The sequence below is a fragment of the Acanthochromis polyacanthus genome, chromosome 11 (genome assembly GCF_021347895.1).
Source record: "Acanthochromis polyacanthus isolate Apoly-LR-REF ecotype Palm Island chromosome 11, KAUST_Apoly_ChrSc, whole genome shotgun sequence".
NCBI lineage: Eukaryota > Metazoa > Chordata > Actinopteri > Pomacentridae > Acanthochromis > Acanthochromis polyacanthus.
Genome location: NC_067123.1, coordinates 33122949 through 33411297, shown reverse-complemented (window position 1 = coordinate 33411297; position 288349 = coordinate 33122949). Strand labels below are relative to the sequence as shown.

Sequence of the window (288349 nt, the reverse complement as noted above, 5' to 3'; positions counted from 1 at the left end):
TCCTTGTACGAATTTTTTTTTTTTTTTAAATTCAGCAATAAAATTCCCCAAATTTCTGAAAACTTGTAAAACCTTCAGGAAGAAAATTCCAATAATTCCTTAAAAGTTTCCCTTAAAAGTTTTATTTTTTTTAAAAAATCCCCCAAATGTGGCAAGAAAATTCTTGTAAATATTTTCAAAAATGAGTAAAAATCTTCCCAAAAAAACCTTAAAAATATGTTAAGTGATTACATATATATCAGAAAAACTTCTAATATTTTCTTTAAGAACAGTCACAAAAAAATCAAACAAAATCCAGCGATTTTTAACATTTCTTTTTTCCACCAAAAAATGTTCAAACATTTCCCAAAAATGCTGAAAATGTGGACATCAGAAGTTTCACTGTGAAAATATATATATTTTCTCCACATTTTCAAACATTAAAACCAGTGAATTTTGGCTCGCAGGACAACACGAGGGTAAAAACACACAGCCTTCTCAGGTCGCTGTTTGAGCTCATTTATGCCATTTAAACTCCTCTTTCCCCGGTTTACATGATAAACACAGTCCAGACAATGTACAGTCAGATTAGAGCATCTGATTGTACTGTTTTCTGTGACAACTGATCTAATGTTATCTGAATGCACTAAATTCCACCAATTTGGCTCTCAGACCGAAAACAGGCTGAAGCGAATTCAAAGAATGCATTAAAAGTACAATCTACTGATGTGTGTGTGTGTGTGTGTGTGTGTGTGTGTGTGTGTGTGTGTGTGTGTGTGTGTGTGTGTGTGTGTGTGTGTGTGTGTGTGTCGCATTCCCTGGTGATACGCGCTGTTCGAAAAGTTTATTATGGCGTGTTTATTTCCTCGTGGGCATGAGCGCGGCTGTGTGTATGAGCGTATGTGTACACACACAGAAGTAGTCATCAAACATTGGCATTGTAGGCAACCACACACTGCCCCATTCTTTTTTTTTCTGTGTGTGTGTGTGTCCATGTGTGTGCACAAGCCTCCTTCCCATTCACAGGCCCTTTTGTGTGGGTGTCTGTCAGCGGTGTTGTCTGCAGGCAGGCCCCCATTGTGTTGAACCACTGCTCCTTATTGACACAGGGCCCCTGGCGCTTCATGTTCCCATGGCCCCCCAGCCACGGCGGACGGAAGGCTGAAACCGGAGCCCCGGACCTGGGGAGAGTTTGTTTGCACTCCCCTTTCCCTCCCCTGGTGCTCCTGGAACTTGCGAATGGCAGCGCACTGCAAGTGTGTGTGGACTTTGTAGTAAAAGGGGATGTTTAGAGTGTGTGTGCTGTGGGTTGGGCATTAAAATAACGTGCACAACACTGGTAATCATACGGCCACAGCTGCAGGGGAACCCCGTTACCACCCATTGTGTTGGTATGAGATGTGAGTGCGTGTGATTTTGACCTTCACGGTGTGTTTGCTGCTTTGCTGTCCACTTTAATGGCCTGATGCTTCACATAGAGGCATTCAAAGGTCAAAGGGAGAGCAAACATTAATGGAGAAGATTATTCCCTGATCACCATTATCTCCTCAGTGACCTGCCGTGGCCCCGCTCTGGTGTTGAGGCAAATCTGGTTCCCATGTGCAAAGTGTTTCCAGCAGGACGGCTTAATACTGTGCTGCACTTGACCTGCATTTACACTCGCCTTTGATATGATGCAGCAACAGTTGGTACTTTGTAACTTCTGTCATAGACAAGGAAAAAGAAAATCTTCTGTTTATCTGGATGTGGCTTTATGCAAGTCTCACAATGTCTAAATATGAGGCTTGAGAAACATATATATGCACAAGAGATGATTAAAGATGTGACTTGCATGTGTGCTGCATTATGGGAGATGTAGGATTCAGTCATTTTGAAGCTAAAAACGTGTATGAGGGACTAAAACTCACAACAGCTCCACCTCTGCTGCACCAGTCTTGCATAAATATATATAATGAAAGATATAACCTGTATTTGTGTTGCATTATGGGAAATGTAGGATGCTTGTGCCGCACTTAAACGTCTTCAAATATCCAATCCCTGACTGTAAATATACAATATTTATCCTGCTTAATATAATTTTTTCAACTGTTGCTGGGTTTTCATTTTATCTGTAAACCTAAAGTGAAATTATTAAGCTGTGTATTGAAGAATTTGCATTAAAAGCATGATAAAAGTTAAAAAGATACAGCATTTAATTAGTTCTGCACAGCTGATGGATTCTTCCATAGAGTCTTTAGAGGGTGTACACAAATTTACACTTCCGATAAGCAAAAATGTGTCTTTATTTTTGAAAAATAGCAAAAAAAAAAGTGCAGATAATTAATCTATCTAGAGATTTGATGGTATGTCATGTTCTGAAAGTAAAAACACTTCATGTCTTTGTAGCAAAAGTAAAAGTACAGGCAGCTTTTGCTTTTCCATATTTCATTAAAATGCTGTCAAATCAAACAGTCAGGCCTGTTGGAAAGATATTCTTCATATCTTTGTGGGAATGTAGGAAAAAAATCACCTGGAGAGGACTTTTACAACTAGTGGCCGAAACTCGAAATTAAACGTGTGTATGTCCGAGTGAAAATGCTTCATCCATACACAATGGAGCTTGTGGCAGCAGTGTGTGTGTGTGTCTGTTTGTGGCAGGAGGAGGCACAAACACACACACACACACACACTGCTGGACTGGCGGGCTTTGCTGTGTGAACCTGGCAGGAGCGCACAAATAAACACACACAAACACACACACACAGGGAAAGGCATTACCATGTGAAAACCAAAGGCCAATTAAGATGTGGAGAGTTTACTGGCTTGTGGTGTTGTGGCCTCTCTCCTGTCCGTCTCTTTTCAGCCGGGCTTTATTTAGGGCCACCATCTCCAAGTCAAGGCCAACACACACACAATAACACACACACACACACACACACACACACACACACACACACACACACACACACACACACACACACACACACACACACACACACACACACACACGGTGCATGGCAGATATAAACAGCCGCCTCAGGCTTCCCTCTCTCTTGTGTCTACGGATGACAGAAAATGTGTGTTTGTGTTTTTAATCCGTTCTGGTTGCAGATGAGTATCTCTGTTTGTGCCTGATAATCCAGCCCCCCCCCCCCCCCCCCCCCCCCCACACACACACACACACACACACACACACACACTGTCATGTCATGTTCATACTGGATTTTTTTCTTTTTTCTTTTTTTCTTTTGTATTAATGGACGACATCGTTGTTCTTTGATGTCATTCTCGTGATCTCGGGGGTCAGCCTGCATCTGTTCGTGACAGTGTGTTTGTTTATGAGCATCTGTCGGTGCGTGTGTGGGAGAGCATGTGTGTGAGAATGTGTACACATAGCATATCATCTCAGCGTGTGTCCCAGCTCGTCTGTGGTGTCAAGAAGTGACAACACGTGTGTGTGTGTGTGTGTGTGCGTGTGTGCGTGCGTGTGTGTGTGTCTGAGCGAAGGTGCTGGTTCCCACAGCTCAGATCTAATTCAGCTGTAACTCAATCTCCGTGTGAGTGCCGCTCCTCCAGTGCTCTCCTCTCCCTCTGGAGTGTGTGTGAGTGTGCATATACATATGTCTGTGTGTGTGTGTGTGTGTGTGTGTGTGTGTGTGTGTGTGTGTGTGTGTGTGTGTGTGTGTGTGTGTGTGTGGCAGTGAGACATTTCCCTTCCAGACCCCATAGGATCAGTTTACTGTGTCAACGCCGTGAGCTTGACGGCTGCAGCAGTCACATTCACACACATATACAGCTCAGACACTCTATACCTTTCATTCAGACATCTGGAAGCTTATGGGACGCTCATGTGTGTTTGTTTGCATATGTATATGTGTATATGTGGTTTTTCCGGAGGGAGATGACACACAACCCAAGGCCTTCCAACAATCTGACAGTAAAAATGTGATAAAAAGGTACTAAACTGACATCGCAAGTGTCTAATAAAAGTCTTGTTAGTAAAGAGCCTTCATGACTCATTTTATAGGCTCAGTTGTGCATAAATGTGTTTCGTTTGGTGCATTAACCTTCTGAACTCCTGAGCAGTTTCTTTTTTTTTTTTATTGCTCCTGTTACCGTGGGCTCGTTTTTCATGCAATTCTATGGAAACAGCACAACTAGAGACAGCAGTAAAGAGAACTCAAAAAGGTGTTTTCAACAGTATTATATAGTTGCAATGGCACAAGTCATGAATAAAGACAAAAAAAAGTTGAATAATTTTTATTTATTTTACCAAATTTTAAAAGAAAAGGCAGGGCTGAGGGTTCACAGGGTTAATATTTGATACTGAACATCTTTAAAATTAGGATTTTTTGGTAAATATATTACAAAACTTTAACTCTTTTGATGTAAATTGATCTAAAAGTCTGCTGTCTTAACCCTACAAGACCCAAATACAGAAAAAAAATTAGCTAAAAAATCAAACTAAAAAATAAAATTAAAAAATAAAATTAAAAGATAAACGCATTTATAGAATTAATTTTTTAGTAAAATTACATAGAAAATATAGAAAAGATAATATATATTGTGTAGAAAAAATGAGAAAAAATAAAAGTAAATAAATAAAATGTATATAAAAAATGTATACACTCAAATATAGAAAAAAGAGCAGAAATTATATATATATATATATATATATATATATATATATATATATATATATATATATATATATATATATATATACATATAAAATACTAATTAAAAAAATAAAACTGATCTTGTATTTTTGCAACGGTGGGTTTTACATGGTTAAAGGATAACTGTCAGTAGTGAAAAGAAACTAAATGCAACCTCTTACTTTACTTGAATATTTCCATCATGTACATTCTGCTTCCTTCCTATATATTGTATTTTCTACTCCACTACATTTATCTGACAGCTATGGTTAGTTTTAAGATAAATTAATAATAAACCAAGCTTCTACAATACGGTTAAACCAGTGATTTCTGACCATTTTGGCTTCTCACATCTTTTTCAAAACAGTGTATGTAGTTGAGATCAAATGTCAGTGAGATGTTAATAGCTCCACCAGATAGTGCTTTGTTTTCTCCTTGAAACTTCTCAAATGGTTTGCTTTCACTATATGTATTACAAGTCAGAAGATTAGAGACCAAAACATCTACTTTTACAAGCTCTCAGCCTTAGCTGATCTAGTTTCCCTGCATAAAAACTGAATATGAAGTAGCTCAAAGTAGCTCCACTTGCAGCAGATCCAACAGTAACATGCTGCTAACACACTGCTTTAAACATATTAATCTGATTTTATACCTTAACTACAGTTTCCTTCAACTTTAACTTGAGTATGATTGTCATGCAGAACGTTTTACGCTGTCATATTGGTGCTTTTACTCAAGTATCAGATCTGAATACTTCTTCCGCCACTTCCAGTAACACTAAACCAAACCTGAAAATGAAATCATAAGTCACGGCTGGCTGAGACGTGTAGTCACTGTATCACACGCCTGCAAATGATGAAGTGAAAGGTGAACAAAGAGCGCCTCAGGTTTGAAGTGTTTATACGTTCACACTCTCAAAGCACGTCTCTGTTCGCTGATTTCATCGGCAGAAGTGAAGTTTAACATCCCCACCCGGTATGTCGATCTCAACATAAGAGATGAAGCATGTAAAATGTTAGTCACTCTCAACATGGAGCTGGCTCGCTGATCATAACAAATCTGATTTCATTTATTTAACATGTTTTATTGTTTAATCTCAATTATCTTTGAGCGGCAATGCATTGTTCTTCTTAGGAGGTCCACAACACACATCCAGCTTTATTTGCTAGCTTTATATGACTGCTAGACGGAGAAAAAAATGAAATGAACTCCGCACACTGGCTACAGCTTTTAAGCTTCTCAACTTTTTCGATTCGACTCATAAAAATACATAAAAATCACACATCAGTCAACAAAAATATATCTTCTTACTGCATCGCCTTCTGATTTATATTATGTGAATTATGTATCATCATAGGATAAAACAGCAAATATGACACCGAAAGGTTTTTGTTATGAAAATATTGATAGATATTAAAATAAAACAGGACTGTGATCATTTCTATGTAGAATTAAACACAGTTCTTTCACTGGATTGATTAAAAAAAGTCATTTAAAATAGCACATTTCACACCTAAAAGTTCCCAAAATTTAAGGTTTAAATAACTGTGCCAACAGCTCTTATGCTTTATTACCAGTTGACAGAAAGCCAACTTGCATTGCCCATGGGTTAAACCAACGCAAAAAAGGAGCAATAAATCAAATGTTGCCTTGCTTTTTTCCAGTTGTGGCCATGATGTAAGTGCAAAACCGGAGTTTGAAGAGTCCCAGTGTGACAAATAATGAACTAAGTGTCAGAAACACCATTTACATGACAGCATTTTTCTCATATTTTGACATGATATCATGCTTTGTCACTTAGACTATGTACTTCTAAACCCCGCTGCAGTCTTACAGTCTGTAGAGACAGTTCTGGTTTCTGTAGTTGATTCCTGTGCGTAACAATAATTTGAGTATTGTTTTCAATAAAAAGCTTGAAAAAATGTGAAATTATGTATTAAAAGAATGAAAATAAGTCGGCCTGAAGGGGCCTCAGGCAGGTTAGTAGCTCGTAATGAATACGAGCTTCTGCCTGCAGCTACAACAGCAGCTGAGAGAGTGAATTGTGTAAAGTTTCCTTTGGCCTGCTGTGGCTTCTGAGGAGAGAAAGTGAGGAGGTGAGTGGAGGAGGAGGGAGGCAGTGAGGGATGGAGGAGGCTGCTTTAGACAGAAAACAAATCCAAACAGACGTGAGCGAGTGTGGGAGTGCTGTGAGAGAGTGTGCGTCTGTGTTTGTGCACATCAGGAGGACAACAAGAGAAAACATCATGAGGGATCAGGCAGGCCGGGAGTGTGTGTGTGTGTGTGTGTGTGTGTGTGTGTGTGTGTGTGTGTGTGTGTGTGTGTGTGTGTGTGTGTGTGTGTGTGTGTGTGTGTGTGTGTGTGTGTGTGTGTGTGCGCCCATGTTTTTGCTATATTGTGGGGACCAAATGTCCCCACAACTGTAGGAAAACCGAAAACTATGTCACTTGTGGGGACCTCATTTCAGTCCCCACAAGTTTAAACAGTGTTGTCTTGGTTGTCTTGGGGGCATACCATTGACTCCCATTCATATCTAACCCTAACCCTAACCTTAACCAAACCCTAAACCTAACCAAAACAATGGCTAACCCTAAAGAAACGTTTTTGCACTTTTACTTTTTTCAGTAACAACAACATGACCAAGAAAACACTGTTTAAACTTGTGGAGACCGAAATGAGGTCCCCACAAGTGACATAGTTTTCGGTTTTCCTGCAGTTGTGGGGTCATTTGGTCCCCACAATATAGCAAAAACATGGGCGCACACACACACACACACACACACACACACACACACACACACACACACACACACACACACACACACACACACACACACACACTTTCATTGGTTACATAAGCCTCTCAGTTCCACACACAACAAAATGCCAACTGACATATTTACACACACGCAGATCAGTGAACTGTGACCATCAACCATTCAGACTGGATCCTGTTGGCGTTAATCCACTTCATTCTCATTCCTGAATGAAGCTTGTTAGCGACAAATATTTCATTATTTTATCTAAACAAAAAGTTTGATAGTTTTAGAAAAGATACGTAAATCCATGCTTATAATTTCCTAATAATTTCTGTGGGAGTTTTATGGAAATTATTACATCATCTGATAATTACATATCTCTAATTTGTGTTATTTGTTTTGGTGCCCAAAATCAGTTTCTATGTCTTACTCTGTTTTGTCAGTCAGTCACTTGTAAAGCACTTTAAACTGCTATATAAAGGTAGCTTCATACAGTAATGCAAATTATAGGAAAATAAAAGCTTAAGTCAAGCCAAAAATAATGTGCATTTATTGTGCTTTGCATATGTTAATCTGTGTACTTGCTTGTAGACAAATTTAACATTCTTGTCCTGCACCTGTGCAGCTATAACAAACTCCAATTTATGGCAACAATTAAGTAGAATTTCACTGGGGCTGTTCTAATTCAGCAGTGTCTCAGTTTTCCCTTTATCAAAGCTAAATTCTAAAGTTACTGCTGAGAAACTTGCTAAAAACATTTAGTAGATTGTTTGGAAACAAAGGGCTACCAAAGTACCTTAATGCAAGCATACATAGCTGACATTCTCGCTAAACAAAGTTGAATTCATAAGCATCAGAATGTGTCCATACTTACTTCAGCACAGCCTTATTTCACTTAATGGTAGCTAATGTTCGGAAACTCTTGCTAATTGCTGATTGCTGAACTGATATTATTCAGTAAACTCATTGACTTTACAGCCATTTTCCCTCATGTGCTCCTGCTTCACGCCATTTTCACGTCACAAATTACAACTGTTCTGTGATTCACCACATTTTTCTCATTGTGAGCTCATTTGTCACTGCAATATAAAATCCCACACATTAATGGAAGCAGTATTGACTTGTACATAAGTAGAAAAGCTCAGAAATGTTGTGTGTAACATAATAAAATGTCAGAATCCATATGAAAAATATGAAAACCTGGTATCAGCATGTTTTTCAAAGTGATGATAGGTGTCACCAACACTAGCTAGCCCCAAATATTGTAGATATTCAACTATTTACAGTCTATAAAATGCATTTTCCTCATCAACTCTTGCAAGATATGCCTGCCCACAACTTGTTCCACTCTATGCTGTTTTTGGGCCATGCTGAAATGATTTTGTTGATAAAGTGCGTTTTATTTTCCTCTCAAACTTTCTAATTTGTTTCTGGATTTGTTTCCTATTTTGTCTCCTGCAGTTCAGCTGAAAACTAGATGGGTTTGTGTCATGTGATGAGTTATGGACTTTGGTAGTTCACAGCCTGGCTCTCAGATCAGGCTCAGTCTGCTGCACCTGTGTGATTGAGCTCAGCTGTGTGCTGTTGACAATCAGCTGGGCGGGGATATAAGGAGGGATCTCCCAACTGCTCAGATGACTGTAGGTAGGTGACCTGGAAGGTTCGACACCATCAGTCAGCCTTCTTGTGGAAACCTATTTGTCTTTGTGTCAGTGCACAGAACCCAGCACTTCCTTGCTTTTTGTTTTGGGGAATGTTTTTCTTTTAAGGGGTTTTTGTTTTTGTTTGCCACCTTGGCAGATTTAGTGGGAGATACTGGTATTCAACCACACACTATCCTCTTTTAGACCACAGAACCCCGTTTTCTGTTTGTTTGTGCAGTTTTTGTTAGTTTCACCCAATAACAACCTTGGTTCATTTAGTTTCATATGAGACAAGAGGGGGGTGAAATGTAACGGATGTCTGATTGCAGCTGAGTGAATCATGGGTGTTGGTTATGCTGAGGATTTTAAATTTTGTTGTAGAATCTCATTAATGCAGCAGCTTTATTTTGTGATTCTTTTCAAAAACAAGACGCATACAATAAAAAGATTTGATGAATTATCACAATTATAACCTTTGACTTGGTTAATTTTCGTGGCAGAACCGGATGTCAACCATGATTCAATCAAGGAGTGTTGGAAAGTTAAAAATCCAAAGATTCTTTGTCTTTACAGCTTTTGGCTTTGATAAATGTTTCCATTTTGTTGATTATTTTAAAGATAACACATCTTTCAAACCCACTTTGGGGATTTGGGGCTCAAAGCAACACTCTTTAGAAATTTAATGAGCAATTCTAGCTGTTTAAAAACCTTTTTAAAGAGCACATTTGTTTGTGAGAATGTGAGGCAGGATGACTCCCTCCTCTCTATGTACAACTCTGACACAACACCCTACTTCCTGAGATACACACACAGTCTTGTGTTACTTGTATTTGGATCTGGTAACGACGGCGGCAGAACTGTAGCAGCCAACAATGACAAGAGCCAAGATGTCTGCTTGATTGGTTTTTAAAGGACCCACCAAAGAGACTGTTGTCCGGCTTTATTGGCTCCCAATTGTGTGTGTAGTTGTGTGCATGTGTGAGTCACCCTGGCTCGGTATCCCCTGGGTCACCAAGCCCTACATTCAGACCAATGTTATCCTGCATGGCACTGCTTCCTGCTCCAGTTGTTCACTATAGTACGACCGCCACTTTTTCAGTTACTGAAGAACAATCAGAGAAATGAAAGGCCAACAACATGCACGCCTGGAGCTGACACACACACACACTAGAAGCATAAATAAACAATATTATGAAGCTGTGTTCCTGCCCTTGGACCGAAAACTTTCTGACACATAGAAACATATGGGTCAATATATAATTGAGGGACTATTGAAATCCACAGGATATATCTTGCATATATTTTCATTTAAATTAAATAAATGCTTTTTTTATGATCATGTCTTTACAAATTAAATAATTATTTATTATGGAAACAATCACTTATTAATAAAAAAATGACTGAATATCACTAAAATGACAACTAAGCCGTTCAAATTTAATAACAACCAGCTTCTGATTAGCTAAACAATAATAAAATGAGCTTATTCAAAAATACCTTTGATTGTGTTCTTGTTATTAAGTTGAGATAATCATTACATATTTCCTTTTTGGCAATATCAAATTTTATATGGAATATAACAGATTGTATCTATGTCCGAGAAATCACATTTAACTAAGTTACCCATTACATATTACAACTTATTGTGCAGGAGTACTTTTACAATGTTTGAGCACCAGCATTGGAGGTGAGCTGGTGTGCTTGAGCTGCAGTGACTGGAGGGAGGTGGATGGAGAGAGAGGCTGGGACTTCAATGGCAATGATGTAGAGTTACATATCAACCAACATAAGGCTAGAAAGAATCATTTACTTAGAAAAAATAGTCTCTAAATACGTACGCGGATATAGCAGCCGAGGCAGAACAGCGTGGCTGGCATGCACAAGTGCTTCCAGTTGAGGTCGGATGTAGAGGGTTTGTTGCTACGTCTACAACCAAGCTTCTGAAGGGAATGGGAGTGCGAGAACAGGCCTTCCGACGAGCTGTCAAGTCCGTATCAGAGGCAGCCGAACGAAGCAGCAGATGGATATGGATCAAGAGAAAGGACCCCAATTGGGCTGCGAGGTGACCATCCAGGGGTAACTGCAGAGGGGGGCACATCTGGGACGCTGGGTGTCGCCGTTAAGCCCTTTGGAGGTGTAGTGGGCTTAAATTAACGAAACGCCAGTGAAGAGGGGTGCCCACCTGAAGACCCCAGTGAAGTGTTTGCCCCTGGATGGTCACTTTGCACTCCTCCTCCCCCTCCCCCCACTCAATACCAAGTGCTGATTAATCTAAGGGATTGTACCATCTAGTCCTATGAGCTCAATTGTAGCTTGATACACAGAAATTAGTTTCTATTCATTTAATGAATGACTACAGAAGCTACAACAGAAGCTGTGGCATAATCAGATTGACACACAAAAAATGAAAAGGATGAGGAAATGGGGAGGAAAAAAACACAGTGAACTGACTGAAATGGAAAGGAAATAATCCTAAAAGATCCATAATGTGAAAAGAATTCCTCCTGACTGAGTCATTGTTGAGAAAATGGTTACATGTTCTCATCAAAGGCTCGATGTGTTCTTTATCTGTTAAAAATCACAGGTCGGTCAACATACAGATACAAGTGTTAGCGTCTCCATGTGACAAGTACTGATACACAGAGAGACAGAAAAAGTGTGTGGTCGACGTTTGACAGACAAAAAAATGTCTTCATAAGCAGAGTCTCAGTTTTCACACCAGTTCTCCCATTTTTTGTGGGAATGCGTGGTTTTAAAACCCACTCTTGCTTCCATCTGTAACTTCATGTGTTTCAATCAGTCAGTGTTGGGTGACATCAAACACCATGTGTAATAAAGTTTGTTTTTTTCTTTTTTTTCTGAGGGCGTCAAAGGAGAGAGAAAACATTCAACTGAACACTGAGTCACTGGTTTATAAGTCAGCTTATTTCTCTTCTGAAGCCTCGCCAGCTACTTTCCCATGTGTTTGCTTCATGCCAGCTGTTGTCCTCACACAAGCATGTCTTTATATCTTTGTGTGGACACTCGTTGACTTCTTACATTTCCTAACTTAAGTTTAATTCACCTCTAAAATACAATTTGTAACAAATAGCTATTTAAAGTTCAAGTTGTGGAGATGAGTCAAAATGACCTCACAGTCCAGATATGTTCCCACTATGACATTTTGAATCGTCAGGCCACGCAAATGTAGATGGACATGTACGCACAAGTAACTGACAAATGCACCTACACTTTTGCATACTAAAAGCTGCCACATGGACACACACTTACATATGCTCAAACAGAGGGACATGCACTCACATATGCACATATACAAACAAAACTAGTATATACAGATGCACGTTTTCACCCGCTCAAGTTTGTGGGAAAATCCTCACTGGTCAGTAATTGATTCCGTCCTGCCAGCTTCGTTTGTTTGCAGCACAAAAACACACACATAGACAGTCATAGGGTGAGATAAAAGCTCCCCAGACTAACTTCACTATCTATTCTTGCTTATTTTTTGGACAAAATTTAAACATTGCCTGTTCGAATCTCTTCTTGCATCTGCTTGTTCTTTTCACCACACACTCAAATTTATTGAAAGATACTTCTATGCCTTCTCTGTCTAAGCTGCCTATGCACTTACTCGGCACACAAGAAAAGTCAGGTCATTTTAGAGCCAAGTAATCCAATGAATAACAGCATCAATTATTAAAGCAAATGCCCAGAGACAGAATGCAAAATGGAATCATAAATCTTGACATTATTGAGAGACACAGTTAGCAGAAGGAGGAGACAAGCTGTTCATGACCACAAACATTACGGAACATTTAAAAAGCTGTAGCAATTGTAAAAGTAACGACACTCTTCTAAATTTACCAAATTGAGCAGTGGTGGTTCAACAATTGAGAATCCAGATTTCTGATTTGTTTGGGTTTTTTTAAAGACCCACCACTTACACTCTGCACAGCATCTCACCAAACTGGTACGTGAAAACTAAAAATTATTTCATATTGCTCTAATGTGTTTGTGACAAAAAAAGGGCTGCTGCTTCTCCTAAAATAGAATACATTTAATAGTCAGTTTAAGCCAAGTGTCAGACAGGGTTTGAACCACCCTTTCCTGCTCGTTTACTTCTTCCTCCTTCTCCCTCTGTGCTGCAGGTGATCTGTGAGGATACACACCTGCAGCTGATCACAATCATCTCTGCAATAAAGACTGTCTCCCCACACTGTTCAGTGTAGGATTGTACCACCAGTCCTCTGCAGACAACGGTACGAGGCTGTACCACGGAGCAGCCTGCCTTCCGCTCCAGTGAACCTCCAGAGAGAGAACAGGGACCCTCTTTAAACTCTTTTTTTCCCCACAGGAAATGTTTATTGCAAACAGCTCTTGTTTGACAGGAAGGTAAATGTTCGCTATCAGATTATTTGTAAATAGAAAACTCTCAAAGCAACTTGAAATGAGTTTAAAATTGCAAGTTTTGACTCATTTTAAGACATTAATGAAGTTCTTATTTTATCTGAGTGATTTTTTTTTTTTTGGGGGGGCCAAACTCTGCTCAAAACTTAAACCCAGAATCATAGTGTTGCATTATAAAACTGACTTGTTTTAAAGTTTCAAGGAGCTGTTGAGACAGGAAAGAAAGGAAATGAGGGAAGAGAGATATTGGGAATGACAATATCTAACTCGACCACAAGAAAATAAAGGTATCATCTTATGAGTTTGGAGGATTTTTCTGTCAAACCCCCTCATACCACTGCTGTCTGTTACTTTGTAGCAATAAAGGCTATTTTCATAAAATACTCTTTGCATTATAAATCCTTTCTAAGCAAATCTCTCTTTATTTCACTCTTTCATGTTCCTTTTCTCCTGTTAGTTCCCATCTCAATCAGAGTGACAGCGTGTGTTGGTTTTCCAGCACTCCACCACCTGCTACACAAATGGACACTCTCTCTCTCTCTCTCTCACACACACACACACACACACACACACACACACACACACACACACACACACACACACACACACACACACACTTTGACCTTTCCACCCACACCAACAACAAGCCCACACAGCCACCAGCACACACCATGTGCACCGAAGAACACACTCATTGAGGCATACATCATGTACTGGAAGTGCACACCCACATGCTTCTCTCACATAGACATAGTGACATATACAAAAGCAAGTACACACACACACACACACACACACACACACACACACACACACACACACACACACACACACACACACACAAAACTGCCACTTTTTTCTTATCGCCACCGTTCCAACCCCTCCCTTTGATTATCACACAGCCCGAGGCTCTGCAGTATCCAGTCTGGCTCACATTCAGCACTTCCTATCCCCGATGAACAACCATTTACCAATTCAGCTCACCGTTATCAATTACCATCATCAGCATTATTACCACGTTCTCCTTCACTTCAAAGCCGCCATCAAAGCCGTCTCATCAGGGAGAACTTTCACATGGGATAGAGATTTTTATTTTGAAGTCTTCATGTGCAAAAACAGCAAACAACAGAGATAACTGTTTTAACTTTGGCATTAATTTTCATTCCAAAATGAGTTATCTGCCATTTGAAACGTGCGACGCCCTGCTCTGAAAGGCGATTAGTCACTTGAGAAGAAAGAGACTGAGAGAAGTAGCTTGAAAGTTTGTTTTACTTTTCATGTGCAGTTTCGTTGAATGCGTAAACCCTGTGGATATAGTAACTTCATGAAATAATTACTTATCATCTTTGTCAATATTTTAGGTGTTTTGATGGGGGTGGAATTACTATAAGTTTACCTATCATATCAAAAGATGTCATTAAATATCTGTTCAGATTATTTTCTTCTTTATTTGTTGATCACAGTCTAGATTATATACAACTATAACTATTAACATTACATACTACATTATCATGGTTTCCTGTGATTTTCATTATATAGGTGAGGACATATGTGTAGATGCAGTGGCATAGTATGGTATATCTTATCCACATATCAGTTTAACGAACTGATCCTCATGCACTTTTTAGATGTTTTTGCTCCTATGGGCTAATTTTCCACTGCAATATAAAGTAACGCACCTCTATGGAAACAGCAAAGCTATGATCAGAAGTAGAGATTACTGAAATGTGTGTTTTGTGTGGGGAAATAAAGAGTTAGGATGCCATAAACAATAGAAAAATATGATCAATTATTTTATCAATATTGAAAATAGGAATAACTATTTTTTTAAAAAGTGTGAGTGCAATGAGGTGCAACTCCTGCTTTAAAGTGTCTTATGTAAGTAAAATGCTCAGTGTTATGGAGCAACAATTTCAAACTGGCCACAGGTGTTATCTATACGGATGACTCTATACACTCTACAAATTTTACTATTTATGTTTTATGTTTCATTCCTCCCCTATCTGTTCTGTGGAAATCTGCATTTCACACAAAAAGTCACATGATTCTTGAGATCAGCTGAGTCATTAATGGATTCACAGTTCCACTGAGGATTAAATCATTGTAGAATAAAGTGATTTTGATAAAACATCCCAGGTTCAAATTTAGATTCAGTTAAGTTTGCTCATTCTGACACAGGATTCGTGATGATACATCACAGATGAGTGGATCACTGATTTGAAAATCCGATGATTCTTTCGGTTTTCAGTTTCTGGTTCTGATAAGTGGTGCTATGTTGGTGATGTAAAAAAAAACAGATAAGACACCTTTCAAACCCGGTTTTAGGATTCAGAGGGTTAAACATTCAAACATACGTGTTGAAAGTTGTAGAGTGCTGCTTGTGTGTGTTACTGGGTCTGTCAGGGGGATGTCTGTGTGATGGTTAGGGAGGGTGAGTAATTATGTCAATTATACTGCTGCCAGGCGCACACACACACACACACACACACACACACACACCCCACACACACACACACACACACACACACACACACACACACACATGTTTGTACTTCTATCTTAGTGAGGACATCCATAAGCGTAATGCATTTCCTAGAGCCTTAACCTAACCTTAACCATCACAACTGATTGACTAAACTTAATCCTTACCCTAACCCTAACCAAACCTCAATTCATACCTGTTCTCTAAAAACAAGTCTTCACCCTCAAACATGGCTGTTTCAAAGTGAGGACCGGCCAAAATGTCCTCACTGTGTAAAAATGTCCTCACTTTGATAGTTAAATGCAGAAAATGGTCCTCACAATGTAGCAAGTACAAGAACACACACACACACACACACACACACACACACCCCACACACACACACACACACACACACACACACACACACACACCCCACACACACACACACACACACACACACACACTGGCCTGCTTGTGCTCTCCATTTGTTAGCTGTGAAATATTAATCACAGTCAGCTGCCAACCTGACAAGGAAAGGATGCTGAGCACGAAGCCCCGCAACCACCCACACGCACAGTCACTCTCATACGTAAACCCGCATCCGACAGACATGTACACATTCACAAGCATATCAGTGACGGGTTCTTCACCACACACACACACACACCCACACACTGCCCCCTCTCTTACAGTCTCTGTCCTCGGCCTCTCGGTTGGGCATCTGTGGTTCTGAGGGCCCCAGCTGTCTGAGGGATTATAACAATCGAAGGATGATCCTTGAGGTCAGCGTGTTCGTTGACCCGTTCTAACTCACCTAATGAGACCAAGACATATTTATTTCTTCACTGTACACAAACACCGCTACGCCGCCTTAAATCTGAAACCAGCTTCAAAGCAGAACCTCACAGACGGCGGCCACGTTTTCTCATTCTGTGATGAACCACAGAAGTTATGCTGACACAAATGTTGTTTTTTTTCTACACCACAACTGTGGTTTTGTTATTAACCACAAATTGTACATTATTCACATCACCGCCGGCCATTTTACAAAGCCATACTTTTCAAATAATTAATGCTTTTTTTTTTCTCTCATCAAAAGCCACTGGTTCAGGTTAATGCATGAGATGGTTTAGGAGGAATCATCCATCACAATGGACGTTTAATCTGCTTTATTCATGGTTTTATTCTTTTTGTTTATCAAAGTTGCTTGTATATTGAAGAAGTGGCTAAGATCAAGTGTAGTTTTACAGTAATAAAACCTGAAACCTGGAGCTTGTTCCCCGTTCATGTGAAGCAGATCACAGGCTATGGAAAGTGTAAACTAAGAGTGTGGCGGTCCTAGTAGTGGTGAATTGGTGTGTAATGTGCATAATTTACTATCTAAATAGAAATAAATGCCACTATTTTTTACTGCTACTATTAGTTTCGGTTTATCTGAAACATATCCTTTGCTCCTTCTTCTTCCTATTTGTTTTACTGTCATAATTCTGATCTTTTCCCAACCTTAACCTCATTAATTTTTGAATATATTGTTGGAAAAGAGAGTTTTTAAGACACTACAGTTAAAAAATTTGGTTTTACGTAGTGTCATCTGGCATCAACAACTTTCACACGGAAATTGGCGATAAGGTTAAGGAAGTTCTTGCGTCTTAGACTTGTGTAAGCTCCTGTAAATAAACTCAATCACAACTTTTGTAGACATAATGGGAACTTCAACGGTTTTAAATATAAAAATTTGCCTCTTTCAGCTGCATTACACTAAGTTTAATGTAAAATCCTGCTGGCATGAACTGATTCTGCAGCTGTCTGGATGGTAGTAAAACTGTATTTGTGCTTTAGAAAACGGCTCGTATCGCAGTTTATCGTTAACGGGTTAAAACACGAGCACGCAGAAAAACCATTTTGTGACTCTTAGAAGTGGTTTGGTGCTGGTGTAGCTGGACGTCTCTGCTCCACCTCGAGAAAACACTCCAAGTATGCACAGCCACAGGGAGAGCTGGCTGCTCAGGGCTGTGGCATCGATCGTACCTCCAAATGCCCCCTGCCACAGCGTGTGACATGGGAACGACCGGGGTTGTTTTAAATCACAGGCCTAACCGCTGGCCTGCTCGGTCGGGTGGGGGCTCCTGGATACTTAGCATTCCTGCAGCGACTGAGGACTGTGAGAACCAAAAGACACGGGCAGAAATATTCTTAGGTCTTAAATGACTGGAAAGAAAACATCCAGTGTGTGTGTGTGTGTGATGCATGTAGACGTACGGAGCTAAAATTGGAGAACTTAACACTATCTTGTGCACGGTTGACTGAGGTTGCTGGAGTCCTTAAACATCCCCAAAGCCAATGAGGACCATTACAGAGCTGCTAGCATTCAACTCTGACGGCTTCCAGGACCAGAACTTCCTCACTGGGCAAATAATACCAAGAGCATGAGACTGTATGTGAAGGAAAAAGTAACGTGGGAAGCTAAGAATAGATGACTTGGCCTCAGAAGTAACCTGGTTGGAGCCAGCGTGTGAACTATACATTAACTTTGTTAAGAAAATCAAATACAAAGCACTTGAGATGGCTTTTATTTATCATTGCTCCTATTAAGAATATAGATAAAGAGAATAAGCAGATAAAAGGCTGATGCCTGCTTTCACCATCACAGAGGTTTGGAAAAAGAAAGGAGAGAGACGCTGTTAAGCCTATTTCAGTAGTAGTAGTACATTTTATTGCTGATGTAAAATGAGTTCAATACCAAATATTTTGTTTCCTGTTTTACAAAGGAAAACAGAAAATGGCTTTTAATTCAATTTCATGTATTTATCATACATCATCACAATGATGAAGATACAGAAATACATAAATCCATAGCATATTCAAAGTTCTACAACTCACGTTTTTAGGGGCAGTTCGTGTCGTATTAACCCTCTGGATCCAAAGCAATTTCTGGGTGTTTTTTGCTCCTGGCACATTTTTACTCGCTGTTTTTGCAATGTAAAGTCCTAAATCTCTATGGAAAAAGCACAAGAAGTGCTGGAAATAGAGGGAACTATTCTTAAATTTATGTTGTTAGTATTGTTTTTCTTATTTACATTGTATATATCGTATGTTTATAAATGTGTTTTCTTGAGTTTTCTGTCACTTTGCTGCTGTGACGTTGCAAATTTCTCCTTGTGGGATTAATAAAGGATATTCTATTGTATTCTATTCTATCTTAAAAAATGCACCTACAATAAAGTTGTACTGCCAGAAATCATAAATTACAAAAAAATGAGAAAAGTTTTGAATCAAGATGTACAACATTTTCAATGTGTGCACGTGTTATCAATTCTTGAAAAAAACATGCCTCTACACACTATAAAAAATGGGAAAATTTATTGCAGATACGGATATTTGTTTATTTTTTTAAAGAAATGTCGATATATATGACATGATTTTGACAATATATCACTGTTTTTAGCTTAGATTTGGTTTATTTTCCTGACTTATCCATATGCCACACGATTTGTTAAAAATTCAGACAATTGTTTCTATTTTTACAGTTTGTGGCTCTTATGAACGGTGCCATTTTGTAATTAAAAAACAAACAAACATGCCTTTCAAATCATTTGAAAAGTTTAGTTTCAGAGTGTTAAGAGTCGGTAGATATCCAGGCCTGTTAATGAACACAGTTTGAGTCTCGACAATGCTTACTTTATTTTTGGAAACTCAGAAAAGCAGAAACTAAGCACCAAAGTCTTGCTGTTAATCTGGGGTCTTGTTCAGAAAAGCAGCAGTTACAGTTGCTAAGCAGTGATTGGAGAAATGCTCTTTAGGAAAGGGGATTAACAAACGCTCAATTAAACTAATGAGTGGAGTCTTTTTGTCATAAGAATGAAATCAGGACTGTGATCTTATGAAATGAATGTGTGCATCAAACGCTCCCATGCGTTTGTCTACATTGTGTCCATTTATGTGCATTTATCACATTCCTAGCTGAGCGTTGTGGGTGTCTGTCATTAATGTCTAATCATCATTTAACTATTACTTGGTGGGGGGGAACAGGCCTACTGGGGTCCTGACAGCTGACTGTTCCCACTTTCCCATGCTGTCAGGGGTCAGAGGTGACGGTGCAGCTACTGCCACAGTTGTTACGAGGCCTCGCACACAAGGCCTGTCCTGTGTGGCTGTACGCACTGCTGGTTGCATGGGGCTTAAAGGGGGGAAGCAGCCAGGGGGCCTTGTGTATGTCGGACTGAGTGTGTTTGTGAGTGAATGTCACACAATAATGACTTGCTTAAAGTGGGTTTTGCAATCGTTTGATAGTGTACATGTGCGTGCAAGGCAACTGGTAGCCTCAGGAACCACAAACGCAGCCTTGTAAGGGTCCATGAGGCCTCCTGTTTGTTTAGATTGAACAACTTCGCCTGTGTGTGTGCGTGTGTGTGCACGTACCCTCCTGAAGTTCACTGCAGCTCTTTGAACTGTTGGCACTCGGAATTAAAGGCTTCCTCCCTTTCTTCCACATGAAAATACGTCGACCTTCATTTGTTTTTCTTACCAGCCTTGTTTAAGTGGTCACATCTCCACTCCTGCGGCGAAAAAATAATTTCAGACCCCGGAGTTCAACAACACCCGTCAAACTCAGTAAATGAACTCTTTTCACGCTTCCCTCGGTTCCGTTGGGGAAGACTTTGAAACACTGAGGTCGTATAATCGGTGCAGGTGCAGGTGAGGTTTCATTATTGGCACCGTGTTCCCTGCCAGGTGGACAGCGACACGTAGCTGCTGTATATGTCGAGTTTTAAGCTTGTCTGTGTACTTTAAGCTCCTTTGGCACCCAGAGAAGCAGTTAACGTGGAGCTTTTGATGTTACACCCAAAGGGCAAATCATGGAGCCTCCACAGCCCTCACTTTGACTCTATTGTAGCTGCATGTGGGATCTTGAAAGAGGCCGAGATTGTTTTCTTTGGAACTGTCAATTTATTTTTTAAAAAAGGAGTCAAGGCTGTTATAAAACGTATATATCGCTGCAGGCTGATCATTATATAAAATATGCTTTATTACTCGAGGATAGAACTCCCTTTCATAGATTATCAAATAAAAAAAACGGTGGGTGTGAATGGTTAAATAGATGCTTTATCATGGTATCAAAAGCTGACTTTGAAAGACAGGTGGCTTTTGGCAGCTAAGCCGCACCGCACGTCAAATCAGACGCCTGCAAAACGGTTCGATTGTCAGCGTGTTGGAAGGCGGCTTCAGAGAGGCATTCAGGCCGAGGTCTCAATGCTTCAGTGTTAAACCGTGTTGTAATCCCACAGTGTTTAACTCTGATCCGGCTGGATTTAGTCCGCTAAAGCCGAGCAGCGGCGCAGGTGCCAGCTGATAAGACCTGGGATTCACACAGATAATGGGAATGTAAGGGGGTCGGTGGGGTGAGGGAGAAGAGGGGGGAGTAAGTTGAGACAAAAAATAAAGTTAATTACGATACAGCACTTTTTCTCTCTCACTCTGTTTTCCAGTTATAAGGACACAATAAATCTGGTATCATTTGTTTGGTTTCTTTCAGGCAGCAGGCTTATTTTCTTTTAGTTTCCTATAATATAATGCCAAACACACACAGTTTGCATTTAGACAATTTGTAACACATCCTAAAGCAATGTAGTGTAGCTGAGAGCAAATGTAAGGTATTTTTGATTAGTTCTATCTTTGTGAATTCATAACTGGAGCTTAAAGAGTTAAGAGTTGACATGGAGTTACCAACAAAAAAGATCTGTCAGACTAGAATTACATGTTATTGAGTTTTGTTTTTTTAATCAGATGTAGCAAATGTAAGTTTAGTTATTGTTTGACTGGCTGTGTACATGTATGCTTTTAAGGATTATCATTATTCCTAACTGTCAGTAAGTTTGAAACACATTCAAACTGATTCTTTAGAGCATTTATGAATGTAAATCTGTGTTTTAAAATTATGAGTCCAGGTATCTTAATCAAACTGCAGCCAACTGAAGTAGTTATTTCTTCTAGTACATTCCTCTTTATTGTAAAACCTCCATCCACCAGCGTTCTGACAGAAACTCCCCGGAGGCAGAAACCCAAAGCAGGGTCACGGTGAAGTTTAAGAACATCCATGTGTGCAAAGTTCAAAGTTATGCATCACAAAGACAAATCAAAACAGCGACAATTTGTGATGTAATCACAAATCCCAGGAGAGATTTGGGGAACAATATGATCTTGGTTTTTAGTATTATTAGAAGATGTGATCATTTTCATTTGTTGAAAGTCTTTTTAATGCAAGATAACAGTGAGTTCCAATGGGAGATGGATGTCTTTGTCTTTTTTATGAGTGATTACAACTTAAAACAAAAAGGTTCTAAGAATAAAATCTGAAACATACCAGGTCTTGACGCTAGATAAGTTTCGTCATATTACTTATGCTATTTATTAGGACAAAACCCAATTACATGGTGTATAACTGAGAGCATCGATGTAAATCACAGGAGAAGACAGAAGAGGAAGAACAAGAAAAAGACATAATGGCTGATAAACATGAAGTGCAATCTGAGAAAACTGAAAGGACAAAGACAGAGCAGAGGACAGAAACTCCAGGGCATCTCTCCCATCCCTTTGAGAAAGTGTATTGTAGACAGTAATCCCGTGTTATGACAGTGACACAGTCCATCCCTCCCTCCTTCCCACAGGTTGGAGGGATGAGTCAGACAGAGAGGAAAACAAAGCAGCAGGCAGGAACCTGCAAGGATTACACTCTCATCATGTGGAAACTAGACACTGCAACCGGAGCCACTGCTGCCTGCACACCGACAACACACGCACCAAATTACTGTGTGTGTGTGTGTGTGTGGCACAGAAAGTACAACTGCCAGTCATGTACTCATAAATTTAGGAAACAAAGGGCAGCCAAAATTGTATCAGGGAAAGTACCTGCAGACTCTCACCATTTTACTTTTCATGTGCACTGAACACGTGAACTAATTCTCCACCAAGTCTGTCTGTGAGCCAAAACCAAAGTTTATACTAAATCAATCCTTGGTTTACGACATCTTTGACCTGCATCGTTTCACCGTTATGTCGGAACTGATTAGTGGTCCTCAGTTCAACATACAGCGTTTTGTTAAGTTGGAACTGGTTCAGTGGAACTAGTTGGCGAGTGGAGTGGATGAATACTGTATCTACAGTAGTCACGCAGCACTGTAAGACGGGTTTATTTTCATTTGCCGCCACATTGGATTATGCTACACTCACTAACTTCATTATGGCGCCCTAGCATAAGTCAAACTTACAGTTTACATTTTTGCTGATATTTTCATATCGGGTTGTGTTTGAGTGTGAGCTAGTGATCGTTTGTCATTACTGTAGTTGTACAAATATGTAAACTGATACCATGATGATGCTTTGTTTACATTTCACCGGAGTTCCGACTTGAGGCAACAATGGTACGTCACACCGTAGGAATGGAACACGGACATAAGTCGAGGACTCCCCATACAACGATCCTGACAGGCCTCAAAATCTAAAACTACCTGCCTGATATTGTCTGTGTCCTAATTCAGAGGCTGCATCCAAGCCTACCGCATAGATTCACTTTCTGCAGACCAACCCATTGGTGTCTAAACAGAGGACCTCTGGGGCCGTCCATGGGTGGAGCTGGTGTCTCCATGGATCAGGCATGTTCACTTTATGAATGCTCGGATTGAGTTCTAGTGAATTTGGAGGCTAAATCAACACCTTTGTTGTGTTCCTTGGGCTGTTCCTGATATTGAGCAGTACCTGTTGCTGTAGGAGGGAGTGCTTGGTCTGGAACAATCTTCAGGTGTGTGTTAGGGCTGGACATGGCACATCCAAACGCAGCGATTAGCCATGACTGAGCATGGTGTGCTTCTGGTCAGTTCATCACGTTGCAAGAAGACAGTCTCCCATAAAATTTCTGAGATGAGTGGATGTGGTTTCATTGAGATCTATGAGTGTCTTGGCAGTAAGTAACTTCCAAATCCAACCTTATATTAATACTTACCTGAAATGTATCACAGTTTTAGAACATGTAGCTCATAGAACATGACAAACCCCACACGCCAGGGTTAGGTGTAACATGGTGCTACAATGAATCCACTGAATGTGTGCTAAAACATCGAAAGACAGCAAATTTTCATAACTTGTGGGTTTTTTTTCCAATACTATGAGTCCTCCATGTATCAGATTGAGCTCCATTAGACATCTGGCTCCCATGTAGCGTCATGTAGCTCATGAATGTGTTTTTTATGTGAGATTCTCTTGGACTTACCAGCCTAAATAAACAAATAAAAATGTATCAATCTTTGGCAGACAGCCTCTTGTCTATATTCGTACATATTTTGGTGTTTGAATCTAGAATATATTGTGAATATTCTCCATCTGTATACATTCATCAATCCATTCATTTGAATACTGATTGATTATAAACCAGTAGATGAGTGATAAGTAGACCTCTATAGGGCTGTATCCATCCATGACAGGAAGACAGATGTTTATACGTACCTGTGTATCCATCATCTATTATGGATGGAAAGTGACGGATAGATATATAATATGCATATCTATCCATCATCTATGTATTGATTTCTTCATCCATGAAAGGTTAGATAAGGGATGGACAGATCATCGATAGATCCACAAACAGTGATCATTTAGAGTATATAAGTGGAGCTGTATTCAAAATAATTGCTTTCAAACAGAGTTTTCCAGCAAATTTTACTTCAAACCATCTGTCTGTTACAGTTAATCCTGCCTCTGGGGTAAGCTGAAACATTTCACTTCTGCCACTGTTTGCCAGAATTATACAACAACAGTACGTCCAAGAAACAAACTCTGAGAGTTTATCTGTAGCAGAGACGCGTATGTTGCTTTACAAAAACATGATTGATCTAACCAGTAACACCCACATGGATGCAGCACCCAAAGTTTCCCAGCATTGTAATTGCCCTGCAATGAAATGATGAATGTTATTTACTTCACCTGTCAGTGGTTTTAGTGTTGCTTCTGATTGGTATACAAAAATATGTCTAACTGGCATGAATACTCAATACAACCACAAGTGTATTAATCCGCTGCTAAAAATAGTCCCTAACAAGAATATTATTCCAGTTTCAGCAGCACTTATCACCAAAGGCGTCTTAACAGTGAGAGGTTTTGTGCTTTTTAAGGAAGTCATGAGAGGCATGTGATCAGATCTTTGAATTTAGTGGTTGTAGATCACTTTAGCAGACATGTCAGCATCAGAAATTTAGGATGAAACCCTGACAGTGTGACTCTACAAATATGACTTTAAATTACGGCCATGTTTCTGTTAGTGGTGTTTTTGAATTAAGTTCTATGTTACTACTATGAACAAAGGTTGTTTTTCTGGCAGATTTTAGTGGCTTTCGCAGCGCTGTAGGTAAGAACCATAACCACATCATCCACTGTGTTAAATTTGTGATTTCATTTTTGGTGTAATTTTCTACTTTAACCCATGTGTTGTTCCACGGGTCAAACTGACCTGTTGTAAAGTTTGAAAATGTGGGGGAAAAAATGATGTCCACATTTTCAACATTTTGGGGAATTAACATTTTTTAGTGGGGGAAAAAACAAATATAAAAATGTTTCTTTGAGAACAATCACCATGAAATCAACCAAAATCCAGCGAAATTCACTGGATTTTGGTTGATTTATTTTATGAACGTTCTTAAAGAAAGTATTAGACATTCTAGTGATATATATGTAATCACTTATTATATTTTTACTCATTTTTTTGAAGATTTTTACTCATTTTAAAAAAAAAATATTTACAAGAATTTCCTTGCCACATTTGGGGGATTGTTTTTAAAATCACGCTTTTAAGGGATTATTGGAATTTTCTTCCTGAAGATTTTGCAAATTTTCAGAAAATTTGCTGAATTTTTGTGCTGAATTTTTAGATTTTTCTTTTTTTCCAGACAAGCAAACAATATTTTTTGGTGCCGGTAAATGAAGACAACAGGAGGGTTAACCAATGATACATCACTTTTTTCTCAGATATCACATCCCTCAAGGGAGCAGCAGAGATAATTGATATGTTTTCTCCACGTAAATCTCCGGTTCATGATTTTCGTCTCCAGCATCGCAGCAGAGAACAATACTGAAAACGCCAACGTCCAATTATCCCCAACCTCCCAGCGAGAGAATAAACGTCCGCACAGAACTCTCTCAGGTTTCTGTCTTTTTAAACGCTAAAATTTTCTCGGCTCCCAGAAATAACTGAATAAACTATGAGACAGCAGCTCTGCAGGGTTTACAGACCCACATGGCTTTTAAGGAGCGGGGCTTTCCAAGGTGGTTTGCATGGTGGACGGACACACACACACACACACACACACACACACACACACACACACAAACATGCATACACGTTCTCCATGGTGCATTAGGGTCACGCTTGTCTTATGTAAAACACAGCTACCCACAGAGAACCTCATGGCCCGGAGCCAGCCTGCTCTGATGTTCACATGTGCTGCAGCAGAGCGTTTTATGCGTGTGTTCTTAGGAGTTTTTGTAGTTAGCAGCTCGGGAGTGTGTGCTGCCTTGTGAGAGTTCGTGTGTGTGTGTGTTTTGTTTTGGTCGGCCAGTGAAAGAGCTGCGGCAACAGTAATTAGACGGTGATGGTTTATCGAAGTTTCCACATCACCTCTGTCCCAAACTGTCTTTGTGTCTTCCTGGAGTCCTTCGCAGTTTGGACTGTCTTTGTGGTTTGTGTGTGTGTGTGTGTGTGTGTGTTGTTGGGAGACTACACACACTCCTCTGTCCCCCTGCTGTCTCCTCCTCTCAGCCAGTGAGTCTGGGACCCGAAGGAAAAGGCCAATTATAAAAAACCCCTCTCTCCATCTTTGTTCTGCGGGCATAAACCACTTCTTTGCTTTTTTGTTTTCATTCTTTCCCCTTCTTTGGCTTTCTGACATTCCTCGTCCATTCCCACCGTCCCCGAAACCCCCACTCCACCCCGTTACTCATGCTCACGCACTCTTTCGGCTCTCAACAACTTTTTTTTTGCTTTACTTTTGCGAGCGACAGTTCCCAAAGTCTTAAAATAGCCTCCGTGCTTCCTGGTCCTTCATCAGCACCATATCTTATCATATTAGACAGAAAAGCTGGGTGGGGCTGCTTGTCAGACTGGCTGTTGTTATGGTAACGGCACAATCCCAGGGTTGCTTTGATGCTTACGTGATGTTGATTCATTTTAAAATTCCTTACTGCTCCCATATTTTTTCCTCCTGTGACACTCGTAGAACAGTCATTTCCCAGTCTTTAGATGCCTGTTTTTTCGCAGTAATGCAAAGTAACATCCAGTAAAACTGAATCAAACTTTGTTGATATGCAAATTGGCAAAACAGTCAAACTATGTTAGTGTGTTGACTTCTGAGGAAACAGAAAAGCATTTTTACAAAAATCAAGGCAAATGGGAATCAATATGTACAATTTTTTTTCCTCCAAATGCCTATCAGTGTTACTAATACTAGGAAAACGATGACTTCATAGAAATTTTTCTCCATACATTTTGTTTCCATATTTGTCTGAGAACTGCTCTGTATAAACACGATCTGCAGTTCAACTCCGTTCTGTCAATAAGTCATGTGACATGTTTGGTTGTATCGGAGTCACGTATGGTTTTATAGTTGCGCTATGAATTTTACTTTTTTTTAAATGTAATAGCTACACTACCAGTCAAAAGTTTGGACACACCTTCTCATGCAATGCTTTCTATTTATTTGTATTATTTTCTATATTGTAGAGTAACACTGAAGATTAACACCTTTTTGTTTACAACATATTTCTGTATGTGTTCTTTAATAGTTTTGATGTCTTCAATTAATCTACAATGTACACAATAATTAAATTAAAAGCACTGAATGAGAAGTTGTGTCCAAACCTTTGACTGGTAGTGTAAATACGTATCTACTTTACTACTTACAATTGTTTCTGTAATTGTCTCCTATGTGTTCTGTGTAAACACAGCCTGCAGTCCACATGAAAACTTTCTAAATTTTTCTCCCAACTGTCAGTTGCAATTTGAGTCAGTATTGGCTTCTTGACTGCACTTAGGAGTGCAGATTTTTTTGTATTTTACAGAATCTGATGAGGCCCAACATTTCATTTTTGGTAAATTAAGTGAGACGTGTAAAATCATGTGAATTTTATGAAATATCATGTTTTTAAGTTTAGATTTGAGTACTTTCTTCTAATAGAACCATCAAAAAGTTGACTCTCTGTATTTCTAGTTTCTGACTTGATAAATTGTGTCATTTTGACGACTTTTAAAAGATAATATGCCTGTAATACTTCTGTAATCCAAGAGTTATTCTTCTCTTCTCAGCGAGATTGAGAAAAAAAAATACAGAAAGCTGTAATACAGGAGTTACAAATGTGTTTCAATGGATTGTATGTACATCTCTTGCTACATAACTGAACTCTCGGCTAAATTATCAAGCTTTGTACTTTGAGCTCTTTTATCTCCCTTCGGCAAAGTGTTTTTTTGAATTAAATGATGCACTGAGAACACGATATCAGAATGGGGAAGTAACTGACCCAGTACAAAGAAACAGAAAAAAACATCAAAGAGCTGTTGTGACTAGTGCAAGAATCAAAGTTCAGCATGAAAATGTCTCGGTCTGGCTAATTCTCTGATTTGCAGCAGCAGCTCCAAAGCTTATGAGCAGTTGGTCTCTTTCAGTCACACGTTCCATTGATATTTTCAAGAAAGCCCTCAGGACATGCCTGGTTTAATAGCTTTTGACGGACCTTAACAGTCCTAATATCTCACATTATTATTTTATTTTAGTAAATTCTATCCTCTTGGCCTGTTCTAGCAATATATTCTATAAATTTAATCCCATCTTGACGTGTTGCACATCATTTTGTTACTGAATATCTGATAACATGTACAGCACTTGGGTCAACTCTAGTTGCTTCAAATGTGCTATATGCATGTATTTGATTAGATTTGATAAAATGTAACTATGCACCAAAGTTGCATATTTCAAAGTTTTTTCCCCATTTAAACAATCTCTTCTTGCCTTACAACAGCTTAGATCTAACTCTACAACTTTAGAATGTGCCGATCTATGAAGTTGTAATATTGGAGTAATTCTGTAGAATCACATATTTTGGAGTTCGAACAACAATGATACAGAGAAAGGCCCATCCTGCAAGCTGAACACCATCGGTTCTTTTGGTTTGTTACATGTGAAACTCAGGGCGTCTGCAGTTTCATGGTGGAAATGCTGAGCCATGCTGCTGACCTTCTTCTGACACACAACAAACACCATATAGAAGTTAAAAAAAAAACTTGATTTTCTCTGCAGGAGGTCTTCGGCGGTTAACTCTCGACAGTTTGCCAACAAGAACTCCCCAAAGTCTCAAGAAACACTTATTGCACAAACAAGCAGAGCCGAGCAGCAGTGTGACTCTGCTGTGTTTGGATGATGAGACCCTGCAGAGAAACTAGCGGTCGGCTCTGATGTTGTCCCTCCATCTGCTCTCTCACCTTCTCAGACAGACTTTCACACACACCCACCCACCCTGCAGTCATATGTGAGGACACACTTTCTCTTTCTCTCTCCCACACTCAGACTCACCCCTTGTCTCTCTCACACACACGGAAAGCTAGAATTGCTGCTCAGTGTCCAGCTCTGGGCGGTGTTCCCATCCCCATGGCCTTTCCCAGCACAGACAATGCTTTGTGTCCCACAAAGGAAGCTCTCATCCAGGCTCTGGGGTTCTGTTTGGCCCTCGGCGGCCCCCCGGACCCCAGAAAGGCCCCCTGAGCCGCCCCACCACAACCTGCTGAGGTGCCAAGAGGAACATCTGTATGACTCGGGTGAAGAGACCTCGAAGAAGTTCTCACACTGAGAGGAAGAGTGTTGCTTATATTTCTCTAAGTGTGTGTGTGTGTGTGTGTGTGTGTGTGTGTGTGTGTGTGTGTGTGTGTGTGTGTGTGTGTGTGTGTGTGTGTGTGTGTGTGTGTGTGTGTGTGTGTGTGTGTGAGGTTTTGTCTTGGCCGGTTTCATGTGAGCACCAGTTCCTGGGTTCTGGGAGTCTCCCAGTGCAGATAATAAATGGTGTGAGAGCAAAGACAGAGTGTGTTGCCAGACCTTTCCAGTCAATGAACCACGTGTCCCACCGGCTGGGCTGCCAACCATAGACTCTGAAATGGGGTCACGCTAACAAGAACCAACAGAGGAGGAGAGAAGTGGACAGAGGAGAAGAGTGATCAGATGGACTCAGTCATGATGAATCAGTCATGAACTGATTAAAGGCTGGATGGATGGGGATTGTAAACATGTAGAGATAATGTTTTGATTTGAAATGTCTGTGACTTACTTGGAAGCACCGAAGGAAATACAAGCAGATGAAATTAATTAGAGTATCGTGTTAGAATTAAGAGTAATGAAACAGGTAATATTTCAGCAGCTGGGTCGCTAAAAAATAATGGAAAAAATAAAATAATTTTCCGTGACTAAAACATTTTCTGGCCTTAACTTTACATGAGATTGCTGTATATTTTTGGCTTTTTAATGTTTAAAGAATATTTACTTTATTTATTTACTTAATATATGTACACACACACACACACACACACACACACACACACACACACACACACACACACACACTCTATTGAATTAGAAATGAAAGTAAGACAGAAACTGATAACAGCATTTTGACAGATCACCAGTGCTTATAGATATCACAAACTGATGAAAACAGTTTTATCACCATTTCTGTTGTGAAAACGTCTCTATAGACATCTCATTTTATAACCAGTACTTCTTTTTCTGGTACAGTCACTAACTGTATCTATTGTTTGAAACTTTTTTGGAGGATTAAAACTTGAACTTAACAATAAAAAGAACATGTCTGCAAAATTATGATAAATATGCAAATGTGTTTTATTTGCCTCAAATTTTTTTGTTCACAGTTACAAAGATTCTTATGTTATTTAATACTGACACATAAATTCACAGTTTATTTTTGAAATTTGACTAATATTTTTCATATATTTCAAAGATGTAGGAAAAATAAAACAAAACTGTAAATGGTGTACACTAAGACTTTTTAAATTATTTATTTATTTTTTTACAGCTTTTTCGTACAAAAAGCAAGCACGTATACTGGGAATTTGCAGGTCTTGTGTCTTGCGGTGATGGTACATGTCCACAAGGGCGTTTTTACAGGTGAGGCATTGCACCCCTTCGTGACACTGAACACTTCATGATGATCGGTGCTCTTTAACGAGAGTCAAACACAGGCTTCACCCTCTTACAGCTGCTCAAGCATCGACTGCACTTCATTGGACAGCAGCTTCACTTGGAGGCTATCTACTCCTGCATTTCAAACTCTTTCATTGTGAAAACAGTTTATCAAAATGTGTTTCTGAAAACTTTAGAAAAAGCAATGCAGTTGCTGCTGCAGTTAAAAGTTTTCATAAATTTGAAGAGGCAATGGATCATTCTTGATGCTCTTTATTTCCATAAAGTAGCTTAGACCTCAACTTTACGCAAATGAGGAATGGGGACGTCAACATCCTGTCTCTCAAAATGCATCACAACGCTACCAGAATGCATTGCACAGCTGCTTACGTAGGGAATGAATGGGAAGCGTTGATGTGACATATCCTGTGGACACATACCATGACACCTTGTGCTATCTTTAGCTAAGTATGCTTTTAGTCAGCATTGAATACAATTAATAATCTCTCAGAGAATCACTGACTCAGTGTGTCAGTAACACACCTGCTTTAAAGATGCATTCAGATCAGTGTGATGGTGCTTTGCTCTGAGTTGGATTCATCCGGGACAGACAGTCAGTCCAGTGCAGCTGGTCCCAGCAGGATCCACACCCTCAAACACAAACACATACGCTATCCAACACAGGAAGTGACATCATGCGCCGCGGGCCAAAATACAGGAAGCATGACGACTGCGTCTGAAGGACATGAGGGACACATCAGCTCTGTATAATCCACCAGCTGCTGCTGCTGCAGATCCCACACCCATGAACGCACACATACGTGCTCACACACTTCGAGGAGTCGCTGTAAATCAGTGTGAGAACTCAGCTGAGGCCAACACAGGCCACTTTGTTAAAATAACATGTTTTATAAATCAAACATAATTTCTTTCAATAGCTCAAATGGTCATTCAGGGCCAAACAGCTGTGAGAACAAGATTGTTAGTTTTATGTCATCTGCAATGTGGGAAAGTGTGTGTGTGTGTTTGCTGCCTTATTGTGTGAACAGGGACACATGTATACATTAAATGATATTAAATGATCAGTTTTCCAGTAGATGGATCAGTTTAGGCATGAGTTCAAAGTCCTGACTGGGTCTTTTCAATATGAAGTAACAGTTTCCTTGTCATGATAACCCTTTGATGCACAACATGGGTCAAAAGTGACCCATATTCAATGCAATATTCAAAGCACGCAGACGTACTGGAGCTCTGACGTGTCCTTTGTCCTTGACTCGAGGTATGTTGTATGAGTAGTGTACGAGAGGAAGGCCTCTGCTCTGACAGAAGCACGCTCGGCCTGAACCTGGTCCGAGCTGTCTGATACGAATGAGTCGCCCTTGTCGTCATCAGTGCCCTCCAGGAGTCTCCTGGTCTCTTTAAAACTCATGGTGATGTTAATGAGATTTGGATTTTGATCATTCTTGTTTCTTTCTTCTTTCTGTGACGTCCCTCCACTTGGACACCAGGTGTGCTTGTTCAGGAGCTGAGGGTCGTCAGCTGATTGAGCCACACCTGGGATCAAGTGGCTCCAACTGCATAAAACCTCCCTCATTTCCAGCGTCCGTCTCTCTCTGACAGGAGCTGCTGCTGTGTGGAGCTTCAGCAGCATGATTCTGGGTTTTGTTTGGGTCTTTAATGCCCACTTGATTGTTTTGCGAGGCAATCAACCATTTTTAGTCACCAAACCATTGTTGCCTCCTGGTTTTGTTGCTGCTTTTGCAGCCAAGTTGTAGCTATCGTTTTTGTTTGACTGTCACATCGACCAAAATAAAATGAAATGCGTGAAGCCTTTTTTTGCTTCTATACTTGATATATTGCCTTGTTGACATTGAAAGCAACTGACTGGGGGCAACTAGGATGTCGGGGTAGATAGTAGGGTTACAGAGTGCAGGACTGCTAAAGACTGCTGAAGAAAATACACCGATAGATTTAGCAAAATTTCCCTTTTTAGTGAAACTGTTACATTACACTGTTACACCTTTCATTTTGTTTAATCTTTAGAAATAAATGGAAATGTTCCAAATTCATGTGATCAGATTTTTTTAACTGGATGTACAAAGTACTTTAACAAAAAATATTATTTTTCCACTTTCACTTTGTAATTTAGATATTCTACATGATGTATTTAGGGCTGCACAGTGGCATAGTGGTTAGCACTTTCGCCTTGCAGCAAGAAGATCCCCGATTCAAATCCTGGGGTGGGCCTGGGATCTTTCTGCATGGAGTTTGCATGTTCTAACTGTGCATGTGTGGGTTTTCTCCGGGCACTCTGGCTTCCTCCCACAGTCCAAAAATATGCTGAGGTTAATTGATTACTCTAAATTGCCCGTAGGTGTGAATGTGAGTGTGATTGTCTATGTATGTAGCCCTGCGACAGACTGGTGACCTGTCCAGGGTGTCCACTGCCTTCACCCGAGTCACCTGGGATAGGTTCCAGCACCCCCCACGACCCTAGTGAGGATAAATCGGTGTATAGAGAATAAAATGATGTATTTAAGTTTCATTATGCCAATAATGGTCTCTAGGACTTTATCTATATACTATATATTTGAGGTATTCATTTTTTAAAAATTTACACAAATAAATATCCTTCATTTAACATTAAAAGACCAAAAATATGTTTGTTTGTATGACCAGAACAGTTTGGGTCGAGACTGTGATTGCATTCAGGGTTTCTTGTTGTTATGTTTATAGCTCCTTGTGGCCCACGTTCACCCCACGTTCCCACTGGATCAGGTTGCCACTGAAACACACACACACACACACACACACACACACACACACACACACACACACACACACACACACACACACACACACACACACACACACACACACACACACACACACACACACACACACACTCTTCTAGCTTTTGTCCCCAGTTCCACAAAAATTTCTTCCCCTCTTAATCACACACATGCTGTCTTTATGTTCTGGCCTGAGTGTCTTTCTCTTTATCGTTCTCGGTTCCCCTTTAATTTTGCTCTGTGTGCGTCTTGCTTCCTCATTTTCCTTCTGTGGCAGTGTCTTTGTCTCTCCTCTCTGTCTCGCTCCCACACTCTCGACACACACAACAAACACACCACCAGCCTCTTAACTTCTGCCCAGCTCATAATGTCGTGCCTCTTAAGAAGTATGCATCAATAACCACAATAGCACTCACGCACGCCACACACACGCAAACATACACACAGCGGAGTGGAGCCCGCTGTCGCCTAAACAACATGCTCCCAAATATTCATGAGAATTGCTAAAAAGCTACAAAGCAAATATGTGCGGTGAACACCAAGCTTTAAATCTGAGGTCTGGAGTCATTGCAGGGATGTCACAACTTTGATTTTCCTCATCCTGTCAAGTCACTTTAATGTCCTCCCTCTGTCTTTTTTCCTTTGTTTCTTACAGTAGTCTTTCATTAAAACCCTCCGAAAACACGCAATACCTCTTTACTGATCGCTATCGAGGCTGCAGTGTATCGGTGCACATTTCCAGAGACTAACGCCTGCAGTGACAGAGCCAACAAAGCCTTTTCCTGTGCCTGTGAAACTCCAACCTCTGTCTATTTCCATCTGCAGGGATAACAAACACAGCGTAAAGCGGCTGATAAAAACACAAACACGGGGAGTATTCCCGAGTCCGCTGCATGTTTTCACATGGAATGTCCAAAATACCATGAAACCCTCAACAAATAACTAAAATAGCACAGTTTCTTCAATCAAAACACAGCCAGAAGTGAAACCTACGCCGTTAGAGAGGATGAGATCATTTACGTAACAAATCTGTTTGTGTTGTTTGGGAGAACACACACATGAATGACATCCATTTAACACATCATGTGGCCGTTTGACACGTCTTCAAAGCAGACTCATGAAACGGACACATCTTTTTGAAACCTTTCACCAATAAGCACTCGAGAGGTTTGGTTTCATCCAACTGGCTGCTCATTGCTTCCTGTTGAGACTGTGGTCCTGTTTCCTGTTAACTATGAACAATTTCCTAGTGACAGAGTGGAGGGTCCGCTCTCTTTGAGCTGACAGCTACTGTGAGGATATTGAAGCTTTATGATATTTTATTAGGAAGTGTTATCCTCCAGACACACAGCTCTAGAAGAGAATAAACACAGTCTATAAACCAAACAGATGAGTTTCAACGGAGAGGCCTCGAACACAAACTCTCAGACATAAATGACAAATCTGTAGTTTGTTTCTATCTTTGGAAATAACCCATTTGAGCATTTTTAGAGCTGTCTTTCCTGTGTTTGAGGTCAAAGTCATGGCTTGGGCTGCAAAAAGATTATTGTTATTTTTAAAGAAAGAGATGAGGCACCAGCGGGCCAATCTTCAGATCATCCTTCTTCCTGAGACATTTAGTGACAGTAAAAAAAACAAAACACTACTTCTGCTTTAACTTTCTTTCAATGCACAGGGCTAAAAAAAGCAACATTTCTGAAGCACAGTGGTCTCAATACACATGAAATGGAAGATGTTTGGAGCCACCAGGAGAATTACTGGTCAGCAGTAAGTGGAGGAAGGTGACCAGGAAGTCCAAGAGTCATTTTAATGCTGTGGTCACAACATGAATGTTCATGAAGTTGATGTGCTAATGAATAAGTGAATGAATATGTAGTCATGTGTCGAGCGGATGAATACTGTAAGTACAGTCGTCACATGGCGCTATAAGACAGTTTTGTTTACAGTTGCCATCTCACTGGATTATGCTGCATTCACTAACTTCATTATGGCTCCCAAGCATAAGTCAGACTTACACTTTACATTTTCACCTGTATTTTTCTACCGAGTTGTGTTTCAGTGTGAGCTAATGACTGTTTGTCGTTACTGGAGTTGTACAAATATGTAAACTGATCGATAGTGTGTTGCCAGTAATGGCTTTGTTTATATTTTCACCGTAGTTCTGAATTACGGCAAAAATCGACTTATGTCACATTGTAGGAAAGGAACTCGGACGTAAGTCAAGGACCCCATGTACAGTCATTTCCTTTAGAGTGGTAGCTTCATTTTCCAAAATATAGACACTTTAGAAGCCATTTTGTGTAACTGGTGTGTCTACATCCATAGATTTTCTGGAAGCGCAGCATTGCGGCATCCGCTTCATGTACAGTTTAGATACCTTATGTGTGCATTGTAGATACAGGTTAATGACTACAGGAGTTTTAAAATCAGATCAGAAGATTTTAAGATAAGTTTGATTCATGCACATGAGGAGAAACTTGCACAAGATGCAAAAATAAACTGCTTACAACACACTAAAGGATCTTATTAAAACTATCCTGCCAAAGGGAGCAGTCTGGCAGCAGTGCACCAACTAATGCAGTCTCATGGGGAAACAGATGTAAACAACAGGGAGAATGCGGTGCAGCAGCTTACATTAACAATGCTTTGCAGTGAGAAACAAAACTCAAAGCAGAAGGCTGAAAGAGTCTGGATGAGAAAATGGTTGAAGAGAAGTGGAAGTTTAGTGTTACTAAGGAGCAGCGCCCACTTCTCCAGGTGGTAGCGTGATAATCGTAAACATCCCAATTTTAACTCATACGTATTAAACATGATTGATATTTTTAGGAGGTTTAGGACGAGATCTGTACAATTCTCGAATAACCAAGTTATCTGGGATGAACGTCAGTTTGGACCAGGATTTCTGTGATTACCTGAAGGGGTGAAATGGTAATAAATGGGCTAAAAACTCCTCTAGTTTGAGCCTGATATAATAGAGTTGCAGAAACCCTCTGCAGAGATGGAAGAACCTTCCTTAGCATCTCTCTGCTATTAGATCTTTGTGGTAGAGTGGCTGGATTGTTACTTCTTCCAGGCAAAAGCCACATGGAAAGGAAAATAGGACAAATAGGAAAAATATTTTCTGATCTAAAGAGTCAAATATGTAACTCTCTTGGCAAAACTTCCAGTACTGTGCTCATTGATCATCACCTGGATAGTACCATTCCTGAGGCATGGTGGTGGCAGTATCATGCTACGGCCATGCGCCTCAGCAACAGGGACAGGAAAACTGGTCAGAATTGCGGAAAGGTTTAATTCAGACAACACAAACAGAAGAAAACCTGCAGGGTTCAGTGATCTGAGGCTGGAATGACTGTTCACCTTCCACAATGACCCAAGCAGTCGAGACAATGACTGTCCTTGAGCGGCCCAGCCAGAGCCCAGACTTAAACCCAAGGGAGTATCTGTGGAAAGAGCTAAAGATGGCAGTTCCCATTCAGTCTGACAGAGCTTGAGAAGATTTGCCTGGATGACTGGAATAACCTGCCCAAATCCAGATGTGCAAGGCTTCTACTCTTGGCCAAGACGCCTCAAAGCTGTAAATACTGGGAACGGGTCTTCCCCAAAGGATTGAAATCACGGCCTGAATACTTTTGATTTTTAATAGATTTTGAAATTTTCAATCTGTGACACAATAAAAATGTGCCTAAAACGAAGCGGACTGAATACTCTGTGAGTCCACTGGACGTGCACAATGTGGTTGTAATTGTGCAAGTGTGTGATTGTGTGTGTAATCCTTTCCAGCCGTTTCCCCTCCTTTCCTTTTTCTTAGTCGCAGGCCTGGGAAGCAGTCGTGGGGGGGATCTCTCACAGCCGCTCGGTGTGTGTGCATTTGTGTGTGTTCGACAGACAGCTGTGTGGACGGCCGGGAGCAGCCGTTACAGCAGGGACACACACACACACACACACACACACACACACACACACACACACACACACACACACACACACACACACACACACACACACACACACACAGACGTCTCATCTCGACATCCCACCCTCTGCTCCCTTAATACTCACATCACTACTTCTTCTCAGTAAAGGGAGATGTCAGCTGGACCAGGGAAGATATCAGTGTGTGTGTGTGTGTGTGTGTGTGTGTGTGTGTGTGTGTGTGTGTGTCTGTGTGTGTGTGTGTGTGTGTGTGTGTGTGTGTGTGTGTAACCGGGTCAGTGGTCAGGTTGGATAAAGAGGCCGAAACAGTAGTTCAGTGCACAGACAGGGTCCTACAGGCAGGATAGGTTTACTATATAATTGTGTGTGTGTGTGTGTGTGTGTGTGTGTGTGTGTGTGTGTGTGTGTGTGTGTGTGTGTGTGTGTGTGTGTGTGTGTGTGTGTGTGTGATGGGGGTTTGACCACCAGACGGCAAAGCGGTGACCTCTTTGTAAGTGTGAGTGTGTGTGTGTGTTGGCTGAGACGGGGGTTGCATTACATGGTTGACTAAGTGTTCATGTACCATATATCATCTTGTGCATGTCACCATGTGTCTGTGCGTTTTTGTTACATCTGTGTGGGCAGGAATTGATCTATGAAACATCATGAACGAAGACGTAACAGCGCAGACACGAGGTCAAGTTTGAAGAAAATCTATAAATGGTAAAAGGAGCAAAACTATAAGGAAAAAAGCATGTTTTAGTAACTTGGATCATATTTAAGTTGCTTTTCAACCATCATTATTACTGATCCTGGTTTACATGTCTATATTAGGAACAATATATGTAGAAAACTTACAGGATTTGAACAGAATGCTTAATGTTACTTACCTGCCTTTCCTGTCGTTTTGTTATTTTATGTTGTTGTTGAATTTCCCTCGAGGTTAATAAAGCATCTATCTAGCTATCTAGCTATCTAGCTTTCTTTCTTTCTTTCTTTCTTTCTTTCTTTCTTTCTTATCTAATCTATGAAGGCACTGCTGGTTAACATGTAGTCTAACTGGCTGTGTTTCAGTCTTTATCTCAAACTTGTTCTATTGTCTGACAACAGAGACACAGAAATGTCGAATTTGGCTATATTTAAATACAATATATGTGAGCACAGAGAGCAGGAGAGAAGCAAACAGATAAATAAATACTCACTGAGCTTAGCCTGCATTAAAACACAACACAACACAGTAACCCACCATTTCCTGTTTATTGGTTTCAGGTAGCTCTTAAATTTTCCACCATCGCTGATTGTCCATCAGCGCTCTCACTTGTGTGCTAATGGTTTCACAATGTGCTAACAGTAAGGATTTTCCTGTTGTTGTAGTGACAGTGTCATAAAAAATGAAAGTAATCCACTAGATCTTCAGATGCTGGGAGTGCATGAAGACTCATGCGTTCACTTTTGCACCAAACAGCAGAACATTTGGTGTCAACTATAAAGTGATGTTTTGAAAAACCTGCAGACATGCAGCCGAATGCCACCAAAGAAAGGCAGAGGTAAACCTCTCATTATCTTGACAACTTTTACTTTGCACTTTCATACCTTATTAGTAACCACAAAACACAATTTAAAAACAGATTTTTATCATAGGAGATAAAAAGGGCTGTTTTCTATCAGATTTATGTGATTTTTCAGTTTTAAAAAGTGCTACATAGGTTACCACAGACCTTTGTACTAATCAAGGTTATTCACTGGACATGACTTGCTTAAATTTAAATAAAAACTGAAAACATAGGGTTGTTCCAAAACATATATACAGATGGCTACTGCTTTGCTTTCTTGGTTTCCTAGAAATCAGATAAGATTTGGTTTTACAGCCTTTTAAAACTAAATTTCCCTCAGTATTGCTGCTTCTTTCTGTAATTTTGAAAATATCATGTTCCAATAATGATTATTTACTGTATGTTATTTCGAAGCGCAGACAGGAAGCTTGGTGTGGGAGTCTTGGGGTGTGGGGGACAGAGGGAAGAGCGCGACCCCAGTGTTAGTGTTGGTGCTGCCACAGGGACCCAATAAAAACAGAGCTGTCAGTGGTGCTCCTGACTGCTAGGCTCTGTGTCAACCCACAGACCAAATAAACAGCAATCAGCGCTGCGCTAACCGCTCTGTGACAAACACACACACACACACACACAGCAAACCCCGAAGCTTAGCGAGCGAAGCCATGCTCAAATCACAGCAACCACACACAATGCACAGAAGTACATGTGCACACACACACACAAATGCACACACATGCAGGCACAGATGCATACACACGTCACTCACAAGTCCAAAAGCAAACAAGCCGGGGAAGTCTGTCTAATTAATGTTTTGAATTTGGCCTGTGAGTGATGTAATGACGACACGCTAGTCAGACACTCTCAGCGCGATGAGTGAGCGACTTCCCACAAACCTGGATCTGACTGAAGCAGCAGCACCTTACATTTCACAGCATTATAGCAGTCACGTTGTGTTGTATCATCACATCACACGGCGTTAAGTAGAAAAAGCGGAGTTAAGTTGGATGTATTCAAGCATAAAATCACAGAAAATCAAAGCGTCATCATTTGAAGCAACCAAACCTGAATGTAGAGCATTTAACAAAAACTTGATCCATTCAAGTTTATATACTCGCTGTATGTGTAAGACCTAAGAGATATTTACAAGGGCTGGGACTTTAACACATTAATTTTGATTAATTAATTACAGAAAGAAATACCACATTTAATCGCACATTTCTTAGTTCCCTATTTTCTGGCTCACCGGTAACACTCATGCACGCTCCAGCGGTAATGACCCTAAAGTTTGTGTTCCAGTCATGAAGAAGATGCACAGGACACAGTGAGCACACAATAAAGTTTGTACTGAATAGTGAAGGAAGACGAGACCACATTGAGCTTATTGGGAGGAAAGTTTTCTTTTAAAAATCTTCCTGATGTCAGCTTTGTATTTATCAATTCACTGTCAGTTTTTGGTGATTTTGTTGATATTCCATGCATTTCAGAAGTCTGAAGGGAGAGAAAAAGTCTATCCAAAAAGATTAAAATTACAGCTTTTTTTCTACAGTGTGTGTGCAAATCTTCTCAGTTGCCTTGTTTGATGTGAAACCCTCCAGCCTCCGTCACCATCCTTCACATCACAATACAACTGATACCAATTCTTTACGACACTCATGGCACTGCTTCAAAGGTATGTTAAATTTCAGCTGGATTCCTGTCAAGTACTTTCTCTTTCTTTTTAAGCAAACCGCAAGGCATTTCTTAACGGGGTGCGCCACAGTTTCATGCAGGCCCCATGTACAGTGAAGGGATCAGACATCACAAGTCCCAACTAATAGATGCGATTGTTTCAAAATGTCTGTACAAAGCCTCTGAGAGAGAGCAGACAGACAAAAGAGCTCCCAAGATCCCTCTGTGATTGAATAAGCACACGGAGGGATTGGTTTTGTAGCTGCCATAACAAGCCTGCAGATATGACTGAAGTGGTCGCATCTAAATAGGCAGAGCAGACAGACAGTGGAGGGTTGGCCTGAGAGCGAGCTCTAAGAAGAATAGCAGATGCTGGAGATGAAAGAGCAGCCAGGCTTCACTGGAGGGCTCTGTCTCACACACACACAACCAATAATGACCTCTCTGCATGCGTCTTTTTACATTCTTTTCAACTTGATTAGACGGTTTATTAACACTGCTGTAGCATGAGGAAGACAACATATATTAGCAGACGTGTATATCAATGCGACGTGAAGTATTTCGATCCTTTACATCAGCCAATGCACAAATAACACTTCAAAACAAATCTAAAACAATCTCAACCAATGTAAAAGTTTGGGGAGTTTCCAGAGGTGTCAAGCAGCGGCTGTACGCTCCCTTCATTTGCATGAGGTAGACTTCAGCTTCATGTAAATGAGGTGTGGGCAAAGGCTGTCTCTCAAAATGCAAAACAACCACAATGCATTTCATGGCTGTTTTTGTAGACTGAAGTGATGAACCACAACGCCCAATGTTGACTCAAAATCTGACACAATCACTGTCAGTGGGAACTGATGTCTTAATTTCTTGTGTTTTTGGCATACAATGATGATCAAAGCTTTTTGAGTCTGATATCTTTTTCCTCTGGCAGAAGCATGTTTCAGTGACAATGACTTGACTGAAATACAGGAGGTTCTTGGTTTACGATGTCGTCGACTTACGTTGTTTCGCTGTTATGTCGGAACTGATTATGGACTGGTTTTCAGTTTAACGTACGCGTTTTATTGTTACGTCCGAACTGGTTCGGTGGAACTAATTGGCGAGCAGAGTGGACGAATACATCATCACGTGGTGAGGGGAGCGGATGAATACTATATATACAGTCGTCACACGGCGCTATAAGACGGGTTTGTTTACATTTGTCACCACATTGAATTATGCTACATTCGCCAATGTCATCATGGCTCCCAAGCGTAAGTCTCTTCTGATGCTTCAAAAAAAAAGAAAGCCATCTCCATGGAAGTGAAACTGGATGTAATGAAACACTCGGAAGGCTACTGTTCGAGCTAGTGACTGCTTTCATTGCTGTGTACAAATCCTGTAAACTGACTGATATCGTGATACACGTAATGGCTTTGTTTACATTTTCACTGGAGTTCTGAAAGCGAAAATCGACTTACGTCACCGTATGAACGGAACTCCAACGTAAGTCGAGAACCCCCTGTAATGTAATTGTGCCAAATAAAGGCTTTTTGTACTTCTGCTTCTGCTAGCGACTCCGTCCTCTTTACACAAGTTTCTGTGGTGTTAATTTATTAAATTTTCTGCTAGAGTCCATTACAGCTAGGTCCAGTCGCTCCCCTACAGCCATACAGAGGCTTAACCTTTTGGCCACCAAATATGACATTAGGTTTGTCTTTACTTACTTTGACATGTACCTAAACATTGTTACAGACTAAACAAAACTACCCAGTTATGACTTGAGGACCACGACAAAGGGGCTCTACTCCCCAGACCACAGGATCTAAACGACCCCCAGAGGTCCCAAGATTAGATCCATCCGATCAGTTTTTGGCAGCATACACAATGTTAGCCCTGCAGTTTTAATGTTGCTGATTGGTAAAGTAAATGGTGTTGAGCTATTTTATTGACAACACTTATCTTTTCATGTGCAAATGTTAAATCAAAACAACACTATTTTTTGGGACATTGTTGCTGCATCCTGGGCTTAGCACTGCCCAAGACAACTGTGATCAGTTTGAGGAAATACAAAAAAACCAGAGCATTTTCATCTCAAAGCACAATGATAATGGCAGCAATCAGACCATTCTCCAGTGCTGTGGAGATCAATCTGGCTATGATCAACTAGTAAAACTGTCACAGGAAGCACAATAGAAGGCAAATCATTCATCAAATGTGTATCTACAAAACCAGACAGTGGTGTCTGAAGACTGTCTGCACATTTTGTTTTTGTGTGTATGGAGTAATGCATGTGAGCCATTAGATACAGAGCTTGAGTTCCTTTACAAAGCAGCCAACCCTTCTTATTGTGACCTGCTGTCGTGTGCACAATGTGTATCACAATGTGTCTGTAATTATTTATGACTAACTTTATTAAAGCAACATGCGTTCGTTGCATGCAACTGCTTTAGTGTTTGCTTTGGATCGCTGTTACCAGGGTAACTATGGGTGTCACAACGTCAACCAGACTTCAAATCTTCAAAGTATTCAAATATGGAGCTGTGCACTTTGAAATAGGCACATTTTACTAAATGTATTGTTAGTATATAATCCTGATAATATTTTTTTGATCTGTAAGGAAACATCAGGCTGGTAAATTCTTCTTTTGCAGTGCTGGCTGCTGAATTTTGCTATTTCAAATCACAGAGAAGCTAATTTAGAGTTTTAGAGAGTTCTCTTTCTATCTGCACTAGAAAAAATGCCCCTCCCAAACCAAGAAAAAATAGCTTATTTCAAGGAAGTTTTACCTTGAAGTAAGTAGGGCTGGCCCGAATAGGGGTTTCTGGCCTCCGAATATTCGGGCCCTATTAAATACGAATATCCGAATATTCGTTCCGCCCCGTAACGTCCGGCGAGGGGGGGGCTTGTGGATATCCGAATATTCGGATCCGTTCGTCTGGTCTCCTGGGTCCAAATTTTGCCTTTGTTTTGTCTTCAGTTAAACTGAAGAATTCCCAAACAGCGGAGGTCTTCAGCATCTTGTCTTGTGTTTATGCAATGAAGTGAAGCGTGACGTCAGAGTTGGCAGCAACCTGGTGGTGTTTACAAACACGAATGGAGGAGCCGAGATGAGCCGAACACGACGAGATGAGCCAATGTGGGCCGAAGGCTAAGGGAAGAGACGAGCTCCGAATATTTTCATCTGGGGGGAGGAAGGGGTGATCACATCGACATATGTGTATATGTCATAGACATATGTATATGTTTATGTGATCACAGGACGGGGTGAGCCGAAATGAGCCGATGTGGGCCGAAGACGGAGGGAAGACAGTAACACCACATATTCGTTCCGCCCGGTAACATCCGACGGATATTCGGATACCAAAATTAATATCCGGATACCGCCGTAGCAAATGGATATTGGGATATTGGGATATTCGGGATATTCGGGTCCAGCCCTAGAAATAAGTGAAAAAATTTACCAATAGAACAGGTGAAAAATGGCTTGTTAAGATTTCTTGAAACAAGATATGATATGTAGAATATTGCAATCCTAAAATTAGCTGGGGAAACTTATTTTAAGCTATAAATATAGCTTAAAATAAGTTTCCCCAGCTAATTTTAGGATTGCAGGATTGTCAAGCTTAGGTGTCTTAAAATAAGCCAGATATACTCAAAAAAATAGTAGTTTTTCACTCAAAAATAGATTTTTGCTTTCATGTAATCTCCTAATTTGAGATGTATTAAAATTATTTTGAGTTTTCTTTTAAAATAAACTCAAAACAAGACAATTTCAAGATTGTTTGACTTAAGATATTTAAGATGCGTTGTCTTAAAACAAGTCCCTCCATGTTGCTGAAATGACATTTGTTCAGTGAATTTATCTAAAATCAAGTGGGATGAGACATTTTGACTAAAAATAAGACAAATAGACTTGGTAAGATTTTGAATATTTGCAGTGTGAAGAGAAAGCTGAAGTCGTTTCAGCTGAATCTTTTCCCTCCGCTATCAGTCTCGCTGCTGACAGGCAGGCAGACAGGGAACCCTGGTCACGGCACAACAGGCCAACCGCTGAGATCTACCATTTCCGCTGATGTGTCTCCTGTCGCAGTCGCTCCTCTCCCACACACACATACACACACGCAAAACTACCGCACATAAACATAAATACACACCACTGGCCCCCTCTGGACAGATCAATTTCGCAGGATCACACGGCGAGCTCTGGTTCCCAGGCGCTCCTCACACGCTCCGCAGACGCAGACGATTCCTTCACACAACCTGACTCCTGACCCTCCATCATTACCCGGGTCAGAGGACCAGCCGCCCCTCAGAGCGGCAGCAGAGGAGGGGGCTGCAGTCGCTCCCAGGGCTGCAAAGACGCTGAAGGGAGGCTCGTTTTTTTTTTTTGTTCTCCGTCTTTCTCTTGCGGAGGCCAAATGTCAAACGTTAAAACATGTTTCGACTGTTCGGGCTTGTTATCGAATTAGCGAGTTAAGGTGAGTGATTAGACGTCTGTGTGCGTTGGGAGTGTGTGCGTGCACATTTGACAAATGCGTGAAACCGATGTTGTTTTTCGCCTCACATTTCCACATACCTTCATGTCAGGCCCGGAGATCACGCTGCAGCCATATCAAAGGATTGGCTCTGGGGCGATGCGAGTCAGCCCTCAGACACAAACCGTGGACTTCTGACGCTACTCGTGACTCGTGTCGCATGCCAGCAAGTTGTCTGTTCTCTAATCTCTGCTGCACTCTCATCTTATATGCTCCTATTTCATATAAAATGTCAAAACAGGGCAGGATTCGCTGTTCGCCAGGGGCACAAGGCCAGTTTGAGAGTGTGACCAGGTCAAACTCAAAGCGCATAATTGCCTCAAGCTGAGATGAAAGTTAAATAACTGCCTTTGTTCTCTATGACTTTCTCTCTCCTCTCACAGCGGCCACCCACCAGGAGTTTCAACGACTCCAGACATGAGTCACACCCGAATCCCCCCCAAAAAACCAGCCGCTCCGCTTCCCCTTCTACCTCCAGCTTAAAGTCAGACGGCGCTGATTATTATGACCAGCAGGTACTTTTTGATTTGACTTGACAGGATGCAACAAATGGGAGTCGAATACCAAAGTTCTGTGTCCCATCCACCTGTTGAATTCAGATATCAAATGTACCAGACTGAGGATTAGAGGGTCATTTAGGAGATCAGAGAGCTGTAGATGAAGGGGTGTGTTCAGGTTGTCTGAGTTTCCTCTAGGCAAAAAAAAAAAAAGAAAAAAGAAAAAAATGCAGGCATGATCTTTGAAACATATGTCCATCAACTCTGCTGTCTGGCAGGTGCCTCAGAACCTCCACGTTCAGGCTTGAGAACAACTTTTTTCCTCCCAATACTGTTACACTGACCTCACTATGCATATTGTACATGTATTTGCAATATTTCCTACTTTTTAAAGCAATTACAACTGCCTTTGTTACGATGAAAATGTGCATTGTAGTTCAGTCATATGCTATGATATTAGTGTAAATATTCAGTAGAATTTGGTTCAAATGTGTATTCATCCACGACTGAAAATAGTCCTCAGGAAATCATGTGATAATCTTCTCTGAGTAATATTTCCCAAAACTGCTGTGGCTGCCTATTTAAGAAATTACAGACTATTTCATGAATTAATATAAATGCAACTTTCATTCCTAAAAAAATCTGCTGCTCTAAAACTAAACTGCATTTTCAGTTACGGTTGAAATAAACAAATTTTGCAGCTTTAAGGTGAAGACAGAGCGGTAGAAAATAGCTTAAACTTTCAAAATAGAGTCACAAAGTCCATGTTAGAGAGTGAGATTTCACTCGCAATTTGGTTAAGGAAAATATCATGGTTTGAGTTAAAAACACGCTTTTAAAAGATGTTTGAAGCTTCTCCTCAGTGTTCTGGGTAACCGTGGTGATGAGTCAGTGCAGTGCTATATTAATTAGAAAAGTATGTGTTCCTCTTAAAAATGCAGTTTAGTTGTATAGGGACATCATTTTTGGGAGACAGGGCTCACAAGTGCAATAATATTACATTTTTCGGATATATATCTTCATTAAGACACTGAGACTGAATGGTTTCAGATCTGAGACTCCATTTATTTCACTACTTTTTGTGTCATATCTAGTTGTTTTTTTTACTTTTAGTGGCTGTACAGTATTATCTAGAAGTCTGAGCAGGTCATTACAGATCTGTTCTGTTGTATCTTTTATGCAAGTGGCAATGGTAATGATAAGGACAATTTAAGTCAATTACACAAGCTTTTGTAACCTACCAGACAGGGTTAATAATGTTCCTTTATCATGTAACTCAGATGATATCATGCTTCCCTAAATACATATTTGCTGTTGTAAGTTAGTAGCGTGTAAAGAGAACTTTGTGGATACAAGGTGGCACAGTAAGCTGGTTTAAAAACAGAGCTGACAGCTGAACTTTGAGTCAAGATTGATTGAGATTGTATTTGAATATTGAACTTGTGATAAAGGTCCCAACTTCAGACTTTGTACTGCTTTAAAAACAAAAAAGGACCTTAATTTGACAAAACTAGAAAAAAAAAACTGCTTGAATGTGAGGCAAAATGTAATCAAAAATCTGATTTCTGTCAAAAATCTTCACACAAATAATAAAAAAATCTCTCCATGACTCCCTCTGAGTTTGGGTGACGGAGACAGAAAAGGAATAAAACAGAATAGAATAGCTTAATTATCATCAAACATGGGGGCATGATGAAAATATAGGTAGCAGCCACTTGACGGTACATTAAAACAAGCTGAATTAATGACAAAAAATGATGAAATCGAATGTACATATGAAATAAAACTATGTTAACCCTCCTGTTGTCTTCATTTACCGACACCAAAAAATATTGTTTCCTTGTCTGAAAAAAATCCCAAAATTTTGCCAAAAATTTCCTCAAATTTCTGAAAGTTTGCAAAACCTTCAGGAAGAAAATTCCAATAATTCCTTAAAAATTTCCCTTAAAAGTTTTATTTTGAAAAATATTCCAAGTTTGGCAAGAAAATTCTTGTAAATATTTTCAAAAAAATGAGTAAAAATGTTTTCTAGAGTGATTACATATATATCAGTAAAGCTTCTAATGTTTTCTTTAAGAACATTCACAAAAAAATCAACCAAAATCCAACGAATTTCGCTGGATTTTGGTTGATTTTTTTGTGAATGTTCTTAAAGAAACATTTTTTTAGCATTTCTTTTTGTCCACCAAAAAATGTTCAAATGTTGAAAATGTGGACATCAGAAGTTTCACTGTGAAAATATATATATATATATATTTTTTTTCCCACATTTTCAAACCTTAAAACTGGTCAGTTTGACCTGCAGGACGACATGGGGGTTAAGAATTCCAGCATATCCAAAAGAGGCAAGATGTATGCAGCACTGTGAGGAGGTAATGAGAGCAAATAAAAACCAATAAAATGTAATAAATATGGGCGGGAGATTGCACGTTACCGGCATTATTAAAAGCGCCACTGTGCGTTATTGTTTTGAGTTCAGAAGTCTCATGGACCACGGGTAAAACCTGTTTCTCAGCCGGTTTGTCCTGCATTTTAAGGATCCGAGTCTCAAAAGGGGAGGCCCTGGAACATTTCCCATGGGGAGGTAAGACAGAGATGAGTGTCAGTGGGTCAGCTTCGACACATCCTTCACTTCCTCAATGCGTACGTGCACGGTGACTGATGTGTTGAGCATGTCACCAGAGTGGGAAAGGGGAGTAAGGCTACGAGTCAAGAGGGGTGAAGGAGAGAAGCCTGTCAGCGAAACTCACAGGACAACTAACAATGATTGACAGGGGCAAACAATGAGACCCCACCCTCCTAAAACACAATACTAGAGTGTCACACTCACACACACACAGCGCTCACCCCTGCCTCACAAACAGCCCACCCTCTCAAAGACACTCATTAACAATGTCTCCCTCTCGCTCTCACCCCCTCTGTGGCCGAGGGACAATGGTCGGGTGTCATACATGTCTGGGGCAGAATTAGCCGCTGCTTCCTCTCCCTGTCAGGGGAAACAAAGTTAGCCTTCCTCGGCTCTATTTATAAACAATAACAAGGTTCACCCTCGGCAGGGTTTCACCACAGAGCGGCTCAACGTATTGTTTGGAGCGGATGAACATCTGTCTGTGGCGAACCTGCAGACGCCGAAGCTCTTAGACGATGACTCAGGGAGGGTCACACCTTCCGCAGCTACTGGGTCCGCTTGGTTTCACTAAAGGATTTCAAGTTCTGCTTCACTTTACAAAGATGGTCAGCTTTCATTGAATGATGTGTGAACATTCATCTGGTGTTCATCTGTGTTTAAGTGAACTCAGGGTGTAGGAGGGATTTGTGCAAACAGGATTTTGTGGCATCACAGATGGAAGTCGATCCCGGTTCAGTCTGAAACTCACACAAGTTTAATGAGCTTTATTTGCATGATAACATTAATTTTGCTTTAACTCTCCTGTTGTCCTCATTTATGGGCACCAAAAAATATCGAAAAAAAAATCTAAAAATTCAGTAAAAAAATTCTCCTAATTTCTGAAAATTTACACAACCTTCAGGGAGAGTTTTATTTTAAAAATTCTTGTAAATATTTTCAAAAAATGAGTAAAAATCTTCCAAAAAAATCCTCAAAATATCTGAATTGATCACATATATCAGTAAAACTTCTAAGATTTTCTTTAAGAACATTCACAAAGATTTTTTTTGAGTGAATGTTCTTAAGAAACATTTTCAGCATTTCTTTTTTTCCACCCAAAATGTTCAAAGATTTCCCACAAATGTTGAAAATGTGGACATCAGAAGTTTCACTGTGAAAATCAATTTTTTCCCACATTTTCAAACTTTAAAACGGGTCAGTTTTGACCCACAGGACGACGCAAGAGTTAAAGAATTTATGAGTCAAAAATGTCTCTAAACTCTGCCTTGTGCTTTTTAATCAAGTCTTTCCATGACTTCTCTGCACTTCTCCTGTCACTTTGAGTCCACTATAACTCCACTGATGATATTTTAACATGTACCTTGATGTCGTTGCCGTATCCGTAAAACTAAAATGAGCGAATCAAAAGGTGAAACAACATGTCAGATAATGAACTTTATCAGGCAACGTGTCAAGAGATTGTGTTAGCGTGACAAACATTCACTTGTAAGCTCATAGGCTACCATTTATTTATATCAGATCTTATCTATTCACAGAAACTAAATGCTGGTGTATTTTCAGGTTAAAGTTGACCGCTGCTTTCAGTAACGTCACATGTTTGTTTGTTATATAATTAGAGCTCCGGTCTTTACGAAGAACGGGGTTCCAAGAAGCTCCTTTGTCAACATATAAAATAGAAAGTTAGAGTTACTGAGGTAATGGAAAAAGAGCTTTGTGTACGCTGCTATAACTAAAAGTTGTCACTTGTGCTTCTATTTGAGAGAGACGCTGAACTTTCTTTATATTGCGATAGATTCAAACGACCAGCAAAGTGGTTTTTTGTGTTTTATGGACTGCGTTTCTCCACGACATAAGTGACACAGTTTGAATTTTGTACCCTACTGTAACAACAGAATCAAAGTATTTCTATCCAATTATTTTCTATTCTCAAACTAAAACTCTAGCAACAAAAATATTAAGGCTTTAATTTCTGAAGCATTTGGGTTGAGGTAATTTATATCTCCTCAAGCAATACAAGTCAAGACAGACACGTAATAAACCAATAATCCCAGCAGAAGAATTACTCCTCTGTTTCCTGTCAAAAGATTTCGCAAGAAAATGTTTTGGGTTCATAATAAGAAGATCTAAAGTGCAGAGGCAGATTAGATCAGGAACCTAAATAAAACAGCAGCTTTATCCTTTAATATCAGTCATCAGCTGAGTCACCGAGGATCTGATTCATTTGGCCAACGAGAAGGAAGCAGAGAGCAGGATTAAAATATACTTTACCTGCTGATTCATCTCAATATTCTTCAGTTTAACCTCATTCTGCCATTTTGAAGCAGCACAATATACTTGTGCTCCACTGAACAGAATCAACCCGATTAACAGATGAGTCAAATTATAATTGAGGGACTTTTGAAGTCCATGGGATATATCTTGCATATATTTTTATTAAAAGTAAAAAAAAAATTATGTTCATTATGATCATGTCTTTACAAATTCCATAATTATTTATTATGAAAACAATCACTTAATAATAAAAAATGCCTGAAAATGTCAACTAAAAAAATCGTCCAGATTTGATAACAACCACTTTCTAATGAGCTAAACAATAAAAAAAAAAGAGCTTTCTCAAAAATTGTTTTGATTGTGTTCTTTTTTATTAAGTTGAGATAATCATCATCTGTGTCCAAAAATCAATTTTAACTAAGTTCCCCATTACAAAAACACCTCTCAGGAAGTGTGTTGATTCCAGATCACATGACCTGCTCCACGTGATGTCATTTCCTCTCGAAGAAAAAACTGGCAAGACACCAAGGTTTTCTGAGTTATTTAATATGAGGTAGTGTGTGAGTCAAGTGTGGATTTATGGCATGTCAACAGGTTTACTACAATATCTTTATAAATGACTTTCAGTTTCACTCAAATGTATTTATATTTAGAAGAATCTTTCTGTAAAAATGCCATGTGGTGTTTGGTCATAGGCGGCCATGTTGATTTTAGGACTTGAAAACAGTAAAAATGTCAACCCTGACAAAAAAGTCCCCCAATTATATACTGACCCAGATGATATTTTGGACTTTTATGTGACTTTTATGAAGAAAACAGCTCTTGGTCGATGACATGACAAACACAGCTCACCTGTGATTTATTAGAAAAGTGACCCCACAATCTGAACATCAGGAAAGCTTTAGCATGTTAGCAGCTTTGCATGACTTTGTTTTGTTAAGGAGTAACTGAGAGTTCCTGGACGTGATATCAACATCATTCATCAAAGTCAATCTGTCAGCGCTGCAGCTCTGCTTGATTTACACTCCCCAAAGTCACGTAGAGCTCCACAATCTCTCTGCAGGAAATCACATCCAAACAAACCGCTACGACTAAACACCTGATGACATGCTGACCGTTCTGTAAATATGTACGGCTGAAGTAATCGCTCCTAATGCAGAAAATATGGACCGCGTACGACACCAATGTCAATCTGTCGGTGAAATACGCCTTTAAAAGAGCTTCAAAGCCTGGATGTGCACACACTCACACTCCAGACATTTCCTTCTGGTTAGGAGCGTCTAGACTCGATTTATGTCTGCACTGATGGCATGTAATTGCTGCAAAAATGCACTTGTGGCTCAGTTATATTTCTTTTTTTTGATTGTACAGTGCAAGAGGGCAGAGGATGTGGAAATTCAGGAGGACATAACATTAAAATTTTGAATTAATGCCTCCCATTTGAACATGGCTATCAATATGCTGGATTTGGCAGCTTGAGAGACAAAAAATAACCTTAAGGAGCTCAATACTGGAAAGCCGAGCGATTCAAGAAAACAAGACAGGAGGAAAATATGTGAAAACAGGAAATTAGACATGAAAGGAATGAATCCGAGACGGGAGGAGTGACATGAGGTGAACCGTCGCTGAGTTTTGGCTCCTCGAGTTTTGAGATTCGATTTGGTGGCCTGATTTGAAGCGAGAGAAAAGGAGGGGCAGGAGAGGGAGGATAAGGGGGAGGCGGCGGGGTGGGGTGGGGGGGGCGATGATGTGGCGTTGCAGGCCCTCACCTTCAAAGGGCGGCCCCTGAAAGGCCGTACTAATCACAACATGTGATGAGACCGGTAGAACAAAGACAGCCGGGGCAGAAAATAACAGCGTGGGAACTCTGGGTGAACTTGAAATACAACAAGAGGGCTCACCCCCACCCACCCACTCCTCCTCCCCCTTTAGTCTCTCTCTCTCTCTCTCTCTCTCTCTCTCTCTCTGTCTCACACACACACACGCACACACACACACACACACACACACAGAGTCAGAAACTAACGTGGAAGCACACCTGTGTTTATTGTGACAAAAGCCTCAGGTTGCATGTACCGGGACATGTGTGAACGAAACTCCCCACACACTCCCAACACACAAACAACGTTGGAGTGCATCTGTGTGTCTGTCCTGCTAGAAGCGTAGCCTTGTGCGACAACAATAAGATGAAAACAGCCCTAAGTGCTTCCTCTCATTCATATAAACCAAACAAGGCAGCCTCCTCTCGCTGTGATGACCACTACGCCTCTGGGCTCCCACTGATAAGGATCGACCTATAGCTGCATGTGTGTGCAGAAGTCAGCGACGCCTCAGTGTTTAGTGTTTTTCTGTTGATCTTTATCAGCCCGAGATTCACTCAGAGGCCGAATGATGCACTTTGTAATAGATCACAGTACAGTTTTCATGTGTGTTGGATCCAGGTTTTATGTTTCCTCTTCACAGAGTGCATATTTCCTCGCCTCATTCATAACATTGTTTCATTTGTTGTTGCCTTGTGCACACATTTCTCAGAAGGTATTATCTTTTAAAAATGGCCTTCGCTGACATATTGAAACATAGTTTTTCTTTTCAGGAGCTTTGTGTACGCTGGGATGAAATGTCAGAGTGCTGCCAGTAACAGCTGGTTTCACTGCGGGTTGGAGACAATGCAGAGGGTGCTGACAAGTCTTTGAAACTAAGAGATTTGTGGTTGTTATTGTCAATTTATCTGGTTGTTATTAGATTTCTAAATCACTTTAATTAAATGACATATTCATTAAAGTTCAGCTTGGATCAAGATCTTGAAGGTTCGTCTGTGCGTCAGACATGGGAATTAAAGTTGTAATATGCAAGAAGAAATATGGAAAGTTCTGTTTGTCTGCAGGAAAAAAGATCAAAAACATACAAGTCAAAATGAACCCCATCTTTGTTGGATCAATTTAAAGCAGCACTTTAATGACCCCTTCAAGTACATTTTTATTTTTACCTTAATACATTTATGTGGTGCTTTTTATGTTATTTTAAGACAACTTCCAACTTGAAGCTGAATTAACATTCTTTAAAGCAAAGATTCAAATATCCCAAGTTTTTTATGTAACAAACCTAAAAAGCCAAACCCGACAACTTGCAAGATAATGCTTTCTGTATTAAACTTCGTGTCGTCCTGCGGGTCAAATTGATCCGTTTAAAAGCTTGAAAATGTGGAGAAAAAAACTGTCTTGACAGTGAAACTTCTGATGTCCACATTTTCAACATTTTTTGGAAATCTTTGAACATTTTTTGGTGGAGAAAAAAGAAAAGTTAAAAAAAAAAGTTTCTAGACTAAGATTTTTACTCATTTTTTGAAAATATTTACAAGAAATTTCTAGTCGAATTAGGGGGATTTTAACATTTTTTAAGGGAAACTTTTAAGGAATTTTTTGGAATTTTCTTCCTTTTAATTAAAAAAATTCAGACAAGGACACAATATTTTTTGGTACCTGTAAATGAAGACAACAGGAGGGTTAATATTCCTCAATGTCTGGACTGAACATGCAGAATGTGGCTGAATTACTCCAATATATCTTTCTGATGCATGTTAACAGAGTCATAGGTGAGCTGGTGTGCTTGAGATGCAGCGAGGTGGATGCAGAGAGAGGCAGGGACTCAGTAAGGGATTATTTTCATGTAAAAATCTCTAAATATGTAACCTTGGCACATTAAGTTCAGATTTCAAGAGGTAAATCAATGGCCAGGGAGGTACTGTAATGCTTCAGGTGAGCATCAAAGTGGACCTAATTTGAACTACTTGTTGGTGGATAAATGTTTTATACATTTACAAAAATTATTCTTTACCAAATCTCACAAGTTGACCTTACTGGGCATGAAATAGTGTTGTAAAAAGTAGCTATAGTATTCATCTCAAATGAAGAAGAAGTAAAAAGTAAACCCAGGAGATTGAGCAAAAAACAGCTCGACTTCTCTTTGAAACATCTTTGAAAAACCTAAAAAAAAAAAAAAACCAAACAAACAAAAAACAAGTCCAGTAGCCTTTTTCTGAAGCTTTTAGGACTACTGTGACCTGGATGACGGAGAATCTAAATAATGAAGTAAAGTGTATGCAGAAAAGACCAAAATTTACCAAACCAGGTGACTGTGTTTTTTTGCAGTTGCAGTCTACCCAATAATTGCTGCAATAAAATCACAATCTTCTCAGTGTTGATGATCAATGGTTAAAGTTGCGTAACAGCCCATCTTATCTGATGTTTCTATTCTCTCAACTGACAGCTCTTATTTAGATCCAGTCCCTGCAGGAGACGTTGGGACTGAAGAGCTCCACATGCAGTAACATGAGTCCTGCGTGTATACAAACACACAGCAGCAGCTCTGTCATATTATTTGGGGAGTGTGACCATTATAGGAGCCACCAGTCGTGCGGTGGTGATGATGTGGAGACTCCAGGGAGAAGAGGGACTGGGACTACATTGTGGACTCTCTCTCTATTCTTTTTTTTAAGTCCTTGAAGTGCCCACAGAGTCTTTACCGTGCATGAGGTCTCTCTGTGGGGTAAGATTAGACGTGGTGGCTTCCTCTGGTTGCGGCGGTGCTGCCTGTCTCTCCTCCTTCGGGCTGAGTTAGTATTGGATTACAGGTTCACACGCTCGCTCGCAGACCGCCCGTCGCCCCGACCAATTGCTCCATTCATTCCAGCGCCGGAGACGGCCGCCGGCCTCTGATTGGTTATCAGCGCCGGTTAGGGAACTTTCCCACGGCCAGCGCGTGCTGACAGCCGGCCAGCCACTCCTCATCACCACCGGGGGACACACAGGGGGGAGGAGGAGGGTGAGGAGGGTGAGGAGGAGGTGTGGGGGGAGACAGTCACGGACCGAAAGTCCATTGGACCGCTGTCAAAAGTCTCTCCAAAGATCCTCTATGTAAGGGAAGATCCATCACTACGCATTTCTGGTGGCACAAAAACCTCAACATCCATCCATCCATCCTCTATATACCGCTTTATCCTCACTAGGGTCGCGGGGGGTGCTGGAGCCTATCTCAGCTGACTCAGGCGAAGGCAGGGGACACCCTGGACAGGTCGCCAGTCTGTCACAGGGCTACATATACAAACAATCACACTCTCATTCACACCTACGGGCAATTTAGAGTAACCAGTTAAACTCAGCATATTTTTGGACTGTAGGAGGAAGCCGGAGTACCCGGAGAAAACCCACGCATGCACAGGGAGAACATGCAAACTCCATGCAGAAAGACCCCGGGAAGGGCGGGACGCAAACCAGGGATCTTTTCACTGCAAGGCGAAAGTGCTAACCACTACTCCACTGTGCAGCCCAGCTACTGAATATCAGGAAAGTAATTTGAGAATCAGTGTTCCATTCCCATCTTTGTTATATTATTACAAAACAAGACGAGATAAACAAAGTTTTTAAAAGGTATGGAGGAATCAACCCTCAAAAATTTTACATTTTGTCCTGATCAATGTTTAAATCCCCACAAACCATGCATAAAACCACTCAAAAATGGGTAGATATGTTCTAGTCCAATAAAACTTAAGCATTTCTTTTCTAAATCAATTGACATTTTACATACCGGTATATCATATGTATCTTTGTGTGTATTTGTAATGTCCTTTAATTGTGACCTACTGTGGTATGTTTCATTGTTATGTTTTTTTTTTTCCTGTGTCGGGACTGCTAATGTAAGTTAGCATTGTTACTATAATCCGGCATATTTATGTCTATTGCTGTCAAAATATATGTTCATTAATGTGCACTGTCCCTATCAAATAAATAAATATATATTGGAATTACTGTTAATATGATATTATTTCCACCCTAATATTCTGTGTTGTCCTATTGTTTACTCCTTTATTGAATTTCTATGCTGCTGTAGCAACTTAATTTCCCTCTATAGGATTAGTAAAGTGGGCTCCACAGTGGTTTGATGGTTGGTACTGTCGCCTTGTAGTTAGAAGGTCCCCAGTTAGTCTGACTTACTATCCAAGAGGCACCAGAGTTCAAAATTGTGTTGACAAAAGTTTGACTCAACAACAATTTTATTGCGTTTTTTTTTTGGTACTAAAAGTCAAACAAAGAAAATAACTGAAGTGTGAATATGTAATTTCATGAAAACATAATTTGTGGAAGATCGTCTGATGCAATCAAAAACTAAGAACAAGTATTCGGTGCCATTAGATCGTTTAATGCCAGCATAAACTATCCCAGAACTTCAACATAGTTTCTGGACACACAAACAACTGATAATGGTGGGCCAAAAATAATAAAATGAGGGTGTCAAATCTCTGTTATTCATGTAGCAACATCTAAGACAGGATAAGATAACATAATAAAACATAACATAAGATAACATAAGATTAGTTCAACTTTATTCATCCCAGAGGAAATAGTTTAACTATCTAAACAACTAAACAGTCATTTGGCTATGGTGTTATGAAAGATATACATGGAAACTTAACACATCTGAGGATTTCCTGGAATGCCTATGACCAAACGTTTTTATTTCTATTTCTGTGTTTGATGTTGTCACAGAAAGATTCCTGAGGTCAGATCTGACATTCAAGAGCATTTTCAAACCACTGTCACGGCACCGAAACCGCCTCAGAGTGGGACGTCTTTCCATTTCCTCCCCTCTCTGATCTGTCAAAGCGCACCAGGATGCGCTTGGGCCAACTGCGCTGTCAGTCGAACCCGACCCCGCTCTGTGATTGGTCGGTTCGCCTGTGGGCCCCGCCCTCGCTGGCCAGCAGCAGCGTTGAAATGACACCGTGGGAAAGCCGAGCGCTTCAAACGGAGACGCTCCGGGCGAACCTGGACAGAAGCACGTCTGGCAGACTCGAAGTGACACACTGAAGGAACTACCGTGGACGAGACAACATGAAAAGGAATCACGACTTTAGCTCCTCGGACAGCGAGCTGGATGAGACTATCGAGGTGGAGAAGGAGAGCGCGGATGAGAATGGGTAAGTTAAAGGTTTTGAGCTGTATTCCTCACAGCAAAGTCCGTAAAAGTAGCTTCACCTCTTGACTGAACCTCTGCACCTCTTTCCAGGAACATGAGCTCTCCTCTGGGCTCCTTGTCTCCCACCACATCCACTCAGGTGCAGGCGAGGAAAAGACGCAGAGGGGTGAGTAAACCTGTGTTTATGGCCCAATATACCACCAAATAATTTCACATTCAACAAAACGCAATCTAACATCTCATCAAATCGGTTTTATTTCCTCAGATTATTGAGAAACGGCGCCGAGACAGAATCAACAACAGCCTCAGTGAGCTCCGCAGACTGGTTCCCAGCGCCTACGAGAAACAGGTGGGCATTAAAATACCCTAATGTGAAACCATATTTGAACTGTTTTGTATTATTTACATCTAACTGATTCGATTTGTTCTGAAGGGTTCAGCCAAACTGGAGAAAGCAGAAATTTTGCAGATGACTGTCGACCATCTGAAGATGCTTCATGCTGCTGGAGGCAAAGGTTAGTTCCATGAATCTTACAAATAAAAACCCACATCTGAACAATTAAATCTGTCTGTTAAATGCTTGATTCATGACAGAGCTCCTGTAACTGTTGTGTCATGTGTAGTTAAATGTGTTGCTCTTATTTGTATTGTTCTAGTTTATGTCTTTACTCCTCATCTTTTAACTTATGTTTAGTACTTTTCTGATTACTGCATACAGAGAATGAGAATTCACTGTCGTCAGATTCCTTGTTTGCATGTACAAACTCGGTAAAGTTGATGCTTGAATTTCCCTCAGGATTAATAAAGTATCTATCTATCTATCTATCTATCTATCTATCTATCTATCTATCTATCTATCTATCTATCTATCTATCTATCTACCTGAATCCTTCTAACCTGCTGTCTCTCCTCCATCCTCAGGCTACTTTGACGCCCACGCCCTGGCGATGGACTACCGTGGTTTGGGTTTCAGGGAGTGCCTGGCCGAGACCGCCCGCTACCTGAGCATAATCGAGGGCCTGGACAGCACCGACCCCCTGCGCATCCGCCTGGTCTCCCACCTCAACAACTACGCCAGCCAGCGGGAGGCCCACTCCGGCCTCGGCCACCTGGCCTGGGGCTCCGCTTTCGGATCCCCTCCGGCCCACCTGACTCACCCCCTCCTCCTGCAGCACCAGCAGGCCGCCCCGCTGGCCCCTCTCCCCCGCAGCACCACCAGCAGCCCGCAAACTCCCCTGTCGTCCACCTCATCCCCCTCCTCCTCTTCCTCCTCCGCTTCCTCCTCCTCGTCTTCCTCGTCCTCCCTGGTGGCAGAGACTAGGCGCAGTGGCAGCGTCACCCCCCACTCGGATCAGGGTCCCATCCGGGTTCCCTCCTCCACCACCGCCGCTCCCACCACCGTCCTGCACCCGGCCCTGGTCCCCTCGTCGGCGTCCAAGCTCTCCCCCCCTCTCCTCTCCTCTCTCTCGGCCTTCCCCTTCGCCTTCAGCACCTTCCCCCTGATCTCCCCCGCCACCGCCATCAGCCCCCCAGCCCAGACCTCCAGTGTGGGGAAACCCTACAGACCCTGGGGGATGGAGATAGGAGCCTTCTGACTGAAATGACTCTCTGCATATAGAGCTGGACTCAAGGACAAGACTTTATTTTCCCTGCTAAGAAAGCGCTATTTTTTCTATGATGATGATGATGATGATGACATCCCACAGAGGATATACCTAGTTATAAGTTTTTTATTGTGTTGGTGTTGTTGTTTTTATTTGTATAGAAGAAGACAAAAATAAATCAGTAAGAAGACGAGGGAGACCACGACTGAAAAAGCAACCAGAGTGATTTATTGTGTTGATTGATCTCAGCCCTTTAGAAGTTTCGCCCACTGTAGTCGGCCGATTGGGGATGGCTTTTCCAGATGGTCAAGCAGTCGCTGCCTGTCAAGTTCCAGGGCGAAAGTGTCCCCCCGCTTCCTTTCCCTTTGTTATCCTGAGGTGCAACGCTAAGTGTTGGTGCCCTGGTTACAGAGGGGGGCCATGGGGTTGAGAGTCACCCCCTTTTTACAGCATTTTATGGGGTGGAATAACTGAAACCAGGTGTTTGTTTGACTAAATACTGGGAACAGAAGTTAGCTACCAGCTCGGTCAAAATAACCTTAACCATGATTTACCCACAAGCTCTAAATGTTCCTATGGTGCTCTATTGTTTAAGTAAATTCTTTCCTTAACAATCCAGGCTTCACGTGTTTTTACCAGCTTTTGCCACACGTTTTCCCCTCCTAATGTGAATGATGTTAGGCTGATTCTTTTTATCACCTCGTTTCTGAGTTATTTCCTTGTATTTGTTCCACGCAGCAGCATTATCAGTCAAAACAGTAGCAGCAAAACACGGCAATGCAATTCAAATCTGTGCATTCATCTCTACATCATCATTCCAGGCTGTTGCTTTTGGGCCGCCGAGCAAACCTCACTGTCAGTTTGTATATTTTACAGTTGTACAAAGCACAAACAAGCACTGACAAATCAGATTTCTCCACTTTTTTTCTTTCAAAGTTGTTGCTGTTGTGGTAATAATGACAACTTCCCTGCAATAAAAACGAGCTCTGATGAATTGCCTGCGGTTTTATCGGCGTGTTTGTTCAAGTGTGCGCGGCGTGAATGTGTTTTTGTGTTCAGTGTGTGTGTTTGCTTGTTGATGCCTGCAGTTGTTTGTGTGTGTGTTTGTGTGTGGCGACGCCTGGTATCAGATGAGGCTGCTTGTTTCTCTCAGCAGCCCTCTGTGTGTGCACAGGAAACCATTAACAAGGAGGGGATATCCTGGACAATAGCAGCCTGCCCGGCCCCATGCGCTCCGTGGGAACTGGAGGAGGGAAGAAGGAGGGAGGGAAGGTTGGAAGAGGATGAAGAAGGAGAGGAAGGAGAGATAGAGCATAAAGCAGAGGATGGGAGGAAAAAGGGAATAGAAAGAAATGGGGCGAGGGCATCAAAGGAGAGAGAGCAGGAGAGGAACTGTGAGAAAGGAAGTGTGCGGCAGAGAGTTTTGTCTCTTTGCCATCGTTTCAGGCTGCACCAGCTGCACCTTCTGTTCTCAGCTCCGACACACCGGACCGAATGTTTGCCAACACAACCCAGACTCTCTCATTTCTTTCTCCAAAATCTGTCCTCCTCTTTTGATCTCTTCCTGCTCTGCTGTGGGTGATGCAGAGCCTCATAGTGATGTAAGCTTCACTGCAGCTGAAACCACAAGGTCAGTTAGAGGGAGCCAAAGAGTGTATAGACACTCAATGGAGGGAGAATGGCTTGTCTTTTGTCTCCCCCATCTGGTCAAAAGTGGTTCTTCATCTGTGGAGGATATGAAGCAGAGAAACGCATGATGACCGAAGGGCCAGCGTTGATGTTACAATATTAGTGCAAATGCATTTAAGCAAAATCTTCTGTAATGTTAAGAAATAGTTGAAATTATAGCTATTAATGTGTTATATTATATTGTATATAGTCCTACACTACCAGTCAAAAGTTTGGACACTCCTTCTCGTTTAATGTTTTCTTTATTTTCATGATTATTTACGTGGTAGATTCTCACTGAAAGAACTATGAATGAACACATATTTAATTATGTAGTAAACAAAAAAGTCTGAAATAAGTCAAAACGTGTTTTATATTTTAGATTCTTCAAAATAGCCACCCTTTGCCTTTGTAACCCAGGTAGATAACCTCAGGTTATTAATAATGTATTTTTAGCCAGTATTTTGAGTTAGTGCCTTAATTTGCCTTTTCTCTCAGGAGAATTAGTACCCGAAATTGTCCGCAAGGTGGTAGTAGAAGGCCATTATTGTTTCTAAGATTGAATTTGATAGGTTTGTTTAGTGCGCGATAAAGTGCGAGGGGTGACCATCTTACCGAAATACGCCATCTTTTCTTTCTGTGACCTGCACCCAGTCCTCCTGTCTGGATGCTTCCCTGGAGCTAGAGCTGGCTTTACTTAGAAAACACACCATAAAAGTGGTATTTTGATGCTAAAGTTGACAGCAGAAGTTACGGAAGTAGACAAGAATCACCAGACATCTTTGAACCACGTAGAAATCGAAATCGTGAGTAATAGGTGTTCTTTGAGGTTTACCGTAGCATACTAACGCTAGCAAAGTGAAGCTAAAAACAGAAAACACGAGCCCCGTAGTCTGTCTTAAAAAACAGTACGGATAACTTTAATATGAATTACATGGTTTTCCATCAATATTTGTTAACTGTTTAATGTGTTTACTGAGTTGTATGTGGTTACTACTTAAGTAATTCACTGTGTAAAACAAAGGACTGCCACTCCGCTGACTACTTAGATGCTGCAGATGTCCAAATGCTGGAGTACGTTTTATGAAGCCAGACTGTGAGTTACTGAGTCCCAGTAATGTGTTAAAATGTAAAAATGTGTTGCATTGTCGACTGTAGGCTGAGGGAAGTTTTTTTTTTTTAAATTCAAAAGGTTATATTGTTCATCTATGTTTATGGAGAAGTTGTATTGTTATGTGTACATCCTGTTATGAGCCAAGAAAGGACTGGCAGAATGGCAACTTTATTAAAGTAAATGTATTGGCCACTTATTATGGACATGTATGAGTAATTGCCCGTGTAGGCAGTTTTGTTTTTTTGAGGATTCTATTCAGTGGGAATTTGATCTTCATCCATCTGCCGCTGTGTGTTGGTAAATGGTTGTATTTATATAGCGCTTTTATCCAAAGCGCTTTACATGATATGTCACATTTACCCATTCGCACACTGATGGCGGAAGCTGCCATGCAAGGCGCTAACCACGACCCATCAGGGGTTAGGTGCTTGCTCAGGGACACCTCAACATGAGCACGACAGGCCGAGGATCGAACCGGCAACCTTCCAGTTATAAGACGGCCACTCTACCCACTGACCCATAATCACATAATCAACACCCTTGTGTTGATGTCCATCCATGTCTATATCTCCATCTCCACCACGCTGGGATCGTCCATCACCTTGGACCGTCTCGTCGGACATTCATTATAAGGGGGCGGTAGGATTTTTCTGAGTGCACTTGACATTTTTTTGTTTTTATTTTGATGCCCAGGGGTTTGGGTTTGATTTGCCTGGCCGGCCAATCCTGGATGAAAAAATACATTCTCATCTTTGGAACTGTTGGTGAACTGGATTGTGATTATTGTGAACTGTCAATGGATACGATGTTTTGGTTGCTTCAACATTCTTGAGCTAAACTATATGTAGGTTCAATATTTTTTTTTCCTAAAAATTGACAGTCTGTTGTCATTGTGTGTTTTTGGGGTGAGTGCATTCTTATCAAAATTCCTTCCCAAACCTGAATTGCACCTTAAGGTGTTGGAACTAAAAGGGAGGGTTACACTTTGATGACAGCATTGGACACTCTTGGCCTTCTCTAGATGAGCTTCATGAGGTAGTCACTTGAAACGGGTTTCCAACAGTCTTGAGGGAGTTCCCAGAGATGCTGAGCACTTGTTGGCCCTTCTGCCTTCACTCTGTGGTCCATCTGGGTTGGGTTTTAGGTCAGGTAACTGTGGAGGCCGGGTCATCTTCATCACTCCATCACTCTCCTTCTTGATCAAATAGTCCTTACACAGTCTGGAGGTGTATTTGGGGTCATTGTCCTGTTGAAAAAAATGATTGACTATTTGACCATAAAGGCCTGATTGGTCAGTCTCTATAGAGATGTGTCTGCTACTAGAACTCTGTGTGGCATTTATCTGGGCTCTAATGTGAGATGCTGTTAACTTGCGGTTTCTGAGGCTGGTTATTCAGATGAACTTCTCCTCAGCAGCAGAGGTGACTCTTGGTCTTTCTTTCCTGGGACGGTCCTCATGTGAGCCAGTTTCATCGTCGCGTTTGATGTTTTTTGCGACTGCACTTGGAGATACATTCAAAGTTTTTGCAAATTTCCAGACTGCCTGACCTTCATTTCTTAAAGATGGACTGTCGTTTCTCTTTACTTAGCTGACTGGTTCTTGCCAAAATATGGATTCTAACAGTTGTCAAATAGGGCTGTTAGCTGTGTACCAGCCTGACTGGACTCTTTGGAGACCAATCCATGTGTGAAAATGACATCTTGTGCACCCTGATCCACTCATTCTCACTGTGAGCCCAGTGAATCCTAGCATCGTCATTTCAGAATATGCCTACGCCATCAGGGAAGAAAAACTCCATTAATTGAAGACCTGGTCATTCAGTATGTTCAGGTAGTCAGCTGACCTCTTTCTTTGGGAACATAATGTTGCTGAACCTGACCAACCCCAGATCATAACCCTGACCCCCACAGGCTGGTAGACACTAGCCATGATGAGAGCATCACTTCATCCACCTCTCTTTTTACCCTGATGTCTCCATCACTTTGGAACAGGGTAAATCTGGACTCATCAGATATGATATCAATGTGATTATTAGTTGCACCTGGGGCTGGACGATATGGCCAAAAAAGAAAATCTCGATTTTTTTTTTAGTCATCTTGGACGATTCCGATTTTAATCGATTTTTGTTGTTTCTTTGCGGTCTGTTTGCTATGGCTAGTGCTAGCCATGCTGCACCCCCGTAGCTGCGAGCACTCTTCCCATTCATTAGGATGCCTCTGCCAGAGGTGCTGAAAGAGGTTAGTTATGCTGCTACTCTTCGTTTTCACAGTACTTTTGCAAACCTTGCACGACTGTAGTTTGCTCTGTGTCAGTCTTGTCAAAGCCGAACCACTTCCATGTAATCGATGTAACATGAGGCCCTTTTCTCGCGACCAACTCTTCGTCTGCTGTTCTGTCCGCCATGATGGGGGTGTGAGTGTTTTGGCGGAAGAAGATGAGAGGCGGAAGCAAACGCCAGTGCACAAGTCGTGAAAGGCAGAAGAAGAATCTGTATTGTTATACATTTAAGCTCGCCTCGATTTTACGATTTGGTAAATTTTCAAATCGTCAGGTTTTAAAAAGGCAAATTAATCGAATTAATTCAATTTATCGCCCAGCCCTAGTTGCACCCCTAAAAAAGAAACTTGTGAGTTGTCACATTTAGCATATTGTTTAAGATACATCAAGTATCTGAAAGAAGTCACTCCAAAAGCCAGTTTCATTCACTGAACCCCAAATCTTTATTAACCACTGCTTGCTCACAAAGATATATGTGGAGAGGGGGAAACACACAAATGGAGAGAGGAAAGAGAAGAGCGAGAGAGAGGCAGGTAGGATCGTCACTGTCTGTGTGGAACGTCTGACAGCTGTTACACACTGTAACGGTGTTGCTTTATATTTAACCGGATCAATATCACATGGCACAAATGTCTGGGTTATCTACCCGCCCTTTCGGAAATACACACACACTCACACACACACACTCACACACATCTATAGGCCAACTGTGCGTGCGTGACCAACAGGGTTCAACCTCAGGCTTCAACACCCCGGGTTACAAACTATTCGGATACTTTAATACACTCATGTACACCTTTACAGATGGAAATACTGTGGTGATGGGTCATTGTTGCAGTGATACCTGTTATGGCTTTAAAATCGTTCTTGTGCCGACCTCGCAGTGGCATTTACAGTGTCTTGGAGTGAAGTGCGATGACGATGCCGAGCACTACTCTAGCCTTCGTGGAACGGAGAAAGCCGGGATTTATTTGCTTTTTCTCCGATGTAAGATTCACAGTAGCAAGTGAAGTTTTTTTTTTTTTTCTGTTGTTTTTCTTTTGCACTCCAGCAGTCTGAGGACGCACTTTAACCCCAGTTGTGTTGCACACTACAGTGACTGAAATGGAACTGGGAGCCGAGGAATACAGGAGGCCCGCCATTTGTCGGAGATGTTACGTGGGCTTTTATCCGGTGCCAGATGGACAGACTTTACTCCTCCTGAGCTCTGTGCTAGAGATCGCCTGTGTGGAGAGCGTGTGAGTGAGTGCTTATACAGTATGTGGAGAGATGAAGAGTTTGCAGACGGAGGGGAGGAGGATGAGGATGGGCTCATTAAATGCTATAGTGTTCTCCTGTGGTACAGTCACTACCTACCTCACAGGAGTGGATGTGCGGCGACAGGCTTGCAGTCCCCACAGAAAAGCAAACCGCTCCCTTTTTTCCCTCGTGCCAACTTCCCTGCACATGTCCCTCGCTAATTGGAACACTGGCATAAACTAGATGGAAAATCACCCCGACCCGATCCAATTTTTTTTTTTTTTTTTTTGCTTTCAAGGATCTTCTGGGTCAGAGTGCCCATTTGAAGGGGAAGGAAGGAACGGAGCCAGGAGCCTTGTGAGGACGAAACCGGTCGCAGCAAAACATCAGCTAGCTGGCAAACTCACAACAAACACCTAAGCCTGTTACCACACAAGAGAAACCTAAAAAATAAAACATTCTCAGGCTGAAATGAACCAAACAAAAATCAAACATGAAAATGAAGAGAATATTACATCCATATATATGCAGGGAGAGGAAACTCATATATAAAAATGGCACACTGCAATCAATACTTCTGCTGCTTGTATCGTATTGTATATAACAAAAAAAAGAAGTATTTACAAAAACCACTGTCACTTGTCAATTTCATGTTTTCTTTTCTTCTCATTTGAAACAGAGCAAAAACATTCTCTTTTTTTTTTTCTGGGAAGAATGGGCAGGAGACATAAATTTTTCATTTTTTATCCCAATCATTTTGGAGATTATCATTTCCACCCCCAACCCCGTTTCGAACCTCCCGCTGTCTTCAGGGCGGCGTCTCAGGCTGTGGTTGTTTCGTAGTAGTAGTAGTAGTAGTATGGGAGGTGGGGGGAGTATGGCAGAGGTTGGGGGGGAGGTGGAGAGGGGGGGAATGTGGAATAAAGTGGGAAAGGAGGAGGAGGAGGAGGAGAGGGTGTTCCTCAGGGTTGGGGGTGGTGGTAGAGGGTGAGGAGGTGGGACGTAGTAGAACCTGCTGGGGCTTCTCACGCTGTCACTTCTTCTCTCAACTCCTTGTTCCTGCGCACCTCCTGGGCATGCTTCTCCTGGAAACAGCACACAGCGGAGGTGTCACGCTGGCCTCTGCTGCCGGCCATTTTCTTCACATTGGTTTCTTGCTCCCTTCAACATTTTTCTGCTTTGACCTTTGCCGTGGCAGCTTACTTCATTTCCACTTTCATCCACTCTCCATTATAATTCTTTCAATTTTTACACCCTTCTTCATCTTCTTTGCTATTTTTGGAGGTTTTTATAGAAAACTGCTCCATCAAGCAGGTGTACCAGCCTTTATCATCATTTCCTTCCTCTTGTCTCCTTCTAGATCTCTTTCTTTTCTGTTTCTATTTTAGGTAAAGTCCCTCATTAGTCATTGATGTAACTCCTGAACACTCGTCTCTGTGCATCAAATTTACTTAGAGCAGAGGTGTCAAACATGCGGCCCGCGGGCCAAAACCGGCCCTCCAGAGGGTCCAATCCGGCACGCAGCACGACTTAATAAAGTGTAAAAATTAAAAAATTAAAAAAAAATTAAAAATTAAAAAAGTCTAAAAAAGACATTAACATTGAATTCTAAAGTTGTAAGACTGTAAATTTACAATAATTTCTAGACCATGACAAGTTGTTTTGATTGTAAAGTAAAATACGAGATTTTGTTTCTCATTTTTGTAATATTTTGTCTCTTTTTTGTTGATTTTTTGTCTGACTTTTGTCATTTGTCTCATGTTTTTGTCGTTTTGTTCCTCATTTTTGTCGTTTATTAGATACACTTCTGTTCAAAAGTTTGGGGTCACCCAGGCAATTTCATGTTTTCCATGAAAACTCCCACTTTTGTCCATGTTCTAACATAACGGCACAAGGGTTTTCTAATCATCAATTAGCCTCTAAACACCATCAGCTAACACAGTGTAGCATTAGAACACAGGAGTGATGGTTGCTGGAAATGTTCCTCTGTACCCCTATGGAGATATTCCATTAAAAATATCCAGCTAGAATATTCATTTACCACATTAACAATGTCTACACTGGATTTCTGATTAGTTTGTTATCTTCGTTGAAAAAAGAAATTGCTTTTCTTTCAAAAATAAGGACATTTCTTAGTGACCCCAGTAGTGTATATTGTTTGGATAAAACAGTTCTGGCTATTATGTTATAGCTTAGGACACAATGATGTTTAGTTTACATCTCATTGGATGGTGCCAATCCAGAAAATCATTTAAATCCACTTGTTCATTAGTTCGGAAACAGCAAGTACAAGCGTAGTGATGGATTTACAGATAGCTGTTATTGAGGACACAGTGGTCATGTCCTCAGTGTGTGTTCTGGGAATCTGTGTGTTTTAATATCACTACTTTTATGAGCTGAAAGCAGTATTTTCTACACTCAACATCGATGTTTCACTGACTTTAAATTAGCCTCGCAGCTACATAATCAAAGTGAATACATAGCATGTGAAATGTCCACATGATTAGAATAATTTTCAGCTTTTTTTTTCCCCGTGTCAGTGCTGCTCACCTTCTCCTGCAGGCGGTCCATCAGGGCAGCCAGGTAGGCCAGCCGGTTCTCCTCAATCTGCTCCATCTTCATCTGGAGCTTCTCCTCGGCCATGCGGCTGAAGTTGCTGTTCTCCTCCATGGCCTTCAGCAGCACGTCGCGCTCGTGCTCTCGTTTCTCAGCCAGAGTCTGCAGTATCTGGGCCTCCTGGGACTGGATGAGGAAGAGTGACGAGCAGCGGAGAGGATGAGTCAGGGGGAAAAGGGTCGATACGGAGGCTGTGATTTACTGAAAACCACTCGTAGATTTGTCTTGAATTTAAAGCATGAGTCAGAATCTCCTGCACACATTAAATATCTGGAGCTAGGAACACGTCTCTCCCTGCCAACTTCATTTTCTCCCGGCGTGTGCTATAATTTATGCATTGCCTTGTATGTTTAAGTGAAGGTATTGGGTATCTGGTGTTAAAAAAATCTGTCAAACTGTGTTATTGATTGATGAATGACTGGTTCATTGATTTGTTGGTGGGTCGCTGGATTTGTCAGATGCTGCAGCGACCGTATTTACATTTAAATCAATAGGATGCAGGAATTAGCTGATGTCAGATTACATTCTTCCTGGAAGTTTTGCAGCTGCGGTAGTCGATGTGACGCACAACGGATGTAAAACTAGATGCTAAGGGAATTTATTAGCATACCAGGAAGACTCTATAAACCTGTTTTGGTTGAATCTCTCCTCTGATCTTAAGGATGCTTTTAATTTAGCCTCAGAAATGATTTAATTTTGGTATCAGTAAAAGTTTCATCACACTTGTGGCTCTTGTGATACATGACAGCTGGCTGCAGTGAAAATGAAGGGAATCATCCTTACTCTCCTTCGGTCTTCAGCTGCCTCCAGTTTCTTCTGGATGTCCTCCAGGGAAATGTCCCTCTTTGGGGGGCTGGTGATGCAGTGGGCCACATCAGACACGGGGGAGGACGGCTTCAGGATGACCTCAAAGGCCTGGCCTGAGGCACGCTTGTTAATGGGCTTAATGTCCATGTCTGCAACAAGCAAGAAAAACGTAAGTAATTATTCCCATCACTTAATTAAATGCATGTTTGCAAGAAAAAAACCCCATCTAATATGCTAATTAAGGAAAACATTTAAAGTTGCAAACATTATTTTGAAGGACCGAGTTAACAGTAATGCTGGTAACTGCATCAACCTAATATTTTGTGTTTATTAAATTCTAGTTTCTGTATTAGATGATTTCAAACTAAATTCAAGTTGATGCAATTTGATGGAAATGGTTTGATAACTTCATGTTTCTTCACCTTGAGTTCTTGTTAACTCGCAATTAAAAACACCTTCAGTTGTGTAAGAAACATGCAAGCTGATGAAGCTGTCATACTTCCAAAAGGTCGATGAAAAACGTTGCGATAAGATTTTTTGCTGAGCCCAAACATTATTTTTCGAGTGCACATCATTTTAGATCCTTCATGTATGTTTGATGAAGAAGAAAAGCCGTTTCTTTTTGTCACCTACCTTCAAAGTCGCCCATGATGTTTTTGCGGGTCTCAGGATACAGACAAGAGCAGATGAGTGAGAGAACTGAGATCTCCTTCATCTTCTCTTGTAAGCTGAGGAGGAAAATGGAAATATCACACCACTGTAGGTTACTTTATTATCATGCACTCTCTCAGCTGCACTGCTAACACACATGCACAAAGACAAGATATTAACCCAGTAACACACTAAAAGCTGAAACATCATTAACCTACTTCTACCTCCATAGGAGGCCTTTGATGTAAATATGAAGATTTTTGGAGGAATAATTATTCATCAAGTCCTCCAAATGGAAAATCTCATCAAAGGGTGTCTGCCGCTGCTGAACTGCTCTGGGTTTTGTCGACATTTTCTGGCCTTTGTTTTCACTCAGCAGCAAGGGGAGAATGATGGATGGATCCTTACTTGGCCTAATTTCCTCAACAGCCAAGATGCTACCATCCCCACAGGGTCCTCCTCACATCATTAGCTATGCATTTTATTTGGGCTATTATTTATTAACGTTCCCAGACCAACGCCCTTTTTGGCTCCCAGCTATTCTGTAGCTAAAGCCACAAAACATCAAAGATCAGTTTCATGATTTTCAGGTAATTTAAAAAACCAAATAGAGGGATTTAGGTTATATCTTCAGATAATCTTTGAATTTCTTATCTTCTCAATCTGTTTGTATGGATACAGCCTTGGGTTTAGCTTATCAGCAAAGCACAGCAATATGATTGTCCATTTTGTGGTCTGTTTATGGTCCAAAATGTTAATAGCGCCGATGACACCGAGGCAAAGCTGGCTTCAAATCACGCTGGCTCTAACTGGCAACCTGCGCCCAGCTCTATAGGGCAGGACAACGTGCTCCAAAGGGCAGACGGGGAAAAAAAATGAAAAGAACAACCAACCTTGTCTAACCTTGTTTTTTATTTTTTTTATTCTTGTGTTCTTGGCACATAGTACTTTGTAATGTGAAACTGAAGTTCAGCAGCAGTCCCTGCTGGGAGAGAAGCAAAAATATCTGCAACACACTGCAGGTTGTGAAAATTCTGCGTTTGCACATAGCTGCTGTGTTCTGTCAAGGTACACTGCCTCATGCTGCAGATTTGCATGCCAACTGTCATGGTATGGCATAATCCATCACCCAGAGCATGAGGCCTGCGGGGCTGAAATGTGGCACACTGATTCATGATTTGCAGTCGGCTACAGTAGCAAAGCCAGAAATGAGATTTACAGTGAAAGAGCTCCTCCATGGTGGGGTTTGGTGTACAGTATGATTAATCCAAATCCTCCTCCTTACTCCTATTCCTCGCTCGCTCGCTCTCTGTCTTTTCTCTGTGTCTCGCTTTCTGCCCTGCAGACTGGCAGACGCCACAGTAATGTGATAAACTCTCAGATGTAGCTCTCACTACTCTCCGATGGCCTTGTTAACCCCTTCCCTGAGGAGGAAGTGGGAGAGAAAGAGCATGGCAGGGGGTGATAAAAAAAAAATTGAGAAGTACTAGAAGAAATGAGAGATGGGTGAATAGGAATGGAGATGAAAGTGGAGTTTGTTTGAGAAGAAGAAGAAAAGAGTGCAATTTCTGTCAGATGAAAGGAAAGGAGTGGAAGGAGAGAGAAGGAGAAACTGTTTGCCTGGTGGGGTGGGGCTTCACAATAATGCCTTTCTGATATAAACAGAATCACAGAAAGGAGGATTAGAAACCAGCAAAAGGGGGTAGCTCCCAGTGGAATTTCTGCCACCATCAACTGCCCTCAGGATGGCCTAATGAAAGCAGCCACCTCAGGTGGATAGTGCTTTAATTTGTAATTAGAGGACCAAACCATTTCTCCTGACGAGAGGGGGGACTGGACACATTTGGATTCATGTCACTGGCTCATTAAGGGATGTGTATATGTCAAGACCCCCAGCAGCCATTTTCTCATACATACAATCCCCTCTGACAGCTGAAGAGTCAGACAGTTAACAATTCAGTGGAGCAGGTAATTTGGGTTAAGTGCTTATGGATGCGATCAGCAGAGACTCTTATTTAATGCTTGCCAGGTTGTGGGTGGATTCTCCTCTGTGCTCAGTAATGCTTTGAAACTGAACATGCAAATCTACATTTCTAGTTTAGGGGTTACTATCATAATCAGTGAAACTGTTGATTTTCTTGAATAATCAGTTAAAAATTTTGTCTTGAGCCAAGCAAATGTCATCAGATGTCTTGTTTAGTCCAACAAAAACCCAAAGATATTACATTTACAGCAATATTAACAATTTAGGATGATAAATTTAGCAGCTCTGTTCTAGTTGGCTTAGTTTTATTTAAGGTGCATAAGATGGATTTTTTACTATGACTATATTAGAGTAAATTTCATTTCTTTGCCATCTTGGTTGATAACCATTTACTGTGGATTGAAATTGCTCTTTAGCTCAGAGCAGCATATTTTTTCCATATTTTATCCATAATCAGAAATATATGAGATTCTCTATTGAGCAAAAATATTAAAGTGTCACTGTACATCTCCTGAGAGAAAAGATCTTTTCCCAGTGTAACCACTGCAATAATACGCTCATTCCCAGTGGATCAGACACACGAAAATGACAAACGACCCAGAGTGACATCCCACAGTAGGCGGTGTCCAAACACAGGCATCTGTTCAAAGGTTCTTCCTAAGTTTCAGACATGTTGTGTTTTTATGGCAGCCACGTATGAGACAAAATAATGTCAGACGGCCACTTTAAAGCTCCCACTTCACTCCAGCCGGCTGGTTTCAACCAGTCAGGTCTGCAGCCTCCCTCTACAGGATCCTTCTGTCCGGACCACAGACAGCCATCAACCTGCACTTCCTTTTCCAATCCATCAGCCAGAGAGCACAGATCATCAATATCTGCTGCACCTCCTCCCCCACAAGCCTCCTGCATCCCCGAGCCTCCTTTTCATCTGTTGCTGATGAATTCCTCTCAGTCCTGTCCTCCCTTTCCTACCATCTCTCCACACAGTCACCCACACTCTGCATCTCCCCGGAGCTTCATTTCTGTGTTTGCACGAACCACCACCACACCTCCTATTTGGTAATTTCTTCAGCCACACTTCTCCTCCTCCTCTGCTGCTACGAGGATTTAATAGACGGCCGCCTTGAGCAGAAACGCACACAGCGTGGCAAAGAAACAAATGAAAGATACTGTTAGCCAGGCTTTGAGCAACAAACTGCCTATTAAAGTCATCCCACTAAATGTGACCAGTGCAAGAAAAGCCCTACGGCCCTCCCGGGTGCTGTAGAATCACAGCTCGGCCTGTGTGTTCAGCACATAGAGCCTCTTTACAGTCAGCCCACACGGCAACGATATAATCATGAAATTATGAAGGTATCGGAACACCAACGTTGGCCATTAAAGGAACCATTACGGCACCCGGAAGATCAAGAGCAGGTGGGCTGGTGGCAAGAAAACCGCACCCTGTGTCCGTTCAATGCAGATTTACCATTTAGAATGAACTATTTCATCTTTTTGGCTGTAAAATGTGACAAAAGCTCAGAGGGATGGCTTCACAATGAGTGCCGAATTCAAATATTTTGAGGTTATTATTACATAAGATGGAGAAAAGTGGCAGATTTTGCAACAAAAGGAAGCTTTGAGTATGTCAAATGACTTTAATGAGCAAATGTCTGTTGATCAAATCACCAAATGAGCTTTAGATAGGTGCATTAGTTTTGCAAAATGACACAGCGTTCATGGGTGTTGTGCTAAATATCTATAAGAGATTACAGTGTAATGTGCATAATCTAAAACCTGTAGCTTGATAGTATCAGATTTGCCAGGGATGTGTAACCTATTCTACCCTGATGCACATTTTATACACAGATCACGACTATAATGCATACGATGACCCAGTGGATTGATGTCACCTCTTCCTCTCAGCCCATCCTAAAGAGCAACAGCCATGTGAGGCAGGAATGGGAGTGTTCTCATGGATCGATGGCATGAATGAGGATGAATTATGAGTCCAGGAGACTTCATGCAGAACAACAATAGTCATGGAGATGAGAAGGTGAGGAAAAACAGCAGAATCTGAAGATGATTAGTGGCCTGAAATTGATGTTAATATTGCCCATTCTGTGCACAAAGGAATGGATTTTAGGGCCCTGACTGAATGACCACACCTAATTGAATATGGCAAGTGTGCTTGATAAGGATCAGGAAAGTGCTTCGAAGCCGTAATGCACACAGGAGTGGTTCTGAGTTTGTTTGTGGAATCTATAGGATGTCTATTGTTCGTAGTCGAACAAAGGGTGATAAACCCACAAAGCCACAAACATACAGCAGCGCTCATCCAGCCTTGCAGTCCTTAAATATAGCAGTAAATACTCAGTGACCCCTGAAACCACCACAATCCTTTCTCCTCTATCCCAGTAGGTATGGAAAAAGTAGAATTAAATGCCACCGTCTGATTCAGAAATAACCCATAAAGCTGCTGCTGTAAATAAAACGCAGCCTAAATGGACTCGGCGACCCTGTGAGTGCTGACTGGCATGATGGCGTTTTTTTTTTTCTTTCCCAGAGTGTCTGCAGCTCCGTGCCCATCCCATTCTGCCTGTCCACAGCTCAAATCATGGAAGGGGGGAGAAAAAAAAAGAAAAAGAGAGGAGGCGTAGGAGGAGGAAGAAGAGGAGGAGGAGAGGGGAATACATGTAACAGACAGGGTTTAGTCCCTGAGCGCAGACATGAGGACCCTCACCACTGTCCCTCTGCATGCCCATCCACCCATCAAGTGCTTTGTGAACCAGAAAACAAACAGACTATCCCCTAGACTGAGCTACAAACACAGAAAATACACTTTTTTCTTCTCCTAGTGTTTAAATAGTCTTGAAAAGGCTCATAAATGGAGTGAAATGTTGCAACAACTGAAATAAATATGGAAATCCACAGTGGCACAAATACAAGGCCTTCCACCTGCCACAACATGGAATCTCATTTCATTCCTCCATGTATTCCTGAGCCACATTTACGCATCAATCACGGGGCCCAGTCATAATACACTTATCATACATAATAGTCCACACTTACACAGTCAATAACCTTCCAAACGGTGGGATTGAGGAGTCTGACATTCCGGAGACGACATTGATTTCATCAGCAGTCGTAAATTCTTCCGCGCAATTCTGGATAAGGATGCTGCTCCTCTTTTTTTCCTCCCCCTCTTCTCTCCATCATTCATGTCTTTAGCAGCACAAATAAATGCTCGAGCAGGCTTTACACCGCAGCTACACGCCTTGGCCCAGTTTTTTCATAATTAGATTTGTCACAGGGAAAATATTGACACCCTGGAGAGCAGAGCGGCTGCTTTGAAGGCACCGGAGATGTTGGGTGGGGTCGCTGGCGCTGCATTATGCTGCACGGCTCTGAGTCAGGCGACGAGGAGCAGGTGCGGCAGGCATCGACCAAAAAGATGCTGGTGTGAGGGGAAACATCTCTAAAGAAAATCGCATCTATTTTTTTAAGTCATTTCCCCGCAATTTTGCATTCAACCCAATAAAAAAAATATGCGTCACCGATTTGGCAAACTGTACCCCAAACTAACCCATATTCCGCATCTCCATTCACAAAACCCACACAAAAATGCCTCACAGGGAGAACAATGAAGCTTAGATAATTAATGTTCCCTAACTTCATTATCTAGAAGTGACTTGCAGAGGAGTTTGGCCGCTCCCTCCTCTGAAGCCCTCAGCATCCTTTTGTGCCATGGGTGTCGCCACTGCCTCTCATCATCCTCCAGCCTGCGAAGCCGCTTCAATCCCAGAAATCCATCACCACCAACATAATAGTAATAATAATAGGACATATAAGGGGCAATACTCACCGATTGCGGTCTTTGCCATTTCTGCTCGGTGGTTGCCGGAGGCGGGTTGACCGGAGAAGTGAGCCGAGGTTTGCTGGATGCTGTGTCTCGGGGTGAAGGGACTGCTGTTAAGGCACTGAGTCAGCAGAGACGGGGGCTGCCGGTGCGCTTGGTGGTCGGTTATGAGCTGCGTCAAGCCGGAGAGAAACGAGCAGAACTGCGACTGGAGGTGCGCAGACTCATCCTCCACAATAAAAGCTGCCCGGAAACCACGAGGTGACGCAGTGGTTATAGATTATGAGCTCATACACGCTCAGTAAGGTAGAGATGCAATGATTAGTCAGCTGAGAGTCGATTAATGCATCTGCTTCTTGAAAATGTTATTTGTTTTAATGATTTTATCTATCTATCTAAACGGTTAGAACAAGTAAACTAATCTCATGTCAAATTAAGGCTAGAAAACGTGTTTTAATTAAGGAAATTTATTTTATTTTTCTGAGATGATTATCTTTCGTTATTTTGTTGTGTGTTTTACTGTACTTTTTGGCAACCCACCTGCCAAAATGTCAACATTTCTTTATTTTTCCCTATAATCTCATGTTCACATTATAATATCATGTATTGTGTTCACTTTAGTGCTTTTGTGGGAAATCATGGTGGGCTTTTCAAATTAACCCAAAGAACCCACGGTGACACCAGTGTAACAAGCACTTTGAGTGCCCCAGTCTATGTGGTCCACTTGGTCTGTGGTATATCCCACATAATTTTCCTTTAAGGAAAAATGGGTCTGGGTTGTTATGGGTTAGAACATTACCATTCATACACCTTACCTACTAACCCATCCATCCATCCATCCATCCATCCATCTTCTGCCTTCCTGTAAAATATTAAATGAGATTTTGTTGGAATGAACCCGTCCTGCCTCTCAAACTTAAATACAAAAGTTATGTGAATTTCATGTTTATTAACCTAAAATATTTGTGTTTTGTTCTCAGATAAACTTAGTACTTAGTTGTCTGGTTTGAGGTCTTTTCACCTACAGTGAGTTGGATTCCAACCATGCAACATTTGAATTTGAGTTAAAACTCTTATTTAGGTAGCTTGAATAACAACAGAAACCTGCTGTATGTCAATTAAGATCTGTTTAATCCTGCTTGTTTCTTCACATAATGATGTAAACGGTGCAAACCATGAGAAAGACTAGTTAAGTCCCTACCAATGGATACTAATATTAAAACAAAGAAACTGAAAGCAGCCTCACAAGTTGTCTTATGTATAAAATGATAACAACACTTGTTGCTGATCAATCAAATTAATAACAGCCGACTTAAACTGAGAAAATAGAGAATGAAAGCATGTCTGTCTAGAATGCTTGTCTTAACTAGTTACTTAACTAGCTTTGACTTGTTCTTAATGTAAGGAATCAGTTCTTGATTTGACGTAATCAGTAAGTGTCGAAACGATTATATGCACAAGACACGATAAGAAGCTGCTTCCAGTTTCCTCGTTTTGAAATAAGTGTGTGGGATTTCAGTATAAAAAGTGAGAACTGCAACTTCAAAATTTCTTCTTTTTTTGTGTATATATCAGACGTTCTTTAACCTTTCGATGATATGACACAAGTGAAGGTGACAAAATAGTCCCATCAACATTATACTTAATGATATTAAGGCATTTCACGTTGTACAAACTTAAGTCTTAGCTGAGACAACATAAAATGGCAAGTAAAACCAACAAACTTCTACTGACGTTAGGGGTTGTAACGACACAAATTGTTTGACCTGTGTTACAGATGGAGGTAGTCTGTAACGTCCAGCACTCCTAACGAGACTCTCACTCAGCTCACCTGTCCTGATTGCACCCAGCTGGTGCTCATCAGCCTGGGTAGTCTATAAAAGGAGGTTTTCTCCCTCAGTTTGGTGTGTGACACCAAAGAGTCAACACCTTCAGTTGGTGTCTCTTGGTTTGTGTGATGAATGTGTTGTGTGTTTTGAGAGAGAGGGTAAATTCTAGAGTTTTGTCAGGGTTTATCTTCATATTCATTTACAAGGATAGTTTATCTTGGCTGAAATATTGAGTTCTTTCAAAAAACTGAACTGTTTGTATGAATGTGTGTCCATTTTCTACCAAGGACTGAATTCAACTCTCCTGGTTTGCACGGTTTTCATTATTATGTGAAGAAATAATCAGATTTAACACATTTTAAATCAGACAAAAAGGTTCTTATTGTGAAAGGGTTCTTCAAGACAGAAACAGGAGAGGTAAACGTGGTGGAAAGTTTGTGTTTACACTAATTTGACAAAAAAGATTAGTTAAAAATCGTGTTTAATGCTTTACATTAACATAAATATGTGGGTTTTACTGCATGAGCTTGAAGAAAACCAACTTTAACCTCGGCTATGAATGAACACATTAACCTGGAGCACTTTTAAAAAAAATTAAAGTTAGAATTATTTTTTTGTGGCATTATATAGACCGAACATTAATATATCTTTATTGATATTGTATATACTGCATACAACGAAATTGAAAAGTGCAGTCCTCATCTGTGCAAAAAAGCAGTAGAAAGGAGCTTATAAATAATAATGGCAACACACGCACGCACATTCTGAAGCATTATTCAAGAATGAGAATGACTTTTTAGAGCTATTGCTGGAGAGAGATCATTTGTGAATTGGTTTTTCGAAGGTACTAAAAATATACATTTTTTAAAAGCACCTTTTAAAACATTAATCCTATGATATGAAATTAATCGTAGGCTGATTTCTTTTATTGATCATCTTATTTTATGCTTAGCAATCTCTATTTTCTTATTTTAAAATTTGTCCCTTTTTTATCATAAAACGTTTTTTGTTTTATTCTCTTGGTATTTTAAATGTAGGTTTATTTAGTTTTCATCTCACAAACCATACCAGATGTCTACAAACGTCTGAGTAGCCTTTTTGTTTCTTTGTATCTCTGCACCATCAAACTGCCAAACAAATTGTGTCATTCCCTACAGAACATAAAGAGGCACTGTATTTTAAAGGGTTTTATTTTGAAATTAATGACAGGACCTGTCATCATACACTACAGTGACATTGACGCTGGTGCCAGTAATGAGCCTGTGGAGCATTCTGCAACACTCCCCTCCTCTGTGCAACCAAAGCCCATGTCCTCCTGTGTTTTAGGGCTCTGACAGCTGACAATGAGGGTGTTTCCTCCTTTGTTTCAATGGTGACGAGCAGACAAACACACTCCCTGTCTGTGATGCTGAAATAAGGAGAATAGCATTTAGATTTAGGTAGTTCCTACCAAGGATGCTGCATTTTAAGCTCCTCAGTCTTCATATAATCGACTTAATCGAAGTCCTAAAGCCTCAAACATCGTCCTTGTTGGGAGTGAACCTGCTAAATCACTATTTATCACTTGTGTAGTTGCAGAAAATAGGCCACTGATGATCACATTACAGACTACCAAAGAAAAAGATGGACTTGTTGAAAGATAATCACTAGATGGCAGCAACTTTCAAGTCATAGCAATAAGCTCAGGAATGCATGGCTCAGGAAGCTATTCTACAACACCATTCAGTATATATCATCCTCCACAGACAAAAGCGTCATTCAAACACGCTCAGCAACACTGATTTCATTCACTGTGCACTTTTCAGTCTGTTTGTATCCCACCACATCCATTCACATCTGAATCTAGTGTCCAACCCTTAGTGCTCCAGAAGTACCAACTCAAGCAACACAGCCCTTATCGACACGCATGTGTTTGCACTGATAACAAAGCCGTTACGTTTCTACTGTTTATTTAAAGTGCATGAGCTTATTTATGGCCACTGATTAACCAAGAACAGAGTTTCTATGTAGTTGAGGTGTGTAGCTCATAATGCAGTACTGAGGAACAGCTACATCCTAGTTCAAGAAGAAAAAGAAGCTTTATTCTGATGGTACCTATTTTAAACAAGAGTCTCACGAATAGAGAAATACAGGGTGACCCAAAAGTTGGGAAATTATTTCTGTTTGAGTTGGGGGTGCATGAATTCACTCTTATTTTACCCATTTTTTGCTATAGCATAATAAAATAACTTAAAAGCATAGTATTTGCCGAGTGCAATAACTCAAAGGAAAATTAATAGAACCATAAGGTCCAGGTATGCTGGAGCATAACTTCAAAATGCAGGTCATCAGTGTCAGATTTCAAAACTCTTGATGGTAAAGTATGTGACAGTTTTATTTTTTTTAAACATCCAAAAGTACTATGAGGCAACATTTACTGGCCAGTTTGAGGAACCTTCATAAGCATGAATGAGGATACATTCAAGTAGATACCAGTGTAACCAGTGTAACCAGTGTAACCAGTTGGTGCAAACGTTCACAACTTTGTATAAGAAACAAGCATGAACATGTCGAAATATGTTTGTTTTACACTAATCTGTTACTCTTCTGAATATATCTGTGGTACTGATTTATTGAAATGACATTATATTATTTGGATTATAGACTTTTCATTTGTTTCCAAACTTTTGCCAATCAGTGTGCAGTGTAGTGAAGATGAGCAAATGCATTCAAAAGCAATGTGATTTAGAATGAATTTAAAAGACAAAATGCAGTGAAAAACTACTTATAAGAAAGAATGTAAAATATTATGTTTTAATGTGAGATCCAAACAAATGTACGCTCTTAATCATATTAGGTTCATTCAACTTAGAAATATACGTTCCTCCACTGCCTTAGAAATGTGCTCTTTCCATGATTAACTAGATCAAAATCATCTTGTGATTTGTGAAAGTGTAGAACTTGAGGGTTAAAATAACTGCACCTGAGAAAACAACTTCATTGAAGTGAGAATAGTTATTTGGATCAACTATTCTCATAGATAACGGTTACAGTAAGATCTGTTTTCCTTTAATTTAATGAATTCATAATTTAATTTAGTACAGGCCCGTTTTAGCTGTTGGAGCCATTTTTGACCACATTCAGAACAAAGATGGTCTCTCATTCTGCTCCCAAACACCACTAAATGAAAATCTGCGGGTCTGAATCACTCAGCCATAACTTCATTTAATAAAGATACTCTGCAAGTTTCCATTATATCTGTGCACTAAAACTATAGAAATCTGAGTCTCTGGGGAGTTCCTAACAGTGCTTATAAGCCATTTTTGTTTCTTATAAACCTAATTTAAGTTGAGTAACTTCTCAGCTGTTCATTCATTCAACTCATTATTCATAGAACAATAAGACATTTAAAGTGCACTTAACTAGAAATTTGCAAAATCCATATTCATTACATACAAAAAACCTGTGATCTGACTAAATTCATTTCTAGTGTTTTACAGTGTAGAGAGTTTGCTGATGGTACAATTAAATCCTGATGTTTTTCATTGATTACATTTGTCAGATTACTTATACATGCATTTTAGTCTGTTTTATCTGTTGTCAGTGGATCGAAACAGTTGCTACTGGACAATATAATCATTTTACAATTCCATAATATATCACTGCATGTATTCATCAATAAGAATACCTAATACTGCAGCTGGAGAATGCAGGTCTAATCTGAAGTAGTCACTTACTGCCGGGTAGCTTAATAACACATTATTTAGGTGATAACATTTTGGAGTAATCTACATCTGCAAAGTGAATAATGAATACAGGGTGGTACTAAATGGATTTAGTGAAATTGTACTTGACAAGGGTGCTTGATTGGATGTACTTTGTACCACAGCTGATGAAGACCATGTGATGCAGTTAAAAGCTCACGAAATATCTCATTTAACTGTCATTTTTCTTTTTCTTTGTGTTATTGTGTACTATTCTGAATCTATAACTCCTTCCGCCTCTGTTGCTTCCTTATTGTGTTTATTTAAAATAGCAGGTCCTTAGTTTGTTTTTTAGCCTATTTTTATTTGTTTATTTCCTTTTGTTCTGAAAAGCATTGTGTGTATCAAGTGGGCTACAGAAAAAAAAAGTCTGATTAATTGATTGGTTAATTGCTACAAGTTAATTAAATAATTAATTTAGGACCTATTAAATAACAATAAAAAGTAACATTAGCAGGAACGGTCTCAAACTAAATCCTTAACTTCGATACCTGAATCACGTGACACATCAAAGGGACTACTGTCGGCGCACCTGTGTGACCACATCACTGCCCTCACAGATCAATGCGCTGATGTACCGGCCATGCTAACAGCGTTGCTCGGTGTGTTTATTTCACTGTCTAGAGAGAATGGAAACACTTTTTATCCCCCGCCTCCACGACGTTTGGCCTCCGTGCGTCCGTCCGACATGAAGGGAACAGCTTTTCCCGGAAACTATTACAGCTAGGATTACGAAATTTAGTGTGTAGCTTCACACCATGGACACCTTGATCAAGTTCGAAAATGAGACCTGTGCGACAATATTTAACAGAGTTATGGCCCTTGATCACTATTTTGGATATAGACTCATAGACCTCACATGTGGCGGGGGATATTGATGACCATGTCGTCTTGTTTTTTTTTCAGTGTTATCGATGTTTGAAAGAAGTATTTGTTGTTTTCACGGGGGGGTTTTGTCTTCAGCCTGCGTCCTTTCGGCTTTCATCCGGTGGGAGGTGTCCAGCATCGTTTGGCCGTTGGAGAGGAGGAGCTAGCTGCAGATGTTGCCTCATTGCTAACTGATGTGGACGACCTAAAGTTTGTGACAAAAATCTGAAACACGGCGCTTTAGTTGTCGCAGGGGAAGAAAGAAGACACGGCAGAGGTAACTGGGGTCTCACGTTTTTATCATTTCATACGGACGCCTTGTCACGTTTTGTAAAATCCCGTCGGGGCGTTTTATTTAGAGGAATGTAGAGGAATCGTCTCTACAAGTGTTGCTACTCGTCTGCCACATGCTAAGCATGAACATCAACAGCATCGTGTATGTTCATCACCGCTGCGTTAGTCGGCTAGCTCTGTTAGCTGCATGTCACACGGAGAGCTTCTGTACAGCGGATTTATAATGAATACTGGTCAGACTGGTACCAGTGTTAGCTATTTGATTAGAGTGAGTAGAGATTATAGGATAGAGTTTAATTGATCCCCCCTTCCCTTTCTAGTGTTTTTCACGCCACTGCTAATGAGGCTATCTGGGGCTAATTATTAACAGTAGGCGGTGATTTAGCGAGTAAACGGAGTAACAGTGCGTCTTTTGGTGGCCATGGATCATTTCGGCACTCGTAGATTGATTGAATGTTAACACATGGTGCTAATATTGCGACACAAAGTGTCCACATTTCGTTTTCATATCTTCTATGAGCGATGTTAACTGCCGAAAAGTGGATGTACCACGCTACAAGCTAAAACTACCCTTTATTGTACTGGTCCTGGAGGCAAAGTGAACAGTTTGTTCTTCTTCTGTGGCTTCATCAGTAGCTACACATTGCCTAATTGATAGACTATGAGCATTGAGAGTCACAAATGTTTTTTTAGGCTCACTAAATGGAGAATTTTGTCTTGAGCGGTTGACATTTGCTAACTGTGCTCCATCAATCTCTTAATATTTCTGAAGGTGGACTCTTCAGTTCTCTTAACTGTGTTATTATATAATTTCACACAGTGTACCAAAGTGTGGAAGTTTTAAGATGCGTAAAATTAATGCACACAGTCCACCATCCCAAACTGCAGTCATCAGGAGATAATGTATTTATGGCATGACTGTGTAAATACTGTCCATGATCTGAGATAAACACTTGCCCCTCTACTAAATAGAGCATCCACTTTATTTCTAAGAAATTATGAATGAACTATTTTTTTTCAGCACATAATTTGGCTTCAGTGTGAATTTTAAAGTTACTTCAAGTGCACAGCACATATTTGATTTAGCTTTGACTTGGAGTGATTTTGGTCCTCAGTGTTCATTAGAAAAATATTGATTTGGAAGAAGAGTTTAGTGAGATTCCATGTTTTAAACCATATGGACAAATGCCACCATGTTAGTCAAGAAAACCATGCAAATTTCTGACCTGAGGTGTCCTGAAGGTGCTACTTTTGCTGCATATTTGAAAACTACCGTGACTTAAAAACTTGTAAGATAATTTATTGTTTATGAACATAAAGAAAATCTCATCTTTTCAAGTTTACTCCAAGAAATTTTTACATATATTTCTTGCCTCAGCTATATGTGCTGTCTTGAAGGGCAGGCATGATTAAATGTGAACCTGGATGTTGAACGGATACCTGTGGTAGGTAGCAGGTACTTTTGCAAGTACTCACTTGTATTGTTAACAGTAGAGTTTAATTTCTTGATAGTTTGATTAGCTTATCCATCTGTTTTTCTCCTAAACATGCGGTAAATTAAAAGCAAATGCAGTTATTGTGGAGAGTATAATCATTTCCTCCGCAGATGTCGTGAGCTTGTGAACAAGTGTGCGTTAGCTGCAGACATATTGGCGTAAGGATGCAGAACAGATGCCAGCATAATTTAATTGATCTAATAATGGGACACATGGCGTCTGTCTTTCACAGAGCAGTTGCTGCTGTCATTTTGTAGTGATGTCAGTGTGGTCTATTTAGTCTAAAAGTCATAAGTCTATAGTTCTCAGCATTAGTCAATAATCCCATCAGGTGTCAAAACTCCACATCAAACCGAGAAAAACAATCAAATCTTTGTGAATCTTTAAATCTCTTTATTTGATGAGTGCCTAAAGTGAGTAAATTAGGTCAATGTCAATGGATAAATTGAGGTATTCATTGGAAACCATTCATTCCATAATGAACTTAAATTGGTTCAATTGTACAATTCTTGTTGTGCGTGGTTACATGAATGACAGAAAGTTAAACAACTGTGACATTTAAGGTCAAACTAGTCTGAAAGTTGTTAACTGAGGGATTTATCAATAGCTTTCCAAACAGTTCTCCCTTTGAATTCTAATCTAGTTTATTAAAACTCTCTTCGTCTGATGGACACTCAAGAAAACTGGGATGGTGGTGGACTTGGCTACTATAACTAGATGAGCCCTCAGTAGAGGGCAGAACCACGCCCTCTACTGGCGAAAACCCTGTCCTCCCTATACAAATGATGCAATATGTATCAATTTTGATCATCGTACGTATCTCCCTTCCTACTTGATCTGCTGACCTGTAACTCCACAACTGAGCAGGGGACCTTAGACTGATCTTCAGTGCCAAGTTTGATTATCCTGACTTCAGCGCTTGCAGACATATCGAAACGGACATAGCCACATGCATACACACGTGGACAAAATTGTTGGTACCCCTCAGTTAAAGAAGGAAAAACCCACAATTCTCACTGAAATCACTTGAAACTCACAAAAGTAACAATAAATAAAAATTTATTGAAAATTAAATAATCAAAAACAGCCATTACTTTTGAATTGTTGATTAACATAATTATTTAAAAAAACAAACTAATGAAACAGGCCTGGACAAAAATGATGGCACCTCTATAAAAGATTGAAAACTATTTGACCAGAGTGACATGATTAACTCAGGTGTGTCATTTAATTGACATCACAGGTGTTTCCAAACTCATAATCAGTCAGTCTGCCTATTTAAAGGGAGACAAGTAGTCATCCTGCTGTTTGGTGAAAAGGTGTGTACCACACTGAACATGGACAACAGAAAGCGAAGGAGAGAATTGTCCCAGGACATCCGAAAAAAAATGATAGACAAACATCTTAAAGGTAAAGGCTATAAGACCATCTCTAAACAGCTTGAAGTTCCTGTGACAACAGTGGCTCATATTATTCAGAAGTTCAAGACCCACGGGACAGTAGCCAACCTCCCTGGACGTGGCCGCAAGAGGAAAATTGATGACAAATTGAAGAGACGGATCGTTGGAATTGTATCCAAAGAGCCCAGAGCAACCTCCAAAGAAATTAAAGGTGAACTCCAAGGCCAAGGTACATCAGTGTCAGATCGCACCATTCGTCGTTGTTTGAGCCAAAGTGGACTTCATGGGAGACGACCAAGGAGGACACCACTGCTGAAAAAAACTCATAAAAAAGCGAGACTGGAATTTGCAAAAATGCATGTTGACAAGCCACAAAGCTTCTGGGAGAATGTCCTTTGGACAGATGAGACCAAACTGGAGCTTTTTGGTAAGGCACATCAACTCTATGTTCATAGACTCAAAAACCAAGCATACGAAGAAAAGAACACTGTCCCTACGGTGAAACATGGAGGAGGCTCAGTAATGTTTTGGGGCTGCTTTGCTGCATCTGGTACAGGGTGTCTTGAAAGTGTGCAAGGTACGATGAAATCTGAAGACTATCAAGGCATTCTGGAGAGAAATGTGCTGCCCAGTGTCAGAAAGCTTGGTCTCAGTTGCAGGTCATGGGTCTTCCAACAGGACAACGATCCAAAACACACAGCCAAAAACACCCAAGAATGGCTGAGAGAAAAGCGTTGGACTATTCTAAAGTGGCCTTCTATGAGCCCAGATCTGAATCCCATTGAACATATGTGGAAGGAGCTGAAACATGCCATTTGGAGAAGACACCCATCAAACCTGAGACAACTGGAGCTGTTTGCTCATGAGGAGTGGGCCAAAATACCTGTTGACAGCTGCAGAACGCTCATTGACAAATACAGAAATCGTTTAATTGCAGTGATTGCCTCAAAAGGTTGTGCAACAAAATATGAAATTATGGGTACCATCATTTTTGTCCAGCCCTATTTCATTAGTTTGTTTTTTTAAATAATTATGTTAATCAACAATTCAAAAGTGATGGCTGATTTTGATTATTTAATTTTCAATAAATTTTTATTTATTGTTACTTTTGTGAGTTTCAAGTGATTTCAGTGAGAATTGTGGGTTTTTCCTTCTTTAACTGAGGGGTACCAACAATTTTGTCCACGTGTGTACATACTTACCCAGCCAGATACCACACCGAATGCTGTAACCCCGCTGACGTTTGTCAGGCGTAGTTAATGACCTTACTCATTTGCAAAAGAGAGAGTATTACTGTGGAGGACAAAATTCCCCAAATGTTAGCAGTTTTTCGAATTATTGGCATTGTTTTTAATTTACCTGTAAAAGAAAGATCTGAGTTTGTGTTTTATGTTGCAGGTTTGTCCCGTACTTACTGCTTTTTAGATACAAAGCACCTTATATATCTAGTATGCCATTAATTTAATCCATCTGTGCTGTCCTGTGTTCATTTGGAGCTGTCTTGTGTTACTCAAAGTGTTCAGTAGGTGACATAGAGGTGTATACCTGTGGCTGAAAAAGAATCACATTCTCAAAATGAGAGTCTTGAAGCTGGTGTCTCTTTTTTTTCAGGCAGTGCAGATTCTCACCCAACCGGTTATGGGAGAGGAGCTCCCTGAACAAAAGGGATGGCAGTATTTATACGCTTGTATCACATTGTTCAGATGTGTATGAGTTCTCTGTTTGGTTAGTTTGTCTTTGTCCTGACATGGAAAGATGGCTATAAATTTTTCTTATCAGGCAAACAGTTCTCCCTTTGAATTCTAATCTAGTTGATTGAAACTGTCTTCATCTGATGGACACTCAAGAAAACTGGGATGGTGGTGGACTTGGCTACTACAATGACCTTACTTATTTGCAAAAGAGAGTATTACTGTGGAGGACAAAATTCCCCAAATGTTAGCAGTTTTTCGAATTATTGGCATTGTTTTTAATGCCTGTAAACAAGTTTTACCTGTAAAAGAAAGTTCAGTCAGAAAACACATTAGTCAGGCGGGTATCTGTCACATAACCGTCCCCTTCTGCTGTCTTATAAATGAGGCAGCTGTTCTTGATAACAAATCAGCCGATTTATTCAGTTCAGTGCTCCAAAAATATCAAACCAATTCTGAACGTTTCAAATGGTTTCTGCAGTATTGATATAGAGATAATGGCTTTCTCACTCTCTTCTGATATTGAGTTGACACACGCTGTGGTTTCTACAGAACTCCCTCCTCTCATTCACTGCTGCCTCGTTTCATCACACGTCTCTTTCGTTCCGGTTGAACAGCATTTTTGAGGTGCCCCAGATATTGCAGGTGCAGAGAGTGCACAGCCCGTTTAAATAGACTAAGAAGTGCGGGAGTGCTGTTTGGAAATAATTTGGACTTTTGAATTTGTGCTAGTGCTCTTCCTCGGGAAGAAATGTAGGCGTTTGGTGACAATAATGGGTTTCTGTAGAGCCTGTCTGCATGTAGCCTATAGAATAGTAACTGACTGAATATTCTCTTTTTTCTTGTGTTGAAAATGCATACGATTGCAATGCATCTCATCTAACATCGAACTAAATTTGCAGACATATATTTCATATGTATGCTAAGATGTGCCATGATATTTTTTTTTCTGTGTTTTTAATGTTGTCTCAAAGTTAGAATCTCCAGTATCACAGCAGCACTAATCCACTTACAGATTGTGTAATTATACAAGGTCATGAAAGAATCATATTCTGTGTTTTCATTTCAGATTCAAAGGGGACTTTGAAAAGCTTGTCCTTTGCCAGCAGAATTTTTCCATTCCTGCACCTGAAGATAACCATATTGTACAATGAACATGTTTGGTTACACATTTTGGCACCAACTATCTAGTTTCCTTCTACTTAATATCACGATCTTCAAAATGGAAAAACACACATGCTGGGTCTTTTTTTTTAGACCTAGCTCATCCAGTGGGCTATTTTTTTTTTCCATTGATCACACTCTTTGACTAAAACTGTGCATGTGCTTCCGAGAAACACATGTTTGGTTAGTAAAGTTTATATTGGCCCCATTTTAATGGCAGTGCTTGTAAGTGATGCTTCACATTAACTGAAACGTCAGGGTAGCAATCGTGGCATGTGCGGTTTGTGTGATCTTCTTTTGTCTTGCCGTTTAACAAGACTTAACCCTGATTGTTGACCAGACTTATCTTTTTCTCGGCAGTGTGTTTATTGGGACCATTCTGAAATAAACTGACTGTGCTGGATATTTTGTTCTAGATTTATTAGGTGATGACTGAGCACAATAATCATAAAATGCTGATACTAGTAAGATTGTTCACATGCATTGCAGAACTTGGACACACTATAAAGAATCATTGCACAGAAGACGCGGTTAGCCTGCTTACAGCCCGGCTGTCAACTGACTGTGATTTACATGTCTTTACCTGCAGGCATACCTGTGTTTAAGAAGCAGAAAATGATTTGAGTTTGCTCCAATAACCTTCAGCCGTGAATTAGAAGCACTGGATTTAACAGTGTTAATGCTGAAACTGATCAGATAAGTCATAGAGAAATTTCTCATGATTTTTGAACAGTTAAATATCAAGTTCTTACCATTATTAGTATTTGTAATTCATGTTTTTGAGATTTAATCTATCTTGTCGTAAAACAGGGCTCATCTTTACCTGCAGTGAAATCAGGCTGATTTGATCTGTTTGTGTTTTATGTTGTAGGTTTGTCTCGTACTTACTGCTTTTTAGATACAAAGCACCTTATATATCTAGTATGTCCTTAATTTAATCCATCTGTGCTGTCCTGTGTTCATTTGGAGCTGTCTTGTGTTACTCAAAGTGTTCAGTCGGTGACATAGAGGTGTATACCTGTGGCTGAAAAAGAATCGCATTCTCAAAATGAGTCTTGAAGCTGGTGTCTCTTTCTTTCAGGCAGTGCAGATTCTCACCCAACCGGTTATGAGAGAGGAGCTCCGACTATTTTCGTCTGGGGAGAGAAAGGGGTGATCACATCGACATTTGTGTATATGTTATAGACATACACACGTGGACAAAATTGTTGGTACCCCTCAGTTAAAGAAGGAAAAACCCACAATTCTCACTGAAATCACTTGAAACTCACAAAAGTAACAATAAATAAAAATTTATTGAAAATTAAATAATCAAAATCAGCCATCACTTTTGAATTGTTGATTAACATAATTATTTAAAAAAACAAACTGATGAAATAGGGATGGACAAAAATGATGGTACCCATAACTTAATATTTTGTTGCACAACCTTTTGAGGCAATCACTGCAATTAAACGATTTCTGTATTTGTCAATGAGCGTTCTGCAGCTGTCAACAGGTATTTTGGCCCACTCCTCATGAGCAAACAGCTCCAGTTGTCTCAGGTTTGATGGGTGTCTTCTCCAAATGGCATGTTTCAGCTCCTTCCACATATGTTCAATGGGATTCAGATCTGGGCTCATAGAAGGCCACTTTAGAATAGTCCAACGCTTTTCTCTCAGCCATTCTTGGGTGTTTTTGGCCGTGTGTTTTGGATCGTTGTCCTGTTGGAAGACCCATGACCTGCGACTGAGACCAAGCTTTCTGACACTAGGCAGCACATTTCTCTCCAGAATGCCTTGATAGTCTTCAGATTTCATCGTACCTTGCACACTTTCAAGACACCCTGTGCCAGATGCAGCAAAGCAGCCCCAAAACATTACTGAGCCTCCTCCATGTTTCACCGTAGGGACAGTGTTCTTTTCTTCGTATGCTTGGTTTTTGAGTCTATGAACATAGAGTTGATGTGCCTTACCAAAAAGCTCCAGTTTGGTCTCATCTGTCCAAAGGACATTCTCCCGGAAGCTTTGTGGCTTGTCAACATGCATTTTTGCAAATTCCAGTCTCGCTTTTTTATGAGTTTTTTTCAGCAGTGGTGTCCTCCTTGGTCGTCTCCCATGAAGTCCACTTTGGCTCAAACAACGACGAATGGTGCGATCTGACACTGATGTACCTTGGCCTTGGAGTTCACCTTTAATTTCTTTGGAGGTTGCTCTGGGCTCTTTGGATACAATTCGAACGATCCGGCTCTTCAATTTGTCATCAATTTTCCTCTTGCGGCCACGTCCAGGGAGGTTGGCTACTGTCCCGTGGGTCTTGAACTTCTGAATAATATGAGCCACTGTTGTCCCAGGAACTTCAAGCTGTTTAGAGATGGTCTTATAGCCTTTACCTTTAAGATGTTTGTCTATAATTTTTTTTCGGATGTCCTGGGACAATTCTCTCCTTCGCTTTCTGTTGTCCATGTTCAGTGTGGTACACACCTTTTCCCCAAACAGCAGGGTGACTACTTGTCTCCCTTTAAATAGGCAGACTGACTGATTATGAGTTTGGAAACACCTGTGATGTCAATTAAATGACACACCTGAGTTAATCATGTCACTCTGGTCAAATAGTTTTCAATCTTTTATAGAGGTACCATCATTTTTGTCCAGGCCTGTTTCATTAGTTTGTTTTTTTTAAATAATTATGTTAATCAACAATTCAAAAGTGATGGCTGTTTTTGATTATTTAATTTTCAATAAATTTTTATTTATTGTTACTTTTGTGAGTTTCAAGTGATTTCAGTGAGAATTGTGGGTTTTTCCTTCTTTAACTGAGGGGTACCAACAATTTTGTCCACGTGTGTATGTGTATATGTTTGTGTGATCACAGAACGAGATGAGCCGATGTGGGCAGAAGGCGGAGGGAAGACAGTAACGCTGCATATTCTTTCCGCCTGGTCACGTCCGACGGCAGAGGGGGGGAATATTCGGATACCAAATTAAAATCCGGATAGTGCCGTAGCGAACGGATATTCGGGATGTTCGGTTCCAGCCCTAATTTATACACTTGTATCACATTGTTCAGATGTGTATGAGTTCTCTGTTTGGTTAGTTTGTCTTTGTCCTGACATGGAAAGATGGCTATAAATTTTTCTTATCAGGCAAAGAGATGTGTTTCATCAACGCTACCTGCACAGTCTCACAGACTTTTAGACATCAGGACCAATGACATCCTGAATCACTTGCAAAATTCTATCAGGAAAACTACAGAAATGTGTTAAGCACACCTGTGAAATGGCATGCCCTTGTTTTTCTTACAGATTATCGCAATTGGAGAAGTACGCCTTGGATTGAATGGCTGTTTGAGACTGGCTCTGCCTTCAAGTGACGCCCAAACCCCCTTTCTACTTTTTTTTGGCCCTCTACTCCTTTCACTTTTTCCAGTAATTCTTTTTTCTCTTCACGCACCTTTTCTCGGTCTGCAATCTTTTTCATTCCCCCATCAATTTCCTGTCACCTCATCTGTATTGAAGCTGAAGTCCATAAATGCCTCAGAATGGTTGTTGATGTAGACACAGCATCTCAGGGCAGTGGTGTTCGGCTGAAGCAGGAGATTTCCCTTCTTCATGGAGTTTGTCTCATTGTGGGAAATATGATCGGCTCTGGCATCTTCGTCTCACCAAAGGTAGGAGATTCTCCTTTTATGGAGTACATAGATTTATTTTCAGATCAGCTAAATCAAAATTGTGTTTTCTTGTTTTGGCTTTTACTCTACAATGTAGTGCTGTTCAAACGAAGTAGAAATAAGCGTTTCCATGTTGTTAAGGGTGTGTTTTGTAGTTGAAGATTAGAGTTCACAACACGGTTGAGCAGTCTTCTATGTTTTCTGGTTATCATCATGTAAGATCAGATTTCCTGGTGCTGTTTGGTGTGTGCTAGAGTTCAAATGAAAGTCTTCTCACTGCCTTAAACACACTTTTGGTCATGTTTTTCACACATACAATGCTCTACGTACTTTACATGTTATGGTTGAATATTTCATTTTTTACATTATTAATACTTAATTTCACATCAAAGTTACAGTTTGAAGCAATGCGAGGACCAAATTGCAAAGGCAGGATATACATTATGTAGTGCGTCTGACCCAGTGTTAAGTTCTTTAAAAATGTCATTTTATTTAACTTGATTGCAGAATGTGCAGTGCTTAGATGCTGCTCCTGACCCTTGAAAACCCTACCTGTGTCAGATGGTTCACAGAAAGGTCCTACATGTTCTTTATTGGAATTATAATTTTTTATTATTGTTGCTTCATTCATTTATCTTAACACAGTCACAGCCTTGTGATAATTGTTCTATATTTTATGTAATTAAAAAAAATTAATGTTGAAACAGTAGCTATCTTCCAGTTGTCTTCGTTGCATTAGAATATAGAACAGATCGTATTTTGGTGGTGTCTGATGTGGTCATGATCAATGACGTGTTTTAAATTTACTGCAAGACAAATATTATATTGAAGGTTTAAAAAAATTATACCAAAAATTGCAATATTTGTTCGTAAAATCTAAATTGGATATATTGGCCCAGTCCTTCAACCCTTCAATATAGAATGTGTACTGATTCTTTGCTTAATTTTTTTATCCTGCAGGGAGTGCTTATGTACACTGGCTCATTTGGCCTTTCTCTGGTAGTGTGGGCCATCGGAGGGATATTTTCTGTGTTTGGAGCGTTATGCTACGCTGAGCTAGGTACGACCATCCGAAAATCTGGAGCCTCCTACGCCTACATCCTTGAAGCCTTTGGGGGCTTTCTGGCTTTTATTCGGTATGTATTTTGTTTTTACTCTCAGTGGGCAATTTCTGTTCATAAATTATCCTATAAATGGCCCACAATAAAGCTCTTATACTTGCACAGGTGATTTTTTTTTCTTTTGACTTTACCAAACATGAAGGATAGTCTCTGGATTGAATGTATGGCATTATATCAAGATTCTTGCTTTAAGTCCTTAGTTTCCTATGACATTATCCAGTACACTGGATCAAGTCCTGTCAGGTACATCTGAAGTATGTGTTGCACTGGCAAAGTTTAACAGTATTTATTTTAATTGAACTAAAAATGTACCTATTATTGAGGAAATGCCTTCCAATAATTTAGATCTCTCAATTGCTTTGTAGGCTGTGGACGTCCCTGTTGATAGTAGAACCAGCCTGTCAGGCAGTGATAGCCCTGACCTTCTCCAACTACCTGGTCCAGCCTTTCTACCCCACCTGTGTAGCACCCTACCATGCCGTCCGCCTCATCGCAGCTGTTATCATATGTAAGGCTCTCTCTTTGCTAAACACACTTGCTTGCTTTACTTAACCTGTTGTGTATATGTTTACGTGAGTGGTTAATAGATGTGGGTGAGCTGGTTGAGGTTGTATGTCTGTACTGGACAGCTGGGTATATGTTGTTTTTATGTATAATTTCCATGGAGTGTCATTGTGAAGCTCTTATGGCCAGAATGTTGAGACCCGGTTAAAGGAACAGGACACCACATAGGTACAATCCAACTACACTGCCTGTCGAAAAAAAAAAACTCGCCACAAGGATTTAACTAAGCAAATGGGTAAGAGCCTTCCAATGATGAATATGTTTCAGCGGCAACTTATTTAACCCTAGCTGATGCAGTGAGGAGCTTCTCATTTCTTAAACAACCATGTTGGAGGACATACGCTGTGTCATGGAAAGGATATTAATCTGTCTCAGAACTGTTAAATTATTGGCCTGCATCAAGCAAAGAAAACAACTAAGGAGATTTATGAAACTACTAAAATCAGATGAAGAACCATCTAAGACATTATTAAAACCTGAAGGATGGTGGTGAACCATCAACTTCAAGAAAGAAATGTGGTCAGAACAAACTCTTGGATGATCGTGATCAGAATCCCTTTTCATTTGATGAAATCATATCATAAGAAATCAGCAGTAGAACTCACGGCTATGTTTAATATCCAAAATAAGAGCATATCCACATGTGCAATGTGAAGAGAACTCCAGGGACTGAGACTAAACAGCTGTAGCTCTAAGAAAACCACTGATCAGCGAGGCTAATCAGATAAAAGGCTTCAATTTGCTATGGAGCATAAAGATTGGACTCTGGAGCAATGGAAGAAGGTCATGTGATCTGATGAGTCCAGATTTACCCTGTTTGAAAGTGATGAGGGCATCAGGGTAAGAAGAGAGGCAGATGAAGTGATGCACTCATCATGGCTAGTGTCTACCAGCCTGTGGGGGTTAGGGTTATGATCTGGGGTTGGTCAGGTTCAGCGATGTTATGTTCCCAAAGAATGAGGTCAGCTGACTACCTGAAGATACTGAATGACCAGAGCTTTACATCAATGGAGTTTTTTCCTCTGATGGCACGAGCATATTCTGAGATCACAATGCCAGGATTCATGGGCTCACAGTGAGAATGAGTGGTTCAGGGAGCATGAGACATCATTTTCGCACATTGATTAGCCTCTACAGAATCTAGACCTCAGCCCTAGTGAAAATCTTTGGGATGTTCTAGGGAAGACTTTGCTGATGGAGTCGGATTCGACTCTCCCATCATCAATATAAGATCTTGGCAGAAAATGAATCCAACTCTGGACAGAACTAAATGCTGTGACATTGCAGAAGCTTATCGAAATGATGCCACAACGAATGTGTGTCAAACTCAAAGCTAAGGCAGTCCAACAAAGCATTAGTGTGCGACTTTTTTTTTTTTTTTTTGGACGAGCTGTGTATTTTCGCAACACAAAAGGGCTGTGTTTTCATTACTTGTTCTGTATATATGTATTGTTGAATTAAACTGGCCTGCAACATGGTACATGAAAAAAGGCTTGTTTTAATGGCAGGTTCATTTCAACCACTTGAGTACCGAGATGTAAATATAGGAATTTATCTAGTCATTGTTGTAAGATGCCATGAAAGCCACAGGTTTATATACAGTCATTCACTGTTCATTTCTGTTACGGTTGTGGTTATGAATGGGTATCAAAGATCTGTTATTGAAAGCCCTGTGGCTAAATTGTGAAACACTGAAGGAGCAGTACATTCTGATGTTAATGATGTGAATAGAACGGTTGTCTTACACATTTTATCGAACCAGCTTTCTTTCTAATTTGCACCAAGATAAAGACAGTTAATCTATGACGCATTTTTGCTCCTCTGGATCTAAAACACATTTCTCTGTTTGTCACTTGCTGGAGCACCTTAAAGCACACCGACTGCCCTCACAGCAGAAAGAAGTAAACGCTCAAAAGTGTGGTTTAGCTAACAAACATCAGCGTAGATAGTACTCGCTGCCACACATCTAACAAGCTGTTTGCATATAGGGCTGTAAACACCAGCAGTCTGTTGAAACATCTAGCTGAAGGTCATAACATACAAATGGAGAAATGGACTCTTGAGCAAAGCTCACAACAGACCAACTTGAAGTTCACTTCTTGCTAACCCAGGTGTGTTGTGTACACAAGCAGCCCACATGTGAAGTTAACTAAAATATAGGAACATGGGTTAATGATTTAAAAGAAGCAATTAACCAGCTGATTGTTAAGCTGTGGCTGCATTCATAAATTCAGTTTGAAATGGTCATAGCACCATCCGAACAGTCAGTTTCACAGAAATTAGAGCAGGTGGGGTTGAACTATTTGGGGATGCAGTCAAAACCTGTCTTGCTTTATTTTCACCATTTCTCACAAATACACCAGAGAGCCACTTCTCTGTTCAGACTTACTTCACCCCAAGCAAGAGGGTATTTTCAAGTGGAGGAAATGCTATAAACCAAAAGAGGTCCTGACTTCTGCCAAATAAAGCAAACCTGTTGATCTCTCTGTAGAAGAACTAATTGGCTGTTGGTAGCCTTCCTGCATGTCCCACCTATTACTCATCCTGTCTAGTAAATAATTTATTTTGCTTGTTTTACTTTCCCATCATCACAACATTAATGCCTATAAAGTGATTTTTACAAGAAACTGCAGTTTGTTTCTGGATTTAAACACTCGACTGTAGTAGTAGTTGTTATATGCAGCAATAAACGAGTTCCTAGCACAATGAAATTCTTAGTTTGCTGTTTCTATAGCTAGTGCTGTGGTTATCCTATTTATAAAACACTCATTCATTGCTCTCGTCACTCACATCTACTCGTACACATTGAGGTAACAAATATGAATATGTAAGAAGTGTGTGGTGCAAAAAGGAAATGTGCAGAAGAGACAGCGTAAAAACGAGTGCAATGTTTATGTTGCAAAGGTCAGCATGTGCAAAAATATACAGTTGTGCAAGATTGCACTGTCTGTGATGTGAGGAGGGGGTTTAGAAGCATTCATTACCTTTATTGCCCAGGGGTAGAAACTGTCCTTGAATCTTGAGGTTCTGCATTTCAGACTCTCGAGGTGTCTGCCAGACAGCAGGAGAGTGAAGAAGAGCTGATGTGAGGGGAAGCTGCAGTGGAGTGATAGTGACAGTTGAAATTTCCTGAACCTGCTCAGAAAGTTCAGACGCTGTTGTGCTTTTCTGATCAATGTGGTGATGTGGTTTTGTGGTGGGTTTAGATAAAGATTTCACTAAACGTCAAAAAAGGCGTTGAACCTTTTCACCACAGAACAACGGATACATAGAGAGTTGTACCTCGTCTCCTTCCTTGGGCCCGCTATCAGGTCAAGCTGTTGTTTTGACACCACAGCACCATGTTTTCTACCTCCCTGCTGTACTTATTGCTGTTTTTGATAAAGCCTGCTACTGTTGTGAGAAGGATATTATTCTCTCATCATGAGTGCAGAGTGTGTACAGCGAAGGACTAAGTATACAACCTTCTTGAGGTACCAGTGTTCAGGGCTAGTGTCATGGAAATATTTCTAATCCTGTGCTTGGTGGATAAGAAAGTCTGATTGAGTTGAGTTTTGGTTTAGTCCGAAGTTGAACAGCTTCCTCATTGATATAATGGAGATGACTATATAGTGCTAAAACGGTCTCTGTAGATACTGTGAACAGCTCTCCTGGAACATTAAACCCTGCCTGCTGCATTAAAGATAATGACTCAAAGTACTGAGTCTTAGGGACTTCTCAGACTGTTTAACTGGGTTTTATAACTGCACTGTATGCCTGTTGATTTTTCTCTTAATTCCACCTTAAAGCTACTCTGCTTGGAAACACTCAAGCTTTGTAATCCTACTAAATCCAAGACATTTAAGTAGAGTATAAACGGTGTGCATACAGCCTTTTGACGTTGGAAAACCTGTTGGGTTGGTTTAGACAACTAATTATGTAGTACATAGTATTCACAGAGGAAGATCGTTATTGAGCACAGCGTCAAATCCTCTACTAGCTGAAAGATTTTAATCTTTATACTGGTTCTTTGGATCAGTAGGTTTTGCTTTGACTGTTTCACAGACAGTTTCAAAGTTATTTTTTGAAGTTGATTGCTGTTTATTCATGTTGTAGAAAGTAAGAAATGTTTAGGTTTCTAGTATGTTCTAAATGCCTGTCACTTCTCATCTACTCTTCTGTGCTCTTGTTCATCATTCTGCCTCTTATTGTACAGAGTTTGTCTAACACCTGCTGTTCTCTCCTTTCTTTCCATCAGGTCTGCTGACTTGTGTGAACTGTATGAAAGTGAAATGGGGGGCTATTCTTCAGGTTATCTCCACCGTAGCCAAGGTCCTCGCTCTTATTGTCATCATCATTGCTGGACTGGTTAAGCTGGCACAAGGTATGATGTCCAAAATCACAATGTGTCTTCTGGCATATAGAGAAAACTAAAAAAAGTGAGGGCTTTAGTACTAGTATACATCTGGAATGCAAATGATTGTAAATGAACACAAGTTATTGACGTTCTTATTTTGGCTGTGTTTAGCACTTTATTTTTGTATATTTGTGTTTCTCTGCCCTTTTTCAGTACAACATCCAGCAGGTCGTTTTAAAAACTGAAAATGCTCTCATACAGTACATCTGAAAATGATGTTTATCCGATTCACTTGTGTTTTGAAAACTGCTGGCAGTTTCGCTAGTTTGTGGTTGTGAACAATTTAAATCATGCCATCTATTCTCTATTTTGTCCCCTATTTGCTGATGTATCATTACTGTATTGGTGTAGGTTTTGACCAGAACTTTGAGAACTCATTCAAAGGCTCCAAGCTGAATCCTGGTGATATGGCCTTGGCTCTCTACTCGGCACTTTACTCCTATTCTGGCTGGGATACGCTCAACTTCATTACAGAGGAGATCAAGAACCCAGAGAGGTATTTGAGACAGATGTTACTAAAACTACATAGGAATGATTTTAATTCCTGCTATTGCTTTACATTACCACATGTATTACTTTTACCTACTGTAAATCCAACATAAAAACAAACCACTTCCCTCATATTCTTTTGTAGGAATCTGCCCTTGTCCATTGCTATCTCCATGCCCATTGTCACAGTGATCTACATCTTGACAAATATCGCTTACTACATTGTTATGGATGCAGACCAAGTGCTGAACAGCGAAGCTGTTGCTGTGGTGAGTACCTGAACAGTGTTTCCCCTCCTATATAAGGCCAACGCCTCATTAAAATTCTGCCGACATTGCCGCCTCACTGGTCCGCGGCCAAAAAAAACAAAAGTGCAGTGCAAAACCCGCCGGACCGACGAGACCATCCGCAGGGGAGTGCGCGGCTGCGGCGGAGACAGCCCGATAGTATATATAATCCCCCCCCCCCCCCCCCCGTCAACAACTTTCAGCTGAAAGTGACCCCACCACCTCACAGCCATTTCAACCCAGGGGAAACACTGCCTGAAGTTAGTCAACTTAGTGCAGTCTCCTGGGGCAGGAACCCAGCGGCCTGTCTGATTTTGTGCACAACAATATCTCTGCATAAACCTTATCGGTTATCTAAATTTACAGCATCTGCTGAGCCTCAATGGGGGAGCCGGTCTGAATCTTTCCGTCCTGTATTTCACTGTCGTATCTTTGAGACTGGCTGGCAGCCATTGCCACCAGCATCTGGTTTCGGTACTCACTTTTATGGCTGTAGGAGTAGAGATGACAGGAACCTCATTTAGCTAACGAGGTTTCACGCAGGAACAGGGAAAGTTGATGATGTGATTAGTGCACTGGAGGACAAGCAATTGTACTTTGGGTTGTTGTCAGTGGTATTTGATAATCTTTTTTCTATTAGAGAATTCATTCTAATGGTTTACTAATGTTCTGTCTGTAAGCCAGAGGCTGTGTGCTTGCTTTAAATTTAAGTAAGAGACACAAAAACTGGTTTTTAACTGGATCTGTGAGGTTTTGGAAAGCAATGATGTCAAGCCTTTTGTCTTCGGGCCATGTACGTTGCTTAGATTTTACCACTCAGAAAAATGATATTTGAACTTAGGCTTTGTTTGGTACCGAGTGTCCTTATTCAAAGAATGAATCATGTTTTTAATGCATGATTCTAATTTAAATATAGGTGTATATTGGTGTTAAGCTCTTTCTCAGGTAAATACAATAAGAGTTCCTAAATGGCATATCTGCTGTTACATCGCCTGATGCAAATTACCCGCTTAGAACTGCTTTAATCTATAATAATTGTATTTAAAATTTCATATTTTTGTTATTTAATTGATTTATCATTTTTTGTGATTGATATACTCCATTGATGCATGACTGTCAGAAATGACATGCAGAATTTACATATGGCATGCAGAAATTGTGCCAAAGGCAGGAAGTGAATGTCAGTGGGTGCTTTCTGTACTACACTGACCTTTTTTTTTTTTTTTTTTAGGCAGAAACGTAAAGTAATAAGGTAAATGAGAGAAGCATGTGCGGGTGTTTAGATAATGAGAATACCCAGTTAGCCGCATTAGTTGTAGCATCTTATTATTGGCATTTTCTGCACCTAAAAGTTTGTCTGATCTTACCAGTAAATGAATGTGAGCTAATGTGCTAAATCTCTCCTCAGACATTTGCAGACGAGGTGCTTGGCTACGCTCGATGGCTGATCCCTCTGTCTGTGGCTATTTCCTGCTACGGAGGCCTCAACTCCTCCATCATTGCTGCCTCACGGTCAGTAAACACACTGTGATGTGTTTGTTTTATTTTGAGTTCCTGTTTACATCACAATCCTGTAATGTTTTAATAATATCAGCAAACCAATAGGCAACCCTAACCCTGATCTTTTACGTCTTTGCACCGTTTTTCTCCTTCAGGTTGTTTTTCGTTGGTTCCAGAGAAGGCCACCTGCCCAATGTCCTGTGCATGATCCACATTAAGCGCTACACCCCAATTCCTGCTTTGTTTTTCAATGTTAGTGTCAAATTTTTTTATCAGGTTTTCAAAATGAAGTCAAGCATTTGGTTGGTTTGGTCACAGTTGGATGCTTTTTGTCTGTTTTGCAGGTTTGTTATCACACTAAATTGTTGTATTTTGTGTGTGTGTGTGTGTGTGTGTTTGGTCTTCCTCTCCCAGGGTGCCATGTCGTTGTTTTTCCTGTCTGTTCCTGACGTTTTCCAGTTGATCAACTACTTTAGTTTTAATTACTGGCTGTTTATCGGCCTGTCAATAGGCAGCCAGATCTACCTTCGCTTCAAAGCTCCTGATCTGCACCGACCTGTGAAGGTAGTAAAATTTATGCAGTGTGAGTGTAGGCATGCATATATAAGGGCTGCAGTGCAGTGTTTTACATCGGTAGGATCTAAAACATGCACAGACATGAAATTTAGTGCTGCCAGATGAGTACTACTATGCAGCTACTGTTGTAGCAGTTTTGATGGTCTATCGGTGTGAAACATCTTCTAACTTCTGCTTCCCCTTTGCAAACTTTGTTGCGTAGTTTCATTTCTAACATACCGAAATCACACAATATATATGATGAATGTAGTTTAAACTTTTTTGTTTACATTGATTACTGTTAGAGAGGTGCATGCTGAGTAGAAAAGAACAATGGGCTCATATACTCATGAACATGTTTTTTAATTCAGAATTTAATCTGAAAGTAAATTTCTCATCATATAATACCTCCATAAGACGCTGTTTAAAATGACAAGTATATAAGATTCTTTAAAAGAAAAAAGCTGTTCTCTGTCCTGTAAGAGAAGCAGGTATGCATGTGCTCTCTGAAGCATTTTAGAGCTTTATTTGCATTTTGCTTACTTGTCAACATTACCCACACTCTGAGCCAGACTACCCCCAGCAGTGTCTTTATTCGTGAGTTATGACAAGATTGAAAGCCTCTGATATTTGTAACCATGAATGTGATTGCACAGTGCAGTGGCTGAGAAATGTTGGGAAAGTTTAAATCATCATAAAGTCATCAGAAGTGTGTAGTTATCCTAATAGTATTTGCATTAGTTAATGTTATTGTATGAAGTTTTAATCTTCCTCCAACCTTTTGCAAACTCATCCTTCTTTTCTACTTCCTCTTTGTCCCTGTTTTTCTTGTTTCGTCATCCTCCTCTGCCTTTCTCCCCGCCGCTCCCTCCAGCTCTCTTTGTTTTTCCCGATAGTCTACTGTTTATGCAGCGTATTCCTGGTGGTGGTGCCTCTCTACAGCGACACCATCAACTCTTTAGTGGGAATTTCCGTGGCGCTGTCGGGTGCACCAGTCTACTACATTTGCGTCTACCTGCCACCGAGCTCCAGACCAGCCTTCCTCGGCAAAATGCTCGGTAAGATTCACTGAATTGCTCGTCATAGCAGGGGTTTTGTCAACACAGTGGCTCTGTTTGTTTGGATGCACTTAAGAATTCTCCCTTAAACAGACTTTAAATAGACTGCCTTGTATTCTCCAATTCTCTTGATACTTGACAGGATGTGATTCAAAAATACATGCTGCATTGATATTTAGGTTTAGCAGAGAATTCATGATTCTTAAACCATATATAGAGAGACCCTATGATTTTGCCATAGATTATAACGCACTTCGTCAGCCTAGTGGATATACTGGTCTGGACTGTTTCTCTTTAAAAACAATCTATGAAAGTGCAAAGTAACCGGATTGATGCGAGCACACAGTAAACATTAACACTCTGTCAGAGTGTCACTGTGAATGAACGTGTGATATTATTATGAATACAAGTAGCTTATTCCTCTTAAATGTCACATAGACCAGCCACTGCTGACACAAGTAAAAATGACTCGGTGTTATGAGTTGAAGGATTAAAATAAGGGTCTTTCCTGGCTTAGAATTGGGGGGTGACAACACATGACCACTCGACGGTAAGCTTCAGTGTTCTGTGTACAGTACAGACTGTGGGTCTGTTAAATTACTTGACGGAAATCGATGCATTTTCCTGTCATTTCTGACCATTTAACAAAGATGTTTATCATTTTCAGTCAATGTAACCCCAGTTAAGGAAACTGCTTAGAAATGAATTATTTTAGTAAATCTTGCCATTTTGGTACTGGTGATTTTTTTTAAACATCTTTGGGAGGCACCAAAAATTCCTCTGTGCAAGAAATATCCTCATTTAGATTATTGTTTCAAAGTTCATTTTACTGTAAAGCCCACATACTGTAAAGGGTTATACAGTGCAAAGACATGCTTGTACCTGTTAAAGCCTTGTAGCTGAGGAATACTCCCTCCTAAAACATTAACATTTTGCTAAAGAGTTTAAACAAGTAATACTTTAAGTTGTTTGTTCTAAAACTAACAGCAGTACCTGTTTAAAGTAGTCACTTCCCATATTTTATTTAAAGGTTATCTTTTGAGAGTTACCTTTGATTTTTCTTTTTTTTTTTTCTATCACTGCAGATAAGATTTCTCTGTACACCCAGAAACTGTGCATGTGTTGTGTGGCCTCACCGGATATTGATTTGGACAACATAGACCCAGAAAAGATCGAATGATGGAGCAACGAAAGACTCTGGGTGAAGCAGTGTGTAGAGGGATGGAAGAGGACGATTGAACGATATGGAAGCTGTGAGCTGCCGACAATCAGGACTTGGATGAGTATTGCTTGAATGATTAAAGGAACAAAGATGGAGAAACTGTAGAGATGAGCACAATACACTTTGTGCACGCCTCTTCTCCCACACGCCATACTGAGAAAAGGAACAGGATTATATTTTGATTTTACTGAAAATTTGTGCACTATTACCCTCAAACGAACAGCACTATACAGACACACTCTTGTGCACACTTTCACATGCTAGTACATGATGCAGTGTTGTTTGTTCAGTTCCCTCCACGAGTGCCCACACACTGCAACTCGCACATGAGCTGTTTACAGCTGTGGGTTCTTAGTTTAAACTTTATTTGTATGGTATGGCAGCAACAAAGCTGTGTCCACTAACACTGTTTTTGGACTCGCTCACAGACTTCAAAGAACGGCTACAATTTTGCACATCTTTCGTTTTCCGTTATCTACCTTGGTTATACGAGGTGCAGTCAGAAGGTTTTGGGACTGAGCCGATACATTAATAAAACAAACGGTACCTTATTTACGTTTGTCTACCATCACCACCTAAGTGGCTCCTTGGTACAGTGATACGCTGCTCTGTGCTCCTGCTACACTCGTCCTGTTATCTAAACACGTCAGGTACCATTTGTGATGAATGCTGAATCTCCTAAACGGTGTCAAAATGGCAATCCTTCGGCTTTCATTTTATTTTGTGGAAGCGGAAGAAGCCACAGAGCTAAATCAAATGAGCAGGCCGAGTGGGCAGCTATGATTATGTTGTGGTGGCCAAAAATGTGAGCGCTAAACAGGCAGCCGCATGCGCTCACAGTTCGGGTCTTTTGCGCCGAATGTTCTCCCTCAGACACCTCATAATGGCACCGTAGAGTGCTGCTCTGACACTCTAATTATGTGAATGTTGAAGAAAATAAGTTTCCTTCCGGTACACTCCTGACCTGATGCACCTTGCCCTGTCTTGGAGACTAAAACCGACTTTTCTTCTCTTGCTGGTAGTTACAAACCCACCTCAAGTCACCAGATATGATAACTGACAGGAAGGTTGACTTATCCTGGCTTCTGACTGACTGAGCAGGATGTTTTCTTCTAATGTCTTCGTCCCACTTCTGATTTCCGCATTAAATGGTTTCCTCATGAGTTACTGCTTGCAAATGTTGCACATGCCTGTCCTGTACACAGAAACAGTCCCAGAACCTTTTGATTTCACCACTTAGAAAGCTTTATTTTGATGCGTTACTGAAGTACCAAATGTACAGATTAGTTTTGTTTTTAATTAATTAGCTAATATTAAAGAAGGATGAGATTAAAAAAGTGCTATTATTTCCTGCAGTTTTTGTGGAATATTAGTCCAGTCTTTGTGTGACTGTCAATTGGCTTAGATGAATAGTTTTATTGAAGAGAAATAGTCCTGCTCTAACAATGATCAACGTATCCTGCTATCCCTCCATCTCCCTACACCGAGACTCTTTGAGTGCATCTTCAGGGTTTTTTTGGGTTCCAGGTGCCTCCTAGTGGTCACTATTATGAACTTCCATTGACAAGCTACAAGATTTTTTTAAGTGACATCTAAGGCTCTATTTTTAATGCATGTATTTTTCTTAAGGCTTTGACTGCTTTTCACCTTGTTGTCTTTTTTTTATTGATTTACAAACACTACAAATGTTGACAGGAATGAAAGCAGCTTGTTGTTTCTGGTTTGAGCCAAGACTCTCTGGGCTACGTTTTTCTTCAGAATGGGAACTTTTTGATGCAAACCTCAGGATCAACCATGCTGTTGTGCACATGTTGTTACTGATGTTTAATCTTTTTATTTTATTTTTTTACCCACTCTTGTCTTAAAAGTTTGTATTCCAGATAGGATGTTTAATGTATTGTTGCCTTCTTAATGTCCTATAAACTTTGGACCATTTGGTCACAATTCATGAGCAAAGATCTTAAACAGACTCATAGCTGGACCATCTTTCTGCTCTCTGTAATGAGCTTGTAGCAGCCTGTGCTTTAGGAAATTAGGACTGTAATGTGTTGAACTACAGGTAGAAACATTGGGGTCTGTGTTGTACTGTTGTCCTCATGGATTTGATGTGCCTTCTGTGAGTGATCTAAAGGCCTTGCCTAGCTTTGATATTGTAACTCGGCTTTTGTGTGGAACATCTTGAGCACAATCACTGACACATTGCTGAACGGTTCGAGAAATGTTTTCAGGTCACCATCTTTTGTTAAATTGTTCAAGTTAAGGACACGTGTTGTAGTTGAGGTCAGTTTGTCATCAGCTGGAAATGATCAGGCCTTACATTTAAACAAGAGTCTTCACACAAGCACTTCTACAAAGCCAGCTACCAGAAGCACACAGACATTTGCTTTATACACTCATTTGCTCACTCTGGGATCAAGGTGTCATTTAAACCAAACTAGTTTGTTGTGTGTGTTCTTCAGAAGTAAATACAGAGACTGTTTTCAGTACATTTCCATAAATTGCTGTGGTGATGAAGTTATAATACTCAGAAAACACATTATGTGAATATTGCAATATAATGCAAATTAGCTGTTTGATTACCAAATGTCTGTTTTCTGGTTGTATTTGACAAAGTTGTGTTTTGTGTATTCGTAGAAATACGTCTTTGGATTGGTTTATTGTTTTTATTTATTTTTTAGGATGTGTACAAACCAAATGTAACGTACAGTCTTCAGCGGAGCAAATGGAGGCAGGAATGTGTTGTGTGTGTGTTATCTGAATAAAGTGGACTACAGATGTGTATTGTAAACAGTTGAGTGGTTTTTGACTTTCTTATCCGTGCCTTCAATCTGATCTAGACACACAGCGGTCTGTTAACGTCTCTGGTGGCAGTGGGCAGCACTCAGCCACTAGAGGTCATGGTCTCATAACCCTTCATGCAGCAAAACAGACAAACAACAAGACTGAGGATTAACACGCTTTCTGATGCACCTGAACGCATCATCAGCTTTGTTTTTCTTCTCTCCTGCAGTCAACAGGTGTTTCATCATCAGATACCGTCACCACAGTGACCCAGACGGGCTGATTGAGCTCCATGTTCTGTTCCGGTTGTGCTTTTCCATCCGTGGCTTTTCTCTTCTGATCTTGCAGCCACCTTGAAGCAACATGTGCTGCCTTGGGGCCCGACTTGAAGGCCCTTTGGCTTCTGTGATGTCCAGTTTTATAGACTTTAACAGACCTTCTGCTTTCCGTTTCAGTAGACGTTGGTGCTTTTACTTCCGCTAGCTCAGCTTTCTTTGTCCTCTTCCTCTCATTTTAGCATTTTTGTGTCACCTTTGACAACCTGAGAATGTTTTTTTTTTTTTGTGTTTTGTCACAGCAGACTGAATGTTCCTTTCTTTTTGACTGTTGTTATGGAATATGGCATTATGTTTCGAGTAGAATTAGCTGGGTTTGCTCATGAGTCAGATAATGAAGATAATTTGCAAATTAATCGAAATGAAAATAACTCCTTTAGCCTTTAATAGAAAAAAATTGGATCTCTTATTTAACTATTCTTTATTTGCTTCAATCTTTCAAGTTTTTCTTAGAATTACACAACACCACTTCTCCCTGAAGATCGATGTGGGTTTGCAGCAGCAGATTAACGCAGTACTTCATCCAGTCAAAGGCCTTTTTCATCTGTACTTCATCCTGTGTGACCTTATTTAAGCATCATCAGATGGTCCTCATGTGAAACACTGCACTGTTATATTTCATGCACTGGGCAATTACAGAAATTTATACATACCATAACTATATTATGTCACTAATAACTACAATATAGGAGCTGAGGAAACGCTATCATAAGTGCATGCATGAGGAGTCAAAAATTCAAAATGGCAAAATAAGTGTAAGTGGTAAAAGACAAAATAAACTAAATTGCATAAATTAAACATGCAACTTCAATATGTAAAGTGGAAGCTAGACTAAAAAGGTAGATCTTGAATTTGTTTTAAAATAGTACATTTACACCTAAAAACTCCACATTTAGGTATTTATTTAATTCCATTTTGTCTGTTTGACCTCAAATTGATGCATATTTAATGTAACAGTATTTGTTTTGCATATCTTAAGTTTTCAGAAAACTTGTAATCCAAAAAATAATTCTCCTGATCTAAATAATCAGTGGGTACAGTTTCATGGTGACATGTTTGTGTAGAATGCCTCAATTTCCACTTTATTTTCCGCTCGCTTTAAGAAGCATTGGTGTTCTAGGTGGAGAGTGGATACTAGACTTTCTGCTTTCAGCTCCTTTTTGCGCTCATTGCTTTGCGATGCTTTCATGATCTCCTGCACGCACCAGGAGCTGTCTTGGCGTCTCTGACTGTCCACCTTCCAGCCTCCTCAGGTAGCTGTCCAAGCTCCACCTCCTCTCTGTCCGACCGCCTCGCCTCCCCGGAGGCTCGCTGCAGAGGCGTCACGTTTCATCGGGGTGTTGACTCTGTGCTTCAGATGCTGCCCGTCGATAGGCACTCTTTCCTGGGGAGAGGCCCGGCTGTGTTCCTCCCCAGAACCGAGGGAGTTGGGTTCCACTGACTCATGCATAAAAGATAAAGCAGTGGAGGGGAAATGTAGCAGAGCACCACAACAGCTGAGTGTACCTGCTCTCTCCCACAGAGTGGAGGAAGGGCTGCTGCTAAAAAGACATTTATATTTAAAAAAAAAAAAAAAAAAAAAACTCCAGCCTGCTAAGGGGTTCCTGGCCCTGCTGATGCCCTGGAGGGAGCATCTGTCCTGGGGATGGGCAGAAGAGGCAGAGTGCTGTTCTTTGATGGGTGAGTGGCCCTTACCCACTGGCACCGGCTTGGCATCATGGAGCTGCCTCGACGCCTGAACTGGATACGTAACCGACCCTGGAGGCCTCATGTCTGCCGCAGGGAGTTCAACCGTAAGTGCTGCATGTTTGCTACACGAGGGGAAGTTTACTTTCACATTTCTCAAGTATACGAGAAGAACTGTCAAACCATGTGATCTTGGTTTGTATTATTTTGGGTTGTTCCCCTCAAATGTCTCCTTTCTGGGGCTGTTTTTAATTGTCTAAGTGCTGCTGTAAACCTGAGAAGCGCCCCCTGAAGCCAGCTCTGTCTTGTCAAGTGAAGCGATGTTAGCGAGTCTCAGAGTGTCGTCATGTGCTTCAAGCTGTGAATTACAGCCTCATTTATCTGCTATTACCACTGATGCTTTTAGACATAAATATATTGAGCAGCTCTCCAAGTTCTGTGTTTTAAATTAGTCATGTGTCTCAGTGAGTGGTTCTCTCTCCACTTACATACCCCACGGTGGATTTTAGGTGTCAGATTAGATCGTGGATGCTGAGTAATGCGTTGTCCTGGAAAAGCCTCAGTCATGGTGAATAATTACACAGCAGCCTGTATGCAGATTCATGGACGTTAAGTTCAAGTTTATTTGCCATTTGCAGTATAAAACCACACTGGAAAAAAAGGTGCAAGAGCTCAATGACATCACTTCCTTAACTAGAAACCTGAACATATCAGTGAACCAAAAATAAAAATCACAACCAGTTAGTGACATTTTATCAAGAAGGTTTTGCCGATTACTGACACAAGAATTATTGAGGAGTTTTCATGCATCACCTGCTAATGGCTTTCTTATAAAAATCCAAGAGCTGATTTTCAGCTGACACTGTAATCTATTAGATCAGAGTTAATGGTGAATGTTTAATTGAAATGGCATCTGTGGCAGTTGTTTAGGACCAGATTGTAGGAATGAAGTGGATGGAATGGATTACACATGTACCAGTGGGTCTAGAGTTTATTTATATAATGTCCTGGAAACCGTGTTCACTTTTCTGTCCCATTTGAAATTGTTATTGACAAAGATGGGTGGACATGTCTGAAGCTTACACAAGTACGGTAAATTATAAGTGCTATTCGACTGAAACTGAGCTGACATTGTACAGTTGTAAAGCATGCTCCCATCCAGCCTCTGCAGTCTCTGCATCGCTTTTAAGCTGCACTTTAAAGACTGAGGTTGAAGGTTATTGATTATTTCCTCAAGAGATGTCTCTGAGTTGCTTTGTCCACCGCTGATTAGCTCAGTATTTATTAATAAGAGGATGTAGCCTCCAGAGTTTTACCAGAGCTCACCACAGAGTACCGGCCTTGTAAGGGTAACTGCATGTTGTATTCATGAAGCACTTCTTCGCAAAGATGCTAATGCTTGCACTGTGATATGAGCCGTCATGTCAAGCAGACTGCCTGATAGATGTATTATCATCAAACTATTAATAAAAATACACATGCTGGCTATGGTTTTAGTCAGATTTTTGGTTGTCACAGTGGAAAAATGCCCCTCTCAAAACAAGAAAAAAATTACTTATTTCAAGGAACCTTTACCTTGAAATAAGTGTAAAAAATCTGCCAGTAGAACAAGTGAAAAATGGCTTCATAAGATTTCTTGAAATAAGATATGATATTTAGAATCTTGAGATCTTAAAACTAGCTGCGAAGACTTATTTTTAGCTATATTGAACCAGGATTGACAAGCTTAGGTGTCCTCATTTACGGCACCAAAAAATATTTTGCCTTGTCTGACAAAAATTCAGCAAAAAATTCCCCAAATATATAAAAATTTGCAAAATCTTCAGGAAGAAAATTCCTTAAAAGTTTCCCTTTTATTTAAAAAAAATACTAATTTGGCAAGAAATAAAAATTTAATAAATACATAAATAAAATTGCGTATATTTTCAAAAAATAAATAAAATCCTTTTGTTTTTGCCTGCAGCATCATGTGTACTATGGTGGTGATTATCCACTAGACAATGAGATGTATATTCATATTCATGCTTTTATTTGTCAAGGACCGTACATGAAAACGTTAAGAGAAACATTGTTGCAGATTTAGCCACTGACTAATTGACATATTTAGTCCCTGAACGGAAGTAATTATCAGGACTATTTTGTGAATCAAAGGACTTTCTGTGACATTTTTCTCAGTTGTCTGTGTTCAATAGTAGTTTAGCCCGTTAAGCCCACCTGAAAAACAGTCTTAAGCTCAATCAGTATGAGATCCACAGCTGTGGGGTCAAAATCTGGATAAGAAACACTTTAATATACAATAAGTCTCTGTGTCTCCATCACCAGTCCTGAGTGAGATTTGAAAGACTTTTTGCATAATCCTGCACCAAAGCAGATAAATTATGAATTTGTAGATAATACATTGCTTTAAAAGATTTGCTTTAAGTTGTATTAAGTATAGAAGTGTTTTTGTACATTTATTTGGAGCAATTTGCACCTTTATCCCATGTACGGCTTGGTCTGCAGTTCATCCCTGCAATGCACAGTAACGAATTTCGCTGGATTTTGGATGATTTTTTTGTAAATGTTCTTAAAGAAAATACTAGAAGTTCTACTGATATGTATGTAATCATTTTAGATATTTTTATGATTTTTTTTGAAGATTTCTTCTTGTTTTTTAAAAAAATATATTTACAAGAATTTTCTTGCCAAATTTGAAGGGAAGTTTTTTTAAAAACACAAAACTTTATTATTAATTATTGGAATTTTCTTCCTGAAGGTTTTCGAATTTTCAAAAATTTGGGGAATTTTTTATTTTTTTGCTGAAATTTTGGATTTTTTTTCAGACAAAGAAACAATATTTTTGGTGCCTGTAAATGAGGACAATTGTAGGGTTAAAAAGCATGCATGCAGAGCTTTGCATTACAAGGCAGATAACTTAACATTTGCCATACATATATTACTGAAATTAGATTTTTTTTTTTACAAAAAACTCCGTGCACATTTTATGTAAATTATTGATTTAAATGTCACCATTTCTGTTTATTTTCTCTCCGAGTCCTTTATGTTCCCAGTAATCACCAGTAGGGGGCCTCCACCGTTAGATAATACAAACGTAGATTTCTTGTCTCTCCTTCCTGTGGACAGATCACCACAAACATTCAGTCCACATGTTCCTCAGCTGAGCTCAGGGGGAAGTGAAGCAACACTGTGATTGCACTTCTTTTTCCCCTCGACAACACTGTAGTGTGTGTTAACATGATGAAAGCAGCAGCTCCCTTCCTCCACTGAAGAGCTGCAATTTATTCTTCCCTTTTCCTGGAACCATGCTGAGGGCAAAGTGCTTCAAAAATAATCATCTGACTGATCTTATTGTTACAAAAGCTGGAATAAAACCCAGATTTCTTTTGATGGGAAGCACAAAACCACAAGCAAGCACCTGCCTCTCTCTGGTTATCTGTCAGGCTGTCATGTTTTACCTTGAATGGAGCTGGAACCATAATGGAGGTGATTAAAATGAACCACTTAACCAGATTGTGTTCTTCTGCTGCTGTGACCTGTTTGACTCAGACACTTTTCTTTCTCTTTTATTCTGCTGCCGCCGCCTCCGCTTCTGCCCCTTTCTGTTCTTCACCTCTGCCCTCTTTGCATTTACTTTATTGCTTTCTTTCTACCTCATCTCCCCTCGCTGCTCCCCTCTCCTCCCTTATCATCCTCGTGCCCCACGACCTCCCTCTCTTCCCCCTGTTTCTGCTCGACCTCCCCCCCAAGATCTTCATTATCCCCCTTCTCTCCAACCAGATTTATAATGGTGCTCACTCTCTGAAAATCTTCCCACTCCATAGCAACCCGCCTCCTCACCACTGTAGCCTCTGCTGCTGCTGATGCAGGAGGCAGCGTTGGGATGTAAAACTACATCAGAGGAGATTACATATTGCCTCAGCTCATTTTCCAGCCGTAGCCGCAAATGATTCTGTGCCTCTCTCACTCAGACTTTCTTTGCTCTGATTTCCTCTCATTTCTGTCACTTTTACAGCCGCGTGCCTATTTTTTTCTTCTTATCTGTACATTTCTCTCTCTCTCTCTCCCTCTCTCTTTTCACCCTGAACAGAATTCATTTTGCAGGCTTTCAGGGTACATGTGAGTGGAATCATGTTGGCCCTTTCTCTGTAATTTCACACAATAAAGTCAACAAGCAGGGCTGCTGCGTGGGCTGCTTATGAACACAGAGAGAAAGACTAATGGAAAGACAGGAAGACAAGGAGAGAGGAAAGAACAAAATAAGCAACAACACACACACACACATACTAGTTTATAGACAAGTACTGTAAAAAACAGTTCATATGTACTCTATATACAGTTATTGTAGTCTCTTAAATATGCAAGTTGTTGATTCTGATGCACATAAACTCAGACATGCAATAACAGAGCTGTGCAATAACAACCAATTATTTTAGATTCTGTCAAAAATAAATACAGTTTAAAAAACAGAATCGTTAATGATTGCAAAACACCTTTTTTTTTTTTTTTTTTTTTTTTTTTTTTTTTACTGTTTGTCCGTTGCAGTGTTAGTCATGCAGATCATTTTTTGGCCGCATTTTGAGATATTTGACTCTGAGATTTCCAAAATCATAGAATAGAAGCATATAATTCCTTGTTTGTTGTTGTTGCAGCAAAATTAAGCTGTGCATTCGCAAAGTCTGTCAACATACAATAAGAAATGGGCAGATGTATAGTTTAAAATGTAGCAGAAACATAGCATGTACAAGTGTAGATTATGAAACAGTGATTGCATTGTTGTAAGAAAAGCCTGTTAGGTGTGTTGAGAGCTCTAAAAACAGTAGTATGACTGATGTTGTACTTTTAGATGTTGTATATTGCTAAAAATCCTCCAAATCACTTTTGTAATTTCTGTTATCAAACTCTTTAAGTGGGCTGCTCAGTGGAATAGTGGTTAGCACTTTCGCCTTGCAGCAACAAGATCCCTGGTTCGAATCCCGGGGTGGGCCTGGGATCTTTCTGCATGGAGTTTGCATGTTCTCCCTGTACATGCGTGGGTTTTCTCCGGGCACTCCGGCTTCCTCCCACAGTCCAAAAATATGCTGAGGTTAATTGATGACTCTAAATTGCCCGTAGGTGTGAATGTGAGTGTGATTGTTCGTCTGTATATGTAGCCCTGTGACAGACTGGCGACCTGTCCTGGGTGTCCCCTGCCTTTGCCCAAGTCAGCTGGGATAGGCTCCGGCACCCCCCGCAACCCTAGTGAGGATAAAGCGATGTATAGAGGATGGATGGAAACTCTTTAAACCCACTTTGACCTCTTTTGATGAGACATTTAAGCTGTAAGTGGATATGGCTAGCATGGAAGTCAGTTACTGCTAAACATGGCACAGCAACTTTTCCTCCTCAAAGTTTTTTTCTTTTCAAATTTTGTACATTTTCAAAAACAGGTGGGTGGAAACAGACTGAAATTTTGCAGAGCTCAGGATGGCGCTGCATTAACTCACTTTTCTGGGTCACCGCTGAGCAACTCAACAACCTCTGGTGCTGAGCCTGACCTCTGACCTCTCTGCATAATAGAAAGAGCAAATAGAATCGATCAAGTGCCATGTTGTTACGATGCAGTGGCGATGAGAGAAAAGTTCAGGCAGACCTTGTTTTCTGTTCTCTGTGTTCTATAAGCTTTGTTCATGATGACTCACAGGGTGCCATGTTTGGAAGAAACAGACCTTGAAAACAAGTTTATGGCTGAAAACACAACAAAATCACTTCTGACTTTCTTTTTTCCTTTCAACGTCCAACTACATCAAGACAATATACTTTTGTTGAAGCACAAATATGGAAATAGAATAACTAACAGTGCTGTCCATGTTAAAAGTCGGATTTTACCTAAAAGAACTTGATCCATCGGTTAGTTTCTGTCTGAGATGTCGCTATCAAAGACTAAACACACTACACATGCAACAACCAGCCTCCCACCATCTCATTATTTCAGTCTGTTCACCGAGACATGAATAATAAGAAGTTCTGAAAAGCATAAGGCGGACTACTCAAACTTTTTGCCAGCTGAAGCATCTGAAGGCCAAAGCGGGAAGAGTTGGCATCCTCTGAGCAGCTCTAGCTCATGAGCTCATGGTTCCCATGTCACTGGGTTTGGACCGGGCTGCCAGTTCCTCCTTTGTGCTTCTCAGTGGAACTCCTGGGCTTTCATGGTGGCCAGGATGTGGCTTTATTGAGTGTCCATTCCCCTCAGAAGGATGCCAGACCGAGATAATTGTGTGAGTGTGTGTGTTCTTGCCTGCTAGCGGGCGAGATGTTGGCCTAAGCGCGCATGCTGGCTTCACTGATGAGAAGAAACATTCAAATGCTGATGAACCGGAAAGAAGGCCTTGATTCGACCTTGTGTTGCTGTGGGAGAGTCTCTGTCTGCCTCTTGCAGCTAAAATCAATTTCCTTTAACGCAATTTAAATGTATTCATTGGGACCAATAAGGCTGAGATTCAAATCTCAGTACTTGTGGAATACAAACCGAGCTGTGTTCACAGCAAAGAGTCACAAAAACTCTACAAAGAACTGCCATTGTATGTTTGATCAGACTGGTTTTGTTTACCAGAAAACCTGCAATTCAACCTGTAATTTTAGAAGATTTGATCAAGATAGAGTTTTTAAATCAGACACACATACATATAGGTCAAGTTACTTGTCATTTGGAGTTCTTCACTTTTAAATATAGTTCTAGATGAGTGATTTCTTATTAGGATTGAATAGAACAGAAAAATAAACCTGATGGCTCTATTGTGGTGTTATCAGGGAAGGTTTAACAAAAGTAAGCTCCTGGTGCATCATGGGAATGTAGGATCCAGTGTTTTTTTTCTTTAGCTTGACCCACATATTGGACAAAAAGTCAGGATATCTAAGCTAAAGTCTTTCTCTTGCACTTTCCCAGAGTTATTGATGCATAGCTCTAAATTTCTTAGGTGCCCCTTTAAAAATATTGAGCAAAAATATACACACTGCATGCGCTATTTTATTAAATTCTGTCCATTCTTTTTAACATACTGGAATAAATATTTTTAATTAGAACACACAACATTTCTACAACAGCATGGTTCTGAAACAATTGTGCACTATGTTGTTAATGAAAAGGGCAGGTTGAGAGTCGGGTCAAAGGCAAGAAGCAAATGGTGGCTCCAAAATTTGCATCACATATAGTCACATATCTAGAGTTAATGTTGTTAAGGTTGTAGATGTTGCGTGTGGAATGTAGTCATCCTCCTCCTGTAAGATTTGGAGAAGTTAGTGGCCATTTTGAGGACAGGGTCATGTTGTGCATCCAGAGCTGTCAGAAGTGATTTCTTAGATGACAAATGGTGGAAATGTGGACATCCAAGTGTCTGACTGTAACTCTGACATGTCAGCATCCAGCAGCCAACAGTTCGTTCTTGTCTCATTTTTGACATCTGAGGCATCATGTCAGTTGAATAAAGTTGCATTTTAAGGGGAGCTTTTATAGACACTAGTCAATTTTTCAACTTTATATATATATATACACATCAGAACTGGTTCTGGCGAGTAGAGCGGATGAATACTTATGTACTGTAGTCATGCGGCGCTATAAGACAGCTCTGTTTACATTTGCCACCACATTGGGTTATGCTACGTTCGCTAACTACTGAATTGTGTTTCAGTGTGAGCTAATGACTGTTTGTCATTGCTGTAGTTGTACAAATATGTAAACTGATCGATACCGTAATGCACATAACGGCTTTGTTTACATTTTCACCGACATCATCATAATACATCATTTTGGCTTCTGTGTCAAAGCTCAGGCATCACACTGCAACGAGTTCCAAACTATTCCAAATGACCAGGTTTAATGTTGACACAACATGCCATCATCAGCATATAATGTGCTCCTTCATCTAAGTGTGATTCATCTTTAATTCATGATACAAATAGCAGCAGCTTAAAAACAACCAAAATCCAATGTCAGGAGCAGGCATCTACTTGACAAAAATGTAGTTTTGTATGTAGGTCATGTGTGGTTGGTGTAACTGTCTGCTCTCATACTCCAGGGTGAAGGACAGATGTGTTGTCAAGACAGATGTCATCAATCTGAAGTGACTTGATTCAAAGCCAGACACTCTGAAAACACACTTGTGTTCATACAGAGATGTTTAGTTGGTTTTCTAGATGCCCTCATGTGTGATGATGAGCTGTCACTACAGTTTCCAGCGTTGTTCCCACTGACCATCGGCGCAGGAAGCCTCCATGTGTAAAGCAGTGACCGGTTCTGTCAGGCTCTGACTCGGAGTAAAGCCTCCACCCATTTCCTCACTGTGACACCCTTCATGGCTGCTGTGTTCATTCTGTCGTACCCTCAGAGATACAGCTGCAATAGGCACTTGATGTTATTTTACACACTATTGCCCAACCTTCCCTCTGCGTCTCCACCCTGTTCTCAGAAACTCTGTTGTGATATCCTCCCTTCTTCTTCTGATAGTTTCCTTAAATCTATAAATGCATTCTACCACTGTCAGCTGACTTTTATTAAGTCAAGATGTTTGGGTTTGTGTGTACCTGCTGACCACAGGGATAGTTTTACAGCTCAAACGGTGCAGCTCATAACCATTTAGAGTTTCGGTTGACTTTATTTCTGATTTTGAAAGTCGACTTCCCCTTTATGTTGGGAGCAGGTGTTGGCTGTAATGTAAACCGGAGGATACGGTGATGTGCTGGGCGGCGTGGGAGAGGAAACTGTGGTTTTTAGAGTTCTTGCCACCCTGTTGCCCCACCCTGCTGCAACCTTCCTCATATGATTTCTGGACATCCCCAATAGAAAAATAGCTCCTTGGTAAATATAGCACTGGATTGAGCAATATTTATTGAGTTGCTTGCGGATGTGGCTCATTAAACAGAAGTCTGCCAACACAGAAAGTGATGTGATGTAAATGAAAACATAAAATTTGCTGTAGATATTTATTTGTTGGCAACATAGATGGTGTCATGACCTAGCTTTGCTTATACATTTACTACTTTGAAGTGAACAGATTTCTGAATTTCCAATTTGACAATCAATATACAAGAACTGATCAAAAAGTTCAGAGGCTGTGCAGAGTGCATGTGTTCAGAGTTTGTGTGCAACATGTGCAAGCACTGACTGACATGAGTCATGATCCCAAGTGCTATTGTCAACATTTTTATGAACGCTGAGCTTTAGCCATTTTCTCTATGGGCCTCATCCTGGAGCAGAGAACAAAACAACAAACCCTGTCAGTCAGTGGTCATCATGTGGACTTCATGAGAGGTTGTCTGCAGCTACCATTGAGAGAAGAGAACAGCTGTTTTCACAGTGGAAGAGCCTGCAGTCTCCAAAACTGGACAAGGCACATACTAGGAACATGCTTATTGTTTTATTTAGCATTCACTGGTTAGGCACTGGCTGCACAGTGGAGTGGTGGTTAGCACTTTTGCCTTGCAGCTAGAAGATCTCCGGTTCAAATCCTGGCCTTACTGGGATCTGTACTCATCTATCTCCTTCACTCTCCTCCTTATCCAGTGTTCTTCCTCTCTTTCCTCTCCACTCCACTTGGCTAAGATTAAAACAGTTTACATACACATGTTCGCACACTGTATTGTTAGCTTTAGAAAGCAAAAGGATTTTAAGAGGAGGACTAATATGTTTGGCACATTTTGCTGTCTGGGCAGTTAGAATCTTGATCTCTCTCAGAGCTGTGATGGGGAACCCCTCTTTCTCATTTTCCATCAAAGCTTACTTGAGTGCAACCTTCTTCCCCCTCTGCCTGTGCTTTGCTTTGATCAAGAGAGCAGGACAGAGCTGCTAACAAGAGCATAAAACTCTGATAGCACCTGTTTAGTGACACACAATGAATGTGCGACCAGCTACTGGAGTCAATAAAATGCTCCTTTGCCTTGGATTAACGCTCAGTTACAGCTGAAGATAACAAGCTACCGGCCGAAACATGGTAACATTGGCAGCTCATGTTTGATCCATTCTATGCAGTTTTGCTTCTTGGTTTTGGAAAGCCTCAAGTTTCGCTTCACCATGTGGAGAAATCAAAAGCTTGACAGACAAAGTTGAACAATCGTTGTTCCACGAGACATCAGTCAATAAAACTTCCTGAAACAAATCCATTGTCAACAAACAACACTTCGCAGATTCAGCTGTTTTCATGAGCTCATCCTGCAGATCATACTTACATTACACATGTGTGTAAAGTACTGAGGGTCTCAAAGACAAATGAACAGACAAAGCAGTGGTCTGCTGATTCATCTGCTAGAGTGGCTCAGCTGCCTGTTATCTCTTCCCTCCAGGTGGACCCGGCAGCAGCAGGCCACAACATGGGCCCTGCCGTCTCAGCGGTGCCAGCCTGCACAGCTGGCGTGCAGCGGCTGTAATGCGGTCATTGTCTGATGCCCTCTGTGCACTCTGGAACAGACAGAGAGGCAAAGAGTCAATGAGCAAGAGAAAAGGATCCAATTGTGAAACAAAGAAAGACAAAATACAATAGCGGCAGGGAGAGACGGGGAGAGAGCACAAAAATAAAAATTGGTGACGGCTCAGAAGGAGGCTTCACACAGTTTAAGAGGCATCGGATTGGATTATCCTTTAGCATCATGTACCGCAGGGTCAGGACATACAACCACATAAGGATGAAAAGATACCGATTTGCTTACAGTAGGTACCTACTAGCTGTTCTCTTGCAAAGTTGCTTTTGTGTTTCGTTAACCCAGCTTTAGCTTGGTTTCTTTCACCTCGCTGCACTTGCTCCTGCTTTGAACAATCGCAGGCTGCATGTTTGTCCAGGTGGAATCTGGTTTGGATGAATAATGTGAGTGGATCCTGCTGAAAACCTGGGAATTTTTAACCAAAATAGCTGGAAATTCAGGGCTCATTTGCAAGTTGATGCATTCTGATGCTTTCTTGTTTGTGCAGGCTGCTTTTTCTGGTTAAACACTCGTGATTGCAGGTATTCATGTGATATTTCCATCTGCAGTTTGCACTGATTGCATTATGTTTCATGCAGAAGCTCTTAGTTTGATTCATTACAGCCAGTCTTAGATGCGGATGAACAAGGTTTTGTCTTTAGTGGGATCATGACTGACTCTCTTGTGCTGTCACTTGTTAAGCCCAGATCAGCTCTGCAGTTTGAGGGCATTCTGATTGCAAAGACGTTGCAGGAGAGCTGGAGGAAACGTGTCGGCCTGCGCGTGTCTACATGCACGAGTATTTGGAAAGTGGTCTCCAGTTTGGTACATTATGGTCGTCATCCACGAGACGCGTGAAGCCGTAATGTGTGGCGCACACACTAACTCACACATGTGCACCTCGAATGAGTCAGAGAGTGCCATGGCGAATTGGATTTGCCACGCAATGCCCTCATTATTGTTACCAGGGTAACCAGCCACCCCTTCACAATCATCCCATTTTGTCATTCTTCTTAGAGGGAGCGAAAAAAAGGCAGCGGCTTGGGTGGAGAGAACAGAGCAGGAATCATAGAAAAGGGGAAGATGTCTAATCTGTGTCCTTTTTTTTCCTCCTTCTGCTCTTCATCCTTCCTGACTCTCGCTCACATTAGTCTGTGGGAATTATCAAAGGCGAGTTGACCCATGAGGAGACTTCCAAAAAAGGAGGCTGTATTTCTGCCCTCGCCTCTTTCTCATCACCTCAGAGGAATACCTTTCTGTCACAGTGCAGCAGAGGAAGTCAGGCTGACATCAAAAACTTTTTCGACTAGTTTTCCTTCCTTCCTCCTGACTCTACATGTATTTGGTATCTGTGATCAGTCTGGGCCTGGGATGACATGCTGTTGCAGCACAAACTTACTCAAGTTCGCTGTACTCGGAAATCTGGTTTCCACAGCATTTTATGAATTGGCTTGTTGTGTAGCAACAATATCCTGTCTGTAGGGCGTGTTTTCCTGCCTTTGGTCAACTTGTAATTTTTATGGTTTCCTCGCCTATAGAAATGCTCATGCTATGATTATATAAGCAAGTGTTCTGCATTGGATTGAAAATTGCTGGTTGGAAATCTGTTGTCTTGAAAATGAAGTTTTGAAAATGTTTTGCCAACAGTGTTACAGCTCTAATTTATTTTTATTTAGTTCTACTTGAGGAAAAACACTCAATCTTTTTCATTTTGAGCTTTTTTACTGGTCTGAAACTAGTCAAGGTTAAATTCATAATCTGGAAAAAAAAAGACTTGCTACACCCCAAACAAAAAACAGCACTTTCAAAGAACACAAGGACATGAACTCAGTATCCTGGAATGAAGAGAATTAAGCATAAATACAACACTTCCTGCTGTGAGAGTTGATCATTTTTGTGCATGTCATGAATTCAGTCACAAAAACAAGTCGTGACCTGAAAGTCAATTCATCTATAAGAAGATAAGCAACATAAACGAAGATGCATCCACAATACATGATGCCACCGCTACTAAATGCACAGGTTCTTAATGAAGGAGCGCTACTGTTGGATGTTAATTACTTTCTCTAGTCCCTGCAGGAAGCTACATGCTTTCAAATTAGCTAGCACCACAGAATTAGCCGGGATGCTAATGAGTCACTGCTTCCATGCTAATAACTGATATTTTAGGCCACAGTGTACTGATGCATATTTTCAGGGCCAGAAGAGCGACTGTGTGGGAGGCTGAAGCCGCCTATTCAGCCTCCTGGGATACTCATCATCTGGCTCGATTCAGATGCCAAAGAGCTCCATTGTTTGACCCCATTCAAACAACACCATTGTACCGAGCGGGTCTGATTGTGCTACTCTTTGCAAAGCCAGAGAAACAAATGTGTGTGTGTATATTTGTGTGTGTGTGTGTGTGTGTGTGTGTGTGTGTGTGTGTGTGTGTGTGTGTGTGTGTGTGTGTGTGTGTGTGTGTGTGTGTGTGTGTGTGTGTGTGTGCAATTGCCCGTTTGTCTGCACTGTGTTTTGGTGTTATTGTGTGAAAGTGTTGAGCATTATTACATGGACGTGCGAGTGTCTGTTTGTGTTGCATTGTACGTCCCAGCGGCGTGCGTTTGCATTTCCCGAAGCAGGGGGTTTTCTCTGCTGCTGACAACAATGTACCCAGTCATTGAAATGCAGCAGGGCAAACGCAGCCCAAACGTGACCCCGTTTTTCCAGGCTGTGAAGCAGCTCATGGTCACAAGCTGCTGCTGCTGAGGAGAAAAACAAAGTCAGTGAAATGTGTGTTCAGATTGTCTCACACCTGCGAGCACGGTCTTTTTTTTGTTGTTGCTGTGAATACTGTAATTCAGGGTTTAAGCTTTAAAAAAGTGAATGTTTTGCACATAAATCATGATACAGTCACCAGAACATGTGATGAATATAGCAGTGAACAGATGGGAGTGGGATGAATCTGCATAAGACAGTGGGCTTTGCTTTGCGTGTGTCAGTGTTCTGTACATGAGTGTGTTTTCTGTTTACTTGCCTGCATGACCAGTGACTCTCCTTCGCTGCACGGTGTTTCTGGCAGCCGAGCACAAAGGCGAAATGTCACTGCTGTTAGCTGTGAACCATCAGACCGGTTGGCGAACAATAATTATAGCTTTCTATCACTCAATCTGATACTGCTGTGGCTGTCAAGTTTAACTTCAGATACAACCGATCCTTTGGAGCAATATTACAAGCAATAATTTGTGGGAATAATTTCACGTCTGGATTGTTCTGTTGTACAGTTTATATCAGGCCTTGCTGTAATTTCCTGTCACTTTGATGAGGAAGTTTGTCGCTGTATGATTGTGTTAATTGCGTCTCTGTTCTCCCTTCACTGATTCGTAAGATGCATATGGTGTTTTCTGCATTTTCTCATTTTGGGTTTGTCAAATCTCAGTTTTTTCCATGCAGTCAGTTGGGTGTTTCTTGTCCAGCCCTGTTTTCTGTGTGAATCACAGTCCAGCAGATCCTCCCTGTGTACTGCCCCTGTGTGCCAGTGTATTAGGTCTGCAATTAATTACTAATTTATATTAAATATGTTATTGTTTGATTATTCTTTCAGCCAGAAAAGTGTAGGCAAATTGTAAGAATGCACATTTGAAATTATGAGAAATTACATCATCAAATCCCATAATATTCAACAATGTTAACAAACATTTTTTCCACAAGTTTGCGATATTTTGTAGACAAAAGATGAATCAACAATCAAGAAAATGGCCAGTAGACTCTGTGTTGCAGCAACATTTAACACGGTAATGTAAAAAAAACCAAAAAGCTTAAACCCTGTTCCTGCTATCAGCCTCCACTTACAGAATCAGTTCAGCTCATGTTTAGAACTTTTGCAGCTTCCGACTCCTTAAAATAAATCAGTGACAGCGTGAACAGTTCAAACAAAAACACAGTTGAAGGATTTCCAAAGCCCTAAACAGTTCAAAATGTCCACAAAACAGAGAAAAGCATTCTTATCCTGAGTGTCATTTTGTGATATGAAACAGAGAAAGTGTCCAGATTTCTCATTTGAGGACCTGAAGCTAGGATTTTGTTTCCATTTTTGCACAATAAATCAATAAAAAATAGGACTATTACAGACTAGTTTTCTGTTAGTCAGCATATAGTTTAATAAAAACATAATTTAAGCTCTTATTTGCTTGATTCTGCCCAGCTCCTGTACCAAATCTAGCATACAGTTGGCATCAGCTCTCCAAACTGGATGTCTGTCACTGTAGACATGATTGTTTCTTTTATAAATTCTTGCACAACTTGTAAAACATTTCCCCCATTTCTCCTGGTGTCCCAAGTGTAGTTACAATAACCGGTACTCTTGTTTTTCAGACACATTATTGACATTTCTAGTGTTGGTTGGCTCCTCTGTGAGTCCCTGCCACCTGCTGTGACACATAACTCTCTTCCAGCTTTAACTCCAGCTTTAAAGTGGAAGTAGGTAGAATTCTGGAAAAGGCAAAAAGAAAAATACCAAAACTAGCCTCTCTGCTCAAAGCCCCTCCCACCAAATGAGCACCCACTACAATCATGCAAAATCAGTCAAGCTAAAGGTCAGCATTCATGTGTGGCTTCATTTCAAACCCAGCTCAAGGTGGAAGTCCTCCATCTAACCCATTATCCCACTACATTTTGAGTTCTCTGTTTACTCTGTTGCTTTTTTTGAAAAAAAAAACTGTTTCTACCGTTTTGGGAGAAAAGACCCATGATTTTGTAGATGTTCTAAAGTCTAAGTAAAGCCAGGAGGAGAAGCAGAAGTCAAGTTCTAACTCTAATGCACTCTAATTAACTCTAATTACAATTTTTCTAAAAGGTTAGTATGAAATTCTTGCTTTAAAAAGGGAGAAAACTGCCTACTCTATCTTTAAACCACATAACACCCATATATTGGTGCATACATTAAAGCCTGGATCGTACTCCCTTGTGGATGCACACAGACAGCTATGGACACCACAAACAGGAAGTTGTCAGAACTTTGTAGTCCACTTAAAGGACTCCTTCCACACATGTGCAGTATATTTGTAACTACATATTCAGTATTCTAACCAGTGTTATTTTCACATGCACATATACACAGGGCTCCTTTGGGGTCTGAGTGACATATTTTATCATTACCAACCTTTCTGCAGACATTCAGCCTATTTGTGGCTGTACGTTGACAACACTACGAAGACAATAATATGGATGTTTGCACAGAATACGTAGATGCTGATCTCATGTACATGTATGAGTTCTCCAAACAGGCTAGAAAGACGTACAACACCAACCACTACATGTCTGCAGGGTTTATAGTTGTTTGCGTGCGTCCACTAGTGAGTATAGTCAAGGCTTAATGTTTTTATTGTTGTTCATATGTAGAAGCAGCAGTGTGTCATAGAGCATTTCTTCTAAACCTGAGAGCAGGATCTTCCTGTGGTTCAGCTTTGAGGAACTTCAACATAACATATGATGCAAGAGTAGCTATGAATTTGATATAATGTGATTAATACAGTACAAGATGTTCAAAGGACTAAAAAGGCTAAAAATAGTCATTTTCACCATTATATAAAAACGGAATTTGCACAACAGTTTTGGGTTGCAGTGTTCATGCTATCGTCACAGTTTCTGCTTCTGACAGACATCACACCTCAGAAACTTCAAACAAGAAATGTTCACCTCTGTTAGACTGTCAGCCTTGCTCTTAGCCCAACAAATTACACCAACATTTAAAGTGCACATGCTCTTCACATGTGTCCAGAGTCCCATCTGTCAGAGGTTGTGATGCATCTTAATTGAGTGGACCAGCCCCTGTGAAAATGAGTTCGTCTCCAGGTTCTTTCTCTTGAGCTTTGGCCTTAAAGGGAGACGGTGGCAGGGGAGTGGAAGTCTGAAGGAAGAGTGATAATGAACTGACTTGAGGCCTAGTTTCTATTTTGGTTGGAAATTGGTTTGTCTAAATGGGGTGAGTCAGAGAAACTGCACGATGAAGACAGATGGAAGCACAGTGTGAGAAAGAGGAAGAGAATTCTGTATCTGTTTGCTTTTTCAACTTTTCCATCGAAGAATAAATTAAAGGTCAAAAAGAGACAAGGCTGCATGTTGCCGGTAATTTGGCACCGGACACGAAATGCTTGAGAGGGACTGGTAAGGGGCCTCCTGGGGATGGAACAAATCTTTTAAAAAGCTGAACTCATAAAGTAGAGGTACCCTGTGGACGACAGGCTGGAAAATGTGCAGTCGGATGTGTTCATAAGCTGCTTTTTGTGTTTGACCAAAAATGCTTCAAAGACAGTTTAACAGTTCTCAATCAATCAATCAAACTTTATTTATATAGCTCTTTTCATACAAACAGAGTTGCAACACAAAGTGCTTCACAGATTAAAAACAATCCCGCTCCACCCACTCCACCCGCTAACCCGTCTTCCCCAAACCCAAAGATATAACACAAAAACACAGTCACACTATAACCAGACCCACCCCCCCTCTCCCCCTCAACCATACACTAATGCAATGAATATTAAAATATAATATAAGGCTGGGCACAGATGAACCAGAAGAAGAAACGCACCCAAGGAGCCGTCTGCACCGAGAGCAGCAGGTCGCCCATGGCAACCAGGGCTCCAACACAGGACACCGAGAGGAGGAGCGGGAGTGACCCCCAAACCTCCACCAAGAACCCACAGCACAGCACCCTGACAGCCACAGGCGAGCCACGCTCCCGATGCAGAGAGCTCCCTCAGAGGAGCTCAATACATGCAGCATATTTAGAGTCATTTTTTAAAATTTATTAGAGCAACACTGACATTAACATTTATCACCAACTTGTACTGTCTTTTACATTCCAGTTACAATTTTTCTAGAGGGCAAATACAAACCAAACTACCTGGCATAGTATTCAACAAGATATGTAACTATTTTAAAGAAATGTGTCTAAGTTTCTCAATACTCATGTATCAATTTGGAAAAAAAAATTCAACATACTGTCGTCTGCACAGTAAAAATGACTTCCCACTTTGTTATTGACATGGAATCCAACATCTGTCTGTTGCTTGTTTAATGCCTTTCATCCAGATTATATAGCACAACAACTCTTGAACTGATTTTAACCAGGGATGTCAGATAGTATCGACCCACCAACATTATCGGCCCAATATTGGCATTAACGTGTAATACTGGTCAATATTATTATCGGTTTTTTGCCCATCATGAAAACTGATAAAGTAACGCCTGGATTTCGCTGGCATTTACTGGCGCCCAAATGATGACATCATCAAATTGCGTCATGAAGTGAGTAAACAAGTGTGGCTGCAGCAACAAGGTAGGCTGAATCCCAAACCACCCCCTACACACTATCTCTACACACTACCCCTCCTCCATATTAAGGGCCGTCCCAAACCACGTAGTGCGGAGGGGGAGTGGACTGTTCAGCCCTTAAATAGCGAGTCTGCATCGATGCTCACTCTGGACAACTTTTTCAGTAAGTGCAATGTCGAAATGGAGGAGGAAACAACATATCGATGTAAGTTCCACATGCGTCCATTATTTCTCCCACGCCTTTTTCACACTGACAGAACATCACAAAAAGAGTGGTGAAAAAAGATAAAACAAAAGAAACAAATCTTCTTCTCTACTGACGTTTGATTTAATTGTGCACCCCCTGACACCTTAAAATTTGAACACAACTGACAGAATTCATTCATTCATTTGTTGGTTATGAAATGCCAGGTAATAGGATTGGAAAACGTGTGAGTGAAAAAAAGTGGGATGCTTTCGTCTTCTGGAAGCAGGAGCGATCCTTGTTAGTTGCAACCTGTGCCACAGCGCTACAGCCATGCACAGTAGGCGTCTTTGTGTTACCATGGCGATGACGTCTTCCGTTTTCCGGCGAGGCGACAGGGCGTCCTATTCCTGACGATCGTATTTATACCCTCCCCCTTCAATAATAGGTGCCCTCCACAGCTGCGAGTGTGACTTCTTTTGGAGTGACACTCGGTAGTGTAGGGGGAGTGTGTAGGGGGCGGTTTGGGATTCAGCCGTACTGTGCCTGACTAACAATATGGCTGTGTTTGGAGTTATGAATTAGTTAATTAGCCTACATATATCGATATCAGTATCAGTTGATATTGGAATTGGAAATTTAAAGTTGAGCAATATCAGCATATCGGTTATTGGCAAAAAAGCCAATTTTGGACATCCTTAATTTTATCGACATTTGTTGTTGACATTTGTGACTCCCTGATAATTCATTTGAGTCACTGTGACAAAGAGTCACCACGACGTTAAAATGTGTGGTTTGAAGTGAACCATTAGAGTGATTTCAGTAAAGTTTGATTCCAATAATCACGTACCGCTTCATCGGCCCATCATCATGTTGAAATTTAGATTTTTCCACTTCTTCAACTAAATACTTCCTGCCAAACTTGTGAATTTCTATCCTAAAAAACACTCTGGCTTGTTTCTATGTCTTTAAACAAATTACAATTATCTTGGACTTTGCAAAGTTGAGCATGCAGTAATGATTCCTCTGTAAAATAGTGTCAAGGGGAGTTGTTTTAGTGAAGCTTGCTTGGAAAAGGATGTACCTGTTAGACAGCAAATGTAAACATATTAACTGTGTGTCTTTGCAACCATTCACCCAAAGGAATAAAGAGCCTGATCCATATCTTTGTGTGGCGCTGGCTCTTTTACATTCATTGATGATGTGACTGCTGACAAAAGCAGCAAGATGAATTCTAAAGTGTTTTGGGCAATATTATCTGCTCGCATTCAGCCTCAATGCTTCAGAACTCACAGGACGGTGCTTCACAGTGCAGATGGACAATGAGCTGAAGCAAACTGCAAAAGCAACCAAAGAGATTTTTAAGGCAAAGAAGTGGAATGTTCTGCAATGGCCAAGTCAGTCACCTGACCTGAATCCAACTGAGCACACATTTCACTTGCTGAAGACAAAACGGAAGGGAAAATGGCAACAATAACAAGCAGGAAGTGAAGATAGCAGCAGTAGAGGCCTTTCAGAGCATCACCAGGGACCAAACCCAGCGCCTGGTGACGTCTATGGGTTCCAGACTTCAGGCTGTCACTGACTGGGAAGGATTCACTACGAAATATTAAAAGTGACTATTTAATTTGTCCACTTACTTTTGGTCTGCTGAAAAGATGGAAGGCACATATAAAATCTGTTGTAATTCCTACACCGTTCCCCTGATTTGGATCTAAATACCCTCAAATTAAAGCTGAAAATCTGCACTTTTAGCACATCCTGATTATTTAATTTCAAATCCATTGTTGGTCACAGCTTAAGGCACGTTATTCTGAAGAAGCAGTCAGATTTAAACATCAACTGTACTGGATGCCTGGTCTCTGTTGGCATATGAGCAGCCCCAAACCAACATTACGTAACACAACACATTGAATAATGATGGGTTTCAGAGCTCGGCAGTGATGTTGCTGGTTCTCTCTGAGAGGGCATTTAGTCTTCTTATATTTGAAACCTTGATGTGAACATTTAAATTGTGGAGCCAGACAACTTTTTTTTTTTATCTTCAAGGCAGACTTTTAAAGCTTGCAGGTCATCAGCATGTCGCTCATTCAGGTGGAGTGAAAAGTATTCTGTCTTCTGCACTATAAAGACCATTTTAAAAGATGGCAGCTGAAGTATTAATATGCAGTAAAAAAAATGAAATGATGCTTGATGATGTATCTGTATGGAAATTCATTACTTGTGGCTGTTTTTGTTACAAAAGAGAAGACTTGAATTTTAAGTGCTGGGGAAAAAAAGCAGTGCAGCAAAACTGAATAGTTGGAGGAGTCTTTGAGGTTTCTGGAAATCTATTTTAAAAGAGCAAAAAATGGTGTCAAACAGCCTGCGGTGCTGATCAAAGTTTGGCTCGTATTTATGCTTCAGAAACACTGATTTTAAATCTGTAACTCAAATGTAGTTTTAAGCTTAAGTCTCACTTTTAAAAAACTATGATTACATGAGAGCTACTCCCACTGTGTCTGAATCTAAATCTGTCTTTTTCAGAGCAGGTGAATGTGTTTATTCGCCGCTCTGTCGAGGCTTTCAGCCACAGCAGATGACAGCAGACGTTGTCGGCGCTGCCAAGGCCCCCTCAAAGTGGGCCAAATGAAAAAATAGAGGGAGCAATCAGTGTGGTCCCATGATTCCTTGTGAGCTGTGACGAAATGACAAGCCGAGCCAGTTTCACCTCTCTCACAAACACTCATTTTCACACCATCTTTGCATGTCCTTGCTGGCTCAAAATACAGAATCTAATTATTCCTGTTAACCACCAGGCGCTGGAGCTGACTCACTGTAGAGAGCCGTACTGTACATATGGACACACACACACACACATGGAGACACACATGTACATGCTACTGACCCTCCCCGTACTGTAACACACACATGCGCACACTTACTCATACAAGTGCTCTCCAAACGGCACACTCTCACTTCAGCTTTTCACAGGATGTTATGAAACCGGCACTGTTGCTGAAACTTAGTGAAGGTCGCTGGGAGTCCTCTCTCTCACCCACACACACACACACACACACACACACACACACACTTCACCTGGCACTCACTCTCACACATTCTCGTGCAGAGAGCTGAAGCTCGGCTCAGTCCTTGTCCTCTCTCTGCTCGTGTGAGGAGCCTCCCGGTGATCGGACTGTCGCCTGAAGCGAAGAGGCCGAGCCGGCGTTGATTCAGTTTTACAGCCCAGTCACCCTATCTGAGGCTCTGATTAGGCAGTCGAGGGAGAGAAGAAGAAGAGGAGGAGGAATAGTGATGGCTATGACCGACATTGCAGAGGATGACCTGGATGAGATGATGCGTGAGGAAGCGGAGGATGTCTTCTACGAGGACGGTAGGGTTGCCAAGAGTCAGTAGTGAAGTGCCGGGAGCGGGCGTGGGTTTACAGGTGGGCAGCAGGGCAGAGAAAGCTGCTCCAGGATTGGTCAGACCGGCTGGGTTGTGACTTTTTGGTTGAGGAAAGGGTAAAAGTGATGCCTGAAGGGGGGCCCAGAGGGATCTCCTCAGCTGTGTAGGTGGGGTTGTCTGCTTCATGCCTGAGTACACTCTGATGCTCTGACACAGATGCTAAAAAAAAATCACAGGATATTCATTTATTTTTCTGTTTGTCTTTGGAACAAAAGCGATTTTAAGACTATAGTGGAAATCGTATCACGAGTAACACATGCAGTGATTAGAATAATTAGTCAGTGTGATGTTTCCTTCATGCCTCATTTCGTCTTCAGTTCCCCTTCCTGCAGGAGCAGCTCTCTGCAGAGTTTGTCTATCGATTTTTTAACTTTTGCCCTTTTTAGAAAGCTGCGAGGAGGTGTGCCCTATGCCGTGTGGGCGTTCTTGTGTAACCGGCAGATGTTTTTAACCAAGCATGATGTGCCACAAGAAAATCTTTGCAGCGTGTACTTTGTGTGAGTATTTGTTATTCTAAAACCAGCTGTAATCATAACCTGTGGTCAGCTGGATACTGGGAAAGTGAGGAGCCGGAGAATTACAGGAGGCCCCGACTGATTTTTTTATTCATGAGTGGAAGAGAAATGGGAAAATGCTGTCAGATTGTTTAGTGGAGTGGAGGTTGTTTATTTCATGTAGCCACATTAAAACGATTATCTGACCAGGACTGACTGCGAAAATGATGCTATATTTATCCATTCAGCACTTGGTGTTGTTAACTTATTATACCTTTATGGCTAAATCGCCCTCAACTTAAAGAAAAATGGAAATATGTCTATTTCGGCCCACTTTAAACCAAGAAAAAAGCTATATTGTGCAAATGACTGAGCTTAAGAGGCTCTCATAAGCACATTTTGTTATATTTAACAAGCTCAATTAGCCTTCCACAGTCTTTATGCTAAGCTAAGCTAAGCTAATTAGTCGCCTGTAGTATCGATTTTCTCACGTTGCTCTTGGCACAAAGCAAATAAACGCATTTCTCAGAACTGTCCTTATTGTGACAAAGCTGCTCACCTCCCTCCCACTGAAACACACGTACACATCAGTGACAAAATGGTCGATTACACTCATTTTGAACCAATTTCACAGGTTCTCCTGAGTGTGAAATTCACAGATACTCTCCTCGAGACACACACGCACACTGACAATCGAAGCTTTACGAGTCCTGTGCCATGTTTAATCTCTCAAACTGTTCCCAAAAGCAGCTTAATTGCACTGTTCACACTAACACCAGGCTATAAATACATCTATAAATGTATTTATTTGAGGTCCAGACAGGCTCGCAGTGCTATGCAGCAGCTCTTTGGATGTCGAGTGGACAATGAGGACAAGGATACTCCCAGATATTGCATCATTTGGTGTGTAATGTATGTTAATGCTGCCGCTGACCCAGTTCTGACTGATATTCGCTGATGGTAACGTGACGTTCCCTTTGAACCACTCAGCCAGGAGCTACGCTGCCAGATGACTCTCTGCAGCAAACCAGCCAATCAGTGCGCTCAGATTCATGTAGAATTTTGGCCAGCAGGCACAGTGTGTTTATTCATAGACGCAGCTGAAGGTTGCAGAATATGGATCGCTTATATTTTGTGTTCTAATTAGCTCTTTGGATTAGTGATGGAAATTATTCCCTGTGTTTTGTCTTGAATATTCAAGCGTCTCATTCTTGGTGGTGCCGAATGCTAATTTGCCACCACTGGCCTATTTTCTTTCTAAATCATTAGTTTCATCATTAGTGGTGTGTTTGCAAATCTTTACTGCACAAAAAAGCTTTGAGTTATGTCTTGAAAAGGCTCAGAGTGAAGCAGGAGATGTGTGATTTTGCAAATGTCCTGTGCGAAGAATTTCAAGCTTTAAAAGCGCTACTGTCACGAGTTTTTAAAAAAAAAAGGCATGTAAGGAAAGCTCGCTGTAAGAATAGTAACAACGAGGGATGAACAAATGCTCATTTAAACTACTGACAGCTGATAAACCTGAACAATCACTGCTCGTTTATTGTCATTTGACTGTGGTGAAAGAAAAGTCTCCAGTTGTGAAATAGTCTATGTAGAAAGAATATAGTTTTCAATGTTGGGATAAAAGAGATTGTAAGAATGACAAGAATACAGCACAAAGCTCAGGTTGGGTTGTATGTGGCACAGTTAGCTCTGCTTGTTATGCTTCTGCTGCTGCGTTGAGCTGAATTATGACTAAAGGAGAACTACTTTTAGCCTGGCAGCAGAAATGTCAAAGTGCCGACAAACATTCCCTCTCCCTCCCTTTTATCCGCCTCTCCTCTTCACTCTGTGATTCCAGCTTCAGTCGTATGAATTAGGAAAGAGTCTCAGTTAACTTTGCTCTGTGGGAACAATGTGTTTCAGCTTCATACTGGCCTCAGTGATGCTCCATCACATTAACAGAAACATGGAAGTGGCTCACAGTGAAACTTTCACAGTAAATGTGGAGCACATGTTGACTGGGTGCATGAACACATTTCACCACAGTCAGAAAGTAGAAAAACTGTATTCTCTCACTGTTGAGGTAACCTGCTGTCAGACCTCTAAGTCGCTGCCCACATCTCCTATTTGTTCAGCAAATTACACAGATACATCTGGGAGCAGTTTTTTGCTGCTTTTAGAAGCAGAGGCAGGTATCTCAGAACCTCCACACATGAAACCAAAATCTCTGTTTCTGACTCAATAGCAGCTGAAGTAGGTGAGAGAATGTGCTTGTTTGCCTTTGTAATTGTTACTGAACTGACCCTTCAGGAGCATGGATCGATATTTTAGATATTCAGGTGACTGAGATCATATCTGCTAAAGATGAAAACGCTGGATTGATGGTGTTTTTGTTCTGTGAGCATCTGAGAAAGCATACAGCGGTTTTTGAAGTAGGTTCAGAAACTTGTTGTTACTGAGATTCAGAAGAGGTTTTTACGTGCAAGTTGCATTTAATGTGTCGCAGTATTTAGTATTAAACCAAATACGACTGTCACACATGCAACTCATGCCTCATAATGATGTAAACAAAGCATCAGCTCGCTCCGATTACCCATGAGCCCTTGCAAATTCACCTCTGTACGAACCCTCACGACTCACAGAAACTACAGTTAACTCCTTAAGTGGCTTTACATGAACCCAGCTACACATTATTCCCTTGTTGTCTCATTTCTACCACACACACGCACAATCTCCTTTTCTGAAACATTTCTTTGAAGAAACACAAACACAACTCCACCAAATCAAACGAAACAACGCGAGTAAAAGTGCACAGGAGCTCTACTGAGACCGAAATGCACACAATGCCTTCTTTAGTTCCCTCTTCTTTCTCCTCATGAGTAATTCAGAGAGTCTGATTTTGGTCGTGTGCAAAAAGCAAAGTACAAGAGAGTGCTGTGTCCCTGAGGGGAGCTGCAGTAGAAGGGTTTTAATGACTGTAAGAAAAAAACACAGAGTTGATCATGAGATCGATGATGCCGTGGCTGGAATGACTTCTGGGTGTTTGGTATCTAAATAAAACCGTGTTTGACTTACTGGGTCAGGTCAGAAAGCATGAAGAGGCGCTTTCAGTCTCAACCAGGGGTCAGAACAGCGCTCGGCCTTGTAGCCTCTTGATCGCCTCTTGAAGCTAAAGTTCACAGAACCCAAAAGGGAAATAACTTTTCCTCGGGAATGTCACTCTTGAGAGGGTTTTGCAATTTCCTTCTGTCCCACTGAACTACATCGCTGTCATCTACTCCAGTTTGTTGTGCTGCTTTTGGAAAAATCAGGAATGTTTTGTATTGTTCCTCTTTCTTGTGCAATAGGATGCATTTCCACTCCTCCCCTGGCTGCCAATTACATGACAAAACCACTAATTGCTGGGCTCAGTGGCTATTGTTTGTTTGTTTGTTTTCCTTTGTGCAATTTCTGAAAACTCCCTGGAGCACAATGGGGCGTCTATTGCTCTGATTTTCCGGTAGTTTTCCCCATTCAGGCATCATTCCTTTGCAGATTTTGGCCAAGATGAGGTTGGGAAGTGCAATTAAAGAAACCCTAAGGCGGCAGGCTGGTTGGAAGTGTGTGAGGCGATGCAACACCTGAACGAGGTCACACCTTTGATGTGTCTTTAAGACTTTGCTCCACACTTTGCCAGAGGGCTTTCCTTTAATGCAAACCAACATCTGAGATTTACGGAATGAGCAAATCAATCAAGAGTAGGTTTGGGGCGTGACACAGCATGCAGGCGTCTTCTTGAAGGAGGCATGTCACCAACAGAAAAATTTAGGACTCATTTCCACAGTGGAACAAGTGGCAGCAGCAGACGGGCAGCATTCCTTTGGTAAACAGTAAGGCTGCAACAGAGCCACTTTTATCAACTTTATGCTACACACTTTACAACGTTATGTTGCAAGGACTTTACTTTTTCAACAGTTATGTGAAAAATTTGAGGAATTTTGTGTTTTGCAATAGCATCGGCTGAAAACATCCCATTATAACGCAAGCTCAGAGGAGATCTGTTTCACTTTTACTGTACGAGTTTTCAGGTCCCTGCTCAGAGGGTGAAACAAGGGATGCTCCCCCACCACAGAGACGCTTACACAACGCATTAGCATGATACACAGAGCTGGAGGAGAAGCCAGCAAGACTAGAAGCCAGGTCGGATTTCACAAATCCATTTCTCTCCCAGGCTCTTGTCTGTACTTGCCTTGTGTGGCAAAGGAAACTGTATCCTCCTCTGAGCCAACATGGTGCCTGCCAAAGCACTGGATCATAGTGGAAGGAGTCCCGCTCCACTGACTGGAAAGCAAGAGGAGGAAGATGGAGATTTTTCTGAACAAGCCACCATGTAGCAGCTCATTGTTTATGTTGTGATCACCCCCAGGGTCCTCACAGATGTATGAGAAGCTGTCAGGCAAAGACTCAAAAACTCAGGTTTAAACTTTTAGGGTTTCAGATGTGACAAAGCAAAGGAACCAATCCTGCAGGACTGGGCTTTCTGAATGTTTATTCTTCCGTAGTTTTTGTATTGAACATGTATGGCTGAATTACTTCAATATCACAATTTGCCAATGCGTCGCCCACAGTAGTTTAACACAGTTTGAGCAGAGTTTAGGCTAACTGGTGTGCTCAAACTGCAGCAAGTGGTGAAGGAGTGGAAGAGACACACTCCATAGATCTGCACATTCTTAGGAAGCAGAGTTACATTTAGCCGTTTTAATGTATGAAGGGTTTCTTTTCATGGGGAAGAAATATCTTTCAATATGTCAATTATACACAGACACAGAGATGAGTTTTTAGGGGTTTAATCAACAACCAAAGAAAGTTTTATATTCAACACGCTGAAAAGCTAACTTGCATTTCTTGCTATTTTGGGGGGGGGGATCTGTAGAATGATGCATTTTGGTGTTCATGCATGTCATTTAATTTAGGACATTTTCCACCAAAGTTTAAAGAGCAAATCCGAAGTTACAGGATAAAAAAAAACTGTTTCTTGCTAATTCTTCAATACAGCTATTTTGTGAGAAAACCGTTAACAATCGTATATCCTCGAGGACGACAGAGCACTACATTTTTGCTACTGTATTTCAGTGAATTAGTAATAGTAAGTAAATAAGCAGTTCAAATTCCACAATTTACTGAATTTTGCAGATGCAAAAATCCCAGTTGTGCCGCTCTGTAGCTGTCAGTGATGACGGAAAATGATGATGAATAGTACATGCCAGAGATATCAGTTGATTGCTCACTGCTGAGTCACCTGTTGAGTCCTTGAGTACTGAGAATAGTGAGTGAGTCATTCAGCAAAACTCTAGTTTTTAAGAACTTAGAAAGAACGTTTCAAACAGATTCATTCGTGAATATCTTGTGCAAACACCGTTTCTTATCTCTAGTCAACAATATCGACAAATGTCTTAATTAGAACCTGAATGATTTTGGATTTTTGGGGATTCTGATATCCATACATTTGTTAGTTATGTTGAAAAGAAAAATGATGGGATCAATGTTTAGTAACTTTTTAGCAATGTATTCAACAAACTAGTTAGCAATTTACTATGAAGAGTAAGCCTGACTCCGCACCACCATTTACTCTGCTACATGTGCTGCACAGTGCAAAGAACATTAGTGGCAAAAACCTCAATGAGGACATTGTTTTTAACTTATCCAAAGCATCTGAGTTTCTTCTGTAAAAGACAGTTTTTACATTGTTGCATACTGGAAAATATTTACACTGTTATCGATACATCTGTGACTTACAACAGGTTTGAAGTAGAACTTTGTTTTTCTGGGGAAATGAAGTAATGATTCCTGGTATTACAGTCCTTGCGTGGAAAACTGCTTATTAGGTTACAGGCCACAAAACAATTTTTCTCATTGAGTTCAAAGGAAACTTCTCCTTTTCTTTGTTCTCTGCCCTTCTTCATAATAACTTCAGGATCAAATAGGTCCTCTTGCACTGGGATTTAGCATATAATACTGTCTCATTATGAGGTATTTCCCTGGCAAACATGACTCACTTTGCTGGTACACTGCATCAACTGCAATTCAAATGGGTGCCACGATTACTGTATAGCGAAGCTTACAAAGCGCTCTCCCTGCAGCAAAGAAACAGTGGGGTCAGTCCGGCAGCGTGGTGGTCAGCTCAGGCAATAATTCGGTCGATGTTTATCGCTGTCTGTCAACTTGAGCTCAGATACAGTAGCTACACATTCCCCTCGCTGCCAATCAGAAACTGGTTTGTCAGGGGTTTGTTGTGCTGTTGGTGATAATGCGAGTCGCTGGAAATGCAGATCTGATATCAGAGCATGTGAGACAGGAGAGGCGGCGTGAGTATGAGGATGATTTAAACCAACCTGATCTACTTGCCCCATTATTAAACACACTTACACATGCACTGACCCGCTCCTGCTCAGTCCCAAACACACAAGCATTCACACTCTGGCAATCCACACACACTCACACATGCACATCTCCACTGTCTGCATACAGATGTCGTCTCTGTCCACACAGCACACTCACTAACACGGCAGTCCTGCAGCTTGTGCGTCATTGCCTCTGCGTTGGGAAAAGCGCTGACCTGAGGGGACCCACTGTAGCCGGCATATTACCGCTCTGCATCTCCCTCTTCCTGCTTCTGACAGTTGGCTCCACTGACCTACTTTAGCCAAAAGGCTCCAACTATTATTATTTTCTGCAGCTTTTTCTGCAGCAAGAGGAGCGGGAGAATAAAGGGCTCAAAAAAGCGAAGGAAAACCATATTTAGGTAAATTTTAATGCTGCAACATTCAGTAAGCCAGATGATGCAAGAATAGAAATGTTTCCTCCTTTCACACAGTGGGAAAAATGCCCCTCTCAAAACAAGAAAAAAACTTATTTCAAGGAACTTTTACCTTGAAATAAGGGGGGGAAAAAAATCTGACAAGAGATCAAGTGAAAATGGCTTGGTAAGATTTCTTGAAATAAGATATGATATTTAGAATACTGAGATCTTAAAAGTAGCTGGGAAAATTTATTTTAAGCTCTATTTTACAATTCTACAATTCTACAATTTCATTTAGCAGACGCTTTTGTCAAAAGCAACGTACAACACAAGCAAAAATTCAGACATAAGGAAAAACCTTTAGTAAGTGCTTAAAGTGCGATTGGTCAAAGGTGTTGCCATCAAGTTGCAGAAGAAGTGCCAACCACCCCCCACCCCCCCCTTTTTTGTTTTTGTTTTTTCAACTTTGTAGTGCCAGGACTGTCATGCTTAGGTGTCTTAAAATAACCCAGATATACTAAAAAAAATAGCTGTTTTTAACTCATGAATAGATTTTTGCTTTCATGTATCCTCCTAATTTGAGATGTTTTAACCCTCCTGTCGTCCTCATTTACGGGCGCCAAAAAATCCCCAAAAATCAGCAAAAAAAAAAATCCCCCAAATTTCTGAAAATTTGCAAAATGTTCAGGAATAAAATTCCAATAATTCCTTAAAAGTTTCCCTTAAAAGTTTTATTTTAAAAAATCCCCCAATTTTGGCAAGAAAATTCTTGTCATATTTTCAAAAAATGAATAAAAATCTTCCAAAAAAATTCCTAAAAATATCAAAAGTGATTACTTATATATCAGTAAAACTTCTGATATTTTCTTTAAGAACATTCACATAAAAATCAACCAAAACCCAGCAAATTTTGTTGACTTTTGGTTGATTTTTTTGTGAACGTTCTTAATTTATTTTGAGTTTTCTTGTAAAATACAACTCAAAACAAGATAATTTCAAGATTGTTTGACTTATTAAGATATTTAAGATGCGTTGTCTTAAAAGAAGTCCTTCCATCTTGCTAAAATGTCACTTGTTAAGTGAATTTATCTTAAATTGAGTGGGATGAGACATTTTGACTAAAGGTAAGACAAATAGACATGGTAAGATTTAGAGTTTTTGCAGAGAAGCAGACGTGTTTGAGCCTTAAGTGTAAACTCGTCTCGGTTTGTTGGTCACAGATGTTTACATGTGGCTGTGCTCTCAGATGGCAGTGTCACTGTAGAACTAGCCTTTCCTTTATGGTTCCCATGTGGTTACCATGACAGTCAGTGCTGTGGGCAACACTGGGCGTGCGAGGTTTACACTTAGTGGCTTGGAACCTCTCTCACAATGAGGTAACCCTGTTTAAAGCATGAAGCGTAGCAGACCACCCGTGACTCTGAACAGAGGGAGAACCTGCTGCAAGTTTGGAGATCAGCGGTTGCTTCTTGTTGAGCAGCTGCTCAGGAGAAAATGTAAATGAGAAAGTTTCTGAGTATGGGGTCATTTTGGTAGAATTAAATTTTTCTTGTAAACAACAAACAACAAAAATACCATTATCATATCACTGTGCAGTTTAGGAAGCAATACAGTAAACACACCTGCATGCAAGTATGGTATTAATGTGTGTTTCTTTAGAGTTCAAAATGTTAGAATGTGTCTTGGATTTAAATTCAGCACTTAACCCCTTGAAGCCTGTTGTTACGAATTCGCAACATACCACTTTCATTCAGACTGCAGGCGAGATAGCGTAATCATTCCCCCAATATTTGTGAATATTCAGTATGTACCTCAGAACCTTTTGCAAGCAAGCATGATGTTGATGGTCTACCAGATCCTTTAGCCCTGCATAAGCAGCTTTCCTCTTTAAATTTTTGGTACCAAGTCCAAATTTGTTTGCCAGTTGGTGAAGTTTTTCCAAATGTTGCATTGAAGGCATGCTGCACAGTGTTGGGTGACTGTGTGTCAGCATATTCCAAGACACAAAATGACTTCTCTTTGGGAGTGAACGGCATGGCTCAACCTGAAAACAGAACAAAAATTAAACATTAAATATAAATTCTTGATGAGTTTTGTGCATTCTGTGAAAATTTGAGGTTATTTCAACAAGAATTGCCAAAATTATTGACCTGTGCAATGATGTCACATTTTTTTTGGGACACCCTGTATATCTGTTCTATGTGTAATAGATAAATTAACAATCTCCACCTTTTTTAGCATCAACTGGAAAGCAAAAAGACACAATTTTTTTTACATTTATATGTATTTAAATGTAAATAAATTTAAAACTGGGGAAGTCCAACAATGAGTAAACAGGATGGGTAACCTTTCAGCACTAAACACTCAGCGTTTTCCTCCCTTAGACACACACACACACACACACACACACACACACACACACACACACACACACACACACACACACACACACACACACACACACATACTGTGTATTCCTATCCTTGTGGGGACTTACCATTGACTCCCATTCATATCTAACCCCTAACCCTTACCCTCCACCTAACCTTAACCCAGACCAAAACAATGGCTAACCCTAAAGAAACGTTTTTGCACTTTCACTTTTTTCAGTAACAACAACATGGCCAAGAAAACACTGTTTAACCTTTTAGTCCCTGAGCCCTGTTTTTGAGGCACCTCCTCCGGGGGCTGTAGGGGACCAAAATGAGGTCCCCGCAAGTGACATTGTTTTTGGTTTTCCTACAGTTGTGGGGACATTTGGTCCCCACAAGAATAGCCAGCACCTCAGCACACACACACACACACACACACTCACACACACACACACACACACACGCCATCAGCTGTGCCTGTACATCCCTTCGCCTTGACCTTCCTGCCCTCCAGTCATGTGGCCTTTCTGACTCATCCTGGTTTTAGCGGTCGGATGCCGTTAAGCAGAAGCAAAGAAAATGGCAAGAGACAAGGATTCAGAAAACAAGTGAAATAAATGCAGAAGGCGATGCAATGCCGCATTACAGATCGAAGGCGTTGACTTACAGCCGGAGTAGCTGGCATGGAAGGAAACGAAGTGCAGGTCAGTGAGAGTTGATCCATTCATGCTTTCTGTATATGAATGGGGGTGACACTGATGCGAAATGTGCTTATGTAATATGCATATTTAACTTCAACAAGCATGTTTTAAGTGCAGCATTACTCAGGGTATGAATTCTCAGACGTGACCAAAGCTTGAACCTGTCAGAGAGGAAAGCAAGAAATAATTCCCGAAATTGTTGCATGTTTTCTCAGAGAAAATGTCAGCTGTGTTGTATAATAGAAAAGGGCATTGTTCAATGATGTGTGTCCTTCATTAAAGGTCACATACAGTATAAAAGTACTCCGCCAATAAGAATATATCATTTCCAGGACATGCTGTTGTTACTGTACAAGAGAATGAACTTGACAAGGGGTACAAAGTAAAACGAAAGTGTATAGTTTACTTTTCCCTCGACTCTTCATGTGAGCTGTATGCTTCCTGAGAACATTCCTGAGAAGATTAGAGAGAAAGACGTAGATATGCCAGCGCTAAATTACCTGTTGCTTGGTACAGATTGACAGTTTCTATAAATAGTCAGTCTTACTGTATATTTGCGTGTGTATGTGTGTGTGTTTTTTTCTATGGTTCTTCACTTCTCCCTGTGGTGTATATGTGCGTGCTGATTCTCCAGTAAATATAGCTGCTAGCCAGGAGCTGCTGATGACAGCCATAATTACAAGCTGAGCCGTCCAACAGCTGAGAGTCGAGGACGAGGGGAGAGGTGTGTGTGTGTGCTAGCATGTGTGAGTGTTTGCTGAGGGGCTTATGGAAACCCTGCAGAGCTCACTGGATGTGCTGGACTCAGGATTTCACAGCAAAATGTACAGTTAGAGAGTACCCAGATAGCAAACTATGGGTGAATCAATGTTGAATCTATGTTGAGACCTAACGTCGAAATTATGCAGAAAGCGCAAGGTTGATAAAATGTTGAGTCAACGTTTGCTTTTCAACCATAAATCACACTTTACCCAGATAGCAAAAGATGTTAAATGAGTGTCTACAGATACGGACCCGTACCTGTAGCCTGTGGCCTACGGATACGGCACTTTCCCTTACCATAAATATTAATGAGACGTACATGAATATTAATGAGCTGGCTGATGAACGGGCTTTGTGATTGGCTGGTAATCCGACGTACATAAATATTAATGAGCCGGCTTGGTAATCCGAGTGATGAAGGCGCTTCCGTGATTCGAGGTGAATCTGCGTGCCGAGCCTGTCATGTCAGTCAGTTCTCTTTTCTATCATGCATAATGTCTTATAAATATCATTATCTGACTTTTTCACGGACAGCGATCTGGGGGTTGAAATCAGCACTACTATTAAAAATAGCAAAACTTTTTATTCACGTGACCCTGTTCTAATAAAGCACAAACAGCAAACAAAACAAATGGCAGAACTAACAGCAAGCAAACTACAAGTATTTTTTTACCTTCAAAAGTAGCGACAGACTATTACATATTAACAACCTAAACAAAACCCTGACGTATTTTCTACGTCTGGCAACACAGACACTGCACGTCAGTCACTTTAATGTTAGCGGACTCTGTTGAATGGCTAAGTTACATCACCACAAACAAATCTCACAATATCATAGTAAATCGAGTTTGTGGGTTTTTTTAATTCATGCCGAATTAAAGAGCTGCTCCTCACCATTCACGAGTGTTTGTTTCATATTCGACATCCTTAACTTTATCTTGTAAATTAGCGTCCGAAATTAAATGGGAACATTTGCAATGGAGTTCGTCAGCCGCTTCCACCACTGAACGCGGTAAACTACTTAATAGGAACTGGACTTCAAACAATTTATACACGGCGTCTAAAAGCGTAAAAACTGCAATGTCTAAAGTGTGAGAGGAGACGGTGTATTTTTGGTTAAATTATACAATGTTCGCCATCAGAGTCATTCATATAAACTGCCTGTAATGTGCAGCAAATAGTAGTTAACCGGCGCCAGCTCTTCAGTGACCTTAACGGGTCCGTACCTCTAGCATCAACCTTAAATCAATGTTGAATTAGGGTTAAGAAGGTTGAATTGTGGTTACGGTTGAAGACTGATGGTTGGATCAACGTTGATTCAACAACATTTTGTCAACATTGAAGTTTTTGTTTAAAAGATACCATTGAATCTACATTGCATTTTGGTTTAATTAAAATGTTTGACAGGTCAATGTTTAATTAATGTTGAATCTATGTTTGCAAACATGTAATCTATGTAAGCAAACGATGACTCAACATTTTATCAACCTTGCGCTTTCTGTATAATTTCGACGTTAGGTCTCAACATAGATTCAACATTGATTCACCCATAGTTTGCTATCTGGGTAGGATGCAAGTGGAATAATACGTTAGGACTGGCATTACTGTTGACTCCCCACAGAATGTTGAACAACTGAACAGGAAGTGGAACAATCACAGCTACAGATAGAGTAAGAAAGTGGGAGAAGAAACGGCTGGTTTGGGGTCATTTTGTCTGAAGTGTGCAGCTGAATTTAGTTATCAGCCTCAGATGGGAATGTGTATTTGCTGCAGAATGTGCAGAGCTCCAGTCCTTTCTTTTAACCCTCCTGTTGTCCTCATTTACGTGCACGAAAAAATATTGTTTCCTTGTCTAGAAAAAATCCCAAAATTCAGGAGAAAAATTCCCCAAATTTCCAAAACCTTCAGGAAGAAAATTCCAGTAATTCCTTAAAAGTTTCCCTTAAAAATTTTATTTAAAAAAATTCCCCAAATTTGTCAAGAAAATTCCTAGTAAATATTTTTTAAAAATGAGTAAAAATCTTCCCAAAAAATCCTAAAAATATCTAAAGTGATTAAATATATATATATATATATATATATATATATATCAGTAAAACCTCTAATATTCGCTTAAGAACATTCACAAAAAATCAACCAAAATCCAGTGAAATTTTCTGGATTTTGGTTGATTTTTGTGAATGTTCTTAAGAAACATTTTTAACATTTCTTTTTTTCCACCAAAAAATTTTCAAAGATTTCCCAAAAATATTGAAAATGGGGACATTAGAAGTTTCACTGTGAAAATATATATTTTTTTCCACATTTTCAAACTTTAAACAGGGTCAATTTTGACCCGCAAGACAACAGGAGGGTTAAAACTTTCCCTGTCATCACTTCCCTCTCTCCGACTTGGCAGCTGGAGCATCCTCAGTCATCTTTATGTAACCGAATGGACAAGAGCTATTCTCTGCCACGTGTTGTCCGATTATCTTGGAGGGCTAAAGATTTTGTAATTGTACCAAGCTGCCACACTTAAGGTCGGAGTGGAAGCTTGAGGGTCAATGATCTTTAAGACTCTCTTCTTCGGGATAGAGTCATATTGAGGAGGAAATCATGAATCACTTTGCTGATTGGACTCACTTTGTTCTGTTCATTTTGCAGATCACTGACTGTATCTTTGTTCACCTTTTTCCCCAGAGCTCTGTTACATTTTTATCACAAAACTTGCCTATTAGACCTTTATAGTACTTAAAGCTATCAGCTCTGCAGGCTGTGATTGATGACTGAGTTAGGTTCTGTCAGATTAAGATGATTTATGTGGCTTTAATAATATAACTGTAGGAAGTAGTTAACTTGTGTGAATCACAGCTGAAATGAGAAAGAGGCTCTTAGTCACCAAAGCTGCTGATTTGGTTCAGGATGGTGGTGATTCAGTACAGTGAGTTCACTTTGAAAATTCATTGATGAAGATTAAGTTGCACGAGTGTCACAGTCGATTGCTCACAAAAAAGAGAGTTTGCAGAATTAAAGAGTAGCGCTGAATGGAGCTCAGACGCCACCTTCCCACTTCCAAGCTCCTGTTCTGACTTTGTAAAGATGTATGAGGAGAAGGTGTCTGAAACAGTTCCATCTTCACTTCTTTTTAAGCTTCTTCTTGACTCTTTGCATCCTCCTGCCAGTTACATCTGACCACAGCTAATTTTAAGCAACAACAACTTAATCTTTTAAGTTCTTTGCCAGCTTTTCTCGATCCACATGAACAGTCGTTTCTTTTTTGTAGGTGCAGTCTGAGTGTCCTCACATTGGCACATCATCTTGGAAGATAATTTCACCAAACTGAAGCCACGAGTTCATTTTCTCGCCAAATTAGCGACTGCATGAAACCCCCTCTGAAAGCTACCTTTACCATTAACCACATCAACGAGTGAAATAAAACCCCTTCCTCTACTAATGCCAGACTGATGGATTAAAAGGGACAAGCCATTTTCTGCTCCCTTTGCTTCTTGGAAGGGCGAGCTGAATTGGATTTGTATGGACTCAGCGGAACAACATATCCGCTTATGGAGGGCATTTATGCTGGCAGGAGCACTTCAGGACGAGTCACTCTTCATAAGTCGCGCCACAGAAATGTATTTTCTCTCAGCCTCAAATAACAGCACCCGTGTTTCATGCTGTTTGTAGCTTCTGAAGGCGGAGGTGTTTGTCTTTATCGTAATTCCCCTCCGTGTAATTCAATTTGTCCGCTGACTTTTTATTTCCAGGGAAAGGTAGCTGCAGTTAAATCCACCTGAGGCAAACGGATTGGAGGGGTAACTGGGAGAAATGCCCTGTCATTATGCCGTGTAATCGATGGACGATCATACCACCACTTTCACAAACTGTTGATTTATATTTTCAGGTAGGCAGCTCATATTGTGGCTATGACAGCTATTCGTGACCGTACACAGTTTATGATGTGCAAGTGTGAAAGGCCATCGGTTACAGTAAAGTTGAAATTGAAATATCACATGCTGCTTTTCTATTTTTGTTCAGTTTAGTTTGGTACAAACTAACTGATAAAGTGCCACCACATTTAATCAAATAATTAAATTACCAAAAAAATTCATACATTGAACTTAGTGAATGGGTTCTATCCTGGTCAACAATAATAATAAAAACAGCTACATTTTTTTTAAATTTACGGTGGACAGATATGAGAGATTCGGATAATAGGGTTTAAAATGTTTGTTTTTTCTCATTTTAATGCATGTCCTTGTAGAAGTACATGCACATGAATTCTGTGGAATCACAGGAGTGCCATAATAACAGAAAAATCTGTTTTAAAAAAAGGAAATAAATGTGGAAATATAAAGAGGAATAAATAAAAAATAAGTAAATCTGTTAAAAATAAGGAAATAAATGAAAGAGTAAAATAAAATCATCTGTTAAAAATAAGGAAATAAATGTGTAAATATAAAGAGGAATAAATGAAAGAGTAAAATTAAAACATCTGTTTAAAAATAAGGAAATAAATGTGTAAATAGATAAATAAATGAAGTAAAGGCAAAATGGAAAAGCAATGCTAAAATGGAAAAGCAAAGACAAAATTGATCTTTATATTTCTCTTCATATTTACACATTTATTTCCTTAAAAAAATATTTTTATTTATTTTTTGCTCTTTATATTTACATATTTATTTCCTTATTTTTTAAACTGATTTGTTTTTATTATTCTTTTATTTATTCCTCTTTGTAGTTACACATTTACTTCCTTATTTTTTAAACAGATTTATTTTTTATTTATTCTTCTATTTATTCCTCTTTGTAGTTACACATTTATTTCCTTATTGTTTTTGACAGATTTGTGTTTTTATTTATTTTTTTATTCCTCTTTATATTTGCACATTTACTTCCTTATTTTTCCAACAGATTTATCTTTTATTATGGCACTCCTGTGATTCCATAGCAGCATCAACGGCAGTAATTTCACTTATTACACAGTAAAAACCCCAATAAAGCTAATCTACTGTGATTTATTATTGCAGACAGACGTGCACAAAGAGCAGCAGACAGGACACACTCTTGATTAACGCTCTCAGGGCGCGCACACGTACCCCAACATGCACCCGCACCCTCACCACAGGCCTGGGGGGGGGGGGTGTCATTCTTCTTCTTCTTCTCCTTCTTATTAATGCATCCACGATTGGGGTACAAAACAGCCCGACCCCGCCCTCCCCGTGACATCCTCCGCCTGTGATTGGCCGCCGCTGTTCAGGAGGAGCGCAGCGAACACAAACGGGAACGTGTGAGTGGGTTCAGTGTTTGCTCTGGACGGCACTGCAGCGGCTGTTTATCACGGAACAAAACGTCGAATCATCCTTCGCCTCACCCTGGCGGCCGGTTCAATAATCTCCAACATCGAGCTGAGATTTAAGCAGATTTATTTTTTTATCGCGAAATCTGTGCGCAACGACGCGACACAAAGCGCACTTTTCCTTTTATTTTCTTCGTTTTACGCATGGATGGAGGGGCGCAGGTAGACGGGCACAGACGCCGCTGAGGAGCCGCTCTTTGGGAAGTTTTGCAGAGGTGAGTTGAAGCAATCAGAGGCTTAAATGTGGGATTAGAGGTGTGTGGAGATCTCAGGGAAACTCCTCTCTCCTGTCTTGGGGGGGAAGGATCGCTCTCCGGGGCACTGGGTTAGTGGATCACAGCCGTGCGTGAACTGATTTCACCAAGGATGTTGCTCAGTGGAGGAGAAAAACGCACATGAACCAGTTAAAAGCTCATCTTTTATGTAATTTCCCTCTTGCAGCAACCAAAACATTGAGAGAAATGAGTGTTTTCAACCGCCTACTTGTGTCCTCCTTCTGACAAATGATGAGCTGTGAGTAATGTCTGGCATTTTCTGTTCCCTGGTGACACAGAAGTTGAAATTGAGAGAGATTTTTCCCTATTAAGCTTCTTTTACTGAGATTCTGTGTGTATTTGAAGTGCAGGTGAGACTTGAGAATGAGGAAAGAGGTGTTAAAAAAAGCCTTTCCAGGTTTGTTGAGGGTCAAAGGGCATCTATTGTACACTGAACCACCCACAGTGGATGTGCCAGCTGAGCCAGAGCAGATAAACACAGCAGCAGCAGCATTGTGTGTGAAGAGAGCAGCCCTGACTGTCAGATATTTCCAGTTGTTAGCATTTTTTCTACCTGCCAGATGGTCTACAAATCTCTTTTCTCCTCAACCTTTTTCAGCACCCAGAGAGGAGTGTGATTTCCTTGATATTTGAAAAAATAAATAAATCATTTTTAATGGCCTGCCAGCGAGAGCTGACCTTTTCTTTTCTGCTGCAGTTGATCAAAGATTTGTCAGGCATTCACACACAAGTCTTCAATTCTCAGCTGCCTCCAACATGCATGAAAAATAAAAACAACACAACAGGAAAGTGTTTACAGCGAGGCTTTTTTCCTTCTTGACTGCTCATGCTGTTTCTGAGGGGAAAGGCGTTTTTTTTCCCTCTCTAAATGCTCTTTCAGTGCTGCGCCAGGCTGACTTTGATATGGTTAAGTGGAAGTGCTTTGCTTCGCTGCCAGGCTGTTTGGGCCACGGTTAAGCCGTTTGAAGGGAGGCTGGAGACGAGGGGCTGGCGTGTTTGTGCCAAGCCGAGTCGGGCTGCAGGGATGCAGAGAGCAGCGTCTGTTCCCAGACTCTCCCTCACCTTCCCTCCACTTCACCACAGCCGGCTTTTCATTCCCTGCATCTGCTCCCTCAGCCGCCTTTCTTTTCACTTTCTCTGTCACACATGCAGATGTGAGCGCACGCACACACACGCGCTCGTTTCCTTTTCTTTCTCTCCAAAGGCTCATTAAAGGAATTATGAGTGTGCGGTTTGGAGGAAATTGAGACGCTCTGTCATTTTGTTGGGTTTTTTCCCCCAAACTACCAAAACACAACCCTGCAGTGTTGATGTGAACACAGTGAATGTCACAGGAATGTTTGTTTTTGATAGATTAGACAGTGATTTACATTATCTGCTAAGTGTTTTTCTTATTAATCATTTTGTCTGCGACGGATGCCAGTTTTCTCCGAGGTCTCAGAGTTCAAAATCCACAGTTTCATATCAGGTTATTCCATGAAAAATCAATCAGTGCCTCCATCCTGATCGCCTCAGGATCAGCTGATTTCTTTGTACACTAACTTTTTTTTAATATCTGATAAAGCCATGCAAAATTCTACCTTCATATTTTGAATATTTTCTGATTTACAGACCCTTGAAGCACCTAGGAGTGGGTTGAAATTTTGCACTTTTTAATGAGCCCTCATAACTTTAGAATTACAGGGTATAGAGACATGGAATTTTCATGGATGAACTACACACTTAAGCTCTGTTAGAAACTTTATTCTGACACATGGAATCATGGACAGAAGATGAGCCTGGTATCAAAATAAGACCTGTCATTTGCTATAACCTCTTCTGACCGTGCATCTTTCTTTCATGGCAATACGACCCTTGAAAATTCACCCAAAATGCACTTTTTAAAAATAGTCTTACACACATGCAATTCTAACTTTTAATACTCCATGTCATAGACAGTAAACCGGTGCAGTTTTTGCTGTTGAAACTAGGATCTACCCCATGATGTTGAGGCTCAAAGTGGGTTTGTAAAAAATTGTCATGAGCAAAACTGAGATTTTGGCTTCAGATTGTGACACCTGGAGTGGATGTATATTAGAGTTGGTTGCAGTTTTTAACAGAGCTCAAATGTGTTTTTCATTCCTGAAAATTTCATGTATCCTTTTCCTGTACTTATGAAGTTACAAGGGCTCAAAAACGCTGTAAAAAGTGACCCTTGAGCTACTTCAAGAGGCTGCAACTTGTTAAATATTTCTAGTGTGGAGGTAAAATTTTGAACGGCTTCATTAAATATAATAAAGTTATTACACCTATAAGAGGAAAGCAGTGAAACTTCACATCTGAGAATCTGTAACAGAAAAAAATATATAATTTTTTGCTTGAAAAAACATCATTGGCATAAATAGTTCTAATTTACATGGATTATCATCGATAGAATTTTCTCCAGAGCAGCATATGATCCGCCTACATCAAATCAGATCTTCATCATCAGCTCAAAACTCTGGTGACAACAGTGACAGGTGCACAAATTTACATTTTAGCAAACCTTGAGGCTTATCATGTCAGGGCTTGTCACGTCTTCAAACCATTCTCTGGAGTAGAACAGACACATAGTTTGAAGGAAATGTCTGTTACAAATTTTCATCGCCTTATCTTTGTCGCCTTGTTTGGAAGTTGTTATTAAACTTCCAGTGCATGAGTCAGAGATATTTAGATCGATGCTGTGGTAGAAGATAAAGACAAACAGTTTCCCTGTTGAGACGCCGGATCGGTTTATGAGCTTTCCTTTTATCGACTTATCAATTATTATTTCATCATGTAGTGTCTGGCATGGCAAATTCAATAGAAGCATGTACTTTGTAAATACCAAACCAAAAGCAGAGAAATCTGACCGGAACGTTCTTTGTGCGGGCCGCTGTGATAACTATTTTAGCGCTTTAAAGTCTATCGACGTCTCACACATGGAGCACTTGACCTTTTCCTTTCCATGAACACCCACTTGCACTTCTCGGGGATTTGAATGTCTGTGTGTGTGTGAGTTATGTGGGTGTGTGTGCGTGTGCACGTGTGTGTGTGTGTCACTGCATATGTCTTTCCATCTGCGAGCATATGTGTGGTTTTTTTGGGGAGAAACGAAGGCCTTGCATTCTTACAGGAGGAGTGCCTCCATAAAGTTTTCACAGCTGATAGTTATTTCTTTAGGAGTGGAGGCTGCAGAAAGTTTAAAGCGCTCTGCCGGGACGTGGAGAGAAATGATTACATTCGGAGGCTTTTCACCGCTCTGAATGCATCTACGAGAGTTTAGACGACTTCAATGATGAAGATAAATCTCCTGCTGAGTTTTCAGATTTCCAAATTTAACTCGACCCCGAGTCTGCGTCGGCTTCGATAGAACTCCGTAACTTGCAAGAGGTTGATCTTGTTCTGCTTCTTTGATGCAACTTTAACGCTCCCTGTGGGGAAATTGGGTCATTGTGTTCACTGGTATAGAAGACAGTTGTTTTGATACGTCTGTCACCGTGCTGGGATTATTTTAGAATCCAAGTTGTAGAAAGTGTGCACTATGTTATCCATCATTTACAGAGTTGATAGTGACAAAGCCCCATTTAGGTGGTGGTTTAACCCTCGTGTCGTCCTGCAGGTCAAAATTGACCCATTTTACAGTTTGAAAATGTGGGAAAAATATCTATTTTCACAGTGAAACTTCTGATGTCCACGTTTTCAACATTCTTGGGAAATCTTTGAACTTTGCTGGATTTTGGTCGATTTTTTTGTGAATGTTCTTAAGAAAATATCAGACGTTTTACTGATATATATGTAGTCACTTTAGATATTTTTAGGGTTTTTGGGAAGATTTTTACTCATTTTTTAAAAAATATATACAAGAATTTTCTTGCCAAATTTGGAGGAACTTTCAAGGGAAACTTTTAAGGAATTATTGGAATTTTCTTCCTGAAGGTTTTGCAAATTTTCAGAACTTTTGGGAAAATTTTTTTTGCTGAATTTTTGGATTTTTTTTTCAGACAAGGAAACAATACTTCTTGGTGCCCGTAAATGAGGACAACAGGAGGGTTAAAGACACCGGAGTCAGATAAAGCTGCCGCCCTGCCAGCTCTGAGTCAGAGGTTATCTGGTCTTGATATGAGGCTCTGGCCCCTGCTAGCCTGTCCCAACATGTTGTACCCGACAATCAGCAGGGGGGTGGTATGAGGTATTTTATGTTTGTAGGGAATTTCTGGTGTCAAGAAGGTGAGTTGTAGGCTGTTGCTTTGGGGTTAAGTGGTATGTGGAGGGAGGGCCGGAGTCGGGTGAGCTGGGACAGACAACTGGAAAGAATGAGGAGTGGTGGGAGATTGTATCCTTGGGGTGGGGCCTTCAAGTCGGAGAGGCGAACACTTTTAGCCTGACTAGCAGAACGGTTCTAATAGCTGGGACACGCATCTCAGCTCGTGGGTAGATTTTGTGCATGCATTTGTGTTGCATCAGGTTGACTCTACAATTTTAGTGCAATACTTAACCATTATTGGATGAAATGCATCAAAAATTGGTTATTACCCCATCGAAGTGAAATGTAATCATTGATATTAACCCTTTACCTACATCTAGAGCTGTTACCAGTCATTAAAGTCACACTTTGTTCGCATGCTAACACTTAAGCCTCTGAACAGCAGTTTCTAGTCTAGTAAGTCTTCATGTTTTACAGTTTCTGGCTCTGGTAAATGTTGTAACTTTTGGTGATTGCTTTTCAAACTAACTTGTGGGTTTTTGAGGTTCAAAGGGTTAAACTGATCAAAAGTTCTAGACACTGATCAGCATGTTGGAACTGTTAGCATGAGCCAAATCCATAAATCAGCATCCAACATTAGCCTAGTAGATAAAATATTAGCTTTGTGCTAAATATTAGCTTGCAGACATATTGATATTGCAAGTATCAATCACGCTGTAATTGTCAGTGTCATCAAGTTTCCATGCTGAGCCCGCAGCCTCACAGAACTGCCGCTGTAGATGCTTCATCTTGCTTTGCGAGGTGAGATGAAGCCAGGAGTTGAGAGGTAATATTAAAGGATAGAGAAGTCAGTCTTGTTTGCGCTCTGCTGGCCTCACATGCTCTCTGATTTTCCTTGTTTGTCAAAAAGACGGACTGAAACGAAAGCATCAGTCGGGACAGCGCTGCTTAAACACAGAGGTTGCAGAAGTTGCTGCCAGTTCTATCACATGGAAGTCACCACACTGAGATGCAAACACATTTGTTGTGCAGAGTGGAAGCATGCACATGTCTTTGAGTGTTTTTTTGTCTCCTGACAGCACGAGTAAGAAGCAGCGATGTATGAATAACGATAAGCGGAACAATTATGTGCTGCTAATGGACTAATGAGTGCCCGGCTCAGAGTGCTGGCTGCTCTCCCACATGGGCTTTCCATCTTTATTATTATTTTTTTTTATCACTTCCCCCCCCCCCTCTGGTTCTCCCTCCACTCCCTTTCCATCTGTCTCCCTCCTCCTCCTCCTCCTCCTACTTTCCCTCCATAGATACAGACAAAGAATTTATGGAAGGGAGTTTGAACCTATCCTCACCCTTCCTCCCGTTGTCTCTGAGCAGATCAGCTTCTCCGGTCTCTCTGCTGGTGGAGGTGTTCCCCGTTAATTCTCACCACCCCCCCACCACCACCACCACCACCAAGAGGCGACACACATGCACCAAATGCTCCCCACTGGACGTCACCGGTGACACATGATACTTGCTGAACACCTCTGTTCCGGAGCAGCTGGGAGTTGTAGCGGCATTATGATTGCCATAAGCGTTTTACGCCCCCTAAGCTGATAATCCGTCTGTTTTGGTATTTCTCTGTGCAGCGTCCAGCAGCTGGAAGAGACACAATTTGGTTCTGTATGTCTGTTTCTTTGTTTTGATGGCAGCACACAGATAACAGATTGGTGACACATCCGGTGCCAGCAGCCCTGACAGTTTCCCTCCGAGTGACTGGTAATAAGTTGTACATGTGCTGTCAACATTTGTGCGCCGCTGCGACGGATCCCTCGGCAGCAACCGGCGCTGCTCTCATCTTTCCTGCCTCCTCTCTCTGCTTGTTTGTGCATCATGTTTGTTGTCTCTACTTGTGCAGATTTTGTTTTACACTCAGAATATGAAGTGCAGCGCCGCCATCAAAACTTTGTCCCAGACATCTGTGCGACTTCTTCAGAGGAGAGCTGTTTGCACCTGTGTGATCGGTTTCTTCTGGAGTAAAATCTGTGTGTTTTTTTCTTTGTAAAGCACCGGGAAGTGGGTGTTCCCATTACCCAGCTGCCTCGGGGTGGCCGTGACACACAGCTGTGTGATGGCAGATGAATTGGAAAGGAGGAGGAGGGGAGTAATGATACCGCTGCTTCATCCTGAGGGGGAGCCGTTGTGAGGGTGACTGTTCACTCTTTGAAGTGTGCTGCTCATCCAAAATGTGTCCTTAAAGGTCAGAGCCGCTCGGTGTGGCTCATGATGATGGTTTGGTGCCTTCGTTACCCAGAAACGTCACTGTTGTAGCTGGACGGGACTCTAGTTATTGCTGAAATGCTTAGTTGATCAAAATTAGTCTTCCTACATTTTGAGAATCCAGTCATATTTTTGAAAAGGGTGCTGAGCTACTACTTTTTAATGGAGTGTTCGAATGTGAGACATTTAGCATGGGAACAGTAGGATCGAACATATTTGCAGCTTGACACTTGCCTAAAAAAGCCTTGCTTTAGACATTGTTAGCATGGCATATGGTGTTTTTTTTATATGCTGGAGTGAAATAAGCTGATTACACCATCGCTGAGCATTTCCACCGAGAAACTGCAGTCTACCAATTTCAATCTGAAAAACACAAATTCAAACTTCCAGGTTTTCATGAGTAAGAAACCCAAGGAACTGATCTGGTCAAATTGCAGGACAGGCTGTCTGTATCATTCCTCTTCTTCTTTGGAGTTGTAGGTGAGCTGGTGTGCTCGAGCTACGGTGAGTGGTAAAAGAGTAGGTGAGACTTTATTGATCTGTGCAGGTGTAGAGTTAAATTTTAAGGCAGGAAGTGGTTATTTTCATGTAACTCAGATGCACAGAAATTAGTGTTTTGGGTTAAATCAACGACTAGAGAGGAACTAGCTTTAAAAAAAAACATTGCAAACAGAGCAGACTACAGTGGAAATGTTACCAAGGTGGACTAAAAAGTGATGGACATGCTCACTGTGTTGACGTATGAAACTACCATCGGTAGTGTTGGATGTTTGATTCTCAAAATGTTCAAAGAACAGACGGACAGAAACAGATTCCTTCATTTATCAGTGAGATTAAATTACCCAAGAGCCTCTCTTCCAACAGTTCAGTCATCATACTGATGTATTATTGCAGCTCCCAGTGTTAGATGCGTAGTTTTATTAATTTTTTGCCACGTTGAAGTGATGGAGCAACAACTTTTATTACTATTATTATTAATCCTGTCGAAATAATAATAATAATAATGATTGTTAGAGTTTAAGTGGCTGTTAAATCATAGCCATCAGTGTGTGTTTTGTTCAGTTCATTCATGAATACATTTAGATAAATAGATTGATTCCTTACGTTTTTCATCTTTTTAGGGAAAATTTATACTTTGCAGTTGGCTTAATGTTTGTGTTTTGGGGTTGTGGGAGGAAACCAGAGCTTCCTGCGGAGAACACAGACCTCCATACAGAAAGGCCCGGGGTGATGAAGGTGGAGGTGTTTCTGCGAGGCTGCGTTTTTTAATAACCGAACCACTGTGCTGCCCTAAGAAGGAAGAGGGAGTTGGGGGATGTGAGGGTGAGGAAAGGGGGCGACGTTGATAGAATAAAGGTTAGAGGGATAATACAGGGAGAGTGGGGGTGGGGGAGATGGAGGAGGGGGATTGAGGGTAGGGGCTGTAGGGGGAGGATGGGGGATGTGGGTGATAGATGAAGGATGGGCGAGTGGGGAAGTGATGAGATTGATTAAAGGCAGAGGAATAATACAGACGAGGTGGGGAGATGAGGGTGAAGGAGGAAGAGGAAGGGGGAGCAGCATCCTCTACCTCCCTGTTACTGTCACTTTCTGCCGTGGAGCCAGATGCTCCTGTTTTTCTCCACCTTGTCCTTCTTTTTTTGGAAGACTTACTTTAATAAAACAACCAAAAAAATACAATGAGATTGTACAAAGAGCATTAAAAGAGTGCAGAGCTGGCAATGAGAACACTATTCTAGATGGAAATGTCTACGGTTGGAGTTTTGTTCTTGTGATATGATCTGAAGTGATAAATTACACTTGAGGTTATTCAGCTGCACATTCCTACTCGCATTAATGGCAGTACATGCATGAAAGAAATAAAAGAGAATGCGTTGAGGTGAAGGACAGGGATCACTGCTAGTATCTGAGTGGCGCTTGACCCTTTTTTGCGTGTCACTCTCATCGTCCAATTTATGCTGACACACTGTTAAAAAAGCGGCAATAAACAGGGCAGTAATCCATAGAGAAGAGGCCAGTGAGACCAGATGTGTGTTATGTGAACAGCTGTGTGTGCAGAGGTCAGGCAGGTGAATGAGTTTGTCGCTACAGTGGATGACGGTGCAGCCAGAGCTGATCTGCAGCATCCACAGATGTGCAGCGTCTGAATCATCCTCGTTAATGTGGCCGTCTCCAACTTCCTACTACATTTCTTCACATCACAAATCTCTGCTGAGCTGCACCGCCTCCTAAAATCGAAATAATCAACCCTGAACTTTAAAGTAAGTCAAGTCTGCTTTTTATGAAGTGTTTAATTTCCAGTCTAATGCTTCACAAGTGTTCGCGGTTGCGGAGCTGGAGAATGTCCTTCACGGCTCGTCAGTGACCCGCTCCCTGCTGAGGCTTCACTCCAAGCAGCACGACATTTTCCACAGTTAGATTAAATATGAAAGTGTGAAACCGCAGTTTAGGGAGCGAGAGGAACAATCGTCCCCTCCGGTGTATTTTGCTGTCTGGGAGAAACTCATTCCAAGGACATGTTTTTCTTGTCTTGTCATTTTCATTTCTTGCTTTTTCTTCGACATTTGTGTATTTTCCCTTCGGTTATTGTTGTTGTGTTGTTAAGAATTTAGAAATGGTTTAGTCAGGGCTACAGAAGGAACGAGTACAAACAGAAATCGTGACAGAGCGCTCAAAGATAGCTGTGAGAGACAGTGTGCATTTATTATTGTAGTAGGAATTATATATAACCAGGAAGCACGTGGTCCCTGGATGTAGGGCATAGTGTGTTTATTTGGCTGCTGCGGTAGAAAAAATGTGTACAATTGTAGTATAAATTGCCATTTTCTACAGTTTTTACACATTTCTGCCCTCGATAAACTGTCTTTGCATCCGACCATCTTGGCCTGTACTTCATAATTCCCTAGTTTCTAGAAATGTGTTTCCAAATTACAAATGTGGCAAAACTTTCAGCCCCATCACATTGAATTGTGACAAACTCCGTAGCTGACCGGCTGTTTTTTCACGGTCAGCTCATTCACACGGAGCTGTACGACACTCGGAGTTTGCATTAACGCAGTAGCTGCTATCAGTGGAAAGAATGTTGTCTTTTCCCGCTAAAAATAACAAATGAAGCTAAAATAGCTGTCGTAATCCAGTCTGTATGGTAACTGCATTCCAGGGCTGCAGCATAGGTGGTCATTTTCAATCAGACGTGCTCATAATGGAAAAATAACAGAAGTAGGAAACTGGCTGGCCCAAATGCCAGGAATGCTAGTATTTCAACCAGACCTATTGGAGTAATATGCATGTTGTACTGGGAAGAGGAAAGATGGAAAAGAGGACGGTATTCCGGTCTAAATAGTTAAAATCGCTGCCAATGCAGTTTTATGAATTTAAAACTTTTATTTTCTTGTTAGTTGCTGTCATTTTTTACATCAATGTTACAGTGCAAAAATATAGCGGCGCCTCGAAAATCTGCAAAGTAGCGACCATATTAATTTAAGTTTTTATATATATTTTAAAGCTTTATAAACCCTCCACACACGCCGCAGAGCAACACGATGTGCAGCGACCAGATGTCTATGTGAAATAGACAAGGCCAGATGCTAAATGCTGCTACACATGGGAGACCGGAGAGACTGATGCTGAGCTAATCATCACCCAACGCTGTACGCTACTCATTTTATTTTGGTTAAATATTCTTGTAGGAGCCGATGACCGTGTTACATTATAAATACGAACCAATCTTTGTCCAGGCAGGTGTTCCGACCAGAAGGAAAAACAGTTTTGACCATCAAAGAAGCCGGTAATGATAAATTGTTTGTTTTAGATAGGATAGCGACTGTTGGGCTACAGTTGTTTGGAGCAATAAAGCACAGATTATTGGAACCACAAGCATTTGTCTCGGGCTGTCTTCGTCAGATGTGGTAAAGTTTGTCGGCGTGGCAGCTTTTTAACCCTTTAAGCTTCAGTCAATTCCAGCCGTTTTCAGTACAAAAAATCGCTAATATTCTATTTTTAAATAAAAAAAATTACGAAAAATACAGGGAATATTGGACGCGCATCGGGAGGTGCATTTCCTTGAAAACGACCGATTCGGGGATTTTATACCGACTTCAGGACATGTTTTGGACAAAATATTTTACTGGCTTGTGTCATCTGGATGTAAAAGGTTGGATTATGGCCGTTTTTTGTGGAATCTTTTTTTTGTGTGTGTGTAATAATAAACCCGGAAATGTGAGTCGCGCTGTGTGCGTTGAAGCCGTGTATAGAGAACGGATGGATAAATATTTGTTTTTGTCGGACAAATGTGTTTTTCTCACCCGCTGTGGTAATCGCATCTGAAAGTGGTTTATAACGGCGGATTCATGAGAATCTAAGCTTTCCATCGGCGTATAGTGTTTGTATAATCGCGTTTGCACCCGTCGGACATTCTTGAAATTCCTATGCAAATTAGTAGGTGTACCGCCGGTGGTACACTGAAGCTTAAAGGGTCCTGGTGAAGCATCTCAGGGGCCTCAAACATTAGTTTAGACTGTACAATTCTTGTAATATGTTTTATTTAATATTTTTTCTAATCGTTTTACATTGTTTTATTGTGTTTTTCAGATTTAGTCAGCCTAGATTGGTTCAGTGTTATGTTGTCAGGACCGTGAATGTGAAGTGTGTTTGATGACTTCCTGCTACATTTTCTGTGCGTGTCAAAATAAAAGCATCTGCTAGTTGTAGAGTGCTTTAAATGCAGACATCCTTTCTGAAGTGCCATTCTTCAATGCAGCTGGCCACAATAGTACATATAAATAAACCTAGACATTGCAAAATCCCGTGATGTAGCGAAAAATCCCCGATACTAAATACAATTAAAAAATCCGCGATATACTCAGACTGCGATATGTCGAGGGACCACTATGTTCCCACTTCACTTCAGAGATGATTGAGGAAAGTGTTTGTTTTCTTTCTCTCAGTGTCGCCACAACAAGGTATTATGGGACATGTAGGATGTTGTTCAGAGCTACAAAGCAGCGCTCTCCGCCTTCGACTGTTACAAATCTGTGGCACCTCAGATGAAACCAAACACCACTGATGGGTGTGAAACTGCAGGTGGTCTCAACCTCCAGCCAACACAAACTCAACAGCGAGCATGCTCTGAGTTTATAAAGTAACATTAATGCTGCGGCTGTGCAGAAATGATGTTGTCACGGCGCTGCTTCATTTAGCTGCAGCATTTAATGACTTTGTTGTCATGAACAGACACCAAAGTCAGCAGGAGACCCATCATGTGCTTATGCTTTAAGCCCTTGTCTGTCAGCTTTGTACCATCTAATGTATAAATATCAAAAAAAAATAATCTTGGAGACCATTAATCTGGACGGTGCATTTACTGCTCTGGCTTACAGTTCTCACAAGTGATTACACGCTGCTCTCCGCTGCTGAAATGTCAGCAGCAGCTGCCTGAATGTAACTTCAGTGCAGACACGCCTCACTTAATCTGGTCATCTGCGCATTTAAATGCCACTCCACATCCTGGCCTTAATTTTTTTTGCTGCCTCACGAGGATACTGATGACCTATAATTAGAATAGAGTGACTATAATCACATCTTAACGACATGTAGAGGTAATCTGAACACACACTCTCTCTCTCTCTCACTCACACACACACACACACACACACACACACACACACACTGGGGTCTGAAGAGCAGGAGGTGCCACTGGGGAAATGTCACTGAGGTGGAGAGAGGAACATAAAGAATACTGATTACCTGCACTGATTGAGGCGACATGTGAAGGAATCAGGATTAGATGAGGCCAAGGTTAGTCTGATCTGTGGCCATTTCAGAAAATTTGATGCTGGATTTAATGTTTGTGTGCGTGTTTATCTGCTGCAGCGTATCTGGCCTGTCTCGTCTTTCATGTGATGGAGTTGGCACTGACCTCCTCTCATACACATAAACACATCCCTCTGCAACATTTAGGTCTCAGTCAGTCCCATAATAAACTTGTTGAACTGTGTCAGATGATCAGCTGAGTCTTCCTATGATTTATAGAGTTCAGCCGGTTCAGTTCCGACCCAATAAAGCTTTGGTTGTTTATTTAGTAAATCAGTCATCATGGGAGGATGTCTGAGATCAGAACAGTCGGACTAATTAGGTCGAGGTTTTGGGCAGCTTGATTATTTTTGGACAGGGAACATACTGCTACCCAGGAAGTACTGTCCAACTCAAATAAACAAAATAGTTGTTTTAAACTTGGCATTTTGAGAAATAGATTGTTTGTTGTCTTCAATATGAGCAGACGCCCTGTATATAGTCTTGAAGCTACGCTAAGTCATCCTTCTGATCCCACAAACCCACCACTGCACTTGAAAAGTATGGAGTATCTTTAGAAAAATGTCTGAAGGTACATGAACTAAATCATATTGTTTCATTAAATTTAACCACAAATAAGCTCAAAATCACTTTTTCCTGCTTATCTCTTTAAAACATTTTACAAAAGAAACATTGCTCCAACCACATTTTGTAAAAACAACAAAAGTTCAGAGACTTTTCAGCTGCGCTGGGCTGAACTGCAGGCTGTGTACGCAGAACCGATAAGAGACAAGAATGGAAAAAAATACATTTAAGTCAAAAAATACCTCCAGTATGTAATCACTGTTGCTTTTCCAGTATTGGTAACATCTGTGGGTATGTAGAAAAATGTTGCACATGTTGAGTCCAAGTTTTTTCAACTTTTATAACTTGCATAAGCAAAGAAATCCAGTTTTATTTATTTATTTATTTATAACATTTGTGGCATTTTAACATTGTTCTATTGGACTGAAGACGTTTTTGAATTCTCTCTCCTTCTCGTCTTGTTTGTGCTGTTTCCATAGAGGTCTTTTTATTGTAGTGAAAATGAACCCACACTGATTAAAAATGTAGCAGAAAAATGCTCAGAAGCAGCTTTTAGTGGAAAGGGTTAAGCGACTGTTGGTGGAAGCTTCCTGTTTTCTTGTCTCACTAGTCATTCCAAACACCTAAGTAGGAATCAAATCTGTGGCCAAATTCACTTTGTACTTCCTGTTTTTACCTCTTTTGGGTTTCTTGTGGTGACTTGTGAACGGGATCATTAGCTACTTTGTCTTCTCCGTGTGTTACTTTGCTGTGTTTGTCATTCGTCTGAGTTTATTCAAGAATTTTCTGCCATTGTGATCATTCAGCAGGACATCTGTAAAAAGGCTTTGTGAACATTTGTTAGACGACTGTTGACTGATTTTTTTTTTTTTTGTGTGTGTGCCTGAGGTGCACTTACTACATACGGGCGTCACACAGGACGTATTGAAACTTCTGTACTGTCCATTGTTTCCTTTGTGTGATGGGATTCCTGGAACAGTGAACCGGTGACTCTGTAGTCAGAGCCTAAAAATGTTGTTTATGATCCTACGGGTGATGGAGCAGTAAGTCATAACAGGGTCTCTGTTCTCAGGTTTAAAGATTTTGGTGAATTCCTGACTGTCACCAGATCAAGTTATTTACAGCATCTTCTACATGCTGATAACCAGCAGGAGATTAGTTTACACTGACAGGCAGCTCTTCTCCGGGTTTAATATCGTTTGCTTATATGTACTGTATGAATGCCACGTTCTTAGTGTGACTTAAGGCAAAAACTAACCACTAAAGCTGCATTAATTGGTGTTTTTATCCACTTGAAAAGAAGCTATAAACACAGCACTGAGATATTAACAACTTTTAAGTTGATAGGGTTCAGAGTTTTGCAAGTGTTGGAATGCACATCTAATGGTCTGTTTTGGTCTTCTAAGGACAATTTCTGACTCTTCGGCTGTTAAATACTTCATTATTTTCTCCAACGAGTCACTAATTGTGTCTGACAACAAGCTCAAGGACCTTAAAAAGCTCTGTAGACCTGAAGGGAAATATAGTCAGGGGAGGTTTCTTTGTCGCTATAGTGACACTGATTATATGCACATAGCATTTTGATCAATTGTTTGTAGAAAAAAAGCTATAATAGCAGCTTTAATTTCATGAAATTTTACATTGACTGTGGGACGTTCTAGCTCAAAACATTCAAATTTTAGAACAATCTCTGATTTGCCTGATATATTTATGTTGGACAGATTTTTAAATTGAAAAATATTAAAAGATTGATTGTGAGTGTCAATGTCAGCTTTATTTATATAGCACATTTAAAAAGCCTATGGCCAACCAAAGTGCTTAACAGTAAAATAATCATCAACAATGAAAAATAATAAAAGCGAAACAATAAAACAGGTAAAATTTTCTTAATTTTTGGACAGCCACTTTGAAGAACTAGAACTCTCTTATGCTTGGATTAGCCAAAGTAGTAATATTTTTGTGCTCAAAGTCTATTAACAGTGTTATTTTATCTTTTCATTTCCTAGGAAAGTGTTTTATCTAACTTTTCAAATTGGTAGTGTCTACAGATACGGACCTGTATCCGTAGCCCACAGGCTACGGGTACGGCGCTTTCCATTTGCCAGACAGATACGGACCCGTACGCGAGTCTCGCGGCTCAAGAAGCTGCTAACCACTGCAAACTGTTGAAAGGTAAGCTAAGGTTAAGGTTAGGGTTAGTGTTAGGGTCAGGTTTAGGGTTCGTACCTGTAGTACCGATGCTACGGGTCCGTACCGCTAGCATCTACCAGGAGTCACGTGACCAGATCTCGCGTATCTGATTGGCAAATGGAAAGTGCCGTATCCGTAGTCCACAGGCTACGGGTACGGGTCCGTACCTCTAGCAACAACCTTTAAAATTTTACAGACACCAAAGTTTTGAGCAGATCGGAGGTGGTCGAGCAGAAGGCCTCTGATGATTTGAGACGTAATGAAATGTGTTGTAGAGGTATTATGTTTCTGTTCAAAGTTAAAATGAACTCTTCAAACTTTCTCCCCGTTTGATCCCTTTATAGCGCTTGCTGGCAGTGAAAACTCTACGGGCTGTTCTGCAAGTCATCCCATTATTCCAGGCATTTCACTGCCACCTCACAAGGCAACATTTTCCTGCTCCACGCTGTCGTCTTAAAGCAAATTCACTCTCTGCCTTTTAGGGGTTTTTGAGACGCCTTTTTAGTAGAGATGAATAAAAACTCCATCCTCAAGAGGAACTTAGACTTCTTCTCCTCAGAGCTGAGGATAATGAGGCTCCCGGTTCCTAAAGTCCTTTTGCTCTTGTAAAAGTAGCTCTAAACTGCCAAATCCTGAATTCAGCTAAGAAGCAATATCACAAGCTTTACAGTGTAGTAGTGTAGATCTGCATGTGCATCGCTCTGGTGGTACTTTCCATGAAGTTAACTGTGGTTTTGCGTCTCTGTGTGTGTTCTGCAGATTTGTCAACGTCATACTTCACCTGCAGGGATTTTTGGATTTAAAACATGTTCTTTCCAAGAAGGTTTATGGGACATATGATGAAAGAGGCATGAGAACGTGTTGCCTCTCATCCCAAAACGAGGCATATATGCCTCATGCATGCAAGGAATGATCCGTATAATGTGTAATTTTGTCTCATTTGAAGAAGCTTTTCATTTACATGCAGATGTTTTGCAGTGTAACAGGAGCGCTCCAAGTAGACGAAAGCAGAACTACCTCCTCTTTAATTTTAATTACATTAGCGACGCTTGAGAAGATCATTGCAGATTAACCCTCCTGTTGTCCTGCGGGTCAAAAATTACCCGGTTTAAAGTTTGAAAATGTGGGAAAAAAATATTTTACACAGTGAAACTTCTGAAGTCTGCATTTTAAACATTTTTGGGGAATCTTTACACGTTTTTTGGTGGAAAAAAGAAATGGTAAAAAATGTTTCTTAAGAAACATGAATGTGAATGTTCGTAAGAAAGAATCAGAAGTTTTACTGATATATATGCAATCACTTCAGATATATTTTGGATTTTTTTTTTAGATTTTTACTCATTTTTTGAAAATATTAAAAAAAAGTTTCTTGCCAAATTTGGGGGAGTTTTTTGTTTTGTTTTGTTTTTTTTTTTAAAGAAAACTTTTAAGGGAAACTTTTAAGGAATTATTGGAATTTTCTTCCTGAAAGTTTTGCAAATTTTCAGAAATTTGGGGAATTTTTTTTTCCTGAATTTTTTCATTTTTTTCAGACAAGGGAACAATATTTTTAGTGCCTGTAAATGAGGACAACAGGAGGGTTAATGTGCTTAGGTAACCAAACTAAACTGTCATCATGCACTTGTTTTTGATTGTACAGGATTTACAGGAAGAAGGACAGAAACAACACTGTATGTTTTGGCTCAGAGTTGGCAGCCTACAGCCAGTTTTATCCCAGTTTGGAGCTACACCAGCCTCCTCACTGAACCAGTTCACGCAAACACAGGCTCCTGGATAAATGAGCAGCTTTTAGGCACACGCTCGCAACCTGCAGGCTGTGTTGGAACACGTTTACACTCATATGTAGACAGTGTATCATCATCACTGTAATCTCTCGCTCGGTTTCATCAGAAGCTCGTCTCTTTTCGCATCTTTTAATCCACTTTCTCCCCTTTTTTCCCCCGCATAAAAGCTCTCATCTCCTGCCTGCTGGATTCTTTAATTGCTTTTTTTGTCCGCACATCCTGTCACATCAAACAAAAAATAAATAAAAATAGAACTAAAGGAACAATGGAAAGCAGCTCTTTTTATGACTCTTAGACACATTTAAAGCAGCATCTGTAAAAGATTGGAGCATTAAAAAAAAAATGCTTTTTTTATTTTCAAAGGAAGGTTTGGTGCTTTAAAAGCCTCGGCCCTGTAACACGAGGGTGTGTGTGTGTCCTACTTCTTGGCAGTTGGCTCATAACCGTTGTTTTACGTAACACACTTCATCCCATTTTGTCTGCTGTTGCCATGGTGAGGCTAATTTATACAGGCATTAAGAATTAGACTTCTCTTGTTAACATGCACGCTGTTTTTTTTTTTTACACATAAATACACACTTATGCACATTCGGACACACACACACACACACACACACACACACACACACACACACACACAGAGGATTATTCAAGAGTTAAATGTGGGGTTGTGTGCGTGCAGCTGATTTTGAGGTTGGGTGGGGACATTTTACAAACGAGGAGAGTGAACTGAGCACAATAAGCAAAGTGTGTGTTTTGTGCCGTAACGTTTAACTTCAGAGGATGAGCGCCGAATGATTGATGGGATTATTAGTGCGCATAATTTAGAGGTTTGTTTACACACAGCGTTTATACAGAACAGTACAGACGGATCCATTTTATTGAGTTGCACAAAACTTCATCTTTTTTCTCTGGTTTTGAGGTTTGCTGTGGCTCAAAGCGTTTACTCCGGTTCACCTCATCAGTGCTCTTCATGGAAGGAAAAAGTGCCTCTCATGCTTTAATTAATAATTAATCACAATGACACGAGGAGAAAAGGAACGAAACAAGAGAAAGGAGAAGCAGAAGAATAAGAAAGTGAGTCATAGTGTCATTGAAGGAAAGGACGTTGGTGGGAGAAGCGTTTGGAGAAATCAGTTCAAATATCACTTTAATACAAGCTCCTGTAAATGGATGGAGCATTCAGAAGATTAGATAAACTTGTCTTTTGTGTTTGTTTGGCAGAAGTCTGAAGGAGAAAGAGAAGAAGGAGTAAAGTTGTTTGGTGGTTGTGTGACTCTTGATCGATGAGGATCATGGAGATGTAGCTGCTGACACGTGATCAGTGTTGTCTGAGAAGTGTTCATTTTCCAAACTCTTTCAGAACTAAGCAGTTTCTGGTTGTTTTTCTGCACCGGTCACATTTTTACTCACCGTGGGCTCATCTTTCACTGCAGTATGAAGTCCTGCACCTCTGTGGAAACAGCACAACCCTGGCTAGAAGCATAGAAAACTGAAAAACTGTCTCTTATACAAAGTTCTAATGTCACAAATCCTAAAACAAAGAAGAAATATCAGCTAAATTTCTTTTTATTTTATGAACATTAAAGAAACCCTAAAATCAACATGTAGAACATTTGTGAAACAGGTGTTACCCACACTGGAAAAACTGGCAACTCTACATACTAGAGGACCTTTCACTGCTTACATTTTTTAAATAATAAACCTTTTTTGGACAAACATCAGGGACTTATACATGGAATAACCTGCTTCTCCAGGTGAGCTACAGGTGTTAACATCTTACAGTTAAATCGGTGACTTTCTTGTCCTTCTGTTTCTGCCCTCAGATGTTTTCTCATTCCTCATTCACTTATCCATCCTGTCCCTCATCCTCCCAGAACTCCCACACCCTCACACAGACACACACAGTAAAGGTAGGACTGATGCATTAATGCACACGGGCCTTGGAGAGCTGACAGCAGACTGATATTACACCAGGTGTCCTGCTCTCTCCTGCCCCCTCCCCTTTCGCTAATCGTGTATTTGTCCACTCTCGTCAAGCCGCAGCTCCGCATACTGATCAATGCTACGCTCACAAATTCCACAGAATATCCACGCTCGCACACACCGCACTCACAGGGGCATTTGAGGCTGAGATGAAAGAGCAGTGAATGGACTGACTGGCAGCTGTATTCAGGCCGGGCAACGGCTGGCAGCAAACCAGAACACGCTGCAAGTGGGCATTGTTGTTCTCCCTGTGAAAGGCTCTTTAGACGAGATGAGCGGTGACACTAAGAGGTGCGGAGGAAAAGGTTTTTATGATTCAGTGGTTGAACTCAGCTCTTTGTGTGTGTGTGTGTGTGTCTGTGTGTGTGTGTGTGTGTCTGTGTGTGTGTGTGTGTCTTTAACTACGCGGTAACATTGATTTCAATGTTGTTTTTGAAGGGGCTCGCTGAGGCTGGGAAAGGTTTTGGGAAAATCCTGCAGCCTGGACGTGAGTGTGAACATTCAGCACACGACTGTCAACTGCAAGAGAGTTAAAGGCATTATGGAGGATGTTTTTTTTTGTTTAATTTGTCTGATTCACATAAAATGAATATACTGACCGTTAGTGGACTTGTATGTATGGTTTCTAAAAGAATAAAAAAAATAAAAAAATAACTGTGGACATGGCAGGACCTGAAAAACATCAGCTAATCACGCGCTCGGACCGAGGCGTTTGGTTTGCTCCCTTTCCTGTCAATCAAAAATCTTCCGGCTCAGGCCTAGTTACGTAGATTACGTACGCCTTGGACTTACGTGTTTTCTGTATGTGTTGCTTTGGTATAGCTTCGTAGTTAGCTGGAGACTTGTTTTGCTCATCTTTTTTTACATAACGGCAGATAAAGATCCAGGGGGACCCAGCCGTAAAAGACAACTTCACGAGTGCTACGCAAGTTTCTGGAGGGGGGTGTTTCTTCGTAAATATTAAGAGGGGGGAGGTTAGAGGGGGGTGAGGGAGAGATTGTATGTGCGCATGTGCATGCTACGTTCAAAGTCGTAGGAAATTAAATCTCCTCTAATGCCTTTAAAGCAGGATGTGTTTCCTTTAGATTGACTGCATTTTAAGTGTTTAACCCATAAATCATTAGCAGAGAGAAGAAAGATAGTGGACATTGTCCATCACAGTTGCTCATTAGAACACCTACAGATGTCTTGTTTTGTTAACCGACATTTCAACACCCACTAACATATAGTTTATCATTTGTGATGAGAGAAGTCATCAAATTCTCATTTTTGATCACATTTTACAAGCTGTTAACAAAGTGTATTTAACATTTTTGCTTCAAAAGTGGCCGAAAGGATAAATCAGTTCTTGAAATAGGTGTAAAATTAATTTTCTTTTGAGCGAGAAATTGATTAACTGCATTAACAGATGTTCATTTGCTGTGTTTATAGCAGTTTTCTCAACTTGAAAAGAGGTGCTGCAGATTTTATACTTAGGAGAGTACACGTTGTGCCATATTTAAAACATGGGCATTATTTTTGTGACTGAGGTTAAGCGGAGACAAGATGATTACCTTTTTATAAAATGCAACATTTATCCAGCAGCCCCTGAAAATGAATGTAGGACACACACAGTTCGACTTTCATACAGTCTCCACTAGTGAACGCACTGTCACTCTGAGGTAAATATGAAGCTGTTTTCCCTGTTTGTATTGTATAAGTACAGTTATTTCACAGCTACATGTATTCTCAGATGGTAGGAGAGAGTATTTACTGTTGTTACTCTGAGTCCTCATCATTGCCAGAGTTAGCTTTGTGTACTATTTGGGAACTTGAAGGCATCAGAGGGACTTGAAACCGAGCAGCCTATGCAATATGGTGTCACTATCGCAGAGTTTAGTTTAGTCAAGTGTCCCCATTTTCTCGTTTTCCGTCATTTTGTTTGGTTTAAATCTACAGGAGAGCTTCAGGAAATGGTTTAAGTGCCGTTAACGGTGCCCAGCGTGTTCTGTTATTATCCAGAGTGCATTAGGTAACAAGATGTACCATCATTTGCCACCCACTGCTCTTCTTTTAGGGGTGTGAGTCAGAAAGTCAGAGAGGTAAACTGCTGCTGAACATCCAGAGACCAAAACGGGCCAAAGTGTTTCAGAGCATTAGAGCAAATTGCAGCTCTCCTGTAAAGGCTGCTGTCGGCTGTGGTGATAATGCAACATTAGTGATTATTGGATCTCAGCGAAACCACATCATGATGGTATTACCACGCAGTGTTATCTGACAAATCTGACAGTGATATCGCAGAACAAGAGCTATTAGTTGATCAAGTTTTTCTGTTTTGCATGTGTAGAATTTAGGTTTATCAGTAGATATAGCAGTAATGCAACACAGGTCACATTGATTAATTTTTTATCAGATTTAGTACACTCCTGCCATTTAATGATACAGATGCATGACAAACTAAAGGAAAAACATGCCATTAGACCAGCTTCAATACATATTCGCATTGAACTCAGCTGGAGGGTTGAACACTATTTTTCAAAATGATCTCTCATCGTGGTGGAGGGAACTGTCTAAACAACCCAGCCCAAAATCTCTTACAGATGTTCAATTTAGTTGAGATCTTGTGGCTACGAAGGCCACAGAACATGATTTACATCTAATTTGTGCTGTTGAGGACACTTTCTGACCCTCTTTCTGGATGTCTTTTCCATAGATCTAAATGCAGATGTCACCTCAGTCATCATTCTTATTGAAACACTAACCAGCTGGCCATTCTTGAAGCTCCTGCCATCCGTGCCCCAACAATGAACTCACTTTAAAAGTAATTTGATGCAACATCAGAATCATCTGGGTTTCCTCTTTGTCACTGCAGCAAAGTAAACTCACTTATGATAGCTGTGGCTGGTGTTAAGTTGAGCTTAAAAGCTACATTTGCAGATTTTTGGAGAGCACTTGAAAACGAAACACCTGAAATTGCTTCTCCTCATACGTAGATAAGCTGATAGAGTGCACGTGTAAGCATTTACAGCAGGCCGTGGATCACGCTGGAAAGCAAACGTGTTTCTACTCATTTTAAATGGAAAAGCAGGAAGCCGTCTAGAGGGTGACAGAGGGGGAACACACACTCTCGCTTAAAATAGGAATAACAACGTGCAGTTTCAGACTTTCTCTCCAGAGATAGGGCTGTGATAGTGGTGCATTATGTTGCTCAGAAGAAAAGTGCCACGAATAGTGGAGCATCAAATGAAAAAGACATCTAGAAATGCCTTTTTCCTGCACACAATCATGGTGTAAAGTGGTTGAAGGAAGTGTCCGATTAAATGCTGCTAAAAGAAGCAACAAATTCAAGCAAGAGATTAATACATTTCACATGACATACAATCATTTTATCCATTTTTAAAATAAAAATATGGATTTGTGTAGGTTTAAAGCTACTGTGATAATGGTTTTGACCAAATACTCATAGGAATTCATTTTTGGCTCCATCTGACCAATCAACCAGCTCTGTCCAAGAAATATATCTGTTCAGCACTGGTCTCACTGATTCATTCTCTGGGTCCTCTGTGTTAAACTCAACTAGCTGCTATTAATACCCTCAGCAGTGTCAGTGTCTCTGGTCTATTGTTCCCTCACCGCAAAACCAGGATCTAGTCTTTCCTCGGGCCCCGTGCCGGGTCTTTGTGTGGCTGTTTGTCTGCCACACAGAGGAGAAGACACGATCTCAGGTTCCTGGTTCAATCAGTTGTTGGACTGTGGACGGAGGTGTTGTGTTTGCTCGCATTTGTATTTCAACACGAGCCTTTCACTGCCCCCCCCCCTCCACACACAGAAGTCCTCCGCAGACATAGAGATGGATGGATCAGTGGAAACTAGAAGAACGGGGCCCCCCCACACAAACAGAGTGACACAAACAGACAGTGTTTTGTTTGTCAGTCCGTTGGGCAAAGTTGTTGAACTGGTAACGCTGTTGGATGGCTTATCTGGTTTGTGTGAGGATGAGAAGCAGAAACAGAGCAGAGCGGAAGGCCATCCCTTCACAGACTGATTCCTCTGCTTGTTAGCAGCAGTTAATTTGATTTGACAAATCTGTCTCATTCCGTTTCCCTCCTTTAGGCTCGTCTGTATCCACCGTAGTTTTCCTTCAGCTCAGCTGTGAATTGATAGAGATGAGTAAATCAGAGATCAAACGTCTTCTGCCTCAAGTTTACAGTCGTCATATGGACACCAAAGTCAACAGCTGAGCTGTTATTTGCTACTAAGGGATGTATTTGCTGGATTTTGGTTGATTTTTTTTCTGAATATTCTTGAAGAAAATACTAGAACTTTTACTGATATATATGGAGTCACTTTAGATATTTTTAGGATTTTTTTGGGAGCTTTTTGTTCATTTTTTGAAAATATTTACGATTTTTATTTTTTTATTTTTTAAATTTTTATTTCTTGCCAAATTTGGTGATTATTTCTTTTATAAAACTTTTAAGGGAAACTTTTTAAAAATTTCTTCATGAAATTTGTGCAAATTTTTGTAAATTTGGGGGATTTTTTTGCTGAATTTTTGGATTTTTTTTCAGACAAAGGAACAATATTTTTTGGTGCCCATAAATGAGGACAACACGAGGGTTAAAGTCTGAACCGCCCTCCAGCATCACATACAACCTTCTCCAGCTGACCTCTAACAGCATTTCCACTTTATAAAGTCTCCCAGTCGCCATCCTTTTATTGCCGTTGTGTTCTTGTGAGCGAGACGTGAGCAAAGCTTTAGCACCTTTTAAACATTCATTCATCGAACTGCTCTGAACTGCCCTTTCAGTTTAAATGTCACCCTGCTGCCACCAGCACCCGCGATCTGGACAGAATCTCACCCTGGTAGCTGAACGTGTGATCCAGTTATCTCAGTGGATTCTTCCCCCTCGGGTGCTCGATCTGTGCTACATCATTATCTGACAGCTATATTTGGATGTTTCGCCGTCTATTTTCAGCTCGCTCCCTGAGCGGCCACGTGAGTCATGTTGAATTCTGCATCTCTTTAAAAAAAAAAAAGGGTTGAAATCTTGTCAGTGCTACTGCAGGTAAATATAGACACAGTGATTAAAAGATGTCTTAACTGTAGGAGAGGCTGATTAGATAACATGGATGCAGGACAGTTTGGATTTACATTTGTGGAACTCATTGTAAGTGAGGTTGGTCAGTGGTGAAAGTGGCCTTTAAATCTACGGGGTCAATATATAGTTACGTGACTTTTTGTAACATAGTTGACATTTTTGCTGTTTTCAGGTCTAAAAATCAACATGGCTGCCTATAACCAAACACCACATGGCATTTTTACAGAAAGATTATTCTAAAATATTATAGATACAAACTGAGTAGAATTGAAATTGAAAGTTATTTATAAAGATATTGTAGTAAACCTGTTGAGATGCCATAAATCTACACTTGACTCACACTACTTTATATTAAATAACTCAAAAAGCCTTGGAGTCTTTTTGGTCTTTTCTTCAGGAGGAAATGACATCATGTTTAGCAGGTCATGTGGTCTGGAATCAACACACTTCCTTGAGAGGTGTTTTTGTAACGGACAACTTAGTTAAAAGTGGCAATTTGTTATTTTCCGTATAAAATTTGATATACAGCCAAAAATAAATATCTGTCATGATTATCTCGACTAAATAAAAAGAACACAGTCAAAGCAATTTTTGAATAAGCTCATTTTACTTTTGCTTAGCTAATTAGAAGGTGGGAGTTATTTAGTTGACATTTTAGTGATGTCCAGTCATTTTTTATTAGCAAGTGATTCTTTCTATAATAAATAATTATGGGATTTGTAAAGATGTAATCATAATGAACATAAAAAACCTTTTTTGCTTTTAAAAAAGATGTATCCAAGATATATCCCATGGACTTCAAAAGTCCCTCAATTATATATTGACCCTACTGTAAATGTGTGATGAAGTATGCAGTGACTTCCAAATGTGGCTCATCTGTAATTTTTCAACAGTTGTCAGTCCCAAGAATTGCATTTTTAGAAAAAGTCCCCCGCTTAGTTCAGGTAGTAAATATGTCAAAAGTGCAGAACACCTTTAATGTAAAGTGGCAGCAGTTATGTGTTGTGCCACCTGCCTGAGGGGTAACAGTATGTTAGCAGCTGACTGGTAACAAATAAGCCTGAGGAGTCGAGACACGTTATCACAAGCTCTGAATGCTGCTCGTCCACTTCGCACATCACCAACAGTGTTTGCATTGTGTGGCGTTGCTCAGTGCTCACTGCACTCCGCTTAACCTCCCTGTTGACATGTTCTGGTGCTAATTGGGTTCACAAGATGCTTTTGTTGAGCTTGTTATGTATGACAGACAGCGATCCTGAATCACTCACTTGTTGTCCAAATATTGCCAGCGTGTTGAATGGATTTGTCTCGTCTGTTTCTCCAGGAGTGTCGTCCCGCGTCCCCGAGATCATGGCGGCCGGCACCCACTCCCCCGGCGGGCCCAATGGCATAATCCGGAGTCAGTCCTTCGCAGGCTTCAGCACGCTACAAGAACGACGCTCACGGTAAGCAAAGGTCTTTGAAATCCTACAGGAGCTTCAATAAAAACTCATCTTTCGGGTTTCTGAAGACATTTCAACTCCCATCCAAGAAGCTTCTTCACTTCTGAACTGTAGAAGCCTCTTGGATGAGATTGGAAACGTCTTCAGCCCTGCTGATGTCTTCATTTACGGGCACCAAAAGATATTGTTTCCTTGTCTGAAAAAAATCCAAAAATTCAGCAAAAAAATTCCCCAAATTTCTGAAAATTTGCAAAACATTCAGGAAGAAAATTCCAGTAATTCCTTAAAAGTTGTATTTAAAAAAATCCCCCAAATTTAGCAAGAAAATTCTTGTGAATATTTTCAAAAAATGAGTAAAAATCTAGAAAAAAAAATTCTAATGTGATTACATTTAAATCATCAAGACTTCTAATGTTTTCTTTAAGAATATTCACACAAAAAAATCAACCAAAATGGATTTTGGTTGATTTTGTTTTGTGAATATTCTTAAAGAAAACTTTTTACACTTTTTTTTTCCCACAAAAAAATGTTCAAAAACATCTCCAAAATGTTAATAACATGGACATCACAAGTTTCACTGTGAAAATAGATTTTTTCCCACATTTTCAAACTTTAAAGTGGGTCAAATTGACCCGCAGGACGACACGAGGGTTAAGAACCTCAAAGATAAATCCAGTTGCTTTTTACTGGATCCTAGGATCACCGTGACCTGGACGACTGAGAAGCTACACAGGCATGTTTCCTGGTACTTTGCCCTGATTGGCGCTGGATTATCAGAAGATATTAGAGTTAATCAGTGATGAGCTGAAGTTACTTATTTCTGAAATTACAATTGGGTTCAAGGGGTGAATTAAAGTATGTATTCTAAAACACTTCCTCTGATTGATTTGTACACAGCGACATTTATACTTTATCTTCAAACATTGATTTGGAAGTCAGAACCGCGTGTTATTGAGCGTTGTAGCTTTAGTAATATGTAAACTTTTAATAGCTGACAATAGGTTGGAAAGAGCACATGTTGATTATACAAGGATTTGGTTTGGTATCGATATGGGAGTGTGTTTGTGTACCACATTTGCAGGCCGTGCAGTGCAAATTAACGCAATACAACTTTTCTGGTGCTTGACCGAAAATGAAAACTTCTTCCGTGACTGATCTACTAGAGAAGTCTGTCTGGTAAACCTTAACTTACAGTGACTTAAGTGTTCTGGTTGTGAGTTTTGAGTTTATTGATGTCCACAGCAAAATGAGCGAGGAACAGGGGAGAAAGACTGAAAAGGAAGATTTGGTTGCAAAAAGAAAGTCGGCATATGGAAATATTTCGGGCAGATGACGTCCAAAGACAGGTGTTTTGCAAATGCTGCCAGCAGACGAGGCGTCACGACTGATTTGTTCCACCGTTTGAATCAGAATGACAAGCAAAAAGCCAGATCTGTATTGCATCCGAAGATAAACAACTGTTTTGGATCTTTTTGCCAGTGTTACACCGTGTGAGAAAGGTTCCAAACTGCTTCATTCAGCTTTTAAAATGTTTTTTATTTTATTTTTTAAGCAGATGCACTTTCCTACAAAATCACCCCAATAATTTTAAAATAATTAATTCTTTCCAAATAGCGTTATTACAGCCATCTGGTAGAAATTCCTGTATTTTTTAAATACAATTTACAAAAATATAAAATATTGCCAGTTTTTTCCAATATGTTGCAGCCCAAGACAGCTTGATAAACATGCTGTGCTGATATCAGATAATCATTGCATGCTACAGATAAAATAAATTAATGTTTCTGTGGACTGATAAGTAACAAGTAATTGCAGAACAGAAATAAAATACCAAATTATGTGTCTCACATTTATCGCATGTGGTGATTGCAATTCTTTCAGAAAATAACTGACACTCAACATCAGTGGAGATATAGTAAAATGAGTTGTTGTATGTTAGATGGAGGCAGTTGATTCACTGTGGCGACCCCTGAAGGGAAAAGCCGAAAGGAAAAGAAGAAGAAGAAGTTGTTGTATGTTGTCATTAAGACAGGAAAAATAGCAGCAAATTCTGCATTTCAGTCTATTTCCCTTTAAACTGTATGTGTGCTTGCTGCTAAAAATAGTTTTCTGTTATTCAGTTGTCAAGCAGAAATAAGCAGAGCACTTTCACTGCCATTCACAATATCTGGAGATTTGACCATGACTTTGTATTAAAGAGGTGAATGGAAGAAAAGCACGCTTTAAAAAGTCACGTCAGAGCTCTAAGTCACTTTTGAAATGAAAATCTTTGGATGTTGGTGATGTGCTCTGTATATAAGTACAGCTTCTTCCTACACAACCACCAGTCTGAAATAAATCCTGCAAAGCCTTTACATGCTTGTGACTTTGCATTTTCAGCTGTGCACTGACTTAACAGAAATGACCCGTTAGGAAATCTCATCCGTTACTGTAACCGGGCTTATATTCAAATTTCACTCACACAGATGGAATGCACTGACTCAATAATCTGGAGTTCACGATGATCAACAAGCCGCAGCAGGTTTTAAGAACCAGTAAAGAATCCTTAAAGGAAGATCGTCACTCTGCTGCCGCATACACTCACAGCCGGCTCCTGATCATGTTCATTCATAGCCAGAAGTTTGTGGCGAGAAGTTGGAGATCGATAAGGTTCTTGAGAGATGAGTGTCTTATCTGTGTGTCTCCCTCATTGACTCATCTGTGAGGGTTCTCGCTCCATCACCACAGGACAAAATGTGCTTACATTCTCACCCCAGATATATCTCTTACCATCTTCTGGCCTTCTGGTCGTCCTCAGCGACTGTTTGAAGACGCTCTTCCCCTCTTCTCTCAGCATTCAGACAGTGAAGGGGATAATTGGCTGGAATGACTCGGGCTGTGTGGGCGAGTGACAGCGACAGACAAGTTACCATTCTGATAATAAGCGAGGTGGAAAGCTGCAGAGATACAGCTTCTGAAGCCACTGGAGTGTGTCATTGTCTGAGTATGCTGCATCTGCTAGCGCTGTTGAGCAAGGACGCTCCATGTGTGTGCCCATGTGTGTGTTTCATGTGTTCTTACGCTTCCCTAAACCCCGCAGACTGTGCAAGGGTGCAAATTCACAATTATAAGTCTGTGTGGAGTTGTCGGTGTGGATGCATATGCGTATTTCTGCAGAGGGACCCTTTACAGCACCACAGCTTGCGTGACCCCAAGGCTACTCAGCGCTCTCATTCAGTGTTGCCCTACATTTGTGGCAGCTTAGCTGAACTTCTGCTGCTGCTGCTGCTGCTGCTGCTGCTGCTGCTGCTGCTGGCGTGCAGCAAGAAGCGGCACGCTCCAACTTGTCGAGCGCTGGAATTGGTTGTTGCCGTGTCCCTGAAATGACTCTGGGATCATTTCATTAAGACGAGGGAAATGTCATTTGTCAGCTAAATCTGTAATGGTCTTAAAAGCTGAAATGTGCATGAGCAGCTCAGATGAGTGTGACCAAAAACGGATTAATACGAGGAGAGAAAGGCTTGTGGGGTGGCTGTACTGATTAGAAAAGCTGTATTTTTCTCTTTTCAACCATAGAAATGAGGCTCAGAAATATTATTTGTTGAGTGACAGGAAAATAGTTTCATAATTTATGGATGTTTCATAATTTATCAAGAAGAAAATGCCAAAATTCTTATATAAGATTTGCTGCCCTGCTCTGTTTCATAAAGATGTTATTTGAGGATTTAAGCTGTTAAGAAACGTACTAAAGACTTTTGTCTATACACTAAAATAATAGTATATTGAGAAGTGATGAGTTTGTGGGTGAGTGAAGGTGTCCTAGTTTGTGTGTTTGCAAATACGTATTTGTATAACACATCTGAAAAATGTTACAGGCCTGTTTCACAGTTGTATGATGTTTTATAGATCAAAAACTAATCAGGAGACGAATTGATAATACAAAAAACTGAGTTGCAGCTCTGCTCATATGATGCCATTTTCAGGAGCTTGTGTCATTGAAGGAGTGAAAGAGATTTGTTGGCTTCACCTCTTCTGAGTCAATCAAACAGTTGTAGGTCGATTGCTGGAGGACTGCCGAGGGAACAGACTGAAGAGCACTAGAAAGTCATTGACTGCTGGGAGCGTGATTGTCTCGGTCTGTGTGTTTGTAAGTTCTCTCCAGCTGAAGACGAACGGCAAGTCAAACACAGAAAGTGGGGTAAGCACATGTTTGCAGATATGTGTGCATTTGTGATATTTAGCACAAGCCTGTGACTGATGAAGAGGTTCACCACTCAGGTTTTACTGAGAGTTTGTGTGATTGGCTGCATGTGGGTTACTGATGGCGTGCGGCGCAAGTTTTTTGGACGATGTCTGAATGATGTGTAGGGTAGAAGTGTCAGTCCTGTGTGACTGAGTCATTGTGGTATGAACAAACTCGATAAGGCCGCTCCATCTGACAGATGAGATGAACTCACGCTGAGACTGGCCAAAGGGCGTGTTCAGGATGCTGTAAAATAACACAGAAATCTCATCTAACAAGATGCTCGTTTGGGCAGCCAGTGGAGTGGCTGAAATACTGAGATGCAACGAACTGTCTTCATTTTTTGCTCCAAGCTGCATGTTTTACAGGCACCAAAAAATATTGTTTCCTTGTCTGAAAAAAATTTTGCAAAAAAAATCCCCAAATTTCTGAAAATTTGCAAAACCTTCAGGAAGAAAATTCCAATAATTCCTTAGAAATTTTATTTTTTTTAATTAAAAAAAAAATCCCCCAAATTTGGCAAGAAAATTCTTGTAAATATTTTCAAAAGTAAGTAAAAATCTTCCAAAAAAATCCTAAAAATATCTGAAATGATTACATACATATCAGTAAACCTTTAAATATTTTCTTTAAGAACATTCACAAAAAAAACAACCAAAATCCAGCGAAATTCGCTGGATTTTGGTTGTTTTTTTTGTGAATGTTCTTAAAGAAACATTTTTAACATTTCTTTTTTTTTCCACCAAAAAATGTTCAAAGATTTCCCAAAAATGTTGAAAATGTGGACATCAGAATTTTCACTGTGAAAATATATTGTTTTCCACATTTTCAAACTTTAAAACGGGTCACTTTTGGCCTGTAGGACGACACGAGGGTTATAAATGCTGAGAGGCACAAAGTATTTTTTGTTTTTTTGAAACACTGTACAGCAGTATGTAAATTATCCTGCATTGTACTTACCAACATATGTGTGTGTGTTTTGTGTGTGTGTGTCTGCAGGTGTAACTCTTTCATGGGGAACACTGCGGTGCAGAAGAAGCCTCAGTCCAAGCCCAAGAAGCCCCACCTGTCAGGCCACAAGGGAGGCAGCAGCTCCAGAGAGCCGCAGCCCAAAAGACTGGAAGAGGTTTACACGGCTCTCAAACAAGGCCTGGAGTGAGTAACTCATGCGCTGAAGTGCACTTTATGATCTGTACACACACTCACATTCACTCAGGAAGTTGTTAATAGAAAGCAATTCCCCCACCGATATGCAGTATGAAGTCTTCAAATGCTGCAGAGGAACCATTTCTTTTTAAATTAGTCATCTGTGATTAACAATTTCACTCAATGAATGTTTACTCCTTAGGCTCGAGGCGGTTTTAGCAAAAGATTTCCACCTGAAAGCATCCCGAATTCAGTGAAAGCTCCACGACTGTAAAGTCAAAATGAACAACCTTGGCTTCTATGTATACAAGACACTTAGGAGATTTTTTTTAATTGCAGTGTGTCTCCTTCTCTTTGGCATTTTTCCCTTCACTTTTTAAAATTAAAATGTAAATAGCCTTATAAAGATTAATCACTCTGGTGTTATTGAACCAGCTCAAAACTTCTCCACTACAGTACTGCTACACATGATGCAACAGAAAGAAAACACAATGAGCCAACATCCATTTCAGGGCAGTGGTCCCAGGCAACCTCTTCAGTCTGTTATTATAACAGATACTGGCTGGTCCCAGTACACAGACCACCATGTTAGCTTGGGTTGATAACATTATGCTTTAAATCTTTTGACTTCTCCCCTAGAATGTATTTACATAATGCCAGTGTTTATATTGCAGTCGTTAATTTTTGTGGTGAGCTTGCATGGCTGAAGGACTTCACTGTTTCTGCAGCGATGTCTCTACACAGGGATCTTTAAAATCTAATACAGCATTTGTATAAAAGCTTAACTGTTTTTCTTTTTTGCCCTGTAGTGAGTATCTGGAAGTTCATCAAACCGAGCTGGACAAACTCATGTCTCTGATGAAAGACATGAAGAGGAACTCTCGCCTGGTGAGAAATTACTGACCGTCGACTTACATTAAAGCTGTAGTCAGAGCTGAGTTCATATCTGTTCCTTTTAGGGGTGCTCTTCTTTCAAACTTCAGTTTTTACATCATTGGACAACTTAAGACAGATGCATGATTGCATTGCTAAATGTTATTTAACCCTCTGAACCCCAAACATTTCACAAAATAAAGGTGAGCCTACACAGTCCAGAGAACTCCACAGTGATATTTCAGTTTTTCTTTTTTAATAAATTTGCCATAATTTCTACATTTCTGATTTTTTTTTTCTGTCAAGATGGGGTGCTGAGTGTACATTAATGAGAAATAAAATGAACTTTTTTGATTTTGGCAAATGGCTGCAATGACAGTGAAAAATTTGAAGGGGTCTGAATACTTTCCGTACCCACTGTATATACTTACCATATTATGCTTGTCTCCTATCTGCTCTGTGCAGAACACTGCCTGCAGTTCAACCCAGTTCAGCTGAAAAGTCCACAGCTGAGTCATTCACAGCTCCAACGTTACATTGAAGATCGCAGAATTTTTGTTTCCTACAGAATCTGATTATAGTAAACGGTTTTAAACTAGCCACCGGGAAAAAAAAGGGATTTTGATTAAATGCCATTTAAAGCTATGATTTGGATCCTTTTTCTGATGTAACATCACAGATGTTCAGCTCAAAGACTGTCAGAAGGCTAAAAATACGATTTTTATTTGTTTATTTTTTGTTCCTGCAGGTTTTAGGTTTGATAAATAGCATCATTCTAGCAATTCTTTCTAAAGATAACATGTCTTTTAAACTCTCCTGTGGGTTCAACGGGTTAAATGTCATAAAGTTATACAGTAATTGGATATGACAAGAATGTGACGAAACTTCTGCCCCAGAGATATTGAATGTTCTCCTTTATCTTGCTTGGATGTGTCTCAAAGAGAACATCACAAGTGCAAACAATTACTAACGGATGTTGAAATATTAAAATCGATGCTGTGTGCAGACCTACTTTGTGTCTTGAAAATATCTTTAGAAGGATGGAGCAAGTTTTCAGCAAAGCCAAATGATGAACTATTACATAAAACATTAAATTTATCCTCGTTAATTCAGACATGGAAAATACTTTGTTTCAATTCACATTGTCATGTACACATAATGTAATTTGTTAATCTATTCTTATTTGTGATGCCAGACAACTTCAATCTGCTTTGCATTACATAAGCAGCCTCAGCTGTGCCTTTAGTAATTGTGTGATTGTGTGTGTGTGTTTTCTCTCCAGGGAGTGCTGTATGATCTTGACAAGGTAAGATGATGGAGGGGAGGGTCTACTGTAACAAGCACACCAAGTTTGGTGTGTGTGTCAAGTGAATCTTTGATGTTGGGAAGAGTTGAAGAGGGGGGGAAGAGAAAATGGTTAAAGGCAGAGGAAAAGAGGGAGGGAGGATAAAGTGGAGCAGTACGAGGAATAAAAGATGAAAGTGAGAAAAAATAATTGGTGGGACAAGAGAACAGCCAGCTTAAGAGGGACTATCTGAGAGAGAAAAAAGTACTGTATGCTATATAATATATAGATACATATTACATTGTATTGTGTTGTGTTAAAAAGTAGACTGATACTGGGTTTTTTGGGGCAGATGCCAATTTTAGGGAGTAAAAACATCAGATAAGGATTTATTGGCCAATACACTTTATATATTAAGACCACAAATAACTATTTTCACTGTTGAACAATCTGTCAATTATTTTGTCAATTTAACAAAAAGTTGTTGTATAAACTCTTAATCGGCATTGCCCAAAGCCCAAGACTATTTTCAGTTTACTGTCACAGATGTGGAAAGAAGCAATTCATCACAGCTCTATTATACATATGTTAGAGTTATCTGAAAAAGGAGGAAGTCCTGGTGTCATTGTGTATTAATGTATTAAAATAGTGACTGTTGAGAGGATAGTAAACAATCGTGCCATTCTACTGGACAAAATGTGTGATGACATTGTTTCTAAATTACCCCAGGCATCATGTTCTGTATAAGAAAACTTTCTTGTCGGTACACATTTGATAATACGTACACTGATACGATTTATCCCTAATAGGCCGATATTGGTCGATAATATCGGCCAGCCGATGTATCAGTCAGGCTCTAATGAGAAGGATGTTTCCATAGAACATATTTGAAGTCAATTCTAGACATTTAGTGAATCTGTGACACACAGATGATTATTTTCTCATCATTAAACCATATGTAGCTGTATTCTCATGAGCACCAGTAATCCCTGTGCTTCGTCTGTCTTCCTGCAGCAAATCAAAACCATCGAGAGGTACATGAGACGCCTGGAGTTTCACATTAGCAAGGTAAGCGCTGATGTGTGTTCTGACTACTTTTCAAGGATTGTTTTTCTTCTGCCAGTCTCTGTGCCAGATGAATAGTTTGAACGTCAAGCGCTGAGTCTTCAGTCTGATCTTTTTCCTGCATGTCTGTGGCACCTTGAAAGGCTTCCATTAAGAGCTGTTGAAGACGTCAGCTCCTCAGTACCTTGTTTCACGTTAAGCCGCTCCACATCTCGCCTCATCTAAACAGTCACTCAGGAACCACTATCCTGGAACACATTTGTACCTCTTGGTTAGTATGTAGCTGAAGCCAGCAGGAAGCCAGCTTTGCTTGAATAAAGACGAGAGACAGGAGGAAACAGTAGCCATCCTCAGTTCACATTTTACATAGAATTCTTCTACCTTTCTGCATGATACTTTATTTTCTCTTCTTTATGGGAAACAACAACAACCTCTGAGCATCAATGGCACCTTATCTGTGTATTGACTTCATTACAATTCAATTTCTATAACAGCCTGCACCTTAAAAAATGCCCACAAGACTCTGATATCTGATGTTGATGTTTTTGTAGCACAGCAATCGTCAGTTGGAGCTCACTGATTTGATCAATGTACCAGTCTGTTCCACTCCACTTAAGCTTCCGTGATATTGGTTTAATAAATGTTTGCAAGACCCACATACAGCTAGCTACTCCTGGTAAAAATGAACCCAATGATCTTCTCCAGAGATAAATATAGGTGGGCTTCAGCCTTTTATTGCATCGATTATCAATCTGTGTTTTCATCAGGCAAAGTCGACATAAAACAGACACTTCCCAAAATGTCAGTCTTTCCCTCTTATTCTTGTAAACTGTAAGGCCTTATTTGCCTTCTTTAGTTTCTAGAATGGACTCTCTTCTTGCCAGTTTCTCGTAGAGTAAAGCTGTGGTGTTCGTCCACGCCTCAGTGGATTTCTGCTGCCAGGTTAGCTTAGCATTCCTGCTCCCCTCTGGTTCATGTGTTGGTATATTAGAAAAGTTTCCTGCCGTTTCATTGGTTGAAGCAAAAACTTCCTGACAAAGGATGCCAGGTAGGGATTTTTTTTTTTGTCCTCTCTCTTCTTTTGTAGAGTCCTCGCAGGTTGCCCGTTGGGGACATTAATCCCTTACAAGGTTGCGAGGCCCAGTGATTTTTCTTCTACACCTCCTTTTGTAGTCCTGTAATGGTCTCCCTCGCTGTGCGTCAAATCAGACGTGACGGCAGGAAATCAGAACACACATGCCCAAACAACGGCACCCCTCCTAGGGTAACCATGGTTACCTGACAACGGAGCCTTTGAAGTCCGGAGGAGCTCAAGGCAGCCGTCTATTGGGTGACGTTAACCCTTTACGTTTGCATACATCCTGACACACAATCAAAACTCACCTTGAAACCTTTTGTCCAGAAACAAACACGTGTGAACTGCACTGGTAACAGAACGAGACTGTCTGACGTTTGTGTCGGTTTGAATCTGGGTCAGGGCAGTTAGCGGCTACAGCGAGGAGCAATTGTCAGGGTCCTTGAAGATGGAAAAAATGGGAGGAGGAGATGCAAGAAGGAAGGGTCTGCCAAGAGTCAATTGAAAATAGGTGATGTTCTCTTAGAAACTCAGGAAATATGTCTGCATCTTGCTCCGCTTTGACGGCAAAGAAAGAACAAGTTGATGCTTGTTCTGTCTTGTGAGGTTGTCACAGGATGCTGTTCAACAAACACTCTCTCAACACTTTTCTGTTTAGCATCCAACATTATTTTGAAGCCCTTCTCTTCTTTCATGCTCTGCACAAAAATAGATTTAAATGCACTAGTAAATATTTGAAATAGCGAAGGAGCGTCTGATGTATCTTGCCAGACAGGTAAAAGGCCTCAAAAGTTGAAGCGTAACAGAAAAGTTAAATCGAGCCCTGGCTGTGTCTCTTGATTCTAAATATATACACCTGCTCCTTTGCTAAACCTTTTCTTCTCATTGACTGTCAGACTTTGTGTTGGTTATTGGTTTGAGACAAAAAGTCTCAGGCTTACGCTTTCAGAAATAGACTCCGCAAATGTTTTGTTCCTCTTTGAATCTATCATATTCTAGTTGTTCTCTTGGTGTTTCTGGCAACAGACAGAATTATTGAACCCACTGAACCCCAAGCAAGTTTCGGTGCTCCTGTCACATTTTATATGCTGTTGGCTCATTTTTCATTGCTATATAAAGTCCTGCACTTCTGTGGAAGCAACACAACGATGACTGGAAGTAGAGAGAACTCACAAATGCCGTCTGTGCAGCATGATGCAGTTACGATACCATACATCATAAAAAATTAAAAAACAAGAGATTGAACAAAAATTTAAAAACTGCAATTAACATGTACAACATTTTTCCAAATACTGATACTGGAAAAAAGATGGAATACTACAGACAATGTGTGATTTACATATATAATTTGTTTACATACATGTCTCCTGTGTGCTCCGTGAAAGCACAGCCTGCAGTTCAATCGAATCGTCCCTGAATTTTCATCATGTGACTTCGTAATGCCCTCATGGATGAGCTGATGAGAGCAGAATTTCTAGTTTTATACAGAATCTGTTTATACCAATCAGTTTATTTTTAAATGAGAACTTTAGATTAGAGTGATATTGATGAAGCATTGCAACTTTAATCTTAGATTTGGTTGTTTCCTGATGGAACAGCATGGCACATCACAGAGTAGTAATATTATATATAAATAAGACAGATAATGCAAAACAGCGGCATATATTTACAAGAACGGACATTTCAGGAGGCTACCTACATTCTTTTTATGTTTTGTGTCAGGAATATGAGCCTATCTACATTTTCGGGCAAGAGTGAACTCCTGGATTTGTTCGCAGTGTAGCCAGCCTTTGAGTATTCGGATCTCAAAATGAATATTCAGATTCTGCCACAACCACCGAATAGTCTATTATTTGCTGTGAAATGTTGAATGCAACCTGAAATTAGTTGACATAAAGTTTTCCAGGACTTTCATAAAATATTTCGATAAGTTCTTCTACAAGTGTCCTGAATATCTATCAGTAGGAAAAGACAGTTATAGTCATGGATAATATGTTTTGTAAAGCTGCACTGTTAAATGTCACATGAGGTTTGAACATTTAGAAACGGCATTACATATCCTGACCTCTAGTAAGCACTGACAAGAGGATTTATTTATTTTATTTAATGTAAAATGTCTCATTCATTGTGTATCAACATCAGTCATGATAGGATGACATTAAAATTATCAGGCTGTGCTCCAGGCAAGTCTGCCAGAAGTAGGGCAGGGCAAAATAGGAAGTACATGCTTTTGAGCTGACGACTGGCGCTGATAAACCTGCAAACAAGAAGAGGAAGTTCATCACCTTTTATGCCTGCGTAGATTCTTAGTCATCCATGTCAAGTGCTGTTGAAGTAAAGAGAACTTTACAAGAATCAAAAGTCCATTTGCCTTCTCCTGTTGCACTTAGGATTACCTTTTATGTTTTTCCCGAGCACTTCAAAGACAAAAAACGCTGCATCAATACAGCAATATACAGAAACCGGGAGCAATGATTTACTATGTGTACAGCACCTTTATAACCTGGATGTTAAATGATCACTCCATTATTTCAACACACACACATGATCGATCACTGGATGTGTAAACAAGGCATTGTGAGGCAAATACAGTACGAACCAGGAACCAGTTTGCAGCACGTGTTCGATCTCATCTCAGAAATGGACTACCTATAAACAGTCGTCACAGTTCCAGCAGCTGTGAGCTACAGTAAGCGTGTTTGTCAGCGTCTGCGCTCAGGCTCAGGCGTGTCTCTTTGTGCGGGACAGCTGCCGTGAGCTACGACTTAACAATCATCCATCAGCAAGTTGCTAGTTTGTGACTCACATCAGCCCGATCTTTTGTTCCTGCGCCTCCTGCACATGTCTGAGCAGTAATTGGCGCAAATGGGGGAAGCAGGTGGCACAATGCGGCCCTGCTTACGTCCTGCATGGGACGGGCTCTGTGGTGCATGTGTGCGTTGACCGCTAGCATCAGCAGGGCATCATTAAGGGGATGAGTGACAGAAGATTGAAGGTGAGACGAGCGGCTGCCAGGCGCCTCCTCCTCCCCTGAGAGAGAGCGTGCGCATGTTAACCACTTGCCAAATTCAATCCAAAACGAGTGTGAATGCTTTGCATGCGATTATTTATAATATAGGGCATTTTCTGCATTCCCCCCTTGAATGCTAATCTTGCCACCAACACACACGCCCACAGCTCCCCAGAGAATGGCTTGTGTGTTTGATGCTGTTTGGTGTGGCCCGCCTGTTTTAATCTGCTTATAATCACTCGCCCCCCGGCAGAAAGTGTGTGTGTCTGGTGTCCTACAATCGTGGATAATGGCCATATCTTAAGAGGATTCCTGCCATATCCTAAAGATTCTCTGGTCACATTCAAAACAGCACAGCTGGAAGTCAGATGCAGCCACACAAACATCACTTGATAATGTTTTAAATGGATTATATTCCCCAAAGAAGACAGCTAAAATGGATATTTCATTCTTAATATATGTGAACTCAATATTATCCCCACCCTGGGCCTAATTGATTCCTCAATGAAGGTTTTCCCATAATCCCCCACTTGGTCTCTGAGCCATCCCACTGAGCTGTAATTAACACAGTCCAAAAGAGGCTCCATTTAGAATACATTTACATGTAATATCTGTCAGCATCTGGTAAGAGTTAATTAAGAAGGTTCAGGTGGTTTTTATAGGATACATAGAACAGATGCGATTTTTGTGTGGAAAGAGCCTTTTAATTCAGCGCATTGTTATTGTTTTCTGTGCTTTATAGTCATGTAAAAGGCATCAGTTTTTATGTTTGGAAGGCTATTTGGTATAAAGGTGTTGATTTTATACTTGTGTTGTAGCAAAAAAACATAATTTTTATTGTCAAAACAGAGTAAGAACATGTCCCAAGATGCTGATTTACCAAAATAAGAGTCCAAAACACCTGAAATCTTCATCTTATTGTGATGGAAGATTAAAAGAATCAGCAAATATTAACATTTTAGACGCTCTAACCTGTGATTTTTTTTTGTCTTTGTTGTCATCATACCATGCCTGTTAATGTTTCACTTCTGTTTTTTTTTGTGTGTGTGTTTGTTCCTTGATGTTGCTCTGTGGTGTATTTGATCAATCGGAGAAAGTTCTGCATCAATGCTAAATCCAGGACAACAAAGTGCAGAAAAGATTAAATGCACAGTCAGGAAAACTCCATAGGTGTATAGAAGATGTGGACCACATGCTGGTGTGTGTGTGTGTCAGTTTCCAGCAGAGTATTGGCGCTACTTCTTTCTTCTTCTGCCTCACTGTCCAGCAACACTCAGAAGTGTGCGCGACTCAGACATGCGCGATTTGCATCCGTCTGCCTGCGTTGAGGCATCTGTCTTTTCTTTGTTTGTGTTTTTGCCTTTCATGTTTTCTTCTTTTTCTGGGGTGAAATGTGCCCGAGGCGGCGCAATATGCTGATGGCCACCCTCTGGAGTGGAGCTTGGCTGACCTTCAAAAGGACATTTCCTTGAAGGCAGCGAGGGGCTATTGTAATTGGGGACAAAATTTAGCTTCATTAGCTGATAATGATATGATTAGTGATTGATGGCTATTCATCAACTCCCAATTTGTGAAAGCTTGGTTTTGTTACGGAGCCATGCAATTTTCTGCAAATGAATAACTCCTTGTCTGCTTGTGTACAGTAATGTAGTATTTCTCGACTTAACCCTCCTGTTGTCCTCATTTACAGGCACCAAAAAATATTTATTTCTCATCTGAAAAAATCGAAAGATTCAGCACAAAAAATTCCCCAAATTTCTGAAAATTTGTAAAATCTTCAGGAAGAAAATTCCAATAATTCCTTAAAAGTTTCCCTTCTAAGTTTTATTGAAAAGAATCCCCCAAATTTGGCAAAAAAATTCTTGTAAATATTTTCAAAAAAATGAGTAAAAATCCTCAAAAAATCCTAAAAATATCTAAAGTGATAACATATATATCAGTAAAACTTCTAATATTTTCTTTAAGAACATTCACAAAAAAATCAACCAAAATCCAGCGAAATAAACTGGATTTTGGTTGATTTTTTGTGAATGTTCTTAAAGAAACATTTTTAACATTTTTTCCCACAAAAAAATGTTCAAAGACACAAAACATATTGAAAATGTGAACACCAGAAGTTTCACTGTGAAAATATGCATTTTTTCCACATTTTCAAACTTTAAAATTAATTTTGACCCGCCGGAGAACACAAAGGTTAAAAGTTCAAATGGGTGAACGTGTGTTTCAATTGACATCAGCTCAGCGTGTTGCAGTGCCAAAAATGTGTCGAGTTTTCCTTGTTTTTGTAAGTAAAAACACTGTCAGCTGTTGGCTCTGAACTACCTCCATAGGAACCAGTGAGCTGAGAATAACAGTTGAGGTTCGATGTTGTTTTATAGCTGGCTCAGCTCAGCTGTTGCAGCCGCGCCACATACACCACATACCACAGACAGACGGACAGACGGGCTGGGTCCCAGCCGAAGTGGGGGGGGGGGCTGACGGCTGGCTGGTTTGAGGTGGAATTGGTCGGATTGCATGTGTGTTTCAAGATGTTATAATATCATCAGACTGCATTATTATCACATCCCTGCAAACTGCCTTCACATTGTTACCATAAACCCTCATTTGCCTGCAAAATATGTTACCCCATACACATCAACATGTCCACACGCATTCACAAAGTCGACAAAGATCCAAGCAACGTTCACTAAGACCGACAAACAAACACTCGGAGAAGCTGTTAGGACGACAGGAGCCAGAATGGCCCATTTTCTCCTGCTTCTCCCTAATGAGAGCCATAAAGAGCGCGAGGCATCAATATTTCAGCATTCTCGTCAGCCAGGCGGCAATATTTCCCTTTGATGAGGCTCACCAGAGGTGTTTTGTTTTGCCCGGCTGCCACTTCGATCATATGCGAATTTAGGAAGCCGAAACATTAGATGGGCAAGACACTGAAAACACAGAGACTGCTGCTGGTAGATTGTGTTATCAGGGAGAAATTACCGGGAGTGACTCAGCAGGATTTTACTGCTTCTGTGTGTTAAGAAGAGTTAATGACACTTACTTTGATTTGTGAGATGGTCCTTTCGACTCACTTTTGTGTCATGAAGAATTGTGGCTATTTGGGCCTTTTTTGATGCGTTTGACTTTTAAAGAAACCAGCTATTAAAAGGAAGTGACAGCTACTGATGCTTTGAATGTTGATACTGTTGAAACTGAATACCTTTATATAGCACCAAAGTAACAATAGAACACAAATGACGCACTTCAAAAATACAGTAAAGCCGTTAAACATCATTTTCAAAAGTTAAAACAGGACAGAAGAAATTGATTTGCCATTTTTTCACTCTCTTACCAAGAATTAGACTGATACCACTCATGTGTTCACCAAATATGAAGCTAAAGACTGCATGTTGGACACTCTGTCCAGCTGTATCAAATTCCACCTAACAGCACCTTTGATGCTCAGGAGCAATCATGTTACTTCTTCATAGATTATAGTAATCGCATACACAACTTCTAGCACCTTTGGGTTGACAGAAAAATACATGTCTCTTTGCTGGGCTCAGTAAAACTGCTGGATCATCTCGCTTTGATTCTGTTTCAATTGAAAGTCTGACATTTTAGCTGACAGTGAGACAGCAGGATGTCGATGGAGTCGGTTCCTCACCCCTGTGGGTTTGGGTTGGATCACGCTTGTGCTGCAAAGTGAAGTCATCTCCAAATGAGCTGTAAAGCCCCGTCTGTTGTTGCCTCGCTGTGGGAGTGTCCCACTGGGGTCGCAGACTGGGACGATGCCGGCCGCTGCCACTGGAGGCTACAGTTCCACTCATACATACCAGCTGTATCTGTCAGTTCACTCCAGCACCCAGTGGATCTGTTTCACCGCCTTGTCGCCCTTGATGACTAACTTTCTGTCTGTAATTTCAGCCTTGTCATTACTGCGTTATTCATTTCATTGTCTACACATTAGCAGGCTCTTTCTTTTTTCATCTGAACATGGGGAAGTTTTGTTCTCACTCATTTTGGAGCTTGCTATTTATACCATCTTGTCATCAGATAGTTTTTGCTCTTCTTAAAAGCATTAAAGCAGTAAAGTGAAAGCATCGTCTTAGCAGTGAAATCCTGCACAAGCCTAAAGCTGCACTGGGTGTCCTTGAATGAATCCCAGTGAGATGTGAGCACATCCAGAATAATTCAGATGGCACTTGGAAGTTTTGGGGAATTTGCTTCCTGCCCAGGGATGTTTTGATGTGAACATATGAAGAGGTCCAAACTTCAAAGACTGGCTTCATGTCATTACTGCAGACGTTTCTCTCTCCCTGTCGCGTGTGTGTGTGTTGACTAATGAATGCCGGCTCGTCCTTGTGGAGCGCTGATTAAAGATGGAGGGGCTCTGTGTGTGTTTTCACTCAGGTGGACGAGCTATATGAGGCCTTCTGCATCCAGAGTCGTCTGAGGGAAGGCGCCAGTCGGATGAAGCAGGCCTTCTCCTCCTCCCCATCCACTAAAGGCACCAAAGAGAGCATCGCCGAGGTCAACCGCCGGTACAAGGAATACACTGAGGTACTCGCAGAGCTGCTAGCATGACTGTAGACTTCATGAAAGTCATGTAAAGTAATGCTAGCTGACTGAAAATGCAAAAATCTGAAAAAAATTTGCAGTAGTAATACACAATTAGAAAATATCTGAAGAAATTTGCTAATGCAGGTTTTCGCAGGTAATATGCGCTGCTACAATTATATGTAAGGTACAATTTCTATAAATACATTTTATTTTGAAAAGCCTATTAACATCTGGTTGCTTGGTCACAGCTCAAAAACTGCAAGTTATATTGAAAATAATCTTTCACTGTGTGAAACACAGTCATGTTTTGAACAAGATGCTGTATTTTAATGTTCGTACTGTCTATTATAGAGTTTATAGAGACTCTGCGTTTCAGATTTTCACCCGAAATTTTGGAGGTCCAATATAATCTGAGTGAATTTTGGTTGGCAGATATGAGGTGATTTATAAAAAAACATTAAATCCTCAGGTAATGAGACTCGCATTGAGTGAGAGAGGATAAAAATGCCAACATTTATATGTATAAATTGTTCATGTAGATGATAAATTATAAGACTGAGATGAGGTTAATTGCACTTTTTTCATTAAATGCATTTGGTCAAAATTTACTCCAGCTGAAGAAGAATTCAAGATTTTCAAAAAAATCATAAAACCTAAACTGCAACTGCATAAAAACCATAAAAGATATCAAAATATGAATTTAAATGAATCAACTTCAAAGCTTTGTGAGCTTTGTTTAAACTTTGAATTAGGTTTCTACTGTAAAATAAGCCAGAGCTACGGGACTCTAGAGGTGGCTGTTTTTTGGCATTTATCTGGTCGACTTCCAATTCATTTCAATGGGGATTTTTAGAGCTGTTATTTATTAATTTCATAAAAAACATGCAATGAATCACTACCAAAAGTCATAGCAGGCTATTTGAAATGAAGCTGCATGTTTTGATTTGTAGTTTGCATGGGTTTTCTAAAAGCTGCCTGACAAATTATGTGCCCAAAATCATGTTGAAAGAATCTGTAAGAACAAGCCAGAGGAATAGTAAAGTGCACACTTGATAAATCACACATTTTTACCTAGACATTTAAAGATACCACATAGTACATTAAACATGGGGTTGTGCTTGAAAACACCGGCTATATACCTGAAAATAAGAAGCAAATTACTGCTTACACTGTTTTGTAAACACTAATATGAAAAGTCGTGTTCTTACAGTATGATCTTTAAATCCCAACAACACACACACCTGTTGTCACCTGATTCGAAGGCTTAGATCAGCCTTTCCGCCTCGTCTGCAGCTTAGCGTTGACTGGATCTGCCAAAGTCTCTTGATTACTATTGTTGTTCTTGTGTCTTGTGATGGCTGTTTGTTTGACCGGTCTTATCTCTCTTTATTCCCCAGAACATGGGCACATTTGAGAGCGAGCTGGAGAACCTGCTCGGGGAGTTTCATATCAAAATGAAGGGTAAGATAAGAGTCATTGTAAGAAGTTTACACGTATACACACCATACATGCCAACCGCTGCCGGTGTCATCCACGGAAAATCCATAGGATCTACAAATGGGAGCAAAATGTGTTCGATGTTCGTTATAAAAATCAAGAAAAAAGCTCCACTGTGTCATTGTACCAGCAGCAAACAAACACAAACACTGTATGGTCTGTATTTGACACATCAAGGTGGCAGCGTCTGGTGTGCATGATGCCAAGAAACAATTAAAATCAAAACTGAAGCAGAAGAGTAGAAATCAGTGGGAGAATCAGCTGCGGGTGATGTTTGTTTGGCCCTCGATGCCCTGACGTTCTGATCTGCAGTTTCATAAGATTGCCAATGACTGGAGTAGACCATGTGACTGAATTTTGACCACACAAATGTTGATTTTGCATCTATATATATATGAGCAATCTAACATATTATTTACAGACATTCCTTTTACATTTACATGTCTGAAATACTGGTGTTTCCTTTTAAAATAAGAGGCATTCCTTTACTTATGTTTACAGCATGAATGTGCTACCATTCTATATTCACTGCAGCTTGTTTGAAATGTGTCCACATGACATTTTGTAACAGAGAAGTCTTCAGTCCCATCAAGAAATATGGCAGTTAAAATTGTTCTCCTGCCGTGAGAAACTGATTCTTTGCACAGCCTCTTCTTGTATAATAATTCATCCTGAATGAGAAAGTCACATAAAGTTGCTTGACTCGTGGTTCCCTGCATCACATTAGAGTTTTCCTTCCACCCCCTTGCCTTTTTGAATAATAAAAAATGTGTTTCTTTTCTCTAACAGGTTTGGCAGGCTTTGCTAGACTCTGTCCTGGAGACCAATATGAGGCAAGTTTCTTCATTTTCCTTCTTCTAACTTTCATACTGACACGAGAAATGTAAGATTTCACCCACTTCAGTTAAGATTTAGCATCAGTAGAGCAAGTAGACATTTTTTGTTTGAAGTAGCTAAAATGATATTTTAATAGTGACAGAGTGGGATGGCTCAGTTTTTCAGAGTTTTAGCTCATTATCTGGCTTTCTTTGGACTGCAGCAGGCCGCTTTGTGCCCTACATTTCCAATGCCAAACAGCAGACAGTTACAGTTAGCACTTTGGTGATTAAGCTAAAAAATCTGATATTTCCACCAAGAATTTGAAAAACGGAGCTAAAAGAGTGACTATTGAACTTATATCTTCTTCCAACACTTTCGCTATTAAAAGGTGGTGCTATAAGATGTCGGTACTATTCATTTCTTTCTTCTGCTGCTTCACGTTTTGCTAAAAAAAAATTAAAAGTGACAGGATTTGTATTATTAATGCCTCATGACGTCCATTCAGGAAATGTTTTACTGTTGAGTTCATGAAAAACTATCAAAGCTTTCTCTATTTTCTTTCTTTCCTGCCAATGCTTTCTTGTTCTTCCCTGTAGATCTTCATGCGATATGGACGCCAGCGGTGGAAGCTGAAGGGGAGGATTGAAGTGAACTCCAGACAGAGTTGGGATGGAGATGAGATGGTCTTCATGCCCCTCATCACTGACCTTATTAACATCAAGGTGCTGAGGGAACAGCGATATGCTTCTATCTATTGTGCTGCAGTACAGTATGTTTTCCCTGAACTGAGCGGTAAACTTGTGTTTTGGTGCATCAGGTGACGGAGCTGAAGGGTTTGGCCACTCACATGCTGGTGGGCAGCGTCATCTGTGAGACCAAGGAGCTGTTTACCGCCATGCCTCAGGTAGTGGCTGTGGACGTCAACGATCTGGGGACCATCAAACTCAACCTGGAGGTTACGTGGTAGTAAGTAGACACTCTGTTCTTCATTTTTAGACCAGATGCTCCTTCAAAATACTCATAGATATGTTGTAGTACATATAAAGTGAAGTACATAATGAGTTCTGCTAAATAGTGGATATCTGCTGAACTTTAATATACTTGATGACCAACCGTAAAAGACCTTGTTAATAATTTGTGATTTCACCACTGCTGGGTTTCAGAGTTGTGAGATATAAATATTTTGGTTCTTCTACAGTCTTTTACTGGACTGGCCTTAAGCTTGGTTTGCCAATGAGCACCCACTATTTGCTGTTTGTGTATTATGTAGGTTTAAATTCAGTGTGTGCATGACTTATGGCTGACTGCCATCTGGTGGAGAAATGTATTCATAAGCTATGGCATGTACAGAGCTATAGCTTCCATTATGTACATTTGTAGATTTAGAATCTTATTTATGTGGTTTACGTGCGTTAATGTTCAATAAACATTGTTTTTCTCAGTGAAGCTCTTCTCACCTTCTGTCTGAAATGACCCTTTTTTTTAGCTCCTGTCTCTTTATGGTCCGCTTCCTGATGTGTCATGACCCCAGATCTAATGAGGAAATAATGTCAAGGAAGCTGCACAGTCCAAACTAGTAGCTAGTTATGCAGATTTGTTACATGGTGACATATGTAAGTAACAGAGAAATAGCCTGGACTTCAACATAGTGTTTTAGGGCCTACGTATAAGGAGCAGTGTTGTCTACGGGGGAGAATAAGTCTTTGACATTGACTTTGTTCTTTCTAAGTTCATAAAACTTTTGCATGCACAAAAAACAGCTTCCTAACACGCTAAAGTAGAGAGAGAAATTATAACATTATGGGTTCTTTAAGTGAGCAAATAAACCGTGTTGTTCTGAACACGTAATAAGTAAATTGACTTTTACAGTAGGGCAGGAACACGATAAATCAGACAGAGCAGCTACATTAAGTTTATTGTTTTCTTTCCACCTTCCAGCCCCTTCGACGTCGAGGATCTGACTCTGTCGTCTGGCAACGTGAGCAAAGCCACAGCTCTCCAGAGACGAGTGTCAGTCTACAGCCAGGGCACACCGGAGACCCCCACCTTCCAGGACACCTCCTTTTTCGTGAGTCCAACGCCCACCATGTCTTCTTTAGCGTCACTGTCGAGGTGTTAGACAGATTTCTTTTTTTTTTTGTTTAAGTTGATATCAAATTCTGTGATCCTTGTGCACCAACCTGAGCACTGTCTACAAGGATGATAGTTATGCCCCAGAGTTTCTGTTGATGCACCGACAATGCCAGCACTACCCCTAAACTAACCCTCACCCATTTCCCTGCTATCCTCCTCTTCTTTGCATTTCCACATTATAACCCTTCACCCGCACTCTGTCCCACCTCACACCCTCATCCATCCCCCCTGTATCTCACTCACCTGCTCTCACTTGAAAACCCGCCCTCCTGGTCCTATTTGCCTGCGTACATTGTGTAAAGAAGTGGCAGCCATATCCCGTGGAGCGCCAGCGCCTCTCCTTCCTGCACATGCTCCGAGACACCCTCCTAGAGAAGCTAAGGCGCAGTCGCTCGTTTGGTGACCTGGCCTCACTCCGGCCAAGGCCCAAATCCAGTCTGGAGGTCTATGTGAGTGTGTTGTGGCCCCCCTTGACCCTCCTAACACCCGACTCTGTGTGCCCCCTACCTCCCTGACATGATGGGGATCCTCTGCTGGTGTGGGCAAACTTGTCCAGTCCCTTTCTGTGGGCTGCAGAATGCCATGTGTGGATGTTTGCATGTTTATTTGCATGACATGGTTTAAGCTGTCCATATTCTCCTTTTTCAGTTCAAATTTACTTTACTGTGTGGCTCTATCTTGGTTGAACTGGTCGTAAGAACTGAGAACGACAAGTGGAGTTAGAGTGGCTGTTTTAACCCTCCTGTTGTCCTCATTTACGGCAACCAAAAAAATTGTTTCCTTGTCTGAAAAAAGTCCAAAAATGCAGCAAAAAAAACCCTAAATTTCAGCAAATTTGCAAAACCTTCAGGAAGAAAATTCCAAGAATTCCTTAAAAGTTTCCCTTACAATTTTTTTTAAAAAAGACCTAAATTTGGCAAGAAAATTCTTTTAAATATTTTCAAAAAATGAGCAAAAATCTTCCAAAAATCCTAAAAATATCTAAAGTGATTACATATATATCAGTAAAACTTCCGATATTTTCTTTAAGAGCATTCACAAAACAAATCAACCAAAATCCAGCGAAATTCGCTGGATTTTGGTTGATTTTTTTTGTGAATGTTCTTAAAGAAACATTTTTAACATTTCTTTTTTCCACTAAAAAATATTCAAAAATTTCCCAAAAATGTCGAAAATGTGGACATCAGAAGTTTCACTGTGAAAATTTTTTTTTTCCACGTTTTCAATTTGACCCACAGGACAACACAAAGGTTAAGTATATCTGCCATCTCTTCAACTATTTTAGAGAACAGCTTTCTCTTGTACTTTTCTATCTTATTTGGACTGGTTTCAGGCTATTTCTCAGTTTTCCATCTTTTTTATTCCACATGTTTATTTATTTCTCTCTTTTTTTCTAGTCTACTTTACCAGACGACGTCTTTGAGAACGGTGGCTGCGGTGTGGCTGAGTGCAAGCGTCTGTCCTTCACCTTCTCCGACACCTCTGGTTCTACGCCCAGCCCCAGCCCCGCTCCCAGCTCCTACTCCCCAGGCCAGTCCAACCCCGAGATCACCGTCACCCCTCCAGAAACAGAAACAGTACCTACACAAATCCTCCCAACTAGGGAGGACTCCATCGCAGAGGAGCATTTGGTGGAGGAAGAGGAGGAGGAGTATGAGGAGGACGGGGAGACGGGCAGCAGAGGAAGCAGAGGCAGCAGGACCAGTCCCAGCCTCGCCAGTGACGAAGTCGAAGTGACGGAAGACTCGGAGTGGGAGCGCACCGAGTCCCAGCGTAACTCCAGCTCCAACGGCGGCTCGGCTGCACCGTCCTTGTGTTCTGACGGACACCTGTCTACCGTGGCTCCCGAGGATGTTTTCCTGGATCACGCCGACGAGCTGAAACCTGTGGAGCTGGACACAGAGGAGGCGGGAAGCCTGACCAGGCAGCTTGTGAAGAGGCTGACTTCCTCCGAAATTGCGCCGCCCAGTGAGAGCACCAATGAGGGCGGAGGGAGCCTGAGTTGGTCCGGAGAGGGAAGCAGGGCCTTCCTGGAGAGCAGCCTGGAGGAGGCCATCCACAGCCTGCTGATGAGACTGGAGGCCCTGACGCACCGCTGCAGAGAGCTGCAGGACCTGGAGCAGGAAGTGATGCGCCTGGAGGACCTGCTCAAGGTGAAGGCTGACTCAGAGCTGTCATTCTGAATGAAGAAAGAATTATTTCAAATACTTTAAAGAGATGTTGAAAGGATTTCTTTACTTCATGATATAATTTGAGTGTTGGAGTCACCCTCAACATTGTGTAAAGTGTCTGAACTTCAATATGAGCACTGTGTTTTTAACCCTCGTGTTGTCCTGCGGGTCAAACTGACCCATTTTAAAGTCTGAAAATGTGGAAAAAAAAGTATATTTTCACAATGAAACTTCTGACATCCACATTTTCAACATTTTGGGGAAATTTTTGAACATGTTTTGGTGGAAATAAAGAAATGTTAAACATATTTCTTGAGAACATTCACCAAAAAATCCAACGAATTTCGCTGCATTTTGGTTGATTTTTTTCTTGAATGTTCTTAAAGAAAATATTAGAAATTTTACTGATATATGTGTAATTACTTTAGATATTTTTAGGATTTTTTGAAGGTTTTTACTCATTTTTTGAAAGTCTTTACATGAATTTTACTTTTTTAAATAAAACTTTTAAAGGGAAACTTTTAAGGAATTATTGGAATTTTCTTCCTGAAGAATTTGCAATTTTCAGAAATTTGGAGAATTTTTTGCTGAATTTTTCAGACAAGGAAGCAATATTTTTTTAAATGAAGACAACAGGAGGGTTAAATGAGTGCTATCATGCTAACTGACAGGATCACTTACATACTTACTAAAAATGTGTCGACAATACGAAGCTCAAAGTAAAACAAAACTGTCAGTCGACATGGCATTGGTTACTTGGATCTCCTCGTGGCATTTAAATGTCCTGTTTATTTCTGTTTGAATCAGTATCATCCTGTTTTCCCACAGTGCCGTCTCCCGGGTCACAGAAGTCGATCATCCAGCCTCAGTCTGACAGTGGAAAGTGCCCTGGAGAGTTTCGACTTCCTCAACACCTCTGACTTTGATGACGAGGACACTGGTGATGACAACGCCGTCCTCAGCATCCCCCCGCAGAGATCTCCGCTTTTCGATACAGATGGAGAGAGAATTGGGTGAGTGGAGTTACTTCCTAAGCACATTTTGTCACTGTGATATAAAAATTTTATATATAAGCTTATGCACGAAGTAAAGTAAGACTTGTTTAGTTTGAAGTAATTAAACATAAGAATGAAAACTGAACTGCAGCTCATTTTAGTTGGGTAAAGTTTGTCATTTTGTGCTTACACATTCGTCAAAACCAGCTGGTAGATAGATAAAGCATGTTACCTTTTTAAAATCACTAAAATGGCACAATTTGTCAGCCAGAAAGTACACAAAAAGAAGGATTTTCGACTTTCCGATAGTCACTGAGCAACTGGACATGCTGTTTGGTTGGAAAAATTGATGAAATTTAAACTTAAAAACCGGATATTACATGAAAGTCATGTTATTCCACAGCTCTCAATGAAAAAGAATGCCAAAAAAATGGTTTAAGAAGACATGAATGGCAGCATAATAAAAATCTAAATAGTAAAATATCTGTAGTATGCAGAATTGCCGTTTTTGTCCAGCCTTGGTATGACCTGTGAGGACTTCAACTTATACAACAAAGAAATGTTGGACATGTTCAATTTAGGTTTTATCCACTTTTTGCAGAATTAATATCTAAAGTATCCAAAAATATCATATGATTGATGACATTACAATTGTGTAAGACTGCACAAAAACACATTTTCTACTTTTAGCCGTGGTTCTAGTGTTTTTCGTTGAGGTACAGGACTTCAGAATGCAATAAATAATGAGCCCACAGTATTACAAATTACAAATGTGACAGACTTCTGTGTGTCGCTGCTGCCACCCGGTGATGACTCTCGGTATTTACTGTTTAGTGGTCAGCATCCCGAGGCCAGAGGACACCTGAGTGAAGCCTTGACTGAGGACACTGGAGTGGGCAACAGTGTGGCAGGAAGCCCCCTGCCTCTTACAACTGGAAATGAAAACCTGGATGTGGCCATCGTCATCCATCTTCAGTACTGTATTCACCTCATACAGGTAGAACTCCTACTGATATAATATATAAAGGTTTACATGAATCCAGTTTGTTAAACACATCACTGTCTACTTGCTGCCGTTTCATTTATAGTGCCTAACATTGCTGTGTTTCTTGATTTTGTGGCAGTTATTGAGCAGTGGGGTGAGTGTGTGGCAGCGTCGCAGTGTGCTGTTAAAGCTGTCCGGACAGACTCAGCTGTTGGAAGACCTCGCAGAGATCAGCGTGGACAGACTGGGAGCGATTACATCTGCTGCTGACGGTGGGTGCCAGCAAGTAAAGAACAGAGTTTTCTGAAGCTGTAATGAATCTCTCTGGCCAAAAATAAATACAAGTTTCAGGGTTTGTAGCCTCTGACCTTGTGTACATTCTGTCTTCTGACCTCGCTTTCTGTCCTGGTCCCTCAGTTCTCCCGGGCCTCGCCGAGCGCCCTCAGCTCATGACACTGTGGTCAGAGTGCAGCGGCTCTGCAGGACTTTTCCACACCACGCTGGACCGAGTGTTCAAACACATGAACCAGCGCTACACAGCAGTGCTGCAGGACAGACACCCACACAGCACCGACACAGGTTGGCTCGTCCCCGTTTTCTCTCTGCAAACAGACCACAGGTTATACTCAGAAATTCGTCCTCTTTTTGTTGGCAACACAGTCCTATTTCTGTGTTTTTATCTACTATTAGCTTTCAACTGAGTCACTTATTTGGTTTGTAAATCAGAAACTATTTAAAATGCGCCCCCGAGGGGAAAATTAGATAACTGTAGCTGCTAAGAATATTCTGTTGTTGATAAAAGGCGAGAACAGAAAAGCTGACATTAGAGAGACTACATGAAATGGATTGTGACTGCAGCTGACAGGATTATTTTCAAACATATCTGAGATGAAATAAAAACCTACCGTGAAAATGTTGTTGCAGTTAGCTAGAAACAATCTGCTTTGAACACCTGCTGACTCCTTTCTCTTTTCTCTCCAGTGATTGGTGTGGTGGTGGGTGAGATGGTGGACAGGAGCGACCTGATGGAGACGCACAGTCCTCCCCCGGCTGCTGCCGCTCTCTCTCAGGACGTCCTGACGGTGTTTCAGTTCCACAGCTACATCTTACAGCATGAAGTCCAGGACATGGAGACACACCTGCTGCACCTGGCCAGAGAGGGTGAGCACAAGTTGCATGCTCAGTTTCATGTCGGCTACTAAAGAATACATACTTGCATGTTCACCTGCGACGCTGTAGTCATATATAGGCAGCTTTCGTCAAACTAAACCAAATATTACAGCTGTTTGGAAGAGCAGCTGGAACTCTGTTGTGTCATTTTATCACCTATCCACTCAAGTAGAAAGACAGATTTCTTTTTAAGTACACGAATTTGCAAATAACAAACGTCTCGGTGTTGTATCAGAAAGATTTCAGTGAAGGTTTTAGGGTTCAGATACCTTTTTGTAGCATTGCAAGTCTCAGTACAGAATAGCAGGAATCATAAAGTAGTAGTTGGAAGTCACTGTGGGCTCATTTTTCACTGCAGTATAAAGTTCTGGGCTTCTATGGAAACAACACAACCATGGCTGGAAGTAGAGAGAACTCAAAAATGTCTTTTCTGCAATATGACACAATTTTAGTTCCTTAAAATATAAAATGAGAAAAATGATTACTTACTTTACAAAAACACAAAAAAACTTGGAATCAACATGTGCAAGATTTTTCCTAGTGCCCACAAGTGTTACTGATACTTGGGAAAAATGGTGACTTTATATACTATAGATATTGCACTATTTCTGTATTATTTTGCTTATTATTCTGTGTAACACACCCTGCAATTCAGTCGAGTTTTCCCTAAATTTTTGTCACATTTCTGTCAAGGAGTGCAGTTTTTTTGTGTAATTTACAGCATCTGAATGCAAACTGTTTATTTTTCATGCATTTCTACATGAGGCGTGTAGAATAAAACAATTCTGGTGAAATATCTCGATTTTAGGCTTAGATTCATTTGTTTTCCTGCCATGCCTCCCTCACAGGGATGCCACAGATAAGTAGTTTCATGGAAAAAGTTTGATATCATGTGATTCTTTCTGTTTCTATAATTTTCTCGCACAGATAAATGTTTCTAATCACAACATGCCTTTCAAACCCATCAGCTGGTTTTTGGGTTTCAGAGACAGGGCTGCCAACTCTCACGCTTTGGCCGTGAGACACACGCAGCTCAATCCCTTCACCCGCTCTCACACAACACTGCAAATATCACACAGGCAAAAAAAAAAAAATAGTTCCACTTTGCTGTTATGGGAATATGTAACCTTTGGGTAAAAATCCAGTTCGCATTTTTACTCCAGAGAATGCCAGGTTTGTGGTCCGCATTTTCCGTCCTACACGCTATATTGTCTAATCTAGGTCCCTTAATGCTGTTTGTCAGTGACTCAATGTTGTCTCGTAATGTTGTTTAAGGACAGGTCTCTCTTGAGAATGAGACTCAGTGTCTCAATGAGATTACCTGTATGAATAAAGGCTAAATAAAATAAAAACAGAGTAACATAGTATGTCTCTGAGAAAACATCATAGTATAGCCTTTGGTATGAAAAAACACCATCAACTCCAAGATTTTAAATACTTTCATTTACTGCAAATGAATATCTGCTCCAAATGTCTCACTAATAATCATTGTCAGCCTTAAAACCCACAAAACACCCCTCTATGCTCGACCACACTTAGTACAATCCGGTCCCCCCTTCTATAAATCTGCTTGGAATCTTCAACTTCCTGTTTGTCAAAGTGGCCTTCTACCTGGACAGGTTTTGTTGGAGCTCATGCAACAAACATTTTGGGTAACTGCACTTTAATATGGATGAATGACACTGAATTAGAGTCTGTTTTAATGAGACTGAGTTCAGATGTGTAGCTCTGTCATTAAATAGTCAATTATTTCTCAGAATTCACAGAGAAAAGTCTGAAATGTTTGCTAGGTCAGCGTCCCACATGTTCTTTGGCTCAGCTAAAGCTAACTCTCTCCAACTTCTGGATCTCTTGAGTTGCTTGTTGTTCAAATATCTCGCTAGAGATGCTGAAGCTCAGAAAGTCTGAGATGTTTGTTCAAAATAAGCTCATTCTCAAGTCTTATCTGAACTCTCCTCTTTTGTTTGAACTTTCCCTAAACTTAGGAGTTAATGACAGAGCAGCACATCCAGACTCAGTCTCATTTATGTAGAGATTAAACTTCAGTGTCATTCATTGATGTTAAAGTGCAGTTTTTCAGGTGTTTGTTGTACATGCTCCCAACCAAACCAGTCCAGGTGGAAGACGATGTGAAGAGAAGCTCCAGAGGATGAATATCACACATTTACATAGGAAATAAACGTCCTTTAATTAGACATTGTCATGTAAAAGTTGGATTGCCCGTAGGTGTGAATGTGAGTGTGAGTGTTCGTCTGTGTATGTAGCCCTGCGACAGACTGGCGACCTGTCCTGGGTGTCCCCTGCCTTCGCCCGAGTCAGCTGGGATAGACTCCAGCTCCCCCCGCGACCCTAATGAGGATAAAGCGGTGTATAGAGGATGGATGGATGTTCAAAACCTTGTTGAGTGTTTTGTTGTTGTTGGTTTCTAAATGCTTTCTGACACTCGGCCCCAAAGATTAAAACCTTTTACGGCTCACAAGCTGCAACATTTTACACATTATCAACTATCTTTCTGACTAAACTAAGATAAAAAGTGAAAAACTGCCTGATTCCTGCATCATGAATGTAAATCTTTTTGGTTTTTATGACAGTAAACTGAATATATTTGGGTTTGACATTTTATAAACCAAAACAAGAAATGAATTACTGGAGAAAACAATCAGCAGATTAATGGACAAAGAAAATGTGTTTTCGAACATATATGACTGAATTCCTCCAACATTACAAGATACAATTTAAATTCAATTTTATTTATATAATGCCTATTACAGGTCAAATTGTCTCAAGGCGCTTTATTTCTATATATTTATTTATACATTTTTTACTATTTTTGATATTTTTAAAAATATAACAAAGTAAGAAATTTAACCCTCTTGACTAATTCAATGTATTGTTTGGTTTTTAAGAGACTAATCAATTAAAATAACTTTCTCCACTAAAACTAATAAACATGAGGTCAAATAGAACAGTTTTAAATCCTGCAGTCCCACGACGACAAGAATAAAGTTTCTTAACAAAAACTAAATTTGCTGGTGGGTTCCATTAAAGTCCTAATAAATGATCATAAAGTGTGATACTAAAGGTTTGTGGTACATGTACAGTCATACATGTACTATGTACATGAATTCTTGTTGGTTTACAGCTAACTTCTCTTAATGAGATCTCCAAGCAGCACCATGCTCATGTCAGTAGTCCAGAAAAGGCCTGTACATTTGTTACTCTACAGCGGTTCTGTCCTTGGTTTAACCTTTGTGTCTGCCTTTGCTTTGTCCTCAGAGGTGTTGGCAGAGGTCCTGTGCAGTGGTGATAATGCTCGGTGTCTAGCAGAGCTGGAGGAGGTACCTTTGTCATCTCTCTGGCCTAGAAACAGCACCCTGAGGTCTCTGGCCTCCCTGCTCACCGCAGAGGACCCTCAGGTCAACAAGGCAGCAGCCAACTACCTCTCGTCTGGTGCATGTAACAGTCACTTCAGGAATAGGGTGAGTAGTGCTACAGAGAGCAGAGCATGTGCACCATTTCTGCCATTTCACATGCAGAGGTCTCATCTGAGTGTTTTATTGTGTACAGGCGGTGGAGTGCTACACCCAGGCGCTGTCAGAGGCTGGAGTTCAGAGCCAGAGGGCCGCCTGCTCAGCGCTCAGCTGCCTGCAGGTTGGTGTCAGCTCACATTATCTGTATCCACTGGTTTTTATCATAGAACAGCAGTTTTACATTTACGTAATAAAAAGAGAATCATTATTAAATTCTTGTATCCCCCGTGTACTCTGACAAGTACGCTCTTCAGAGACTTACCTCATTTATCTGTCTGTCTGTAGGCGGTGGAGAGCATCAGGGCGGTGATAGCGCTGTGTGATTCAGCTGATGAGGAGCTCCGCCACGTCGCCATAGAAACCCTGCTCACATTCGGTGAGTAACAAATTCATGGAAATGAAAGGTTGCTGCACTTGTACAAATCATCATGTCTAATTTGCATTTTATACGCAAATGACACAAAGTTTACAACATTAACCTTCTGAATCTCAAGCAACTTCTGGATGTTTTTTTTTTTTGTTCCTGTGTTGTGTTTTACTCTCTGTGGGCTTATTGTTCACTGCAATTTAAAGTCCTGCACCTCTATGGAAACAGTACAACCATGCAGAAAAGTATAAAGAAGATTTGTTTTAGGTATATTTTTTAAATGAGACTTGTACAAAAAAGGAATTTTGATGCATTTTGAATTTTCCACCCAAATAGCACATCATAAATGAGTAGTTCAGGGACTGTTGGAAAGTTAAAAATCAGAAGATTCTCTCAGTTCTTTCAGTGTTTGGCAATGATAAATGGTGTAATTGCTGATTCTGTCAAGACAAAATGTCTGTAAGAGCTGCTGGTTTTACAGGTTGTTGGGTTTTAAAATAATGCAGGGTGGACAGTGTAATGGCAAGACAAATGTTTCTTTCTTTCCTCAAAATTTCCTATAACCTTCTGTTTTCTAGTACTGATAGAATGTACTGGACACTGGATTGGACATCTTAAAACTACATTGGACTCTATGTTTTGCAGACACTATGTTAACCCTGGAGTGTGCAGATTCTTTTTTTGTTTAGCATTTTTGTAATTTTTTTGCCTGCAGAGATGCCACTGCTATCTGAGAAGCAGCTCGTTACCTGTCATTACGTTGAAACTGCTTGAATGAACGCTGTTTTTCTTCCAGGTGAGGAGGGGCGGCTGGCGTACGAGCAGCTGGACACGGTGCCGGGGGAAATGATCCGTCTGGGCACGCGACGAGGAAACGCCGTCACCACTGCCTTCTGAGCCACCATGCCACTGAAAGACAGACCAGACTGCATCTCAGCCCGACACCGAGGACGACGCTGGCCCCTCTGCTTAACCCACCACACTGCACACCTCACAGGGCTGTTGGTGGCTGATCTGCTCACTGATCTGCTTGTCTGGCAAAGACTTATTCACAATTAATCACTGTTCTCACTGATACTGCCTCCTGGAGAGAAACTAACACCAAACAAACTGTTTTGGACACACAACCTAGACCCCTCCTGTATACACACTTTCACTTCTTGTTTCACCGTCACCCTTGATTTTGAACACTCCCCTGCATCCCCCGTCTTTCTTACCCTGCTTTCTGAGCCAGGCAGACCGGTCATGTTAAGTTAAACTGGAAAGCACGAATTTGACTGGACACAAAGCCGCTGAAAGCTGCTCCAAAGACTGTGGAAATCGAGCATCTTCACCCTTCAAATATCCTCTCTTGCCACTGCTCACAGCGCTCATATCACTTACTCACTGATCAATAATCATCTTGATTGTTAAAACGTCACGCAATATTACTATGATCTTTGTATAATCACTGTAACTCATGTTTTAATTGGGGTTTCTTTGCATTAGAAACGTTTTCTGACGCTTTCAGAAGATTTTGCACTGTTGTAAGGCATGTAAATATGGCATATTTTACACACAGCAGGTGTAATATATGTGGTTGTATTCAGAAATGTAATTTAAGTTCTGTTTTCTTGTACGTTCCATTTGAGTTTCAGGGATCTTGTATGGTTGAAAGATGTGTGTTTGTGGCAAGCTTTGGAGGAGGCGGGTTTAGAAAGGCCGAGCAGTTTACAGTCTTCATGTGAAGAGGCGAAACAAGGTCAGCACAGTGCCCAAGGTTCAGTCGCTCAGCTGTTAAAGTCTGAGTTTTCTCATACTTGCAGTTTAACAAGTGCAATTTTTCTGTACATATGTGATTCTTTTGCACCTGGCTGACACAAGGAGCCTGTTTCATATCGTCAGTTTTTGACTTTTTGAGCCTTGAAATGGATCGAGCAGGCGGATACTCTTTTGTAAATGTATTTTTTTTTTCCTACCGGATCAGGAGCCAGTCGAGGGCAATAAGTTTGGTTGTGAAGTTTGTGAGAATGCACTTTCTCAATAATTGTACAGAGAGAAGGATCCGCCGGGCTGAGGATAGACGCAGCCGCAGATTTGGCTAAATGCGCATTCGTATGTCAGCGTGTGAGCTAAACGCAGGATTAGGAATGAAGCTTTTATTATGAGAAGCTGCAGAATGAAGTTTCGGTACGTCTCGGGTCTGCTTTGTTCCCCACATTCTGACCATAATGTGGGAAAACCGGCCCAAGCTGAGCATCTAACTCCAGCTTTTCTCATTGCAACTGTACTACTGAGTCCGGTGCGAGTGCACGACGACAAAAAATTCACCACATATGTTCACAAATCCTATTTATTATTTCCTCCTTGTAATTCTAATATTCTTTGGAGTTATACTGTAGTAGTGCAAATGACATTGTTATGTAAATTAATTGTATATTTATGTTCTATTTTCAGGTCTAGTATTGAAATATCGTCTTTCGTTTAAAAAAAAAGGCCTCTGTGTTTTTACCGTGCAACTGATCTCATGCTTAATTGGAAATTATTTTGAATTAATTATAATAGATTAATTATTATTTTGGAGAAAGTTAAGATTTGCTAATAGAATTATAGATTTTTTTCCCTAAAAAGGTCCCCCCCAATAAATGGGACATTTATATATTAGAGATGTTACTTTATTACCTAGAAGATTTACTGTAACCAAAGGAAATTTTGATTTTAAAATTGTCTTACCAAGGAGAATGTATTTTCAACACAACATCTGCATTTTGGCCTGAACACTCAGACCTATCTTTCGAAGCACAACTTAAAAAATTAACACAAATCCACAATATATGGATCCTGTTACATTCGGTTGTAACTGCACAGTCCAAAAGCCATATTGATTAAAAACAAGTGGTAGTATTTTTATGAAATGTATTTTTTTTGTATTATAATCTGTAAATGTGTGACGTTATTACTAAAAGCTAAAGATGGTGTTACTTTTTTTCTATACAGCCTTTTTGCAAAACATGGTCCAGATTTTAAGCAACACTTACTTTATTTCTTCTATGATGTGAATAGCATTGCAGTATTTTGATTGAGTATCTAATCCACCCACTCATTCAGCATCTTTTCTTTCTTTTTACAACCTTGCAGTTGACCAGTGTTCTAAGTTAATTGTTGGGCTGTTTGATTCCTGATCACCACAAAGTACAAGTTGGCAAAATGTGCACGTTTAATTATTTAGAGACTGGTTTTAGGAATAGCTTGGTACACTTTGCTGAAACTGAAATGTATCCATCTCTTTGGTCACTTAGCTTCAGTACTGATCCATCTGGTTGCATACTTCTCCATTGTGGTTAGCAGTATTTCTTCTGCTCATCAAAAGTTGCAATAAAGTTTATTTTTGCATAATTAAAATGGAAGAGTTGTGGATGTTTTTAATGTCTCTCAGGGTCAGTGGTTGCCATTTTTGTTAGCACTGTAAATTTCATATTCCTAGTGATATTTTTGATCAACTTTATACTGCAACTGAGAGATAGACAGAGAGACAAATTGATAGATGCTATATTTATCCTGAGGGAAATTTAAATTTCAGCAGCTTTACATACAATAAAAAACCCAAAAAGACAAAACAGGCAAGTGAGTAACCACATGAACAAAAATATTAAAGGTGAGTATATACTCTTAGAAACATTTTTCTACAATACTATGAATAAAACACGTTTAAAATCTACAAAATTCTAAATGTAATTGAAAGTAAATATACAATATTTACACATTTCAAGGCACAATGATTTAAAGTACAGATTTCTAAACTATGACATTTTTCCACATTTTGGACGACATACTAAACTATGATGTTTTTTCCCACATTTTGGACGACATACTAAACTATGACGTTTTTGTCACATTTTGGATGACATACTAAACTATGACGTTTTTGTCACATTTTGGACGATATACTAAACTATGACGTTTTTGTCACATTTTGGACGTAAACTATGACGTTTTTGTCACATTTTGGACGACATACTAAACTATGACGTTTTTGTCACATTTTGGACGACATACTAAACTATGACGTTTTTGTCACATTTTGGACGTAAACTATGACGTTTTTGTCACATTTTGGACGACATACTAAACTATGACGTTTTTGTCACATTTTGGACGATATACTAAACTATGACGTTTTTGTCACATTTTGGACGTAAACTATGACGTTTTTGTCACATTTTGGACGACATACTAAACTATGACGTTTTTGTCACATTTTGGACGGCATACGAAACTATGACGTTTTCATCCACATTTTGGATGACATACTAAACGATGACCTTTTTTCCACATTTTGGACGACATACTAAACTATGACTTTTTTTCCACATTTTGGACGACATGCTAAACTAGAAAAGCATTCAGAGAGTGCAGACCTCCGCCAAGGACAGAGAGGAAAACAGGAAACCCATGCAGTAAAGGATCAGGAGCTGGAATCAAACCTGCATCTCTGACACAGTTCTGTTTAGGTTTAGGAATCACCTTCTTAACCAGTTGAGCTATCCGGACACCTCGTTCCAATGTGTTGGACGACATACTAACCTATGATATTTTTGTCATATTTTGGACCACATACTAAAACATACTAAACTAGAGAAGCACTAAGAGAGCGCAGACCTCCGACAAGGATATTGACATTAACATGGAACATTGTATTCACATACATTTATGTACGATTTAGAACATTTTGGATGACATACTAAACTATGAATTTTTTGTCACATTCTGGACAACATAAGAAAATATGACATTTTACTGAAATTTTGGATGACATACTAAACTCTGACGTTTTTCTCACATTTTAGACCACATAGTAAACTATGACGATTATGTCACATTTTGGACGACATACTAAACTATGACGTTTTTGTCATTTTTGAACAAGACACTGAACTATGATGTTTTTGTCACTTTTTGGACGACATACTAAACTATGACGTTTTTGTCACATTTTGGACGACATACTAAACGACGTTTTTGCCACTTTTTGGGCAACATACTAAACCATGACGTTTTTGTCACATTTTGGGCGACATACTAAACTATGACGTTTTTGTCATTTTTTGGGCGACATACTAAACTATGACGTTTTTGTCATTTTTTGGACAACATACTAAACTATGACATTTTGTTCCACATTTTGGACGACATACTAAACTATGACGTTTTTGTCACATTTTGGACGACATACTAAACTATGACGTTTTTGTCACATTTTAGACCACATAGTAAAGTATGACGATTATGTCACATTTTGGACGACATACTAAACTATGACGTTTTTGTCATGTTTTGAACAAGACACTAAACTATGATGTTTTTGTCAATTTTTGGGCGACATACTAAACTATGACGTTTTTGTGACATTTTGGACGGCATACTAAACTATGACGTTTTTGTCATTTTTTGGACAACATACTAAACAATGACATTTTGTTCCACATTTTGGACGACATACTAAACTATGATGTTTTTGTCATTTTTTGGACGATATACTAAACTATGACGTTTTTGTGACATTTTGGACGACATACTAAACTATGACGTTTTTGTCACATTTTGGGCGACATACTAAACTATGACGTTTTTGTCACTTTTTGGACGACACTAAACTATGACTTTTCTGTCACATTTTGGGCGACATACTAAACTATGACGTTTTTGTGACATTTTGGACGACATGCTAAACTATGACGTTTTTGTCATTTTTTGGACAACATACTAAACTATGACATTTTGTTCCACATTTTGGACGACATACTAAACTATGATGTTTTAGTCATTTTTTGGACGATATACTAAACTATGACGTTTTTGTGACATTTTGGACGACATACTAAACTATGACGTTTTTGTCACATTTTGGGCGACATACTAAACTATGACGTTTTTGTCACTTTTTGGACGACACTAAACTATGACTTTTCTGTCACATTTTGGGCGACATACTAAACTATGACGTTTTTGTGACATTTTGGACGACATGCTAAACTATGACGTTTTTGTCATTTTTTGGACAACATACTAAACTATGACATTTTGTTCCACATTTTGGACGACATACTAAACTATGATGTTTTAGTCATTTTTTGGACGATATACTAAACTATGACGTTTTTGTGACATTTTGGACAACATACTAAACTATGACGTTTTTGTCACATTTTGGGCGACATACTAAACTATGATGTTTTTGGCATTTTTTGGACGATATACTAAACTATGACGTTTTTGTCACATTTTGGACAACATACTAAACTATGACGTTTTTGTCACTTTTTGGCGACATACTAAACTATGACGTTTTTGTCACTTTTTGGCGACATACTAAACTATGACTTTTCTGTCACATTTTGGACGACATACTAAACTATGACGTTTTTGTCACATTTTGGGCGACATACTAAACTATGATGTTTTTGTCATTTTTTGAAAGATATACTAAACTATGACGTTTTTGTCACATTTTGGACAACATACTAAACTATGACGTTTTTGTCACTTTTTGGCGACATACTAAACTATGACGTTTTTGTCACATTTTGGACGACATACTAAACGACGTTTTTGCCACTTTTTGGGCAACATACTAAACCATGACGTTTTTGTCACATTTTGGGCGACATACTAAACTATGACGTTTTTGTCGTTTTTTGGGCGACATACTAAACTATGACGTTTTTGTCATTTTTTGGACAACATACTAAACTATGACGTTTTTGTGACATTTTGGACGACATGCTAAACTATGACTTTTTTGTCACTTTTTGGGCGACATACTAAACTATGACATTTTGTTCCACATTTTGGACGACATACTAAACTATGACGTTTTTGTCACATTTTGGACGACATACTAAACTATGACGTTTTTGTCACATTTTAGACCACATAGTAAAGTATGACGATTATGTCACATTTTGGACGACATACTAAACTATGATGTTTTTGTCACTTTTTGGACGACATACTAAACTATGACGTTTTTGTCATGTTTTGAACAAGACACTAAACTATGACGTTTTTGTCAATTTTTGGGCGACATACTAAACTATGACGTTTTTGTGACATTTTGGACGACATACTAAACTATGACGTTTTGTCACATTTTGGGCGACATACTAAACTATGACGTTTTTGTCATTTTTTGGACAACATACTAAACTATGACATTTTGTTCCACATTTTGGACGACATACTAAACTATGATGTTTTTGTCATTTTTTGGACGATATACTAAACTATGACGTTTTTGTGACATTTTGGACGACATACTAAACTATGACGTTTTTGTCACATTTTGGGCGACATACTAAACTATGACGTTTTTGTCACTTTTTGGACGACACTAAACTATGACTTTTCTGTCACATTTTGGGCGACATACTAAACTATGACGTTTTTGTGACATTTTGGACGACATACTAAACTATGACGTTTTTGTCATTTTTTGGACAACATACTAAACTATGACATTTTGTTCCACATTTTGGACGACATACTAAACTATGATGTTTTTGTCATTTTTTGGACGATATACTAAACTATGACGTTTTTGTGACATTTTGGACGACATACTAAACTATGACGTTTTTGTCACATTTTGGGCGACATACTAAACTATGACGTTTTTGTCACTTTTTGGACGACACTAAACTATGAGTTTTCTGTCACATTTTGGGCGACATACTAAACTATGACGTTTTTGTGACATTTTGGACGACATACTAAACTATGACGTTTTTGTCACATTTTGGGCGACATACTAAACTATGACGTTTTTGTCATTTTTTGGACAACATACTAAACTATGACATTTTGTTCCACATTTTGGACGACATACTAAACTATGATGTTTTTGTCATTTTTTGGACGATATACTAAACTATGACGTTTTTGTGACATTTTGGACGACATACTAAACTATGACGTTTTTGTCACATTTTGGGCGACATACTAAACTATGACGTTTTTGTCACTTTTTGGACGACACTAAACTATGACTTTTCTGTCACATTTTGGGCGACATACTAAACTATGACGTTTTTGTGACATTTTGGACGACATACTAAACTATGACGTTTTTGTCATTTTTTGGACAACATACTAAACTATGACATTTTGTTCCACATTTTGGACGACATACTAAACTATGATGTTTTTGTCATTTTTTGGACGATATACTAAACTATGACGTTTTTGTGACATTTTGGACGACATACTAAACTATGACGTTTTGTCACATTTTGGGCGACATACTAAACTATGACGTTTTTGTCACTTTTTGGACGACACTAAACTATGAGTTTTCTGTCACATTTTGGGCGACATACTAAACTATGACGTTTTTGTGACATTTTGGACGACATGCTAAACTATGACGTTTTTGTCATTTTTTGGACAACATACTAAACTATGACATTTTGTTCCACATTTTGGACGACATACTAAACTATGATGTTTTTGTCATTTTTTGGACGATATACTAAACTATGACGTTTTTGTGACATTTTGGACAACATACTAAACTATGACGTTTTTGTCACATTTTGGGCGACATACTAAACTATGATGTTTTTGTCATTTTTTGGACGATATACTAAACTATGACGTTTTTGTCACATTTTGGACAACATACTAAACTATGACGTTTTTGTCACTTTTTGGCGACATACTAAACTATGACGTTTTTGTCACTTTTTGGCGACATACTAAACTATGACTTTTCTGTCACATTTTGGACGACATACTAAACTATGACGTTTTTGTCACATTTTGGACGACATACTAAACTATGACTTTTTTGTCACTTTTTGGACGACATACTAAACGACGTTTTTGCCACTTTTTGGGCAACATACTAAACCATGACGTTTTTGTCACATTTTGGGCGACATACTAAACTATGACGTTTTTGTCACATTTTGGACGACATACTAAACGACGTTTTTGCCACTTTTTGGGCGACATACTAAACCATGACGTTTTTGTCACATTTTGGGCGACATACTAAACTATGACGTTTTTGTCGTTTTTTGGGCGACATACTAAACTATGACGTTTTTGTCGTTTTTTGGGCGACATACTAAACTATGACGTTTTTGTCATTTTTTGGACGACATGCTAAACTATGACGTTTTTGTGACATTTTGGACAACATGCTAAACTATGACTTTTTTGTCACTTTTTGGGCGACATACTAAACTATGACATTTTGTTCCACATTTTGGACGACATACTAAACTATGACGTTTTTGTCACATTTTGGACGACATACTAAACTATGACGTTTTTGTCACATTTTAGACCACATAGTAAAGTATGACGATTATGTCACATTTTGGACGACATACTAAACTATGACATTTTGTTCCACATTTTGGACGACATACTAAACTATGACGTTTTTGTCACATTTTGGACGACATACTAAACTATGACGTTTTTGTCACATTTTGGACGACAAACTAAACTATGACGTTTTTGTCACATTTTGGGCGACATACTAAACTATGATGTTTTTGTCATTTTTTGGACGATATACTAAACTATGATGTTTTTTCCCACATTTTGGACGACATACTAAAAACTATGACGTTTTTTCTCTCATTTTGGACAACATACTAAACTGTAACTTTTTTCCACATTTTGGACAACACACTAAACTATGACGCTTCAGTTACATTTTGGACAACATACCAAACTATGACTCAGAGAGCGCAGACCTCCACCAAGGATATTGACATTCCCATGGAACATTGTATTCACATACATTTATGTACAATTTAGAAATTGAAGTATTGTATTGTATTTTCATGGAAACATAAGACATATATTTTCATGAACAATTTTATTCCATTCTTAATTAATCAACAGGGAAAGAACAAAACAGGAAACCCATACAGTGAAGGATCACAAGCTGGAATTGAACCTGCGTCCCTGACATAGTTCTGTTTAATAATCACCTTCTTAACCAGTTGAGCTATCTGGACACCTTGTTCGACAACATACTAACCTATGATGTTTTTGTCATATTTTGGACCTCATACTAAAGCACATACTAAAAAATTCAAAGTGATCCAGAATCCAGTATCCTTTCCAGATTGCCACCAAAATTGAATCAGCTCTTCCTCTTACCATAGTCTACATCCCCTCAAAATTTCATCTGAATCTGCCCAGGCGTTTTTGAGTTATCTTGCTAACAGACAGACAGACACACAAACGCCGGGTGTCACATAACCTCCTTGGCGGAGGTAACTATGATGTTTTTGTGGCCTTTTTATACGACATACTAAACTAGAAAAGCACTCAGAGAGTGCAGACCTCCGCCAAGGACAGAGAGGAAAACAGGAAACCCATGCAGTAAAGGATCACAAGCTGGAATTGAACCTGTGTCCCTAACACAGTTCTGATTACATATCCCCTTCTTAACCAGTTGAGCTATCCAGACACCTCATTCCAATTTGTTGGACGACATACTAACCTATGATGTTTTCGTCCTATTTTGGACCACATCCTAAAATATACTAAAAATTCAAAGTGATCCAGAATCCAGGATCCTTTCCAGATTGCCACCAAAATCAAATCAGCTCTTCCTCTTACCATAGTCTACATCCCCTCAAAATTTCATGTGAATCTGCCCAGGCGTTTTTGAGTTATCTTGCTAATGGACAGACAGACAGACGGACAGACGGACACACAAACGCCGAATGTCACATAACCTCCTTGGCGGAGGTAACTATGACATTTTTTTTTTCCATATTTTGGACAACATACTAAACTATGACATTTTTTTCCACATTTTGGACGACATACCAAACTATGTTTTTTTCCACATTTTAGACGACATGCTAAACTATGACGTTTTTTTCCTAAGTTGCTTTTTTGGCCCTTTTGTTGTTTTTTTTCAGCAGACAAGTAGAGAGGAAGACAGGAAAGCAGGGAAGACCTAAAGTAAGTGTTTTTTGTTTTCAGCATAGATGTTTTAATTATTAAATCTTTAATTCTTATCTTTAATTCCCAACGTACTGTGAGATCCACTGAAGAAAAGTGCATTTCGCTGTAAATACAAGCATTGTGTTTCATAATAATGCTTTGATTTAATTAGACAAATTCATTGTTAGGTGAGAAGGACAATCATTGCATATTCCTCAACACTCAGCTCAAGAAACAAGGTGAGATTTAATCAGACACATATCAAAGTTCATTTCTATAGCCCTTTACAACAGCCCAAAGGGTGACCAAAGAGCTTCACAGTAAAAAAACAAGACAAGCACTCGGTGTTAACATGTGCCTCGTATTCGAAAACGTTATTTCAGCTTAACACCAGTCACAATATCACACTGAAATAGCCCATATATCTTACTTTTTCATCTCTTTTGTAAACATAAGACATACAACTACTCAACTGACCGATATATAAAAGGGATATATTATCAACCTTTTAATTTGCAAATTAAGTTCTGCTTCTTTGCCTTATGATGCATTAACAACTTTTGATGTGATGTCTACGTTATCCATTTCCCTTTTAGTTGCATAATGCTAAATCATAGCATAAGTCATGTCAAGGAACTTGCTTTGGGCAGCAAAAAAAAAAAAAGTCAGTCTGACTGGTCAGATGTGATGTGAAAATAGAAAGTTTCAGCCCTCCCCATGGTAGGTTATAGTAAATTTGCCACAAATGTTTCAATTTGTCATTTTTACATCAGTCTCTAATGCAGTTCACCCCCCCAAAAAAAAAAAAAAAAAAAAAAAAAAAACCCAATGAACTTTGTAACTTAACTTGTACATAAAACATTTTTGCCTTTAATTTAATCTTTAAAAAAAAAAAACTAAGTAAAAGGTCTCAGGGGTTCTTTAGTAACCACTGGATTTGTGTAGCCACTGTATTGTCAGTTTTAGTGATATTAGTTGAATGACATGCAGTTGTCAGTTCACGCACTGCTACCTCACATCAGTCCTAGTACTGCAGTTCGTTTCTTTCAACAGGTGTGGTTTCAACAGTCAGCTGTGTGTACCGAACACACAAATAGTAACTTCGATCACCACAACCAGCTTCCAGAAGCTGGAGGTGCTGAAAGTGAACAGTAGCCAGTCAAAAACTGACGAAACTACAAACTAAAGTAAAGTCACAGAAAGTTTCACTTTGGTTTCTTTAAGAAAAAAAAAAAAAAAAAAAAAAAAAAAAGCTTTATTGTACATAAACTTTACACAGTGGTGCCATAACATTGTAATTGTATAACAACCCAAAAGCACTTTAGGGCTCTTTGCTACAGTTGCAGTGAAACAGCTTCCTGTAGAGTAGACTCACCTAAAGCATTTTAACTTGTCAGGGACGAGATAAATTAGGATTTTGTGTCAGCATCCATTCAAAATAAAGGACTTTCCTACTGTGACATGTCAAAAAGTCCTCCATGAGTGATGCCCACACATGTAGTTAACGAGCCCTCATAAATACAGCAAAATCTTAAAAAAAAAAAAAAAAAAAAAAAAAATCACTGTAAAAGAACAAACATTTCACTAAAATATTAAACTGCAGGTCAAGAAGAGTACTTCAAATGACTGAATTCCCATGTCCCTCAAATGGATGAGGACCTGCTGCAGTCAAAACTTGCTCAGGTTAATGTATGAAGTCTCATGACACTCAGAGCTCAGTTAGTCCTGCTGTCCTGAGGGTCCTGCTTGTTCGTGGTCTGACGTGTTCTCCTCATCTGCATCACTTTCACTGTAATCACTCTCCTCTTTGAGTCTCTCATCAGCCTCTTCACTGTCGTCATCTTCATGCTCATTGTCCTCAACCCTTCCCACATCAAGGGCAAGCTCCTTCAGTTCCTCCAGATTGTCTGGACCCCTCCCAGTCAGCCTCTAGAAAGAAGACACACCGCAAATTTTTATTAATCATGAAGTGAGGGCACTCAATGTACTCTAGTTGGTTTCAGATTCAATTACAGTACAGGCCTATCTAGACATATGGTGATTTACTTAGGATTTTAGCTCAAAAATAGTTAGGATGCAAATACATACAAGGCTTGCATGAAAACCAGGTTAATTACCGTATTTTCCACACCATAAGGCACAGTCTCGATTATGGGGTTTATTTCTGTACTTAAGCCATATATAAGGCGTACCCTAAAACAAGGAAACTGAAGCAAAACAGTGAGTTTGGTTGAACTTTATTCCACTATGCATTTTTTGATCAATCTTTTGTCACAAATCCATCAAAGTCCTCATCTTCTGCATTTGAATTGAACAGCTGGGCAATTTCGACATCAAGCATGCCGGGTTTACTCTCGTCATTGTCGGAGTCCGTCTCGTTGCTGGGTGGCTGTTCAGCAATGATGCCAGCTTTCGCAAAAGCTCGGACAATAGTCAGTACTGTATGTAATGTTCTCCAATAGGTTTATCGCTGCCAGCATGTGTAGCGTATGCATTACGTCCTTATGTCGGTGGGAAATGGTCCAACAGTCAGATTTTGGAACTCAGTGCACACATAAGACGCACGGTCAATTTTTGAGAAATTAAAGGCTTTTAAGTGTGCCTTATAGTGCAGAAAATATGGTACTATAAATTAAACTCTTGAGATTAATCAGGGTACTGTGCTCACAATGGGCACAAGAGTTGTAATCCAAGAAGCAACCTGATGCATGCATAGTGGTCACACATTACACTCCTGCTAGGGGTTGATAATACTTCTGTCTCCATTGCTGTGAATTATGCACTCATGGATAACAAGCAAAAGGCTTGTTTGACATTAACCGAGCCTTGTCTGGAAAGCAGACAAGATGAGTTAGCAGAGCCAAAAAAGGAGCAGTAAAGTCTGACGGTTTCCAACAGCCTTCAGTCTATACAGGAAGCAGATATATTCAGTCTGTTCAATTTTATTTTGATTCAATAAAAATGTTACCAGACCCATTACAGTTCGCATGCGGTCACCAAGAGTTTTAGTTATGACAGGGTCGCCTTTAAAAAAAGGCGACAATCTGAATCATGTTCATGGAAAAGCCTATGTTTCGCAGGGATTCTCAAATAAATTAGCATAGTTTATATACAAAATCATCCAACCAGACCCATCCCTCTAAAACTACAAAAAACCTCAAATACAGCAGAGAGAAACCCAAAGGATTTCCATTAGAGATTCTGACTGAGGGCTTCACATCGGTGCATATTACTCTCAGAATCCTCACATCCCACTTACTAGAATTTTTTCCAATGGAAATCCATTATTAACAGAAATTTTATGCACTTTGATGTGTAATCTGAATGTACTCAACCTTTGACAAACATCAACCATACAACCTGTATTCTGTTAAGCCTCCAAAAATCACAAAATTAAAAAGGTCACCCAGCCATTTCCCAGCAGTTACCCTAATCTCATCAGACAGTTATCACCTGCATTAACATGATGGGATCAAATCTAAAATGCATTGTTTTGTGTCCACTGCTGATTAAATCTGCAGAAGCCTGTCTCACTTTGATCAAGCCCACTGACAACAATGAAACCTTTTAATCACTTATACTCAAACAGTAATCCATTCAAACAAAGGAAGAAGCATCTCCCCCAAACCCAGGTTTTACGCATCGTTTCTAATCTGCATTAACATTACCATCTAAAATTCCTTTGATGGCATACAAAAGTCATATTTACCAATACACCATGCATCTCAGTCTAATACCACGGTACCTACCTCAATCATATCAGCCATGTACTGCACATGTTGAGCCAGCTCCTGCAGCTCTTCGTTTTCACTCTGAAGCTTTGATATTTGTTCATCTTTGGCCTCAATGTCTTTGTGCAACTGGTTTGGGGGAAAAACAAATAAGAATTAAGCAACTAGAAAAGGCAAGTTCATCCCAATCATGACAAATCAACCCTCAAAAATGTAAACTTCTTCGATATAATACATCCAACAATATGACTACAGTCACTGACCAAAACTATTAACTAAATGACTCCACTAGTGGACTATTATTCCAAATACAAGTATAGAAATTTGGTTTGTCATTATAGGATTGGCACATTCCATTCAAGGTTAAATAAACTTATACAATGTGCATTTAGGTGCAGAGTTGCATAAAAATTCAGTGCCAGCTGGAGTGGAGCCAAATAAGGTTGAGTCAGTGAGTGGGAGCGTGGGAACACCTGAACTGATGGCTAAACATTAGCCGACTCTCAGTGATTAACTCACCTTCTCATTCTCCTGTAGAACTTTGTACAAGGCCTTCTGTCGCTCCTCAGCCATTTCCTTCCAGTAAGCAGGAGGAGGCGTTTCTATAACACCAGCAGAAGTTCAAGATAAAATTAAATCATTTCAGCAGGTAAATCTAACACCTTGTAGGGACTGAGTATGAACGCTTATTTACCTTTGACCATAAGTTCATATGCTTCATGGGATATGCCATCTGGTAAACAGTCAGCTGCTTCCGTTTGTGTGGATTTGACTTCGACCTTCACTCTCTTTGTACCTCTAGTTTGCTCTGCTGTCCAGTTTTTCCGCTTGGAATTGAGCTTTCCTGTCTAAAAAAAAAAAAAAATACATTCATGTTTCCAAATGGACTGATGCAGACCATTTGTTCCACTCGATCAACATCTATTACAAACTATTCCAGTGTAACAATGAATATAGACAAACTGACAGTTACATCCAGCAATAGGCCACTACTGACCTTAGCTGACCTCCCCAAATCCTTGTTGACAGCCGACTGCTGGAGGATCTGCAGGGATTGCCTGGGGGGTCCCATTGTCTTCTGAGATGATGTGAACAAGCTCTGGAAGGTATTAAAAACACGTTAGCGTGTTACCATATATCTGCGCATCACTATTTGCAGAAACTAGAAAGGCAAACAAAACAAAGGGCGAGATCCTATCACCTCCCCCTCCCTGATGAGCCTTTAGAAACTCAAGATTTGAGTCACATGGGAACCTAACATGACCTGCGTTCTCATTTCCAGAGCTTCTATTCAGTGGGGCTTAGCATCACGTCACACGCTTTACTTTAGTTACACTGTCACCATGGAAGAGGGCATAAGTGAAGTGCCTTAACACTGCTGCCATGTGCAACAAGTGCACATTTGTGTGAACAGGGGCAGGGCACAAGTTCTATTCAACAGCCGTGGGAAAGTTTCTCTTCAAGGCTCATTACAGACAGACCAACAAGCCCAGTTTGTTAATGTTTGGCCAGAGCTTCACAACACCGTTAGTGTGCTTTAGGCCTATAAAGGTGATGTTTTGGTAATTGTGGACCATCAGGGACCTTGTGACCACTTGAGGAACAGCCATGCAAGTGGACAAAACACTGACTGTCTAAATGACAGAAGGCAAACAAGCAACATATATGGCAGCAATACAACACCAGTCAGGCTAAAATAATCTACTGAGACCAGTATCCATGCCTAAAGATTTTTCATTTGCATGTGACAATACAATTAAACTATTTGTCACCGAATAGTAAGAATATAGTCTCAGTCCACTGCTGCAGTCCTTCACATCTGACCCACTCACAGGCACTTTTAAGCAGCCATTTTGACTCAACATTATGTGAAAAGCATGGGTAGAGAAACATGAATGTTTGCACTCAATTGGTGGTCAATTTACATTTGCAGGACTCTGAACCTGGAAAAGGTAATTTCATAAACATCCAATTGTTTTCTTATATTTATTTAAGCTGTTTGCCCTGGAAAGAAACATTAAACTTATGAGTTTACACGGTTTGAAATTTAAATTCAAGTCACTGTTGTTGCATTAAAATACCCAACTCATGTGTAAAGTCACTTCTTCAACCTACAGACACACATTTGAAAAAGTCTGTATAAGAAATCATGGGCAAAAGATGGCAACAAAGAAAGAAAAGGCCAAAAACGAATACCCAAAAAATAAATCACAACATGCTCAAACCAGTGTAAAATTTAACCAACTGCAGTTAATTTTTAACAAGCTATGGGTATTTCAAATAGATATTAATAGCTATTTTCACGTCAAAATGGCTGGTGTGGTGAAACAATCAGTACAAACAAGGGCAAGATGGCAGAGTGGCGGCATTTGAGTACTACTCAGGCCTAAACTAAGCTGCAGTAAATTCGTTTAACAAATACCATCGTACTCCATTAACAGCTAATTTCAAACCGAAGACCAGGTAAATACTCACCACTGTATTTTCTTTAGACATCTGTTGGCTTCTATTTACTTTTCCAGCGAGACTCATTTTCGTCCAAGAGACCTGAGGAGAAAATAATTAAAACGTCAGGACTCCTTATTGCGACACACATATGAGAAAATAGCCAAATTATGCCACTTTGGTAAGCAGTCAATCGCTTGTAGACGCCATATTTGAAGTATAGCGTGTATATGTTTAATTGTAAACGACTAAACAGGCGGTTAACAGGAACAGTTTCGGTAAAAGGCCTAACTGAGTGTGCTAAAAATACGAGCTCATTTCGGAGGCTACGTCTACGGTTAGCTAAATATTAGCTAGTGCTAAATGGGCGGCAGCTAAGGAGCTGACTGAATCGATACTAAAGCAGATAAACGTTAGCTTTACTTACCTCCGTTCAGCTTCACCTCGTTGCTGTTTCTGCCTTTTTCTCTCTGCACAGATCTCGCGCCAGGGGCTTAAATACGCCCACTTGGTCACGTGACGAAGGCGCCGCTCACGAGGAGGCTTCTTTTTTTTTCCAACTGTTGTTTTTTTTTCCCTCCTCGTGTGGTCACATGTCAACACACGTCAGAGCGTTGTAGTTGACTGTGCAGCCATTTTGGGGAGGCTGTGGACCGTCGAGCTCGTATGTGCCATTATTAGCTGCCCGAAAACACACAAAGAAACCAAACGGAACAGCGTTGGACGACACGTCGTTAAATATGGGCCCGCCGGGAGACAGAACACGCCACACGTCGACTGAAAGAACGGAGGATTTCAGCTGGATTGTCGATTTATCTTGACATGGCATGCGGCAGGGCGAGCCGGAGGTTGTGACGACTGAAGAAAAGAAGAGAAAGAAAACAAGCGCAGCAAACACCTCGAAACGTCAGACGTGGAAAGGGAGAGATTTTGTTTAGTTTATTTCGCCATTCAGCGTTTGGTCGTTGAGTTGGCTATCGATTCCCTGGCTGATTTTTGTCGATGAAGTTGTTGACAAGACACGACTGAAGCGAATTCTACCTAGCTAAAATGCTGAGCACAAGCAGAAACAGTTAGTCAGTGAACCCTGCAAGTCTCCTGACTCTCACAGCACTGGCAGTCACGTTGAACCCAGCGAGAAAATGTAAACGCGTGGAAAGATGACTGTACGCTAGCTAGCCGATTACACATAGGCCTCGATTAAGCCAATCATTCAGAAGATAAGATGTAGCTATATCGTTGGTTCACTACTAGTTAGTGTCGGAAGTGAATGCCTAGATTAGCTTGCTAGCTCACCCTAGCTAGTGTGCTAAAAATACGCCCACATCATGACTATCAGCACTGGCGGCGCTGTAGGCCTTGGGCCAAATGAGTGGCAGTAAAAGTCAAGGAAATGTCAAGTTACTTTCGCAGTAGTCTTCGATGTTACCCGGTGCCAATATCTTCTGGCATCTGTATTTACCTGCCATGTTCGTCTGTATCCCCAGTCCGTCTGTAACACGCACATAACGCAGTCTCTACAGAGAAACAAACAAAACGACAGCCATGGATGAGGGACTTTGAAATGACCCAAATAATAGAATATTTGTCTGCTTGCTGTAGTCCACAATCTCACTAGCAAAAAAAAATTAAATTATTACCGGTATGGATTTTTGTAGTAGCAGCCGTTTCTATTGATTTCAGTAACATTTACAGGAGAAAATTTGAGTTGCTGTTTCATTTAAATCTCTGTTGTAATTCCTTGTCAATGGCAGGTTGAAAAAAAAAAAAAAGATCATTTGGCTTGAAAGTCATGTCTTAAAACATGGATTTCTGATCAAGTATCAAGGAGATGTAGTCTTAGCTTGTTGACCATTCCCCTCCTCAACACTGCCCTTTTACAAAAAGAAATTGAAATGACTTAGTTTTGTTTCTGATTTGTTGACCTTTTCAGTTGATAGTTAGTACTTCGAAGATCTAGCTGAGAGTTTTGATGCGTTGTCTCTGCAAAGGGTAGCTAGCTCCATCCTTTATCCAGTGCATAAATACAGAAGTAGAGAGTGTAGCCAAAATATACTGCACAAGAGGAGAAGACCCTACCATCAAAATCTAACCATGGGGGACCCAACTTCACGAAGAAATCAAACAAGAAATCGACTTCGTGCTCAACTTCGGAAGAAAAGGGAATCTTTGGCTGATCAGTTTGACTTCAAGATTTATATAGCCTTCGTTTTCAAAGAAAAGGTGAATTAGCACAACAAACACAAATGCAGTCACACTTGTTGCATCTTTTCATGTGATTTGCATAAACATTAATTTCCTATTTAAATTGTCCGATTCAGACTTGTTTCCCAAAATAAATGACTTAAAATGTGTCTCTTTTTCTTGGTCATGACAGAAGAAGAAGTCTGCACTTTTCGAGGTAGCTGAAGTGGTGCCAGTGATGACCAACAACTATGAAGAAAACATCCTACGAGGTGTGCGCGATTCCAGCTACTCTCTTGAGAGTTCGATAGAACTCCTGCAAAAAGATGTGGTGCAACTACACGCCCCCCGATACCAGTCAATGCGAAGGGTAAGTCAGTGACCATCTGAAGAGAGAACTGATTAAAGAATACAACATTAAGTCGAATTAATGTGTCCTATGTTTCTCATGTTATCATAGGATGTGATAGGCTGCACACAGGAAATGGATTTTATCCTTTGGCCACGCAACGATATTGAGAAGATTGTCTGTCTGCTGTTCTCCAGATGGAAGGGGGCCGATGATGAACCCTTTAGGCCTGTTCAGGTCAGAACCAGGCACCTATCAGATTACTTGGGTGCAAATGTTTGATGCCTGTTGCTACTGTTTCTCAGATGTAACTCTTTCTCCATCTATTTGTAGATTAAAATTAGAGGTTACTATGGCTAAAATCAGGTTTAAACATATTAGAGCTACACATGCAAAGATAGGAGCAAAAATAAGAAAAGAACTGCACAGTTCTGCTGCCATATCAACAAAGATGTATTTGGACATTTATGGCCATATGTAGGCATTTGACACATTGAGCAAAGACAAAAATGCAAATTAATTAGATGTGATGGCAAGGCCAACTCTGGATGGAAATCTATTTCTCGGCTCACACGTCTGTCCTCTTATTTACAGGCCAAGTTTGAATTTCATCATGGAGACTACGAGAAGCAGTGCTTGCATGCTTTGGGTCGTAAAGACAAGGCTGGAATGGTCATGAACAACCCAACTCAGTCTGTATTTCTCTTCATGGATAGACAACACTTACAGGTAAGTCAGTGCATTCAAATTGTAATGTAATTTTTTTGGAAGAACTGAAAACTATGGCAGCCTCCTGACGCTTATTATCTGTCTAATTGTCGCAGACTCCTAAAACCAAGGCCACAGTTTTCAAGTTGTGCAGCCTCTGCCTGTACTTGCCCCAGGACCAGCTGACCTGCTGGGGTGTGGGAGACATCGAGGATCACCTTCGCCCATACATGCCTGATTAAGGCTTCTTGCTCCACCCAGCCACACAGGGAAAAGCCTTTCCCCTTCCTCCTGCCTAAGCCTTCAGAAGCAAATTGATGTACTCATCCTCACCCTCTCCCTTTTAAAAGATTTGAACTTATGCTTGGATCTCCTTTTTGTTCCCTACTTGTTGTCCCTTCCCTGACCCAAAGCTGATTCAGTTCCCATCCTTTTTTTTAAAACCTCACACTCCCAGTGTACCTCCTCTTTGCCATTTTTGGATTGGTTCCCCCATTTTTTGTTTTTAATTTTCCTTCCTCTTCATCCCTCCTCCTCATCCACCCATTTTTGTTCATTTGAACCTGCACGAACATTGATTTTGAGTGGTTGGTTGTTCTCTTGGAGCCGCACTGTCAACAGCACCGGTCATTGAAGGAACTCTTTATGTTGCATCAAAACAGGAACAAACAATACACAGGTCTTCACGGTGGTTCTCAGATGGACGTGTTTTATATCCTTGTTGTCATAAGAAAGGATTGTTAAAGCTTGTTTGTAATGTCAATGGGGTTTCTAGAACAACTTTACACAATCTCTTGACCAAGGACAGGTGTGAAGAGGTGTTTAAGCACCCGTATAAGCAAAGATAACAAGATGAACAGTATTTGTCAAATCATATGGTGTAGGTATTGCTTCTTATAAACCGCCTTAGTTATTTTGCTGGACTTTTAAAGATGTTTTGGTGTCATTTGCTTTCCTCTGAAACATGCTAGGCAGGCCTTTGCTAAAATCTTGAGTGACTTGAAAGGCATTGTACACAAAGTTGAGACATGTTGGTTAGATGTTGAAGGTAATTTTCACCATTCAAGCCGTTCATGCACTATTCATTTAAGCTACTGAAATCTGATGTTTTATGTTCTGTTTTATTTGGGATGTGGGTTGGTGAGAAACTGAAATGGTGACAAATTTATTGTTTAACATACATAACAAAAAGTTGCTGAAAGCTAACTGATTTTTTGTTTAATCTGACCTACTAAAATTTAAGATGATTTGCTGCCATGCTCATCAAATTAAAATTGGGTTTTGCAGGCTTGCTTGTCAAAGAATATGAAGCACATAGCACATATAGTTTTGCTCCATGTTGATTCAGTGTGTTCATTTGAAAAGGGTGTAAGGCGTGTAACTTCTGGGGTTTTTTTCTGTTGGTTCTCAAATCAATACTGCTGAGCATATCCCAATACAATGCAAATTCTGAAAGCATAACTCTTTGTCCATTTGTTTTATTGCATGTGCATGAATCATTGATACATTACTTAGATCAGGATTGGCTCTGACCATGAAATAACTAGTTGTTTGGCAACTGCTGATGACAGATAATTAACAGCTGAAACAACACAGATTAATAAGTAGCCAGGAGTGAGTAGCATTATGAAGTTGTCACCCTCCTATATTCATTTCTGAAAAAAAAAAAAACAATCTGTGGTTTAGCAAACTGTGTACAGACAGAGGCATGTCTACAGCTTCACACAGTCCTTTGTTCTGATAGTGTGTATATATATACACACACACACACACACACTTGTGATTTACAAACAGGCACAGATGTGAGACAGATTAGCTGCTACCGAGGTGTTTGGTGTGTCTTCCTTGTGCAATGACCTTCCCCGTGGCCTTGCTGGTGAGGTCTACGGTGGCAAACGCCAGTGTCCGTCCTTGCTTCAGGACCTGTGCAGTGATAAGTACGTCTTCTCCCATCTTGGCAGCACTCATGTATCTGTAACACATTTTTTTTTTTTGTTACACGTCACTTGTAGTTTGTGCAGTCAGTTGTCAATACAACTGGATGCTAAGGTTACTGTTTTTTGCACACACAAAAAAAATAGTAATATGGTATGAACTTAAATGTTAAGATAAGCAAGCATCCCACATATTTACAGTAGTATTTTAGATGCTTAGTGAAAAAGTGTTGGCCACTCTTAGGCCAACAAAAAATATATATACAAGAAATAACATTTAACAATATAATACATTTTATTTGCATCCCGCTTTTCAAAACACTCAAAGAGGCTTTACACACACATTAAAATAGAGGTGCATCATAAAACAAGTCACAAAATACATCATAAAAATAAGTTAGTATGAAATTTACCACAAATGGATGCACAGTTAACTAGCAGATTAAGAGTGAAAATATAAATATGCTGGACAGTTCCATACTAGCCTTATTTAAATATTAAACCCTGACTAAATTTATGCATTTGAAAAAAAATGATATTAAATTTACAGGAGTAATTTAGAAAATACCAGTACATTTACTCTGCTTAGTTGATGCTTTAACAATCTTTAAAAGGTCCATTCCTTACAATTCACAATTAAGCACATTAGATATGACTTTATGAATTGTAGCTGCACTACAATCTTTGTTTTAACATGAGAAGCAGATGTCAATCTACATTTCAGAGGTAAATCTACAGGTGGCGTCCAGTTTATAGGGAGCAGTTCCTAATAAAACTGAGCTTTTTTAAAATGTTTACACTCACGGACTCACGTTATGTTCATGTCCACACTGACCCCCGGTGCTCCCCTCTCACTGTTCATGATAGCCAAGGTAGAGATGACATCAACCAGGGTGGCTGTCATCCCGCCGTGCAGCGTCCCTCCCCGGTTAGTGTGTTCCTCTTCCACCCGCATCTCACACACCAACTTACCGGGGCTGGCAGACAAAACGTCCACCTGAAGAAAACACAAATCCGTCAGCGACGACGCTTAGCTTAGTCGTGTTTTCAAGCAGAAGCCGAGCTGTACTGTGCTCGCAAACACAAATATCAAAACTAACATGTAAATGTCGCTAAATAAATAATAAATAGTTACCTTGTTTAAGACTCTGTCGAAGCCCTGATTATCCACCATTTTTATCATTATTTGTTTTAAGGTATTTAAAGTCAAACCTGCCATAATTTGTCGCTACTATATGTCGCCAATGTCAAACTTATGTTTACTTCGCACCGGAAGCTGTTGCGTTTGATAAGTCGCCCGGGAGAAATTGTAAACGAAAATTTGTCGATTCGAAACAGAATTTGCGGTTCAACGAGTGATACTTGTTAGCAACTGTATGTTTAATCTAGTTGCTATTTTCTAAATTATTTCTTTTAACTATACACAGTAATGCGTGGGGGTTTACGTTTGACTCCACGACTCTAGCGTAAATAATGGAGATGGGGGCGGGTGGAGAGTTTATTTTCCGTTTACTTCAGTCTGAATCTAAGATAATCACTAGAACACGATTCTATAACCAGTTGTCTCTGCTTACTTTAAAGTTTGGGATATAATTTCAATCTTGCTTAGAGGCTAGTTAGCAGCAGGTCCACCCGGAGGCTTTTCAGTGCTGCACTGAGCTAACTTGCGGTGGAAAACAAAAAAAAGAACTGATGTATGCTCTTACCAGTAGTTATCCTGTATAGCTATCAAGTGAAACCACTAGTTAGAAAATATGGCGTCCACATCCGACTCGGACAAACCGTCAGTTTCTAACGTGGAAGAAAACAGAACTCGTCTGTGTGAGGAGTTCGCTGTAATAGCGGGAACTGACACCGCCGTGGCTCAGTGCTACCTGGCCGAGAATGACTGGGAGATGGAGGTACAGTTAGCTTCACCAGCTCAGGCCTCTCGCATCGCACATTACTTAATTCAGTTGCTGTTTTAGCTTCAGAATATGATAGCTGCTGGCCAGTATTAGTTCCAGCGTAACACAGCTGCAGGATATTTTACTGATTGGGTCAGCCTCTGTGGCTAAAAGTGCTAATAAACCTTTACACGTCTGCTGCATATGTATTGAAAATATGCATGCGGTCAAGACCTGATTAGTCAGTTAAACACAAGTATACATTTTCTGTCACTTTTCTTTCAGAGAGCTTTGAACTCCTTCTTTGAGGCAGATATGGAGAGAGTATTTGAAGTCGAAGATTTCACAGAGACAGACACCACCCCCAAACCTAAGAGGCAGAAGGTTGAGGAAAAACCTCCAGAAAAATGGTAAGTATGCTGTCTTGATTTAGAACAAGGGAACTCTTTGCATATCTATGTTATTTGCACATGTATTTCACTTCTACAGGTGCATAGGAGGCAGACAGGTATATCTAAAAGTTTAAAATTTGCTCCCACACTCTGTTTAACTTGAAAAACTACCAGAGGCTCTATAATTTAAACAATGGGATTTTCAAGATATTCTAGTGCAGAACAACTTGAATTAACATACAGAAAGTTACACTCTATATAGTCAAAACCACATATTGTTCTCTTAAATCGGCAGAATGATATGATGTGATGTGATGTGAAAAGCATGTACATATCCAAAATCTTGCAGGTTTCAATATGTAGATGAGCCTGCCCATGGACCTGCGATGTTTTTGATGTGTACATTTGTCTGAATGCCATTTGGCCTATGGCATTTTAAGCATTCACATCATAGTATCTTATCCTTTTCGTGTTAACAAAACTGAATATTGTCATTCAGAAGAATGATGTTTTATAATTCATGTGTTTCGTTACTATTTGGGGAATGTAAGTAGTTGTTGAGTTACAGACACTCGCTTTTTATCAGCTTCTGTTTGTAGCAATCATTTACCTTCTAAAGGTCTAGCACCAAAATGTTGTGATTAAATGCATTTTTCCAAGTTTACTGTCTTGCATTCCCGACAATGAATTTTACCGTGTGTGGTGAGTGTTGACCATCTCACCAGCCAGCTAACCTTCAACAACTCAAGGTTAATTTTGTCTTCTTAAAATTTCCAGCATAGATTTGACTGGAGACAGTCCGGCCTCGACACAGAAACCTTCAGAAGAAGATGATGATAAACTGTCGCTGATCTCCTGGAATGTTGACGGACTCGATACAGACAACCTTGCAGAACGTGCCAGAGGCCTGTGTTCCTACTTAGTCTTGTAAGCATTTGTTACACTTCTTACATTTTTTTCTAAGCATCGTTTGATAATTAATCTGAAGACTGGTTCAGAGCAGACGTCTGTGGTCAGCTGAAGATGCAATATTTACATCACCCTCCCTGGGTTATTTGACAGGAGAAAGGCAGATCACATTTGTAAAGTGATTCCTTTTTTTTAATAGATATACTCCTGACGTGGTGTTCCTGCAGGAGCTCATTCCACCTTATGTCCAGTACTTGAAGAAACGGGCTGTCAGCTACCTGATCATTGAAGGTACAGTATGTTTAGCAGCCTTGGTTTCAGTGTGCTAGTATTGTACATTCTGAGTACTTGTCACACATGAATGGAATAGAGCCTGTGTTGATGTTATTGACATCTCCAGGTGGTGAAGATTCTTACTTCACGGGGATGATGCTGAAGAAGTCTCGAGTCAAATTCGTGGAGAGCGAGACTGTGTCTTACCCCACCACTCAAATGATGAGGAATCTGCTGGTAGCTCAGGTTTGTGCACCTTCAACTGTGTGTAACACGGATAAGCTCACACGAATATAGAGGTTCATTCTCCCCTGTAAACATCAGGCGACTTTCAAAGACCAGAAGCTGTGTCTGATGACGTCCCACCTCGAGAGCTGTAAAGGCCACGCAGAGGAGCGCATGAAGCAGCTCAGAGTGGTGATGCAGCGGATGAGGGAGGCGCCTGATGACGTCACCGTCCTGTTTGGAGGCGACACCAACCTGAGAGACTCTGAGGTCAGTCACTCGGCTTTCCAGTCACTAGACTTCTGTCCGAACAAGTAACAACAGTTCGAACCTCTTTGGTAATTTCTGCTGTTCCCTCTCAGGTGGCCAAGGTGGGCCTGCCCTCCAGTGTCTGTGATGTTTGGGAGCGGCTGGGAAAGCAGGAGCACTGCCGCTACACCTGGGATACCAAAGCCAACAGCAACAAGACTGTCCCCTTCGTCAGTCGCTGCCGCTTCGACCGCGTCTACCTTCGTCCAGCTGCCAAGGATGGAATCCCACATCTGGCCCCCGATCACATGGCTTTAGTGGGGCTGGAGAAGCTGGACTGTGGCCGCTACACCAGTGATCACTGGGGGATTTACTGCAGCTTCTCTGCTGGCTAGAAAGTTAAAAAAAAAAAAACAACCTTCTGTTTGCCAGTTAAATCTTGTCTTTTACATCTGCTGGTCTTGTTTGCTTCATTCCCAGTAAAGGACTGGTCAGTGCTGGGATCAGACCACAGTGTCTGATTGGAAGAAGATGCTGTAAACTCATCTGAGAGATCGGTGGCCTGTAAACATGCTGCTAAACATGCTTTTTTTTTGTTTGTTTTTAGTTTTATCCTCTGATGTCTGAAGTGATTTCTTTGCAATAATGGGGAAAAACTCTAATAAATGATAGTTTTAATTGTTTTTCAGATTGGATTTTACAGTTGAGTTTGAAAGTTTGTTCATGACCATGGAAACAACTGTTATCAGAATAATCTCACACAGGTTCTGACCTTCTCACATGATCATGCTCGTTCGATAAAATTTGTCCACTGGTTAGGGAGCTCTTTATGTTCAGAAATTCTTGTACTTTCAAGGTTTCTTATCCAAGATGAATTATAATATTCATGACTGAAAATTAAATAAACTATATTACCTTTAGAAAGTTGTGATTTTGTTCTGTCATTTCCAGACACTTAAATAAAACCATCTGCTGAGGGAAGCTTCTGTCACATTAGAATGAAGGTGACTGATGAAACCAAGTCTAGTATATTCTACTCATACTATACGACCATGTACTACAGTATGGTGCTCCAGCTTACTTTGTTCCATGGTGTTAAATAGTCCAGACAGGTCTCACTATATTTATGTAGTATTTGCATCTGACCACTAGAGAGCAGCAAAGAGTTGAATGCCGGTTGTTGGAGACTGACATGAGTGTAAGTACTTACAAGACATTAAAAAAAAATAAAAGCTCAATCTGAGTCTTAATGATACTAATTTTAAGTTTTGTTTTAATCTCTACGCAGTTTTAATTTAAAATCTTAATCCATAAAGTAAGACAAGGAACAAAATCAACTTCCAAAATCCAAACATAAAATCAGGGTGAATTTGCTCATCATTTTACAGCTGACTTAGTGAAAGATTAATTTTTAGTTGCACCACATATGATTTATTTTTTTTCTAATATCCAATATGCTGACATCCTCCAGCTTCTTTTCCTGATTGTAGATGATATGTACACATATTCTTTTCACCTACATGTAGTAAACTGTGGAAATAACACATTATTAAGGCTACTTTTACATTTGAAAACATCTCGAATATCAGCTCAGTTTAGCTGCATTGAATTCACACAGGAACAATATTAACAAGTTTTACCAATTAGATTTACTCTGGTCTAATCTAAACCATGAAGACTGACAGTCATTTATGTCTGAAACAAGAAAGGAAAACAAAAACAAGAGCTACAAAAGTAACTGCATTGTGGTCCCTTCTATTTTTAAATTACTTCACTAGAAAGAGTAATAAAACATTAGATTCCAAGGCTCCAGAGCAGGCAGAAATAATTGCGTAAGGTGACGGGAAATACAGAGAAACAGATGTCACTCCCCACACAACTCCTTCCTTTTTATACTTATATTGTCTTTATGGCTGAAACCGGGACCAGGGTCCAATTTTGTATTGCTGCATGTGCAAATGTGGAGTGATATGACAATAAAGAACCTTTGACCTTTGACACATTCAAAAGGGGACACAAACTAAACAGAGGGAAATAAAACTACTGAAAAGTATTTGCTTGAGGGACCAAAACAGGTACTTAAGGGATACTGTATTTTAGTGGGAGAAATAAGTTTGTGTTAATGTATGATGGTAAAATCAAGTAAAACAGTTTATAATTTGATGTGTTTTTTCTGCTATATAATATCTGATGGGTAAAAGGCCATTAAAACTGTATCGTATGTAATGATTCAATAGAACCTACAATACACATTTCGACTGCCTTTGTGCTTCACTTCTTCCTCCGCAGAGTCTCCGTCAACACGCTGTCAAGACGTCTGCCTCGCTTCTCTCTGGAACACGCCCTTCAAACCTGGGAGTGTGTTTTCGTGTTTGTTCGGTGAGCGGACAGCAGCATTTTCACATTACACACAGCGAAGAAGAGCTGACCTTAGGAGAGGACACAGATGTGACTCTTCCCTGGGAGCAGGACTCATCAGAACAGGCCTCCCTCCCTCGTTTGTCCCCTGGTTCCTGGTTCCTGATCAGCAAGGACACAAATCTGTCCGGCTCTGCTGAGTGCACCTAAAGCCTTAGAGCACAGACACCTCAAGAGTAAGCATCCTCCTCTACTGTGATGTAATGATCGATGTGGATTTTAATGCCGCTAGTTCTGTGAATTGAAAAAAAGAGGGAATTGAGAACTAATCCTGGATATACCTGCAAAAAATTGAGACCCAGTTTTGGTTTACGTCATCTATACCGATCCTAATCTTCCTAAACCACTATAAAATATGCTTAGCGTTGCTTTTTTCAGCCAAATACATCATTATTTTTTATAATTACACAAGAACTGCTCATAAAGATGCTTTTGAACTCATTTATTTTTCACATATTTCATATTCTGCATGTCTGCCACTAATCTTCGACAGTACAGAGCATTACCATCTGAAATTCTAAATTAAATTTCTCAGTGAAAATACCTTTCTATTTATATATATTCTTTTACATATAAAACAGGAATTTGACTAATTTGGTGTCATTACAAGTTTTTCTGTACTTCCCCAAATGTCTAACATCATTGATTTTCTACATATTCAATTTAATAAGGTCATAAGAAAAGACAGAAACATTTAAGGTAAAAATGTTGTATTTGATTTATGAATTGTGGTTGTAGTTTGTACTCAGCAGTGTGGTTGTTGGGAACCTAAGCAAAGTGGAGGTAAAACGAATGAACGAGTTCATCAACAGATGATCCATTAGGCTTTAACACAAGCTTAGAGCACATTTTTTAAAGGTGTGCAAGAGGACTTCATGATAAATCTTGCATTGATTCAAGCAAACATCGTAAGTTTTGTATTATTTAACCCTCATGTTGTCCTGCAGGTTTGAAAGTGTAGGAAAAACTCTATATTTTTACACTGAAACTTAAGATGCCCCAGTTTCAACATTGTTGGGAAATTTTTGAATATTTTTTGGTGGAACAAAAGAATAGAAAATAATTTTTGTGAATGTTTCTTAAGAACATTCACAAAAAAGCGAAATTCGCTCAAATTTGGTTGATTTTTTTTGTGAATGTTCTTAAAGAAATATTAGAAGTTTTACTGATATATCTTGTAATAACTTGAGATATTTCTCGGATTTTTTGAAAGGTTTTTACTCATTTTTTGAAAATATTTGCAAGAATTTTCTTGCCAAATTTGGGGGACTTCTTTAAAAAAATAAAACTTTTAAGGGAATTTTTTTAAGGAATTATTGGAATCTTCTTCCTGAAGGTTTTGCAAATTTTCAGAAATTTGGGGAATTTTGCTGAATTTTTGGATTTTTTTCAGACAAGGAAACAATATTTTTTGGTACCCTTAAATGAGAACAGGAGGGTTAAGCATCTGGTTGGTAAACTGATGTATTTTTAAGTGCATTTTTCATTTCAGTTTAAGTGAAATGTATTTTATTCCGAGTACAATCTCAACAAACAGCATCAAGCCACTGCAGGATGAAGTGCCTCACCGCTGACTAAAGTAAAAATAACGTTCCAGCAGCTGTTAGGGAGACAGCTTTACAGCTAAAGCGGAGTTATTTCGCTGAGCTGCAGCGTGTTGTCAGAACTCAGAGTCAGGCCGATTCATCCAGATGTGCAGCACATTGTGCACGGTGCAGGAGAGCAGTGCAGGGTCACGCCACAGCACAGAGGAGGGGAACAGCAGCAGGTCACGGATGGTACAGATGGAGACAACAGCTGTCTTGGGCCAAGAAAGCGGCGGTCATGTGATCTCTTCCTCCTCCTTGAGCGGGATTCTTTTGCCCAGGGCCCATCAGCATTTCCCTCCTCCGCAAATCCATAAACATCCGCACCATAAGTTTCCCTCTGGAAGGCAGGGTGGATATATTCCAAGATCATCTCACTCAGGCCTGTTTTCTTTTCTTTTATAATTTCACTCTCTGCGTCGTCGAGCACGAACAGCCTCGCAGATGTATTTTTGGAGTTTTCCCCCCTCCAGAAGCGTAGCCCTCAGTGAGAAGCGGGGCTTTTATTTGAAGCCCGTCAAAATGAATGTTCTTGGTTTTGTATTCGCGCGCTGGCGGGGAGGCTCTGGGATGAGGTTTGTCCTTTGAGGTGGGGTTGGATGATGATGGATCTGACACACATCTGACCCGAGCCCAGGAAAAAGACGAGCGGCTTGTGTGGAGAGCAGCAGTGTGTGCCGCAGCTCCTGGTAACAGATGGAGCAATAAAATGCAAGAGGAGTCTGGCGTGTTGCTGTTTGATTGATAGACTTTGGCTCTTTCTTGGTTGCTTTGTGTTTTCTGTTGAATTTGGGATGCAGGCAGATAGATGTGGGCTACTCTTCCACTGTATGTGTGTGGTTAAAAGCACCATCTATCCATCTATCTAGCCGTCCACACAAACACCCACCTCCCTCTGCACAGATAGCTTGTCACAGGCAAGGCAAGGGCAAGCCTAAGTGGTGCTCCAATCTATATCACCACCACCACATCCATCACTACTTCACTTCAAAATCGCTGTGACAAACTGCCCCAGAAGCCAGTATTATTTCTGGCCGTACAGTGCTGCTGCTGCTGCTTCTGCTGCATATTTGAGTAGCGACAGTTATTTAGAGGTTTGCAAGATAAGGGGAAAAGCTTCAGAGCAAGAACATTTCCATCACTCTCAAAAGGTTAGAGATGAAGCACAGGTCATATTGAGTGACTCCTGCTGGGATTTGGAAGGGAAAAAAAAAAGGATTTTATAAAATGGGTGGCAGCTCATCTTAGAAAGTTGAAATGTAATCAGCAGTGGAAGCTGTTTAACATGTTTCTGTGAAAACATCTGTTAGGAAGTCAAAGTTTCCCACTGTTCTGTGAGAGATTTAAGCTGCTTTTCCATCTGAAATAACGAGGCTGACAGAAAGTTTAGGGAAAGCAAACAACAGCAGGTTTTTACTGTCTTACATAAGGTGTCCCGAGCTGTAACGTAAAACAGGTGCAGATGATACTTTCTATATTAAATGTCAATGATTTAGTGTTCCACAAGGGCAAGGGACTCACAAAAGACAAAATAAAAACCAAAATATATGCTCTGGAGCAGAGGCCGATATATCCTGACTTCACCTCAATGGATGAAGCTCAAAAAAATGCTGAATCACAGGAGAGCAACTCCATTAATCACATTTTTTAGGACTCTAAGCAACAGAAGATACTGTATCTGCAGGTTGAGTAGAACACAGTGAACTTCACATGAACTTCAAAAGTTTCAAATCGAGGTCATCTATTGAGAAAAAACTCTGTTGGGCTGAGTCTTAATCTTTAGGTGTGATCAAATTTGAATTTCTCTTGGGATTAATAAAGTATCTATAATACACGAGGGGAAAATAGGTAAAATAAAAATTGGAACAAAAAGTTGTAACAAATTCAGACAGGTTTTATTTTCTCTTTCATAAATAACACTGAACAAGCATCGTACAGTGATAAATAATATTTATACACTGTAAAATTCTCTGTATTACAAAATACAGTATATGTGTAATGCACTTAATACAGATGGGGAAGTATTGCATTTCATAGCACCGAATGTGACCCTTAACTTGAGCCTTTAAGTTAATAATATCACACTGCCCTTCTCTGTAACAGTTCAGGTGTGCAGTTACATCCCAGATTCAGGTCTTGTGTGGGTGTCTATGAAATATACTTCCCTTAGGAATCAGTTGTTGCATAACTATATCTAAGTTAAGTAGAGCCCACCTAGGAAGAACCAAAGCCTTTAGTGTAAAACTGCTAATTTCTCCACAATCTCAAGTTCCAGTTGAGAGGCTAAAACATCATGAAGTGTGTCCACGGTGGCCGATCGGATTTCATGCATCGGATTTTTGCATTAAACACGGTGCAACGTCCACTTCTTGTCCACTTCTGAGCAGAACAGCTTCTTGAATCACACTTTGTTTTTGGAGAGTCATTTACAACACCACGTCTTTATAAAGTAAGTAGATGAGAATTGTGAGTAATTTTTTTTTAAAATTAGAATTCTAGCAGCCATAAAACATACTCATCTTTCTCTTCGTAAACGTTCGATTCAAGTAAGAAACTGGAAAAGTGTTTCAGTTTACTAAAGATGTGAACATATGAGCTATCTATGGTTTTAGGGGCTCTCCAAACAAAGTGCTACAAAAGTGAACAAGCTGTTCTGATCCCAGACGTTGATGTGTCTCAGGACATGTCTTCCACATCGTAGGCAGCGCAGAAACGTCCGTCAGAGGCAGCGGGAAGTAAAAGGCAGGTTGAAGACTGTAACACAAACCTGGGAATGTTGATACTCAATCGTACAGTGAAATATGGATTGACTAAAGACTCAAATGCAGTTTTTTTTTGTTCACTTTGAAAGGTCTACAAACAGATCTTTAACACTGGGACTGAACAATTCCCAACACTTGGCTAAAGACCTCACTGGTGGGACTTCTATCATATTTTTTTGCTTTTGACTGTCAAACATTATTGCTAAATTCAAACAGGAAGGGGCCCTTAAACCAACATTTAGCATGAAAATAAGTCTACAGCTTGTCAGAGGACTGACAGCGTGGAATGTGTTTGGACGAACATCGATTCTGGCTTTCAAAAGAAAAAAATTTCTACAAAAACAAAAAGTTGTGCCAGCATCACAAAACAGGCTTTTGTGAACGATTACAGGGACACAAAGATGGATATTTCATATAGGAGCCCTTATTATTTCTCGACCAGACTTTGTCTGAGGAGCAGCATCACAATAAATGAAAAAAAAAAAAAAGTAGTATCACATTCATCACTTAGTGTCCATGTTGTGTTTGATTGTCAGCTTCTGAGACAGGCCTGTTTCAACCACACCCCTTCCTAGTTTAACTGTATGAAAATAATGCTTGTCTGTTGTAGCGGACTGTGCAAAAGAATCGACAGCAGGAGAGCTTTGTTGTTGTCGTATTAAGAGCTAAACACAATAACTGTTCACAGGTAATGTCTATCATCACCGACAAAGTATTAAGTATTAAGTCACACGTAGCCTCAGCTCAGGAGGGGCCGATGTCTTAACGTCTGAGAAGCTTTATCAAATTATGGCACAGAAAAAAATGCAAGCCTCTTTATCTCATCTAGAGTACTCATCTATAATGCAAGGAAAACCTAAAGAAAACACAGACTTAGGTTTGTATTATTTCATCTGCTTGAGAGCATTTCGGATTAGTTTGGTTTCAGCACTCAAATGTGACATTCATGCCATTTCGTCAGCGTTCCTACATGTATTGCACTGAATTGTCAAAACTACCATTTTAAACAAAAACTACGTACCAATCCCTAATGGATAATCTCACAGCCAAAATAAAAAAAGTAAACATAAAAGCTAATGGAAAATCAAATCAAATTAACACTAAACATTTACAGGAAAAGCTTGACATCTCAATTTCAGCTGCATGTTCTCTATCAGAACACGTGGCTCTGCTGAAGAACAGCTGACCACGCTGCACTTTAAACTTTCCTGGCAGAAACATTCCTGAGTTTCCCGCTGTGAAACCTGCTCTCTACTCCAGCTGCTCTTATCAAAACTGCAGAAGCACTAAAATGATCTCTGGGCAGGCAAGGCCAATTCAGCTGGAAGCCAGGAGAAATGACACAGTCAGGGAAGAGCTTACTGGGAGCTTCTCCTCTTTCTCCATAGTCCAAAAATAAGACACTTAAAAAAATAAGCAGGACCAACAAGCCAAATCAGTAATGCCCTTAGTAGTTATATTGTGGATGAGCACTGGATGCAGACAAGCAAAAACCCTAAATTCCCCTGAAATAAAACAAAAACAGGTAGAGTATGGAATAAAGGTGCATAGGTTGGCATTCTTTTGACACTAAATGGAAAATCAATTCCTTGGTTCTCTAGAAAGCTCCAGATTGCACATTCAGAATGACAGCAGGCAGTAAATGCCTCGCTAAGTATCAAGTGACTCACTCACAACGCCACCTTAGATATCTCTATACATCTCCATAATTTCACTGGCATCTCCTATAACAGAGTAGACATTAAGACGTACCTTAATAAAAAATAAAAAACTCCCAAGATGATGTACCGCAAAACCGCTTTCATCAGCATTGTTTCCTCAAAGGTGCATGGTCCCACACTGCTCAAACATCGTACCGTCTGAAGGCGAACATTTTCAGGGGGTTTTTCACATGTGCAGTCAGAATATGATGTCATGATTTAAATTATATGTCACCACCAGGATTTGGACACCGTCTAAACTCCCTGTGCAGTCTCACAGTCCACTGACCGAGTTGTGGGAGCTACCGCCACATGCTGTGTCTTGAGGTCACACCACGTTGATGCAGTTCCCGCTGCCGGCCGTCGCCCTCTTGCTGCAGTAGGTGAAGCCGCTGTGATTGGTGGAGGAGCCGTTCATGTGTGACGACTTGAGCTCCATCTGGCAGGCGGCGATGGCTGCGTTGAGCTCAACCTGAGCCCGATGAACGACATAGAACATCAAGCCGATGCTGATGACGATCTGGAAGAAGAAGGACAAGGGGCCGTGTTCAACAGAGCTAGTAATGAGGCTAATAAAAGGATGAGGACAAACGATGCAGTGGTCCCTCGTCTACGGCGGGGTTTATGTTCCACACAAAATGACAAAAACATGAGACAAGCGACAAAAGTCAGACAATAAAAGACAAAAAACAACAAAAATTAGACAAAAATATTTAAAAAATGAGACACAAAACAGAAAAAACAAGAGAAACAAAAATGAAAAAGCATGACACAAATGACAAAAAAAGACAAAAACAAGACAAAATATCACAAAAATCTTTACATGACAAAAAATTAAACACTGTGCAACTTTCAGACAGGCCAAGCAGCTACAACATTAACCAAAAACCAGAAATAAGTGGCTGAAAAGTTCTCAGGAGCTAATTTTCTACTATGTAAGTTACTAATCACAAATCCAGAGGAGATTCTGTTCTTCTCTCTCGATATCAGTAGCCATACTTCATCTTAAATTATTTGCCATTATTGATCTTTTCCCCCCAAAATCTAAATCTACGCACACTGTTATATCACCCTTACATTTACTTAAAATCAATAATTCACCACTTAAGGAAATACACTTCACTGCTTTCTTGTTGAGAAACAAACAAGAAGATTAACACGACTGTCGTGTCCGTTTCAAAAGTATGAAGTTACAGATTGCGGTCAGGTAGCGCATGCTTGGACTGGAGACAGAACAAGCTAGACTGGCTCTGTTCAAAGTAAGAAAATCTGCCTTCCAGCACCTCTACAGTTCAAGAGTTACAATGGTGGAAAACAGAGTCAAAAACTACGATTTAGCATTTTATTGTCTTCTACATGCCAGCCTAGTTCTTTGCCGGGAGCAGGTGCCAGACAGCTAGCAAAGCCTCTTCTGGTTCCCTGTTTGAACTAATCTGAGCGTTTCTACCAAAAATAGATTTGGTCTGGAACCTGAGATGTTTGTTCCCAGCCAGAATTAAACAATCCAGAGATTGCATCCAGAGATACCAAGGCTTCACCAGCTCTTCCAAACGTTTTTTTCCCACCAATAATATCTTCTGCATGATCAAAGTCAAGTGTTCTACATGAAACCCAAATATCTACTTAATCTTGAGCGACCCCCAACCTCTGATCTTTATGAACTCGTCAAATGCTTCACACATAAGCCACGACTGATCCCTGAACACTTGTGAGGATTAAATGAAGATGAACAGGTGTTGGGGATGTGGTGACAGACTCAACTGACCTTTGGGTGAGCGGGACTGAACTGTGGGCATATTTTGCATATCTCCAGGCGAAGCGTTCATCCCAACACATTTACGTAACTAAAGACTAAAGCAAGGGGTTGTGTAACTTGGCTTTTGCTCTAGCATACGGTTTGACTGACTTGACAGACATGAATGAGAAACACAGGGTGAAAAAACCGTTAAGGAAACTTTTAAAATATTTGAGGTTGTGGTTTAGAGCTATGTGTCTCCTTACCTTCATCAACAAGTGCTGCAGTTAAACGCTGCACTTGTGTGTCAAGAGACAGGAGGAACAGGTGTATCACCTTTGTCTTGGCATGATTTTAAAACTCTGAAACAGTATGTTCAAACTGAATTCCTCTTTTGGGAGTCTCTTAGACACATGCGTGTGCTAGAAACCATTCGAGTTGTATCAATGGAAAGTATGTTTTGTTCTCTGTTGCCATTATAATGCTCCAGTGGACTAAATGCTATGTTTTGTTCAGGTATGACACATATCCTAGCTCATACAGAACATGACTAGACTAAAGCAAAGGTATTAATGCTATATAGCACAATGATAACATTTCTTTTTAAAGGAGCTCAGTAGTGCCTTTTTTAGATTTTCATATAAAATACTTTGCCATTTAAGATCACAACGAAGCAAAATAAGACATCCGGTTTATCCCGGAACGCTGAAGAATCAGCATCTCCATACTGAATGTACACTGACAGTCATTAAAAACTTTGAGACCATATTTTTCAACACAATTTTTATTTTGAAGCCCGAAACTGGATTTTCTTTATATGAATCATGTGTTTAGCATATTGGCATACAGAAACAAAAATCTTGATTGATTTCAAAATAAAGAATTTCACAAAAGAAAACGGCACCTGCCAAACACAAAGTCACAACAGTCAATACCGAGTATGGCCTCCATTTGCTTCGATGCAGGCAGCAATCCGTCGGCGCATGCTTTGGACCAGGCTTCTGATTGTGGGTTGGGAACAGCCCATACGCCTGGCTACATCACTGTAGCTCAAACCGGCCTCCACCGTAACCCAGTGTCTGGAGACGTTGTTCATGTGATAGACGCGGCATGATGCTGTTCACTGGACTAACAATGGTGGCCTTTTTTGGGCCTTTATATAGGCCTTCAAAACCCATTCTCAAATTGTGCAGATACTCACTGAGTATTGCTTGGTGTGTGTTTGGTTCACTTTTGTGTGACCAACCCATGTGCAATGAATCATGACGAAATGACAACTCATCATTATCTCAACTACCAGGGCACTAGATCATCAGTAAATCCACAATGAATAATTACAACCCCCCTACAAGTAGAATTCTGCGTACATTTCTACCTCAAAGTTTCTATCGGCTGTCAGTATATTATCGCCATCAGCTCACCTGGAGGCTAAACACAAAGTAGCCGCTGACGCTTTGCTCCGCGATGACGTCCTCCATGGTGCGAAGCGTGGTGCCCAGGTAGGAATTGAGAAGCTGTGTGGGCAACAGACCCACAGAGGAGGCCACCAGGTAGTTTGGCAAGGACACATCTGTGATCTTGAAAGAGAAACAGTGAGACAAAACACGCTTTATACAACGACTTCAGCACAGAGGAAAGAGCTTTTAGAATAGTTCAACTTTTATATGGAAATCAGAACCATGTTTCAACGAACAGGCCAATATTAATCTTCTATCCTGCATTCATACTTAGGATTAGGTTAGAGATTCACCAGCATTTTATGTATTAGTTTGTCTGTGCTCAGTATTGAATCCACCTGTGGAACTTTTCTTTGGTTTGGGTTTCACCAGCTGTGGGAAAAATTATATTCAAATCATGGCAGTCAGACAATCAATCTCAGGCTAAATGGCAGAGCAGGTGGTTTGTTCATTGTCCATCACTGAAAATAAACAAGAAAACTCATAAATGATTCCAGAAAAGTAAAGAAATTGAATAAAACTTGGAAACCTGATCCTCGAAAAAGTGATTACTCAAAAAAAATGTTACCAAGGTTCACTTACCGATTTTTTTTCCAGAAAAAAAACAGTAAGTGACCTTGATTTAAGATTTGCTTATGTGGAAGTTCCTTCATTATACCAAAGGCCTGTAATCTGGAGCTTCTTGGAGCACACAGCACAGAAGTCAAACTATAAGATTATCCAACAGGTCAGTCACTAACGTTCTGTCCCACACATAGCCATCCAAGTGCTGCTACAAGTCCAGTTGACATGAATTCACATGTCTTTAACAGAGGCTATATGGTAGCATTTACTCTGATTCTGCATCACAATTGTCCTCAATTGTAATGCAGTATTCTGTCCAGTGTTCTCATCAAAAATGTTTGCCATTCCCTCGCTATCTTTGCCCACATTTCCTGTCTCTCCCCAATATATCTGCCAGATAAGAGCGCAAATGCCCCACAATTAATTTGAAATCATAATAACAAACACAATCTGCAAGATCCTGGTTGCGCTGGCAGACGAATTCTAAGCGCCATCTGGTAAAATTACCTTGGACTACAACATGTCATCACACATTCTGCTCAGTGTCTCATTTCATATCGCGGTACAACCACCTAAATATAAACAAGTGCCTGTGTAATGCTGTCACCCTTGATCCCTTGATTAAGTGATGACATAAGCTGATGTGTGTCTGTGCTGGCTGTGTGAGGAGGATGTGACCTTGGCACTGTGTACACTGTGACTACGTTCGAGCTGATAGCAGCGTGTCAGGGGCTATAGCGTGTTGCTGCAAGACACCGCCTGTGCCAAAACATTATCCGGGTTTGAGGACATTTATGTCAGATCTAGCTCAAGTGTCTTCTTGCAGTGATAAATCCAAAAACGATGCCCTGTTATCACACTGCACACTGATAAGAGCCTCGGCTGCATCCCATCGAACACCGACTGCCAAAATCTGGTTAATCAAGCTAATGTTGTTGCCAGGCTGGTTTTCATCTGTTCGCTTTGCTGAGCCTTTGTCTGTGGCAGGCCTTTCTCCTTGTAAAGACTAGCACTGATGTGTCCACACCATGTGTCAACACAATCAAAATGCCTCCAGCTGATCTCTGGAGACATGTGAGAGCTACAGAAGAAAAGGAATACTCTCTTTCTTTCAGCCGTCATTCCTGAGTTGTGAAGCACAAGTCGTCTAGAGTCTGTTCCCACCCAGGCATCTAGCAGCTGTCTCGTACACAACCAGGGAAGGGCTAGCCATCGGTATTTTTATCATCGTGCAGAGAATTCCCACTGAACCTCCTACTTGCGTCTGAAAGCCGGTGTATCAAGATAATCTGCAAATTCAAGTGAAAAAAAAAACACCCCATCCTAGGCTTGACCTGATTTATTCGGAGCAGCAGCAATGCAGGTCTGACTCTGTGCTTGTAAACAAGACAGCAAAGTAGGCATTCTTGGCTGTGTAGTAAATTTCAGGATTGCTACTGTTATGCTGTTTCCGTTTTTATCCGGACACACATAGGGTTTATCCTTTGTAATGACGGATGAAGCACAGGGTGTAATTAAAGACTGCACAAACATGTGTGCTTGTGGCTAGGCTCCTATAAATCACTTGATGAACTCCCCAATCGCTTAATCATCTTATTATGACGGCAGAGGGATGAAACCAGGCTATTAAGCAGTCGTAATAAGACAGAGATAGACGCTGAGACCTGATTACCTCCACTCCGTCCTGAAAGGATTCACAAACATTGTTCCTGAGCTGTCCCATTGTTTTGCTAACTGCCGCAGTCTCCGTGTCGTTTTAGGTTACCCGCTATAATGTAGCACCATCCACTTCAGCAGAAAGAAGCGGGGGCCACTGTGAAATGTAGCCTCGCCCACAGAAAGTGCTTACCAAGGGCAGAGCAGACAACACATAACTCCACCGTGAGCCAGTATGGCCCTCGAAGTCGGCACACATGGCCAATTTCACTTTTTATTATTGAGAAAAAGATCCATCAGCTCGTCTCAATAATGAGCCTCCAGGTGAGATGAATTACGAGGTGCACAGTGAGAGCCTGTGCTGGGTCTGAAACCCCTCTGGACTGGGAAATGAAAATGTTGCAGTGGAGGAAGGTGGAGAGCGAGATTCAGCTTATTAGCGTCCTTCTGGCAGTGCCGACTGAACTCCCTGGTGAAAGCTCCACTGTGACATTCACTTCTCCAACTGGAACAAAAGTGTTTCACACTGAGGTTTGTGTAACTAGTAATCAGCCTGGTCCTTCTCCAGTTTCTCCAGCTTTGAATATTAGTTTAGTTATCATTTTTCTATTCAATTAAACCTCTAAATATTTCAGCCACTCTGGGCGGGGGGCAACATAATGCATTGCCTAATAACCTTCTAGCCTCCAGCATTTATGCAGCAATGCTGTCATACTGATTTGTGCGTCAGGCCACATATCAAATGTAAAATGAGAATTCATTTCCTTTTGTCTCTGCTGAGGGACATATTTCGCTTTTCAGCTGTCAAACAAGTATCAGTGACAGCCACTTTGACAAAAATGCAAGTGAACCTTATTAAAACATAGGTAGACAAAAGGCTGTCTCAGAAAAAGAGGTGTGACATGTAAAAGCAACACAAGTCAACCATAACTAAAACTAAATGCTCATTTAAAAAAAGCGATGTGATACGCTAGAAAATCTGTAAACTGAAAAATGTCAGGGGTAACAATCTCAAAAGTCATGACAGTGAGTTAAACACAGACAAAATTTGAAAGACAAACAGCTGTCATGAGCTACAACAAATCAGCAGAAATATGACAAATGCAAACTGGCACACAACAAAATATGACCCAGTTCTGCAGCAGTAGAGGCTTTAGCTACTTCAAAGTTGGGTTCCTTATTTTTATTTGCCTTGACATAATAACTCAGCACAGGCTCAAAATCGGTATTTTAAGACTGTCAATTAGCTCAGCTTGAAATTTGACCCTGACAAACTGATTGAGTCAGACGAATAATGCCAGCGATGGTGGCAGCAGCTGAGCCAGCACCGTAAAAAAAAGTCTGACCCTTTGACTTTGACACCTCATTTCCACCTCTGCACAGCAGAACGGTAAGTTCAACATCATGGATCCTGCTAAAGCTCCACCTGTGATCCTGGCATGGAGGGACATTTCAACCTTTGGACACAGCGCAATGTCCCAACTATGAGGCTTAAAGTGTGAACCAATGAAAAGCAGAAGCCACTGAAGTCAGTTAGGTAAAAGAAAACCATCTGCTAGGTTTCTCTTGTTTGTCCTGTTTAAAAAAATTTTACGATCAGGTGATCTGCTGATTGTAGTGTGGACAGAGTAAGCAGAAATAATGTCAATATTTAGTGTCACATGCTCTCTTAGCCTGCAGCTGAAATTGAATTTAAGCAGTAACTCCAGGGTACAACAACAAGACAAAACAGCTTAAAACCATATAGAGAGCTATTATATCAATGCTGTAACAATCACAGGCCAGCTTGTCTTCAGTGTCATCCTTCTATCAAATGATTTTTCAAACTAATCATCACAGATTTTGAAGAGCACTTCGACTCTCACCGCCTATTTTTGGCGTCTTTTCATGCCATAATCTCTCCGTCAGCTCTCTACTCATCTTTAATGTCACTTAGCTCAAGCATTTGAATTTGAGATGCTTCTCGAACACCCACCTTTCAGCCAATGTATAAGTGCAGCACAAACGTCTACCGCCTGCAGAGATTCTTGTACCTTCAAGTCCAAAGATGATTCATGGGATGATCGCATCTTGCTGTTACTAAATGACTAGTTTCACTTCTCTAAAGGTATAAGGGTCGTTTTAAACAGTGACTGTGCTAATATATTTATGTAATACTGACATCCAAGTCCATAATGACAAAGGTTAAACCAAGGTCCTTATGTCATTTACTGCAAAAGTGCAATATGACGACAATGATGTTTGAGCCTGAAATTTAATATATGAATTGGTAATCGATTGAACAACTTAACTCTACAGCCAATAACACTTCGGTTGGAGATGTTCTCTTCAAAATAAGACGTAACAAAAGAAAGTTACAAACACAACCCAACTTGTTTAAAGTTACAAATTCAAACAGACAGCAAACCTGTTTACAGTAACCACAGTTACTGATATTCAGTGTATCTGCAATTCAATCCCATACAAAGTTTGCATATATTATACACTTGGAAAACTTTTTATTTTTAATCTCTTTCAACCTAAAAATGCGTTAAAATTTACCAGGGTCAATAAAGCTCTCATGCTTTTTGAGATTGAGTAAACCTCCTGAAGTGATGTTTAATATAGGGTGGTTATGATAAACTATGTGCACTGGGTCTGTACAGAATTGTCAAAAGTTAGAGCTAAATACAAATATCCATCTTTGTATAGCCAGGAAACGTCTAAGCAAATCAGTAAAACCACAGAACCAACTGGTTTCGCACCATACAATTACTGTGCTTGTGAAGTACTCTTATGTCATCTTCTTTTTTTCCTTTTCCTGCCTCAGGCCTGTGCATCAACTCTGCAATGCTGCGAGCTATAAATGCCTTTCAAGCTCCTCATTTTACCTCTACGTTTTGCATGTTTATGCTGCTGCTGATCTGTTTTTTATATTAACATTATTTTAATACTATTCTTGCCAGATTGTGCTCCATAGTCACAGCAAGATTCAAATCAAGTGAATTCATTGAATCATAATCTAAAAAATACAGCAATTGTATCAAGTTAATCTATGGTATATTCATAGTTTTTAACTTGTTATTCAACTTTACAAATAAAATGTCTGAGTAGGGTAAATTTAGATTAATTTATCTTTTTTTTCCTGCTTCATCTCTGGACACATTTTACACACAGTCAATTTCACCGTTTTTATGAGGGAAAATGTGTATATGTATGTACACACATTTTAATAAAACTTCAACATGCACAGTGAGTCTGATGGTGGTAATTATTTAGAAAGACAATTATCGAGTCAAATTGCCTGTATTTGATGTGCACAAATTGCACAGTGCACACAATAACATACAATAACTCTGCAGTGACTTGTGTATTTTCAGAGGATACAAGCAGGCAACCTCTTGAGAAAAAGTTTCCATTGTTCAAACCTGTGACTCTTCTACTGCTAGTGCTTCCACAGTATGTTTTAGTAACATCTATCTATACCAGGTAAAGGTACAAACATTATGCAATATCTAAAAGCAAATCTTCTAAAAACATAATCACCAGTATCACATTTTCCGATGGGCTATCCTTCAGGAATTCCAGTTGCATGAGATTGTCCATTAATCTTATGCAAACTAAGCCAGTGATAACGGCGAGTATTTCAAAGGTCTAAATCTGTGAGGCAATAAGTTGAAGATAACCCTCTGATTGTTGTATCTCATTAATTATTCAATCAAAATAAGTATAAAATTTTTCATGTTGAGTGACGTCCCAGTTGAGATTCTACAATACAGTAACAGACCCCTCAAGGCTTTTATCAACAATTGAGGTATCAATGAGTTGACTGAGAGGTCTAATCACCGGCTTTAAATTATTCATGCAATGTTCGAAGGTTAAAGGCCTCAGGTTAAGCATAGGCGTGCAGCTGAAAGCAATATCCTGATAGCTTTAGATCACATAGTGTTTGTTGTCTTGACCAATAACTTCAAATTTGAAGTATAAAAAAATGCCTATGGCTTAGTCTGTATTACGCTAATGTTACCATCTGTTCTGAAAAAAGCCTCGTCTTAAATGTGAAAACCTGAAATATGGCTGAAAATGTGACACTGATCACTGGAACCCATTTCACAGGAGCCTTCCGTCTCTCTTCAAAAGGAATGAGTTTCCCTTCTCTAGAGACTGCCCCTATATTTTCATTTCCACTATTAGACTGTGGTCTGCTTTGAATATTGAAATAACAGGTCAACTACAATGTTCGATGTCCAAAATCCATCACAACTAAAATGATACTAGCCGTTCCTGACTGCTTTCTTGCTAGTTTTGATTTCCCCTGAGTGTCAGCTGGCCTAGCAAAAAGAATATCGCTTCCTTTTGAAATCAAAAAGGTCACAGGTTTAATTGCCAAGACTGCAAGTGATTTGTCAAACCAACCTCCAGCCGGATAATGAGCTGTGTTTCTGGCTAGTCCCCTGCTGTGACCTTTCTACCAAAACCCATGAGCTCACATGACCGTCTAACGTCCATCTAGTATGAAAAGAAAGATCTGGTTTTCGTACTCACCGAGAAAACTGCATTTTGGAGCCCAAAAGGTATGGGGGTGAGTCTTGCTAAGGCCACAATTTTGAGTCCACTTCCGCCTTCCACCACTCGTATGACAGCACTGAGCTGTTCACTGTTCCCAACTTTGTTCAACACCCAGTCAGTCAAGAGTCGTTTGCACACTAGATGTGCCACAAAGGTCCCTATTAAAACTCCCACCATAACTAGTCCCATACCCAGCACAAAGCCGTAGAGGTAGCCCGCTGCCACATTAAGAACAATATATCCCCATCCGCATGGGAACGATACAATAATCAAACCAACTATAAACAGCATGGCTCCAACGAAGCTGTCCAAGCTTTCCACCCAGAGCAAGAGGTCCTTGAGGTACTGTCGCACCAGGGCAACAGAGGAGAAGCACACAGCGGTCAGGATGCATGCCAGCAGGGCGCTCTTGAAGCAAAAGGTAGTGATACAGCACGGGTGTCTAAAATCTCCACTGCTGGTGAAGGTCATCCCCCCTGTGTCGCTGATGACCTCGGGGTCTCCATCTGACTTCCCCACGCCAACCCCTCTCTCATCAAAGGCGCTGCATATTAGAATGTCAATTTTATCACACTCATCCGTGGCAGTTCTCTGCAGCCAGCGGTTCAGCTGAATCTGTGTCTTGCCCACTGCATGCTTCACAAGCTTAGTGAAAAGCTGCACGGTCGTGGCCCCTGACATTGACATGTTGGCCCTCAAATCGGCTCTGGGGACCAAGAGCAGGGCTCAGATGACCTGTCCGACCTGGAGACAGCTATGATGTTAAGAGGTTTGCAGAAAGTCTTACATCCAGTGCAAGCCCATGTCGATTTGTTGAGCTTCAACAGAGACAATTATTTCTAAACTTTTAGAGAAGATGGCTTCAGCAGGAGTAACCCATTGCTCTGCTGCTCTTGACAGCAACGGAGCAGTGCGACGTAGAGATAAAATGAATCAATATCCTAGGCCATTACATGAATTGTCAAATTTCACAATGTTTATCTTGGGTACACTCGCTGAGCAGCTTGCCAGTCCAGTGGCTGAATGTGTCCAGTTGTGTGGTCGCGGTCTGAAACACTCGCCATATTCAGAGTTGTCATCACTCAGCTCGGGACAAGGTTGAGTCCACGGATGGAGGGAGCTGTCGGGACAGCAAAGAGACCCAGCTGTGAGGACGGGAGTGAGGTGACAAGAAGAGAACCTGTGCATTAACGTAAACTTTTACCACTCCCCCAGTATTCCCATCCAGCTGCGAGCACACTAGCATAAATCACTGCAGAGCTAACTTACTCCCGTCGTTAGCTTAACTAGCTCGCTGCGTGGATAAAGTCCAACGTTGCATTTCAGACACTAAACCTCCGTGGCGGGCCTTCAGCTCAGCTTCTCCCGGGCACCGGAGCGACAAACGTGACACACGAGTCGGATGTGAAAAAACACTTCACTCCCTCCGTGCTGGCGGGGTGTTGTTGTTTCTCTCGTCGCTCTGCCTCCACAGTGGATGCTGCCGCTGCTGCCGCTGCTGTCGCTGTTAGAGCTATTCATACCGACCACTGTTTGTGTCCCAGAATGCCAAGTAACCTCAGGTCACGTGACACACCGCTCAGCGCTCTCAGCCAATGACACAGCTCCGCTTGTCATCGCGAGGTTTTGCGATATTTCACCACAAGCTGTGTTTGTTTTTGATCAATTAGCTTGGATGGTTTGTGCTGTCAGGCTCTCTGCTGCCACATAAGCAGAGTGAGCTGTTTCAGCCATGTCCTTATCCAGTTTTAAATATTTTACAAATAATATTCATGATTAACTGTCTAATTTTAATGTCTGTATTATCTGATGTCTTGAGAAATGGAGGCAGTGGAGTTGAAGTGAAGAAATGTCTTTATAAAAAAATTATAGTAAAAAAAAAAAAACAAGAAACAAATACTTTTTACTCACTTAAAATTACATGAGTAATATAAGCAAAATATAGGGTTCCTAAAGTAAAAAGACAAACATATTCAGAATTGGATACAGACAGGTTCCTTTTAAAGTAACACATTGTCATGCATAGATTGTTATATAATTGGATTATCATTATTATTATCCATCCATCCATTCTCTATACACCGCTTTATCCTCATTAGGGTCACAGGGAGTGCTGGAGTCTATCTCAGCTGACTCAGGCGAAGGCAGGGGACACCCTGGACAGGTCGCCAGTCTGTCGCGGGGCTACATATACAGACACACAATCACACTCACATTCACACCTACGGGCAATTTAGAGTAATCAATTTACCTCAACATATTTTTGGACTGTGGGAGGAAGCCGGAGTAATATATGTTTGTAAACTATGATTGGTGGTAAAGAAAGTACACCACTCACCCAAATAAAAGCAATACCACAATATCCAAAAAATACCAGTGCAAGTAAAAGTCTGAAATGTCAAATTTTTACTTAGGATAAAGGAAGGCACATAACATGTACTAAAAGTATATATAGTAGAATATATAATATAATATAATATTTCAATTCTGGGTGTTACATTTATTTATGCTTGATTTTAATGTTTTAATTTCAATTGAGAAAGTACGTAACTTAAATATGTTTTAAGTTCAATTGTTGCTTCTGTATTATTAAGTTAAATAGTTGTTTCTGTATTATTACTCTAACAAATTACCAGCATAAAAATGTCGTTGGTGACTCAATTGGTGATCAGGCTAACTGTATGATCTAGGCTTTCTTTTCATTCATTACATCGTAATTCATAGTATGCTGAAGTGTTAATGTCAAATCTTCATCTACTAAAAAGATCTCTCATATTAGTTAATAGAAAAATGTCCCTATTAAAATGTTGTGATACACAAAAATAAAATAGAATCTGACAGATATATAAGGATAAGTAAGTCCTTTCATATGCCGAAAACTAACAAAATACAATCCTTGAGTGAATGTAGTTGGTAAAATCCCAACACTGAAATTGAACTGTATACAAATCTTTTATTTAGACATCATGGCGCTTTCATAAAATTAAAAAAAAAAAAAAAAAAAGTGTCACACTGCACAGCTTGCCTTATACAGGACGGTGTGTAACATAGTTTGTATTAGTATTCTCCTGTATTACTGAGAGCTTGCGGTGTAATGTAGTAGCCTGAAGGAATCCCCCTGCTTGGCATGCTTTACATAAATTCATAATGAGGTGAGTGAAGCAGACAATGTGTGCATTTATGCATCAGTTGCCACTCGGTGCCTGGTTCTGCCAGTGAAGGAAGCCTATTAGGTGATTATTAGGTGAGGTCTTCATTAAACAAAGTGTCCTTTCTGACTTAAACTTTTTGGTAATCAATGTCCTGAACCACTTATTACCTTTTTCATCCAAATTGCCGTTTGCTTCTTGTTGTAATAAACTCCTGTATGTTTGTGTGTTTCAAAAGCATTCCACTAGATGGAACCATTGCACAGTTTTCTAATAAATTCAAAACACTTGAAAGGTTTATAGCTGTTATGTTAATAAAATAAAGTCAAATGATGGAGTATTCTTTACTCATTTGGAAACTTCTAACATTTGAAGCACAAATCCATTGTTGGATTAAGTTGAGTGTGAAAATGTGACATACATATCACACATATGTTTCCAGATATTAAGCTTGTAAAGACAATATCAGTGTCAAAATTTATATAGCTGCACAAAATACTTTATATATGTAATTTAACCCTAGATTTCTGAGTTAGCTGATTTAAAACTAAATTAAAGTTGAGGTAATTCAACAGAACTGGCTTGATAACTTAATTTCTTCATCTAACTATGAGGTAATCTCGAACATGCCTGAATAGTTTCAGATGGTAAAGACTATCCATCCTCTATACACCGCTTTATCCTTTGTAAAGACTAGTAATTAAAAATACTTTTGAGTGTTGAGGAAAGCTAATTCGCCTAACTCAGTGTAGCTTGTTGATTAAACTTAATTTCAGTAGAAGTTATTGTAATTCAAAAAGACTGATGTGAAGTTTGTTAGGAGTGTAGATCTAAATTTTGGAAGAAGTAGTAACAAAACTAATATGTCTTCACTAAAATCCTGATGATTATTGTCCACTTAAAAGAAAAGAATTATAACAGAAAGGTAGTAAACAAATTGCAATCCATTAGAGAGCAATCATTGCATCTTTCCCCTAAATAAATGCCCCAGATTTTTAAAAAATCCTAAGGGGAAGGAAATGTCTTAGAACATAAAGAGGACATCATGAACTATTAGTTTCATGAAAGCTGAATTGACCTTTTTGTCTGGCCTTTGTACCTTTTACAAAAAGTTGGCCTAAATATAGAATTCCTCTCCTGGCTCAGATTTGTGCTGCTCATTTGGCTTTAGTTATGTGGACATGCAAGCTGCATCTAATGACTTTTTATATAATGCAGTATCTTTTATATAAAAATATGTTTTCTCTGTGATCTCTCATTGGGAATTTCTTTGTGGACAACTAGTTTAAAGTGCTCAAAATTTGAATACGTTTATGCTTTGCTTCGAGTCGAGTAAACGCTGTCAAGACAGAGCACATGACTGAAAGTGTGGGGTTTTCCTTTCAAAATAAAAGCATGTAGTCTGTATATCTGCGTATATAAACTTAAAAACAGCCTCAAAATGATCCATAGAAAACCTTTTGTGTTTTAATGTATGCAATGAAAGGATAGCAGAAAGGTTTAGGTACTTATATTACAGCATATTTTAAAGCAAGAATTAAATTATGACACCTATGTCCAGAAATCGTGTCTCATTACGTCTAACTTCACAGCAACACTTCTTTTTTTCGGACCACAGTGACTGCGATCAGATAAGAGGTTCAAGCTGACACATTCCTCTGCAGTTTGCAACTGAATCTAGGCTACATTGTGGATGATGGATTGCTCAGAGGAGGTTCAGTCTGTGTGTGAAGAGCCCAGCACTCAAATGGAGCTTAAAAAGGGAATGTCAGTTTTCATTGATGTAAGTATATATTTTAAAATCCTTTTTAAGAGCAATGCTTGCACATAGGGGTTAGCATTCTTTTGAAAAGCTGCAAAAACTTAAACACACTGTAATGTAATATAATGTTTTAATTTCTTGGGTAACAATATATAAAATAGCTGTTGCTTTAATCCCTGAAAGGGGGGGGGGGTTCTTATAGCCTAAAGAAACAAAAAAAAGAGAAAAAAAACTCTTATTCTCTCCATAAAAAGCATTTTTTACCTATTAGTTTCAAATGATTCCCTCAGTTGCAAGCTGTCAGTGACTGTGGCTCACCTGAGTTATTTTGGATCCCACTAATGTATGCATGGTACAGAGGGTTCCTTGTTTTATAGAATCGATTAATTGACGAGGCTGACCTTTAATTAAGCTATGTGGTGTGGGGAATTGAATGGCAGGCTGTCCATTAAAATGTCAAGACCAAACATCAAGTTAGTTCAAGTCAGTGTGTTTTTCTTGAGGACTTTGATAAGCAAATCCAGCTCAGTTATAGAAAATCAACCATTTACATTCACAACTTTTGAATGCAAAAATGTAGGTCCACATTGACTTATCAGAGTATTTTTCACCCTCAGAATACCATATAATGATAGGATGCTAGAATTCTGTAGATGTCCCACACATGGTGAGGACTTAAATATAAACTCACATCATGTATATGTGCAGCTAGTGATGTTCCTCACATGTGCATCTCTCTGGAGCTTTACCCCTGCTGCTTCTACCTTCCACCTAATTATATTCCCCTCATTCCTCCTCACTGTCATTCCCTTCTGAAGTCTTAACCATAAATCTGCTGGCTGCCTTCAGTGTTTGAAGGAAGGCAGGAGTGAAAGCAAACAGGAGTTAATACAGCTGGAGAGTTGCATCCACCGTATCAAATGTCTCACTTGATGTCAGCCAGCTGCTCTATCTCCTGACGCTCAGACGCACCAAACAAACCATTGCTTGTTTTTAGAGGCGAGTTTGTGTGCTGCTTTCACTGTTTCTTGACAGATCCTGCACACGCTTCAGCCTCAATGTGCTGTGAGTCACAAAAACACATACTGTGGCTTCAAGCATTGTGTTTTTATCCTGTTTATGCTGTGAGATTGATGGACTCCCATCCTATTATTAATTCCTTTAGAGGAGAGGACTGTCGACTATCAGATTTTTATTTCTCGGTTTCATTAATTTATTTCATTAACTACACATAAAAGATTAATTAGGATGAGCTGGGGTATGAAATGAAATGAGATGAGACGAGACCCAGTTTCTGATCTAATTACAGGGTTAAAGGCTGTGATGGCAGCAGTAGTGCAATCAGAAATCTAAAAAGTATTTTAAATAATGTAATGTGAAGAGGGGTTATCATGATTATCATATATACACGACTTGAAGAAGCATTACAGATGTAATTGCGACTAGAACTACAAATGATTATTTTCATTGTTGATTAAAATCCTGATTTGAATAATGAATACATTAAACTGTAAATAATTTAACATCATTAATGAAACACCAGAAATGTGGTAAAACTAACCAATAATCCATCTATTACCATTTAGGACAAGACAAAGAATAAATCCTCAAAAATGAGAATCATGGAACCATTAACATTTGTCATTTTTGCTTGAGAATATGGGGTGAATACACAAGTCCTGACAGATTGTTTTAGCTTAGTCATCAACACTATTTCTATTTTTAATGAGCTATTTGACTAATAATGGACATTAGAGACAGAGACCAGTGGGATTTAAGTATGACTTTAGGACAGCAGAAGAAGAAACAAAGGTTGATTATCAGGGGGAAAAAAGTAAGTCAGAACAAAGAGCTGACTGCCAAGAAGATGGTGGGTGGATGTTTTATTGTTATTTTTATTGTTACTATTTCTACCTGTTTGTAGCTGTCTGGGAAAATCCACAAATGCAAGAGTGCTGTTGCCCAGATTTGCTTTTAATGGGAAATTTACATCTTGTACTCAAAGATAGATGTATCGTATGGTTCTGCCTGTTCAGATTCATCTTCATAAGTAAGTAAATGATAAGGAGGAAAAGTGGGTGATGCTATTTTGAGGTTGGCGGTTCGAGCCTTTTAAAGCTGATGTGGTCATTGCAACTCTGCCTTTCATCTCCTCTGGACTCTGGGACAGCACTATCAATAATTTAATGACACTCTGCTTTTTGTAAGTGTGATCAATGATCGCCACACACACACACTTACACACACACACTGACGTCTAGCATTTGTTGATGTCCCTCATTTTCCCCCTTTTTCTTGCAGATTTTACGGAGGGCTGATAAAAACGGTGAGTGTTGCACCATCCGGCTCCATTCACACAAGCATGCTCTCGTCTGTCTCGAGTATTACTCCAAGCCTCCTCTCTCATGTGTGAAAGCAGACGTACTTTCTCAATGAAATTCTGATCATGACTCTCTGCTGATACTCTTTCAGTTTCCATGGAAACAGGAAACTGACCGTGCCCACTGAGGTTCAGAATCAGAGCATTAATGAAGACAGAATTTGTACTACTGCGGATGGACACTTTTAGAATGGCAGTCCACACTAATTGACTTACAGGAGCCTGAATGGAGGTTCAAGGCAAATTCTATTGTTATTTAACCTCAACTGTGATGCAATGTGATCATCTAATGAGCAGACAAAACACAGTTAGTTGTCTTATTAACTTTGGACAGCAGGCAACAAGACACAGACAATACAAAAAGAAATAACAATGTGAACCTTCATAGCACACCGGTCTCTTTTTATCTTGTCAGACTGAGTAAATGTCCTGTTTTTCTTTCAGTTCTTTTTTTTAAAGATGTATTTTGGGGCTTGTTGCCTTTATTCAGTAGGACAGTGCAGAGAGACAGGGTGTACAGGAGTGAAAGCAGTGAAGGGACACAAATTATACCAACCAGTCAGGAATCAAATCATGGATCCGTTGTTTAGGACGTACGTGCCCATATTGTGTATGTACTATAACTAGTAGGACTAATGAGCAGAAACTAGTCAATTTCTGTGCAGGAAATAAGCTTATTTACTCTGGTGCTTATGTCTGTTAGCTTAGCTTAGAATCTTCTTCTTCTTTTCCTTTCGGCTTTTCCCTTCAGGGGTCACCACAGCGAATCAATTGACACTGAAAACAAGGATATTAACATGAAATACAGTGCAAACACATTTAAAATCCATTTAAATGGCACTTTAGGAGATGCTGCCAGTGAGATGCCAACATTGTTACATAAATAACGCCGCATAGCTCAGCTCAGTGTGGTGATGATAATACCAAGGTTTGATCCCGTATGGGCCAAAAAGTTCCAATGGTATGTGGCTAATTGGTCCTGAACCCTATAATGGCTGAGCCTGTGCTCTGACCCCTGCTTCCTGGCATATTTAAAAAGAGAATTTTTCCTTTATCGATCAATAATAATCATGATGTATGTAAAATAAATTAATATGCTCTGATGAAAGGGCTTTGATTTAAAACTGAAAACCAATATTTCACTTGATCTAGTGTTATTTCAGTTCATTCCAACAAATCTCTGATTCTATTTGTGGATCTTTTTTTTCAAATTGTGTCAAAAAGTGTAACTCACTTTCTCCCACTGTAGTAAATATTTCATGCCTGTTTTCATTGCTGGTGTGACTGAATTGTCAAACCAGACTTGTTGATATGATTTTAAATATTTCAGACAGTTCTATGGTGAACAAGGAAAACACAGGAATCGACTTTCAAAACATTAAAATATTAACAGAGACCCAGTTGTTTCTCTTCTAGCTGAGTGTGCTGCATTTTCATTTTGAACTTAAAGTGATAACAGACAAGTTTTTCTCTGTAGCTCATCATTTTGAAGTAAATATTGAATGTATAATGGGATGGCTATAGAACAATAAAGTCAGTGTTTAGACTGATTCTCTTTCAGCTTTGTTTTTAATTTTTAATTCTGTCTGCCACAAGCCCACAATCTCCATTAAATTACATTTCAGTTTACTACACAAAAGAACTGTGTCTGCATTTGTGAAAGCAAAAGAGGAACATACAGCTTTTGTTTCCTCTGGTAGCTTTTCATAACCTCTCAGTGAACCTCAGACAGGATAGAATAAGTTCTGAATACGATAGTGATATTTACTCTTCTTATATCATCTTATATCACTGAAACTGAGATTTCTATTTCAAATTTTGGATTCTTAAAGTTGTTTCTTGATTTAGAGTTTGAGAGTCCGTGAAAAAATGAACTGAAAAGTTGTCTCCAGCCACTTTTAATGACCCAAAAATAGCAAAACATAATTCATTATTCACATGGCATGGCATGCTCAATTATCTATTTAATATTCATCCCACGCATTGACTGACTTGAGGCCTTGTCATGCAGCCGAAGCAGAAGTCATCCCACGTTTGTTTTTAGCTCTGTACAAACAGCAGCGCTAGCATGTCAAACCCGCTGCAAGCAGATTTCCAAACTCATCGACAGTGAGTCACTTTATGCTCGGTTTGTGTGCAAAGCGGCTCCAGCTCATAGCAGCTATAGCAGCATGACAGTTATTCTGAACATAGGAGCAGGTCAGCAGTGAGAAGTTAAAGATCGACTACCACATGTCACAGAAACAGACCGACGCTGCTGGAGGCATGAAAAAGAAGCTGTCTTCATTTTACCCAAGAATATTCAGTTTGGAGGTCCTCATTTTAAAATTCTGTTTATTTTCCACTCATGAATCTTTCATACTGCTTTTATTCTATTCATAATTGCACAGTCTCAAGGTGCAAAAATGGCTGATTGTGATTATTCTCAAGTTAGTCCAATGGAAATAATGTGATGACCCTGCACATTCGCAGTGTTGTTTACTGGAATATTAAAATCAAGGAAAAAACGTTTCACTGCAGTTTTATTGCTGCTTTTTCTTCATGGACAGGAACTTGATGTATACACTTGATGCCATCTTTTGAAAAATCAGCCCAAACATGCTAGCTTTTTTATCTTATTTCAAGCAAGTCTGTGAATTTTCCAAAGAATGTTAAAGGGATGGATGTTTTGTTTCCAGATGACGGGAAGCTGTCTTTTGATGAGTTTAGATCCTACTTCTCTGATGGAGTCCTGACAGCTGAGGAGCTGAAGGAGCTCTTCCACACAATCGACACCCACAACACAGAGTAAGTCAATTATTTGCTTTATTTTATTCGACACAAGACAGAACTGAGACGTGTGATGGATGAGAGGTAAGTGGTGACAAAAACATGTGCTTAATGGAAATAACAACGGTGAAGCGTAGAGCTCTGTACTTTCAATCCTGTGTTCCTTTTTAATCTTGTGTTTTCTCCGGCCATGCAGAGAAGACATTATTTTACTGTGTAGTATTAAAATATGTATGTTAGCATGTATGCCTTATACATACCTGTGTAAATATGCAGTACAATTGCAAACATTCATAAAAATGTGTTTTTCTAGGAAAGTAAGTATACGTTTCTCAATTGCATCCTGTTTGACCCTTTGATGCACAACATGGGTCAAAAGTGACCCAAATCCAATGGAAAATAGGTATCTCCTGACCCACACTGTGCATTAAAAGGTTAATATGTGCAAGACAAGTGCTTTACGTCTGAAGGAGATATCTTACTTTGACTGGGGAGAGCAGAGCAGGCGTCGCCTCAACACAGAGGTGGTTGATTTGTGTCCTGGAAAATTTATTTTTTCTTCAGTTTTTCTCAATTTTAACTTCATTTGTTGACACCATCCTTGTATTTTTTGATGTCACACTTAAACTTTCAGCAAAGTTAAAACCGCCTGATCTCACAAGACTTGTGTTGTTGAGATCCCAATCCAAGCGCAGTCCTCGGCTATAGTGGTTGCTTTACTGCATTCCAAGTTTTAAGTACTATTTTGGCTTGTTGTCCATTAAGTTACATCCAACTATATTTTGGAACATGACTTTACTCATACATGCCAGAACTAGAGCAACATTTGAATGGAGCTTTACACTCATCACATTTAAATAGATGAGGGCCTGTGTTAGACTACATTAGATTTAGATAGGTGTGCCAAATAAACTGGCAAATGTGTCTAAATGTTCTGCAAAGGCTTCATTTTCTCTGCTCAGTTACAGGCTTATGCTCACATTCTTTTTATACAGTGTTACACTCTAAAAGCTGTTTTAGATCCAAAGTTTTGTGAGCGTCTAGATAATTAAAGTGCTGTGCTGTTGCTAAGCTTCTTCACTTACGCACATTAAACTGTATTTATGGTGCTATCTTCTGTTGTGAATATCAAAAATCCACTGGAACTGGGATCATAAAGCTGTGACAACTGAAAATGTCTATTTTTACTATTGTATTTTACAGTGGAGAGCGACATATTTTTAGAAATTGGGCCATACTTTGATTACAGTTGTCTGTTTATTCATTAGTTCAAAAAAAGATAAGCAGAACAAGATGTGAAAAGAAGAACTCCAGGCTGTGAGTCTGTTTTCTCTGCAGGACACCAGAGACTCACGTCAAACGAAGCTCTCTCTTCGTCCATCAGCCAGTCTCACATCCTCATTGTTTATATCAAAGCATTAAAGTTTCAATTGAACATCATTTTAAAACTATTTTCACTTAATTTTTTTTACATCTTCTCCTCCACGTCTCTGCCCTCTCCTCTTGTTCAAACGTATCCTTAGATAAACTACCCTATGGTATCCTAGCAACCACTCCAAATTACCATAGCAATCATCTTTTACACCCAAGCAAACATCTAGCAGTAGTCTGGCACCCACTTGAACGCCATAGTAACCGACTGGAACATTGTGGAAGTTACAAGTCACCTACTGACCCAGTGTACCTGAACGATAATAATAACGCTAATTATTTTTAGAGTACTTTTCAGAATTCAAGTAAAAAAGGGCTTCACAAGTCATAAAATCATCAAACATTAAAGGACAGAAAAAACACAACCTGGTTTATAAATCCAACACACTATTAAAGATGTAGGAACACTATTGAACAAAATAAATACAAAGGAAATAAAATATCACGTTAAACTAAGAAACCCTGTAAGATGAAAGACAGATCATTTCAGAGCCTCACGACCCCGACTGCAAACTCTCTGTCCCATTTAGTTTTTAGCTGGGACCCTGGAACAAATACAAAAACATCTCCTTGACGATCTCAAAATGCGTGCCAGTGCATAAGATACTGAAAGTTCAGAAATAGATCTGCAAGAGAGGCCATTAAGGAGATTAAAGTTATCAGTAAAATCTTAAAATCTGTCCTAAAACATATTGAAAGCCAGTGTAAGAAGCTAAAACTAGAGCGATGTGTTCATGTGCACAGAAACAACCTGTAGAAACCTCCTGAAATATAAACGCTTCCTACCAGCCACTTCAATAACACACATCCAATAATACGATATTCAGCCCTAATTTTAAAACTATGTATTCATATACTCATATTATGTTGTTTATTGAAGCATTAAGAAGGAGGACAGTATAGCACTAGAAATGCTGTATTGCTCTCCCCTGCGTGCCCACTGTAAAATACTGTACAAAGAATTTTTAAAGAGATAAAACAAAAGAAAACGTGTCAGCAGTGTGTTGCTTCTTGGGATTCACATATTTGGAGCCATGTCTCTGTCTATCAGGTAAATGAAAGTCCAGTAGTTACTCTCTTTCAGCTCTATTTTTGGTCTCCATCAACACTCGTGGGAAACTTTTACTGAGCTGTTAAATAATTAACAATGTTTACCAGGTAATTCCTAAGTGCCTGGAGCTGCTGTTTGGTTCTGAGTAAGTAGTATACAGTGAATATTTAGAGTTTTTTTGCCTGCAAATAATGCTAATAGAGTGGAAAGAGAGGACAAAGAACCATAAAGTTGCAGGCTGGGCAGCTAAATAAGAATGAGCTGAAAAGTCTCTTTTACAGGTGCCCCAGTAGCTCAACTGGTTGACCCAGAAACAGGGGCTTTGGTTCCAGATGCAGTGGTCATGGGTTTGAATCCAGACCCTGGCCCTTTCCTGCAGGTTCTTGTCTCATTCTGTCCACTGTCATAAAGGCCAAAAAAAATTACTTATGCACGAGCAAACTGTTTCACATCAACTGGTACTTAACGGTTTAATAAAGCTTATTGCATCTTTCATGTGATTGGCTGTTAAAATCTAACCACTTGGGTTTTATAATGTTGTTCTCTTCCAAAGCCTCAAAGAGTCTAAAATCACAGCATCACTGCTTCTGCTGACGTAATCAGACACTTTTAGTTGGTGGAAACTAGGTCTTACTAAATCTGGTGCTCAACTTGAACCAGCCGGTCGCTGATTGAAGAGCATCGACTGTTCAACTTTGTTCTGTTGGCAATTTGCAAGACTCTCTTTTATCCTCAGGGCCTGTTTTTGGCCACCAGCTCAATGGGCACCAAAAAGAAGGAAGAAAATTTCCAGCTATGACTGATAAACCTTTTGAAATCTGTCATGATGTGCCACATTGCACTGAGAGGACACCACAGACAGGCTCACTGTTGGAGGCTGACTCTCACATGGCCTGCTGGTTTTTCTGCCTTTGTGACCCTGCGGTTCATTTATTCATGCAGCTGTGCAGGATTCCCATATGAGCAACCAGGTTATGTTCTGTGATCCACCATCTGCATAAATCATCACCAGGACAGTACTGTATGTGTGCAGGTGTGTCCCCAGACCTACTCGTCTGGTTGGATTAACAACAGAACGCCTGTAATGAGAAACAATGAATTACACGCTGAGATTAGATTCATGTCACTGGTGTCGCTGAAGATCCAGATGTTTGCACCTGGAATGACAGCTGCCACAGTCACTCCATTAAAACCCCCCAGGCATTTGTGAGAGAGTGACCCACTGAGCCACAAAATGTATAAAAATAGCCGCAAGTTCCAGTTATATAACGGCGGTGCAGCAGCAGAGAGTCGTGTTGTTTTTGTTTTTAATGACACCCAGCAGGTAAACGCACCTATTAGTTTGGAGATTTGGTAATTCTGAGGGTAACGTCCTGCTGCAAAACGTCCACACTGACACTCTCGGTGTTGGCTTAAAGTGATCAAATGTGTCAACAGCACGGATGAACGGTGACCTGATAATGTCAGAAGCAAACGGAGTTATGAATAATCAGGTTATGTTCTACTTCATGTCCTAAATATGATTAAAACCTGAATCAGAATTCATAATGTCCATGTGCATGACTCTAATTAAAGACTCCTTCAGTGTCATTAGGGGACACCTCGTCATGTTGATGCTTGAGCTTCATTTATAAGAGATAAATCCTGCAAACAGCCTAATGGAGAATGCAGGAAAATCACGGTCAAGTCAGGACAAAAAGGAAACAATGATACCAAATGAGATGACACTGAAATGACCTCATTGTTAGTCATGCCATCATATCTGTGTAAAACACTCAACTGATCATTTTCCAGCTTGTTGTCACCTTTAACCTTCAGATAAATAATAGAGGGTCTAAAAGTCTAACCAATTATTGTTGCCAGAATAAGTGGTGATATAAATTGACTTTTAACAGAGGACACAGATTTATTTTTCAGGATATGTATTTAAAGGTAATTTAATAATGTATATCCCAGAACCACAAGATTTCATAAACAAGTAAAATTCAAAGAAACAAATTTGAAAAAGGATGAGACACAACAAATCTACAGGTTTGTGCAGCAATCTAAGATGTTGCATTTAAAGTATTTTGTATTTATGTCCAGAATTGACCAAATTAAATAGTAACCTTACCTTAAATGTAAACTAAAGTAATGATTTCATTTATTTTTCAAGGCAATCGGCTTCTTTGAGTTTTTAAGATCCACTTGTGAGATGATCAGTGAACTTTACTGGTTCAAATTTTCCATCATCTGAGAGCAAAGGATAAAAAAGATCTGAAGATTCATTTGTTTTGAGCTAGAGAATGTAATATATTTAGGTATTTTGGGGGTTACTGTTTTGTTGGATATTTTAAAGCTTGAAGTGTTTGATGATATACCTTTAAAAATTATGATATGATATTTAGCATCTAGTAACTACAATTTTCAGCCAGTTCAAGGGAGCAGTGATGGTCCATTGGAGCATTGTAACTTGGAGAGACCACAAAATTTCCACAGATGTTCTATTGCATTGAGGAAGATAAACAAGAAATGTTGCAATTTAAACATGTCTTGAGTGTTGGATTATGTATATTTGACTCCATTAAAGATATATTGGTGCTCAAGAATATACTACTACTCTTATGAAGTGGAATAATGACACGAGGTGGTCCAAAATGAGATTAGAATGAGGTCCGGATTGAAGGGATTTAGTTGTGGTCGTTAATTTTGAGCATTAAGTCAGTGAGGGTCAAGTGAAGTTATGCATCTGGTGTAATTTCTTATGTGAAACATTTTTGATTTTTTGTTTAACCTTTATTTATCCAGATAAAAGACCCGCTGAGATTGAGACCTCTTTCACAATCATGACCTGGACAAGAGAGGCAGCAGCAGACATCATAGAAAACAAAAACCGACAGATAACGATACCAACAAACATTAAAATATGAAATACAAGCAATTAGATACATAAAGTACAGGAGTTATTTTTACAATAACAATTTAAGAACACAGGCATTGTTTGAAGGATTTCCATGTCGATTTCTTAAGATAGAGCGGAAGGCTTCCAATGAAACAAATTCTGGTAATTTCAGTTCACATTGGAGGGCATTCCAAGCAGAGGGGGCAGAGTAACTGAAAGCTTTTTTTTCTGTTTCAGTTCGAACATGAGGAGCAGAGAGATACAAAATGTCACTTGATTGTAGGGCATAACGGCTTCCAGTTCTCCGAAGAGTAGTACATAAATAAGTAGGACTCAAGCTAGGAAGTTCCTCATAAACCAGAGTCATCCAGTGTGTATGTCATCTTATATTCAAGGAAGACATTCAAGCTTTAGCATACAGTTGGCAGTGGTGACTGAGGCGGCTACAACCAGTGATAAACTACAGAGCTTCATGGCAGACCGGAGTCAAGGACTGTAGGCAGCTGGTTGAAGCACACACACACGCAACATCTTCACGTCGTCAAGTATAGGCAAAAAAGTAGCAGACATCAGAAGCTTCCGAGCACTGAGGGAGAAGCATGGCTTGTTTCTATAGTAGAAACCAAGCTTCACCCTAAATTTAGAGATCAGATTTTTGACATGAACTTTGAAGAAAAGGTCCCATCAATAGTTAGTCCCAGGCACTTGTAGGTGGTGACCAGATCTAGAGTTTTACCTTGGACACTTCTAACTGAGGGGATATTCTCCGAGGGAAACAGTACTGACATAATGGTTTTTAGCATGAGATGGAGATTTTGTTATTGAGTCAAGCCCAATGATTTGGTCAAATCTTCATATTTAACATGCAGTCCTGGAGTGTGGTGATGAGTAACAGGATGCTGGTTGTCGTCTGTGTTACCTGAGGCAAACAGTTCAGTTAATTTGATGAACCCTGTTTAATGCGTATCCTCATTATGATGCTGATTAAAATGTTTACCTAAGGCTGTGTGTCGCTCATGCTGTTGGTATAATTAGACAGCAGCCTGAGAATGAAACATGTTGAGCCTCAGCAGCTGAAGAGGCTTTATGAAGAATTTGTTTCCATTAGTAATTGCTGCACAAGCGGCTCATCAGGTCACAGCGAAGGTACGACTGCACTCACACTTACTACGCCAGCTTGTTTGAAATCTACATAAACATGTTTCCACAGTTCCAGGCAAAGCTGCATTAATTCTGGCATTTACACACGTGGACAAAATTGTTGGTACCCCTCAGTTAAAGAAGGAAAAACCCACAATTCTCACTGAAATCACTTGAAACTCACAAAAGTAACAATAAATAAAAATTTATTGAAAATTAAATAATCAAAAACAGCCATTACTTTTGAATTGTTGATTAACATAATTATTTAAAAAAACAAACTAATGAAACAGGCCTGGACAAAAATGATGGTACCTCTATAAAAGATTGAAAACTATTTGACCAGAGTGACATGATTAACTCAGGTGTGTCATTTAATTGACATCACAGGTGTTTCCAAACTCATAATCAGTCAGTCTGCCTATTTAAAGGGAGACAAGTAGTCACCCTGCTGTTTGGTGAAAAGGTGTGTACCACACTGAACATGGACAACAGAAAGCGAAGGAGAGAATTGTCCCAGGACATCCGAAAAAAAATTATAGACAAACATCTTAAAGGTAAAAGCTATAAGACCATCTCTAAACAGCTTGAAGTTCCTGTGACAACAGTGGCTCATATTATTCAGAAGTTCAAGACCCACGGGACAGTAGCCAACCTCCCTGGACGTGGCCGCAAGAGAAAAATTGATGACAAATTGAAGAGACGGATCATTCGAATTGTATCCAAAGAGCCCAGAGCAACCTCCAAAGAAATTAAAGGTGAACTCCAAGGCCAAGGTACATCAGTGTCAGATCGCACCATTCGTCGTTGTTTGAGCCAAAGTGGACTTCATGGGAGACGACCAAGGAGGACACCACTGCTGAAAAAAACTCCTAAAAAAGCCAGACTGGAATTTGCAAAAATGCATGTTGACAAGCCACAAAGCTTCTGGGAGAATGTCCTTTGGACAGATGAGACCAAACTGGAGCTTTTTGGTAAGGCACATCAACTCTATGTTCATAGACTCAAAAACCAAGCATACGAAGAAAAGAACACTGTCCCTACGGTGAAACATGGAGGAGGCTCAGTAATGTTTTGGGGCTGCTTTGCTGCATCTGGCACAGGGTGTCTTGAAAGTGTGCAAGGTACGATGAAATCTGAAGACTATCAAGGCATTCTGGAGAGAAATGTGCTGCCTAGTGTCAGAAAGCTTGGTCTCAGTCGCAGGTCATGGGTCTTCCAACAGGACAACGATCCAAAACACACAGCCAAAAACACCCAAGAATGGCTGAAAGAAAAGCGTTGGACTATTCTAAAGTGGCCTTCTATGAGCCCAGATCTGAATCCCATTGAACATATGTGGAAGGAGCTGAAACATGCCATTTGGAGAAGACACCCATCAAACCTGAGACAACTGGAGCTGTTTGCTCATGAGGAGTGGGCCAAAATACCTGTTGACAGCTGCAGAACGCTCATTGACAAATACAGAAATCGTTTAATTGCAGTGATTGCCTCAAAAGGTTGTGCAACAAAATATTAAGTTATGGGTACCATCATTTTTGTCCAGCCCTGTTTCATTAGTTTGTTTTTTTAAATAATTATGTTAATCAACAATTCAAAAGTAATGGCTGTTTTTGATTATTTAATTTTCAATAAATTTTTATTTATTGTTACTTTTGTGAGTTTCAAGTGATTTCAGTGAGAATTGTGGGTTTTTCCTTCTTTAACTGAGGGGTACCAACAATTTTGTCCACGTGTGTATCTGAGACTTCGAGCATCACGCTGACCTTTTTCTTAATTACTCTCAATTGTTGCCATGGAAACATGTATTTTTCTTCACTCAGTGGAATTTCAATAAATGCAGATAAACTATTTATGCACTGAGGATTAAAGTCGTCAAACATATTTGATTTCCTCTTGTTTCGGTGTGCCACAGGGCTCACCTTGAGGCTATTTTATGTTTTGGTTAATTCAAGAATTAATGGTTTCAAGGTTATCTTTACTGTGCCACTGGTAATAAAAAATTAAATATAACACAACATATACAGAAATTTACACCTAGAAAGGAATATATAAACATGTTAGTGCAAAAATGATAACTGCATGATGGAGTGCAAAAAGCAGAGAATGCTGTTCATGGTGCAAAAAGTACCGTACATGTCCGTTGGAGTACTGACTATTGTACAAATCAAGTAGTAAGACAAAGGATTAAAACAGATTTAATAAAACATCAGTATAAAGCCAAACATAATCTCAGCAGAAATCTGACCAAGGACATCCCCTTTTATAAGATTTGTTTGTAACATGTTGTAGTCATTGCATTTCATTCCACTGCTTTGTATCACTGAACGCTGCTGCAGCTAAAGAGAGAAAGATGCGACTTTAATCCCTCTGATCGTCATGCACAACATTATGATCTTTAAACGATAATATAATTTGTTAAACTAATTATGAGCACATCATAAGACATGTAATGTTCCCGCCATTAGAGCTCTGTCAACAGAGATGGAGCCATAACGATCATTAAAAACACAATTAGAAGCACAAACAGATGTGTATGATTTGTCCCGAGTGTCGTCTTACACTGAAACAAACACACACGTTGTCATCTTCACCATCACCATCATCACTGGGCTGAATCTTTTAAACCAAACGTGTGCCTTGGTGTGAAATGAACACAGGGGGAGGCAGCTGGCAAAGTAGTTAGGAAGCAATTTAGAAGTCTCAAATTGAATCCTGTATTGATTAAAGAATGAGTCACCGAGCTGCACTTTCTACCTGGGGAAGCTGCTCAGGTTGAACACACAGATTACTCCAGATTATACAATGCATATACAATATATTTTATATAATCTGTAAATCTAGATGAAGGACATGATATTAATTATGACAGACAGTGAGAGCCTTAAGAATCCACTTTATATATATATATATATATATATATATAGCTCTTCCGCTGTGCACCGTCCTTTTGCGGGTGATGTACATTAAATGCCAAGTTTCAAGCCTCATGAGAAAGAGCTTTGAGGGCAGTTGCTCAGTTTAGTTTCTTCCTCTGTTCTTCGCCGTCCTCTATGGCTCTAAGTGTTTTCTCCTGTTTCGGACTAATTGATTGCTGCAGCACTTTACCCTCGTGAACAACAGCTTGTGTGGAAATTCCCCAGCCGCCGTTACAGCAACAAGAAATCAGACTGATGTTTTTCTTGCCTCTCAAATCAAGCTGCACAGCCACAGCAATTGTCCACTTTGAAATATTCTCTTCACATATGCACCCTCAGACAAAACACACTCATGCATGAACATTAATCACAAGCAGGCAAAATTTCTCAGAGGGTTTCCATTGAAGATTTATCCTGCCTGACCCACTCCTCTCTCTCTCTCTCTTATCACTCTGCAGGGGAAAAACAGCTAAATTATTCAGTTATTCTTCACATATTTTACTCTCCTCTATTTGTCATCACACTGATTCATCACATTTGTGCCTGACCAGGAGAAGTTTCTGCAGAGATGAAAGATTTGCTCCGTTTGTAAAGAATTTATATGATTTAAATCCTTCTTTTTTGTGTGTGTTTTGCAGTAATTTGGACACGGATGAACTCTGTGGTAAGTTTACACCAAAAATAACTTAAAATATCCGGAATAAGAAGCTGCAATGTTTCCAGACGCTGTTAATGCTCTTTGACGTTTTCGCAGCATAAGGAAAGAAACATGTTAGATGAGGTCACATGCTCTGTGACTGAAGGCCCTGCAGGCTGTGTGGCTGAGGTGTCACACCAGCGCTGCTTCAAATGAACACCCACAGCCCTGTCCTAGTTACTTAACCCCCTTTACCCTGGAGGTCCCTGCACCAGGACCAGGCCGGATCTGTTATGAAAACGTGGCACAGTCACCGAATGGACGCAGCGTTGTCGTGATTCATTTCTGTCGCGCTTGAGAATTTTTCAAACAGGTTTATCAAAATCACTGTCGCCGAGTCATTTTTGCAAGTATGGTATGTAGTTGTTTACAGCTCTGACTTGGCAGACATTTTCCAACTCCTGCTCCGGCCCGGTGATTAGGACGAAGCCATTTGTTGTAGTTCAAAATTCTCCCAAGTGTCTTTTATCCATTGAGCCCATTTTGCAGCTGTTACTGACTAAATTTGGGGACAAAATAAAGAAAAATAGCTCAAATGGCTCACAAAATGTTGATTTCATTTCTCTCTTCTTTTTTTTTTGGTTGTTCTACTGTGAAGAGTACTTCTCCCAGCACCTTGGAGAATATGAGAATGTTCTTGCTGCCTTAGAAGATCTGAACATGTCCATACTGAAGGCGATGGACAAAACAAAGAAGGTGAGATGATGGAAATCTACGCGACACAACCCTCTGGAGGTGTGACACAAAGCTTTAACATATGGAATCACTGTGTTGCTGCTGATATGAGCTACACGATCACCTGCCGGGCTTCATCCAGCTCTGCACAACACATCTGGTGTAAATGTTCTTTCATCCACGGACTCAAACTGTAGTGGTTGGATGCAACATTAAAGCCAGGTTTTGAGTCTTGACAGGAGAGACAAATATTCTTACAATCTCTGTGTATTTGTGTGTTACAATTTGCCTAAGTTAGCATTCAAGTGGTGTGATATTTGTGGCAGATTGTGTCAGGTGGGCGATCATCTTGAAAGTCTGCTTAAATTTGGACGGCATGGTGATAAAAGTAAAAGACACTGAGTGTTCTCTCTCCTAGCATGTTCCTCTGCTGCCCAGCTGGCCTCCTCAGATCTCCCATTAGTCAGATTTCCATCACAGAGCCAAAAAGCACAAACCAGAGCTCATCTGTGCTGGTAATTAACCCAGAGAACATATTAGAATTGTTGCTGGACTTGCAGCCAACACAGAGGACAAATGAAATGGATTGTAACTGTGGTACCCAACGAATGTGGCTTTTGATCATTATGCATTGTGTCCTCTTGATCTTACGGTCTGAAGCCGAGTGCCTTTTACAGAATCAGAGGAGAGAAGCAGGATGAGGATGGTGGTAAAACCAGACACACAGAGATGAGGGAAATGACCAGAGATGACAGAAGAAAAAATGGAGGAGAAATGAGGAGGAGGAATGGGAAAAGGATGCGAGAAGATGGGAGAGAGGTGGCTTATTAGATCTGCAGGGAGAGCTCCTTTTTCTTCCTCGCCATCTCTGTAGCATCTCATCTGGCACATATGACACATGCTGCGAGGCTCTAATCGCCCCTCGGATCTGCGCTGCAGCAGGCAGCAGGCGCATTTCATCGTGGCCGTTGCGTGGGCGTCCAACCATTCATTTGTCTGTTGTATTTTTTTGTTATCATAACACGGGTGACAAATGATGACACTCAGCTTCACCAAATGCAAACTGTAGTGACAAAGATAAAATACAGCCACAGATAAAGATTTTGGTTTAGTAAATGCAGGGAGAGTTTGAGAATAATGATATAAAACAGTGAAAAATGTCAACCATGACAGTCTTTTTGCACAAAGAGAAAAGGTTCTTTTTATGAAATTGGTTTAAAAAAAAGATGGCACTGAAGGAGCACAGCAGAGAATTACATGTGTCTGAAATCCCGCCTGCATTTCTGCCAAAGAAATGTAATATACAGATACTTCTGCAACCCCTTTTGCAATCTTTCATCGGCTTCAACATGTTGCCGAGCCGAGGTGCGAAAATCAAATTGCACCTCAAATCATTTTCGGTTCTCCAAGAGAGTAGTTGAGAAATGAGACAGCGGGGGAGAAAAATGAGGAACAGCAGAAGCGATCTGGACTGGACGTGCATCTTGAGGATTATTCACCTTGAACTGGACTCTGTAAAAGGGTTTAGTCATTTCTCAAAGGAAAAACAAGACTCCAGATCCATCAGTAAGTCTCACGAAACTCCACTGTTCCCTCAGCAGACACTCAAAATGGATATCTGAGCTCCAATGAAAACAAATTACTCTGCGCAAATTGGACAGAATTGGCAATAACTTCCAGATACTGCGCACAACACTGGGCTGTAAAAGTCAGACAGGGTTATACTACTGTTCTTTCTTCCACAAAATCATAGATTTTCCTTCTGGGTGACGACACTAAAGATTTTTTTGGAGCCTAAAAATGCCAAAAATATGCAAAAATGTGTGACACTGTATTTCTGTTATCATGTACAGGCTGAGCGAGGACAAGAACAGATGCTGCATTAGTCACAGAACAAAGCTCAGTCATCTCTGTTGAACTGTATACGTGTCTGAGTGGGTGGTCTCTGGTTGTGCATGTATGTGAGGGGGCTGGGTGCTTGTGTGTGCAAAGTGTTTTTTTTTTTATTTTATTTTTGCATTGGAAGATGAAAAATGTGTGCTAATTTGTATGTGCACATGTGCGGGGGAGCTGGATCAAGACCATGCATCCAAATTAGACTCTCATGCATTCAGGCTGTAGTCGGTATAAAGGGGAGATCAGGAGGGATGCCGTCCTCTGTGTTAGCAGCAGGACCAAAATGCTTCTTCCTTGTTGACCTGCCATCCCATCTCTCCAATCCTAAGTAGGAAATAGTATGAGGATAGAATATACTGGCCTTGTGTGCCCAATTCACTGGTCCAAGTTCCAGTCTATGACACAGTTCATAGTGCTGAAATATTCGTGCATCTATTAGTTCTTCTGTCTCAAGTTACTCTAGAACAGGGTCTCAAATATGCGGACGACTTTGTGAAGGGTAAAGATTACATAGAAGGCATTAACGGCAGATTGTAAATGTGTAAAACTGTAAATTTAAAGCAATTTCTAGACCATGACAAGTTGTTTTGACCATGGAGTAAAATATTATATTGTTCATTATTGTTTTGTCATTTTCTGTCTCATTTTTGCAGTATTTTGCCATTTTTTGTTGTTTTTTGTTTGACCTTTGTTATCCGTCTCATGTTTTTGTCATTTCGTTTTTCGTTTTTGTCATTTTGTGTGTAGTTTTTGTTGTTTTGTGTTGTTTTTGTTGTCTCAATTGTGTTGTATGTCTATTTTTTGTCATTTTGTTTCTTGGTTTTGTCGTATTTGTCTCCTTTGTGTAATTTTTGTCTTGGTTTTGTTGCTTTGTAAATTTCTTGTCAAATTTTTCTCTTTTTTTGTTTGTTGTTGTGTCAACTATTGACCAGCACTGGTTTGCTGTATTTCAATCTGCTAACCATATCAATATTTTAGAGATATTTGCTGTTATTTTCACTCTTATGGCATTTTTTGAATGTTTTCTGCATTTTGAACATGTTTTTTTCCTGGTGCCTTTGCTGCCAGAAGCTCTGAAATGATCAGTAACTGAATTGATAAATCAGTGATGCTGTCCGTGGTGCTGAAGTTGCACACAGGTTTGTGGTTGGTTCTATTTCTCTGAGTTCCGCCCCTCTAGCAGCTTCACCTTGGATCTATAATATTCTCTAAACTATGAAATACACTATAACACAGCAACATGCAGTCAAGAAAAAGAATCATAGCCTCATGCCACCTGTATATCGCCTTAGTATTTCTTTAATATTTCTATTGTCCTCATTCAGTCCCATCTCTGCCACTGAAAATGTGATTTCAGTTATTTATAGAGCACCGAACCCCAACATAATTCACCTTAAGGTTACATAGTGAGGTGAAGACCTTTCAATGTTATATAACAGAGAGAAACTCAGCAAATTGAAATGTTCCCCTTGAGCAGCACTTTGGCAACAGTGGGAAGAAAGAACCGGTCCTTTAAAAGGAAGGACTAGACTGAGGGAGGGCGGTTATCTGCCTCGACCGAAAATGCAGCTCAGACCAAAACACCTCTATAACAAAACATTTTAGTACAGAAATGAGTACAGATTGTTTTTTTCTGTAGATGTTTGGTGTAAGCTGTGAGTGGAACATTTAATGTGACTGAGGAAATAAACCTTCACTGGCCTCACTGCAGTCAACCGCTACAGTTACATAATCCAAGATAGAATTTATACTCTTCTAATTTCCAGTTCAATAAAAAGGCACATAAAAATGTGCATTTAGCTAATAGTACTTCAATTAAATCAAGGAATCACAATTATAACTATGATGCTACAATGCTGATTTAAAGTAGAAGTACTTCATAGAGAGAACAGGGATGCAAATATTTCATATTTACTTTCCGTAATATTCATGTTTTTGCTTCTCTGTTTTGCAAAATGTTCCCTGTGTATATTCAAGGAGGATACTGTAGCAGTTAAAAAAACTGTGGTTACATAACTTAAAATGGTCCTCCTTGTATGTCTTACAAGAAGCATGAGAAAACCCTCATTGGGAGAAAAAAGACAGCTGAATCAACCAGAAATGAGAATGAGAAAAATAAGTGCTCCTAAATCATCTAGTACATATGCAGTGGTGGAAAAAGGTTTTCGGATACCCCATACATTTGCATATATATTGCATTAAGAATCACTCTTAGGTCTTCACACGCAATTTGTTTTAGTACAGTCACCACCATAATTCTAAAGAAAACCTTTAAAGAAGCCATTAGAAACCTAAAATTGATTAGTTCCATAAAAATAAGAAATTGAGTATTGGGTCATTTTCTAGTTCTTCTTGTTTTCTTTCAATTCATGACAATAAAATAAAGTTGTGTTTGGATGAATCCACAGTGGAGGTAGATTCAGCTAGCCTAGCTGCAATCTGAGTGGTTACTGAGTGGAGATTTGCAAACAGCTGCAAGTCAGCGTGGTGTTTAGCACCTTTGCCTCGCACCTAGAACATCCTTGGTTTGCGTTCCGGTTAGGGTGGGGCCTGGGATCTTTCTGCATGGAGTTTGCATGTTCTCCTTGTGCATGAGGGGGTTTTCTCCGGGTTCTCCGGTTTCCTCCCACAGTCCAAAAACATGCTGCGGTTATTTAGTGATTCTAAATTGTACATAGGTGTGACTGTGAGTGTGCTTGTTTGTTTCAATGTGTAGCCCTGTGACAGACTGGTGACCTGTCCAAGTGTCCCCTTCCTTCACCCTAAGTCAGCTGGGATAGACTCCAGCCCCCCTGTAATCCTTGTGAGGATTAAGCAGTGTATAGATGATGGATGGATGGATTTACAAACAGGCTGCGACACTCAAAGTAGTCTGATTGGAGAGTTTAAGTAGTTGCTACTAAATCTTTAATGGGCTATGAATAGTCTAGTTGTGACAAGTCACTTCCTACAAAGCATTTCACATTTCGACCAACTTATTTCTGACATCATTTGATAATAATTTAGAGTCAGACTACAGCCGTACGGCAGAAGCAGCGTGATGAATGATTGCACGGCAGATTTAGGATTGTGAAGGTTCAGTCTATTCAGAGGCTGAAGCAGGACACAGCTGAAAACTGTGCCTCCTTGCCTCCAACAAAGCACTCGTTTGACCTTTTGTACAACTAACAATAAAAGATCAAGAGATCAGGAAAAAGGAAAAAAAAATCAGGCAGACCTTAAACTGTTGAAAATGACTGCAGATTGTCGAGAAAGACACACACAAAGGTACGAATCACGGGAGGCAATCTATGCTCAGATCGCAGGAGTCTGACCTTTAGCAGTTTTGTCGTGACTCGCTCTCGCTGGGTGGATGTGTGTGCAGATAGAAGTGTGTGTTTCCGACTGAATGTCAGGGGATCAAACAATACCCGTGACTTTTCAAAGTTCTGCAAACAGATTTCTTGTTGTTAAATAGTTGTCAGAACAAAGCTGCTCAAAGTTTTGTCAGATATTTTGTCGAGGGGCCTGATGGGAGCCACTTTAATGATTTGCTCTGTATTCAGGAGGAGCTGCTCAGAGTTCATGTCGCTCACAGGAGGAGTCCGGCTCAATATACTGTAATTAGTGTGTGTGTGTGTGTGTGTGTGTGTGTGTGTGTGTGTGTGTGTGTGTGTGTGTGTGTGTGTGTGTGTGTGTGTGTGTGTGTGTGCGTGCGTGCGTGCGTGTGTGTGTATGTGTGATCTTCTGATAAACAATTCCAGCTTTCAAAATCACGGCACCTCTGTGCTTTTGAAACAGGCAGCAACACTGAAATGTATTTATTTTCTGTTCTTTTTCTGTCACGCGTTCATGCATTAGTCATCATCTAATCTCGCCTGCATTAGCGTTTGCCTTCAAACGCCTCATTGTTAGTCGAATGTACAAACAGTCACGGTGCTCAGGACTGTGGGAGCAGGTGCTGTGTGCAAACAGCAAAAAACTCTGCTGTGCCAAGCATCCTTCACTCCCCTTTGATTAGATCCAAAGCAACGTTCGGCCTCCTGCTCCGTTTCAGGCAGAGCAAATGACATCCCTCCAAAGTCATTGAGTTTGGCTTTCTTTTTCTCTCTCACTTTTGTTTTTTGGCTTCAGCTTTTCCGGTAAACACAGGCTGCTAAAAACAAATCTATCCCGGAATCACAAAGTGATGGACAAGGTGCTAAAGAATCCTTCATATTAAAGGTTATTTTTAACACACATTATGGAAATGTAAACAAGTCGACTTCCACAAACTGTGCAGACTCCTGGTGCGGCAATCAGAAATAGGATGCATCATAAAGAGTCGACAAGGGGTGATGATTGGAGCCGTTATTGTTTTGTTTCACATCTAGAACAGCCATAAAGTGCAATGATTCGTTCTTCAACACCGCACAACTCAGTATTTCTACAGTAATCGTGGGGAAAATGACTACATGTATGTGAAAAGTGTCAGAAATGTGCATTTACAGCTGCAGAGCTTTTACTGTTTTGATTCATTCTTCCTGCTCTCTTCCACTTTGTTTCCAGGCTGTTTTCAATGAAGAAGCTGCGATAAACTGCTCAGACTATAGGCAGAGTTACATCTGGTGGTTGAGCACTCAGCAACTAAAGAAATATATATATATAGCTATTTGTGAGTCGGTGGACACCAAAATGGAGCAAAAATGTCAGAATACTGGATTAATATTTAAATGAATTCTAATGTTGTTCCACATCCCCTGCACATTTAATCAGCAGATGTTACTTAACTTGTTAGCCAGAATAATTTTTGGTGTAATCAGTGTTGTGTTTGCAATTTTTTTTAAAATTCTTTATTTTATCAGGTAAGATCAGTTGAGAACATTTACAGTGATGATCTGGCAAGAGGCACCAACAGGAAGAAAGTTAACAAATAAACAACATATATACAAAAAAGGATGAACAAGTGTTTAAATAGAGATTAGATTAACAGCTTAGATAAATGCTAGCATTTCAGTGAAAACAGTCAGCATGTGCAGTGGTCAGCTAGGGTCTGCTGCAGCTTCTGCTTAAACATGTGAAGTGATGGAAGAGATTTTTGGAGGGAATTCCAGTCAATTGCTGCAGCAAAGCGAAAGGAAATTACAAATTATATCATGGAAAATTACAGTTAGAAAATGTGTTTTAGAATAAAAAATAACGAAACATTTGTGTTTTTTCTAAAATGCCTTGTTTACATGTTTCCCTTTTTACAGTATAATAATGTTTTTGCTCCATGAGGTCGTTTTTAAACTTAGTAAAGTTTGATGACAGACACAGATCTACAATTAATAAACATGTCCATTAGTCATAAGCTTTCCTTCATAGAAACTTCCATTCCATCACAGTTTGTCGTTATTTTGTATCCATTAAAACTCTCCATTCTCTTTCATTTAACCCGTAATAACGTCCTCCTCACTTTACACAAGTCATTGGACGTTCTGCTGACATTAGACAGGCCTGACTGATCAAACACAGTTAGGAGGGCGGATCTGAGTAGAATGTGAAGACCAAATGTTTGACATCTTCTTCCTCTTCCTGTCCTTCTCTTCTCTTCTCCAGCAGCAGTGTTGTGTAATCTCCTCTAAATGAATGTTGGCATATTTTAATTAGCAGTAGAGGGCTGGACAGTGAGTGATTCCCGGTTGGCGTCTGAAATGAGTCTCCTCACTCAGCCCTCCTTCGTAGTTTCTCCCACTCTGACTTGTCCTCCTCCTCATCTTGACTGGCAGGATTACCAGGAGTCCACCCACCTGGAGCAGTTTGTGACCCGCTTCCTGCTGAAGGAGACGACCAATCAGCTTCACTCGCTTCAAAGCTCGCTCGAGTGCGCCATGGAAACCACAGCCGAGCAGACTCGCCAAGAGAAGTAAGAACAAATCTCTCTGGCCCTTCATACTCACACGCGCAATTAATCTTTAAAGCCCGAACAAAAATGCAACGAACAATAGCACCCATAATTACAGTTCATCACAGCCAGTCGCACAGTTTTGTCCAAACCACACCGGTTAATTTACATCCCACATTTTAGGCTTGAAGGCTGCTTTCATCCAAGATGCCAACACAGGTTTGTTAAGAACACCTGCCCCTTCACTGTAATCCACCAGACGACTATGATTCATTATTTATCCAATTAATATGTAAAGCCTCTTACTTTCGGGACATGTAGGCGAAGTGGAGCAAATTAAAGGAGGCTAATTAAGACCTGAAATTAATGAAGCACAGAGGGTGGAATAAGACAACTGAATATAACACAGATGGTCTTAAAAGTTTGAGAACAGAAATCAAAGCGAGGTGTTTTGGATAAGTTGGCATAAGCAGATCAGCCACATTAAAACCACCTGTGGCATGTCGACAGCAGATCATTGGGTGTTGCTGGGTTTGATCTCTGTGGATCTGATTTGTCTGGGTCAAGAATCAGATTAAGATCTGGGAAGTGTGGAGGCCGAGTCAGTGCCTTAGGTTCTCGCTTATGTTGCTTCAGCAGTTTTTATGCAATGTGGCAGGGGACACTGTCCTGCAGGAGGAGGCCGGTACTGTCTGAGAAAGCTGTTGCCATGGAAAAATGCAGCAACTAATAGGTAGCTTGTATGTGTCAAAGTAACATCTACATGAATGTCAGGGCCAAAGGTTTCTCAGCAGAACACTGCATTCTAACAAGATGATCAATGTTATTCACTTCACTTGTCAGTGGTTGTGATGTTCTGGCTGATTAGTGGACACAGATGATCATCAGCCAGTGTTTCGGTTCACCCTCAATGCTCCCATAGCAGCATTAAAGCTCACTGTACTGTAAACTGTAAACATAGAAAGGTGTCATCCAAGAATCCTAAAGAAAACTGATGCAGGTTTGTCAAAATGAGCAGGGATTTTTTCTTACTACCACTAGCCCTGTTTGTGAATGTGAGCCAAGTTTACAATTAGAATATGACTCTAAAGTGGCTTTTAATTTTGTTATTAGCATGTTTATAATGTACTGTCTGAACAAAGATGATACTGAAGTTAGTTTCTGATTCAAACATTAAGGGGAAAAGTTAAGGAAAGTGTGTGTGTGTGTGTGTGTGTGTGTGTGTGTGTGTGTGTGTGTGTGTGTGTGTGCGTGCGTGCGTGCGTGTGTGTGTGTGTGTGTATGCAGCTTGATCAGTCTGTATTCAGAAATTGCTCATGCAGTCCCCTGCTGTGTTCAGTTCATTAGTGATGATGACTCACCACAGCTAAAGCAGCACAAGATTTCATATTGTGTGGTGTGTATGTGTGTGTGTGTGTGTGTGTGTGTGTGTGTGTGCATGCGCGCACCTGCAGGTAATATCCATTGGTTTAAAGGATGGTCTATTAAGAGGACAGGTCATGATGCGCATCTTGTCACCTGTCTGTGTTCAATTAATGAGCAGCCATTTACTGCTAACCTCTGCAAAGCCTACATTCAGCAGATCAACAGTTCTGCCTATCAAACTGATATAATGACCCATTCACACTTTCACTTACGTGCTTAGACTTACATGGCTTGATTTTTGAGCAGACCAGCACAAAAATAACAGTTTCAGCATTGTTTGATTTTAGGCACAAGTGTGAGAAAGCAGTTTGTTTAAAGCAGACCGACCATTTAACTTACAAATCCAGCAAACTAAGAAGTTCATTCATTTTACAGAATGCCTGGCCAGAAATGCAGAGATAGGAAAGAAGGCAAGACTTTAACCTCTAACTCAAGGTCTCATTTTGCGTCTTGGAATATGCTGATGTTGACGATGGTCTATCCTTTAGCCCTGCATAAGCAGCCTTCCTCTTTAAATTTTTGGTACCAAGTCCAAATTTGTTTGCCAGTTGGTGAAGTTTTTCCAAATGTTGCATTGAAGGCTCGCTGCACAGTCTTGGGTGACTGTATGCGACCATATTCAAAGATGCAAAATGACTTCTCTTTGGGAGTGAACGGCATGGCCCAACCTGAAAACCGAACAAAAATTAAACATTAAATATAAAATCTTGATCTGTTTCTACACATTCTGTGAAAATTTGAGGTTATTTCAACAAGAAGTGCCAAAATTTTTGGCCTGCGAAATGATGTCAAAGTTTTTGGGACACCCTGTATTTGTCTACAATATGTCCACTGCTGACAAACCAGGAAAAATATTTCAACATTTATCATTAGCAGCATAATTCTACAGCTTCCAGTAGTAATAGTTATAATGATTTGACTGTGCTGATTTTTGAAGCCGTGGTTCTGAAGCTCAGTGTGGTGGCTTCGGCCATCACCCAGTGTTTGACTCATATTAACCCCAGGAATCCAAAAATCAGCAAAGCAGTTGAGTGAATATCTCTGGCTGTGTGAAAGCACCCACCTGCCAGCCTTAATTCTGCTTCTTTTAAGCCTCATTACATTTTAAACAAGTGTTTTATAGAAAAATTCAACCCTGCACAGTTATCATGAACAGGGAACAAAGCTACTAAGACCAAAAGAGAGGATTGTACCAGTCTGTAAACATGTGAACTTTTGCTGTGAAGTTGGACATTTTAATATTGGGGTCTATGGGGATTGACTCAGCCTCAAGTGGCCATTTGGGGAACTGCAGTTTTTCGCAGTTCGATATAAATTTTAATTCCTGGAGTTTGCCGCTTCTTTTTGTTGCATTAGTTCAATTTATAAAAAATCCCTGTCTGATTTTTTGGTTTCCATCATGATTTCTATTTCTATCATTATCTTCTCATCAATAACACATTTGCACTTATTCTCAAGGACAGAATGATGATTGATTTGGATGGTTGGACATTTTAAAGACCTTTACAAACTCTTGCTTTCTCCCCTTCCTTCTCCTTACCTCCTCTAAGTGTCCCTCACTCTCTCTATTCCCTTCCATGTCATTTCTAAGTGCAACCGCCCCTCGTTCCCTCAGCAGCTTCTTCTCCTCCAGCATCCTTCGCACTTGAGGAATTCCCCCGTGTGTGGAAATGCAATCACTCTGTTCATCCGGACATCTAGAGATCTGGTTGTTTCTCTGGTGGCTTTAAATTGTTTTTTGTGGTCAGTTTTCTACATGTGAAAAGGCTGTGAACAAACGGACTTTGTATTCCAAACTTGTCATTTTAAAGTTTTCTCCGGACAGTTTTTTTGTTTTGTTACTATTTGCCCAACAAATGCCTTCAAACACAGCAATCAATATGTTTTTCTGTTCTTTTGCTGCATCATCGATTTGCATTTTCATTAAGTTGAACACTTCTGCAGAGGATTTCTCGAGTTGTTGATCAGTGATAATGGCTCAGTCATTATTTCTCGAGGAACCGTGATGGCTTTTTTGATTTGGAACGTGGACAACACTCTAATTCTGAGGCTCTTATTCTTTCATTCTCTTCAGCTGCTGTTCTTCTTTGCCTCCGTCTTAGCTGACATAAAAGCTGTGGGAGGAACATGAGGATTGGAAGGCTGCTGGGCTTTGCTCTATTAGTTATCTCAGACGGGTTCAGCAATTAAAGTTGTGGTTGAGAGGGACCCACCACCGAGTTCCTCCTCCATGCATCAAGGGTACAGACATATTAGACTGCAGCTTGTGAGTTAATTATACTGTGATTCTCCCAGGGATGGAAGGGAGCATTTAAAACATAATCTCCTAGAAATGGTGTCATATACGACTAGCACACACGCTCTTCTTAACAAAAGATTGTTCTGATTAAGGAAGAAAATCTATATTTACATGTCTTCACATCCAGATTGTCATTTTGAATGAGATGTAATGTCAAGTTAGGATAAAAAAATGCCAAACGTTCTTTTGAAATATTTGAACAAAGACACGCTTGATCCTCTCTGACACACAGATTAAGGTACACAACACCATAAGCAAACAAAAATATTAATAGCTGTGATATTCTTGGCCTCAGAAGCTACTCATTCCCTCTTTTTACTGGAAATAACGTCTTGTAGGCGTTTTTACATAATTGTCCAACACATCAGCTCCCATGACATTTTCACCTTCACTGCAACATTCCTTTAGTTGCAACATATCTGATAGTTTTCTCACAAAAACTGTGCATTTTAAATTCTTTGAGTTGTTGGAAGCTTCTTTTTGCATCAGGCAGTCTGCTATTTGGCTTCATTTGTTGGGACTGGGAGTCATTTTAAATCTGTGCCGCTAGATGACTTTTCTTACATTGGAATGATTTATTTGAAAATATTTAGAGAGCTTATAGATCTTTTGTCAGACTCTGAAGCATCCATAGTCTTTTTTTACCTGAAGGCCTGAAAGAGCTCTTTAGATCTCGGCAGGATGACGCCAAACACTTAAAAATAGCATCAGGCCCAAGAACTTCACAGTTTTAAATGAGGCAACTTCCACTCCTTAAAGAGATCCTAATCATTTTAGCCTAATCCGGAACCCCGATTATAAATCTATGGGCCTGAAGGTATGATAAATCCTCACTTTTTTCCATGTGACTGGATTTTTACATCATTTGTAGACACTGTTCCAAGGGGAATTCAAATGTTTACACTTTCAAATATGTTGAAAAAGTCAATGATTGTACTCATTTTTCTGCATACCTGTAAATAAATGTATTACATGTAAAGACTGGCTGCATTTTGGGAAAATGAGAGATTAGCACTACTCCAGTGCTGTGACTGATTTGACACTGAACGTTTTGGTGGTGAAGGGTGGACTTTCCTATCTTTAGATCTAACCATTCTAGTCATTTTCTATCCCATTTTATGGAAAGCTCTACTAGTTTTCTCTTGGCTGAAGCTTCATATTTAGTGTTCGCACTATTGAGTCATATCGTTCCTGTTATTCAACTCTCAGCCAAAAAGCTAATTAGGGCATTTTGCAAACTGTTTCTTTAAATAATCACTTTTAGTTGTTAGTTGGAGCCCCAACTAAATAAAACCAAGCTTGTTAAAGCTGTTGATTGTAAAAGCTGTTCATTTTTTATTGTAAAAGCTGCTAATATCTGGCAATGCATGTGTACAAAAACTGATCTGGAACTGAACAAGAAATAACAGCGTGAAGTCAGAAATTTCTAAGGAGATTGGAAGAAATCCTTTTTCACAGAGCTTTTGTTATCCAAAAAATAGTCCTCACACATACACTACCACATATAAAAAGTGTCCATGTTCACACACATCCACACTTTCCCACAGACACCCTGAGGACTCAAAGCATGGGACCAGACAAGTTGACAGCAGTAAGATAAATCTTAGGTGATGTCGCCCTGTGGGTGCATGTACCTTGTCACTGGCATTAGCATCACTGTCAGCCCAACGCGACGTACAAATATAACACAAAGCCCAGATAACTTCAGGTTTGCTAAATTTATTCTCAGCTGGCTCAACTGTGGGTGCCGTCTTAAAAAGTAAAATGAACAACAGGAGGCTTTTGACAAAACATGCAATATCTAAATTATAAGACAACCCCAGACCGTTAAAATGACTGGCGACTTCTCACCCATCTGTTGGTTAGTGTGTGTGGAATTAAAGGTAAATTATTATGAGGGGGGTTCCTCCATCTCTTCTGCTTGATCAGCTCTGATTTGTTCTTAAAATTGTGAACTGTGGATATTCAAAATGTTATCTGTGAAATTTTGCATTGATATATCAAATAGTTTCTAATGTTTTTTTATAATTGCCCTTCGACCTATTTTTGGCATGTTTTTTTTAACTTGGAAATCGAGGCTATGTTTGAACAACAATATCTCAGGAACTATTCAAAAATGTCATTAATTTGGGAATTAGCGCTGCATTAGGTCCTGACACAAACCGATGGAAACAGTGAACTGGTACCTTATTATATTTATTGACCGGTTTTCTTTTTTAAAAATCATTATTATTATGAATCAGTATATGATTTATCAATCTAATATTTCACAAATATCACATTTTATGCCATGAAATTGTCCCTGGCAAATCAGAAACTGTTCTAAAAATTTGATGATTAGCGACGGAATGACCCGAAGGATTTTACTACTCAGGCAGCATCTCCTTCGCTGTGGAATTAAAGGCAAAATATGCAAACTATCATGACGTCAGAATAAGTTTTGGCCTCTTTTGTCTCCAGACAGGGCCCTCTGAAGCCAGAAGGTTTGTCCATCCAGTGGTCGGGCCGTCGCTCTAATCGAAGGCTTCAGAGGAACAGCAGCCTCTCTCCCAACAACCCTCTCCTCAGCCTCGTCAATTCAGGTGGGTTTACACGTTCTGCTGTCTAATGCCGAGTTTGAACATCTCACCAGCACCATGTGTTGTATTAAATTTGCTTTCAACCTTCAGTTATGTTTTGTTGCTGCTGCTGGCAGCAAAAAAGCCGCTGGACCGGAGTGAATGTTTCTCCACAGACCAGTAAACAGAGCACAGGAGGAGAGTGAAGGTCGTGTAGGTGTGAGACAGAAAAAGAGAGACAGAGCTGGAGGAGGAGGGAGGTTGTGTCCACATGCATTTCTATGTATAGATCTAAAAGTCACCGTGTGCTCCTGCTTTTGTGGTGCTCAGGTGGCGGCTGAGTTGATGTCGTCTCACCAGCTGTGTCCGTGTTCAGTGACTACTGATGCTGTACATAATACAGTACAGACATGAAGAAAAGTTGAAATACAGAAGTAAGGACCATCTGTATCGTGACAGTCTTGACTTTCCAATGACTCCAATAACTCAGAATTTTCTACGATGGATCATTGAAGCCCATAAATCTTCACAAAAAACAATCATGCATTTTAGTTCTTTCATGGATTGATTACAATCAGGTCTTCTTGGAATCTGTTGGGTCAGAAATACACATACACAACTAGGTATTTTTGGTAGACATCTACAAGCTTCTGGTTGTATCTTTGACCACCAAGATTCAAACTAAATTTGTTGACTTTCTGACACAGACTTGATTCTTCATCACAGTCCATTGGTTCTTAAAGGGGTACTTCAGTTTTTTTCAACCTGGGGTCTGTTTTCATATGTCATTTCATACATGTGAGTGATGGAGAAATGAATTTTCGACATAGCTCCAGTATTTAGCCAGGCAGGCAGCTTTGCAGCTCAGCTAACGAAAAGTATGGAGCAACTGGCCCCCCCGTGTCAAAGTCCGCCCTAACGTGCTTTTTTCCCCACACTGACCAGCTCAGATAGTCTCAATGAGTGTCCCACAACATACTAGAGATGAGAAGTGAACGAAAACCTCCACATTACTTGGCGATCGCTCTTTGTTGTGGTCTGTATCCAAATCTCGGGACGCTAGAAAGCAAATCTCGTTCCAAAATCGCGCGATAGCTCACGCCAAAACACCGGTGGGGGAAACAGCTGTTTGCCTCAGGAGACGAGGAGAGAGACGAGGAGAGCGATTTTGTGTGAAATGACATGAAAACAGACCCCAGGTTGAAAAAAACCGAAATTCCCCTTTAATGGGTTTCAGAACATTACCCACCAAGAAATCAGGGTTACAGATACATTTTCTAGAAAGTGGACATTCCTAGGCATTTCTCTTCAGCTTATGGCTTATGGCATTTTTTTGATGTTTATGGTGTGCTTAACTGAATTCATGAATATGCCGAGCTAAATTTTGCCAGAAGGTATTTTTATGTCCGCCTTGGCAGCGGACATAAAAATATGGCCGACGGATCAAATGCAACTTAAGCACCCAGTAGTATTATGACATATATAATAATTTTTTTGTGTAGCAGTCTAAAATTGTGAAATTATCATTAAAGAATATGTATCCATGCAACAGCAGTAATAGGAAAAGATCTGAGGAAGCTCTGGTGGGAAATGGCTGCGGTCAAACAAGAACTGCTGAGTGAGGGGCGATGCACAACCTATGATATAATATTAAAAATAATGCTATGATATACTAAGAAGAATAAAATAATAATAAGATATCAACCATAATAATAGTAATAGTGATAACATCAACGGTGAATATAATACAATAAGGTCTAGTGAAGAGACAAACTGATAGTATATAATATAATTTGTTTGAATATACTATTAATAATAATATATAACAATACTATATATGTTGTAATAAAAAAACAACGACTGAGCAATGAGTGGTAGGCGAGGGGGTAAATCAGGGAACCAGGGGGCGAGCAAATGACACCGCGCACCAGCCCGCGGTGGCACGCTCGGGCCCCTAACAAGAACAGGTGGGGCAGGGAGGCGAGTGAGAGCCCACCCCCTCACTCCTCACTGCTTGTTCGTCAATTTTTATTCTTTATCTTTATTTGTTTGTTTCTTTTTTTATTTTTTATTTTCTATGTTTTTAAAATTATTGCTGTTTTTTGTTTTAGCTTTTTCTTGTTCCCTTCTCCCTCCTCACATATCAAGTCCCCGCCAGTCTACATTATTACTCACGGTCATTTAACTTACATCGAATCACTGAAACACAATTGCCACTTATCGACAAATGCAGGTTTTTTGTTTTTGTTTTGTTTTGTTTGTTTGTTTGTTTTCTGTGCTGGATCTGTTTGTTTGAATTTGTCTACTTCTGTCTCTCTTTTTTTTGTATTTCCATTCATTGTATCTTCACTGTCTACATCACTGTTGTTGTTATTGTTTGTCACACGGTTTCACAATAAAATAAAAAAAACAAGAACTGCTGAAAATACATTGTGAGCAATTTACTCTGAGACCCATGGTTGCAAAATTGCAGAAAAATAACAAAAGCTGCAAATATTTAGCAATTTTTGTCCCTGGTGCTGTTTTACTACCACCTGCTTTTCTTAACTTTCAGCTCCGAGTAACTTGAAATATCTTGTAGTATGCACCCTGACTTACTGGTCTATGTTACACTTAACTTTTCTAGTTTTGCTCATTCCTTTCTTTCTACTTAGGATCCTGATAACTTTGGCCCATAAATATCTCCAGTGGTGTCTATTTCCATCCTGGAATGTATTTAGCCATTGTTTTCACAGTCAGTCTTCCATCAGATCTCCACGGGGGCACCACCAGCTGTGGTTGCCAGGAGATCTGTGAAACAAACCGCAGAGCCGCTATAAACTTCGATTACATGGCTCAAAGCTTTTTCTATTGATTAGCATGCTTCTGTGTTGCACAACATGAAAGGAAACCTTGAAATGTCTTCCGGCGCCACCACCACTCTTTATTACAGCCTCTGGTTCAAGCGATCGATGGAGGAAAATTGTTAAAATACAGCCGATGTATGAAGCACCTTTCATCCCTTCGGCTTTGTTGTCGACTCTTTCCGTCTGAAATCTGTCCTCCTTTCTGCTTTTCTCTTTCCTCCAGGTGTTTATGATGAAGACAGCCAGTGGATGATTCAGGTCAACAGACTCCAGAAGCTTATCGACCGTCTAGAACAAAAGGTTACTTGACCTTTTTTCCAACCTTTCCATTCTCCCTTCTCCTTCCTATCTTCTTCTTTTTATTTTCTCTCCAGCTTTCCCTATTTTTGTCTTTTTCTGTCTCCACTCACCAAACCAGCCATTTGGTCTCTATAGTATTGTCTCGAATTATCCCCAAATTATAGCAAGTGGATTCACAACAATAGCAACAAAATGAAAAAGAGAATGTTTTAGAGTAACAGTCAGACCTCAGTCCGATAGAGAACTTTTGTCTGGACTAATGAACAGCTGTCCACTTATGACCCCCATGTAACTGGATGGAGATTGAGTCATTTTGAAAAGACATATTGGGGTAAATCTGCAGTGTCCAGATATGTAAAGCTGATTGAGATTTATCTACACAAGCTCAATGCTCTGTCCATCTACTACATGGTGACTTGAGGGGGCAGACTACTTATGCAGACACTTATTGTACGTTTTACGTTTCTAACTGAAATGTTTTCATGAAATGTTTTTTCACTTTGACAGGAAAGACTCTTTTTTTGTGGATTCTTGTCAAAATAGCCAAATTTAGTAACCATAATTAAATGTTGAAAAGCAATAAAAGGTGAAAACGTCCAAGCGGGGGGGGGGGGGGGGGGGGGGTACTTTTGATAGTCATTTTGTGTGGAAATAGTTGGGTCAATATAAAATTGAAGGACTTTTGAAGTACATGGGATATATCTTGCAAACATTTTTATTAAAAGTTAAAAAAAAATTTTTTTTGTATGTTCATTATGATCATGTCTATACAAATTCAGTAATTTTTTTTAAAAAAATGACTAGTTATCACTAAAATGTCAACTAAATAACGGTCCCAAATTAATAACAACCACCTTCTATTTAGCTAAACAATGATAAAATGAGTATTCAGAAATTGGTTTGATTGTGTTCATTTTATTAAGTTGAAATATCATGACATCACATTGTATATGCTTATCTTGGTAGGCATATGGAAAATAGACTGTATTTGTGTCTGAGAAATCACTTTCAACTAAGTTATCCATTACAATAAAACCTCTCAAGGAAGTGTGTTAATTCCAGATCACATGACCTGCTCCACATGATGTCATTTCCTCCTGAAGAAAAAAATGGCAAGACTCCAAGACTTTCTGAGTTATTTAATATAAAGTAATGGATTTATGGCATTTCAACAGGTTTACTACAATATCTTTATAAATAACTTTCAATTTTACTCAATTGTATAGATAATATTGTAGAAGAATCTTTCTCTTCAATGCCATGTGGTGTTTGGTTATAGGCAGCCATGTTGATTTTTGGCCTGAAAACAGCAAAAATGTCAACTATATTACAAAAAATCCCACAATTATATACTGACCCTTTTGGACATAGTGATAAATCAGTAGTTTTCCCCCTTTAGTGCTTTTATTGAGTCTTTCAGCTCATTATTTTGGTTTTGGCTTCACCACATTATAATATGTCTGTGTTGTGTGTACAGCTTGTATGTACAACCACCGGCAACAAAGAACAGTTTGTCCGACTCAGAGATTGTGGATGATGTGCGGTTGAAAATGTGTCGCTATTAAAGTGCACCAGTCATTTTTTTATTTCCTCTCGCTCTGCAGGAAGTTCGTCTGGAGCCTGTCGAAGAAGAGGTCTTGGAGAGCAAATCGGTTGGTTGATTGACTTTTATCTGCGACTCTCTTGTTGTGCCGCGGTGACCACTTTGTGTCACTCTGCTCTCACTCAGATGGGGAGGCCACGGTGATAATAAGCAGCCGGTTGTCACGGCAACAGTAGGGGTGAAAGTCGCCACAAGCGTTTTCCTCCTCTTCCCTACTTCTATCTTTATCCTTAATCTTTCTGTTTAAGGCTCAGTATTCAGTTATAAAGCAGCAGTAATGGAGCAGACATGGAGGGTGTGTGAGAGGTGGAGACACAGTTATTTTAATATTTAGTTATTTTAAGGATTTTTCAGTTTCAGAGTCTCACAGCAGGATACTTGCAGTAGTGACATTATCATGTGCTGGGTGCTTCCCATAAATAGAACACGATCTAACCATTAGAATAACTACCAGAGTATTACAAGTGTTATTATCATCACACATGGACAAAAGATTTGTTTTTTGGACAGCAGCAGCTACAGACATTGAAACAAGGGCTAAAAACAGGGACTTTGGTATTTTGCTAACCCTTATTTGCATTTTTTTAACCGAAAAACTGAGACACAATCTCTGGACATGCAAGGCTTTTACTAATTTGCTAAAAACGTGCACAAAATGAGACACTTAAAACCATCAATAATACATAAAACATTCATTTACACTGATTTAGATAAAAGTATATGACAGTGAAGTGCCAAATCATACAACATGTGCTACTGACACTTTCAAATTCACAAAATACACAGTTTTAATAATTCGACTGCAGATAACTTTGTAAATCCACAACTCATGTAATAAATATAACTGTAGCATCTAGTACCTAACACAGCAACCCTCCAACCTAACTGCATGTTTTTCCTTTTTCGACAGCTACATTTCCTTGTACAAACATTGTAAATATTGCAATTTTTTTTTTAATATTTCATTTAATTGTTTGGTTTATAAAATGCCTGAAAAATGTTAATCACAAATTCACAGAGCCCACAGTAATGAAATGAAATAGTGAAATAAACCGCTAGTCATAAAAAGGATTCTGTTTCCAGGGTGGAACAGAGAGATTTAAAACTCAGAGAAGCGGCACATCCCCAAGCAGGAACCAGAGCATGTCTGGAATATTCACTGCAACGAATGACTCGAACAATTAATCGGTTATTATAATGGCTGCTAATATTTGTTTTGCTAACCAGTCACAGGTGGTTGCGGGTTTACATATTTCACACTTGAACGCTTTAATCACAAATAGCGTTTTCCTTCAGGAATGACTACAATCACGGTCTGTACACGAGTAGCATCACAACACTGCAGCACCAATGAAACCGTGCATATAAATATTAGACATCACCGTCACGCCTCATCAATAATGTCATGTAGACGTCTGTGTGTCTGAATCAATCAATATGTAATTGGTTTAATGCGGCGTGTCACTGGGAATAAATGGGCTTCCCAACAAACCAGTAATGACCCACAACACTAGACTGATGTATGATGGTGTGTGTGTTTTCTCAAATTAGACACACAGAAACATGCACAGAATCATGTTACCATCACTTCAGAGGATATTATATTGACTTGCGTTCATTTCCTGGAGAATCGCCCTCATTAACACGCTGTACCTTGTAGCCAGCAGGCAGGACATTCACTTCCTGTTCCCATCATGCTCCTGCCTGTCAACACTTCATCTGCCAGGAAATGATTAGCAGCCTGTCTATTGGGATGATTATAGCAGGATTTTTTCCCGCTGTTCACACCTTTGAACAGGAACGTTTTCTCCTTTACAAGTAAAGGAGGGCACGATTAACATTAATTTTTGTCTTAAGGGTCGAATTCCGACCGCTGAGCTTATAGTTAGGCAAATTGCTTCACAAATTGATGCCAAGGTACGCAAAAATAGAACATATA

General features: G+C 40.1%; 10 protein-coding genes across 12 annotated transcripts in view; 6 read left to right on the top strand and 4 right to left on the bottom strand.

Annotated features, from left to right (window-relative positions):
- The first annotated feature begins 57695 nt into the window (after positions 1–57695).
- On the top strand, positions 57696–60516 carry hey1 (hes-related family bHLH transcription factor with YRPW motif 1). Its single transcript, XM_022202324.2, has 5 exons — positions 57696–57919; positions 58009–58084; positions 58184–58267; positions 58352–58433; positions 58840–60516. Exons 1-5 carry the CDS (start codon positions 57834–57836, stop codon positions 59511–59513), a joined length of 1002 nt encoding a protein of 333 aa, XP_022058016.1. The 5' UTR covers positions 57696–57833; the 3' UTR covers positions 59514–60516.
- A 4485-nt stretch (positions 60517–65001) lies between these two features.
- On the bottom strand, positions 65002–70018 carry stmn2b (stathmin 2b). The gene is made up of 4 exons (XM_051955381.1): positions 69878–70018; positions 69221–69393; positions 68372–68563; positions 65002–66906 (listed from the first exon to the last, which is right to left on the bottom strand). Exons 1-4 carry the CDS (start codon positions 69957–69959, stop codon positions 66847–66849), a joined length of 507 nt encoding a protein of 168 aa, XP_051811341.1. The 5' UTR covers positions 69960–70018; the 3' UTR covers positions 65002–66846.
- An 11839-nt stretch (positions 70019–81857) lies between these two features.
- On the top strand, positions 81858–105829 carry si:dkeyp-120h9.1 (Y+L amino acid transporter 2-like). The gene is made up of 12 exons (XM_022202323.2): positions 81858–82433; positions 91485–91849; positions 92810–92985; positions 93336–93478; positions 97772–97897; positions 98282–98426; positions 98565–98688; positions 100115–100218; positions 100362–100458; positions 100621–100770; positions 101636–101819; positions 102905–105829. The coding sequence occupies exons 2-12, from the start codon at positions 91721–91723 to the stop codon at positions 102997–102999; spliced, it is 1473 nt and encodes a 490-aa protein (XP_022058015.2). The 5' UTR covers positions 81858–82433; positions 91485–91720; the 3' UTR covers positions 103000–105829.
- A 12547-nt stretch (positions 105830–118376) lies between these two features.
- On the top strand, positions 118377–205499 carry ripor2 (RHO family interacting cell polarization regulator 2). 3 transcript variants are annotated; one of them, XM_022202321.2, is made up of 22 exons: positions 118377–118518; positions 171113–171233; positions 176452–176607; positions 177408–177486; positions 178754–178777; positions 179771–179824; positions 188302–188451; positions 189849–189912; positions 190738–190781; positions 191364–191489; positions 191585–191733; positions 192706–192835; positions 194298–195053; positions 195900–196084; positions 196901–197063; positions 197191–197323; positions 197469–197630; positions 198033–198212; positions 201498–201700; positions 201789–201872; positions 202037–202127; positions 202915–205499. In XM_022202321.2, the coding sequence occupies exons 1-22, from the start codon at positions 118458–118460 to the stop codon at positions 203013–203015; spliced, it is 3216 nt and encodes a 1071-aa protein (XP_022058013.2). In that variant the 5' UTR covers positions 118377–118457; the 3' UTR covers positions 203016–205499. The 3 variants fall into 3 exon arrangements, with proteins under 3 accessions (XP_022058013.2, XP_022058012.2, XP_022058014.2); XM_022202320.2 differs by lacking the exon at positions 118377–118518 and adding an exon at positions 128720–129136; XM_022202322.2 differs by lacking the exon at positions 118377–118518 and adding an exon at positions 145547–145849.
- A 7802-nt stretch (positions 205500–213301) lies between these two features.
- gmnn (geminin DNA replication inhibitor) lies at positions 213302–219827 on the bottom strand. Its single transcript, XM_022202316.2, has 7 exons — positions 219678–219827; positions 219281–219352; positions 217803–217904; positions 217500–217653; positions 217325–217407; positions 216824–216934; positions 213302–215003 (listed from the first exon to the last, which is right to left on the bottom strand). Exons 2-7 carry the CDS (start codon positions 219335–219337, stop codon positions 214794–214796), a joined length of 717 nt encoding a protein of 238 aa, XP_022058008.1. The 5' UTR covers positions 219338–219352; positions 219678–219827; the 3' UTR covers positions 213302–214793.
- A 51-nt stretch (positions 219828–219878) lies between these two features.
- Positions 219879–223952, top strand: c11h6orf62 (chromosome 11 C6orf62 homolog). Its single transcript, XM_022202317.2, has 5 exons — positions 219879–221473; positions 221628–221804; positions 221895–222020; positions 222378–222512; positions 222608–223952. Exons 1-5 carry the CDS (start codon positions 221345–221347, stop codon positions 222731–222733), a joined length of 693 nt encoding a protein of 230 aa, XP_022058009.1. The 5' UTR covers positions 219879–221344; the 3' UTR covers positions 222734–223952.
- Position 223953: 1 nt separating this feature from the next.
- On the bottom strand, positions 223954–225721 carry acot13 (acyl-CoA thioesterase 13). Its single transcript, XM_022202319.2, has 3 exons — positions 225561–225721; positions 225238–225422; positions 223954–224463 (listed from the first exon to the last, which is right to left on the bottom strand). Exons 1-3 carry the CDS (start codon positions 225642–225644, stop codon positions 224304–224306), a joined length of 429 nt encoding a protein of 142 aa, XP_022058011.1. The 5' UTR covers positions 225645–225721; the 3' UTR covers positions 223954–224303.
- Positions 225722–225925: 204 nt separating this feature from the next.
- On the top strand, positions 225926–229283 carry tdp2b (tyrosyl-DNA phosphodiesterase 2b). The gene is made up of 7 exons (XM_022202315.2): positions 225926–226326; positions 226597–226721; positions 227481–227630; positions 227812–227903; positions 228013–228131; positions 228210–228380; positions 228473–229283. The coding sequence occupies exons 1-7, from the start codon at positions 226180–226182 to the stop codon at positions 228752–228754; spliced, it is 1086 nt and encodes a 361-aa protein (XP_022058007.1). The 5' UTR covers positions 225926–226179; the 3' UTR covers positions 228755–229283.
- A 4953-nt stretch (positions 229284–234236) lies between these two features.
- tmem64 (transmembrane protein 64) lies at positions 234237–248337 on the bottom strand. The gene is made up of 4 exons (XM_022202314.2): positions 248055–248337; positions 246762–247905; positions 239982–240137; positions 234237–237345 (listed from the first exon to the last, which is right to left on the bottom strand). The coding sequence occupies exons 2-4, from the start codon at positions 247470–247472 to the stop codon at positions 237154–237156; spliced, it is 1059 nt and encodes a 352-aa protein (XP_022058006.1). The 5' UTR covers positions 247473–247905; positions 248055–248337; the 3' UTR covers positions 234237–237153.
- Positions 248338–251531: 3194 nt separating this feature from the next.
- The window catches only part of necab1 (N-terminal EF-hand calcium binding protein 1), a 45211-nt gene continuing 8393 nt past the window's right edge, over positions 251532–288349 (top strand). Inside the window, exons 1-9 of the mRNA XM_022202303.2 lie at positions 251532–251717; positions 253998–254022; positions 256755–256863; positions 266905–266930; positions 267562–267659; positions 275264–275400; positions 281564–281685; positions 284731–284807; positions 286412–286459. Of these exons, the coding sequence (XP_022057995.1) occupies positions 251628–251717; positions 253998–254022; positions 256755–256863; positions 266905–266930; positions 267562–267659; positions 275264–275400; positions 281564–281685; positions 284731–284807; positions 286412–286459 (732 nt within the window). The 5' untranslated portion in view covers positions 251532–251627. The remainder of the gene's footprint in view (positions 251718–253997; positions 254023–256754; positions 256864–266904; positions 266931–267561; positions 267660–275263; positions 275401–281563; positions 281686–284730; positions 284808–286411; positions 286460–288349) is intronic.

Coding starts and splice junctions, on each gene's coding strand:
- hey1 (XM_022202324.2), top strand. CDS start 57,834: ATGAAAAGGAATCACGACTTTAGCTCCTCGGACAGCGAGCTGGATGAG. Junction 57,920..58,008: donor GAGAGCGCGGATGAGAATGG/GTAAGTTAAAGG, acceptor ACCTCTTTCCAG/GAACATGAGCTCTCCTCTGG. Junction 58,434..58,839: donor TCATGCTGCTGGAGGCAAAG/GTTAGTTCCATG, acceptor CTCCATCCTCAG/GCTACTTTGACGCCCACGCC.
- stmn2b (XM_051955381.1), bottom strand. CDS start 69,959: ATGAAGGAGATCTCAGTTCTCTCACTCATCTGCTCTTGTCTGTATCCT. Junction 69,394..69,877: donor CATCATGGGCGACTTTGAAG/GTAGGTGACAAA, acceptor TGCTTGTTGCAG/ACATGGACATTAAGCCCATT. Junction 66,907..68,371: donor TGGACCGCCTGCAGGAGAAG/GTGAGCAGCACT, acceptor TGCTGTTTCCAG/GAGAAGCATGCCCAGGAGGT.
- si:dkeyp-120h9.1 (XM_022202323.2), top strand. CDS start 91,721: ATGGTTGTTGATGTAGACACAGCATCTCAGGGCAGTGGTGTTCGGCTG. Junction 91,850..92,809: donor GCATCTTCGTCTCACCAAAG/GTAGGAGATTCT, acceptor TTTATCCTGCAG/GGAGTGCTTATGTACACTGG. Junction 92,986..93,335: donor GGCTTTCTGGCTTTTATTCG/GTATGTATTTTG, acceptor ATTGCTTTGTAG/GCTGTGGACGTCCCTGTTGA.
- ripor2 (XM_022202320.2), top strand. CDS start 129,058: ATGGCTATGACCGACATTGCAGAGGATGACCTGGATGAGATGATGCGT. Junction 177,487..178,753: donor TGAAGAGGAACTCTCGCCTG/GTGAGAAATTAC, acceptor TTTTCTCTCCAG/GGAGTGCTGTATGATCTTGA. Junction 201,701..201,788: donor ACAGTCACTTCAGGAATAGG/GTGAGTAGTGCT, acceptor TATTGTGTACAG/GCGGTGGAGTGCTACACCCA.
- gmnn (XM_022202316.2), bottom strand. CDS start 219,337: ATGAGTCTCGCTGGAAAAGTAAATAGAAGCCAACAGATGTCTAAAGAA. Junction 216,935..217,324: donor TTCTACAGGAGAATGAGAAG/GTGAGTTAATCA, acceptor CCCCCAAACCAG/TTGCACAAAGACATTGAGGC. Junction 215,004..216,823: donor ACATGGCTGATATGATTGAG/GTAGGTACCGTG, acceptor TCTTCTTTCTAG/AGGCTGACTGGGAGGGGTCC.
- c11h6orf62 (XM_022202317.2), top strand. CDS start 221,345: ATGGGGGACCCAACTTCACGAAGAAATCAAACAAGAAATCGACTTCGT. Junction 221,805..221,894: donor GATACCAGTCAATGCGAAGG/GTAAGTCAGTGA, acceptor ATGTTATCATAG/GATGTGATAGGCTGCACACA. Junction 222,513..222,607: donor TGGATAGACAACACTTACAG/GTAAGTCAGTGC, acceptor TAATTGTCGCAG/ACTCCTAAAACCAAGGCCAC.
- acot13 (XM_022202319.2), bottom strand. CDS start 225,644: ATGGCAGGTTTGACTTTAAATACCTTAAAACAAATAATGATAAAAATG. Junction 225,423..225,560: donor TCGACAGAGTCTTAAACAAG/GTAACTATTTAT, acceptor TGTTTTCTTCAG/GTGGACGTTTTGTCTGCCAG. Junction 224,464..225,237: donor AGTGTGGACATGAACATAAC/GTGAGTCCGTGA, acceptor AATGTGTTACAG/ATACATGAGTGCTGCCAAGA.
- tdp2b (XM_022202315.2), top strand. CDS start 226,180: ATGGCGTCCACATCCGACTCGGACAAACCGTCAGTTTCTAACGTGGAA. Junction 226,722..227,480: donor GAAAAACCTCCAGAAAAATG/GTAAGTATGCTG, acceptor TAAAATTTCCAG/CATAGATTTGACTGGAGACA. Junction 228,132..228,209: donor GGAATCTGCTGGTAGCTCAG/GTTTGTGCACCT, acceptor TGTAAACATCAG/GCGACTTTCAAAGACCAGAA.
- tmem64 (XM_022202314.2), bottom strand. CDS start 247,472: ATGTCAATGTCAGGGGCCACGACCGTGCAGCTTTTCACTAAGCTTGTG. Junction 240,138..246,761: donor TCCAAAATGCAGTTTTCTCG/GTGAGTACGAAA, acceptor TTCTCTTTCAAG/ATCACAGATGTGTCCTTGCC. Junction 237,346..239,981: donor ACTTTGTGTTTAGCCTCCAG/GTGAGCTGATGG, acceptor TTCTTCTTCCAG/ATCGTCATCAGCATCGGCTT.